The sequence below is a fragment of the Falco peregrinus genome, chromosome 1, assembly GCF_023634155.1.
Source record: "Falco peregrinus isolate bFalPer1 chromosome 1, bFalPer1.pri, whole genome shotgun sequence".
Lineage (NCBI taxonomy): Eukaryota > Metazoa > Chordata > Aves > Falconiformes > Falconidae > Falco > Falco peregrinus.
In genome coordinates this window covers 124,398,015-124,656,431 of record NC_073721.1, presented here as the reverse complement: position 1 = coordinate 124,656,431, position 258,417 = coordinate 124,398,015, and the positions used below count along the sequence as shown (strand labels likewise).

General features: G+C 47.9%; 2 protein-coding genes across 4 annotated transcripts; both read left to right on the top strand.

The window, feature by feature from the left end:
* The first annotated feature begins 24,158 nt into the window (after positions 1-24,158).
* Positions 24,159-125,616, top strand: IGDCC4 (immunoglobulin superfamily DCC subclass member 4). 3 transcript variants are annotated; one of them, XM_055819302.1, is made up of 20 exons: positions 24,161-24,427; positions 59,153-59,482; positions 69,244-69,385; positions 74,992-75,125; positions 92,464-92,598; positions 95,259-95,414; positions 95,937-96,347; positions 97,088-97,252; positions 98,384-98,521; positions 99,989-100,162; positions 100,757-100,990; positions 106,128-106,235; positions 106,996-107,179; positions 107,860-107,987; positions 108,685-108,855; positions 109,379-109,516; positions 110,004-110,109; positions 111,139-111,373; positions 118,408-118,572; positions 120,425-125,616. In XM_055819302.1, the coding sequence occupies exons 1-20, from the start codon at positions 24,322-24,324 to the stop codon at positions 120,953-120,955; spliced, it is 3,891 nt and encodes a 1,296-aa protein (XP_055675277.1). In that variant the 5' UTR covers positions 24,161-24,321; the 3' UTR covers positions 120,956-125,616. The 3 variants fall into 3 exon arrangements, with proteins under 3 accessions (XP_055675287.1, XP_055675277.1, XP_055675281.1); XM_055819306.1 differs by having other exon boundaries at positions 24,163-24,427; positions 99,992-100,162; XM_055819312.1 differs by lacking the exon at positions 106,128-106,235 and having other exon boundaries at positions 24,159-24,427.
* Positions 125,617-131,285: 5,669 nt separating this feature from the next.
* Positions 131,286-243,556, top strand: IGDCC3 (immunoglobulin superfamily DCC subclass member 3). The gene is made up of 14 exons (XM_055793760.1): positions 131,286-131,544; positions 142,447-142,752; positions 193,903-194,047; positions 196,727-196,857; positions 202,027-202,164; positions 210,205-210,363; positions 218,164-218,329; positions 229,058-229,305; positions 229,676-229,840; positions 234,824-235,012; positions 235,286-235,390; positions 236,861-236,999; positions 237,489-237,696; positions 237,806-243,556. Exons 1-14 carry the CDS (start codon positions 131,478-131,480, stop codon positions 237,968-237,970), a joined length of 2,331 nt encoding a protein of 776 aa, XP_055649735.1. The 5' UTR covers positions 131,286-131,477; the 3' UTR covers positions 237,971-243,556.
* The last annotated feature ends 14,861 nt before the right edge of the window (positions 243,557-258,417 follow it).

The window sequence follows — 258,417 nt, the reverse complement described above, 5'->3', positions numbered from 1 at the left end:
TGTAGTTCTTGCAAAAGGTGCCTGCTTGTAGGTGAAGGTGTGAGAGATGCCTTCTGTGAGGTCTGATCCAGCCCTGTGTTGTGAACAACTAAAGTCCCAGTGACAGGAAAAGAAGGGCAAAGCCTGTTGCAAGTGAGACTGCAGAGGTAGGAAAGCGTTAGTGCTGAGGAGCATTGCGTCAGTACTTTGGGGGAGTAGTAGTCCTGCACCTCGTATGGCAAAGTGTTGGACTGGCGCTGGGGTGGCATGGAGAGTGGTGGCTCTGCCCTGCTCTGTGCCGCTGGAGTTGCTTGCTGCAGGATGAGGTTGCACCTTATAGTCCAGGAGATGGTAGTGTCACTCAGGAAGAGGTTTCCAGCCTGTTTGATATTTGGGGTTATACTTTGTCACTTCCTGCATGTTCAGAAATGTCTTGGTTAATGTATTGAGGGGAACTAGTGAGATCCTGGGAGAGCACATAGGTTGTCTGTGAGGCGAAAATGTGAGGAGGAATCATCCCTGTGGCTCCCAAAACAGACATTGGTATGTCCCTTTGGAGGATCTTCTGCCTTCAGCAGCGGTGTCCTCTGTGCCCAGCAGGACATCCGCTCTGAGCGGGAGCAGGATTAAGCCTTTGTTGGGTGGTGGATATTAGTTGCAGAGGTATCTTTGAGATGAATGTATTAATTTCATGCATTTAAAAATATATATATGAAATCTGGGGATATGAGCAATGAGGTGCTGAAGTCATTGAGTGTTGATGCTGGTGGTTTCTTCTCGTTTGCAGTGGTTGGGACTGGTTGTGCTTGTTTCTAGTGGAAGCACGTTCTTTTGCCCTGTTTTAACATAGCTTCCAGTAATTCCTCTTGAGTGTGCAATGTGCAAAGCTGTTGGGTTTCACCTTCACACTGAAGTTGCACCTCCTACCCCCTCTTTGTTTTCAATTATCTCTTTTTATTCAGAACAAAGTAGAATTATTGTCTACCCAGAACTGTTTAATTTTTATAAAGTTGATGAAATAATGAGTTCAAAGCACCAAGCAGAGCTTTGAAAATCAACTAACTTCATTATATTAGAATGGAAAATGCATTCCCTGCTTATTAGTGGCATTTGAGAACAGGCTATGGAAATACTTTCTGAGCGGGGTGGTGTAGTAAGGCTTTAACCCTGGCGCGCTGTACGGCTGAGCCTGTGTGGAAAATTACAGAGACTTCGCAAACTCTGAGCCTGAGGGTCCCAGCCCTTATTCCCTACCAGAAGAAGTAGTTATGTTTCTGCTTTGTGTGTGTCCGTGTGTGTGGCAGGCTGTTTTGCTGCTGGTGTGATGCTCGACTTCTGATGAGGCAATAGTAGAGTATAAATAAATGAAATAATCAGCCAGATTAGGACACTGCCTTGAATTGCCTGTTTACTTGAGTACCAGAATCCTGTAAAGACTTTTTGTGTGCCCCTCATGGTTCTCTGGGCCACTCCTTTGGAAGGGGAAGGGAGATCTTCATGCGGTTTTTACTTGGATGTTCTGCACAGTAGTTCAGGTGTTTAATTTTAGAACATGAAGTGCCTGCTGTTTGCGTTAACAGAATTGCATGTCTCACTCCAGTGGGTTTATTGGTCTTCCTCCCCCACCTTTCTAGCTACATGGCTTTTAATCATGTAAAGTGGAGACATTAGTTTTGATGCATTTTATTACAAAACCTTTGTTGCAATAAAGATGCTGCTAAATAAATTGAATTAAATGTTCCCCCCCTCCCCCCCCCCGTTTTCAGCTGTCTCTCTTCTTGATTTAGTAGAGTTTATGTGTAATTAAATCTCTTCTTTCATTGTGCTGTGGAAAGCGGCAATGATAGAAGATGTTTGTGTGCGTTCTGTATACATGTTGGGTGTTCAGCAAAAGCACCTGTGACTTTTCGTGTCCCTTGTGGTTAGGTAGTTTGATACAAATAAGAAGATCGGGCATTAGCTTGGCGCCACTGTTTCCCCCTCCTGAATGTTTCCGTGTGAATGCTGTCAGCAGCCTTGGCAGCCACCAGCCGGAGCTGTCGCACCGAGTACAGCGCATCCTCCATGGCTGAGGTGGGCCAAGCCCACAGGGGAGGAGGTGGTCCTGGTGTCCAGGCAGAAGTACAGAGGGACCTGCGTGTAGCAGACAAGCTCTGCCAAAAGATGTATCTTCATACAGTGACCTCATGCTGGGCCTCGTGTACGTCTTTGTGAACAGTATGGGCTTTGCAGGCACCCTGATTCCGCTTAGTGCTGCCCCAAAAGGGCTGGTGGGGGACTCAGGGCAGTCAGGGTTCATGTTTTTACTCATTAATTCCTGATTTTTCACCCACAGGGAAGCACCCCCTGTTTTGGTCTCTTTCAGAACTAAGCTGGTAACTAATGGTGTGTTGATAAGTTGCATTGTGTCTCCCTCTGGGGTTTGTGAAGGCCCTACCATAATGTGCCAGAGCTTCCCCAGGAGCCTTCAGCAGCCCTTGTGCAATGCAAGCCAGGACACGAGTGTCACACCAGCAACTGGCTGTAGGCTTTTGGATTGTGGCTGGTGGTGGAACCTGCTGGTGCCTTTGAGCTAGGTGTGTAGCTGTGTCTTCATCACCGGAGAGTAGGGAGGGAGGTTTATCCACATGCTGTTCTGCCTGGAGGATTTTATTATGGCAAAGCATTTCTGTCCTCCTCCAGGTGCCCTGAGGCCTCGTGATGGCCTGCCATTTGAGGTGGGATAAGCAGGGAGAGCTACAACTGCCCTGCAGCTGCCCCTTCTGCAGTCATCAGAGACAGGGGAATCGAGGTGAGCTTTCAGCAGTATCATTTAATATAAACTCTGGCAGTTCTTTGTGCTATTTAGAAACACCGATGGGTCTTAATCCTGGAAATGTTAATATTGTAAACTCATTTTCCATCTGTGCTGTCCTGCTGGTTTATAAAATGTTCCCGCTGTGCAGGAACAGAGAGTCTGGCTCACGCTGGCACAGCCCTCTTGGGCTGGGCTGGAGAGATGGAACAAGCCTGAAGCAGCGTTTGTTTCACCCACGGGCTGTGCCAGCTGGGAGCAGCTTCAGGAGCGAGCAGCTCTCCCATGGCGAGGATGGCTCCTGCTCCTGTGCAGGCACTGCGGGCAGGGGCACGTTCCTCAGGTTGGGCTTGATAAATTAGCAGGTCGCTGCATTTCTGTGTCATGCTGACAAATGAGCGTTTTTGCTGTGCCTCTAATTCTAAATTACTTTGGAAAACGAGTTGTGGTCTTTTAAGTAACCATTTATCAACCTGTGTTCACAGAAGAGGAGGAAACCAATTCCACGAGCCGTTATGCAGTCCCACTCTTCGCCTTAGCGCAGCCACCCATTTCTTAAGCTCTGGAGATCAGTGTGAGCTTTGCATCAGGTGAAGCACCCAAAGTCCTCTGCTACGGCCGAATATCCTCACTTGGGTGGCAGTTATTTCCCAGTTATGATGCTGCCAAGTGCAGGAGGCTGAGCCCCGTGTTGGATACTCAGTTGGGCAGCACTGGATCTGCATGGAGAGGTCCAGTGGAGGAAGGAGCTGGGGCATACAGACAGGCAGGGGTGAGTGAGCTGGGGCAGGGGTGGCCCACATGGGAGGGATGAGCTGATCCTGTCTCAACACGGTTTCCCGTCCCTGCAAGCTGAAGGACAGCAATAAATCCTACTAATCCCCCCCCCCCCTAGAAACACAATTTCTTTTTTAATAGTTTCTCAACAGAATTTCCCTGCTCAACCCACCCTGAGTATTCGGGCAGAGCTGCCTGAGACCTGTGGCCACCTGTCCCAGTAGGCTCTGGGTTTGAGTGCCTTGCTGATTGGCGACAGAGGCATTTGGAGCAGCCCAGCCCTGTGCGGGGCAAAGCTGCTGCAGGGACCCAGCCCTTCCCCTTGCCCTCCTCATTCCTTCTCTCCAGGTATGCAAGGGACATGAAACAGCATTCCGGAGTCCAAAACATCCCAGTCGAGAGAAACGCAGCTGCACACCCAGCCCCCTTTGTGACACGTGGTACAGAAACACACGGTGATTGTGTTCTTCTGATGAGCTAGGAGATAGTGCTCAGCCTCCAGCTTTGTATAAAAGACTAATTTCCTGTGAGAAACCCGATGCCAGGGCCTGAGCAAGTTTAACTGCTCTCAGAGTGTTTCAGCAGGTGGGTTCAACAGCTTCTGAGCGCTGTCTCCCATCCGTAGCCACCGCTTGCACAGGAGCGAAAACCCATTAAACCCCCCACGTTTTGATTTTTAAAACACAGGACAGGTCCTGGTTAGACCAAAAAGCAGCTGTGCTCTTCAAGGAAGATGCGTGGCTTAGTGCGCTTCTAATTTTGCAGGGGAGGCATGAAAGCCACTGTCACGCCCCGTTGTGCACCAAGGGAGCCACCTGAGTGCTCTCCCCGCAGTGTTTTCAAGCCTACAGGAATACATTTGGCATCTCTGGGAGCTCTTAAAAGGAATTTAGTGGGAAAAGAGCAAAAATCCCTTTGGATGTACCAGCCCAAGAGGTTTTAAGTTAAATTCCAGACTTTTCTGGCTGTGAGCTCTGCTTCTCCTATCTTTGTTACCCTAAATACAGACATAGCTAATGTCAGTGCCCTGGTGCTTTGGTGCGAGACTTGCCGTGGGGCTGGTGTGGGGCGGCGGGACCCAGCTGGGCACGACGGGTGCATGTACCAGCTTCACCTGCCTGCAGCAGCAGTGTCACGCTGGCGTTGTCAATGGGAGGTGCCCACACACTCCAGGTAAAAAGACCTATCCTGGTTTTAATGGGCATCATTTTCAGGGTGGTTTGCTTGCCCATGGCCCCTCAAATACTGTGAAGTGTGTGTGTGCAGGGGGTGTAACAGGAAAGGGATTGTCCTGGCGTATGCTTGCACACTAGCTACAGCTGCAACAGCCCTGCTGTGAACGATGGGCTCCAGGATGCCGGCAGAGCCCTTTCCTCACTTCATTAATTTTCCTCTGAAATTCTAGGAATCTTTGAAATTTTTTTCCTATTTCTTTGGAAGAAGGGAATCTGTTTCCCGTCACCCTGGTTGGGTCAGTGCCTGGAGAGGCTGCCAGGGTGCAGGATCCTGCCTTTCCCTCTGCACCTCCGTTGACCGGCGTCAGTGGCAGCCGCAGGCCGGGGAGCGGCAGGACCCTTGCTCGGACCCAGTCCCAACCCCACCTTGGCTGCCAGGCAAGGAACTGCAGGAGCAAATGGCCACAGCATCGCAAGTCACTCTTCAGCCACAAGTGCCCTGCCAACTCATTGGGCTTTCTGGCATGGGTTTCTCCCCACTCCTGGTGAGATGTCAACAGTGGCACTTTGTGGGGCTGCTGGCTTGCCTGTTGGAGATGAACAAGCGTGCAGTTCCCATGGAGACTTGTCCTTCCCACCGCATCGGTGCAGCCGGAGCCGGAGTACTTCACAGCCTTTTCAGGCTGCAACAAAACATGTTTTCCACCATGTTTTAAAAGGGGGTTTTATTTGCAACGCAGCCAGCTAGTGGGCAGGTGTGCTTTCTGTTGCTTGCTGCTGGAAGGAGCCAGAAAATACCCTGGGTGTCAGGGAGAGTGCTCACCTCTGTGGCCTGGCACAGTGCAGAGCAGCAGGGCTTTCCCCACACTACTCGAGCTTCCCATGGCCACGGCACAGCAGCAACCCTGAAATCCCACGCCAGCAGCCACGGTTGTGTTGCTGTCGTGGCTGGTTGATGAAGCGATGCTTAAAATTTGGCCTTGATGCAAGAGGGCAGCTTAGCTTGCTCTGGCTGGTGCAAGTTGAATCCTTCTGTGTAAGACCACAAGAGTCCTCGTTTGGGGTTTGTGATGTTAAGATAATTTGCTCTGGAAAAGCTGCTTCTCGCTGGGTGACTGCTTTCGGCATCACGCCCTGCATGGTTCAGCCCGAGCCCTGTTTCCTACACGAGGTTCCAGCTGGCCGTCCTTAGTGCTTGCACCATGGGTGTTTCTGAGACCCAAGAGAAAGGAGTGAAGATTTAGCAAAGTCCTTTCAGGGCTGAAGCTGTGATTTATTTTTAATGTTGGGGGCCTAGTGCTGGCCTGGGATAGCGTAAGGAGAAAATCTTTCCTGGAAGAACTTACAGCCTAAGCAAAATAAACCCTCTCTTCACCTTATGGGGTTAATAATGAAACTGCAAGTGGTAGCTGAGATTAAAGGGTTGCTTTTTCCTTGAGTCTTTTCTCAAAATGATAGTTCTCCTGGCTGCCCCTGCCAACAGATCCATGAAGAACCAGTGCCATTTAACTGAGGCTGCCCAGGCACCATCCATCGCATGTTGGCTCCACAAGCTTTCCCTGCTTACTCCCCAGGCGGCAGCACCAGGCTGTGCATTTCCCAAGGAATTCCCAATTTCCAGATTTCCTCTCTTAAAAGCAAACAGCAAGGGACTGCTCTGGCAGGCAAAATCCTGGCAGGAGAAAACCTGAGATGTTGCACTTTGAATTAAGCCTTTTACAGTGTTGTTTGACAGTGTTTTACTTGAAAATTTAAAGCTTGTTTGAAATGGAAAGTCAAACTTGCAGGAATGGAGCAAAAACAGAGTTATTTGAGCCTCTGGAAGCTTTCTTCAGGTTGACTTCCAAGCAAAATTTTGTCTAAATAGACACATCGTACAACTTGATCCAGGTTACAGTTTCACTTGTATGCGCAGACTCAGTGTCCGGTGCTGCAGGGCAGTCAGCTCTTCCAGCAGCCACCTCCATGCAGCTCTGTCCCGGGAGGTGGCAGGCTCAGGTCCCCGCTCCCCACAGCAGTCCTGGGGCAGCCTCTGGGAAGGACAGCATGGAGCTGCCAGGTGAGCTCTGAACCACAGCCCCATCTTCCCAGGGCTTCCTCCCGGGCAATCGCTGAGTTTCTGGTATTTCCCATCTTCTCAGGGTCTCTCGTACTTGGAGGTGGCTTACTCTGAGGTTTGCATTTCTTCAAACAGCAACCCTCCGGGGACAAATCCTGCCCTGGGCAAGGTCTGTGCATTTGGGGTCTGGTAGGAGGTGGAGGGCTCCAAGCTGCCTTAACACATCCTCAGTGAGGGAAAGAGGCCCGAAAAACCCCTTGAACCAACATTTTGTGTCAGACTCTGCTCTCATCACGCTGCTCAGCAGCATCTGTGTTTTCGTCAAGGGCCATTTTACTGCTGTGTCCATGAGAAGCGCTTCCAGGAGCTGCAAGGAGCCATTTATTAACTTCAAGCAGCTTTTTGCTGGAAAACATAACTTAAAAACCAAACAAAAGGTTGCAGAAACGTGAGAGCCAGGGAAGGTGCCCAGCTGGGGCAGGATGCAGAGTGCTGGCCTGGGAGGGAGACTTCACAGAGCAAACAAAGAGCAGCTGCAGCTCGGGATTTAAGAGGCGGACTTTGCAGGGCATCGTCTTAGCCGTGCACCCCGTCTTGCTGTGGGGAGAGGATTTGGGTTGTTTTGGGGCAGTTTGGCAGTGGCAGGACATCAAGCAAGATGTCGGAGACGTCACCCTGTCACTCAACGCTGCTGGGCTGCCCGGCGGGAGCCAGGCGCCTGCAGCAGCTCTGGGTGGGTTGTCCACCCGATGGACAGGGCAGGCGTGGAGCCTGAGGAAACTTCTCCCACATTGGCAGCCAGGCTGGTACGTTGTGAAGCGGGTGGCTGGCAGCACCCGGTCTGCAGCTCGGCAAAAACCCCATTTGCCTGGCTCTGCTGTCCTCCTGGCCTTGGGCAGCCAAACCCCCTTTCTTCACACTTGCAAAACGCTTCTCAGCCTGGTTTCTTTTTTTCCCCAGCTTCTTCTCCTATCGACAAAGCTATTAGCGCCACAGAGCTCGTCTGATAAGGAAACCCGGCAGTAAGCGAATGATGACTGAAAAGCAGCGAGTTAGGAAGTCATGGTGGGAGGAAGGGGCGGTGGTGTGGGGCTGGGGGTGCAGCCCGCTCGCTTGGCACTTGGTGTGGCGCTGCTTTGCATTCTGCATTGGGTCTTCATGCCAAAAAACCACCAATTTTGCTTTTCTAATGAAGATGGTTTTGACAATTCTCTTGCGCTGTGTGTATTGTCCCCGTCCCCGCCCCTTCCTTTTCTATTCTACTTTAAATTTCCTTAGAAATATATGAGTAAATACCATGTACGTTTGTGTGGGAGCAGTGGTGCCTTGCGGTTTTATGATTTTCCCCCCAGCTGTGATTCATTGCTTTTTACATTTTTTTTAATCTATTCCCCCGCACCCCCCTCCTGCTTCTCCCTTTCTCCCGTGCAGCCCAGCAGCTGTCGTTATCAGTGAAATGACTTGACATTATTTTGCTGTACTTTGTTTCTATTCATTGATTTGTTGAATGAAAACTATTTATCCAGGACTGACATGCAAGATTGGAGCCTTTCAAGAAGAGGCAACTCTGTGGTATAACTTTGCTCCAAAACAAGCAAAGCGAGAGCTCTGCATTAAAACAGCCCAGCCAAAATCCCTGGCCCTGTGATGGTGCAGAAGCCACAGCTGCAAAACCTACAGAGGTGTTTTGTAGGAAAAGCATCTTTCCTTTCCCCGCCTGGCCTCCAGGGCAGCCCTGCTGGATTATTGCTGGAGGTAAATTTGGGTTTTTCTAGGGGTGGGGATGCCGGGAGGTGCGTGGGGAGGCAGTGCTGGGCAGCAGGTATCTGAGTGCAGGTGCGTTGTTCCCCCCTGCATGGCGAGCACAGCGGTGCTGGAGCAGCATCTGGGTGTGCTCCTTTACCTCCCGTCTTCTCCATCCCCCGTGAGCACATCCCCTCTTCAATATCAGGCATCCAGCAAAAAATTACCCTCTGGATCCCTCCTGGGACCCAATAAGCCTGGCGAGAGGGTTGCACATCTCCAAAAATAGGTGCCTGCCTCTTCCCCAGTGGAAAGTGATGGGCATCTGCAGGGTGCCTGTCTCCGCCAGTCTGGTTGCTGGGTATTGTGCAGTAATATTGAGGATAGCACCGGGCGTTGAGGTTGCAACATCCATGCAGCAGGTGTTGGGGCGTTGATGTTCATCCCTGGGAGGACTGGTGAGACACGTGGGATAAGAGGCACTTGACACACAGACAGAAGTAAGGCTGGAAAATACGTCTAGGTTTTACATTGTTCACGCTCAGGTCTCCAGGCCACTGGCCACTGTGATTTTAGTTTAAGAACAACCCAAATCTGACCGCTGTCACCTAAAATGACAGACACTGGTTCCCTGCCACTGCTGCTCAGAAAAATCCCACATCTTTCGCTCCATCAATACCATCCGTGCAGCTTGAAGGACAGGTTTTGCCTGGGGAATACACTCTTGTTTGAGGGATTCAGGATCCCTTTTTCCCACAGAGCCCTGGGTCCTTTCTTCCCAGCACAATCAGCCCTCTTGCTGCTTTTCTTGCCTTTTCTTCCACCGCTTTCCCACATTCTGTTCACACCTTCATGAATATTCAGAGGCCATTGGCCATATGAAGCTATTGAGAGCTCTTGTTAACACTCCTCCTAATGACATGCACCTTCAATAGAAAACAAAAACACAGATAAGAGCTTGTTAGTGGAGACCCTTGTTCCCCACCTAACAAGGTTTCCATTGACTTGGACACTTGTGGTGACACATTGCTTGCTCTCACTGTTGCCTCTTTTGATTTGCGACTGGCTTTTACGGAGGGTTTTTTTCTTTTTTTTTCTTCCCTTTCTTCCTTTTTTCCTTTTTTTTTTTTTTTTTTTTTTTAAATTGTGCAGTTTTAAGCTAATTAAGAAAAAGGTCAGGTCTCCTTGAACAATGAGTTATGGTGCTACAATGAGCCCAGAGAGCAGCATGCGACGCAGCCCCAAATTGGTGGGCGATGGGCTCTCCTGCCGCACGCCACAGCGCGTGGGAAAGTTGTGCCACGAGTGGCATCGCTCTGCCCGCGCCGAGCAGAAAGAGCCATAGTTGGATCTAGAGGGGATTAAAGCTCGGTGAGAGGCTCTGAAGAGGGGCTGAGACCACCCGCCGTGGTTCCCGAGGGCTCCCTGGGTCCCAGCCTGGCTGGACATCCCCAGGGGCCAAAGCACCATCCCCAAGGCCTCGCTGGGCAGTCACTCTTCCAAAACATGACCAGACTTCTGCACTCAGGTTGCCACGCTCCTGGGATGCTCCTGGTGACATTGCTCCTGATTTAAGGCCCTATAGAGAGGGCAGAGCCCCGCAGCCACTTCCCCAATGGCACCGTCTGCCGTGGGGCTTTTCCATGGGACAGAAAGCCCACCCGGCTTTGGCAGCTTTTTTTTTTTCCATCCTCTAGTTGTGCTTTGCCTTCCTCCAGCCATCACTGTTATCTGCCAGGCTTTCATTAGGCTGGGCCCACCCATTCAATACCGCGAGATGCCTCGCTTGTTGTTGGGGTTTTTTTTGGCCACACCTCATTATTTCTGCTATTATTAGGCTCTCGCAGCATTGTTTGTCATCTTGTCAAGGCCCCTGAGTTTCTATGGATACTGCTCCCTAAGTGGCCACGCTATCAATTAAGACAGCTTCGTGTCTGAACTCTTCCAGTGGACTCTGCGAAGATCCAGAGATAATTTCTCTGCAATGCTCTGTTTGTTACTGAGCTGCCTTTTCAGTAGTGACTGCTCAGTCAGAGCCCGGTGCATTCAGGTTTTCTAAGCATTACCAGTCTCAAAGGCAGGATCACCTGCCTGGCAAATAGAATTAGGTGGGTTAATAACAAACCACCAGATAATATATATATATATATATATGTATGTGGCAGGCTGTAATATATAGCAATAATGAGGTAACCATCATAGTGAGGGAAGTAAGTAAAAGGCACCAGCCAGAAAACCTGCATGGAATAAAAGGATGTTTGCTTTATAGTGCTCTTTTGGGACACTCTGGGAAGAGGAAAAGCCTCTTTTTTTTTTTTTTTCTTGATTACCAGCTTGAAGACAGACATGCGTGCAAAGCTGAAAGGATGCCGAGTGTTTCTTCTGAAAGTGGGGCTGCTTGAAAGTTTCCAAATAGAGCAATTAAAACTTGTTTTCCTTATGGAAAGCAGCACAGGCAAGCAAAATGAAAGGCGTATCATTTTTGGTGGGAAAAATGGGCAGAGGAAAATGGTGCTGGGTTTATTGGGACTTCACTGGGAACAGGCTGAGCAGAAGGAGCAGCCTCACTCATTGTGGGGCTGTTTCTCACTCTCCTTGATGTTTCTTTTAACACCCAACGTGTTTCCACCGACAAATTTGCTTCACCTGTGGAATTTCTTTTGTGGCTGGTTTGGTATCTCACAGTCCTGCGAGAGCCGGCGTTGTCTCCGTGCCCGTAGCAGCTCGGTTCTGCCCGCCCTGCACGGGTGAGCAGGATGGGGGCATGTGGCTGGAGGGGTACAAAGCGCTGCCCAGAGAGCACCCTGCCCTGCTCCCCAGCTCTCAGGCAGCCACTTAATATGCCCTTCTGCAACTGTAAAATGGAGATACTTAATGATTTCTCAGAACTATCAGGAGGCTTACAGTCTTCCAGCCACACAGAGAGCCCAGGCACTGTTTGCATTTACTCTCCGGTGAGGATTAGTATCTGGGGGCAGGACGCAGTGGAGAAAAAGGCTTTGATTTGGATTTGAGTTTTGGCTGATGATTACAATTCTTTATATGCTCTAAACCAGTTTATCTATCCCTAGGTGGATGTGTGCTGCCAGCAGTGCTATAATATCCATCGAGGGCCGCCCAGAGGTACAAGGAATAAACTCATACGTTATTAGCTAATACAGGAAAGTGATTCGATATGGGTCTCAGAAGCTGGAGTAGATAAATAGGATGATAAATGCTGGCATTAGCAGACGTGACTGACTCCTCTGTCTCTGTGATTTGGTAGTGCCCAGTAATTAAATAGTTGGAGTCTAATGTATTTTAAACTAGAGCCGCAGCCTGTAAATCACGGAGATTATGCTCTTCCCCGCTGTGCGCTCTCTGGGTCGGGAGGAATTTCCACTCCTGTGCTGCAGCTGTCCGTGGGCTCCAGCTGGGTATTGCATCAGTCGGGACTGGGAAAGGCAGCACCAGCCCTGTTGCTGGTCCTGGGCTATAAACCCATTCCTGGAGCCTTTCCTTCCCAGCAGGGCATTGTCTCCAGCCCCGGAAAGGTCCCAGCCCCACGTCCTTTCCATCTTGGGTTGTCTCATCTGTTCTGGCTGGAGCAACTTCATGCCTACATGCATGTGCAAACACACCTGGTGACTTGCAGACCCTAAAAACCAGGGTGCAAAACATGCTGGGGGACGATATGCTCCCCAAACCTGTGCTGTATCGCTGCGACAGCATCAGCCCCTTGGACTGTTTTGCTTTCAGATATGATTTTCACGATTATTGTTTTCAATTATCCCAATTTATCATTGTATTTACCCCGAGGTTTAACTTTATGTGCAGCCAGACTAAACCCTGTACTTAAATGAAAATGTTTTGGTTTGTGTTATATAGGCCGTCTAAGAAGGAAACCCAACTCTTTCCAATGCAGCTTGAAGCCGTACTGAGGTAAAAGTTACTTTTTATCTTAATACAAAAGTAGTTTTCATTTTTCATCCTTTTATTGGCCAGACCTGATTCTTCTGCTGGAGGTAGGTTGTATTACGCAGTTTCTCCATTAACATTTAGCAAAGGACAGATTTAAACATTTCCGTGCCATTCAGCCTTTTTACACCTTTTAACATAGTTCCTGGATTAGCTCAGGCTTTCATTCAAAATTTTCTCTGCGATAACTGGCCACACATTCAGCAGACATCGCTTTACAAGAGACCTGCTATAATGACCCTGCCCACATGCAGAAAGGCTGCCTGGAACCACAGCTGTAATAAAACCTGTCCCCGCTCTTCCTGGATATAATTATTTTTAATAAAATCTATTTGTACCTCAAATTCTTTCCTCTTCCAGCTCATGCATTTTTAAATAAAACAAGTAATTCTGCCATATAGTTACAAGTTACGGTCGCTGAGTTCTGCCTGCTGTTCTGCACACAGTGGCCACAAGAAACTTTCCTCTGACAAGAAGGATAAAGATGAGTTCTCCTGTTTTAGCTAAAAGAAATGTTTCTTCCACTCTTTTTATTAGTAGAAGCTGGTGACCTTCAACTCTCAGCCTGAAGCAACAACTAGTATCTATACCACTTGCAGCAAGATTAGCAGCAGGTTAATGACTGGTGAGCAGGAATTATTGGAGAGGAGTTTGTGTTTTGGAAAGTGCGAGGTATAACCCCCTCCCTGCTGGGCATTGCGGGGAGTTTGCTCATCTGTAAATCATCCTGTAGCTTGTTTTTATCATAGGCTGTTGCTGTTTTGCCTTCCAGCTTATTTTTAGCCTGCCTGTTCCAGGTACTGCTGTGATACATGACCCGTGTAAACCCAAGGGACGTCACCCTGCAAACAGTCGTGTGTCAGCTGCCCTTGGCCAGTGGGATGTCGAAGGACAGGAGGACTTTCAGACTCACCCGGCTCCATGGTGAGCTGCAGTGGAATTAAGGATCAACCCTTTTCCCCAAGTCCCACGGTAGCCCCTGCTTTCCACTCTCTTGTGCCTCTCTGCTCCATCCTTCGAATGCTTTTTTTTTTTGTTTAGCGTAAATATAAATTACTCAAATGAGAGTAGTGTGTGGAAGGCAGTAGAAACCACTTCATCCGATACTAAAGGGATCAGGATATTTTAGCCAAGTGAGCTGGTAAATGGAAAATGCAGCTGGATGTAGATGAATGCAGAATGATGACTGGGGGCAGTGCACGGAAAGAGGGTGTATAATGGTGGGGGCACACAGAAAGCGTAACAGCCAGAGGGGAGGCAGGGGTTACTGCAAAAAATCTTTGGAGCGATCCAGCTAACACGGGGTGGAATGGAATAAAGTACCCCCAGACCCTGATGTACATCAGCGAAGGTGGTGGTGGACTTTGCAGAGGTTTCCCATGTAAGCAGCCAGCCCACAGCTTTGCAGCACGAATAGTAAATGCGGACGTGTCCCATAAACTGCTCCTTACAGCACTTTTGCTGTCGCACCTCTTTTAAGATAGCAAAGATGAGTCATTTCTCCAAGCATGTTATAAACGTTGCTGAGTTAATTCATTGGCTTTTGTGTGTGTGGAGTGGTGAACAGGAAAGCAAAGGGGGTCAGGTTTGCCTGCAGCCGTCTTTTATGGTCAACTTGGCCAATTTTCTGTGTAACTATAATAAATCACAGCGACAGATGCACAGGATGGTGTTGTCTTTATGTAATTATTCCATAAATCGCCCCATTTTCTCCCCCAGAAAGCCCTCCCAGTTCCTTCCCTTTTCTTTGCTGGAGAAGGTTGTTATCCTGAACACAATAAGACAAATGTGTTTGAAGAACTTATTTTGTAAGCAAAGGGTAAAGAGATGGAGCCTGCTCCTTTTTCCCTTGCATGGCTGTTTGCTCCAAGGGGGATTGCAAAGCAAGGGAAACAATCTTACAGCTCAGGAAATCGAGCGTGAACTCCAGGACTGAAGCAAAAGCATCTTGCTGAAAAACCAGTCAACACCGAGCCAAGCTGCCAAGGGCGACGATGGGGGGAGCAGCCAGTGGGCTGGGGAGACGGGTGACGGCACGGGCGAGCGTGGCTCTCCCTCCTCCTTTAGCTCTGCGTTTCATTTCACCTGAGCTGCAGATCGGAGGTGCCTCCTGTACTCTCTGTAGTTAGTTTCACCGTGGCATTTGGCTCCTCTGCAGAAAAACACCTTTTTTTTTTTTTTTTTTATTCCCCCCCCCCCCCAGTAAATTTTGAAATCCCACACCGCTGTAACAAAGGGAAGCTTTTGCATCTTTAAGTCGTCCCTGTGCAAGTGACATTTTAGGGCACTTTGGCTTCCCAGCTGCTGCAGATGGCACCCATCACTCAGCCTGACAGAGTCACCTTGCTGAGCAGCACAGAGGCACCTTCCACGCCAGCCCAGCTCCTTCCTGCGAACGGCACGCTCTGCTGCAGGTTTGCTTCTGAGAAGCTTTTAATTCTCTTCTTACTCCTTTTCCTTTCCCATTCCCTGGCTAACTCCTCTTTCAGAGTGCTTAACAGTAAGCACACAGGCCAGGCACACAGAGAAGCCAGATAAACTATTCTCCTGTGGGCACTTGCAGTTATAAAACCCACACAATTTGTGTACAGCAAGACTTTGGGGACCTCTTGGCTTGGCTAGTATTTTGATAACCAAGCTCGTGTTTCTCCCTCCCCTTGCCCTGCAGAAGATACTTTTTAAAAATACAGCAAGTGGGAAGGAATAATAAATAAGTAAATAAATGAATAAGACCTTTTCCCAACAAGGACATAAAACTTCCGTCAAATTGGCCACGTCACTAGAGACCCAAAGCTAATAAGTCAATTTTACATCTGTATAATAAACTCATTTATTAGGTTTTTATTTTAAGAGTTGGTGGTATTAATTAGATTGATATGGCCCATAAATCACTTGATTTGGCTGAGCCCTCAGATAATTGTAATTTAAATTAATACAAGTGCAGCTTAATTAATCTGATTAAAGCCTAGGACAAGCAATGTACTGTTTGCAGCATCCAGGAGTACATCACAGGGAAAAGGAGCATTTTAAGGTAACACAGGGAGCAGGAGGGTCACAGGAGGGCCAGGCCAGCTCAGCTGGTGAATCAAGGTACAAGAGTAGAGCTGTAGAAGGTGCAACCCAAAAACCAGTGCAACATGCAAGGTGAGAAGCTCAGACCTACAAAGCCAGGCATCTCTTAAATATCACAAAGACTGGCTGCTTGCTGGGGCTCAGTGCAAAAGGCCAATGTGGTACAGCCCTGAGACCTGGCAGCCAGGCAAAGCTCATCGCAGCTTCAGGGCCAAGCGAGGAGCTGAACTTCACAAACTCACAGCAGCTGCTCTGGTTTTGGGGAGTCCAGATCTTCTTTCATCCTTTGGCACAAATGAATGAACTCCCCGGAAGGTGAGTTTAAGCCATCAGTGAGCATAAGCCACAGCCTGATCTCCTTTGCAGCCGCTATGTCTTGATTTCTTTTCTCCCTTCAGTGCTGCTGAGAGGAGATAACGTTCCTTTCCAGGAGTGAATAATCGGTTAATCAGTTCTTCCCTGCCCAAGGGACTAGACCCCTGCCAGGCAGGGGCTGCCCTGTTCCCCCGGCACTGGCAGCGAGCAGACCAGGATGAGCAAACAGAGCAGGTTCACATGGAGGTTAGTTGATGTGCCCCATCCGAGACATACCCACCCCGCAATTCCCTTCCCACCAAGAGTATTTCTTCTCTGGTGAAGTCTCTGGATGGCGGATGGTGGTAGTGGGGATTTCATCGTGGCTCACCTACGGAGAGGACTGATGCACCCTCCTGCAGGTATATCCTGCATAAACATGTACATTGTGGTGTGCTCCCACAGGGCTGCACCCATCTGCTTCCCGGTGCCGCGGGTCACTAAACCTTTGCCAGGCAGATAACACCAGACACTTGACCGGTGTTTCCATCTAGTTTTTTCCAGAAGGCTCTGGGCTGACAGCTCTCAAGATTGATGTTCACTGTCTGTACAGCCGAGACAGCTGCCGTGCAGCCTTCTCCCTGTGCTCCTGCTAATTTGCCTTAATCCTGAGTTTAAGTGAGCTCCACCATGGATAAGAGTGGAATTTGGACCCTGTGGTCCATCCTAGCCTTGGTTTGCCTGTTGCCCACAAGTGGTCCACGTGGGATGGTGGCACAAGTCTAATATTTACGCTGATTCCCCAGAAGCTGCATGAAAACCCCTTCCAAGGAGCCCACAGCCCGTTTTGCAGCAACACACTGGCCCAGGGTTTGTGCAGCCGCAGGTTGTTTCCATTAGAGTACGGATGCCATAAAATATGTTTTCTTTAAAAGCAGGAGATAATGCTATTATAGCAGTTGGATTAATCTAATATGCTCCTTCATCTTCTAAAGAGAATTGCCTAAATAGCCAGAGAGAGACACATTTTTATGAGTCCTTCTTAAGGGCTATCAATCAAACTTTCCAAGAAAGGCATTGATGCCCTTTTTGCTCACGAGAGGGAAATCAGATTCCCCATGGCTTTGCTTTCAGCCTGCTGTAGCCTTGCAGTGCAATAGCTGCATCGCAAATGATCTGGGTATCATTTTCTTCTACGGGTTCGGAGGAAAAACCCACACGGAGGAAAACTGTCAGAAAAGAGGGAAAGCAGCCCAATTAGAAGCAATGATCTCTTAGCTCCCTGCCCTCTCTCCCCGCTGGATGAAGCAGATGTAAAACAATAGCTTTATTTGTGAAAATTTTAATTGGATAGTTCAAAGGAAGCAGCGGAGGCTCTTTTGATCTCTTGGTGTGTTTGAATGCCACGTTGCAACGGTGCCTGCTGGCCACGGCAATGACCTCTTGTGTTAATTAGTGTTTATCTGAAATCGAATTAGCTCACAATTGGGAGAAAGCAGAGTGAAAATCAGGGGATAATCATAGATTTGTGTGATTCTCAATTGGAGGTAAAAGCAGCTCTTCGGCTGCTGAAGTTGACATTAAAATAACTCTGAGAACATTACATTTTTTGCTTTGTTTTTCTAATACTCTTCGTCAGATGGTACTATTTCTCTTACTAATACCCTGTGCTGCCTTCATCTTTGCTGAGTCTGCTGGTCTGCGATGCTCATTGGAACTTAAACCATAAACCAACACCGAACAATGATGCATTATTTATAGCAGACCGAATGCTGTAAGGTTGACAATAGTGCAAAGCTTCTCTTTCTTGTGGTCAGTAATCCATAAATAAATACATCATCTATTTAGGTTTGCAGAACTGTCTGATGGATGGGAATAGCCGGCATTATACAACGAGGGCACTGAGGACGCTGTGAAAGCCAGCACCCTTCTGGTGCAAACTGGCCATTTCTGAGCACCAGCATTAAAACTCTTTATGTAGACAGGGGATGTGAGAGGTGCCCAGCCACCTTTCTGGTGCCCCGTGGGGCTCTCTGGAAGGTAAAGGGCAATGGAGTTCTCGATGCAGGAATAGAAATGCATAAAAGCATCAGGTTCTCTGTATGAAATATCAATGAAGGCCAGACTTTTATAGCTAAAACTGTCTCAGGAGGCAGGTATATGGTCCCAGTTTCTGCGCAGAGAATAGCCAGAGACATGGAAGTCAAACATCTGTCCACTATGAACATCTGCAAATCTTCAGAATGTTGGACTGGAATGAAATCTTGTCCTTAGATCAGATCCAGATTCCAAAGCTGCCAAAGTGCAGAAATGGTTTTATCTCAACCTTGCTTTTTGCTCCTCAGCTAGCTTCCAGTGACACCAGGCTAAAAGGTGGACCTTGCCGCTTGCACACGAGGTGTGCCCATCAGCGTGGAGCGAGGCTCTCCGAAAATAACCCGCTGCCGTTCCCATCGCATCCTCGGGCACACAGTGCTCTATGTTCTGGGCTTAGCCACAAGAGGGTGGCATGATGATACGCACCAGGCAGCCTCCCTGCTTCGGCTGTTTCGCTTCTAGCGTGGCATTTTACAGCCAGCCCTGCAGATGTAATAAAACTTCAGAACAGATCCTTATTTTTGGCACACGAACACATTTCCCACTACAAAGGAGCCGGACGGGTGTTTCTGAAGGCAGCTCCGACTGTGCAGTATTCCTTGAAGTTACATGTGTTCTTTATGCCTAAAACCAGCCTTAGTTAGTAGGTACCATAGCAGCATATAAAATTTAGACTATTTAGGGATCAAAACTTTTATTGGTACTTGGTAACTGCTGTAGGGAGAAGTCCACAGATGTTGTTTATGAGCAAATATTATTTTTCATAGTCAGGCATGTTTACAAGACAGCGATGTTCTTTGTGACTGCTTTATGACGCATTGGGATGTTTCTAGCAGCTCTTTATTTGATTATAGCTGACAGTGAACAAGCTGGTTAACAAATATGCACCAAAAAGACTCACGTGACGGCAAGGGAGACTAAGTGAAATGAAACATATTCATTTCATCTAAAATCTACCCAGCCTGGATTGTCTCGGCATGTTTTTCTAAATCAGACTGCCAGTAACCCAACCCAAGTCACTTGTCTCGAATAATGAATCAGTCGATGTGTGTCTCTGTAAGGCAAATTAGCATTTGATTTTGCAAAGCCTCACTTGGGTGACAAGTACCAGTAAGAGCAAGGAGCAGGGCGCAGGGGACGTTCAGGGAGCAATACAAATGGAAGAGACAAAAACCCCCACCACTTCACGTTTTATCTGCAAAGCTTTATAAAGGCTGGAATGTTTTTACCTTACTTTAACATGACAGCTTTCCATGTGTAGACAGACAGATGATGTCGATACTCAGAACACACCTTAGCCTCACTGCTGTGTGAGCCTGGCTCTCATCTAAATCCAAACTCCCCCGTCCTGGGTCTGTGCAGGTTTCTGCAGGGTGCGAGAGTCTCTGCTCACTCGTGGCTTTGCCTGTAGGGCCAGGGCCCTTGGATGCAGAAATCCCTTTTGCCGTGAACATATTTTAAATACAAGCTTCCGAATCTCATTACTTGCTGTCTTTTCCTCTTCCATTCGTTTTTCTCCTAACAATGCACCTGCCGATATCTGCCCCTGAGCCCCATTTTAAGTAGCATTTTCCACAGTTAATGTCACGCTCTTGCTCCCTATCTATCTTTGGCGACTGCCAACTGCCTGCAGCAGGACCAGAGGAAGAGGGAAAGCCCTCCCTGGGTATAACAATAACACAACACCCATTCCTGGAAGAATGATGAGATAGGCTGTGTAATAAATATTTATAAGAACAAGCGTAATGAAATGAATCTGTAGTATACTGGGGCTCCCTTGGGGTTTGGTCATCACATTTTTTTTTCCTCTTTTCTTTCTTCTCTGCAATACAGAATTGTCCTGATGTCCCTGGGTTGTCGAGCAAATTGCTTATTGTGTTGCTCACTTACACAATGCATGTTATTATGTGCAACCAGCTGCTCCTGTTTGGCATTGCTTGCACATACAGAACAGGAGGCTACCGTCACTTTTCTCGTCTGGAAGTCAACGTTCCCTCTAGCGCCGAAGTTGCTGCCAGACCAGAAGAAATCTGGCAACAAAGCGAGTCCTGGTGGTAAAGGTCCTTGGGAGACAGACTCTTTTGCTGGGAAGACTGAGGTTGCAGTTTTGCAATGAGTTTGAGCCGATCCAGCTTTGTGCTGCTGTTGAAAGCTTCCTTGTGCCTCTGTATATTCCCATTGCTTTCCTTGTGCTGGCAGTAACTCTCGGGTGATTGCACAGGGAGCTGTAGCAGGGGACTGATTCTGTTGTTATTGTTGTTGCCAATTAAGTTTTCAGCACCATCCTTTCCTCTGTCCAGCTCTGGGCTCATTCAAGCACTAGTGCTGTCACAAAGGAAAGAGCAGCCAACTCCTCTGGTAATTAGAGCAACTTAAGTCCATCCTAAAATGTCAACTTCAGTGCTGTAGACCTGTCTGGAGCCAGAGGTGGTCAGAAACCAGAGCAAGGCTGTATTTCAGACTGGGAATGTTAATCCTGCTTGGGAGAGAAAGAACCTAAGCACCGTCGCAAAGGCGACTCGGGCACTGACCCCCTGCGAGATGGGGGCTGAGTAGCTGTGGGCAGCACCTCATACCCGACAAACTGGAGGGCACTAAACCCTGGGGACGCTTTCACTGAGAAGTGCTTTTGAACAACTGCATCTACAAAAGCTTCAACGTGCTCTAACTTCAGAGCTAGGAGATTTGGCAGCATGGGGATTTGTGTCCGAACTGCTGTTCCTGATCAGCGGTCTGCAGGGGTGCACGCTCAGTCTGCAAAGAAAGTGCCTATTCCAAATTTAAACAGTCCTCTTCAGCCTGAAGTGGACTATTACACTAAGAGAATATAAAGCGACCTTCATCTGGAATAAGAACACGCTCATCGTGATTTTTAAAATAGCTATCCTGCTTTACATTGCTGTCTCCCTTAACTTTAAATTAACATTTCTTTAATTTGCTTTAACTGCTCTAACTCGACCCCAGCTTCTCACTGATCCAAACTCCAGCCCACGGGAGGCATCCAGGCAGCATTTTCAGCAGTAGGATTCAGACTGAACCTAGAACTGGGACAAGACTGCGCTGCCTATTAAATAATAACGCGCAATGTGCTGTGAATCTGCTTGTTCCTCGCTGCTTTCTCTCTGAAACGGCTTTTCCCTGGTCTTTGAGTTTCTTTTATTTTAGGGGGTCTTTTTTGGGAGCAAGCATTGTTCTTTACCTGCATTTGTTTTGTATCTTGCACAACTGGATCCTGGTAGTCTGAATCCTACAGCTGCCGGCTGGGAGTGGACATGGGCTGCTTAGAGTGGGTTTGGATTCAGACCCTGGAGAAATTCTGGTTCAGCTACCTCCGTAACGTGTGCTGCTGTGCTTCAAGGCCTCTTGCATCTACCTTTCAAAAGCGTGGATCCCCCCTGGGCTGCAGCCTGGCTGCGTGGGAAAAGCTCCTGCTGAGCTAGATAAATTTACACCATTTTTTGCTGTATTTCCCTAATGAGCTTTTTTTCATTGCTGGGATCTCATACAAACCAAGAGATGTGTACGATATACTGCCCGTATACCTGACTCACCAAAAGGGTTTTTTTGGAGCACAGAAATAATGTCTCCTGAAGGGGGAACAAAAGGCTGAACTACAAACACCTGCCGCTTGCTGCTGCTACTCTTTGCCATTCACACTTTCTCAGCTCAAAGTATCAGAGGTTTGCAGCTATTGAAAGGTAGAAGAACTCCGTGCCAACAGGGACAGGAACACTGGGGAGTCTGCAGCACATAAATGGGGGCTTTTGCTTGCCATAAGTATGGGGGCAGAAATGCCATTATCTGAGGAAGGAATGTCCCTTCTGTTGGCATGACTGCTGTTGCTTTGTTCTTCACGGACTCACAGCCAGGGAGTTATGCGATCCTTCCCAAATCTAGAAAGTGTCTCTTCCTCTGTAAGTGCCACAAGTCATTTCACACAGCACAGGGCATCTCTGCAGGCGGCTGAAGCAGCTAATGCTTACCCAGGAGGTGTGACACCAGGAATGCCTCCCTGCAGCCACAGGACTCACTCCTGTGAGTGCACATGTCAGCGAAGTTGTGAAGGAGTCACCCTGCGGAAACGCTGGCTGTCGTGAGCTCAGTTTGTGTGTGCTGATGTGGCCGAGAGGGGTGGATGGTGGGGACTTGGTGTTACTCTCTCAGCATACACACATACGTGTGAAAGGAGCTGGTGCTCTGGGTCACGTTACTGGCGCTTTCGCAGTTCAGGGGCTGTTTGCTTTTTTTTTTTTTTTTTCTTTTCCCTAGGGACAGATATTCAAGGAATATATGTTGCAAGCTTGGGTTTGTCGAAATGCTGGTTTAATTTCTGTTTCAACTGACATGCAGGAAGGCAAAGAGATGCCATGGAGGAATCAAGTAACACTGTAATACCAGGCAGTAAGCAAAGATGAGAATTAGACCTGGGTCTGTTGAAGCTAGTGCTTGCTTCTAGCCCTGACCTGTTGGCAGGGAGCTGGGTCAACATCTTAACACAGGCAGGTGCTGTTAGCCAGCATGTGCAGCATTTTGCAGACCACTAGCAGTTTTCATTATTTATATAGTGCCAGACTTGCCTGACTTTTAGGCAAAGGTTTTCTTGCTTAAAGGGAGGGAAAAATGTCAGGGATTTGAGGAAAAAAAAGGGAAGGGGTGTGTCTGAAAGAAACCACTGGCAGACACAATGAGGAGACATTCCTCTGCAGCCTAGTTAAAGCAGTTTGACAGCACCTTTAAAACCACCTCACGCAGAAAGGAGCAGGTGGGAAAGGCCCAGAGAGAAAGAAGGGTTTGCAGAGGTTGTTAATTTTTAGCTCCGTGCTGGTGTAGCACAGAAGGGAGTGCGGCTATTACTATCCTCTTTTCTTTTTGCAAGGAGATAAGCATATGGATGGTGCAGGAATAGGGGAGGTGGGTTTGCTGTGGCCCTGTTACCCCCTCCTTCCCAGTGAGGTGTGCAGTGAGTGCCCACCCAGCCGGGGGGGCTCCGATGCTGGGCAAAGCCTCCCGGCATGTCTGTGCAGAGCAGGGGGCTGCTGGCTCCTGGGGCTTCTCTGCACCGATAGCACCAAGTACCAACCTACAGTCTCATCACTCATACACATGGGAAACCCGCTTCACACCATGCAGCCCCGCTGGTTTCACTTAAGGATTTACAGTTCTTTATACAAGCTAATAAATAGGAGGGTCTAGATTAAAAAGGTTTCTTTTTTCATATTCTACATAGCTGGAGCCCTCTCTGCATTCCACGTGGCTGCAATAAAACATCCCGGAGCGCCGGCCGGCCTCTTCTCCCTTCGGAGGCCGAAGCAGCCCCGCTCCCACCCGCCATGGATGTGGCTGCCCTTCTGCTGGCACCTGCCGCGGCTGCCCGAGGAGGCCTCGGTGGCACTTGCCCTCAGGACTAACCCCGCAGCTGCGGCTTTGCTCCTGGAGGTGCGGCGTGACCGTGTGCCGGGGACCCGGCCGGGCCGGGGAGGCTGCGGCCTGCGCCCCCCTCGATCCACCGCTTGGCTGGGCGGGTGGACGGGTCCGGCCGATCCCCGCAGACGGGGTGCAGAGGCAGGCTGCGCCGCCTGTTCCGTTTGCTCTAAAGGCAGCTGAGAGGCACAGGCTGGGCTTCGACGCCTGAAAAGCCCGATGAAGGGGATACAGCTGCAGGAGCTGCGCTTCCACACGGCCCCAGCGGCACCGCAAGCCGGCGGCCGCGCCCCCCTCCTCCCCTCAGCTGCCGGCGGCCACCAGCCCTCCGACGGCTGCTAGCCCGGGGCCGGCAGCGGCCCTGCGAGCTGCTGCGCGGAAAGCGGCGGGGGTCGGGGCAGCCCTGACGGGCCGGGGGGGCCGCGGAGGTCTCTGTGTGTGTGGGACACCCCCCCCCGCCGCAGCACCGCGACGGGGAAGGACACGGGTGGTGGCAGCGCGGTGTCCTCTACGCTCACCTGCGGCAAAAAAGGAGAAAAAAACCCACCAAAAACCAAGCCCCAAAACACTACAGGGAAGGGGGAAAAAATTAATGAAGAAGGACATAAAATGCTTATACCCGCCCGTCTGCCGGCCGGGGAGCTGCCGGCCCGGCGGAGCAGCCCCGCACCTGCCGCGGGCGCCCGGCCCCCCGCTCTCCCCTCAGCACACGGGCCGCCCCCCCGCCGCGGGCTGGCAGCAACCTGTTGGTCCCGCCGCTGTGGCGGAGGGCGGGAGCAGCCCCTCGGCTCGGCGGCGAGCCCGCTGACAAAGGCGGAGCAGCGGCAGGCCAGGGCCGCCCCGTCCCCCGCCCCCGGCAGCGGGGCCCGGCGCCGGCGGGCAGCGCGGGGCTGGGGCTGGGGCGCTCGCACAAGATGGCGGTGGGGCGGCGGGAGAGCGTGCTCCCCTCTTAGATGCGGCCGCGGCGGCCCCTGCTCCCGGCGCCCGGCAGGGCTTACATGGCGCTGGAGGACCTGCTTTGTCTCTGCTTCTCTGCCCTCGCCGTCCTGGCTGTGCAAGGTGGGTGAGGAGGGCGGGAGGGGGGGGGAAGGTCACTGTCCCCGAGCCCACGGGGCCCGCGGGGGCTGCGGTGCCACCTGCCTTCGCGCCGCACCCCGCTCGGCCGTGGGCAGCGGCCGGCGCCCCGCGGGATGCGCTCCCGGCCGGGACCCTCTCCCCGCCGTTTCTCCCCCCTCAGTAACAACCCGCTCCCTCAGTGGCCGTGCTCCCCTCAGTGGCCACCCCCCACCCCCTTCTCTCCTCTGGCCGCTTTTTGCTGTTCGTTCCCCTGAGCTGGGCGACCGGCCGTGCTCGTGGCCTCGACCCATATCGGGACGGTGCCACCTTGGGGGTCAGCTTTTGGGGCTGACCCAGGGCATCCCCGCAGGGAGCCCCCTCAGAGGGCCGGGCTGGGTGGGCGAGCGGGCCAGCAGCAGCCCCCCCCGGCCCCTTCCCCTGGAGTGATGGCTTCTGCGCCAGGCCAGCCTGGGGACGAAGGGACGAAGCGCTTGGCTGGCCCGGAGCAGGCCCGGGTGCCCGGCAGGGACCCCCGCCCCGCTGTCGCCAGCATGGGGTGCTGGGTGGGCAGATGTCCCGTGGGTCAAGGAAGCGACCCAGGGATCGCCATGCTCCACGTGCCCCTGCTTTGCAGCAGCTCCGCAGGCGGCTCCACGCGTGGGGGTCCACGAATGCCCACCACGCTCTGCCGACTTTCGGTGTTTGTCATCGAAGTTTGCATCTAGGGTCGCTCGAGCTGCGGGCCTCGGGGTGTGTGGTTCGTTCCCTGCGCGCACAGAGATCTTGCAAAAGCTTTTGCCCTCGTCCCCAAGAAGGGGTTGGGAAAGTGTTGGCTGGCCGAACTGCACTGAAAAATGTGTGCACCCTGGAGTTGTTCCCGTTTAAAAGCGCCTTCTTAACGGGGGGTTGCAGTGGAGGAGCCGTCCCTATGCCGTTGTACGTTTTTACTCCTTTTTATGTTGCATTCAGGTTTGGCAGAACGTAATACCAGCACGTGGATCACTGTGTTGTTGTTTTTTTTTCTTTTTGGAATGTTGTGAGCTCCTGTAAGGGGTAGGTTATCATTTGATATAGGTGCAGCATTACAGTGGCTGTGCGAAGAAATGAATAACGGTTCATGTAAATGGCCCATTGTCGTCAGTGCATGTGGGTTTTTCTAGATGGATGGCAGTCTGTGACCCCACCAGCAAGCTGAAGCGGGTGGGAGCTGCGTCTCCTGTGTATTTGAGCAAACAGCTAAGTGGATCCCGAGGTTTGTAATGGAGAACAATGATTCTAAAAAAAGAAAAAAGGGTGGTGGTGGAGTGGATGTTGTTTTTCAAACCCGCTTCAACCAGAAAACTTTAAATGCTTTGCGGGAATCTGAAGCTGTGGCTTCTCTGCTTTTTTTGCAAGCAGTTAGGCAACTAGTGAAAATTGTTCCTGTTTGTTCTCTAACACTGGGCTTTGTACTGTGTGGGGAGGTAGTGAGCCCGTGCAGTCTGAGGACGTGCCGCTTGGTACCATGCGGATGTGCTTTCCAACAGGTGGGTTTGATTCTGAAAAGAGAAACACAGACTTATTTCAATCTGAAATTAATGTGGCAGAGGGTTGAAACGGTTTTGGGAAAGCCTGCGTTTGAACCCGAAGCCCATGTGTTTTGATCCAAAGTTCAAGCTTTGCTGGGGATGAAATATCTAGGAGAGAAGCAGACTGGAAAACCTTCCCCTCTCTGTGGACTTGATGGAGGCCATGCCAGTTTACGCTAGCTGGGGATGTGATGAGGTTGTTTTGAAAGCCTTCTGCCTGTCCTACTTTGAGACTGTTTTCCTTGCAGTAGCAGGAGAGGGTTTAAGAAAACCAAGAACAAAACAACCCCTCTTCAGTTAGCTCTGGCAGGGAGGTTGTGCCGGTTGCTTTCCTTGGGGCTCTGTAGAGGGGATGCGTTGGTGGGAAGTGCGCTGAGCTTTCCGTCCGAGGGATCAGCTGAAATCCATCTGGGTTAGTGTCATTTGGATTTGCAGTTGACTCTTCTTGCCATAGAACAGATTTCCTCTTTTGACATCACCTAACTTTCGTTCTGATTTGTTTTATCCGTCTTGTCGCATTTGTCTTGGCGGCATAACCCCGCAGCTTGCTGCATGCAGTTAGTGCCTTTGCCTGGGGAAGTCGGTGTTGCCATTGTTCGGGGATCCAGTGTCTGCCGCTCCGGTCGCCTGCGCTTCGCAGGACGTCACCTGCATGCAGATCCGCTTGCCCTGTTGACTGTGGTGTTGCTGTGTTTCCTGTTGTCCGTGGGCTGGGTCGCAAGGAGGCGGATGGAGCGGTGCGAGGAAGGGTTATTTCTTACAGTCCCCAAAACCAGGGGGTACTGACAGTGCCACTCCTGCGCACAGCGTTGGCGAGGGTTTGCCTGTGTCGTGTTTCCAGGGGCAGGTTTCTCGGGCAGGAGCTTGCTGCCGTTGTGCTGTGGCTGTCGACAGCCACTCTCTGAGCCCTGATGGCAGAAGCTGCTCGGAAGTGGGGAATGTTTCTGCTGGTGGTTTTCTGTTCTGGTGCGTGAGGCTGAAGGAGAGACCACTCAGGCTTGGTTCTGGTTTTGTTTTCTCTAGTTTTTCCTTCTCTCTCTCTTTTTTTGTCCCTTTTCCTTTCACTACCTTGAAGTCCAAAGTGAAGCAGAACCTGCTCATTTTCTGATGTTCCCCAACTCCTGCAGCAGATTTTCTCCTGGCAGCTGTGGCAAGTTTGATCTGCCGCAGGGGGCCCCATGTGGGGTGGGTGTATTGCTGATGGTACGCGAGCCACTTCAGAGTGGCGCAAGTAATAATTTAAAAAGAAAATGTTTGGCAGTCTGCCTTTCCCTGGCGAAGAAGGGAGGTGATTCTCCCTGCATGCATGCTCACAGCCTGATTTGGAGCTAGAGGCAGCCTCTGTGGTACGGCACAGGTCTCTCTGCAGTGGGGGCACCAGAGCCACCTGTGTTTGGGAGCTGCTGGGCTGGGTGTTGCCGTGGCATATAGAATGTCTTGCTTGAGTGCCCGCTGTGGTCCTGGGCTGGTTGCGTTGTCTGCTCCGGGATCCTCAGGGCTCATCTTTAAACAAAAGTAGAGGTGCTGCATGCTTCTCTCTGTCGGAAGATGCTGAGAGGATAAAATCCAACAATGAGGATGAAGTCCATCAGTAAGTGTTCAGCACACATATGATCTTCATCACCATAGTGTACAATTATCCAGAGGGCAGGGTGGCTCACAAGTTTGTGACTCCTGATACCGTATTGCTTGCTGGGCAATATGAACTCTTCCTCCCTTAGAGCTGCCTTCCCAAAGGTTGATTGTTCTCCTAGGGAAAATCCAGGTACTTGTGAACCAGTTTGGGTATTTGCAGCATAAGAGATGCTGCTGGCACGATTTACATGCTCCTCTCCTGTTTAAATGGCTGCCTGGCCATTAAGCCTAGTCATGGTTATATAATTAAGATGGGAATTAATATTTAATCTGATTGTAATTTGTTTCTGGAATCCATCCCGAACCGTATCTCTGTGTGGGGTGAGTGGGTACCTGAGGGAAAACTGAGGCCACTGTTACATGTAGGAGATGTTTGGACACTGAGAATTATAGGCCTGCCTTGGTTGATGGCAGAAACTCTAAACTTTACAAACCCGGAGCGATCATAGTCATTTTGTTATCTGTAGGAAGCAAATGTTTGTTTTATAGTCAGCTGTAATACTAGAGGGGATATGGTAAATCCTTGTTATCAGTATTTGCCAAGTGCACGTTGGGCCAAAATCAACTCTGGTGCAATTCGCTTACTTTCTGGAGAAGAGCTGGATCGCTTGTCTGCAGTATTTTTAGCCTGGTTTTCTATGGAAAAGAGACTTCCGTAGTCATGCTGTCTGGTTGTCTGTCCATCTCCCTCTTCATTTCCAAGTAACTCTTGGGCCTGTTGGCCAGTCATAGCTAGTGTGGATGTGGAGAATTCAGAGTTTTTGAAAAGAAGTGGTCAAGCAGAGGAGAGAGATGCAGTTTCTGCAGGGACTGAAGGAGGGGGAGGAACCTCAAGTGCCTCAACTGCAGGAAGAGCTTTGAACAGAGCTTGCACCTTGTTCAGGTAGGACAGGGTAATCCAGTCACAAGACAGAAGGATGCAGGAAATCACAATCTTAAGTCTTTGTGTCCACTTGCTTTATTTTTTAAGTCTTTTGTGCTTTAAAACATGCTGCTGTTTTATGGTTACGCCACCATTCATGTCACAGCACATGGTAGCTGTTTTGCTTTCCTTTCCTCTTGGGAAAGCATTTTCCAAACACGGGACTCGGAGCTGCTGTGACATTGACTCTTTCTGTTGGTCACTTGCTGTCTCTGCCTCAGTTTCCCATTTGTTCCAGCTGGGCAGTAGACACTGTTTCACACTAAAAATATGAAGAACACCATCACTCTTAAGCACCCTTCTTTCTTTTTCTTAAAATCCCATGAGCAATTGACCTCCATGTGCTGCTTATGCTTTTCTGACCGAATAGCTTTTTGGTGAGAAGATCCACAGTAGTTAAAACCGAATCTGCCATCTTCATAAAAAGCAGAATTGAGCGGTGTTTCGTGAGCCCTTCTAGAGATGCTAAACCCCACACCAGGCATAGCGGGAAGGACCGAGTTGCTCCTTCTGGTTTGTCTTGACTTTCATTGGTATGCTGAAGTCATCCTTGAAACACCATTGAATTTCCTACTTTTGAGGAGAAACAGAGCCTTGTGGGGAGGGGAAGAGATGGTCAGTGTTTGCTTCCAGGAAGTTAAATACTTGCTGGAGTTCCAGCTGCTGGGAAGATAAATTCCCTGGGAGAACCCAAATGCTTGTCATCAGCCTTGTTTGAGTGTATCTAACACTTTCCTGTTTGCAGGTGTCAGGACACTTTGCTTGTCTTTTCTCCCTTGGACGTGTTTTTGTTCATGTCGCTTATGCCTTTTGGTGTCTTTGGGTCAGGTCCTCTCCTGCTCTTAATCCACTGTTCCTGCTGTTGTGATGTGGGCCTGCTTTATCTGAGAAGTCTAGCAGATGCCATGTGTTACCTCCATGGGTAATAAACAAATAAACTTGGTGGTGGTTATGGTAAGCAATTGCGGTATTTCACTGAAACTTACATATCAGACGTTCTGAAATTATTTAAAAATCTTTATCTGCATTTTAAACACAGTTGCCTATTACTGCCATATTAAATTCAGCAGAGCTATTGAATAACCTGGTTTATTCTCTGCTTTCTTGTTTTTTAATGTTTAAATTTTTTTCCAAGATCTCTTATGTGGATTTCTTGAGAAAGGACATTAATATAAAAGGTGTGTTAGTGAAATATGAGCATCTCCAGAGGTTCTTCTCAGCCCAGATTGGTGGGAGAATTAATACCTAGTGTGTGAATCTATGGCATTTCTGCTCAGTCTGCTCTGGCTCTTTCCCTTATTCTGACTGACTTCCCTACCCTCATTTCTTGTTTGGGTCTTTGAATCACATTCCCTTTGGAGTTGGGATGGCTTAGCAACTTGTTAAATGTAAGAGTTTGGGAAATTAAACAGTTAAAATGGAGCTCCTGGGAAAGGTGCTGGGATGGCAGAATTTGGAGCAGAGGTGGAGCAAACCTGGGACAAAGAAGCAATGTCAGGCTGGCAGTGGGTTGGGGTGACGTAGTAAGGTCCTGTTTTATGTTTCACTGTCTGTGCTGGTAAATGTGCATTCTTGATAGTTTCTAAATTGATTGTCGATAGATGATCAAGTTAATTGGTGTGACCAAAAAGGTCATTACTTAATGGGATGGATTTCCCACTATGTATTGTGTGAATACACTGAGGGTTTTGGCAAAACCTGGCTGTTCATGCACTCGGGACTGCGATAGATCTTTTTCAAAAGCATCAGCAGTGCTTACAGGCTCTAAAATTACATGAAGTTTTGCACATGCAAGACTGTCTTCTCTGTGTCTCTCAGCTAGCTAGTTGGATACAATTTGCAGAACAGGTGTGTGTATTTTCGAGATGAAAGTGGAATTGTGCCTGATATTAAAAGAAAACTAGTCAAGTGTTCACTGATTTATTTTTTTTTCTGTTTGTTATTGCAACTGAGAAAGTTTCTATGTTCTTTTGGAAATCCTTGTCCCTTTTTTGGTCTCTTTTCTTGGAAATGGTCTAGTGAAAAACTCCAGTGTGCTCCTTGTAGTGCTGATGTGACGTGCTCTTACCTTCCTGGCAATATCAGTGCTGTTTTAAAAGGATGATATGCATAGTCCTCTTAATCATGTTGACCCAGAGGGACGGGGCCAGTTGCAGCCCATTTCTGTGCCCTACCAGTTCCACTTTCCTGCTTGACTCCTGGCAAAGCCTTGAGAGAGCTTGTAAGAAGGAGATGTGGAGCTTTTTGTGACCAAAACCAACAACAACAACAAAAGACAGAGGGTTAGGGAGGGCAGAGAATCAGCAGATGTTCAGGCTGATGTTCAGAGGTTTAGCCTGTGGTGTTGGGATGGCACTTGTCACTGTATGGGAGATAAGGCTTGTGTAGGAGGTGTTTGGGCTCGTTTGAGGTTATCTTCAGCAGTGGGATAAGAAATGTGGCATGGGGTGGAGGATCTGGGGCTGCTGGCTTGACTCCGTTATTTCCTGCTTGATAGGTATTTTCCCCTGCTGTAGAGGCTCAGGCGGCCCTGCAGTTAGAGAATTCGGGTTGTTGTAGGAGATCGTACGCTCCACAGGTTTGTGTGTGCTTGTGAAGGCACTGTGTGTTGCATAGCAAGGCATCTTGGCAAAATACACATAGAAGATAAAAGGAGAAGAGGAAACCCAGCATCTGATCCAATACCAGCTCCTTGGCTGGGTTGGTGAAAATTGTTTAGATCCTCCTTCCAAAGAATGATTTTGTAAACATAATACTGCCTATTAGCCATGTAAATTACTGTCATTGGTGGCAATTGTTGTGATGGAAAGATAAGTGTCTTGAAACTCTGGTTTGATTTACCACTTCTGCCCCCCCAGGCTTGCTAACCCGTTGTTTATGTCAACGCTGATTGTGGCTTTTGTCAGAGAAATCAAAATATTGATCGAAATTATTCAGCTCTGTTTTTCCTAGGTCACAGTAAATGTGTCTTTTCTTTCTTTTCCTTTGTACTCCTTTCTCTGTACTGAAAACAAAGCGAACCTTACCTCAAGGAGATGAGCTGTACGTTCCCGAAGTCAAATGTCATCCACTTGAAGAGGGTCCTTAGGAACAGACTTCATACCTGGAGGCTTTCCTCAAGAGCCTGTGGGTTGAAAATCTGGCGAGCAGCATTACCACAAGTACTATTGTGGGGTTTTCTTTACGTGCAGAGTGGGGAGAGAAGGAAGTTTCTCCCAGCTGCTGGCAGAGAATAGCTGCCCGTTTACTTAATGCTTGTGGCTGCTGCCAGGGTTTTCTGTTTAGCAGCAGAGGGAGTTAAACGCGGAGTGAAAGGCTTCAGTAACACTTCAGCATCCGGGCACGAGGCTGAGCTGTCAAATAATTCTTCTTGCTCTTTGTTTTTTATAGCAGTCAAGGCACTTGGATAGTTTTGTAGGTTTAAGGCTAGCGAGGGTGTGCTGTCTTCATGTGTAGTGTGGGAAGCTGAGAATGAGGGTGTTTCTTATTTTGGGTTTAATGGTTGTGCTTGATCAAGAGCATCTCTTAATGAGCAACATCCACTTCTGACTTAAAAATGTCTTGTGGGTGCTTGTCTGTCACAACCCCCCGGTAAGCTGGTTTGATGTCCTTGCTCAGGAACATGCACCTTCATTCAGTCTGAGTTTACCTAGCTGTGGTTTATAGGTATATATGAAGACATGTATGGAAAGCCTCCTGTGAATATGTGTACACTGATCAAATTTCCTGGTAACCTGCTCTTTACGAAGCTGAATACATGCAGGTCCTTGAGTCTTTCACCTGTTTTCCATGCCTTAATCTCAGCCTTCTGTGTAGCTAATACTAGTGTAAGTAAAAGCCCAGCTTTTCTCAGCAGTTAGGTGTTTGCTCAGAAGAGGAAATTTCTTAGCTAGTTTGATTCAGAGCCTGACTTTTAGGATCTGGACCCTGTGAGTCCCTAAGGGCACCTGTTTCTCCACAGCTCAGCACAGAGCTGCTGTTCAGCTCAGACAGCCAGAGCTGGATGTGGCTTTCCAGATGTGACGGGATCAGAGCCAAGCAGAGGGAAAAGTAAAGAAACCTTCAGCTTGGAGAGTGCTTCTTTGGTGAGCAGCCGAGCTGTTGCTGAGACAGATTTTGGGTGTTGCAACAGGATGCTCATGCAGGAAACCAGAATTGGGATGGGGGCACGTATGTGCAGCTTCCATATAGCTTTTAAAGAGAAAAGCTGCCACCTAAAATGGGATCACACCGTGTTGTTACACTTGCGTAGAAAAATACTTAGTCTTACAGCAGCTTTCACCAAATAACATCTCAGCCATGTCTTCCATCAGCACTTCAAGTACAGGTGGAGTGTATGGAGGTTTGCCGTCCTCTGACTCATAAAGATGCCTCTGCCCTTTTCCGTGTCACCTGCACAGTGCAGTTTTCATATTCTTGTGTGAATGCCTCCAGCCTCTGCCCAGCTGTGTCCGTGAAGTAGCAGTGAGCCTTCAGAAGCAGCAGTAGTAGGACTTCCTGGGCTTTAGGATGGAGGTGTTTGGTTTCCTGCTGCACAACACACTTAAGAGTGGCTTCAGGCAACCCGTTGTCTGCATCATAGTTTTTAATTTGTAAAATGAGGTATTAAAATTCCTCTCGGCTGAACACGAATGCTTCCGGGGTAGAGGAGTCCAGATGCTACGGGGCAGTGTGCTGCAGGTGTGAGTTGCAGATGCAGAGGCTGGCAGAGATGGGGAATAGGTGCTGTACAAAATACATCTGTTTGTGCGGCTGTGCAGACACAGTTGTGCCTAGCTGCCTGTGCTGCACCAACACTGGATGTGTACAGGTGCAGTGTGACTGCAGAGATGGGTACGTGGTATGTGTAGGCCTGTAAACAAAAGTTCCTCGTTACTTGTTCATGTATTTTAAAGTTTGCGGGTTTAAAAAAAATGCTGACCTCATGGGGAATATTTTCTTCTCACCAGAAACTTGTTAGACTGGAAATTTCACAGTACTAATTTTTATGGCATTTCCTAAGCTGAACTAATTGGGTATTTTGGAAGGGGGAAGACAAGGGTGTGGATGTGTGTTTTTATGTAGATTTCATTAAAAATGTGACTTGGATTATCCTGCTAGCTGAGCGATGTGAAGGTCTCTGCTGGAAAATACAAGTGATTATAGGCTGGTGACTAACAAATAATCCTTGGCTAATACAGGGTGGGCTCCCTGTTAATCCCTGCTCAACAGTAGTAAAAGTTGGATAAATCAAGATTTTGCAAGGCTGTTACTGACCTGAACATAAGGAAACTGGTTCTTTGGAAGAAGTATCATTCTCACAATTTCCTTCTTACACTAGAGAAGGAGCTATTCAAAATGGCCTGAAATTGCCTGGTTATGAAGATGAACATTTCTCTCATGCTGATGTTACGTGCTGAGGCACACAGGACCTCATTAGAAGAGGAGCAGCAGTAATTAGTCTAGATGAATGGAAATAAATCTGGTTTTACTAATAAATGAGGTTGTGTTTCTTGGTCCAGAGCAGCCACCATCTATAGTGCTCATCTAGCAGTCTGATTTGCAGAGGCAGAACCTCTCCTCATCATGGAGAAAAATGGGCGATTTGGACTTCTTTGCTGAAATCTCTATAAATTCAGGTGTTGTTTTTAGATTAGTGTTGGTGAAATAAGCAGAAGCCCAGAGACAGCAGGGAGAAGCATCACATCCGAGCCTGGACCCTATTGATACAGGAGGGCCCCAGAGTGGTGTGACGGTCCCCACAGGCATCTGCTGCTCGGATACCATAGCGTTGAAAGCGTGTCCTTCACCGTTTGGAAGCAGACCCAGTTCTTTTACAGCTTTGTCCTCAAACTGTCAGGTTTCAGCTGGCTGCAGCTTTGGAAAAAGGCAAGATTAATGTGCTCTGAAGAGAAACTTGCACTTTAAGTGGGTAAATGCATTCTAGATGTTGGAAAGTTAAACAGCCAAGTAGGTGTGAGGGATTTTGGAACATAGGCTATGAAATATATTTTTCTCCTGTTGTTGTGATAGAAGCAAGTTTAAATTTGGAAATGGGATGGCAAATTCCTACCCATTCTGACCCTCAGTCCTAAGCATCTTCAAAGGGTGGTACTGCTCCTTGTTTTCCTCCACCTTCAAGTGCATCTTGATAGCCTTGGATATGGGCATTATCTTGCTATTTCTCCAAAGAGGCTCCCTGAGCTGTAAGAGCTCACTTTGTGTTTTAAATGATAACGAAGTTTCCAGATCACAGTCAGATACTGTCTTTTAAAACTGGACTAGGTGAGAAGTTATGTCAGGAGGATGCAAAGTCCTGGGATGGTCAAGTCCTTGGTGAGACCATTGCCTTATCTAGCTATGGGCAATCCTTTGACTTAACAGTTTAGTATCTGCTGTTCTCTTATTTTCAGTGTCTCCTTCTCAAGCCTGCACTCTTATCTGCTATTGTCCAAGTAAGACTGGTTGGTTAGCTGTCTTGATAACACACCTTTGTGGGTTAAGTGATAACAAAAAGGAGCACAGCGTGGCTAGATAAAGCCAGGGGTAGTCCACACCCATGGAGGGAGCTGGTGTTGGACACTGCAGCAAGTAGCCAGGCAGTGAAGCACAGATGGGTTTTGGGACTTTCCAGAGGTGGTGCGGCGGATGGTGGCAAAGCTGTACCTGGACAGAGCCTGGTGCTTCGTCTGGGCTGCCCACGCTGTCTGTTCTCTGCAAAATTAACTCCTGGCCCAAGCCCACCATAGCATTCTCTTGTGTTCCCATGCTGTGTGAGGCGGTGTGCATGCTCTGCGGTCCCTGTGTCCTCCCAGAGAAGTAAAACTTCTCTTGGGGTGACATAGGCTTGCAGTGACAGTCGTCTGCAGTGAGCTTTCCCATTAGTTTTCTTTGTTGCTGTTCTGAATTTTCTTCTCTTCCCCTGTGTGCTGGCTCATTATTTCTCATTAATTCATGGTTTGTGCAATTACTTGGGAAATGCAGGAGAGTTGGCAGGAGTTTGATGAGCCTGACTTCTCTTCTCAGGGGTAGGCGACTTTGTAACAGTACAGTGTTGGAAAGTTGGTTTTCATTTTCTTGGAGTGGCAGGCTGCACACCCAGGCCTCACTGCTGGGGCTCTGTGGGGCAGGTTGGCTGTTTTGAAGAGGGCTGGAAGGGACAAGGGGCAGAGAGACAGACGGTATGTGCAGGTATCTTGGGGACCTGGTAGGACTGAAAGCAGAGCCATTCTTGACGTTATGTATCTGCTCTGTATTACGGCTTTTTACACCCTGTCCTGAAGAGACACTCCAGGCTTGAACCACACCCTATCAAGAAAATGTGAGCAAACAGGGGAGGCTCTTTGCTTAAATTTAAAAAACATAAACGTAATAATAAATAGTTCTAGATACATGCCAGGGGATTTTGTTTGTGAAAGCTTTCAGCTCAGTCTGAGAAGTGCATGTGTCTTGGGATGTGTGTCAGAGCAGTGTCACCCCTGCAGAAGGGTTCTTTGCCCTTTTTCTTTGAAGACAGCATTTCAGGTAAGAATAGAGATGTGATCTGGTCTCTTTTTGCAGGGAGAAATCCAGCACACAGCAAGATAAAAGGGCTGTCACTGATTAAAACGTCGCAGTTTCTCTGCTTGTAGCTTGTGTTTTACTGACAAATATGTTGTGCCACTGGTTTCCCTGTATGAATGCTCCACTTTTTTAAGAATTGTATTCATACACGAGCTTCCCAGCTGCTAGGAGGGACCTATTGATGGAAGCTGGACTAAGCTGTTTGATGGGTGGTTTCACAATTAGAGTTCAGGCTGTTGGTGAAGGGGCTTTACCTGCCCTCCTCCTTCCATTTTTACTCTCAGGTGAACTGCAGAATCTCATTACCAATGACAGTGGCAAGGCTTTGAAGATTTCTGGCGTAATTATCTTATTTGCACTGAGTAGCAATGAAATCCGTGTGCTGTCAGGGAGACTTCGCTATTGTGCTGGCTGTACAAGGGTGAAAGAGAAAAGCCTCATGAAAGGGTTTGGGCAGAGTGTGCTTCTGGCAGTGCAGGCTGGCTCGGGCTGCCTGCGTATTCCCAGCTGTGCAGATGCTGTGGGATTTACTGCAAGATCTGGATGGGGTGAATGAGGTGCAAGTGAGAAGCAAATCTGTTCTTGACTCCATCTGTGGCTCTGCAGATGCCTTTGTTAGGTAATGCTCGTGAAGGTCCAGTTTGCAAAGCTGACTTCTTTCTTTGTCAGGACTGTAAAAGCAGATTAATGTTATGTAGAATCTGCCATTTGGTTAAACGTCATCTGCTGTCCCTGGGGAAGGTTTAGGCCTGTTTTCTGCGTACGTGACTTCCTAATGGCTTCCTCAGCAGGAAGTTTTAGGTACTTTCATGTAATTACCAACAGTCTTGCATATGGAGGGTTTTAGGAAACTGGGTTTTTCCAACTCTTTTCTAGCCAGCTCACTTCTAACAGGAGAGAGTTGCAGAGCAAGACTGTAACCTTGAGAAAGGCAGTAGCAGAAGGAACTATGTTGCAGTTTGTGGTCCATGGAGCACGTTGCGGGCTTGCAAACTCTCTTAGCATAGCCAGAGGCTGTCTCTGGAGCTAACAACTGGACAGGGTACAGCTGATGGGTTGTGACTGACAGGAGATTGCCAGAGACACCCAGGAAGGGAAGAGGTGGTGTTTGCTGAGGCTGCATGAAGCAGTTCCAGAAACTAACTTAAGGAGCAAAACCAAGATGGGTATCCCCAAAAGAACACAACTGTAGCCCTCTTTGGGGTGCTGAGGCAGGATCCTGGAGCCACAAAGGTTGGCAGCTCCATCCTCGCTTTGGATGTAGATGCATCTCTTCCACGTCAGGGTGCACCAAAGTGAGGTGGCAGTGGAGGCTGAGCGGTGTCTTGCCTGGGGGCTTTCCCTCTGACGTGGATAGAAAATGCTGGGTGCTTCACAGAGGTGTTCCACGAACGTGGATGCCTAGCTGCTGCTGTGGAGATGCAACCTGTTATCCCTCTTTCTACGGAGGGGCTGTTTGGTCGTTGCGTAGTTTTTTGTGCTGTGACATATAATTACAAAGGTGGTGGTCAAATGTAGCAAGGATCAGTGGGGTACGTGTATGTGAAGGCTGTGATAGGACCATGTATTTGCACATAATTTCTGAGACTCTGATAGAGACATATCTCTGTATTTGTGCTTGGATACAAAGAATCTTCTGCTATTTGAGTGAAATGGGTCAAAATATTATTAACCCTAGCTATTCTCATCCTGAGGCTTTAGCAAAGTGTTGCCACGTCTCTTGTGTAGGCAAGGAACTTCTGAGGTGGATAGGGTCTAAGTAACACTAAACTGCGTGTAGCAAGAAGGCAAGGAAAAGTAGTACACGAATATAAGATGCCTTGATCATCAGTTGGAAGGCAGAAGAGTGAGAAAGGTTTTTGATGATTAAGATCTTTGATCTTTAAGGTGATGAGAAATTCAGAAACATTAGAATGTACTTCATCCTGGCATAATTTCTTGGGTCATCTTTGGGTCAGTACCTCTGTGCTGCCCTTACCTTATGGGAGCAGGCATGACCACAGCCAAAAAGAATTGTGGGTGGTAGATCGTTTTCAGATGCTGCAGGTGTCTGGTCAGTGAGGAGTTTTCTTTGGCCTTCTATGTTAGCTGTTGTTGTATGGGTTCAGAGTCATCTTCCAAGTGTATGTGCAGTTGTGGCTGGGTGGAAGGCAATGAGTCAGGTCCTGTGGCAAGCTGACCTGTCACAGAAGCTTGGCAAAATGCTGGTTTCCCCTTGTGTGGCTTGAGGGGTCTGAGTGAACCCTCCCAGTACTGCTTTGCAGGTGAAGCCAAGCAGTCTCTACAAGGCTATTGCTTGCACCTTATAATGCTCCTTGTGGCTTGCATATCCAGAACACTGATTACTGAGTAAAACGAGTGTGCAAAGTCAAGTAATCCTTGCACATCTTGAGTATTGCTTTCCCTTTCTGTTGTTCCCGATAGCAGCTGGGAGAAAGTTGGTTTGGAAAACAAAGCTGTTAGGAACTGTTTGTTTAGACACAAGGCAAAATGAAAGTGGAAAACATAATCTGTCTGTTCCCCTCAGACTCCCACCTTCTTTTTGTTTAAAATGTCCACATGCCACTTACTTTCAATAAACAAAAGATGTTTCTTATAAGCTGGTGTTTACTAGTAGGGGAATGTGATTCATTAGAGAACAGAAATCCCTGCTCATGCCTATGTTTTCAACCTGGAGCAAGAGTTCATAATTTTATAGACCTTTCAAGAATAGATTTCCTAAAGCAAACAGTGAGGAACTGTTAAATTATAACTGTGTAAAACCACAGTGTAATAGTATGATTGCTCAGTACTAATGTCTTTATTATTCTGTAACAAATAGGAGTGGTTTGGGCTGGTGAGAGATAACATGCCTTTCATGAGATAACTTTGGAGCTGATTCAGAGGAGAAGCCAATTTCAGATTCTTCTTTTCCTCATAATAAAGGAGATAAGGACTGTATGGGTGTTCTCTTATCCAGCTTTCTTCCAGGATCATGCAGGGAGGAGCAGCTTCCAGAAAAGCAAGGTACAGTTTCCCTCTACAGTCTGAGAGCCACTGAAGCCCCAAACTGTGCCTCTGAGTTAGGTAGGGTGTCGGGTCCCCCAGCATTTGCTTGGGGTGTCTTCATGACCTGTTTGCCCTTTAGAGGGAATAGGAGAGTGATGCAGTTCCCCCCAGGAATCATCGGTGGTGAGGGCTGTGTTGGTGTCTCTCCTCAGCCCCATCTGAGCTCATAAGCCCTGCAGGACTCCCAGGCAGTTGGAGTGCAGTGTTCAAGCCAGGGCCTTTGGGGCTGAGCTGCTGTGGGGGCTGCTGAATTCTTCAAACTTCTGGGTATGAGCAGAAGGGACCTCACAGTGCCTGGCACTGACATCTCTGGATCCAGCTGAGACCCAGGTTTGTACCCCATCTGCCCTTTCTTTCCACAGCTGCTTACTTAGAGTTTAAGAAGTGAGATGCTTTGTCTTGCCTGTGTCTTCTGTGTGTCTTGTCACCTCCAGGTGTTGGTGGCTCAGTGTTGTGCTGACCTGGCTGTGAACAAAGCTCTGAAAATAGTGGCTGTTTGATTTGTTTGTCTGTGCTCCCTTGTGCAGCTCTGCCGGCTGTTATCTCCTTGGCTGTGCTGGGCAGTTTGTTGTTGCAGGTAGTGAGAGGCACAAGAGTATGGGTGGTCTCAGCTTGAGCTCCTGCTTCCTCCCGTCTTGCAGTTAGCATGTGTCTGAGGATGCCTGCCTGGAGCCTGGGTCAGATCTCTTAACAGATGCATGCACGGTGCCCTGGCCCTCCTCCAGTTCCAAGTCATTGCAGTGACCTCTGCCGAGACGAGACGTGTGTTGAAAGGCACCGATCTCTGGTGTTTCTTGGTTTCTTTCTCCTGGTTCTCGACGTTTACATGATAGATTGGGTTCATTTCTGGCTGTCCTACACATAATTTGTGCTGGAAAATCTTGTACCAGCTTAGTTGGGCTCTTGGAAGAAGTTGTCTTTGCAAAGAGAACTGTGGCTTATAGTGAAGTAGCTTTGCAGTGACATACTTTCAGTGCTGCAGTATGTGTGTGCTGGCTTTCAAGTTATTCCTGGGCTAAAAATATGGCCCTTTAAGACTTCTGAACAGGATGTAACCATATTTTAAAGATACTTTATTCCTTATGTGTTATTGCTAAGTGATTTAACTTATACTGCATTTGGACACCTACTTTGTAAGCCCACTTTTGTCTGAAGTGGAAGTTGAGAAAAGGATCAAGTGTGTGCACCTTTCTGATGGTGAGGTTGTGGTGCTGCCTCGGAGGGCTGGGAGCTGGGATGCAGGGCTGAGGAACTGCACTGGTGTCTGGTGCTGACTGACCAGGGCCACTGGACCAGCTATTTCCATTTGTGATCTTCCCTGCCCTCAGATGACAAGGGATTCAGAATTGCATGGAAAAGATTTGCATTAGGAGTTTTACCACCTACTTCATTTGAAACTGGATGCGCTTGAGATGTGTTGAACAAATGGACAGTGGCCTTTCTTCTCCCTGGGGACGGCTTGTACATGGATGGGAAGCTACAGATGGGGCCCAAGGCAGAAATGCAAATAGGCAGGGCTGTGATACGAAGCATTTGGCAGCATTGCAGGCTTAAAAGCTCCCGCCCCATGGCTGCTTGATCCTGCTTTCTTGGTTGTGCTGACACAGCTGGTTGTGGGCTGTATTGTGAGCTGTGCGAATGGAGCTTTGGCCTCAGAACTGTGGGATTAGGGTCTGGGCTGCTGGCACCGTGAAGCCGGTCAAGCCTAGTCCATCCCAGTGCTGCCTGTAAGAAGCCCTCGGAGGTGTACTTGCTTCAAAATGCTGTGATTACGGCTTTGCAGAGAAGAGCAGTGGCAAACGCTAACAGCTAATTAGTTTTTATAAACCTCTTTTGTTTGCTTTTGAAGACACGAGTCTGTCGCTTGCTTGCCTGGCTCCCATTCTCCATGTTGTGACAATGTCAGCACAAGTGTGCGAAGCTCATGTTACGCAGGGGGACTTCAGACAGGTTTGGTTTCAGCGCAGGTCTTATCCCCAAGCTGTTCCAGCACTTTCCTGACAGGAGGCAATCGGTGTCAGAACAGGTTTGGCCTCGAGACTGAACAAAACAGTTTTGAGGGGCGGACCTGCCATGGTAATGAGTTCAGTGGTAGGTTGACTTTTTTTATAGATGAAAAGGTCAGGTCTCTTGCCTGGGTTACATAGAAAGGTTTTGTTCTGGAATAGCCTGCTTCTGATCAGCTCCTGTCTCTGCTGAGCTGCCAGGCACTGGTCTAAACTGTGTTTTTCCTACATTTTCCTCATTGGTGAGTGTTGGAGAGGTCGCTTTTTCCTACATTTCCTCATCAGTGAGTGCTGGAGAGTTTATTTTTTAAGTGAGTGTGTTCATTTCAGGCTGGGAAGTTTTGAGTTCAGATCAGCAACTTGGACAAATTTAAAACACCCCTGGTTTTGAGTCTGCCCTACTTGGAGTTTGGTTTTAATCACAAGTTTTAACAAATTGAGTCTATTGAAAACATTCTCAGTGAAACACCCTCTTTTTTTTTTTTTTCTCTCAGAAGCTGTTAGCTGTCTTCAAGAAACAATATTTTAATTGAAGCCATGATAAAAGCAGACCGGCACTGGTTGTTGTAAAGCTTAATTTATTAAACAGCCTTGTTTTTAATGCAAAAAAATCTGTAAAGAAAGAAAAGCTATGCACTTTAAAACTGTCAAAATAAAACCTACAACTTTGAAGTCTTAAAATACTTTGGGAAATGCTGAATGTTTTTGACTGGTTATATGGAACAGCTGAACTGACTTAACTGGAACAAAATTAGAGGAACAAAGAGGTGTTGTTTCCAGAGTGTATTCTTTGCCCTTTGACAGCGCTATCTGGCTCACGCTCGGAGTTAGATACATGGAGCAGGTCCCCGTCAGCTTCCCTGCTTTGGTTAGACTTTCCACATAACTAACCCACTGGAGCAACACTAATATACTTTAAAAAAAGCGAAGATTACAGGAAGTTTCAGGGGCAAAAGCAGAACTTGAACCTCCTGTAACTTTTGTGTTTTTTGTGAAGGAGTCTGAGTCTCATATTGATGGTTCCTCTTTGCCAGTGCCACATGTTAGTGCTGAGTCGGAGGATGCTGCGGGCTACCAGGGCTCTTCCTGGCTGATGTTGCATCCTACGCAGCTGGTCCTTCTCAACATGGTCTCAAAGTAAGAGACATGCCTTCCATGGAAAATGCTCTGAAAGTCTCCCAGTGAACACTTCCCATGTATGCAGCAGCTTTTGTCAGCAAAATGGTGAGATGGTTTCTGTGCACGTGGGGTATCCTTAGCATGGCAGGTGGCACACTGGCTCTGGAAGGTGCTCACCTGCTCTGTTCTTCTGTAGCCCTCATTCAGGGCTATTTGCATGAAAAGAGGTTCTCTGTAAAGTCTGTCTTCTGTTGGGGAAAGATCAACAGCAAGAGGAGATGAGCAGCTGAGAAATGGAGCTCTTGTTTCCATGCAAATATCCTATAAAGAACACAAGAAAGCGAGAAGCCTGCTCAGAGATGGGGTCTGCAAGCAGAAAGGCTCCAGAGTTGTTCTCCATGAAGCAGCATCAGGTCTATGTGAATGTAATTTTTACACCATTGTACACTGTGCGTCTCATGGGTGAGCTGCAGATGCTGCTTTTATTTTGAACTTCTCTAGGGCTAAATCCTCTGCTCTGTCTGTGGGAACTTTGCTGCTGATTTCACCACACTAGAATTAGGGGTTTTAGAGTCTGCTGCTGATCCTAAACCTCAGCTTGTATAGGAGGTAGGATGCAAAGTAACATACAAGTTGCCGTTTCTGCCTCTGTGGTATTCTCAGTGTGCCTTGCTCTGAGGATCCTGGGTGGCATATTTCACTGTTTAGGACTGCCCTGTGATTTGTTTCCCAGTGCATTGGAGAGTGCTTATTTCTCTTTCCTTGGCACTTGAGGGTGATAGAAAGGTGTCAGAGGATGGGAAGCCCTGCATTTCAGCTAAGACTGCTGGTACAACAGTGTTGTGAACAGCAGCCTCATTGGAGTTGCCTTCTTGCAGCACTGCCAAGCTTCAAGATCTTTGAGAGGAGGTGGGACCGGAGATGGGGACAGCCCGGTGATGTGCTTGGATTGTTGTGGCAATGGCAAACAGCTCTTGGGGACGGATCGGCATTCACTGCAGCAGATTGCTGGGATGGTTTGAGACTTGGCTACTTAGAGCTGCTTGTCCCTGTGGTAGAGGGTACCAGGTTGATAATACAGGTAGCAGGAGCAAGTATGTGTCTCCCTCTTCCATCACTGCCCTGAGCAAGGCATAAACCTCTGTTCGTCAATGTTCACGTCCTTTTGACCTACAGGTACTGGGTTAGTTGCAAGCTAGTGCACTGCCTGAGCAGATGCACACTCAATTTAGTAGCTTGCTTAGAAATAAGTATCAGCAAAATGTCAGAGAGGTTAGGCTCATTACTAGATCTCATTAATTTTGTGGAATACCCTGTAGAGACTAGTAATATTCTTATTCTGTTGGCATATATTAACGTATATGATAGTTGTATGATTGTTATTAATAATTATGATAATAAGCTTCTTTTCATAGATAACAGTCAAAATGGATATTCAGAAGTCCCTGTAGGTACTTTTGAATCATAGTTGATGGACAAGAAGGTGCTGGTGTGTGTACAATGTGGTGAGAAGTGCCAGTTTTCTGCCTGGGAGTAGTGTGAGCCAGGAGGCTAGATTTCACAGGTACAGTTTAATGTGTTTATCTGTGCTAGCTGGTTGGTTCAGACAGTTTGGGTCAGGAAGTTCCTATGCTTTTAGCTGGAAATTACTGTTCTCTACCCTGGCATTTGCTGCCATTCAGCAGAAGCACAGTAATTTGATGTTTGCATGCTCCTATGCTATTGCAGTGGTGCCAAAGTAAAAGGACATTGCTTAAGTCACCTTCAGCCTAAAGCATCAGTTTGGAGAAGCCCATTCTGCTTTGCCTTGTAGAAAGATCTGCCAGTGGTAGTCTCACCAGGGGGGTGTCCTTTCGTAAAGCGCGCTAACTCCAGGCTTTTCAGATTACTACCCTAGATGAGATAAAGCTCTTGATTGTGCATGTTATGTTTGCCTATATAGCTGCTACCCTACTAGGCTAAATCTTGCCATTAGTTATAACAGAAAACCAGAGAGTGCTTTGATTTTTAGAACTCTAAGATACCTGGAGCTTGAGAGGTTCTGGATTAAAATGTGTTCTCCTGTTTTCTTAAATACAAAAACTGCTAACAAGCACATGGGGACACACAGTGATTACAATACAAGGTTGGCTCAAAGGGTACAGTTCTTGATTTATTTGAGAATATTACCCTGTGGCATATCTGAAAGCCAGATACAGGGTGACAAACCAGCATGATTACGATGAAGTAGTAATATTCAGGATTGTCCAAAGACAGATTGACTTTTCAAGCCAACTTTTACTGATGCAAATTGTCAACCACTGTGTTGCAATAAAGAAATAACTAAATATAAAGTGCTGACTCGTAAAAGGGAGTCATCTAAAGTGCTTTGTGTTGCAAGATTTCATGAAAATGGTTTTGAAATGTTCTGCTGCATTTACCTGACAGAGAGGCCAGTTCTGCCAGCTGGCAGGTGCTCTCAGCAGTGCATCATCCTGGAGATGTTCAGGGTGGAGTGTGTGAGCTAGAACATCCCGTCCATCTCATGGGGGTCAAAACAGGATTGTTCCCAGTAGTGCCTTTTTGAAAAAAATAAATAATTTTTAAAAGGCTTTGTCCAGTGCCAGGTATAAAAGTCTTCAGCTTGATTTTTGGTCTCTTTTTATCTGGGCAGCAGCTCTACACTACTATCATGCCTGGCAGGGTGATGGCTCCCTAAAATATATCTTAGGGTTCCTGGTCTGTATGATCAATGCAAATTTCTTTCATTAAGTTCATATTCCAAGATATAAAGAACATTTTTCTTCCTTCCTAGTGTGACCCCGTTGCTCTGAGTTGTAGTTACCGTGCATCTGGTGCCCAGTGTTACAACTCCTTTTCCCGCTATGAATTGCTCTTTATGCTGCTTCCATTGTTATCCTTACCTGGTTTGGTTTTTTGTGGGTTGTTTTTGTGGTTGGTTTTTTTTTTTTTTATAGCCTGCATTAAATTTGTGCACTTTTTACAGCAAGTATCTTGGGCTTGATTTTTATTTTGTATTTGTGAAGCATCCATTACAGCTTTTCCTTGATCTTCAAGCAAGACCATCCCAAGCAAAATAATGCAACCTGCAGTCCTTATCCTGCCAAAGCTTATGAGATTCTGATTTCCCTGATTTTTGCCAAGACCCTGCTGGGCTGGGTCAGAAAGGTGAATTCAGATGCCACCCAGCTTCTCTAGAACTTTGTTTCCAGCTTCAATCCTTGCATCCTTTCCCCTTAGTCTAATTAAAACCTGCTGTAACAAATGCTGTGAAGCCAGCTGCCATGCTTTGGCAGGTAGCAAATGCAGGGCAGTGAAACCTCCAGCTAATCCATCCATGCTATGAAGTCATAAGAATCTTGTTAATTTTTAAAAAGCCCTTGATGCCCACTAATCCAAATCAATTTTCATTTCTTTCATAAAGTCATGCTTCCATTTAGGCTTCAGCTAAGAATTACAGCTAATTTGTTCGATTTTATAACAGTATAATTGAAAAAGTGATTTTAATGTCCTGGCAACCATATTCCCTTTCTTCGGTTGTTAATGAAAGAATCCATTAAAGTTAAATGATTTGGGCACAGATTCAAGTTGAATCGCCTGAATATTCTAGGGGAGTGTTTCTGACCATCTGCTGCTCTGTCATTGGCGTTTGTGTTGTAAATGGGACTGAGAGAAGGACTTCACAGGTCTTGTTCGAACCATTAAGCATAAAATATCATTTTAATTTTCTGATCTCAGTGTAAATAGTGGAAATACTCGAGAGAGTTGGGACTGTTCTGGTCTGTGGTATCCTCTGCTCATAAATATCGCTCCTGAGCTTTTCAGGGGATCTTATGGCTATTTGTATTGATTAGAGTACATCATTCAGTGGCGTTTTGTAAGTTCCTTTTAATGACAGGCGAGGCAACTGGAAGCAGAGCCTGTGAAGGAGAAAGTGTATGTGATAGAGAAGTGTTTCTCCCGCTGCCTTGAGTCACACTCGTTGTTTCCGTCTGGTTGCAAATGGAGCAGTGCGTCCTGGCGCAGGGCTGGTGAGCGTGAACAGGGACAACTAATACATTAGAGCAGCTGTTGTCATCGCCTTCCTTCTTTGCATATTGCCGTGGTGGGTGATTTAGGGCTGCTGGGCCAAGCTGACACTTGGAAGCACAGGCCTTGTATACCCAAGCAGAGTCAAAGGGCTCACGTCCTCCTTTCCCTGTCACATGCTCTTCCTCTTTCCGTTGCTGCCGAGCCTTCTTGCTGTCCTTGGTGACACGCAACATGGCTGACGTCTGGGAAGCAAAACAGACAATGAACTGGGTCATGAAATCCACTGGCGATGGCTCTGGCTCTCGTTGGGTTTGAGCCCATGCCCTGGAGGTGGATGAGTCTTTGGGTTCTCTGTTAAAGCTGGAATTGTGTCCAACTTGTTAAGGATAGCTCAAGCAGCCATCTCTGCATTGTGACCTCAGGCTGCTTATCACAGGGCTAATAATTACCCACTTGGCCAGGGTGGCTCTCCATCCCCCTTTCAAGAGCCTTGCTTACAGTGTGAACAAAAGAAAATAAAATTACAGGTGGTGTTTTTCTTTGGAAATTACAAAGCATAACCCAGGTTTCTGGCGGCCTTTAAAATGAGGGAGGGGCAGGATATGCTCAGTCAGTTTGCTCCAGAGCTTTATGTTGCATTTTCCATATAGGAACTTGAGTTGCAAAGGCTGAAGTATCGTCTGGTAGAGAGGATGGGATTTATTTGCTTGGAAGATTGGCTGCTAGTTTGAGACCTGCCACGGAGACACTGTTTCATTCCTGTGTGCGTTTACTTTTCCCAAGGTTTGAAATTGGGTATGATGAGTTCTCCCCCCACCCCCGGGTGGTGAGAAATCCTTGCTGTTGGAGCTGAATATTTTTCAGTTTAACGTGTTTATATTTGTATCTTTGGAATATACAAACCCATTAACTGAGGGGGAAGGAGCTACAAAATATACTTAGAGTTTTAACTGTAGCCCGCAGGTGAAGGATCTTTTGTGTATTTTATTTGGTAATATTAGTTTCTGGTTAAGTGACTATTCTCAAGAGGCCCGATACTGAAACTTGTATCATATTGCATACTTTTAGCTTTCTCAGGCGTGGAGAGATGAAAGTATATCCTAAAAATATGCTAAACTTGAACTATTTAAGTGCAAAAATAGGTAACATTGTAAGAGGAGATGGTGTTTCAGATTCCCTGTGTGGTTTGCAGATCAAATATGTGTATATGATGCATGAGATAAAATCAGAAATTTCTACATCTAACAAAAGCAAAATGATTTGGTTTCCTTTCCAACATCAGTGAAAATGCAGGAAGTAGTTATGTGTTTAAATGTTGTCCATGAAATCATGCAAATCTAAGCCAGTCATTTTAGCATGATGTAGTCCTTTAAAATGGCAAATATCAGGCTTATTCAGCTCAGACCACTGCTCAGCAGCAAAATTACAGTCACTACAGCAAATGGGCCTTCTAATGTTAACACCAGCAGATAACAAAAATAGCATTTAATAACTTTCATTAGAGTTAGTGTTTCTAGGGCTTTGGGGCTTTGCTCTTTCAAATAATTTACATAATTTGCAGGTACAAGCTGCTGTGCCAGACTGTCCATCTGATTCTGTCTCTGATCAGAGCATATTAATGCACTTGTTTGATGGTCTGTTACCAATAATTACCTTGGATTGCATTAGGAGCATTTCCAACATTGCATCTGGTCTGTATTTTTCACTAAGTGTATTTCAGGGCCCAATTACAGGACTCTGATGTGTTATTGTTCCAGTGCGCTTGTTCAAGCTTGTAATTTTAATATGCTTCTACACTGTAAATTTATGAATGCAAACCCAAAGCTCTGTCCTGAGTTCCCCATGCATCCTGCGCTTGCAGCAGTTTCTGCAGAGATAGTCTCAGCTGCTTCTCATCAGCTTTTTAAGAAGGGAAGGATGACAGCTAGGAGATGGAGGCTTCCTCAGAGATGTTTACAGGGCAAAGCCTGAAGTTCAGTGTGCTTGGTGTGGAGCAGGTGGGAAAGGGACAGAAACAGCTCAGCCCTCCCTGGCTCAGGTAGTATGGGATCTTGTGAAGAGTTTTTTCAGCAATTTCAGTATTTAAGTCACTTTGACATTAAATAAGCATCCTTCAATGCAAGGGAGGCTAGTGCTGATATTGCTGTACCCAGGGGCAGTTCTCCCTGTTCCGCTCTCTGTCGTGCGAGACACCCTGGAGAGGAGACCTGAAAAAGGCTGAGTTTAACACGTCTAGATTTTGGCCTGCTCTAGACTTCATCGGCTGTTTCAGAAGCCTTTCTGGGGTCAGAGAGGAGAAAATACAAAGCCTTAACCTTTGTGAAACAGTTAAGCACTTTACCATTATGATTGTCATTGACAGTTCAACATGATGAATAAACTATTACTGCTTTTGATTTGTTTCATCTTTCTGGACCATTTGTTTGCAGGGGATACATCAGAGAAACACACATCTCGGTGAAACTGAGCTCAGTCTTGAGAACTGGTTTTGTGTTTATCCCTATCTGCTAGGCATCATCTGTAGATACAGATAAGGTGTTTGGGCAAACCTGATGCTTCTAGAGAAGCATGAGAACATGTAGTCCTTCCAGGAAACCAGCTGATAACTGGGTTGGAGTCTCCAGGCTTACGTGAACCATGGGTTGGTGGCTCTGGTGGTCTTGGGTGGCTGAAATGAGCAGCTGCAGTTCCAAGTTCAGCGTTGGGAACATCAGAAGTATCTTTATAAATACTTAGGTGGGGACCTTTTCAGCTGTTTTATTTCCTTGATGCCTGGTATTTTATATTTATACACAAAGATATTCAGGGCTTTGACAGCCTTTGCTTTTATCTAAGTGAATCTAGTCATTAACCTGTCGTTGTGGTTTAACCCCAGCTGCCAGCTAAGCACCATACAGCCGCTCGCTCGCTCACTTCCCTCACAGTGGGATGGGGGAGAGGATCAGAAGAGTAAAAGCGAGAAAACTCATGGGTTGAGATAATGACAGTTTAATAGGTAAAGCAAAAGACGCGCATGCAAGCAAAGCAGAACAAGGAATTAATTCACTACTCTCCATTGGCTCTCAGGTGTTTAGCCATCCTCAGGAAAGCAGGGCTCCGTCACACATAATGGGAAGACAAATGCCGTAACTCCAAATGTCCTCCCCTTCCTCCTCAGCTTTATATGCTGAGCATGACATGGTACCCTTTGGTCAGTCGGGGTCAGCTGTCCCGGCTGTGTCCCCTCCTAGCTTGTGCACCACCAGCCTGCTTGCTGGTGGGGTGGGGTGAGGAGCAGAAAAAGCCTTGACTTTGTGTAAGCACTGCTCAGCGGTAATGAAACCATCTCTGTATTATCAATAGCTTCTAGCACAAATCCAAAACACAGCCTCATACTAGCTACTATGAAGAAAATTAACTCTATCCCAGCCCAAACCAGCATGCCTGTTTACCTTAATTATGGCTTTAGATAGTATCGGTCTCTTCAGGTGTGACCTATAAACAGTGATGTGGCATTGCATGTGTTTTAGATTATGTTTCTTTCATGCTGCCCCTTCTGTTCTCTTGTTTTTAACTAGGGGTCTGAACAGAACAAAGGCAAGAAGCTCTTGCCCAGCACTGTTTTTCAGGGGGAGTTGCATTCAGAGCATGCTACAACTGATCAATAAATTGTGATTAATTTACCTTTTCAATGGAAGGGCTTTGTATACATGTGAAGATATAATAGTGCACCACTATGAAGTGAATGGGTTGGATCGATGTTCTGAAGCCACAAAGATGTTAGATGCAAAGCTCTATAATTAGGTGAAGTAGAGCTGTAGGAAGGGTATTTTTGTGCATGCTGCCTCCACTGATCTTGTTGCAGTAACTGAGTTCCCTTTTGACCTTTCCAGGGATGCACAGCTCACCTGCTTGAACAGATACAGTTGATAGGACTCAAATGTGTTTGCTCCCTTGTGACACTTTGCTCATGACCCTCCTAAAGCTTTAGAGCAACGCATGTCATCCTGAGAGCATATTACAAAGTACTTCTGTCTAAAGTGCAGGTCTAGAGTTGTCTGTAGCTGTTGAGGCTGGCCTAGGCTACGGGATGGCCAAGCCCATGCTCAGCAGCCAGCTCCAGGGCGTTTCCACGGGACTGTGCACGGATAGAGCTGAGCTTGGCCTGGCAGTGCTCATCCTGGGTCCTGGTGTGTACCGGGACATGAGGGGCACTACAGGGCTCCTGAGCCCGCACTGGGGAGTGACCATGACACTGCACGCTCCTTCCATGCAGTGGGTCTGTGCTGGCTGTGAGGGGATCGCTCCTGCTGTGGCCTCGTACATGGCTCCTTGACGTGGGGACAGTGTGACAGTATTTTGAGTGCAGTCTCTTGCTGCACGCAGTGCCAGCCTGGCACCCAGCTGCTCGTGAAAGGCTGGGATCTGCTTAGTGACAGGGGATGATCTGAGAGTCCCTTGCTGCCAGCTGGATAAATATTCTTGCAGCAGTGGGAGACGTTGCATTATTAAATAAACCATCTAGCTTGCTTATATGCAGAATTAGGATAAGCCCCGCTTCCTACGGGCGAGCGCTGCTCAGTGCTGAAACCACTCTGCTGTGTGTGGATATCGAGTGTTAATAAAATGGTCTTTCTGGCAGCCCTGGAGATAGTTTTAGGAGCCTTCTGTTCCAGAGAGGCTAGTGGAGACTGAAGGCGTAACTTTCTTATTCTTAGCTTGTTTGTGTTGCCAATACAAGGTGGAAAGTTCCAGTAACATCTGGTAACTGGGAAGGGAATGTAGGGATCTTGACCCCTCCATCTCACAGGCCTCATTACAGTTGAGTGGAAGAATGTTTTCTGTTTTATTGTGCTGTGGGGAGGCTGAAGACCTGATGCACAAGGGAACTGAGGTGCCCAGCTTCTCTTTAAGCCTCGTGTTCTATAGAGATCACGGGAGTGGGGTGCTCCTACCCCAGAGCTCCTGTGGTTCTGCTTTCAGTGCTGATGTTGCTGAGCACCCAGAATGCAGACTTTGTCAGAGACCTCTGTCCAGATTTCTTTCTGGGTCATCACTTGCCAAGTGCAGTTGCCCTAAAAACAGGCTGAGACCAAGCTATTGACTTTTAATTGTCAATGCATAAGTTTCCAAGAAGAAAGAGGGCTTTGTGTTGCTTTAATGGGGACACAGTGAAGTATAGTCGCTCTTTGAATTAGACAATGAGAAAGTAAAGATTTTCTGCAGCTCTAAGAGTGTCTGAAGAGCATCAGCAGAAGGTTACATTGAGCAGAACAATGGCACAGTAGTTGGCTTGCTGAGAGGTAGGAAAACCCTTTGGAAGTAATAACTCCACTTTTCTTCAGTAGTGTTCACTCCCGATTAAATGAGATTAATTGTGCTGTTGAGTTCCACAAGTTCAGCGTCCAAAATAAATACATAAATTAAGACAGGCAACAGTGCAAAGGCTCAACTGCAGTTTGAATTCCTGCCACCTCCTGTGGGATGTGGAGGGGAGAGAGGAGCCCTTTCCTCTTACTGCCTGATATCCTGCAGAACACACACAACGACTGAACGCTCTGCTCGCCTTCCCTGAGCTGCTTTCCTTGCTCCTGGGAAGGTTTTCTTTGGCTGGAGCTCTGCAAGGTGCACAAGCCAGTTCCAAAGCGCCAGATGTGTGTGGAATAGGAAACGCGCTGGCCAGGCTCCAGGCTGTGGGACCTGCAGCACAACAGCGGCTCCCCAGGAAAATCTCTGGCTGCCAAAATCTAAAGTGATGTCAGCTCTGGAAGTGTGTCAGATTAAAAACCCTTGTACTTTGCTCTCTGTGAAGTATTAATCTCCCAAGGCCTGTGCTGTAATGGGTCCTGTCTGGCTCGGCGCAACTTTATTTGTTTTGGGCTGGAAGTGTTGGAGGGTTTTCGCGTGAAGGCACTGGAAGCTGTCAGTGGTTTAGCTGCTTTGGGTTGAGTGCTGCCCTTGAGTTGATCCTGGGGCCTCCCCTGCCTTGAAGAGAAAGTTTAAGCCTTGTAATTGCCAGGTTGGATGTTTGTAGGAATGATTGTGCCTCGGGACCTTGTATGTGCCTAAATCTCTTTGACTTCCCCCAGCTGAATCTGTTGAAGAGAAGGTAGTGCATGTCCCCAAATGCTACCTTTCTGTCTGCCTTTGGGACAGCCTCTTTGGATGGTGGCATGGCTGGTGTCAAGGTTGTGGCCATGATGGAGAGCTGTTGAGACTGTCCTCACACCAGCCAGAGAAGAGCCTGAGCTGTGGTGTGTAACTAGAATGGGTTTATCTGCTGAGTTTATGGCAGCTCTGCGTTTGGATCTGGGGCATATGCTGGCTGTCTGAAGTGGCATGGCAGTGCTGTGTATCCCCATGGTGATGTGCCATTCGGGAGCTGGCAGTAAGCTTGCTCATGGAGCTTATTGAGGGATTATGGATCAGATGATTCCAGCTGTGCTAGGTGCTGTAAAAAAAAAAAAAAAAAAAAAGGCAGCATAGATACACCAGTGCTCAGAAAGTAATGACTTTTGGTTTATGCCTGTATGTTTTGCTTTTAAAGTAATTACTAAAACACACCTCATCCTCTTCCAAACAAAGCCATTTGTCTCCTGTTGAACAGTAACCTTTTATTTGCTTGTGCTGTGTAACAGAGCTCAAGGACATGTTTACTGCTGATAGCCAAAATGTCACCAGAACGAGCATCTCCCTTGTCTAGGTCTTCCCTCCTTGATTTAAGTGGTTAAATCCCAGGGAAGGGAAATAATCCTATGTACAAGGAGACAAAGGTGGTTTTGTGCTGTTATCAGCCATGTAGTATGAGCTCCCAACAGATCTATGGGCTCTGAGGGTCTTGCCTCTGACCAAGTAATTGCATTGTCAGGAATCTGTCAAACCTTACCGTATTGCTAACTCATGCTTCACCTGGTTATTTATGGTTTTGAAATTACAAAACCAAGAGAACTCATTCTTTTTTCCCTTTGCTCAGTGGTAAGTTGGGCTATTCCTGCCTCTGATGTTGGGGAGAGGAGATGATAGTAGTGGTCTTTGGCTGTACGTTGAGATGTGTGATTTGGGAAGGGAGACGTTGGCTGGTTTAACATGGATTTTCAGATGCCTGCTTTGGGGCTGGAATGCAAGCCTGCTGCTGCCAGGGGCTGTGCTCCCATTGAGGGCAGAGGACAGCTTCATGCCTTGAAGATTTTACAACCTTTGTTCATCTGAAACGCCCTGTTTTTTATGCTACTCAACAGGAGACTTTTTAATTTACTTCAGTGGGCCTGGACACTGGAGATGGCTGGCTGGCTGATGGAAGTAGGAAACAGATGGGAGAAAAAGAATAATTTTTCTCTGGGACTGTTTTTGTGCATAATGTAGCCTGGAGGTTAGCAACACAGGAGAGAGTAAAAAACCCCTGCAGAGCCTGGGTCAGGAAATATAATTTTCACGGGAACAAGATGCTTTTAACTTGCTGCATCAAAGACCATCCATTTTGGGGCACGCTCTACCTTTGAATACATCTGCATTCTCCCAGAACTCTGTGTATATGAATGCACGTGCATGTGGTAAATATCTACATGTAGGTGTGTATTTGCACATAAGTTTATAATCTCAAAGCTGCTGCTGTTCTTGGAATAGTTTGCTGGGCTTAGTGGAGTTTAGTATGAACTGTGCTGGTTACCTGGGTCTGGGATGGACACAGACTGTGCTGTTCCTCTCTCCTTGCAACTCACCACTCTGGTTTTCCCCCTTTTCCCCCAGAGAAGTGTTTTGAGATGCTCCCAGTTGTGTTGAGTTGTTTCTGGGTAGTTGGTAGACAGGTGGTTTTGTGTGCTGTGATGTAAAAGCCCGCTTTGAATGTATATGTGAAGTTGTCCATTGAAGGGCAGTGCTGTACAGGATTCCCTGGCCTCCCTTTAGAGATCCATGACCTGGACAGTTTCAGTTCTGCTGGGTGTTGATGCTTGTAACTACATCTAGGAGGAGCTGAAGGCAAAAAGCTCTCCGGCTCTAAAGCACAGGTCTGTAGCTGAAACACCTGCCTTCAACTGGTATGTGAGAAGACCTTCCAGCTTCTGACTTGGAAGCCCACCTGCATGTTATCGTTGTCTGTTGGAGTAGCTGTGTTTGCTGTATGAGGCAGGTGGCTGTTCCGGGTAGTCTTCACTCCATTCATTACGGTTTTATCTGCAGCAGGTAGGAGGGTGAAGGTGAGCAGGAGGCTGGGCGAGGATGTGGCTGTGTGTTTAAACAGGGTCTTATCCATTCCTGTCACTATATGATGAAGAATGGAGGTTGGAAATAGTCGGCAGCTTCTGTAAGCACTTAACGTTCCTGATTTCATTTGTCTTTGATCTCACTTGGACAAATTTTACTCTCTTCTGATCCTTTCCCTTGAAGGAGCTTTTATCTCATTGTCAGGCTTGCTAATTTAGTACAGTGTTTTGAACCAGACCTCCTCCTATGTTTCCAGACCCTGGAAAGTATTTTTTTCCTTAATCAAGGAGTGTTTATATGGTTCTTTGAACATCTTAGGGCAAGAGTCATAGTGGGGCTTTTTGCAATGCCAGGGCTGGGTCTTGGGCCCTGCTGCTCCAACCTCTGTACATGCAAATGGCCTGTCCCCAAAAACCTGCAGTATTTTGGGGCCAAAAGGGTGGGAAGGAGAGCTGGATGATTCAGGACAGGTCAGAGCAGCCTGATGTTGCTTGGGGACTTCATTTACCCAGCTGGAAACCTTCCTAGGCCGCATTAAGTGACAGACAGCGATGGGTTATCACGTGTGTTTGACCTGGTCATGGTCTTCTGCCAGGTGCTTGGTTTGAGCTCTGAGGGTTGTGAGTACATCTGGGTTTTTACGTGGCTTTTGGTCTAGAAACACTTTCGGTGCTCCTGAAATAAAGAGCAGTAGTTTGAGTATGGTCACAAGCTCTCACCATCACGTGGAGCCTGCATTGCTTGGTGATGCAGTAGGCACTTGCAAGTAGAAATACACTGATACCCTGGGGGCTGGTTGCTTGTCAATGGTTTCTGCTGTTACTGGATGGATTATGTGGTGGGAACAGGTTTCCAGAAAAGGAGTAACTATTGGTCTTTGAAGATGTTGTGCAATCATGTGTTCATTGGTGTGAACGTATGAGAGAATGCAACCTCCTTGGGTCAATAGCCAGGGAGATGGTATTGTCATGACCAGCTTAGCAAGCGCACCAAATCTTGATGATGGACACAGACCACTCTGGTTGCTGGTGGAGGATCCTTTGCTCCTGGTGTTGATATGTTCCTTGGTGAGTGTGCTCCTGAGCTGTGGCAGAACAGTCACCTGCGAGGTCCAGGCTTCAAATGTATTTCCCTTCAATGGTCTTTTCTCCTCTCTTGGTATAGCAGAGAGAGACCTGAACCAGGTTGTTGGGTTTGGTGTGGGTGAGCTCTGCAGTCCAGCACTGAGTTTTGTAACTGGCCCTTTTTTTCCTCTAACACACCAGCCAGAAGCTTGGATCCAGGTGGGTTTTGGCTTTGGGGAAAAGAACTGTGTGATATTTAGGGATATAGAAACATCATCACGTGTTTTTAAAAAGCAAATACTTCAGCTGTGATGCAAAGTGTGGAACTGTCGAACTGTCTGTTCTTACTCTGCTGCAAGCAGGTTGAGTTGATTTTTAAGGGATTGAAGTTTGAGAGGCTGATAATTGCTTCTTACCGACCTGGCTGGCGTGGGAAGCTGCACTGCAGATCTCTGCTCTATTCCTGGCTGCCTGAGCTTGCGAGCTGTCCCCTTGCGCTTCACCTTTTGAGGAGGAGTAGTATTTTCAGCAAAATGCCTTTTTAATTGCTGTCTGAAGAAAATCTAAAATAGGACAGATATACGGGCCATTTCCCCAAGTGATGAACAGGAGTGCCTGGCATGGCGCAGGAGCCTGTGGAGAATATAAAGACAGGAGGAGATCCCGTGTGTGTGGTGGCAGAGGGCCCATGGGATGCGCAGCGTGCAGAGCCAGCCCACATGGCCATGCCCACCCAGCCCTGCTGTGTTACGGGAGGGACGGTGTTGAAGGAGGGTAAGAGTAGCCACAGGCATCATTGGTGCCCATAATGCTGGTGCTGCACAAGAGCTGTCCAAGATGCACTGATGTGTCACTGCTGGCAGTGATGTGTAAAGAAGGGGTTGAGGGGAATGATGCAAAGAGAAAGCTGGAACCATCGGCTAAGGGGACTGGCTTGCGACTTGAGTTAGTTCCTTGTTTCCTCAGTCTCTACTTGTGTTTCTAAAGACAACAAATTTAAGGAAGGGCAAAGGTTTAAGACTTTAGCCAACAAAGTTTCAACATCTTCTGAAATAAGCTCTGCATCACATGCCTCAGCCTTTGCCTGAGCAGCCCTGCCTCCCTGGAGGTGGTGTATACACACAGGCTGACTAATCTCCGTGTGACATGCTGCCAGGAGCAGCTGCTATGGGGAGAGGTGCCTTCAGAGAAGTGTCTGGGTTGCTGCACCTCCGTGGATGGGGGTTCTCACCACAGCATTCTCACCACACCACTCATGGCTCTGAGTGTGCCTCCTCAGCTGAGTTTTTCCCAGCCTCAGACTGTTAAACCTCTCCTGTGTTTGGCCATGTCACCTTCTGCAGATATATTTGATGTTAATTTGCTTTGTGCTTAATTTCTCCCTATTTCATACATATATTTTTTTTTGTATTGGCAGTCTTGAATGGAAGGCTTCCAGAGGCAGTGTCTTCCCTGAGCATTTGGGGCAGTCTTTCAGCTTCATGTTGCTCTACTTCTAACCTCCTGTGGAACCAGCGAGTGAGTTCTGTAGCTTGTGGTGATCCTCAACGGACTCATCTTCCCAGGGAGACATGAATGGGCAGAATTGCTCTTACAGGACGGCATTTGGTAACAGTCCATGGGTAGTGGCATTTGTCAGCTTGCTCCCCGGCCTGAGGAGGCTGGGCAGCAATTAACTTGCTAGGGCTGTGCTGGCTGAAAAATCCAGAAATCACATTGAGGTGTGTGCAGGTCGGGAGCTCAGCGACATCTGTTGCTTCTTGCTGTGCCTTCTTCCTGCAGGGTGTGAGTTAGCAGCACAGTGGAAGCATCTGTGTGGGAAAGCCCTAAATCCAGGGACTGGCAGACAGCTCTGTGTTGGTGGCAGCTACCACTTTGCCATGGAGCACAGTGCCTGGCTGTTGTGCTGGCTGCGTAACGTGGTGTGAAATGGGCATCTCTGCATCCTGCGGGTGTTTGGCTTTGGGGGCTGGGGGACTGTTGCCTGCATGTCCTAGTGAAGATGGTGGTGCTTGAGGCAGGGTCTGTTCTGTCCAGTGACAATGGCGATCAACAGGCAGCAGACAGGTAGGATACTTGTGCAGCCTCCTCGTCACTGAAGGGACATAGCTGGCCAGCATCAAGTTCTGGGTGGTCATTCTGCAAACCAGCAGTGATGGCAAACCTGACAGGTTCCCATCCCTGCAGGCTTGGGTGGGCACCGGATGAGACCCATGCGTGGGCAGGGTTAGGCCCTTCCTTTCAGGGGCACCTGCAGGTTCCAGCACATGCCTTGAAATAATTCCATCTCCCTGCATGTGTAATTTTGCATGTCATTGCCCCTAATTGCGTGCTTAACACACACTCTTTTAAAATGCAGCCCTTTTATCAGCAGTAGGTAGTAGCAGGTTTAATAGGGTGTTTGAATTCCTATAAAATTAATCTGTAGCCTTCTGCGATAGGAGACGGGCAGGGAGCCATGTGGTTCATATCCAGTGTTGATAAACTTGTTATAGAGGCAGGAAACATTTCTGATTGGAGCAGTGACAAAATAATTTGGAGCGGAGCCATAAAAAGAGTGGATGGTGATGGTTTGAGCACAGCGGAGATTGAAATTGCTGGTGTGTGGAAGCAGCGCTGCCAGCTAACATTGACTTAGGGTCTCTGGAGAACTCTAATGGCAAATGCATTTTATTAATGACAATATTCTTTTAAGAAATGCTGAGCCTTGTTTCAGAGGTGGAGCTCTCCTACGAGTAACGTAGGTTTGGAAATCGGCCAGACCAAGACCTGTTCAGCTTAGCTTGCTACTGGTCACTGCTCTGGCCTCCAGCTGCAGCAGGCAGGTTGACTAAGGGCATGTTCTGGGTACTGTCCGCTTGCAGCTGGAATATCCTTTTCTAGTGCAGAAAATGTATAGCTCCATTCTCATTCTGAATTTGCCTATATGGGATAAAAATGCTCAGAGACAGCACATCACATTTTTAGCCGTTCTTTTGTTGTCTTTCCTTTGAAATTAGTTTCCCAGTACATGAACATCAGTGGGAGATCTGATCTTTCTGGAGTCCCAGCTGGGTGTGAGCTCTTACTGCCAGCTCCCCCTGAGGGGGAACTGCTCCAACCAAGTTGTGATCGTTGGCAATGGTGTACCAAGCTGGGCTTGAATACCTTTATTTGCACTTAGCTGTCTGGTGGGGGTTGATCAGCCTTGGAGGAGGCTCTGGTATGCAGGCAGGTGAAGGGGAGCCATTGCTTGTCATGGGCAGTCATGGCAGGTTGTGGCCCTTACTGCTTCTTCTGTACTTGCTCTTGCTGTTGCCATTCACTTGACCTTCTTCCAGTTTTTCTTTTCTTGAATCCAGCATGGAAAAAGCAAGTGTGAATGGAAGGAGTGGCTGCTGGGTACAGTGTGGGATGGCAGAAATGATGCACGTTGTGCAGCCCTGGGGATGTGCGATGGAGAATGCAGTGCACAAATGTCATCTGAGGTGGCTGGTCACCTAACAGGGCTGAATTTCACCTGTCATCTCTAACCATATTCATGGAGAACTGTGCATCCTTTGCTGTGTAGAACTGGGATGTGATTAACCAAGGAAAGCAACCCCCACTGCTATGCTGTCTTTTCTTTGCAGGGAGGCTGTTGGAAGGGGATTCTCTGGAGCTAAGCTGTAGTGCTGGGCCTGCAAAGGTGATACTGGAACCAAACCAAGTAGTCATTTTGGACTGTAACTTGGCCCCTGTTGAGCAGGTGATTAACATCACGTGGAAGAAGAATGGATTTCCATTAGTGGAGCAGGAACATCTCCACGTGCTTCCAAATGGATCACTCTTCATCTCATCCCAGGCTGTGGCAAAGGACAGTAAATATCCTGAGAGGGATGGTGCTGAGGGTAATTACTCCTGCGTGTCTTACAGCTCCCTAGGGGCTGTCACCAGTCAAACGGCTGCAGTCAGATTTTCAAGTAAGTGTTGGTTGGGTTTTTTTTTTAATTATTTTAAATTTTCCCCCCTCCTGGTACTCATACAGACCATCTGCCTCCCAGAGAATTAGAGATAATGTGTTTATGAAGTGAAATTCTGTTAATGATGTGTAGGTGGGATTTGGGATAGTCCACAAATAAGCAGTGGTGTCTTTCTCTTATACCACTGTTAACGTCTTGTGTAACTCTCCCAGGTAAGTGCCATCAACCATGAATTAAAAACAGGGCCCTCCTCACTCTCCAAAAGATAGTGCTTGTTTTTGCAGAGAACTCGACACTTCACAGCCCTGAGTGCAGGCACCCTCTGCCTGGGAAGGTGGCTGTAAGGGTCTGGCTAAGGCTGCGATGGGCTTGTTGCCCCAGTGATGTAGATAAGGAGCACTGCCCTAAATCTGTGAGCACTGGCTGAAGCCAAGGGTCTGAGTGATGGGGAAGTGGTTGGGAGAAGGCACCCATTGCCTTTCCTCTGCATGAGTCTGCTCTGGATGATGTGGACAGGAATGCATCTGCATTACTTATGTGGGGACAGCGGGGAGGACTGGCAGTGTTTGTGATGGGGCTGCTTGCATTGGTGTGCTTTGTGCTCCCAGCTCAGCTGTGCTGGGCTCTTTGTGCTGTCCACACCCCAGAGGTGGCAGTGGATGGGCTCCAGCTCTGTGCAGAGCTGCCCTGAGCGAAGAGTGTAGATACACCGATAAAGAGTTAGTCACCGAGAGACAGTCAGGTGGACGAGTGGTCACTTGAGGTGCAAAATGGGCTGGAAACAAGCCAGGCTGTACTCAGGTGGTCTGAGTTTCCCCTTTGTCCCTGCTCTCAGCAGCTGCCTTAGATCTTAACAGGATTCTAGGGGCACCGACTGCTTTCCCCATTTGGAACAGCTTTAGTGTATTTGCATATGGCCTTATGAAAATGGTAAAGGCTGTGAACATAGCTGGGAACTGATGTACCAAAGGAGGCCTTGGGTTCTTTCATCTTCTGCACTGGGAGGTCCTGACAGACAGGATGTTGGATGTCTCCCCTCCTGGTGGCTTTTGTTTGTGAAAGCTTAGCTCTGCCTTTAGTGCAGTAAGTAGCGGAAGAGCAGGAGCTTAATCTCTGGCAAAGCAACTTATCTGATGAGAGCCCAGGCTGGTCACCATAGTGAGCAGGAGTGTTGAGGCTTTCTGTGTGCTTGGTGGAGCTGAGGGAGGTACCAGGGTCCCAGTGGGTACAGATGGACCAAATTACAGTTCCCAAACATGCTTTCTTAAAGCACAGTGCTGCTGATTTCAGGTGTGGGAGGGAAGTAGGTAAGCCGAAACAGTTTTACAATGCTTTGGTGCTAGTGAGCATGTCCCAGCATGGAAGGATGTGTCCAGCACCCTGCTTTTCAACCGTCATGCATCAGGAGAGAGCAGTGTGCTCAGGGCATCTTTGTCCATTAGCATGGTCTGAAACGCCTATAACGAGATCCTGTCCTCCCACAGAGACCAAAGTAGACCATGGCACTGGGTTTGTGCTCCCGGTCAACCTTCTACCATTGTCTTTCTGTGTCTGACTAGCCTTGCCAGGCCCCCATGGCTATGCAGGACCCAGAGTTCCTGGCCCCACGGCTGCTTCTCCTCTGCCCTCTAATGCAAGTTACTGGGCTGCTCTTGTCCTTGACTTTCTAATGGTGCATTTGAGTGGTGTTGGCAGCACCAGAACTGCAAAAGGGGGCATTTAAACTGAAATGGGCAGGCAGGGCAGGGCAACCTTTTCTGACACCTTTTCACTAATCTGAAGGTTCCTCTTCTGCAGTCCCAGCTGTTGGTCCTGGGCCTGAAGAGCTGAGCACAATGCAAGTGAGGAGCTGCTCAAATACTTTTCAGCCTGTCCTGCTGTGACAGGGTGGTCTGGTCTTGTGAGGACTTGGCAAAGCTCTCTGTAAGGAACTGAGAGCAAGTTCAACTGGAGGGCTGAAGGGAGGACATCGTAGCCCTGAGCAGAGAGGGTAGCAGCACTGGAAATGTGCTGTGGGTCTCATGCACTGGATTTGGCCATGCACATCAGCTCAGCTGCCTCCAGGTTACCACTGCTCTCTTCTGGATTCCCTGGTGAACAGTCAGCACAGTTTGGGGAGGAGCATGGAGGGGACTTGGGGAGTTTGATGCTGAGCAAGGAACGTTGAGACCAGGGTAGAGCCAAGCAGCTGTAGCTCCCTCAGTAGCTGGTGAATGCAGTAGGTGCCATTGGGTTTGGTCAGATGTTCCCAGCAGGCAGAATTTACCTCATCTCAGCATGGTGCAAATCTCTGAACTCCAGGGGAAACTTCAGAAAATGAAGAGCAGCGTGCAGGCTAGAACAGACAGCTGTCTACATGAGTGTGTGGCTCTGCTTGGTGTCAGGACCGTCTTGTGAGGTGGATATCCCTTTATAACAGAAGAGATGAAAGAAAGGGCTCTTCAGGCTGTTTTTCATTTCGATCTTTGAGAACGACACTCCAAGATGTGACATTCCACGATCTGAACCACTGAATCTTTGCTCAGTGTTCAAGAATAAAGTTCCTTTGTATTCAGGAATGGCTCCTGAAGATATTTCAAGTGTGTGAGTGCCAATAAATGATTCCTTGACCTATCAAACAGGTGAGGTTAAAAAATAACGCAAATACAGTAACAACTTCTCTCTGGTACTGTGGCTTATGTAAATGTTGATGGGCGCAGCTGCACAGCACACTATCAGGGCTGAGGTGCTTTTGCACTTGCTCAGAGCCATGTTAGGTGAAGATGCAGAGTGGATGTCCTAACACCCACTTCACACTGTGATGTGTTCAGCCTCTGCTGCCCCAAGCAGGGTGGTTCAGCTTTGGCCAAGCACGTATTTCAGTCTGTGAGCACTGTGCTATAGAAACTAGCACTCCTGATGGCAGGTGAAGCTTTTGCCAGATCAAGGGAAAATCTTTGACCTTTGCAACGTGTCCTGCTTTTACAGTCAGAAAATGTTTAGCATGTAACACCCACGGATTGCTGGTGACCCATCCCTCCTGTTCCATCCTTTTGGTGATTTGTAGTGCCAGATAAATTAGCTGGTTCCAGCCTTTCATTAAGTGAAGGGACCCCTGAGGGCTGAGAAGATGGTCGGGGGTCCTGCATGCAGATACTGTCCGGGGAGGTGGGAGGCATGCAGTAGAAAACGTTCAGGTGGATTTATTTGGCTGTTCCTGCCCCAATCCTAGCCACCCTGAATTAGGATATATTCCCTTTTAGGGATGACTTGTGTTGAAGTTTGCACCTTGCCTTTTGCCTTTTGCAGTGGTTTGTGCCTCTTGTTACAGACCTAGGTTTATTGTTTGGTGTCTCATGTGTGAGAACAGTGGAGACCTCTCAAAACCAGGAGACTGACTTAAATTGCCCTTCACTTCCCCTGGATTTTTCCAGAGGAGCATGCATAGGTGACACATTTCTCCATCCCATTCTGGGTTTCTCCCAGAAACAGGGAATTTCAGGTGAACTCTCTCCTTGTGCGTACTTGTATGTCTTCTTTTATTACCACAATAATGGTAATAAAATTTATACTAAATAATATAAAATAATAAATAAATTTCCGTACAGGGAAAGCGCTGCTTCTGTGGCACACACATGCACCGGGCAAAGATACTCATTTCTGAATGGAGAGCAGCGAGGGAATTGATTAATGAAATGCATCTCGCTTCGATTTGTTTTGTGGGTTGGGCAGAAGCACTCACTATATTAGCATTCAGCTGGTGCAAATGAGATTGTAAAGGCCTGTTTTGTTTTGTTTTTTTCTCTCCTGCTGCTGAATACAGTAGTCTATCCAAAGCTGTTTACGTGTAAGTGCAGTTATTCTTTGTGCTGATTGCCCTGGGCACTGCTGATCAGTACAGAGCAGTAGAAGAAAACCTGTTCAGCAGGTGGGATGTGTTATCCCTGCCATCAGCTTGCGCTTCTGACCCGCAGTGCATTTCCTTCCCTGGGCTGGGGTTTCTCACCTGGGGATGTGGGACACTCTGTGCGCCATAGAGTCTTGCAATGCCAAGGAGGAATATTTGGGTATTCATAATACCAAGTAACCTCCTATGGCTTTTCATACCTCGATTCATTTATTTGTTCAGCTTGCCCTGTATGAGCACAGTACTCGGTGCCACCAGGACGCTGTGGCAGGGCAGCTAAGGGCTCAGCCCAGTGCCTTGTTGCAGTAGGTGCAAAAGCTGCTGCTGGGGGATTTGGATGAGTCCTGTGCCACTTCCCTGAAGGCAGATGCCAAATGCACCTCGTGGTGGTAGGGATACACTCCGCTTCTTGCCTCTGCCCGTGCCATGCTGAGTCCGTCAGCCTTGTTTGCCCGTGTGTGCAAGGGCTTTCATGTATTTCCTGCCTTTCTTAGCACTGCTTCTGTGCCGTTAGTGTCATCTGCCATGTTTCAGGCTTGTGGAAGTCTGCATCTCCCTGCTGACAGCCCCAAGAACAGCTCTGGCACCTCCAGCTGTAAGGGCTGCTGGCTCCCCAGTGAAGGGAGGAGATGCGCCAGGCAGCAGCAAGCCCGGAGGCTGGAAGGGGGCTGTTCAGAGCAGACAGGCAGGAGTGACAGAGGTTGAACGGTGTATGCGGGCTATGACACTGTGATGACTTCCATCCTTCCCCTTCCAGTGTGACCCAGGTGTTCAGCTTGTTCATATTTTGCTGGATAAACATGTGGCTCACTGCCCACTGTTCCCCAGCATCCTGTGTGCAACCAAGGGACACCCATGCCTCGGTCCACCATCCACACCTCGTGGCAGTGGTGGCTGTGGCAAATGAGGAGGAGCGAGCAGTCTGTGGTGGCTCTTGGTGTGAGCGTGCCTGTTAATTGAACAGCTGCTCAGGCTGATGAATTAGGTCTACGGGTTTCTTTGAGCCCTGTGTGCTCCCGTGTGGAAATACCAGGGGCATTATTGTAGTTGTGGGAGGGTGTAGCTTTCTACCTGTTAATAACTACATTTGTGAAGATTTGTTAAAGCTGTTAATTTAGCTTACACAATTTATGCGAGGGAGGTTCTAGAAAATTACAGTAATTGTGACTGTCAGATGAAGATGTTTGCTGTGCCTGGAGGGAATGGGCCTGTGTTGCGTGGCTGCTGGCAGCAAGCGCAGGAGAGGTTTGGTGTGTTACTGCACCTGGAGGGACAGGCCACAGCAGGAATCAATGCACGCGGGCTCTTGTGATCCACTCTCCACAGGGAGAGCATCTCTTCTCTGTCATGCACGGTGTGCCTGGGATTTGAGGAAAGGCAGATTGGGATTTGCTCTTATTTTAAGGATTTATTTTATGGATTTTATGCAATTTATTTTGTGGATTAGGTGTATGGGTGAGTGAAAGCCAATGGCTGTAGGCAGAGCCAGGCTGGGCAGGAAAACCTCCAGGAGATGAATGCACAGGCTTTGGACCATCTGCAGATGTAACTTTCAGATGCTGATCCAAGTAGGTGGGAAACTGGCATATGTGAACAGGCAGGAGCAAGGATTACTGATGTACGGATTAGCTGGGCAGCACAGGACCTGTGCGGCCATATGGCCCTGCAAACTGAGCGCTGTTCTGGCTCTGCCTCCGCTGTGCTTTGGCAAATTGCTCCCATGACTCTATGAGTGTTTCCCTTCTGCTCCCCTGGCCTGTTCAGAGGTGAGCTGTTCAGAGACGGATGGTTTAGGCAGTATACGTGATCTCTCGGGGGGACTGAAGTTAGATAGAATCTTAGAAATACCTACTAATAATTACAAAAGGTACAAAGAGGATGAGCACACAGAGAGTGGGGGCAAAGCACTGTGGGAGGGAGCAGCAAGCCCCTTTCAGAAGGCTGAATTCCTTGCATAGACTGCATTTTCTGCCTGGGGTGTAGTGTTGCTGGCTGGCAGTCTTTCCAAGCTCTCGGCCTCCTGTACGGATCAGTCTGCTGGGAGAGGGGGAGGGTGCTGTGTTTCACCATGCTGCAGTCGCCCCTGGGCTCGCTGCTAAAAGCCTTGGCACACACGGCTTGGCTCCAGCTGGGTTTAACTTGTCAGTGGGGAGGGAGCTGCATGCTCCATTCCTGCAAGTGCAGAGCCTGCTGCTTTGGCATGTTGCTCAGGGCAATTTGCTGTAACGCTCCTCACCTTCTCACCTGCAGTGGGTAATTTTTACTGAGTGGCCTGTTAAGGTGTTCAGGGTAATCGGTGCAACAGGGCTGAGGGGTGTTTTGGGGCTCAGGATGGCTTTGCAAGCTAAAACCTAGCTGAGGCATTGAAAATAGAGTATCTGTCTATCATCCTTGTTTCTCTTTTCCCCTCAATCATCTTCTTTCCCTGCCTCCCTATGTGAAGACCTCTTGCTTTGTAGCACCTCTGCAGTAGTCCCTTCTATCAGAACGTGTTTCTGGGAGGAGAACAGCCCCTCCTAAGTATCCCTGTGGCCCTAGGGTGAGCAGTGTGTTGGAGCCTGTCTTGCGCTGGCTGTGACCCACACGCACATCTGTGCAGTGCGCCAGAGTAGCAGGATCTGCTTTCCTGTCCTCTCCTTCCGCAGCAGGCTTGCCTTGCTCTGGCTGATTCTCTCCTTTCCTCCAAGCATCAGCTGTTTGCAGCACAGCTCTGAGCCTAGGCTGGGTCACGTTGTAGGTGCTGGACATGTTCTGCCTTGTCCATTCATCCCAAGGGGTATTGAGGTGGAGGGAGGAGGAGCACAAGGGATCACAGCGTGCTGTGGACTTGGCTCCAAGCTGATGCAGAGGATGCTTGTGGAGCAGCAACAAGCCTGGCCAGCAAGTCTGTCTCTGACTGAGCTTTGCCAATGCTGAGATCCAGGGTTCTTGTGAGTCCTACATTAAAGAAACCTATTCACCGTTCTTATCTTGCTTGCTATGCACAAGAGATCCCTGTTCATGTTCCCTGTCCTCTCCTTCACTGGAGAGGCTACACACTGCTCCTTTCAGAGCTTGCAGAGGTGATTTATTTTCAGCCTGTCCTCAGTGATCCCCACAGTCCCTGTCCTGATGCTGTAAAAAAAATACGACAGCAGTGCTCAGCCTCTGAATCCCACTGCAAGAGTTATCACGAGAAGGCATTAACAGACAAAACATGGTTTGCTCTGCGCTGCCAGGGTTGAGCCTCCCGTGCCCACTGAGCTCAGCCTTTGCCGGCAAGCTGTGCCTCTGCCTGGGAAGCCTGACTGTTTCTATGTGCTGCTCAGAGTGAGAGGGACACTGCGCTGCCTAATCGGGGTCGCTGTTTAGTCACGCTCCTCCACACCCTAATGAAAAATCTGTCATGGGTGCATTTCTTGGCTCTTTGCTTTTGAAGAGCCATTCTGGAGCCCAGCACAGCAGGCAGATGGGGCTGGATGGAGGTGAAGGACAGGATCTGGTTCTCAGCAGGGAATTTCAGGCTTGCAGGTGCAGGTCTGGCAGGTGGTAGGGAGGAATAGCTGGCAGCCCCATGCTTTGGGACAGGTTATTGTGTGGATAACTCCGGGGGGCCCAGGAGGCACAGTCACCTTTTGTACGCCTTCGCACTTCATGCCAAAATGTGCAGAGTTAAGCCTGGTTTGCTAAATGCCCTGCGTTCTTACCAAACTGTACAAAATATACATGCGTGCAGCCGTGAGGGAGAGCAGAGAGAGTGAGGAGCTTCCCCCTGGGATTTGCGGAGCCTTTTCACCACTGCTGGTGACAGGGGGTTGCTGTTCATGCACACCATGTGCTAGGTTCTCTGATCTCTGGAGACTGGTTTAAAGCTGCTGTAAACTTCAGGACCTCATTGTATCACCTTAGATGATGTCACTTAATAACGAACAGAACAGACAGGTGACCTGACATGAAGGGGAGGAAACAGAGATGCCTATAGATTTTGTCTTTTTAGAACGATTCCTGCCTCCCATCGTGACCTTTCTGGGTACATGACCCTTCAGAGCCTGCCAAAGTATTCTTGTTTACGCTTGTAGGATGAAAAGAGAGTAAGGGAAAGAGCACTAAGGATATCTGCTGCCAGGAGAAGGTTGCTTTGGTGGTGCCATCCTGAATGTGTGCTGGCATTTGATGGATTTTCTTTTGAACTCTTAGGTTCAGCAAGTTTTATTAACATGAGCTTTAAAGATCTTGTAATCTGTAGAAATTACTTTGTGTTAGTCTGCAGTAAATATTTGAAAATACTAAAGCAGGTGGCTGAATTGGGGCCTATATATTAATGTCTTTTTCAGTTTTTTCCAGGAAAACATTTTTTTATTGTTATTTGCATTGAATTGAAAAACTAGACTCGGCAGACAGCTGGTGGGAGAATTCAGTCTGTAGCTGCTGTGGAGAGCCATGAGTTCCTTTAAACATGTGATAACTATTTAAATTAAAGAAAAACACTGATGACAGCTGAGAATACGCCAAGGTTAAAATAGGTCATGTAAAAGCATTTAATTTTCAAAATTCTACATACTTTCTCAAGCTAACACTGCAATAAAGTGTTTGTGTGTGTGATGCAAAGAAAACCTGAGATTTCAAGTACTATTAAATGCAAAGCAATGATGGAAGTTCTTGGGAGGCGGTGGTGAGACAAGCACATGATTGTGTTGGAGGACCAGAAGGTCACTTGGGGTCCTTATAAGCACCACACTGTGCTTGGCCCAGTTTTCTGTTTTCTGGCTGAAATTTATGTTTATTGTGCCACAGTCAGGATTTCTGGCGCTTGTGTTATAGCGTTGCTGGATGAATTTGTACGACAGGGTAGGTTTAACAGCAAAGGCGATTTAACAGAGACTTATTGAAAGCAGAAGCCAGTTCTTCTCATGGAGAAGAATACAAGCTTTCTACCCCAGTCAAGGAGCCTGCATGCATATTCAAAACTCTACCGTGTGACTGAGATGCCTTTGGGTTATGCTATTGACAGGAGAGATGCTGACAGCCCCAGGGGGAAGATTTCTGCTCTGCTGAAGTCGGCAGGGTTTTGCTGTGTGCATGGAAAGAGAAGATGAGGCAGGTGTCTATGAAGGATGGGAAGGGTGCAGTCCAAGAGCAATCACAAATGTTAGTGCTTTGTCTCTGAAGCCAGTTCAGCCTCTCTGGTATAGAAAGAAGCATACAGACAGGGGTGAGCCTTGGAGAGTAAACAAGTGTCCTGGCATGTATGAAATCGGTCCTCCTCCTCTTAGCAAGGTGGCTGTGTCTGTATCCCCTTGACTGCGTGTCATCTGCTTGAGTAGGATGAAGTTGGTTTTCGCAGGCAAAGCTGCTCACTGCGGGGAAGGAGTATCGTAAGCCTCATGGTCTCTTTCCCTAGTCTCCAGCATTGCCAGCCTGTGGGCAGTTGTTTTGTGTAAGTAACTTGACATCTGGCTTTGTTCTTCCTCTTGCCCTGTTTTAATTTCCTGTGGCTGCAGGAATGCCACAAGGCAAGGGGAAACTCGTCTCTCAGGGCTGCGGCATTTCCCCTCTTCTTTTTCTCATTCTACGTGTCCTTCCCAAGTGGCACAAGTGAACAAACAAGGAAGCAATTTAGGAAGGTAACTGCTGAAACCAGCAAATTGCCTGTCTTTTCTGTCACACTGCCTTAAAGGAGAAAACGAGGCAAGAAGCAAATTTGCACATTGAAACCTTTCAGTTACTATTGTTAAGATTGCTGAGGGTCTGTAGGGCATGGGGAAGTGACGAATTACATTTCAGGCTATCTTTAGGAGAGAAAAGCCTTCCTCTTAACTTATACATTATAACAGGTTTGCATTTCTCAGCAGAAACACTTGAGTTAATAACTTTCCTTCCCTTCTTCTTTCCCCAGCATTATCACGCTTTTTCCAACAGCCAGAGTCGCAGACAGTGGAAGAAAATGGCATGGCCCGGTTTGAGTGTCGCATCGAAGGACTACCCTCCCCTGTCATCACGTGGGAGAAGGACCATGAAGCTGTTCCAGCAGAACCCAGGTGATTCCCTGATTGCTTTCCTGGGTCAGCTTGAAAAAAAACCAAAACAAAACCTGACCATTTAGGATGTGGAAATCCTTCATAAAAAGGTAGAATGAAGCGACCAGGTTTGGACCTGGTAATTAAGTGATGTAAGAGGAGGTGTTTAAGGGGCCCATGCAAACAGGTCTATAAAACACCTAAATAAAATTAACTTTCCCCCAAACATCCAATCCACCCAAACAACAACAACAACAAAAAAAAGGCAGGGGGAAGAGGAATAATAATAATAATAAAAAAACCAAGTCCACTTTTATTACTGATCTCTTGTTCTGGAACCTTTACCATGACGTACCAAGTGCTCACTCTATAAAAAATAGTTTCAAGGAAGTGAAATTGGCTGATAAACAAAGTAATTGAGACCGGAGCCTCAGTTTTCCAGTGGCGTGGAAGGTCTGTATGCAGAGGTGTGCAATTTCAGCACAGTGTACATCAGCCATTTACTCCCCGTGCAAAACATTGGAGGGACACCAAGAAGAGTATGCAGAAGGGCAGACAGCAGCATAAAAGTGAATGGAAAAACTTGAAATTGTGCCAGTTCTTACAGCACAGAACCTGCACCCTACTAAAGCCTGTGTTGTGCGGAACAGAGCGCAGCAGGCAGTGGCATGGACTGCCTTTGGCTTGTCCTTTCGTGTGAAGTTAAGTGAGGTAGAAGTCTTTGGGGGATTGGGGCCTGGCATGAGGAATATTTCTGCAGCCGACTGTGGGGGTGCCATGTTGGGGGTACTGGGCATACCCAACTGAACTCCATGATGTGGTTTTTCTTTCATTTTGGTTGTGGTTTTAGAGACAGTAGTTTTCTTCACTGTTTTCACATATTTATCTCAGGGTTAATGATTCTTCTAGACCACTGTGTGTGCTCAGTAATCTGGGAGGTCTTTCCATTTGTTTGATTCCCATGTTTAGAGGTCATCTAATAGAAGACCCTGAATTTTTTTTTTCTTTTCTTTTGAAAAAGGTAAGAGTCCTGCAGCATGATACCCTTTCCTTAATGAAAGTCAGTTACAGGCATGAGAGGAGGATAAACCAGTAGTTAGCTGTTAGTTGGTCTGCAGGGGATCAGTGGCTATATTGTCCTTTAGTTCTTAAAAACTCATTTTCTGTTGTGCTGAAGGAGCTGTTTCCCTCCCAGGGTAGTTAAGCCAAGAGGCAGGAGGAGAGGAAGAAAAGAGAGGTGGGGAAAGATTTAGGAATAATTCTGCAGCAGTGACTGTTTCTATAAGAATAACTGCTTATATCCTTGAGTATGAGGTGTGGCATCTAAAGGTTTATAGGAGACTGTTGCTTTGTAATGAGAAGAAAATTAATTAATAAAAAAAGAAATTAAAAAACAAAAAAGAAGGGATTGCAGGGAGAAGTGTGCCATAGATAGGGCAATGGCTTTTTAATGAGACAACTCGATGGATGTTGTGAAATTACTTGCTCAGAGATTGCTTTCAACACGGGCAGCCTGAAAATTGTTTTCCTTGTAAAAGCCAGACCATAATATCTGGCTGCAGATCTTTCTTTTTAAATCGTGTTTTAGATAATACGCTTTTCCAGAAGGATTTGCTTTTTTGTTGTTGTCTAGTTGTTGTTGTTGGATTTAATATAACCAGCTTTCGAAGGAGTTAAGTGAATTCCAGGAAATGTTGGCTGCCAACCAGAGCGTTCTGTTATCCTTACTACATCATGCCTAAGGACAGATCTCAGGCCAGCCTGATTACTGTGGACTCCCTCCTGTGCACGCTTTGATGAGCCTGTGAAAATGCAATCATTTGGATAGGTAGGCATCAGGATGATGATTTCATATTTCAGAATAGCACGGTTACGTGTATGTACAAAATCAGGCTCGGGCTGTAGATAATAGCCCTTGAGATAATACTACTACATCAATGTTTGTGATTTCTTTTAAGAGGGATAGAATAATCATGGGAAACTGACATTGTGGGGTTTTTTTCCTTTTTTCTTCTTTTTGTGTGTGTTGATCTTATCTTTGGGCACTTTCTTTGCCCTTTGCCCTTGGGTTACAGGTTCTAGCATGGTACCACCTCAAAGGTGCTGAAGGCTGAACTTAAAAAATATTTAGGCGACCTAAAGGGTATAGAAGTGCTTACTGATGTTTTTTGGAATACCTTTGCTGCCCTGCTGAAGCTCAGGATAAACTTTCATATGTGAGTAAGGCACAGAAATATTTTTAAATTATGGCTCTGAAGTACTTTTAAAAAACATGCTATTAAATCTGCAGCAGCTGCTTGAGGGGTGGCTTGCAGGATTTCTCCAGCTTGCAGTTGCTTTGGGACGTGTGCTACATCTCTTGGCATAATCTTTTCTCTGTTTTAGGTGCTGGCTGGGTTTCTCCCCAGGATTCAAATTGCTGTTTATTTTCTCTAGAGCCAAGATGAGTACTTGCTAGGAACTGGAAGTCTTTGGAGTTCTGCACATAAACACATACCCTACAGATCACATGGTCTGCAATCACAGTATCTTTTTCCACATTTTGGCTAAGTGAGGGTTTTATCTGTGTGGAGAATTTACTTCTGTCATGTTGTCAGCAGTGCCTTAATATAGCTTCACGTTCACGTACAGGACTCCTGAACTGTAAGCAAAAGGGCTTGCAAACTTTAGAGTTTGCAACACAGCTGCAGGTTCCTCACTTGTCCTGAGGACTGGTTATTAGTCAGTTTTGCGTACCTCCAAAAGGCTGCAAGGAAAGTAAGCCTCTTACTCTTTTTACTGGGGAGAAAGTGAGGAAGGGAATTGGACTGTCGATGCTGGAATATTCTCTGCTATACGCACAGTGTAACACCCCGAGCTGTAGGGTTGCAGGGTTTGGACTCAAGGCAGTGGTGCTTGATTTTAAGTTCTTGAGCACTTGAGCCTTGGTAATTGGCACTGAAGAGGTGGGCAGCCGTCAGCCTCTTGCGCGTTCCGCTCAGGGAGGAGCGGAGAGAGGAGCAGCTGCCTCTTTGTGCCTTGTTGTTCTTGCAGGTTGCTGCCGTCTGTGCTTATGGTGGTTGGGCTGTGGCCTGAGTGGCTGCCCTTTAACTGGCTAGCTGCTGCGCGTGGGGGGCTTCCCTTTCACCCCCATTCAAGGAAGTCTTCTGTGAGATCCTGGTGCAATAGCTGTCAATGGAGAAACTCCCAAATTTCTGTTTCTCTCAATGCCTTTGTCTGTTTGTCCTTTGCATTTGGTTTTCTGCGCGATCTGTAGTGAAGGTGAGCAGACAAAAAGATCTGCCCTGTGTATGGAAGAAAAGCTAGCGCCAACTGTATGCTCTGAATTATCAGGCAAACTTAGGTTCCTTGCAGAGAGCCTGGTGATGGAGCAAAATGCCGTTGCAGGCTGCCTGGAGGCTTCTAGATCAGCGCTGCCAGGAGCCTGAAGAGCTGGAGGCTTTGTGAGCAGCTGGGAGAAATTGTGGATAGAGAAATTCTGCCTTTCTGCCCTCCTTGCTTCCCTGGGAGAGCAGTGCTCCCCTGTCATGCCTTCCCGACAGGACGTGCGTTAAGTAGATCTCTCTACTGCTGGCCTTGCAGAAGGGACCATCTTGAGCTACACCCTGATTGAGTCTCCCCACTCACTCCCCCTTGCCTTTAGCTCATGCTCTCTTTAGAAACACAGCGGCTTGTTTTCTGCCCTCGGGAGAAGCTGGGTGTGTTGGAGGAGCGTGAACGTGGACACGGTCCTGAGCAGCCTGGTCTCGCTGACCCTACTCTTGAGAGGGGACGGACCATAGACAATTTTCAGAGGTCCTTCCCAGCCTCAGCGTATCTGTGATACATAACTGGAGTGTCTTTTTGTGGCTGGGAGATGCCATGCCTAGTGTTTGAAATATTTTGATATTAATTACAGACTCAAATAGCAGATGCACGACAAAAATAAATATTATCGCAGTGGGAGGCTTTCCCTCTACAGAGCTGAGAGGATGCAAATATTTGTTGTCTTTCTCCTGAGTCCTGATGAGGCATCCTGATGAGGGCTTTCTGGCTGCCACCTCCTCTGAGGTCTCTTGAGCTTGGTCCTGTGAAGAGCATCTTTGTAAGCAGTGGGAGCGTGGCTTTAGGGATGTGGGGCAGTTGCCCTTGTGTACGTGGGAAGCTTCAGCAGGTCTGCGTCCATGAATCGGGCTGCAGTATTGTGTGCCAGCAGAGACAGTATGGTCACTAGAGGAGCTCTGTTTGCTTTTCTGTTTTTTTTAACAGCTGTGAAGAGGACAAGAAGTGTTGAGCTCAGATTGCGGCAACTGAGATCCAGGATAGGTGCTAGCCTCACAGCAGGGATATTTGTCTCTGGAATAGACTGCTTAGGGCAAGGGAGATATTCCCATTACTGGAGATTTAGGGTAAAAGTTTGCAGAAGCAGGTGTGCTGTTGATGACCATGGCTTGAACACAGGCTGAGTGATCTCTTAAGGTCCTCCTGGTTCCATGACCCTCGCTCATGGTAAACCGGCTGTCTCAGCACCTGGAGAACCACAGTTTTACTTATTGGGTTTACTTACCGTGATCTTTGTGGATGGAAGGACTGGTATTCATGGTTGTAACTTGTCTTTGTGCTGTTCCTGTGGAATAACTGTTGTCCCTCCCCATAGCAATTGCCTTTGAATGTGTCCTCTTCATAATGAAGACTGATAACCCAGAACTGCCTGTCAAAGCTCGGCAGCTCTGTTTAGAGAGGCTTGCAATTAAAAATGGATCTCATATATAATTAAAAAGGATCACGTAGGCTTTGCGCCTTGCATTCAAGAATAAAGAGGCTGCCATCTAGGAATCCAGGCAGAAAATGGAGATGCTGACAGCCAGCTCCTACTTTTATGCTAATTGCTAATCATCTGCTTTGTTCAGTATAATGCAGGAAGGATTGTGTTCATGTTGTGAGCCATGTAGCCATTTCAGTCCATGGAAGTGTTGCCCAGTAGCCCCCCCATGGGCAAACGGGGGAATACTGAATTCCTGGCTGTAAGTTTGTCGGCTTGTGAAAGCCAGAAGCCCATGGAAGAACAGAAGGAATCAACACAACCCAGGAATGGTGCAGCTTCAGGTGGCTGTGTCCTGGATGCTTTGGGCCATGAAAGTGCAGCTATTTATCAGTTGCTCCCTTCACGTACTTGAAGTGCAGCAGGAAAAAGATGATGTTCAGACTTCTTTGCAATATATTTTTTTCTCCGGCTACCAAACCTTTGTGAAAAGCAAGTGGTGAAACTGGCTGTACTGTGTGCAAAGGCCCTTCTACACTTTGAGACATCTGCAAATCTGTATGTAGAAACATGCATGTGTGTGTGTATGTAGTAGTTTCATACAATACAATTGGTTTATATCAGTGAAGTCCTGTTGGCCTGGTCTCCCAAGAACAGATCCTATGTTGTGAAGTCTCCAGGGTGATGGATAGCTCTGTACCAGCTGGTTTTTAAGAACCACCAGTTGGGTTGCCTAAAGGTTTTTTGGTCCCATTCTACTGTGGTTACCAGGACCTTCACATGATACATTTGCAGGAGAAAAGAAAGGGGTAAAAGGGCTTTGAGTTGATGAATACCTCAGGTAAGGCATAGCCTGTCTCACACACTCTTCCTTTTGGTCACCCAGGTTTATAACTCTTCCAAATGGTGTCCTCCAAATCGTGGATGTGCAAGAGAGTGATGCTGGGGCTTACCACTGTGTGGCAACCAACGCTGCCCGAAAACGCTACAGCAATGACGCAGTCCTCAGTGTTCTGAAAGGTAAGATGTAGGCAGGAGTGTGTTGGGCTGGGCACATCTGCCAGACAGCCATTGCCTGTGATGGCAAGCTGAGCTGAAATATCAATGACAATTTCTCCAGCTGGTGTGGCTCTGCACATGGCAGGCCTTGGTTTAAAAAAAACTTAGAGAAGGTGTTTTATTAAAGACTTCTCTTTACTCTTATGGGGTAAGCAGGCTGAGTTGGGAGGTATTGCCACCTGGGAGTCACACTGGCCACTCTGCCCAGCCACGGGACTAGGCAGCCAACAGTAATAGTGGGGTTGTTCCTTTCTGTGCCCAGGGATTTTCTTTTGCAGGCAGATTGTAACAGCGGGTGCATTTTAACAGCCCTAGGCTCCTTTATGCTCTGGGCATGTTAGAAGGGGTCAGGCACCCTGTTTGCACCTTGGGCAGTGCAGCGTTGTTGTGATCTTATCTCCAGTGGCCTCGGATGGCAAGACAAGTGAAGGCTGGCACAGACAGAGGAAGATGCTTGCCCAAGCTAGCAAGAGAAACAGTTGGAGGCTGGAGTAGTTGACAGGGCTGTGTCTACTCCAGGTTGCCTTGCAGAGTCCAGAGGAGGTTAAGCACAGTGACATCTGAGTTGCGTTCTGTGTCCATGTTGCTGGCCCTTTGCTGAGCTGTTGGGTAGCTCCAGAGATCTTTTTGTGGTATTTGGGAACAGCCTCAGCTGGGATTTCTTCTGGAGACCAGACCACTGGAACAAGGCTTTAGGTGAGAGTTGTCCTTTGCCTCCCGATCTGGGCCTCAGTCTCTGAGTGCATTTTTCTTTGTTAACTAAGAGTGCAGCGGGCAAGTCTGGACAGGAGAACGTAGCTGAGAGCATAAGTGCAGTGGGGGTCTCCAGCCTCCAGCATCCTTCCCAGCACACCTGGCTGCCTCCCCAGTATTGTATAATCCTTGTCCTGCAGGCGGACAAACTCGCCAGAGCTGGGAGTCTGGGTGAGCTATCCTTTCTCTTGGGACAGTGACCCCCTGCCACGTCTGTCTCCTATTCGTGCTGTCCCCAGCATATTTTGTAGGCAGCTTTAACCTTGAAAGCTCTGAAATCCTTCCGAGCCCCTTTTGTCTTTGTTTAGGATTGCGTTGCTTGGCATTCTGCTACCACTGTATTTTCACAGGGGTGGCTTTGCTGTTCATCCATCAGCAGGGAGTATAATTAACTGTGGAGCCTGCGAACACACCTCTGATCAATGGATTGTGTCGTGGAGGTAATCTGTGTGGAATCTGCAGAGAATTCGTGAGCGGTTGAATGCTCTGTGTCTAATCGCCAGCCCCTGCCAGATCCTCTGTGTGCTTAATGAAGCACGGAGGCGAGGGGAATGCTTGCTATGGGCAGTTCCACACTGTAGACACAACTCCCTTGTTGGGTCTGGTTTGCTATTGATAAGTAATATTGATCAAGGCGCAAAGGTGAATATGCTGTCCTTGGCATCATAACTCGTTCTGTGTAATTGTATCTTGTAACTCTGCAGTGTTTAATCTGCTTTGCAAACGGAGGCAATGGAAGAGGTTAAATGGGAAGCGTTCCTTCTGGAGCACCAGCCGGCCTGAGCAGATTTCTGCCTGGAGTTCTCACCCAAATCTCGCTTCTGCAGCACCACACCACCCGCTGGCTGCAAAAACAAATATGCGAGGTTGAGTTTTTCACCAGATTGAGCTGATAGTGATGAAAAACATGCCTGTTAAATCTCTGGGGTTTTTTATAATTGGGGAGAAGTATCTCTGAGACAGATGGGAAACTGCAGTGACCTGTACAGACTGTGAACTCCTCCATGAGTGACTGGCATGGTATTGATCCTTTTTTGTTTCAGCACTTCACCATCAGATGCCTGGACTGGCTTGGTACGTCTTTTCCTCCCAGTTCAGAAGCAGCTGATAATAGTTGGAGTAGCAGAAATCCTTTGCTCGCTGTAAAAAATAAAACCAAACTAAATCCAAACAAACAAAAAATTCCAGGGGGAAAACCAAACCAGAACAGTAGCGTGAAAGCTATTTAGTGTTGCTTGAGTTGCTTATTGAGTAGAAATTTCGAGGACCAAACTCCTATGTGTTTGCAGGCAGGAGCAACTAAACTACTTCTTCGCTCCCTGCCAGTGGCTAGTGAGTCATTTGTGCTGAGGTAAGATGAGAGTTCAGTCTTGCAGTCCCACTGCACTGCCAAGGCCTCTGGAAAAGGTTTGTGCAGTGGGACCTAGTGTCTCCTTTCCACCTGTGCCTGCAGCTGTGGTGTCCCGCTGACAGCACTAGGCAGTGCCGTGTGGTGATCACTGAGTCTGTGCACTCATGAACAGATTTTGGGGCTGTGCTGGTTATAATGCAAACACTTCCAGTTGCACTGGGTTGCCAGCCCTCAGGCCTGGGAACATCTCATGTTCATGCCTCTGCCCCTGCCAGACAGCACTGGATTTGAACTGGCTGTGCATAGCAAAAGAATCCGTTTCCCTATAGCTTTTCTGCCCAATTGTCCTTCCCCCCCCTCCCTGTTCCTGATACGATGGCTGGGAATTGTTCCATCTCCTTTATTAAAGGCCTTTTCCCAGTAGAGGCAGCAATTAGCATGACCCCTTTCTGTCATATTTGCATGGCCTAAAAACCCCCAAAGTGTCATTCCCCTTAGCGGTGTGACTTCCCCATCATGTGGGGAAGGCTGTATTGCGTGTCGGTGGCCAAACACATGCTGGCCTTACACAGGCAGGGCAGAGAGTGGCGGTGCACAGTGGTGCTGTAAAAGCTGCAGATGTTTCGGCTGTGCAGACTTCATGGTGCAAATTTGTAGACCTTCCCTGGGGAATTGGTGTTTTGAGCTGGAAAGGAAGAGAGAAGACGGGAGAGCGGGATACAGTCACGCAGCTCTGAAACAGAGCCTGCTGTTGAAACAGGGATAACTTGGATTTTCCCCTTGGATCTCCACTGCTCCCCGGCAGACAGAGCGCCAAACACATCTGGCAGGTCCTGTCCCTTCACCCCTCACCTGGACAGATGATGAATGAACACTGTAGCCCTGCCGTGCTCTCGTGCCAAAAAGGGCATTAGGAGCTGGCTGCAAGATGGTTTTCCCAGGCGCTCCGTCTGTGCGTGCTGCCTTTGCTTGGGGTTAGTTCTCAGCGGGGCCGTGTCTTGTTTCTTGTCGCTCCTTTTTCTGGAAGCAGGCTCTGGAACCCTACTCCAAACTCATGTGTAAAGGGTTAATTTCCTGCGTGTCCCGGTCGAGTTTCCGGGTCCTTGACATACATAAGGAAGCATTGCCATGCTTCATAAAGTGGCTTTCAAAGAAAAGTAGCAGGGAGGCTTAGGGAACGTGATGTTGTGTGGTCTCAGCAGGTCACATTGCCTGTCACTTTAGTTTTCCCCTCCATGTCATGCACATGCTTGCTCTTGGTGTGTTTTCTTGAGGATGGGGACTGCCTGTGTGTTTGCCCCATGACTGGTACAATGTGGCTTGCATACCCAGCATGGCACGAGTAACCATCAGAGGCTGTGCTTCTGCTAGCACAGTACGTTTTTGCAAGGACTTCATCCATTCCTGGTTTTAAGTGACACAAAGAGGGTGGCTCCCCCTCACTCCCATTGCATCTTCTCCATTGAATGGATACTGGGATCTCTCCATAGCTAACCCAAATTTCCCTTTCCTGCAGTTATCCTATTACTTCTAGTTACACAGTGTTGGGGGTCTTAAAAAAAAATTCTCTTTCCTCCTTGGTTTTTAATCCCTTTGAGTATGTATAAGCAGTGTGGTGTCCCCTGAGTGACCTAAAGATCTTAGCAATTTTAGAGTGTAATTGAGTTTTGGCTGGGCTGGGAGAAGTACAAGAGATTAAAACAAGACCATCTGTTTTGAGATCCTGACCCCACAGCTCCTTCCTGTAGTTTCAGTGTTTGTATCTTTTCACATTTATGAGATGGTCATTGCAGAAAAGTCAACAAAGTGTGGCCCTAGGAGCCAGAACTTTTGGGTTCCTCTCTGTGGTCAGGCTTCAGAGGAGACTGAGAGAATGAATTCCTTAATGCTTAATTTCTGCCTCTATGAATAGAGATAATGTAATGGTCTTGGAGTTGCCTTCTTAGAAGTGATGGGTCAGTCTGGAGAGTGGTTATGGGCATTTGGTGCAGGGGGTCTGTCTGCTCAGGTGAGCTGGGCATCGGGGTGCACTTGCAGAGGAAGACGCAGGTATGTACCTGATCGTGGGCGTGGGGTTTTTCTTCCTTGTGTCCTCTGCACCCTATTCCTGATCTTTGTGTGCAGAGTAGCCGTGACTGCTGTGACATGTGTATGGGTAAAACCTTTGTTTCAGAGCAGGCTGCTAAGAATCAGAATGTGCAACAGCCTGCCCCCAACACTGACAAAACGTCTGTGCAGTGATGTTTGTGCGGTGGTCTCACAAGTGTGCTCCATGTGAGCCTCTGCCTGTGCTGCAGTAAATGCAGGAATGGGGAGAACAGATGAGAGCGGTGGGCGTAGGTACAGCAGAGCTGAGGTCTGGGCTGAGCATGGCACTGAAGCATCTTCCAGCAGATGAGCACGTCCCCTGTGAGTTGGGGTTTAGTACTGTGTTATTAGAGATGACACTGCAAGATTGCCGTTGGCAGAACATCATTTACGTTGACAGTTGTAGCAGCTTGCTGCAGCAGTGTCCCAGGAAATGTATTTTTCAGCCAAATATTTGTATGAAATATGATAACAGGGACAGAGCTCGGAGGCAGCTGAAACACCTTCACTTTTTTGTTCTTTCGGTGTTTGTATTGCAGTGGCTTGCAGGCAAGGGAGAGCCTGGCTCTCGGTGCCGGGACCTGGGTGATTCCTGCTCCAAAGGGCTATAGGAGAACACAGCTATTGAATGGGATGAGCTTTGGGGATGGAGGGGAAGGTGGTGATGAAGTGAGCAGCACTCACAGTTGGCCACCACCTCGCAGAAACAGACGTGCTGTTACCACAAGTGGATTTTCAGTCCATGCATGTGTGAATGACGTGCTGGATGCTGGGTTGGCGCTCAGCCTGAGCCCTGAAGACACGTGCTGTGCTCCCCTCGCAGCTTTGAACACAAGTACCGTGTGATCTAGGGACAGGGAAGTTTGGATTTGGGTCAGTGCTGCTCTGGTGTGACCTCCCAGACTGCCACCGGGCATTGATTGCGTTGTGTGTGCTGCCATTGATGGAGAAGGGCAGCGTTAACCAGAGGGGGGTGATGGTCCCACCTGGTCGAGGCGGGGGGTGTCTTCCTCCAGCAGGAACCCATGCAGCAGAGGAAGCAGGGCCCTGTGGTGTTCTGGGAGGTGAGCTGTGGGGGGAGAGCTATCCACAGCTGAGTCTGTGGGGACAGGAAACTGCTGAAGGCTGTGGTTCTGGGAGGCAAGACAAGACGGTCTTGGAAACACGTAGGGAGAGAAAACATGGGGTGGGATAAGGCAGCTGTATTTTTGCTGTGGGTTGTTGGCTTAATCAGCAAGTGTTGCCTCACCTCCGGAGAACTTTTCCCAGTTCCAGCCTGCAGTTGCTGCGTCCCTGTTCCTTGTGCCTGTTCAGCAGGGCACAAACCTCTGTCACTTTCCCCTCTCTTTTAGCATCCTGTTTTACTTTGCCCTCTGGTCTCTTGTTTACTAGCAGTTAAGCAGGGAACTGCTCTTGACTTGACATCCCAAAAGCTCAGCCATGAGGATTCTGTTTACATGTGTTTTGAGGCTCCGGTTTCCTGGGCAGCAGGTAACTGAAGCTGTTTGCATAATGCATCTCCTGGATTGTGTAAAATGCTCTTGATCCTCCTCTGTGGCAGAGGGTGCTAAGCAAGCCATGGTGAGCGTGGCAAGATCAAAGAGGAGATACACAGCATTTGTAGCTTAATAAACATATCTTTAAAGCTGGAAGTGACCTTTTGCCTAACAGGAGCTCTAAACTTTCACTCCACCTCCCTTTTACTGAGCCTTAGCAATGCTAGTGATTTCAAGCATGCATGGAACAGGATTGAGGCCACAGATTTTGGGTGAAATTTGTGAAGGGCTGGTGCAGGCATGTGTCAGGCACCCACCCAAACACACAGCTCTCTTCTTGCCTGGAGTTCGTACAGGGCCAGCATGCATGACACCACTCACATCGCCGAGGGAAAGCTTCTCGTAGCTCAAGTGTCAGCAGCCTGTTCCTGGGAGCTGGAGGGGGAATTTCGGCTCAGCTGTCTGTGAAGTTTGGTGGGGCTATGATATGCCACGCTCCTGACAGCTCTAGCAGCCTGCGGTGACAGAGGGTTTGATACAAAATTCAGAGCCCTCACCTCCCATTAAGCAGAACAGCTAAGCCCAGGGTTGGCACTGAAGTGAGTGGCAAGAGAAGTGTCAAGGATAGTAAAGCAGGACAAGGGATGTACAGCTGGGAATAGGTGAGTGTTCCCAGGTCCTGAGGGGTAGCTGGTCTCTCCCACACGCTGTGTTGGCTGTGTGTGATGTTTGGAGCTGTCAGATACAGCCAGGCTCTTGTGTTACAGGCATCTCTGACTCCTGAAGACAGAGATGGCTGGATTCAGGGATGGTTTGCGGTCCTCCAGTGTTCTCCATGTGCATCTCTTATTAATCCAGATCTGCCGTGCTTTTGAGACTTCCTGAAATAAGAGCTGGTGTTTGGTAAGGCTTGGACTGAAGCAGGGTTTATAAGCAGTAGGCTCTATTCAGCTCTCCAAGAGTCTTTTGGTGGTGGTATAACCCTGTGGTGCATCAGCACATCTGTACTACAGGGATCACACCTGGCCTCTCCCAGAGGATATTGAACAGACCGTGCTTGCATGGTGAAGCTGGAAGGGAGCTAAGAATAGAGATCATAATTAGGTCAGCAGCTTGCAATGGGCTGTGGGACAGAAAGGTTGATGTGGTTGGTTCCTGATAGCACTTGTTAATTATTAATCATCTGTGTTACAGCAGTGCCTCAGTAGCTCTCTGAGGTCAAGGGCTAGCAGTGCCCTGCGGCACTTGAAGCATCCTAACAGCTGGAGTAAAGATGTTGCAAGTGTCCAGAGGCATAGCAAAGCTCCTGGTCCTGTTGCTTTAGACATGGGACAGACACATTGTGGAGGCTTGTCCCTGTCTCAAAGACCCACCAGTATCTGCAGGCCCAGGGGTGCTAAGGGGCAAGAATGGGACGAGTCGGCCCAGATCCAGGGTAGGGGAAATCAGGAACTGAGCCGTGCTGCTCTGAGCTCTTGTTGGGATATCTGGGATGCCAGGGATCTCTCCAGACACAGCTGGGAGTTTGCCTTCAGTAACTGAGAGGTGTTCTTGCCCAGCTCTGTTTCCAGTGCAGCTGAAGGGCAATGCCACATGGATTGTGGATGAGAGTGAGAAGCAGGAAAAAAGAAGGATGGGATAAGGAGGGGCAGGTGGTGTTGCCAAACACTGTGTCTTCAGGCACAGCCTTAGACAGATCGGGGCTCCCTGCAGCACTCAGCAAGTGTCCAGCCCAAGGGCTTTGAGAGAATCTGTAGATATCACTAATGATCTTTCCCCATGGAAAGCCAGCTTTCCTTCCAGACTTTTCCTAGAAAAACAGATTTGCATTGTCCCGAGTTAATGCAGATGCATCCATCTGCTTTTGGTTCTTCCTTCCAAGTTGGCAATCTCCATTTGCCGCCAGACTGTGTTACTGTAGGCTCCCAGCATGTTGTGTGTTCGAAGCACGGCTTGTAGGAAGCATTTTGCGTACCTGGCATCAGGGAGACCATACTACAAGGTGGCTTCCCGTAATGTTTCTCTTTAAAGCTGTGTGTGACAGTAACGTGAACAGCCGCCTCAGGCAGATGGAATGGGGCAGAGCACAAACCCTTGGTTGCAAAGAAAGCAGGTTATGTCCTTCTGCACAGTCCAGGGCCTCCAGCCTATTGCTGCTCTGCTGTCACTAGATGAACGTGAATCGCAAACAGATCTGATGTTGCAAACAAATCTGAATTGCAAATAGGTCTGATGGATTAGGTGTTAGCCCCTTGGAAACATCAGCCTCTGAGCACAAGGAGGAAGTTACTGGAGTGAAATGGCTCCAGTCACTGAGACAGTGAGGTGGCTGAGTAAGGAGGAGTTTCAGGGCTTGTGACCTGTGAGCCAGCAGGGTCTTCTATTGACCATGTCTCTGTCTCATTTCTGTGCAAGAGGTAACAGAGTATCTTTACCTTTTTCTCTTGGACAATCTCCTGCATCACCTTACGAGGTGATGTGCTAGCCTAGGAAAGTGGCGGAGCGAGCTGGTGTAATGATGGTTAAAGTGTGGGAATGTTCCCACTGAATCCCAGCAGCTGGCAAGCTTAGGTCCCCAGGGCAGTTTGGTGTTTACTGATTGCGGGGGCGGGGACGGGGGACAGGCATCTATATTTAAATCTCTCATGCTGTGCCTTTTGCTAAGTGTCTTCAGGTGCTTTCTGGCTATTACTTTTGCACCTTCACTTCTGTGAATTGGCTGTGTTACAAACTGTGAGCAGATGGAGTCACAGAGGTGCTGAGAGATGTGCCCCCAGCAGCACAGTGAGTTAGTGGCAGAGACCAGGGGTTAGTGGCACCCTGGTCTTTCTTGCTTGTGTTTCTGGCAGCTGCTGGGGTATTGCCGGGGCTTGCAGTGCTTTAAGGGCTCAGCTTGAGTAGCATAAGCGGTCTGGGTCTTAGGGTTAGGGCAGGGAGACTGCTCTGCCATTCTCCAAATCGCTTCAGAGATACTGAAGTACCTCTGCTCCTTTCTTCACTTTTTGTTGGCCTGTTCTCTGATCTAGAGGCTTAACTCCTACTGTACGGAGTGACTTTCTTTTAAGGAGTTTGTTTGCACTAAGGTCTGTAAAACTGGGCCAAGAGTGGTTGAAGTCTTATTAATTGATAATTATTATCTAAAATGGTGACATTATCGATCATGGTCCTTCTAGTAGATCTCAGTGTCCCCTGTGCTCTAAGCTTGGGTTTCCTATTGCCTCTGCCTCATTCCAGCTCCTGGTCTGCTGCTTCTGCTTCCCAGAAACTCTATGACATATCTTCAGGCTTCTGAGGATTCAGATGTCTGGCCTGAGGTCTCCAACCCTTTGGCTAACTTGGGCTTGTGACAGAAAACCAGAAGAGCCCCAATTCTCGTAAGAAGCAGAAGCTTTCTTCGTGCAGTGGGGCTACAGGGCTGCATGACCGTGGCTGTCAACGTGGCACCTCCTGTTTATTTTGCCTGGCTCCTGCTCGGAGCACTGCAAATGCAGGCACTTCCAAGCGCTCGCTGGGGAAGCGAGCAGGGATTCGTCGCGCAGTCTGGCTGGCTCCCATCCCTTTTGGCGTGATGAAGAGCAGTTGCAAACGCATGTACGCAAACAGAGAGCCAATGTTGACAGCTTTACAGGAGGTGGAGTGGTGGGCAAACCACACTCCCGACTGCTTTGCAGCAGAGCTAAACGTACCTTGGTCATCTAAATCTCCATACCCTGAAGGATCAAGGGTTTGGGGGTGGCAGAAGAGCCCCCTAAAAATCCCAGACAATTCCTGGAAACGTGCCACTGCTCAGCTTTTTTCTGGGCTTCTGGTTACATATAGTTCAGGGTGTCAGCTTGTGGCTGAGCTAGTACATTAAAGTATTTAATTTCTGAGCTGATATCTGTCAGCTGTATAAAGAAGTTGAGGGGAATGAAAGAGGACTGCCTGATGGCCCCTCTGTCTGTCTGGACCGGGATCTTTGTGCTCCCCAGGCTTTCAGACACAGGACACAGGGCTGGGGAAAATGTTTAAAAAGCTGTTTCTCAAGCCCATTATGAAGCAGTTCCGAGAGCAGCTCCTCCTGTCACACTCGGTGTGTACTATGGTCCGTGGGGAGACCCCAGAAGCTGTGGCAGGTGCCAGTCTAGGGAGTGCATCTAGATAGTAAATGGATATTCTTCACCCAAACTCATTTCTCCCTCTCTCTCTCTCTGCCTACCTCCCCCAGCCCCCCACCCCCCAGTTCTTCATTTTGCATGTATATATATGCAGACATTAAAGGAGCAAGTTCTGTGCCTGCTACGAGAAGTGTAGATTGCATCATGTATTTTGGGATCTGTTTGCTTACATCTTTGTAGGGGATTTTGTGATAGCAATTTGAGATTCAAGTGCTCTATGTGGAGGTTTCTTAATAGCACTAAGAAAGTGTTTGAACTTCTGTTTTAATCATTTATGCATGTTTCTCTGTATGCTGCTTTAAAGATGACAAATGATGTGTAGCTTCTCTGCTGCAGCACTTAGTAAGTAGGAAGAGAGGCTCTGTCCCCATTCCAAAATGTGGAGGTAAATTCTCTCCTGTTCAGCTTTTCAATTAAATGTTTGCATTGACAAATGCATAACTGCTTACAAAATATTTTGAGGATGTGAGGTAAAAAGACAATACAAAACTGATTTACTGAGCTCATTTATATTACTGGGCACAAAAAAACCATGATGCCAATACAGTGTCACGTACGCAGTAAAAGCCAAGTTCCTTTTCAGCCTCCCTTCCTCGTATGCTGATGCAGGAACGCTGCAGCTGCCTGTAAAGGGAGGGGAAGGAGCATTTCTAATGGCAGAGGATATGGACCCTGGTACTGCCAGATTGTACCAGGAAAACTTTCGCAGTCCCAGTAACCAAGCATTGTCAGTGCTGGAGTTTCTGCTGAAGGCACGCATCTGAAAGTTTCTGTAAGGCTTGTGAACCAAAGCCTGACCCTCTGCAGAAGAAGAGTTTTCAAGGCTGAGAACCATCAGAGCAGTACCAAATGTTTGATGAATTGAGTCCGTAATCTTGTAACCAAAAGTCATCCCTCCTCAACTTCAGTGATGGAGGAAAACAGAACTTGGATCCAAACTGCCACAGGGACTGGTATAGCAAAAGTGGAAGAAAAACCTAAAAAAAGCAGGTAGTAATTTTTGGAAAGGTTGTGTGGTTGTGAGAGCTGTGTTTGGGGAGAAGGGGAAGCAGTGTTTGACTTGTGATGCTTTGGGGAGGCCTGAATTGTAGGATGTTGGAAGAGCAACACTCAGCATCTCTTGCCACTTCTGAAAAATTTCTGGTGCTGGTCCTCCTTGGCTGGTTTGCTTACCTGTTTTTAAAGCTATGCAGTGCTGTGTTCAGATGAGAACAGTTGCAGAAGAAGAAATGCTTGTTGCTAAGCATGCTCAGATTTGATATCTAACATTGTTTATATTGCCCCCAAAGCAGACATGCCGTAGTGTTAGGATTCAGTTAGTGTCCTGCCTAGAGATTTTACATGCCAGTTATCTCCTGTCCTGAATCTAGCCCAGAAGTAGAAATAAATTGTAGATACATTTCCAGGAAAGTGTAAAGGGAGGAAGAAGGCAGGTGTGGAGGATATTTTCTCTTGTCCATGGTTGCTGTCAGCTTTCTCGCCGAACAGTCCAGGAGCTTTGTGAGTTGTCTTGAGAAAAGGGAGCGCTAGGGAGTGGGAGTAGGGCATGCTCTGCAAACACAGCGCCTGCATTTTTGAAGGTGTGTGCTTTGCGATGGGTAATTTGCTCCTTTATTGTCTGCAGAATAACAGCAGTGACAGCATTGACTTTCTCTAATGAACAGCTGCTCAGTGCTAGAATCTATTCCCGGAGGAGGCTCACAGGGATGAATAAGGTTTCATGCTCCTCCTCCGGAGAGGGTGAGAAAGTTCGCAGAACAGAAGATTGTTGCTTGATTGTTGGATATCTCCAAATCTTGAACTGCTGACAGCTGAGAGCTGAAAGTGTCACCATGCAAGTCATGTTTAACCTTCCAGCATTTTTGCCGAGGCAGGGTGTTTATGGAGTTGGGAGAGAGGTGTTAGTTCCCATCCAGGAAGTCATCCTCTTGTCACTGCAAGCAACCGTCACAAATTGGCTGAACAAAACCCATTTTCCTCCTGTTGCACTGCCTGAATTCTTCACTGGTGCTCTGCACTAACAAGAGCAGGGAGGTGGGAGAGGATAGCTGATGAATTACGGATGCTTTAGAGGCAGACCCAAGCTGTAAACTCTTGGAGTTTGAAATCACTCATGTATGTTATATCTCAGGCTATAACTTCAAATAAACATTTTGAGCTTTGTCCCAAGCAGCTCCCTATGATGCCTCCCTTTATATCCCTGTTCACAGTTTCTCTTTGCTTTGAAACGATACAGATGGGATTTTTAGAGGTCAGGCAGCCAGTGTGCTGAGATCTGGCTGGCATGCTCACTTGCTGTCTCGATGTTCCCTGTGCTCCTCTCCCCACTTCCCTTTGGTTTCATGCTACATTTGATTGTAAGTGATTTGCTGTATTTTTTCTGTGCCTGCCCACCAGCTGGCCTTGGAGCCCAGTTCCAGACACTGAGAGAATGACTGTGAGAGCAATGGTACAGAGAAGTGGAGCACCTGAATTTGGTCTGACTTTTCTGTCTTATGACAGGGAAGTGGAAAAATGCATAAACTGAGAAGTCTGCTATAGTGAGTCATTCATAAACAGTAAAACCTGGGGTAATATTTTCATGTCAAGGCCAGGTTGGATATGGCTTTGAGCAACCTGGGCTAGTGGGAAGGTGTCCCTGCCTGTGGCAAGGGGGTTGGAACGAGGTGGTCTTTAAGGTCCCTTCTAACCCAAAGGATTCTATGATTTTGAAATATTTCTGCAGGTTATCAGTAAATCTTGTCTCTTGGTGTGTGATAGCACCCTTGCCATCTCCCTGTGCAAACACAAGCATGTGCATGGGTTGAACTGTGCAGGAAAAGAGCTGCCTTCTCTAACTCTCTCAGTGCCCAGACGATTTCTCTCAGTCCTAGTGCACTACTCCAGCTCATTCCAGAGCTGCATTTGGCACCCCGCAGTGGTGGGGTTTTTTCAGTAAAAGAGGGTAACATTGATCTGTCTGATTCAGAAGGGCAAAAAGTCCACAAAGGCCATTCGCTGACAGCGAGTTTTGATATGAATCCATGTGTTGTACCTTGGGCTGTACAAAGCTTTTGCCTAGAGCAGCTTTGCTACTTGGAGAGACAAAACAAAGTTAGGGGGGAAGAAATCTCAAAGCCCAAGTTTTAAATAGCAGCACTGTGAAAGCTTTTAATACCACAGAAAGGACAGGATGGCACAGGTGCTTTCAGTGACCTGTTTTGTTCAGGCAGTGAAAGATGTCTTGGAAACTGCAGCTCTTTTTTCCTTTGGTTCTAACAATATTCCCTCTTTACCTGAAATTGTCTTAATGGCAGTGGAGACAAAAAACTAACATTGGTTTTACTTTTTGATATTTGTTGGACACCTCTGTGTGGAGGTTTTCCTTGTTAGCTTAGTACTGTTCTTGGGAACTCTTCAAACCAAACGAAACCCAGTTTGTAGCCGGTAACCTGTGATCCATCCTGTCCAACCAGCCTATTGAGATAGCAAGTGAAAAATGTACTCTAAAGGTGGCTCAGTTCAAAGAAGAGCTTGGCTGGTGGACTTGCTCTGAGAGACCCACAGTGAAATACAAAGCTGGAGAGAAAGGCATTTGTGTGTGCAAGCAGTGGATGGGGCATTCATCCATGCACACACCCAGGAATGTACTGGGAAAGCAAGCAGAACTGTTTGTTTTTGTCATATAATTTCAATAATAATCAGCAACAAACAGATGTGGGGTCTGGGCTAATATCTTTTCCCGGTAGTTTTTCAAGACTGAAACCAGAGTTTTGGCCGAGGGGGAAGGAAGCAGAAATGGATGCTTGAGGTACGGATCCCTGAGGCTGTTACTGCTCTTGGTTGTTAGAGAGACCTTGAGTTTGACTGTCAGGAAGCCCTGATATCAGCTGTCTTGCTGCCTTCCGCACAGTAAGCATGGAGCTGATTAGTAGCTAGTCGTCAGCCTTTTGGGTCGCCAGGCCTGGCTTCTGCTGGCTGGTTGCCTGGCCATCAGTGAGCTCTTTGCTCTTTCCCCTCCAGACCATCCAGGGTGCAGGACCAGCCATGCCAGAGGGAAAGGCAGCACGTGGTGCTGCTGTGGGACTGTTCAGGGTGATGGGGGTGAAGCATTTCGTTGGTCCTTCCCCAGCCAGGAAAAGTGTAAGGCCCCAAGGAAAGGTGAAGCTGTAGGCTGCGCCTTTGCAGCAGTGCTTCACCGTGGCTCTGCTAAACCAGGAGGTTGCAGATCTGGGCTGATGGCTCCTGGGGCTGCTTCAGAGCGAGGGTTTGTGCAGCTTGTAAAATCCCTCTCCTAGTGACTGACAGCACTACAAGGCAGCTGTCAAGGGATAGAGTGATATGGGACAAGTGCCTTCACATGAAGCTTCTATAACCTGTCAGGTGCCTTTGCCAGCTAGCACCTGGGGCCATGCACCTGAACGCAGCAGATGAGTGTTTAAGTCAGGCTTGAGGAGCTTTTTCTCTTCCTCTGCCCTAAGCTTGGTAGAGAAAGCTGCTTGGAAATCTGGCAGGGAATATATTGCCATCTGGCTGGTGTTATTTTTTTACTCTAGATTTATTTTTTTCCCCCAGCACTGCAGAGAAGGACAGCTTTATGCACACAGACATGTTTCAGCTGTGTGCTGCCCAGCAGGTATGCCAATGTCAGGTAAAGAAGCTCACTCTCGAGTTGGCTGGCAGTCTGTCCTTGTATACTCTTGCTCCCGGAACCCGGGGTGTAGGCTGCTGCCCTGTTCGTTTTGCTGCCGTGGCCTCGCAATGGGTCACAGGTCCCCAGGGTATGTGGATGAGGCTCCTGCGCAGGGTGAGCCGGGCCTGAGCCTGTGGTCTGTGGAGATGTGTGACCATGTCCAGCCGTGCTGCCAGCCCCCCAGCAGAGAGCCACTCCTCACCTGGCTCCTTTGCACCTCTTTCCCCAGGTCACTCTTTAAACCAACCTCATCACAACTTGTTGAGTTCTCCACTGTCTTCCCAGCACTGTGGCCTCCCCTGTAATGGCTGCTATAAAAGCCTTTCCCTTTGCTTCTGGTGTTTTCTTACGTGTTTCATTCCAAATCCTGGCTGGAAAGCTCCTTCTCCTTGTTCTTTCTCTGATGTTGCCTTATCCCTCTCTACGGTATGGGGTAGAGAAAGGATAGAGGCCTGGCATTAGCAATGTGCTGAGCAGCCTCGCTCATCCAGCCAGGTCTCGATGGAGTCCCGGCAGTCAGTTGTTTTGCAGGACTAATGATTACTTGTGGGTTTTAGTGCTTTGTTGAACTGGAGCTGGAGTTAAAAGAAGGCTGCCGTTCCAAAGAGCCTTGCGTTTTCGCTGATCCTTCAGCTTACATGCCTGTTGTGGAAGCTCTCATGGCAGTTTTTGCATTAAGCCCATTTTCTATCTCAGTAGTTCTCAAGCCCAGCCTTGGCACCACGGTCAAGAGTGGCCAGGGCTTTGATCTGCTTGTCAATAAGGCCTCTGAATCTGTAGTCTGATGTAGTTTCTTCTTGTCCCTGTTCTGTCCCCCGAGTTGTCCTGCTGTGGCTGGCCGTGATGGCTGCGAGGCTGAAAACATCTGTGGGCATGAATGATATGAACAGCTACTGCACGTGAGTGTAGCAAAGCCCTGGCCAGCCCACACCGTGCTGTAGGCACAAAAGGGGATTGTATGTGCCTGTACACACCAGGCCCTCGGTGTAGTGTGCTTGTCCCACTGGAAGGAGGATAACTGGCTTGGCTTTTCCTTCATCCCCCATGGCAACTCTTACTGCTGGTGGTTGCCCAGGGCTGGGGTCGCTGTTCAGCGTGGTCCAGCCTCTGCCCCAGGTAGGGGACGGCGGGTGCTCCTTGGTCTCTGCTTCCATCTGCTGGACAAGCTCTGGCTCCTGCTCTCTCCCATTTCCCTCGGTGCCTCAGGGGTTTTGCTGGCTCCTTTTAAATGTGCTCACATAATACTACAGATAGAAATCCCTTTCAAGCGTGTATGGACGGCAAGAAAAATTTAGTGTTGAACCAACTCTCTTTGACAAGGCTACTGTGCTAGAGTAAAAGGCAACGAGCCTGGAGATGGGCTGAGCGCAGGACGTTGTAGCTCTCCTGCCACGCAGGCCCGCTTGTATGCTGAGGCCAAAGCTTCTCTGGTTTATATATGGAAGAAAGTCAAGTGTGAATGGGTGTTGTTTGGATGCCACATGAACACAGCCAGTGTCGGTTAGGCAGGAGGTCCAGCCATTGCAGTGCCATCTCCAAAACTGACCACAGCAGATGCTGGAGGGAAGCACGTCAAAAAACTGGGTAGGGAAGACATGGTCCTTTCCTTGCACATCTCCCTGAGCATCTGACAGTCAGGGATGTGGGAACATCTCGAGCTGGGGGGCTGCAGTGAGACCTTTGTATTTAATAGTCCCAGTAAAAGTGTCCTTCATAAGCTTGTCTGAACCGCTTGGTTTCTGAACTCTGCAGCATCTTGAGACAGGGAGTTTGTACTTTGTGCAAAAAGGTCCTGCTTTTATTTGTTTGAGACCTGCTGACAACAACTTTCTCTGCTAGATCATGGGAGCACCTGCAGCAGGCCTAAGAATTACTTGTACTACGTGACTCCTCTGCAGTTATTTCTCCCTTCATGAGGACAACAGCAGAAGTGTCCCTCAAAGTCGGACATATTTGAGAGAGCTGGACGAACAGTGTTGCTACTGTTGAGGGTCATGAACAGTCTGGTCTGCTCAAGAGCGCTCCAGTTGTTTTCATCTGACAACAGAGATTTGGCTGCTGCAAAGGCATTTCCTTAACCTTTCCTTAACCTCTGCTCAGCAGTGGGCAGACATAGGCAGAAGGTTCATTTCAAGCAAAAAATCCCCATCCCGTTCTCAAGATGTGCAAAGCAGCCTATAGATCTTCCTGTAAACGTTGTTTGATTTACATGTTGACTGATCACCCGTGCACATACAAGCTAAAGAGTGTTCTCTACTCTAAATTTTAATGACTAATTTAGTCTTTGTGCCTAGATGCAGAGGTTTGACTTCTCTTTGTTGCAGTTTACAGTACGGTGTCTGGATGTTACAGTTTCTTTAACCAAGTTACTAGATTCCTTCTGAGCTGTTACAGTGCCTTGGTAAAGGGTATGTTGTATTGCTGTTGCTTTGTTTGAGGATAGCAGTGCCTTGTTTCAACTAATTAATAAAAATCCATTTAGCCACAGTCAATGAAGATGCTGGGCTGAAAATATTTATTTTCCATGCTGATACTAATTTTTACTAGGGCCAGGATGATTAATATGAAGGGCACCCCTTGGTTCATTTCTTTAGCAAAATTACTGGTGTCATGTAAAAGCAAGACCTGCTCTTCTCCTCCAGCTGGGCACAAGCCATTCATTACCACATGTGAGACTTACCTGGGGAAGCACAGCCGGGGTGTCTGGGCACTATGTTCTGTGTTTTTCCTAGGGAATTTGCAACTTAGAAGGACAGACTTCTCTTTTTATGTTTGACGTTAGGTTCCCAGTCAGCAGGAGGAGATGTCACCATCGTTGCTGCTCCGGAGAACACCACAGTGGTGGCTGGGGAGAGTGTGGTGATGGAGTGCATGGCGGCTGCTGATCCCACGCCTTTTGTCTCCTGGATACGACAGGGTGAGCATAAGGAACAGAATTAAGTTTTTGTTGTGAAGAGGAACCTGTGGATACTTTAAAAATCTTTCAAAAAGTGGACAAATGTGTGGGACAGGAAGGGTCCTTGTTACATTGGTACCTAATGACACAAGTGGTGTTACAGTGTAGTGTGTCCTTGCTAAACTGGAATTACTAATTAAATTTAGAAAGGTACAAAGCACACAGTTCACTTTATAGTTGTTTGACCTGTGAAATATATGAAAATCTAGTGCCTGGATGCCTTTTGGTTTAAATTAATCATACTCATTATATGAGCTTGAGCGCAGTGAAGGTCGTGAGATGGGATCAGGTCTGTGCCACTCCTCCAGGGACTCAGAGGTTAGTGGGGATTCTGTAAGATCTGCCATTGCATTGCAGATCTAACTTTTATTATCTTGCAGGATTATAAAACATTTTAAGATCTGTTAATCCTTGGAGTGGCTGGACGTGTTGCTGGGAGGTTTTTATTCAAAAATGTTACTGTGGTCAGGATGGTAATGGAAGGATTGAGAAAATGCTTAGGTCTTGTCAGAGGTGTACAAATGAGCCAGACTGGCATACATTACCCATGGCTGGTAGCCTAAGTCACGCACAGGACGCTAGTGTCATTTCACTGAGTGTCACATCCATCAGATGTGTATCAGAGGCTCTGACTGAAGACGTTCTCAGCTCAGGAATCTTGTTTTCTCACAGAAAAGGCTCTTAGTAATTTTCATAAATCCAGGTCATGATTTAAGACTCCTCTCCTAGTAACCATTTATTGTGGTTGGTCTTCAGCCCAGACTTGTCCACAGGCAGTGATTTTAGTGTATATAAAATATTTCCTCTTCTCCACAAAAAAGGAGCAAAAAAATCTCAGAGGATACAACTTTGCAAATTCAATCAACAAGGATTAAATGTTCTGGCAGAGATGTTTCTTGTTTATCCTGTGCATTTGAAAATTAGAAATACTTAGCTTTCCTATGCTATATCACTTATTCATTGCTTTACTGAGAGCTACTGATGCTCATAGTAGAGTAGATATTATTCATTATCACTATGAAAATTTTGTGAAGGGGGGAAAGGTGGGTGAAACTGTTCCTTGCATGCTTTATTTTAAAACGTTTGCTTGCTCCCTTTCCGCCTCCCAGTGTGGACTCTTCAATTAGAAAAGATGGATTAACAGTGCTAGCAACTCTGTGTTATACAAGCATGTTTCTTTCCAGGACTTCGTTAAGGGGTTACTGGATGATTAGTCATGTAGGTAACACTGAAGATTGTACCTCTAGGTTGCCAGTTTGGCTTTTGCCAGCCTTCGTGGTGTCAGCTAATTGCTACCATCTGGAGTCAGATTTTCAAAGTGCTCCAGTGCAAATGGGTTGCACAGATCTCCTCCTTCTCTGAGTGTGCAGCCACTGAACTGTGAGACCATCTGAAGACCCCCCAAAATGGGGGGGCAGAGGATCGGATCTCGGTGCATTCCCTGCTGATGGTGCTAAGTAGGTGCAGCTGCTCACAGTGGAGGTGGAGAGTTTGCTTCTGTCTCAGAATACAGGCTCAGCTGAATCTGCGAGAGGTAAGGGCCAGGCCAGTGCTGAGTTTTTGCTGTCTGAAAGATGTCTGTGCTTCTGCAGGTGGGGAGGCACAAAGGCGGGTGTTGCACAGGTACTGCACAAATTGGCTGGCTCTCCCAATCTGCTAACTTGTGCCAGAGCTGGCCATGGGTTCCTGACCTCCCATCCAAGCCTTTCCTTGGCCAGACTGTGCTTGCCCATACTCTGTCCCCAGGTCTTGGCTTTGCTCCCCCATAGTCATTCAGACGTACCAACGCTGGGATCCCCATATTTCTCACATCAGAGCAGTGCTGAGAATAAGCAGTGCCCAGCACCACCCTGCCTTGTCTGTGACATGCTGGGGAGCCTAGAGCTATTTGAAGTTGTTAGAAGGATGGCTCAGCTTCTGGCCAGGGAGCTGGAGCCACCATTTTCTCCTTCCCTACTCAGCAGTGTGCTGAGCATCTAGCGAGGAGAATGGGGAGAGGGCAGCTCACAGCCTGTGTCTCTGACCCGAGCACCAGAGCCCCAGGGAGAACCAGGTGTCTTCCTGACAACTTACAGATCTGGAGCCAAGCTGGGGGCAAGCGATGAATCAGGAAGTGCAGGAAATTTGGGTTCAGGTTCAGGACCCAGAGGAGGGAAGAACCAGAACCCCGGAGCTGTTAGTGATTCAGCGCTCTTGCTGACATTTGCATTAAGAAGTGAGGGGAGGAGGCATGTGTGTTCATGCGTGAGGGTCAGCAGGCAGATCCAACATCTTTTCCAAAGTGTGTGTTAGCATAGCTTTCCCTTGAATGTGTTATTCCTAGGGGGTCTCACTGCAGGCACACCCTAGGCATCAGAGACTCATTTTGATCCAAACCAGAATTTTTTCAGTTATTACGGGCTAAACTAAATCTTGGACCAATTTTGGCTTGGGCTGGCTGATGCTCGGTCAAGCACTGAGGAGTTTCCCAGCAGGAATCCTCCTCTGGGCTGGAGTTTGGGATTTGGGGGTCTCTCCACTCCCCAGCTGTGATCCTGGCGCTAGTAGACACGTTCTTTACAAGCCCTCGTAAAGGGCAGCCTGGGGCTCCTTCCAACATTTGTGCACATTTCTTCCTGCAGATGGAAAGCCCGTTTCCACAGATGTGATTGTGCTGGGCCGGACAAATCTCCTCATTCCTTCCAGCCAGCCCCATCACTCAGGGGTGTACGTCTGCCGCGCCAACAAACCCCAAACCAGGCAGTTCGTTACAGCCGCAGCTGAGCTCCGGGTCCTTGGTGAGTAGAGAGCAGGGTAAATGCTCCAGGTAGAAATGCTGACCGAGTAGCTGGCATTACGTGGACCAGCACCCAGGAGATCCCCATGCAGTTGTGTTTGTAGCCCGTGCTGGATAAGATGGGAACCAGGTTAGAGCCAGGAGGGTGGGGACAGCTCTCAGTGGGAGTGTCACCTCTTTAATTTGGGTTTTACTTCCTTGTATTTACTGAACTGTTTTATGCCTTATTCTTGTTCTCCAGGGTTCCCCCATGGATATCTGTATCAGCAATTAAATTTCAGTATCATTGAAGCCAGCAGGGAGAACAGCCTAGGATCAGGGAACACAGCACATGATTGATACAGAATTTATTTTTGCTTTTGGACAGAGTCTAAATTAAGCCTCTAGAGTCTGCCTGGCAAATCCTATCTTGAAGGCAAAGCTGCTACTGAATAAAACATAGCACCGAGTGGGGAGGAGAAGGGATTTGCTTTGCTATCTTTTTCTCCTCCTTCCTGCATTAATTTGTCCTCTCTCCTCACAGCTACACCCAGCATCTCCCAGGCTCCTGAAACCATCTCACGCACTCGAGCCAGCACAGCCCGTTTTGTCTGCAAGGCAGAGGGCGAGCCAGCTCCAACCATTCACTGGCTGAAGAACGGCAAGGCCATCCTTTCCAACGGGCGGGTGAAAGTGCAGAGCAGCGGGAGCCTCGTGGTCAATCAGATCGGGTTGGAGGATGCTGGCTACTATCAGTGCGTGGCTGAGAACAGCTTGGGCATGGCTTGTGCCACTGCCAAGCTCTCTGTGATCGTGCGGGAGGGTTTGCCCAGCGCTCCCAAGAAAGTGTCAGCTGTGTCCCTCTCCAGCACCACAGTCCTTGTGTCCTGGGAGCGGCCAGAATACAACAGCGAGCAGATCATTGGCTTCTCGTTACATTACCAGCGGGCTGTGGGTAGGTGTTACCTGCCTGTGTTGCAGGCGCAAGACACAAGGCACAAGTTGACTTTCTTTCCCAGCGAGTGAGAAGTGTGAGGCAATCCCAATTAGTTTAGCCATTTTCATTGCAGGTAAAAGAATTTTCTCTCAGGACTCAGCATGAGGCTGTGACAGTGCCTGCGGATTAGCTGACATATACTGACTTCTTGACCAGCAGTAGAGAGTCCATGAAGCTGAGTTGTCTGGATTCTAGTGGGACCAGGCACTTCTGGAAATTTATTTCTGTTCTTTACTTTTTCCTCCAACACACTGATTCTATATGCAAAGGGTGTGATTATTAGTGGAGATATTAAACAGCTACATTGTGTGCAGGGGTGATCACTAAATTATTCACAGCCAGAATCTGAAGCGAGTCACTTTGCTCTCTTGGGGTCTCTCTTCCCAAACAGCCAGCAAGCCAGTACTCTTGCTAAATTGTTTCAGCTCCTCTGAAAATTAAGCTGGTAACTTCAGCTGCCTTAGCATCGATTAAGGAGCTTGAGTCGAAATAGATAGGCTAGCAGTAAGGCATGGAATGTTTCTGCCCAAAGAATTCACATAAGAGATGGGTTTTGTTCAGGTGCTGGGGGAACTGGAGAAGACATGGTGATTTTTAAGATGGATTTACATCGTGAACCTTGGGAGTTAACTGTTGGTTTTTTTGAAGAGTGTCTTGGCAGTTCACTGACCAGCTGATCAGTGTTCCCTTGGCTCTAGGAACAGATAACGTGGAATACCAGTTTGCTGTCAATAATGATACCACTGAGCTGCAAGTGAAGGACCTAGAACCCAATACCAACTACGTCTTCTATGTAGTCGCATATTCTCAGCTCGGAGCCAGCCGGACATCCTCTTCCATCATTGTTCAGACCCTGGAGGACGGTGCGTTGAATTAGATGGGTGCTGGTGCCTAAAATATATTGTTGGTCTGTTTCTTAGTAAGCATTGAATGTGCTATGGAGAGTAGTATCATCTCCTAGAAACCTAAACCTGCTTGCTGCTTCTACGGCAAAGAGCTTTCTACAGAAGCTCTTTTACAAAAAAATACAAACAGCAAACCAACCAAAACCAAAGCACCCTGGTCCGATCATCAGCTTGGGTGATGAAGAGCATGAAAATAACCTAGCTGACACTGGGGCTCATGAGAATCCTGTGAGAACTGCAGTCAGGTCTTCTGGACTTTCACCTAGCTAATGTGATATTGCTCCAAACTTGACCCTGGGCCAGACTTGATTTCAACTCAGAAGACAGACATCTATTACAATTTGTAGGGGTGGGAGCCACCATGAGGTTGGATCCTTTGAGAGGCAGTAGTTTGTGTTGATTTTACCATTTATCACATAGCATTTTGCAAGCGGTAAAGGCAGAGTGCCAGAAGGACAGCTGCCCAACAGGGGAGGACATGTACAGCTTTCAACAGACTGCAGGACAGAGGCAAGAAGCAATGGTTTTGGCAGGCTTCATGCAAGCCCCTGCTATGCTGCGGGGTGCCTTATGTGCTTTTAATACTCCTGACAGTGAACTGTGTGGTCCCACATGTATGTGTCTGAAGCCTGAAAAGCAGAGTTGAAAGCCTGAATGCTGCCTGCAGTACAGAGCTGTGATTCTCGAGGGAGTGGGGATTCCCAGACTGAAGTCTGGATCTGCGAACCATTTCCTTTAGTGTCTCCTTCGTGCTCCACAGTACAGCATAGGCTGATTTGCTGGTCCGTGCTAACCTGCCCAGTTTGCAGCGGGCACAGGGTCCCTAGGGAGCCGGGGGGGGGGGCCAGCAGGCTCTGACCAGCTTACTGAAGGTCAGCGGCCCTCCATCTCCCCTCCCCAGACACTCCGTCAATGCTCTGAGCTGCTGGAGAGCTGTGGGGTATTAGTTTCCCCTGGGACAGACAGCCCGTCACCGGTGGCAGTGGCAGGTCCAAACCAGGTAGTGGCCTCCAGCCAACTGAGGGAGCTTACAGGGATATGCCGATGTCTTTCCCCAGTCTTTGCTGACTTCTTGTTTCTTCTACCCAGTCCCTAGTGCTGCCCCTCAGCTGTCCCTGTCGAGCATGACTCCTGGTGACATCCGTGTGACGTGGCTGCCTCTTCCTCCAGAGCTGAGTAACGGCAAGATTACAAAATACAAGATCGACTACTGCACCCTCAAGGAAGGTGAGGGAAGCACCACTGCGGGGGCGTAGGGTGGTGTCTTCTGCTCCACCAGTGTTAACAGCGTGTCATGTTGAGGGGAGGAGGTGCAAGACTGAAAACAGAGGGACAGCTTTTCATCCAAGAGAGAACAGCCCTCTCTTAGCCTGTCTCTGCTGGTGGCAGTCACAGCAGTGCTGGTGCTGTGCTACTTCACACTACTTCGAGGTGCCTTTTTCTGTGATTGTGGAGGAGCCTGTGTCCCCAGGGGAATGACCTGATGCTTGCATTTACATGCTGCCCCGTGAACGTCTGTATGAGCAAGCCTGTAGTGCCATCTGCACTGTGTGTTTTGAGGGAAGAGCTTTTTGTGGGCTGGGGAAGAAGGGCAAATGCATTTTGTTCCTTTAAAATGGAATCTAACCAAAGTGATCCTTGTGGGGAAAAAAACAAGTATCCTGACCAGGCTGTGTTGCTCTGTTGCTGAGTTTTGTCCAGTTTTATTTATATATAAATAAATATTATTTATTATTATCAATACACTCTAAGAAGCCTTCAGCAGGGATGGTAACGTTTACCTATGCTGAATGTGGCTGTTCCAATTCCACGTGTGCTTGCTTTGCAAATCCTTCTGGGTATTTGCTCTTAAAACTGTCAAAGCTCTGTGGCTTCTCACTTTCCAGGGTCATGATTCTTACTAAGAGAAGGATGGGGGGTGTGATGAAGTGCTGGACATGTTCACATGTGTTTGATCTGGATTAGTAGTCTACACCGTGACTCCTGGCTCTTGTTCTTCTGCCCTGAGCCTGCATGTGTCTCTGTGGCAGTGTAAAACCTTGGAAATGTTTGCAGTCCAGGGGTCACACTTGGTAATACACTGTTACGTAGCAGGGACAGCACTCCCGGCTGGGTTTACACCTGATGAAGCTGAAAAGCAAGGTCTCTGCATTCACCAAACAGGCAATATGAATCTTCAGCAAGACCAGTTAGTTGTTACAGTGAAAATCCCAGGCCATTCTCAGTTTAAATTTCTTGGTATCTCCCTTATGAACTTGGGTGGGCTGAAGAGGGGGCGATAAAATCTCAATCTGCTGTGGACGAAGGTGTGAATTTTGCAGAAAGCAGGGCTGCTGGGCAGTTCTGGTTCAAGCCAAGGTAAGGATTTAAATACAGCCGTGAGAAGCACTGAAACGTACCATCAGCTGCCATCGTCTATGCTCATGTTCTGCTATCACGTCAGCAGCAGCAAGGTGACAACTACTCTCCAGGCAGACTCAGTGGGGCTGAAGGCAACCTGCAGTTTGAATGTGATGTCAATCAGGATATCAGCTTTGCCCAGTCTTTAGTTATAAATTTTCCTGGTGGCAAAGCCAAGCCAGCCGAGGGTGTGCAGACCACGTGGGGGTATCTGGGCTTTGTGGCTTGTGGCTGCTCAGCTGTGTTTCCTTTGGACTGGGAAAACCATGTTCTCAGTGGTGTCACCTTTTTCAGCAGATCAGGTTACCTCCATTGAAGTGGGTGGAAATGAGACACAAATCACTCTCTACTCGCTCCATCCCAACAAAGTATACAAAGTCCGCATCGCAGCCAGCACCAGTGTGGGCTATGGGGCTCCTTCTGAGTGGACCCAGCATCGGACTCCTGACAGAGACAACCAGACGCATGGTAGGAAGCTGGGTAATGCCTGGGATTTGGGGCAGGGTTTGCAGGACATTGGGGAAGTTGAGGCATGATTGGAGATACTTGCTTTCTTTAGGAAATTATAACCATTAGTTTTGGTTAAGCCAAAGTACCCACCTTTATCTTCCTGTTCAGCAGCCCCTTTACGCCTTGCCGCTTGCTTGGGTAGTGGGTCTTTCCTCCCTCCACATGCAGCTGTGAAAATTCTTAAAGAAAGAAAGAAAGAAACAAAAATCCCAAACCTCGAGTTACAATATTTAGGAGCAGATAGGCAATTCTGCCAAACAAAGCTGAGCCCAGGGCTCTAGCAGTGGTTAAAGACAGTGGTATCTCAGAATACATTGAAAAACTTCCATAGTGGCTTTGTGACATTCTTTTCTTCCTGTATCACCCACCTGGTAAAGTCAACAGTAGAGCATAATGTACCACTCTCCACTGTTAAGACTGTGGAGACATCCCACTCGCAGGACAGCGTTCCCTCACACCCCTCCCTCACTACCAAGGACAGGGTGGATTCAGTAGAGCAGGGAAGTGGAGACAAGTGGCTGAAATTTTTCTCTTGTCTTCTTCTTCTTCTAGTTCCATTTGCCCCGACAGAATTAAAAGTCCGAGCGAAGATGGAGTCTCTCCTAATAACGTGGCAGCCCCCAGCCAACCATGCCCAGATATCAGGCTACAAGCTTTACTACCGAGAAGTGGGCCCAGAGGAGTCCAGCGATGAAAGCCCTTTGGATGGTGCGGAAGATGAGAGCTGGGACGTAGGACCCATAAAACTAAAGAAGAAAGTGAAGCAGTACGAGCTGACTCGACTAGGTTAGCTGGTTACAACTTTTTAGCAGTTGGTGTAGAAACCCAGGGTCTATCTCTCGTTTTTTGTAGCAGTCCTGGGATGCTTCCAAGAGGCTCAGTTATCTGCTTGGCTGCAGATACATAGGACCAGGACCACGTGAGCTTTTTCAAGAGTACCCAGAATCATTTCTGGAGTAGAGCTCTTGGGGCTTGTTCTAAGCAGAGTTTAAAACAGAAATTTCTGATGCCAGTGTAACAGGGATTGCATGTTTAGCCAGGGGCTACTAATATACTTAGTGTACGCTAATAAGTGGTTCTGAATTGGTTAGTGGTTTTTATTGTGTCAGTATAAAGAGTGCCTAGATTAAGGTCTCCAGTCAGGACAATGATCTCTTCTTCCCTGTGTATTTCTAAGCAGCTCCATAATTGCATGCTATTTGAAATCTCTCTGTATTAGAATGCAGACATGGGTTAATTCACAGCATGCTGATTTCGGGTCAGTGTACTCCTCCGCCTCCCCCTAAGGGGAAAGGGATAGAAGAGTGAGTGTCCACGGCTGGAGAACAGCTCAGCATCACAGTCAGATCTGCCTGCCTGGCTAACTGTGCTTAGTGTTTCCCATAAGGAGTTCTGTTTCTAACATCTGATCACACTCATTAGTTGATTTGCCTGTTGATGCAGGATGGAGAGAGAAAAGAGAGTCATGGCAGATGCATCCTTGAAACAGGATTCTGCTTCTTAGAGCTGTTCCATCGCCCACTTCATGCTTCATCCCTGTTACTGCCCAGTGAGCTGAGACTGCAGGGAGAGTGTTTCTCGTGCTGGTTCATCTTACACGTCTAGCATATATATTATGCATGGTATAAAGGTCAGGCTGCAGCACCTGGAAAGACAGTTTATGTCATCACTGAGTAGGTTTCCAGCTATGCTGCAGCCATCCTGCCACTGAGAGGGTGTTAACAGTTATGAGTTTCTCTGAAGAATTTAGGTCTGTAATTATTGCACTGAGGAAACCACATGTGAACATCATCATGCGCTGCTCTAACCACTGGCAAGTCAGTTAGCAGAGGGGCTCAGGAGTGGGCTGAATTGGTTCCAAATGCTCTGGCACGATGATGCTGAGAAGGCTGCTTGTTCTTCTGTAATTGCTTCCTTAAATTTGGGCAATCATCAAGCCCTAATGGTTTCCTTATGATTTGGTGGTTGTGTATCGCCCATCATCGTGTCAGGAAGAGAGTCTCGGGTTTCTTCCAGCCGTGGATGTTCTCTTTTCTCCCCCTTGTGCTGTTGAATGTTGTGCTCTTGCACGCGTACAGTAAAGGAAGGGGTCAGGAATCCAGCTGTGCTGAGAAAGGCAGGGGGGTCTGGACATGAAACAAGGAGGAGGAGTGGCTGGTGTTTAGAAGGGTTTACTTTTATGGCAGGGAGCTGCCCTGCACCAGTGCTTACATCTGCATGAGGGGTCTTGCAGGCGGAGTGGGTAGCAGTCTCAGAAAAGGTTGGCGGCCCTGATGTGATCTATGCTGCTGCACGCTGGCTGATGGGGAATCAGCTGGGGGGATTTCCCAGCTCATGGATGTCTGCCTGGGAAGCACAGCAGTAGAAACCTCTCCTAAGATCCCTCTGTAAAACCAACCAACCAAAATACCCAACACTACCTCTTGGGAGTATCTCTTGATGTCAGGGTAAGGTGGCTGCATGTGGTAAACGGTGCTGTCTGGTGGGAGAGTGAGGTCTGCCCGGGGGGTTCCGTGTGAGGTGGGCTGCTGAAGAGGTGTCATAGCTGAAACTACAGGTTGGGTCAAGAGCTTGGAGAGATAAGTATAGAATGTTCTTTGTTCCATAAAACAGAGTATCTCAGTTGGAAGGGACCTGCAGTGATCATCTAGTTTATCTGCTGCTTAAGGGCTGACCAAAGGTTAAAGCAAATTATTAAGGCATTGTCCAAATGCCTCTTAAACGCTGACAGGCATGGAGCATCGAGCACCCCTCTAGGAAGCCTGTTGAAGTGTTGGAAACGGTGTCAGGAGATCCCAGGGTTAGGCACCAGGAGTACAGGGCTGTAGCTCAGACATGGTTGCATACAATATCAGTGCAAACAAGGTCCAGCTTCCCCGCTGGAGGCTACTGATGGCTGCAACATGGTCACTAAAGGCCCCTTGGCTCCACACCTCCACAGTGTCACTGAAGCCAACGCTCTGCCTCTTGTCTTGTCTTGGTTTGGGGTGTGGCCTGAGAGACAAAACTCCTGTCGCACTGGCTGTTCCTGCATAGTTCAGTTTTTATTTCCTGGTTTTCCTTGTTGTTTGGTTTTTCCAGGAGCACAGCAGGGCAAGAGGGGAAGTGCTTTCTGGGGAGACTGCTCTTTTGAGGCATGTCTCAGACAGAGGTGGATGGGTGTGCAGAAAGCAGATTTGGAGAGAGCTTCTTGAGCACAGTTGCTCTTTATTCACAGTGATAGTAAGTTTATTACACCAGCAAAGACCCTTGCCAACGTTTCCCTCCCCTAGTTTTCTGTAACGCTAGGCTGTGTTTTAGGCTGCAGTAAGGTTCCTTGTGCTAGTTCAACGCAAGATTCTTGTTTTGTTTTCTCTTGCACTCGCTGGTCCTGCTACTGAAATGGTGCCAGCTTTGTCTACCACCTCTTCCCTAGCCTGCAGACTTCCTCATCTTTTGCCTTACCCTGAACATCTGGGTTCTTGATTTTTGCCTTTGATAATGTCTCAGCTCTCTCCATTTGAGCTATCTGAAATAAGAGAATACTTTTCTTCCGTGCTCGTGCTAACCTCTGGAGCAAACCGTGTCTCCTTAGAATGATACTTCTAATGACATGCCTTGTATCTTGTCCAAGAGGTATGTGCTGAAATCCTGTGAGAGAGATGGGCAGCTGTTCAAAGGCACGTAAGAAATTCAGCAATTTCATGAGCCTGCCAAATCAAAAGGAAGCTGTCCTGAATCACCAGGAGGGCTTTTCCCTGAGAAATTTGCATTGATTTCCACGTATGTTCTAGCAGTTAGTCTCTGTAATGGTATGCAACTACCATTAGGGCCATAACTTACATGAAAAATAAATGATAAGGATCTGATCCTGTCTTCCATGTTCCCATAAAGGAAGATTACATTCCTCTGGGAGTGACTCCCTGGAGATCAGGGTATTTTTCCACTTACAGGAAAATATAGCGTATGGCACCTGGCCAGTATGAACACCTTGAAAAACTGAATGAAACAACATATTTAGCATATTGGATGTATTATGCAGTCATCCAGATTAGTGATTTGAAATGATCTGGACTAGATTATTCTGCTTATATTTAATGTATGATGGAATGCAGTGAAATACATCTGTTTTCATGCTGCTTACTAGCTTCTTGACAGCTTGAGAGCTTTATATCTGCATGTTCTAAGAGCTTGAACATCTGGGCCAGTGTATAAAAATGGAAGCCAAGCCTCTGACTGAGAAATCCAAAATACCCCTATTTTCAGAATGTGAATTGCTTGATCTTATAGTGGAGCTCCCCTAGTTTCACGTGGAAGTGGCTGCTGTATTGATCCTACCCAGGGATGGAGATGGAGGACTTGTCCTTTCCTTCGTTGTCCAACAGGAGCTGCCCACAGCTGCATCACGTCTGTGAGCTCTTCCTCCTCGTTTTGGATCGTATCATCCACTATGAGCTCGTGTCCCAGTGAAGCTCAGCCAAACGCTCAGGCAGGAGGCAGAGTGTGTGTGTGCTGGTGAGACTAGACTGTGGGGTTCTTTGTTCCACCGAGCCTGTGGTCCCAGCCATTTGGAAATGGAGTGCCCTTTGGTCTCATCCCCCTTGTGTAGGTTTCAAACATTTTCCTGTGGCTGGAGAGCGTGGAAATGCAGATCAGGCTGTCTTGGAGGCAGACAAAACTCTGTTTGCTTTTGGGATTCTTTTTTTGGGAACAATGTGGCTGAACTTTTTTTATATTCTGAGTGTGAACATGTGTTGTGGAGCAGAGAAAGCCTTTGGTAATTGGTACCATTAGCCTCTGGGACCGTAATCAATGCAGTAATAATAAAATTGGCATCAATAAGAAAGGTTTTATTCTGCTTACGTTGTCTGGCAAAAAGAGAGCAGTGATCTGTCAGAGCAGGGAATGAATGGGCACATCCCAAATTAACAAACTTCATCAATGCGCTGCAGCCAAGGCATCTAAAGACATTCTGGACTGCTCTCATCAAGCTTCTGGCTGGGCTGGCTGCTGAAGGGAGAAGCTGGCCAGTGTCTTATTTGAGAACTTTGTATCTCCCCAGTTGTTTCTTCCATTAAACCTTTCCGTTAAAAAACCCCTCAGATGTTAGTTAATACAGCAGAGGAGTATTTCAGCTGATGAAAGGCCACAGGAAAGAGGGAAGTGAATTTTGAACCAGGGCAGCACTACCTGGAGACAAAGCACCCTGTCCCACAGCTCAGTTTGGATTCAAGTGTGAGGTTCCCTGTAGAGTGCATGGTTGTCTGATGGGAAGAATGTGTAATGAGGGCCCTCAGGTTTCCGGTGTGGGTTTTGTGTGCTCTGTTGCTTTTCTAATTGCAAATCAGGAAACTCTGCTGTGGAAGCAAGATAGTCACCATACAACAAAAACTGCCAGTGACTTAACAGGGCATGTGAGGACTTGCTGGAAGGAAGATCCTCGCAGCAGTGAGGACTTTAGAACGGACTTTAGAAACAGAACGGACTTTAGAAATGGGAGGTGCATTTTGGAGAGGAGAGGATGCCCTCCTTAAGAATAAACAATGCAGTACATCCACTTCCGTGGTGGGGAGTGAGGAGTTACCATGCATAGGTTTCTTTAGTAGTTTGCAAGGGAGAAAGATCAGGAGATTCTGAGATGATGTGCTACAGGCCATGGTGCTGTTAACCCTTGGTGGCTGGGGCAAGTCCATTTGCTGCTGATGCTTTCTGTAAAAAGTGAGGGGAGCAGCTGTGATGATACACACACCAGTTGTGAGGCAGTATGTGAATGTGGAAAGCCTGTAAGTGGAAGGGGGACTCCCTGCTGTATTGGCAAATGCAACTCTGTTCAAGCTGCTTTCTTGGATGGTGAGAAAAGCTGGTCAGATCAAAGAAAACACGTCTAACCGGGGAGGGTTGGTAACAAAAATAACCCCAGACAAACCCTGATTGATTTTTCCAGCTCCTGGGAAACTCTATGAGGTGAAGCTGGTGGCATTCAATAAGCACGAAGATGGTTATGCAGCGGTTTGGAAGGGCAAAACAGAAAAGGCACCTGCAACAGCAGTAGGTGAGGAATGCCCTTCATTTGTTGTCTGTCTCTTCTGCTTGGCATGTGGCTTCAAAGGGAGAGTAGAGGTAAAGTTACAGAAGATGAACTTCAAGGACAATACCAAAACAGGAAAGTCCCAATATAAGGGAACTTCCTTTGACAGTCATTGCAAATTGCATTGGAGGAATTATAGTGGGAAGGAGAGAAAGGAGCAAAATAACTCCCTTCTCATTAGGGTTGTTCTTACACTGGCTGTGGATGGCCTTCACTGTGTTCTCTCTGGCCCTGTTAGTGGCTCAGGAAATGTCAAATCACCTGGGTTTCGTCTCTTACGTTAGGAAGATTTGAGAATGTGAGTTAGCAGCATGCCAGGCTTTTTGCAGTGTTACAAAGAAAGTAAAAGCTTTGAAGATTTAGGCTCCATTCTCAGCTCTGCCAGTCTGTTGTGGGACGGTGAACGTTCTGGGCTCCTCCTTACCCTGGTGCAGGCCTGTCAGGTGGGTAGCTTTGAAGCTGGCCTCCTGTGCTCCACAGCAGTACATGGCCACCTTGGTGCATGGGTCCTCGTTGTGACCTTTCCCGCAGGTGAGGGAAAGCGTGGACTGCACAGGAGGGCTAAGCTGGACATCTGGGCTTACACTGGAGGCCAGCCTATCGGTGCAGGCTTCACAGCCTAGGCCTGTTTCATTCCATGTTTTCTGTTTTCATGATGGCTGTCCCTTGCCTTACTGACATGTATGTCTCCACATGTCTTTTCTCTTTTTGTCTCTCATCATAGATCCTCCTGTGCAGAAGGGTCCTCCGCTGCCTCCAGTCCAAGTCTATGCAGAGTCCAACAGCTCAACTTCCATATGGCTCAGGTGGAAGAAACCTGACTTCACAACAGTCAAAATTGTCAACTACACTGTGCGCTTCAGCCCCTGGGGCCTGAAAAATGCCTCTCTGGTTACATACTACACAAGGTAAAGAGAGATACTGAGCGTTCGCTCGCCATATATCGCTCATGTCAGAAATAAAGACAGGGCAGGAGGAACCTGCATTGAAGTTCCAGCACCGAGCAAAATCCTGGGTGTTTCACATACTGGAAATGTCTGACTTGGTCACAGATACTTTCATAACTGCTCAAGTGTGAAATGTGGCACTGGGAGTTGTCTATGACTTTAATACCAAGACATCATTTACTGGCTGGTCTCTGCATCTTTTCTGCTTTGGTTGCATCTTATATGCTTGTTTTCCTATTAATAACATGGCCAGTCTCAAAACATTCAAGATTTGCCAGATGGTCCTCAAAAGTTTGGTTTAAAAATTGCTAGAGTTTAGGCAGTTACAGTAATTTGGGGATGTATTTAGAATATGGATTCCTATGCAGGTTTTCAGCCTATAGCCAGGCTGCATTTTCAAGCTTTTCTCTGCAAGTACATTAGAAATGGTCCTGGAGGCTAGGAACCTACTTTACTCTGTATCTGGGAGTTGAGGGCTCTTGCATTCACATGACTGCAGGAGATGAAGCTTTTGGTGAAAAGTAAGTACTGTAAGAGTTAGGATAACCTCTTAAAGTGTTCCTGGTAAGGTTATCAAGGTGATAGTGAGTGGGAGAACCATCTAGTGTTCATGGCCTTGTGAATGTGTCCTCTTTTGGCAGCTCGGATGAAGACATTCTCATTAGTGGGTTGAAGCCCTACACCAGGTATGAGTTTGCTGTGCAGTCCAATGGTGTTGGCATTGACGGGCCCTTCGGCAGCGTGGTGGAGCGGTTCACGCTTCCTGACCGTGAGTATTTATGGGAATTGATCCTGATTTCTCCTGGCTTTCTCTGAATCTCTGTCAAATCCCACCTAATGTGCCCCTGGGAGATGTGATCTTAGATCACCTCTAAGCCATGATGCCCCTGTGTACATGCTGAGAGCCTCTAAGCATCCTGGTGGCTTTCCCCAAGTCCATTAAAAAAGTGCTGCTTTGTAAACAGATAGGAGTATGTAAAGAGAGTTAAGGCAACAATTGTTGTTACTACTGTGGGGTTGGCTCTGGGTTCAGAGAAATCCTGCTCGTTAGAGAGAGCTGATAATGCATCACTTAAATGCTAGGTCCTCCATGGTGCTGAATGTCACTGTCAGAACAAGAGCGCCTTGCCCAGCCTGGTTTTCCAGTAAGATCTTTGCTTTGTAGCTTCAGATCTGGTGAAGGCTGGGGGGCAGAGATGATAGTGGGAGCGTTTCCCTGGACTGGTTGGCCATGGTGCACAAGTCCTGCCTTGTACTGGGCTCAGCAGCCTCCTTTCTGCGCTCTCTGCAGCTTGGTTGGATGAGGTGTCTGGCCACCCAGGCTGCCCATCGTTTCATGCTTGCAAACATGCGGCACCACTGAGAAGGATCCAGAGAAGGCACAGGGCAGTTGTCATGCCCTGCAAGTTGAACGCTTTCCTCCTCTCTCCCGCTGTTCATGCCAGGTCTTTACTTGTCTCTGCCAGGTCCCTCGACTCCTCCCTCTGACCTGCGGCTGCACCCGCTGAACCCCTACGCTGTCCAGGTGCACTGGTGCCCCCCTGTTGAGCCCAACGGCATCATTGTGGAGTACCTCATCCTGTATAATGCCAACAACACGCAGCCAGATGACATGTGGACCTTGCTGACGCGAGAAGGTGAGTCTCTTTGAGATACTGTAATACCCCATCAGGTCCTACTCCTCCTCCTGCCTTCTTCCTTGTCTGTGAAACCCTGCTTGATCAGTTCTGCTGCCTGGATTTTTGCCTCATTTGAGCACATACAAATAAACATTCAAGACCCCATGCTGCCAGCTTTCTTGGAGCATATGCTGGGCCTTGCTCCTGGTCAGAGGAGAGTCCAGGGACATGACTGCTGAGAGACATGAAGTCATGCATGTCTAGGGCTTCAGCCATTATCATCCAGAAAATGCAGATACAGGCTGGCAGCCAGTAATTCCTGTGAGAACGTATGCCAGCAACACCACGTGCAGTCTGTATCATTAGCTCTTTAGGCCGCAAGTTCATTAATGCCAGAGGTGCATGAATTGCCTCCTAGAGCTCATGACACAAAATCCCTCACTTTTGAGGGTCCAACAGAATTCCACTGCTTCTTTGCTCCAGCCCCTGAACACTCCTGAAACTGCACATTTTAAACCTCTTTTGACTTGCTTTTGATCAGGAAATATCTTCAGCACTGAAGTGCATGGCCTGGAAAGTGATACCAGATACTTCTTCAAGATGGGAGCAAAGACAGTCGTGGGATCTGGTCCCTATTCAAACGTTAAGGATGTGCACACCCTCCGGGAGAAGCTGTCTGGTAGGAATTTCCCCTTTGTCACAGTACTGGAAGTGAGTTGCATTGCTGAAGACCGTGGTTTTGTCAGCAGTGGCATTTCTGTTTGCCAAGCTATTACCTGCTGTCACTGCACAGGATGTGAGAGATGACTGTGCGTAGGCCAGTGCAGAGGATCACGGCAGAGTCCTCAGATGTGCAGCTCCAGAACCCATCCCACAGCTAAACTTCTGTCTCCCTTCCCCATCCCAGCTGCTGTGGAAGGGCACATGCAATATGCATCTTGCTGCCTTTCTGTTAGGCCTGCCTAGCGTGAAATTAATGAATGTGCATAGATACCAATTTGCTTTAAGCTGCTCTAAATTGTCACTGCTGGGTAATCTCCCTCCCTTACGTGTATAGAGGCATCACCTGTCGGTTTTAGTGAAGCCAGTGCTCTTCTGAACATAAGATGCTTAGTGCGTTCTTCCTGCTAGCAGCTGAAATGATGTATTTGTCCTTCCCCTGCTAGATGTTCTGGATATCCACTCTGTCACAGGAATCATTGTGGGAGTCTGCCTGGGGCTGCTCTGCATACTCTTCTGCATGTGTGCCAGCTTCCGCAACAGCAAGCAGAGGTACGTGTCACCTCACCTTTGCAGGAGGTGAAGGAGGCTGATGTGGAAGGAGACAAAATACGTTGTAAGCTTCTTCCCTTTGTTCAGCTGGGCTACTCGGGATGCCATGTATGACATCAGTAAATACAAAGATTGAGTCTTGGGAGTGCTAGATGGCTAAAGAACATAATTAGTATAGGCTTTTCACTGGTTTTGTCAGTAGTTTCTCTTTAATTTGCATTGTTAGACTAATAGGGTGGGGGTTTTTGAGAAAGAAAAAAAAAGAAGAGAGAAAAACCCACTATTTGCTGGATTATTACCTTTTGTCTTTTAGTGTGGGCAGTGTTTTGCTTCTGAGGTTGGACAGCTCTAAGGATATTTGGAAAGGATTCGTTAACTTCCAGTTGGGAAAATGATGAAAGACTTCCTGGTGCCTGACAGGCTGGTTTAAGGAGGGTTGGACTCAGCCCAAAGTCCCCTGCTATCCCCAGGGTCTGAATCCAGCCACAAACATTTGGAAAGACCACGATCAGAAACCAGCTTAGTTGTTGAGAAGAGCTTTGAGCTGGCAGCAGATCTCAGGTTTAGGAACAAGCAGCTTCTGAAGTCTTGTCCTAACTTGGCCACCAAACTTTTCTGTCCCATTGCATCCCTTACCTGTAAAGCAGAGATGACGGGAGGGACACAACTCTCCACAGGCAGGGGTTAGAGAGTACTTGCTCTAGCGCTAGGGCTCGTGTTGTCTGCTGCCCTTGCGAGGCACTGGCAAGGGCTTTCCATCCAGCACCAGGGTTTGTGTGAGCTTTAGGATTAGTGACGGTAATGAAGAGATGCAGCTGGGGAGAGGTTACTGCAGCAAAAGCTGTTACAGTAGGATGTGGGTAGATGATCCCCTTCCTCAGGAGTGTCAGGGCAGGGGCTTGGGCCTGGTCGCTTCCACGAGGGCAGGCTGAGTAGCCTGGAGGGGATCACTTTGGCGGTCCATGGCTGTTCGGGACGGAGGAAAGTGAGGCTCATGAGAGATGTCAACTCTTGCTTGTTTTCCCTCAGGGAGGCCCTGCCAGGCCTGGATTCCCAGGCAGCTGGCAACCACACTTACTACCACCGGAGCAGGCAAGGAGTGGCAGCTCCCAGTGCCACCTTGGACTCACATGAGCTGGAGTCCCTCATGTCCCCGGTCCCGGAGGATGCACCCATGCCCCTCGGGGACATCACAGAACTGACGGAAGTTCACAGCCTCATCCACACGAGCCTCCCTGAGGACATCATTCATGGGAAGAGGAAGGTAAGGACCTATGCACGTGGTGACTGGACTCCCCCGCTAGGCAAGAGCCTTTGTTTGGTGTGTGTGAAGCCAGGGTCTGATCCTGTCCTGGCTCTGCAAAGTAGTGGTGGTCTTGGCTGCAGTCTGGTGCTGGGCAACCATGAATTTCCCCCTCTGTAAAACTGACTGGGTCAGTCTTGGCTGTCAAATCTTAAGTTTGGGATCCCCACACCATCTACCACCCCTTTTTATCTCTTGAGACAGTGACCCCTCATCCCCAGGTGACTGGGGATCTCTGCAGCCACCGAACTGACTGCTGCAGAAAGCTGCGCTACTCCTGTTGGCGTGGCACATAGATGCTGTGAGAAGGTGTGATGTCTAGAGTACATGCTTTGCCTCTGGGGGTATTCTTTTGCTTAGAGTAAAAGGAGCTTTGTTGATACATAGTGTGTTACTGGAATACCTGAAGATATACAAGAGGTGAAATTGCGTTTTATTTGTGAACCTTAGTTTTTGAAGTAGTCTTTTCCTGCCCTGCTTGGTTTGCCTGACATTGCATTGTCTTTCATTCCTCTCTGCCCATTTCCTCTCTCAAGCTTGCCTGAAACATTTCATTCCATTAGGGAACCTTTAATTGGCCTAATTTAGTTAATCTGTTTATGTCTCTCTTTGTAGCCCAGGGAGAGCATGTAAAGTAATTAGGAGGTTCAGTAAAACAAATGCATTGTGAGCGCATGGGATTTCACATTCGCATCCACAGACTCGCTCGTGTGTCACTGGAGGGAAGGTGAGTTCAGGATACCTGGCTGGCTGCAAGACCTGTCCTTGCTGCTGGTGGCGGTGCAGGTATAGTCCTTTGGAAACACAACTCTTTGCTGGCTTTAGTAGTCCTGTGATTTGGATCCGTGCTCTTGGTCGTCCCGATGTGCTGTGGCAGTTCCATACTTTGCTGAAGGAGAGGCAGTTTGCAGCCAAGATGCATCTGTGGGTTTTGGTGGAACGTAGCTGCCCGTCTGGATCTAAGCCGAAGAGCGTGAGGAATTTCCTACAAGTCTTCCTGTTAAATAAGGAACAAACGTTTTCAGTGATGGTGACTCTACCCTGAGAACAGGTCGGGGTCGGGGGAAGTCTCGTCCCTTGGGAGACCTTTCTGGGAGCAGCATATCCAGATCTCTCTTCCAAAGCAGCAAAGGTTTACACAGAAATTTTAGTGTGTGCAGAGCAGGGCCTGGAGGTGCCAAGGTCTGGCCACTCGGGGCTTAGCCTGAGAGCTTGGGGCCCCCAGTGTCTGTTGCAGAGGCTGGCAACATCCCACAGCAGAGTTATGTTCAGAGATCAGAGCTTTGGGGAGGGGGATGATTCTGGCTGTGGAGTCTCTGCCTCTGTTAATTGGATGGGGAAAGTCCACCAAGAGTTAATTTCACCGAGGGTTTTTGCCAGCGGAATGAAGAGCTTGGTTTTCTGATGGATGTGGATAGGGAAGCAAGAACCACTGAGGGGCAGCCGCACGAAGCCACCCAGAGAGCAGCGTTGTCACCCGAGCCCAGCGGTGAGGGTGACCTGGCCGGTGACGCCCGGAGCAACGGGCTGTTGTTGCTGGGAGCGGGCGCTGGAGGGAGATGTGATCCCGCGCGGGAGCCCCAGCCGGCCCGAGTGCCGCCCTGTGCTCTGGCACGTACAATCACAGGTGAAAAGACTCAGGCCAAAACCATCTTCATGTTGCAGTTGCTAAGAAGCCACGTGTCCAGATGGTGATGTGATTTCACCTGGCTGGATTTGGTTGAGGAGCTGGGCAGGGTCTCGTGAGCGCGGCTGGACTGCTGCACGCATGCTTTGTCCCCAACACGGATGTAAGTGTCAGGTGCAGTTGTGAGCGTGTGCATCTCTTTGCTTGTAGACAAAATGTTACTAGCCAAGGTCTGGGAGTGGGTTGTTGGTTTCTTGGGTTCTCTCGTGTGCTGCAAATAGCTTCTTCCAGCACCCATTTAAGCTAACCTGCCAAAACCCACCCCGGGACCCTGCCTGGAACTGGGTGTTGCTGGGAGGTTTGTACCCTACAGTGACCAGCTGCCTTTGTCGCCTTCTCTTTTCTTCTCTCGTGCTGTGTGTGGTTGGGGGTGTGAAAACCCACAGCAAGGAATGTGGTAGACCTACAGGAAAGAGAAAATTCTTGTGAAAGGAGATTCCTGGTCCAGCCTGGCAAGAGGAAGCTCCACAGGGTGCTCTAGATCAGGTACTATCACTTGCAGTCCTAGTCAGTAAAGAAGAGGAGCGAGAAATCTCTCAAGGATCCCTTTTATTTAACAGCGTGTCACGTCACCACGTTGCTGAGGATGTTGGCTGGGACAGACTCTTAGTCCCATGGTGCTGCCGCTGTTGGACAAGTCTGTAGCTGTGATGCCAAGGAACTGGCAGCTCCAGGCCCGTGTGACTTCCAGTTGCCTGCTTGCCTCTCTGTCCTCAGGTTACACTCTTGAAACCTGTTCTGTGTCAGTTGGGTGGTACTTGCCATTAGCAGTGGCAGTGATAGGTGCTCCCGTGCTTGCAGGCTCGTCACATGCTGGCTTGTTATGTGGCATTTCATGGATTATTCTCAATTGGTTTTATTCCTGTGGCAGTCCAAGGCTCCAGGGGAGACTGGAGGCTCTCTGTTAGGAGATGAGCAAACGCAAAGAAGGGACTGTCCCCGTGCCATAAGCAGTCAGAAGCGAGTCAGTGTCACTTTGCGGAGGTGGGAACTGGAGAACAGTGAGACCGAGGGCAGGAAGTCTCTAATGCAGAGGTTTGAGCTGACTCCTGCAAAGAGTCACAGGCAAGGGTCTTGAGAAGTCCTCTTGGTCATTTTCAAGTCAAGATCTCCAGTTCCTTCGAACGTAGGGCCGTGATTCCTCTTGAGCTGTTACAGATAATACTGGGATGCAGGATGGTGCAGGTGGAAGGTGGGACAGTCTTTGTGCTGCTGGAGAGCCCACAGGAGCCAGCTGGCCACCCTGGGCCTGCTTGCCGGACAGCAAGGTGCAACTGCAGCCGAGCTGTTGGCGTGGGGAGCTCCGTTAGGCAAGAGTACGCTCAGCCATTTAGCAGGCCCTTTCCCTTCCTTTCTGTGTGTTTCCCAGTGGTCACACACAAGGATTTGTAAATACGCTGATAAATGATTTTCCTCTCTGACTCTCTTCCCCTCTCAAGTGACCCCCAGACTGGTGCCCTCGGTAGCCTGCGTTATAAATGACACAGTAATGCACAGACTGTGGTGATGTAGCTCTGTTTCCCCTGACAGATGGACTGAAGATGATAAAATGGCTCTGCTCCAGACATCTCTGTCACTGCTGCTTTTGGGCCAAGCAATTTAGGGAGTGGGGGAGAATGTTAAAAAGCATCTGCTTTCCATGGAAGATTTCAGCTTTTCATTGAATGAAGCCAAACTCAAGCATTTTGTCTTGGAAATGTTTTCCGTTGTGCTTCTTGCAAGCTGGAACCTTCCTTGCCTGCTGCCCTGCTCCTTCCCTGTGGGTCTTCTCCCCACAGGCGCTGTGTTTCCCATGAAGCATCCCTGACTCGGAGAGCAAAAGCTGTAATGCATCAGGGAGCTTGGATCTACCTGGGTTGTTATTTTCGTGTTGAAATTTTTCTGTGTGCAAAAAAAAGTCCCAATGTTTTCTCAAAACTCTTAGCTGAGAGCTGTGCTCCCATTGACAGCTAGCAGAGATTCTCCTCTATCTGGTGGGGGAGAGGTCTGTGTTATGCTGCATCTTGTTTAGAGGCACAGCTGAGGGCAGGGATGCCTGTACATTTGCATGACATGGAGCTTTCCCACTCCCACCGGCTGCTGTGGTGCTGTTCAGCAATGAATCCTTTCTCTCCGCTATGACACCCTTAAAAGCTGCATGCATCTGAAATGTCCCCAGCCTTGTTTTGCACAGGATTTCAAGCTAGTTTGAATAACCATCTTCATAAGACACAACGTTTTAAGATCAACGTTTCCTGTGTGTCCATTCTCAACTTGAATATTTGCATGAAATCATTACTTGTCACTGAAAAGGTAACATGACCTAGGCACGTTTTTATCAGTCAAAGTTTCTATAAAAAGGCTAAAATGAAAAGGCTTGTTTGCTTTGATAAGGATTTAGCTGTAATGGAAACACCTTTTATTGGAAGATGTTTTTATTAGTTTTCATTCTTGTGTTTGCAGTGAACTGACAAAGGGATTTTTCCCTCTTTAAATTAGTGTTAGACTGACACTCCTGCCTTCGTTATTCTGTTGTAAAACCCAGGAGAATGTTTCCTTCTTTCAGCCATTCACTAGGAGCGCTTGAGTAGAAAGAAATCTTATCGTTTATAACACCAAAAGATACTGGTTAAAAAAGCAGAGAAGCTTTCAAGCACACAAGACCTTCAGGTCTGTGATGAAAACAGACCTAGAGTTAATTGCTGCTGCCTAACCTTAGAGACTAAGCCCCAGGAGGGATATTTTTTTTGCTTTCAAACATAATGTGCTTGAACAACATGTGGGATATAGGCCATGTTGTGTGGCTGATGGTTTTTTTCTGTTTGTTGAAAGTTGCAAACTGGTACAAAACAAGTTTGTTCTTCGTTGCAGCCAATTTCAGCCAGAGCTGAACAGGCTGTTCCCAGAGTCATCAAAACCTATGTAAACATGGCAGATTGACATTTCCGCTAACAGATGGCCCATTGGGGATTGCAGTAGAGCTGCCTGTTTCTTTCCACATTTTTTGGTATTCACAAGATGCCTGCAAGAAGGTTTTCAAGTTTGCTCTGTGTGTGTGTCTGCGTATGATGCTCAGATCTTTGTGATGGCAAATATGCATGTAAGCATCTATAATAGGACACACATTTGTGTGCATGTGTGCATATTTGTGTAGGTTCAACGCTGAAATTTCCAGGCAGTATTTGCTCAGTAACGTATGTTCCTTGGAAAAGGCACAGAAGCCATCAGTCAGCGATGTAGCTGCAGAAAGCCTTTCAGATGGCAGCAGAAGCAAATTGAACACGTTCCTTGAGTACTCACACGTAGCGATATTCCTTATTGTGAGCTGTGTGTGATCGCTTGGTTGATTTCTTGCTATTAAAGTGTAGTTTAATGATTGTCCACTTAGAAAGGGAGCAATTAGGGAGTGTTCCTGGCTCAGAATATATTGCTGATGATTGCAGAGAGAGGAATGGCGAAGGTGCTGCCTCCAGCATTCACTTCGAAATTAGCAAGTGCTTGATATCCACAGCTCTGGGCTTGGACATCACTGTCCTGCACAGTGTCGTCATATAAATGAGACCCTTTACGATCTGTTTTCTTAAGGTTTGATCCAAAGCTCCTATGTCTTGGGGTTGGTGCTGGGGTGTAATGCTGGTCTGCCTCTCGCAAGGTGCTGAGCCCCTTTGGTGCTTGAGTCGGGGTGGACAAGGTGCTTGGGAAAGGCCCAGGCAGCCCTTCAGCGCATGCATGAGCACTTGAATGCGCCTTCTGCCAGCACTGACAGCATGAGGTAGCATTTGCTTCTTGCTAAATAGCTGACTTAGGAATGCCTGGCTCACATACAACATCTGGTCATGTATTTCTACCTAATTTCCAGCCAGATGGACCGAGGCACAAAGAGGTCAAATGACTCACACAAGGTCAGGCTGATGTCAGAAATCTCCTTGCCATCTCGGCTGGACTCATGCTACGCTGACTGTTGTTGGAATAGATCTGGCCTAAGTAGCCGCCACATATGCAGAGCAGAACCCGGGGTTTCTCCTGCCTGACAGTGAGCAGTAGGTGGTTAGAGGGTTTGAACAGATGTGCTGTGTATTCTCACCCTACACGGCCATCATGCTCACACCACCAGGATTCTGCATGCACGTGCACACTCGCAGTTGTGTCAGGTCAGGATTTTCTCTTCACGTCAGCCTTGCTTTGGCCTTTCACTTCTATCCAGGCAACATGTAACATCTGTGGAACAAGCCCAGAGATAACTGGCTCACATGGTCCTTCAACCTGAGCGCACGTGCCTGTGTATTTATGTATATGTATGCGAGTCAGTAGCAGGGCTGAGCTCAGGTATACACAGGACAGCCCAATAAAATCAAAACCTGGAAAGAAAATACTTTTCTGCCTGTGAACTAATAGTCTGAGCTGTTAAATAACTTCAGCTCTTAAAGGCACACATTTCCCATACACAGAGGTGTGCATTCAACAGTTTATTGCAAGGGGAAGCTGAGAGAACCCAGAACAAATTGCATTCAGCCCATATAATTTAATTAGATCTACAAACAAGGTAACACTGGTTGCCCAGGGGATTTAAAGCTGAGCTAAGAATTGCTTGGTGGTCTGTTGAAAAAAAAAAAAAAAAAAAATTATTTAAAAGTAAGCCCTCCAATGTTGTGCCTCTATGTTCATGGGGAATGGCAAAGTTTACCCAACTCCCAGCTTAGAGCAGGAAATCTATCTGCACCGCAGAGCAAGCACTTTAGCATTGTCTTCAGCTCTTACTAGAGTATGTGTGATAGTGCGCACAGGTGAGGGTCTTTCTCCATGCTGCTAAGAGCATTGCTTGTGCCAAAGCAAATATTATAATCATTCAGTGTTTCTCTCCAGATTTCCACCATCTCTGTTCCTTGCCAGCTTTGCAGTATTTTTCAGTAGGCTCATACTGCTCTGGGTTGTTTGCAGCTTTGCAGGGAGGTGATTTCAGTGGGCCTTTAAATGATGTCTTGTGCCATGATATGCCTGTTGGCCTCAAAATTTGAGAATCAGTGGAAAGCTCCGTATGCGACCAGTCGTGAACCATCTGGCAACTTTCATCCACTTGCTCTGCATCAGACCATGTAACAGAGTAATAAAGCCTGTTCCAGTGCGGTGACTGTGTGAGTCCACTGCAGCAAACATTTTTATTTGGATGCCATCAGAAGTGTTCTCTGCATTTAACTTGTCTCTTCTAAACCATGGTATTTTCCCAGCTTGCGCTTTCCTTGTTCAAGCTGTTTCTCTTTTCAGGTTTATGAGGACAAGAATCTCTATCTGTGATAACTGGATATTTTCTCCTCCCAATTTTTTTCTGTAGTCTTCGTGGAATAAGTCAGCCGGCCAGCCCTGGACAAACAGCATAGCCAGATACGAGGACACTATCACAAAAGAGCCTCTCTCTGCTGTGAATGGATCGGTGAAGCTCCCTTCCAGTGCGGGACAGAAGCTTTTGCTACAAGCTCTGGTTTATGATGCTGTGATGGTGGGTGTCTTCAGTGGTTTATTGACTTACATATTCTGATGTGGTTTTTTCCATTTCTGTTCCCCACCTCCCTTTCTCCTTTTTGCAGTACAGGAGAAAATGTTTTCTTCTCTAAGCTGGCCTTAGTTGGCTGATCATGGGCTCTATTTTTTTTGTCCGGGGTATAGGAGTGTATGCCAGTGAGACTGATGGGGTTTGAGGAAGGGTTGTTTGTTTTTTCCAAGCTTCGTTCAAACTCTCCCCTAATCTTCTGTCCTGACTCCAGCCAGCCCTTGAGGGCCTGTGCTGTGGACTTGGTTTTTTGTGGTGGTCAAGTGGGATCAGACAGCTCAGTTGTCAGCAGGGTCGTGGCAGTCCCGGTTCCTGAGGACCCAGAGCCAGGCACCAGCAGTCTGCTTGGAGTCTTTGCTGCGGCCATGCAGCAAGCAGCCTGCCAAATGAGTTAGGAGCTGCAATGCTCAGCACAGTCGTTAAGATCTACAGTGTGCTCGCCTGAAGGAGGGATTGCATTTTTGCCTGTAAAAGGAGTCAAAGATCAAGGGTTGATTTAACTCCTTCTCCAGATCGGGTAGAGCAATTTCCACTGCACTTGTCTCTTTATGTGGGTGCATAGATTTGGAGGAAATCCTATTTCTGATACTGCTTCATTGCAATAAATATATACTCCTGTGTTTGGGAGAGTTTGTACAAGGATGCTGATGTCTGTACCACAGTGTCAGCAAAGCAAACTGACGCCTGCTCAGATTGACTGTGTACCAGAAGGTTTCTTTTGGTTATTGTTTTGAAAAGTTCACCCCTCCACCCTCAGCAAATACTTTTAAGTAACCTACCTGTGTTTCCTTCCTAGATAGTGGTGTGAAAATCAATTATACACAGGATGTAATTAACATTGTGGATAGAGTTAAGGCAATGTTTTACAACCCAATTACAGGGCACCGTTTACAGCATAGCTTACCCATCAGAGTTTGTCAACAAAAGGAGAAAAGTGTTAAAATATGTAAATGATGCACAAAGTTGGCTTCAACAGAAAGCGCAAATTACATGCGAGATATCACTTCAGTACTTTGAATTGTATTCTTGCTACTAAATCACGCTCAGCACAGAACCTGAGCGCTGATTGCCTAGAGAGCTCTTTGTGAGCTTCCAAAATAATTTGTCTCTTAAATTACTGAATGATCATCTAGCAAAATGACCTGCTTGTTAGCTAGATTTGTGGAGACCTGTAGCCTGAACTCCGCTTAAAACACTGCAGAGGAGGACTGATTATTTTCTTTCTGAATTAAAGTGCTTGAATTTACAGACTTTTGTAAGCTGTGACCAGGGCTCTAACAAACAAACTTTTTTTGATATGTAGCCAAAATTAAACCAGGGTGAAGGGGAACCCTAGTATCTAGTTGTGGGTCTGTATCACAAGCTGTCTCAGAAGCCAGTTCCCTAGACCACTGCCCACTCACCCTGCAGAAACCTGGCCTTTAATATGGAAACAGACTAGTGAGTTTTGAAAACTGTGGTCTTTGACAGAGGCTTGGAGGAGTGGTTGGCCCAGCCTGCCAAGAAACTATGGGCAAATCACTTTACTCCCTTGGGAATTGCTTTTCCAAATATAAAATGGGAATAATGATCCTGAGGTGATTTGAGGTGCTTCTTAAGACTTCAGGTCTGAGAAACATATCAAGATAATGCTTAACAGAGACATGTGTACATCCCATTGCACTCTGTGGGATTAAAAAGAAATATATTTCAGTGCTTGGTTGGGTCACAGCCTCAATTATCTGAATTTCATTTACTTTACCTTCTCTCTCTCTCTCTCTCTGTCTTTTTTTTTTTTAATTTTTCCCCTGTTTGATAACAGAATGAAGCAAAGAAAAGCCACCTGCCAGCCAACCTTCACCAAGTGGAGGCAGAGGTCATTGTCCATTCTGATTTTTCAGCCTCTGACAGAGACTATGACTCCCAGCTGCACACCCTGGAGAGTGAAGAGACAGAAACCGAGGACCAGGAGCCTGCAGAGCTCCCATCTGGAGAGCTGGCTCTTCTGGGCTCTCCCAGCACCCAGCCGGATGCCAGCCAAGTGTTGGTGGACTGCATGGACAGTTGTGAGGTTCAGGCCCGGGACGAGCTGTTACATACCGACAGAAAGACTAACAGAACAGAGGCCATTTGCATCCATGGGCTCACCAATGGCTTCCACAGGCACGGGGAAAGTCTGGATTCAGTGGAGAGTGGAGATTCGGACTCCATCCAGGAAGGCGGGGGGGATGTGCGGCCAGTCAAGTGCCAATCGATTTCCACAGCCCAGGAGGAGGCCCCCCTCCGTAGTAACTCTGGTTTAACCAGTTCATCCTCAGCATCTGAGAACATGGCATATGTCCACAATCATTAAAGAGTGAACTAATCTGATTTTGATCATGGGAGAGCTGGAAGCACCAGTAAGGGCCTGTCCCTGTGAGGTACTGCATGCCCTCGACTCACTGAGCCCAGCAGGAGCTAAGAAGGTGCAGCATCTCACCAGAACAGGATTCGCGCCTGTCAGCTGTACATATTGCCTTCAAAAAATCAGTCAGTAGATTCGTAAGGGCCCATCTTCTTCCCACTGCAGCTGATGAGTGAAGTAACTTGGTGTTTGTGGGAGCAGGATTGAGCCATCTGCCAAAGTCTGACATGAAACCACGGCTAGAACAGAGCCTTCTGCATTAGACTGGGGTTGTCACTTTGCTGTAGTCCTCGAGGCAACTAGCAAGCCACCTTTTGATGCTGGGAAGAGGCAGGCTACACCGAGTGATTCTTCTCAACTGTCTCTTCACCAGGGAGCGCCTTGGCTCTACCTACTGCCTTGCAGCATTGGGATGAATTTTGTCAGAGGAGTCCCACGAGGGGGTGGAAGCCAACAGAAACAAATTCAGTGAGCTGTAACCACCAGCCTTTTCTGCCCTCCCGTGGTTAAAAGGATTATAAGGCTCTCTTTGTACGCTACCGCAGTAACTATTACTAGCAGGCTGATGTAGTAGCCTTTTATTACACACTCTACGAGTGCCTCTAACAACTTGTACTATACAGAACCTTCTTCAGTGTCTGGGTCATTTCACCAACCTGGACTTCGTTTTATGTAGGTTCTTGTACCTAATATTTTAGGTACACATCTGTCCTTTTAATGTACAACATGTATTTTTATTTCTTTGGAACATCTTTATATTATTTAATTTTATAAAGTGGAATAGTGTGTGGTATAGAGTAGCATTTTTACTACTTCTCTCTTTCTTTGTTTTTTTCCTCCCTAACAACACAACTACCTCATGTCTGTTGGAGAAAAAAAAAAGCAGTAGATCTACTCTTCTGTTATAGTCCATTATAAGTTTTAACTTATTCTTATACTGCCTTTTTCTAAAGAATATGTTTGCACTGGTTGTTGAGACCTTTTTTAATGCATAGCGCTGCAGATCTGATGTCTGTCTTGCTTTGTTTCTAAGTATTGCTATAGGACACCTTCCCTACAGCTGGACGGTTGGGTTGTGTTTCTCTGTAGGACTGTGTTTTGCAGGAGCTGGCCAAAGGAGACCGCTTCAGCTGGTGGGACGTTGATCCATCTTTCCTTAACAAGCTTATACTAGCGAAGAGGAAAAAGAACCAACAATTGCAGAAGTAACTTGTGATCCTGGGGACAAAAGAACCAACAATTGCAAAACTTGTAACTTATGATCTTGAGGACATCTGTGGCTTCTTTTTTTTTGTGCCCAAGTGGAGACGTCTCAGGTGATTTTTATTTCCGGAGAGCAGCTCTCAGCCTTTGGTAAGCACTGGACTTGCTGAAGCTTCTGGATGAACAAGTGAAATTTTTCAGTCACTTCTGAGAGTCGTGTCCAAAGTGCTTTTGGGTTTTGGTTTGGTTTTTTTGGCTTTTTTTATAAGAGCAGAGCACCACCAGAGCTTAAAAATTAAAATCAAATCTTTGGTCTCATACCAGTCAGTCTGGTTTGAAAATCATCTGGTGACTCTTCTTTGCTAACACTGTTTGCTCACTGCGGATATGTCTCATCCTGGCCTTCCGGTGTGGGGTGGACTTTTCTCCACCTTTTGTTTAGCCTGTCTCTGCCCTGTTCCAGGCTTGCAGAGTTTGACTGTGAACACTACGGATTGGACCAGCTCCTTGGGGGAAACAGTGATTGGTAATTCTGTCCATTGGGTGTTTGGTAAATGTTCTGCCTTCCTTGAGGGATTCAGATATCTGGCCATTTGTTTATTCAAAAAATGAAGGAAAAGATGCCCATCTCCCTCTTCTCATGCTGCAATTCCCCCAAAGCTGTGTGTGGGAGCTATGTGCTGACCTGAGATTCTGTAAAAGACTTCAGACTTTGGGTTTTTTTGTGGTGAAATCTGCACTGAGGTACCACTGCTTGCAGCAAGGAGAACCTTGCTCCACCAGCACTCTATCCCTGCTTCAGTTGTGAGTCGTGTCCCAGTGTGCATGTGTCTGGAGCTGAGCTGGACCGGCCCGTGTCCTTGCAATTCTCCATCAAATCTCCAACGCTGTCAGCTCCAGCTCTTCAGTAGAGGAGTATGTCCAAGCCTCCATGTACCATGTTGGGAAGGATATCGGAGCTCCCACCTTTCCCCATCCAACAACGTCTCTTCCCAGCATGACTCACTGTGCTGGTAAATGGCTGTATTGTCAGTTGTTGCACTTGTTCTGTCATCCAGCTGCTGCTTGGTATCTTGAGGAGTCTCAGAAATGCCGTTGCATGCTCTGAAGCACCTTGACTCTGAAAGGCTGTGGCACAGAGACTGGAAATCAGTGCCAGTGAGCAGGCTAGGCAGGAGTTGGTGGGTGTGTGCTACCAGAGCAAGAAACTAGAAAGGCAAGGAAGCGTAACTGGGCAGAGGAAGTGTGTGAATAATCTCCAGAACTCACTGCCGTAAGACTTTGAAACTAATGACTTAGAAGGGTTAGAGATAAGACACTGAAGTGTTATTGCAGGCAATAAGGGCAATTCACAGTTCTACGGGAGCGGATGCAATTGCAGAGGTATAAACCCTCTGGCTGGGGAGTATTGGGCACTGGCTGTGGAGGGTGTGGGGAGATTTCTGCACCTGGACCACAGTCTGCAGTTACTTTCATGGAAGAGTCCTTGCTCTTCCCCAGTGCCAGAACAGACCCTGTACAAGCCACGTTGCCACTGCTGATGTGCGGAAAGGGAGAAGGACCCTTCTCCAAAAAGCTCATTCCAGAGGAACCCCATGGTGGCTTTCTTTCACCTCCAAACCCAAGTAATCCACCTGCAAGCATGACGGTATGCTGAAGGACTGCTGCTGCTGAGCATCTCAGCTGCTGGAGGGCAACACTGGGCGTTTGGCCAGCAGCGGGTATGGCCAGAGCACGGGAGTTCTCCCAGCTCCCTGTCATGATGCTGTACTTGGGCCAGGTCACGTACCAGGCCTGAGTTTTATATCCAGGGGCCTCTGGGGATGGAGGCTTAGTCCAGTGGCAGATATAGGAGTGTGCCACAGCTTCTGGGGCACTCCTTTGTACATGCACCCTCTGCTATGTCTGTAGCGACTTTAGCAATCATATGGCCTTGGGGTGAGTGTTGCTGATCTCCCTAAAAGCTATCCCTGCCTGTCACTGAAGCCAGCACAAGCAGGCACAGTGTGGCACCTTTCCCCTGGATCACCTTGGGCCGGTAACAAACCCAACAAATTACTTACATGCTCCAAGAGCTTTGGGTGAGATGCAGCAGACTGCAAACAATTCTGCTTATGCATCACAAAAATACTTTGTTTCCTCACACTGAGGCTTATTCCGATGTTGTTACACGCCGCTGAATTTTACCAGAGTGTCAAAATGGCAGCGTTCAGATGTCCAGGTACTGTGGTGGCCCTGGACTGCTGTGCCAGACCTCAGCTACAGAAATCAAGGCAGTTCCCTCGGGGCCAAGAGGTCACCACTGATCAGCAGCCGCAAAGCTGTGCTCTGTACAAGCACGTGTCCACGCAGGGTGCTGCGTGTCCTCGGCTAACTCGGCTGGACCCCAGGTCCCTCCTGTCCTGCACACGCCAGGGACCTTTCTAGTCTCAGCTAGAAATGAATGGAAGAAGACAGATAATACGCATGTTATGTGTAAAGCTGAAACAACCAGTGCATATATTTTTTTATCATGAAATAAGTAGCTTTCTTGCAGACTTCTCACAGACACACAAACTGTTGATACCTTTAATTACCTGTCATACTTAATATATGTTCCTACACATCAGGCTCCTTTCTCCCTTTTCTTCCTTTCAGTAACACTAAAGATTATTGCTGTTCAACTTTCAGCTGGTGTATATTGTTTTACATTGTTAAAATGTCAGGTTTGTCTCACTGGCATAATTTTGTAGTATTAATGTTACTGTTTGGCTACACAACTGTATATTCCCCGTGCTGCTGTGAGAGTCACAATTCTCAGCCTTTTTATTTCTTTTAATTCCTTGTTACATGAAACACATGACTTGGATAAAAATCTCGTTCAACTTTTTGGTGATTTGATTTCGTACTTAACAGACAGAAAAGTTCTGGTTTAAGTAGTTCAAATGAGATCATTTGTAATCTAGGTTTTGAGAATTTTTTACGTTACTAGCAATCCTGAGATCAGCCCATGAAAAACGCTGTGTAAGAAACCAACCATTTTAATAGAGCACTATATATGTTTTTGATCTCATTAGAAATAGATGTTTTGAAGGGATCATCATGTCTTTTCTAATCAATACTTTTGTTAGAAAAGAGGTGTTTAGTCCAGCAGAAATCTGCCATCTAGTTCTGTTATTGTATTCCCTTGCTTGTATTTTAAAATCAAATTTCATTTAATTTTCTACACAGTGCATAAGGATGTGTAACCAGAACTTAATCTCATTTGAAGATTGTGTCTGTGTTTGGTTCTATGCTGTACTTAATTATAACTTACTTTCTTCAGAGACTGTTCTTACTCCACAAATACTCTTTAGTGTTAAATTGTAAGAAGACATTGTCCTTATATTCCTTAATTAATGGGTTATTAATAAAATACTTTAAAAAAAGAGCGGAATTTGTCTCATGCATCAGTGTGTTACAGCTTTTACTCCGAAAGAAAGTTGTCACAGAAGGCTGATCCTGCAGCGGTGCTTGGAGTGGATGGACCCTGGGAAATTTGCTCTTCGGTGCTGGGCTGTACCCTGCCCCTCAAAACATGGAGAGGATGGCTGAAGAGCTCTCTGCCAGGTGAGTTTGCTGGAGCCGAACCTGCAAAGTGTCCCTGCAGGCAGTGTCAGCCTGGCTAGAGCCCTGCCTCACGGTGCAGGGTGGGCCTGCATGTGCATTTCCTAACAGCTCAAATCCAGCCTGGTGCTCATCTGAGTAACTCACTCCTGGACAGATCTGACCCGGCCCCGCGGCTGACGGCCCAGGGCAGCGCGGCGGAGCACCTTGCACCGCAAGGTTGTACCTCACTGGTGGGAAGCAGTGGCAGGAGCAGGACACAGGGTTCATGCTTGTGCCAGTTCAGTGCCTGAGCTCATAACCATGGAGGCTGGGAATGTGGGATGGTGGTGGGTACCTGGTTCCTTAGGGATTCTTCTGGGATTTTAGATGTGGGCAGAGTTTTGGGTTCATGAGGCGTTTCTCAATGCTTGCTTGTTTCTCAGTTTTGAACAGATTCCTGTAAGAAAATCATTATTTCCTGTAAGAAAAAGGAAAAATGTCCAGTTTTGTTGCTTCATCTTGCTGGGGAATTTTTTAATGTGAAAAATAAGCGCAGAAGCATCTAGTAAATGAATGGTGAGACTTCTTTTGGATGGTGCTGGGCTGAACACAGTGGCTTACATCCAGCAAGATTGGCAAGAGGATATCTGGCAGTGCCCAAGGACACACTATTAACCTCCCGTACATCTCCCTTTCTTCCTAGGATGCATTCCCTACTTCAGTAGATAGTTTCCATTATTACTTTATGCTGCTAGGACTATAGAGCCATAAAATCTCATTTTATGTGCATTACAGAGGTAATAAATCTGCACTTGGCATGGTGTTCTCTGATAATGGTTAAAGGGAACTTTGTCAGACTGCCTAACTCTGGTGAGTCTTTCCCCTCATGACAGATAACCCCACAAATGAGGAAGGAAAAAGCATGGCGGGGTGACTGCAAATCCCACTTGCAGCTCTTCGTTTGCAGCATGGGACGCTGGTGGGAGGCTGCCGAGAGGGGACACAGTGGGGTGGCATGGGTGAACAGAGAGACAGATGGACACAGCAGTTAGAGGGAAGCCAGCACCATGGAGAAGTGAAGGTAAGAGTGAGGCGTTTGTGTTTCTTTCTCTTCCCATCCTTTGTTGCCCCAGTACGCTACGCTATGATGCAGCTGACAATATTACTACAGCGGGCTTGGGTCTCGTGTGGTCTCTGGTAATTCCGTAAGTTACCAATGCCTGGTGCAGTGTGGTGCACAGCTCAATCCTCTGGAAAACAGCACAGCATGAAGTGATGGACTGCGTGATGAAGCAAGGCAGCCAGGGATGCTCCATAGATGCTCAGCAGACACCAGTGGTGGAAACTGCATCTCATAGGACTCCAGCCTCCTCCCCTCCAGCAAAGCACGGGAGCAGCGGTTACACCAGCACCGTCAGACCTCCAGGTACAGTCGTGTGAGTTTCATCATTCATGCTGGCTCACCACACTCTTTTCCACTGATGGCAAAATTGCTGGATCAGTGGCACAATTGTTTTGAATTAATGGAGAACACACGGCTTCTCTTCAGCCAGGCAGCTAAGTGCCTGGAGGCATCCCCTCAGTGTGGTGGCCCCTGCCACCACAACACCTCTGTCCTTACACAGCCAAAAGTGGATGGAAAAGGGTTTCTGCTGGGGAAAGCAGCTTCCAGGAGCACATCCCGGGGCTGTCCCACCACTGCTGGGATGGCTGTCGGCTCAGTGCCTTCACGTGGGTGCCACGATTTTGGCTCCCCCTCCTTATTGCTCACTGATCATGAAACAGATGCTAAACCCCTGTGTGTATGTACGTAAGTGAAAAGCTCCCAGGCTGTTAGCAGACAGGGAAACCACAATTACACACAGAATAATAAATGGAGTGAATTCAGACAAGTTAATCTCCCACTTCATCCACTGAAACTACTAACGGTGTCTTGGGGACCTCAGTTCACAGTTAATCGGTATAAATCAGAAGCCCTATTGGAGCTGATGGAAATTCACTGAGCAAGGAGTGAGGTGTGAGTGACACCCTCTGAGGCCAGCCCTCGAGGACAATAACCTTGTGGAGAGGGAGGGCAGATGGACAGACAGACCCTGTCCCCCTCTGCAGGAGGGAGGACGGACGGATGGCAGGGAAAGCGTTTGGAGCCTTGGATCAGGCTGGGTACTGTCCCTCCTGTAACCCCGCTGCTTTTCAAAAGTCTCCAATTTCTGCTCACAGTGTGATAAGCAGATTCCTGCCTCCAGTACAAAGCAACTTTTTTAAGCCCTCATGGTTACAGAGGAGCACATAAAAACATGAGTGCTCTGGATTCCTGTTCTCAGGTGGCCTTAATGCCCCAAACCTGCCTTTTTCTTTAAAAATCTCATGGCTTTTCATATGAGTCCTGTTTTTTGGCAGGACTGCCCACACTTGCAACTTTTGAATGTGACACCAGCTATGTCACCAGTGTAATTTGCAAGTAGCAGGGCTGAACTTAGTGATGCCCTAAACATGGAAGTACCTCCCTTAGCTCCTGAGTCCTGCCACTGCACACGGGAGCAAAAGCACCCAAAATCTGTGTTTTCTGAGGGAAACAAACCCTGTAAAACACATGGCACTTCATTCCCCCCCTTTCCCACAAGCCATCCTTGGTGCTGGCAGCACCCCAGGAGCTGCCACAAGCCCATGATGACTGCGAGTGTTACAGAAGTGCCGGTGGGGCCCCATGGTAGGAGCCAGGGAGACGGCTGGGGAACAGGAGCAGGGTTGGTGCCAGAAGGTCAGGGACAGCACAAAAATTCAGATGTTACCAAAAGGCTGATGGAGCCAGAGCAAATTCTTCCCCAGCTGAAAGCAACCTCATGCAGCTCAGCCCTCCGCTAAATGGGGGAAGCTTTAATGTGGAGCAGATGTAGTGACGTCTTCTTTACTCGTTGGCTAACTAGCATGCTCAGGGTGCACCATCCAGGGGAGCCATGCACTGCTCATCTTTACAAAAGGTTTTTCACCGTATTTGTGGGCACAGTTACAGTGTTTAGTAACCCGGTTCATCAAGCTCTGTTTTTATTCTGAAAAAAGAAATCAGTTAAAATCCATTTCCATTTCTTTTTAGTTGGTTTTTTTTTTGGCCAAGCAAACGCCACAAAAGATACTGAGCTGTCCCTGCAGAGATGACTTTTGCTGCTGGTGCTGATAATAGGGGTGGTGTTTGCAGAGAACATGGGCCAAGGGACCGGGCAGGATCAGTTGGAAGGCAGCAAAATAACATGTAGGCAATAGGGCTGAGAGCCGTGTAGGGACACATTATCCTCATTTCATGCTAGGAGGGCGGACAAATTAACTTGAGGGCTGTGGCAGGATTTAGGAGCAGACTCGCCTTTTACTGGGTCCTTCCTCACTGGGGCCTTTCCAGGGGTGAGCTGGTTGATCCAACATTTGTGTGACTGACCCAGGTAAGTCACCTTATGATAGCATTTAAAATTAGGAGCGCTGAGGTGGAACAAGCCAACCTCTTCCTCGTTCCTGTCCCCAGGATGCCTCGTGGCCCCGGCTCTGCGATCCTGCCGCCCTGCTTCCTGGGGACGCTGCTCAGCTCCAGGCACTGCCCGCTGCGGTGGGTGGGCTTGTTCCTCAAAACAGAGCTCAAAAGTGAAACGCTTGGTGGAACCAGTTGGAAGTCGTGCTGTCTCATCAGTGTTTTCCCTTGTTTTAATGCCAGATTTTTGGGTCCCATCCCTAAGGGCAGATAAGAGGCAACTCCCTGGCTTGGGGATGGGACCCCACCTTTGCCCACTGCAGCAGAACCAGATGCCACTGCTGAGACCGGGTTGCTTTGAGCAGTGGCAGATGGGACAGAAATTCTTGGGTAAAGAGCAAGGAAACTGCTTCCCGTGCTCGGGAAGGAAGCGTTGGTGCTGGCTACCATCCCCTGGGCATGGCGGGGCCGGCCAGGACCGGGCATGGAGGGCTGTCCTGCTCTGGGGCCAACAGCGCTGGGTCTGAGGGAGGCCGTGGCTGGGCCCCAGTGAGGGGAGAGCTGTGAGGGGGCTGCGGGGAGGGGAGACCCGTGAGGCTGCCGAGCAGGCGATGGTGAGGGGAAGCCCCGTGAGGAGGCCATGGTGAGGGGAAGCCCCGTGGGGAGGCGAAGGTGAGCCCTGTGAGGTAGCCCCAGTGAGAGGAGGCCTGTGAAGGCGGCTTGGTGAGTGGAGACCTGTGAGGGGGCTCTGGTGAGAGGCCTCCACTGAGGGGAGACCCAGGAGGCTGCCTTGATGAGGGGAGGCTGGTGAGAGGAGTCCCATGAAGGGGGCCTTTGGAGAGAACCTGGTGAGAGGGCTCCCCTGAGGGGAGACCCAAGGGGCTGCCCCCGTGAGCGCAGACCCGTGAGGGGGCTCCCGTGAGGGGGCGCTGCTGAGCCGGCACTGGTGAGGGGACTCGCCGCGAGGCAGCCCGGGTAAGACGAGCCCCGCGATGGGAGCCCTGCGATGGCAGCCCCGCGAAGCGGCCCCGACGAGGGGAAGCCACAGCGAGATGCGCCCCATGAAGGGAGCCTCGTGAAGGGAGAACCATGAGGGGTCTCTGGTGAGAGGGCTCTGCTGAGGGGAGACCCATGAGGCTGCCCCAGGGAGGGGAAGCCCCTTGAAGTAGCCCTGGTGAGAAGAGCCCCATGAAGGGAGCGTACTGAGGGGAGACCTGTGATGGGAGCTTGGTGAGGAGACATCTGTGAGGGGAGACTGGTGAGCAGGTACTGGTGAGGGGAAACCCCATGAGGTAGCCCCAGGGAGAGGAGCCCTGTGAAGGGCCTTTGGTGAGAGGGCCCCACTGAGGGGAGACCTGTGAGGTTGCCCCAGCAAGGGGAGATTGGTGAGGTAGCTCCCGTGAGGGGAGCCCTATGAGGGGACTCTGGTGAGAGGGCTCCGCTGAAGGGAGACCTATGAGGCTGCCCCAGTGAGGGGAGACTGGCAAGCAGGCGCTGGTGAGGGGACGCCCCATGAGGTAGCCCCAGTGAGAGGAGCCCTGTGAAGGGAGCTTGGTGAGGGGGGAGACCAGCGTGAGGGCTCTGCTGAGGGGAGACCCATGAGGCTGCCCCAGGGAGGGGAGACCTGCGAGGGGGTTCTGCTGAGGGGACCCCTGTGATGGGCTCTGGTGAGAGGGCTCTTCTGAGGGGAGACCCATGAGGCTGCCCCAGGGAGGGGAGACTGCTGAGGGGAAGCCCCGTGGTGGAGCCCACCGAGGGGACACCCGTGAGGGGGCTCTGGTGACAGGGCTCCGCTGAGGGGAGACCCGGCAAGGACGGGCGCACCGTCCCCGCGGGTCCGGGCGCGGCGGGCGCTGAGCGGCCCCGCACAGGGACCGCCTCCCTCTCGCTGCCCCCCCTGCCCCGCAGCCCGGCCGGACCCGGCGCGGCGCTGCCGGCGCCCTGGCGGATGCGCAAGATGGCGCAAGGCGCTGCCCGCCCGCCCCCGCCCGCCAGCGGCCCCGCTCCCTCAGCGCCGCCCCCCCGCCCGCCCGGCGCGGCGGCGTGCTCGCGCGGAGGGGAGCAGCGCTGAAATCCGCTTTTTGCCTTCCCCCCCCTCCTTGCCTTTTTTTCCTTTCTCCCCCCCACTCTCGCTCCTCGCTACTGGGGGTGGTTCTCGCTTCGCCTCCCTCCTTCCCTCCCTCCTGCGCGGGCTGCTCCCTCCCCGTGGGGCGCAGGGAGGCGAGCCCGCCCGCCCGGGATGCTATGGCTCCGCCGGGCTCCGCGCTGCCCGCCTGCCTGCTGGGGCTGCTGCTGCTCGGCTGCCGCGGAGGTAAGAGCCGGGCTGGGCTCGGGGAGCGGGCAGGGGGAAGGACCTGCCGTCGCCGCGCCCGGCACCGGCGCTGCTCCCGCCGCCCGCGGTCTGTCGGTCCCGTCCGCGGTCCTTCCCGCACTTCGCGTCCCCTCGGCACCCGGTCCCCCGCGTCCCTCCCCAGCCCCGCGGCGGGTCCCCGTCCCCCTTGCTTGTCCGCAGTCGGTCCCAACCCCGTATGACTCCCCGGTCCCTCCCAGCCTCCCGTTCAGCCCGTCCCCGTAGCATCGGGACGCCGTGGAGGCTGAACGGGGCCGAGCAGCTCCGGGGAGGCGGGGGGGGGGGGGGGGGGGGGGGGGAGGGTGGAGGGACCGAGCGCGGGTCCGCCACGCGTGTGTCCGCCAGGGCAGCGGAGGTGTGCGCGGCCGCGGCCGTTCGTGTCGCCCGCCGCGTTAGCATCGCTCTGCGGGAGCGGGGGCTCGTCCCGTCGGGAAGGTGCGCTGCGGTCATGGCTTTTGGCTGCAGGCTTCTGTCTACATCAGCCCCTCTTGACACCTTAATCAGCAGATAGCCCGAAGTGTCCCCCCCAAAGCTGTGTTTTCAGTTGGAAACCCCACTTGCGTGGGGGAGTTGGTGTTTGTGGGGCCTTGGCTCCCACAGCTGGCACTGGGGAGGGACAGGGTGGCTGCTGTGGCAGCGGCGTGGTTGGGTGTCCGTGTCCAGAGAGCAGACCCAAAGTCATCACCCCCGATGTGAGCGGGAGACGGCGGCCGGGCGGACGCGCCGTGGTGTCAGCGAAGGCGCTAGCTACAGAAAAGAGATGTTGGGCTGCAAGTTGCAGGGATGACAGCGAGCTACTTGAAACCTGCAAGTATTGTGCTCTCCTGTAATGCCTGGCTCGGTTCGCACAGCCACAACCGGTAACACCACCCACCGGACCAGGGCCGAACTACAAAAACATCAAAGGGATTTTTCCTCGGACCTACTGTGCACATGCCCTGCTGATAAATTGCAGCGTTTTCCTTCTACTGGTGGTGCTGCTTAAGCTTGAATCTAATCTGAGAAAGATGCTGTTCTGCAGTGAAATACCCATGTGCATCCTGCCCTCACTTCACTCAGCAGCCTTAAAGATAATGAAAAGTAGGAATTGTTTAACAAATGTGCAAGCAACCCAGCATGGTCTGAGGGAAAAAAAGCATGTGTAAGATTAATCAGAGATTAGCTGTCGGGGTGTTTAGGAAACCAGACTGTGGGCTATTCCCATAATAAATCTCGCCACGTGGTTCGTAGCAGCCGCGGTGGAGAGGAGAAGCCAGTGTAACTTGCAGAAAATACAAATTGTCTGCAAAGTGGATCTAATGAAGCAGGTCTCATTAATCTGTTGGGATTCCTGTGTGCAGTGCCATGAGGATGGTTGAAAATACTTATTTTTGAGGAGAGGAAAAGAAAAGAAGTGAATTTTTGAAATCAAAACTTGAGTAAGTTGAATTTGTGTCTAGTTTATTGCCTGCTGCTGTCCAAATTGCCCTGTGTGTTTGTGTATGCTGCGACTTGGCAGGTCAGTGGCTCCTGACTTTGGGGTGTGTTTTGCTGGCCCCACTAAAGAGTGCTTGGTAGCACTTTAAAAGTTTTCCTGTTCTGAGAGTTACTTGCCCCCACCCCCACCCCCCCCACCCCCACCCCCCGTGTTTCTACACTCTAGATATGGTTAACAGTGAGGTAACATGGTTCTGTGCTCTACTGAATTTAATGAACTTTCCTGTGTTGGCGTCAATCAGTGCTGGAGCAGAAAGCCTCGCTGTGGGGATGGATGCTGTGTTGGGAGTGGTGCTGCGCTGTGCGGGACGGGATGCTCTGCTCCCACCTCTGTGATTTTCAAACTTCCCAAAATGCTGGCCTGGTGACGGGGAACCATGCGTTGGGAGCCGCTGGTCAGTGGGCTGGAGTGGCTCAGTAGTGAGACAGTATTTTCTTTCTTTTTTTTTCTTTTTTTTTTTTTTTTTTTTTAATTTCCTGGAGCTCTTTGTTCTGGGTGGTGGACAGCTTTTGTCTGTTATTGCTGAGCCCGGCATTCAAAGGCAGGCATAGGATAGGAGAGGCTCCCTGGCTCTGCTCAGTAACAGCCTTGGAATTAAACATCGTCATTTATATTTAAGTAGGCTTAACTTCTAAATTATTGAAGCTATAAGCTTTCACTAATTCCTACTCAGTGTGGCTTTGTTGTTTTTTATAGACAAAAAAAAAAAAGAGATCACTTTCTCCTAAATTGGTGTAATACCCTGTCTTTTTTCTTAATATACATAGAGAGTATCAGGTATCATTTCCCCAGTAACGCTCAGAGATGCTATATGAAATTCAAGCCCATGTTTGGGCTTCGTCTCTCCCAGGAGGTTCAACAGGAGAATCCTGGGACGTGGTTTTCCCATGTGGTGGACATAGCAGGCAGCCCATGAAGCGGGACAGTAGTCTCACAACCATATACTTGTGCATTGTGTTTGGGACCCATTCTGGGTGCGAAGTTCACGCAGGGGTGTGAGCGTGTACCACCCATGCCCTTGGCCCTCAAACATCTGCTGGGGCCATCATGGTGCCAAAACTAAACTTCTCATTGGAAGTATATAAAAGCTAGCCAAGAGAGCGGCAAATAGGGCTGGTTCCCCACTCCTTTCCTTCCTGCTCAGTCTCAATTTTGACCCATGTACCCTGGTGCTATCAGCCTGGCATGGGCCGGTGTGGAGAGGCTCAGGAGCAGTACTGCCGGCAGAGCACTGCGAAACTGCTCTCATTTTATATGTGCAATGGAGAAAGCCTCTCTCCCTCTTTTCTGTCTGCCTGAACTTTTCCTTCTCTGATTTCCGTGTTTCTGCACACTCCCGTGTCACAGCGTGTGAAGTGCCAAGCAGCAACCTTATGCAGTACCAGCCCCTTGCTTCACAAACTCCTGGGATGCTGCTCCCCCCACACCTTCCCATCCCACTGCCTTGAAATATCTTTCTCCACCACGCTGGGGTGGCTGGAGCTGGCTTGCTCGTCTCGCCGCAGCATTAGGATCCAGTGCTGGCTCCGTCAGGAGCAGGATGGGACCCTGGCATGGGGCTGCAGCATGGGGTGCAGAGTGCAGTGGAGCTCATGCAAAGCTGCTGCCAGCGCCCAGCTTTCCCCCCTGGCAAGCAGTGAGCATTTGAGCAGACCATGTGCTTTGTTTGGTAGCTTGCAATAGATCTGGGACAGAAGATGCTTTTTTTCTGTGCTCCCTCCCCACCCCCCCACCTTGGTATTTCATGCTTTGTGCTCCTGGGCTTCTGACCCTGGATATTGTCCTTTTATTTGATCTAAGAAAACAATGCAGGAGCCCCCCCTCTGCAGATTAAGAATTCCCATTTAAATCAACCAAATATCATTGGGCAGGAACAGGAATAGTCCATTCAAAATTACTTTGAAATCACAACTTATTTAAACTTTACTGGAGCTTTTAGTTTTACAGAGTTTAGAAACTAATAAATTATGTAGCAGGGCTCATGAAAATCTACCCAAGTCCGTTTATCCAAAAGAATATCTAACATTTTGGTTTTGCAAGAAAATAAAAATAATTGTTTACACATGTTCAGGAGTCATTGGCAAGCATATAAAACTGATGGTTAAGGAGGCAAACATGTCAATAATTGCACTTTAAGAGAAGAGAGAGGCAAATAGGGGAGCGTACTGAGAAAAGCACACAGCATAGTGATCTGGCCTTGCTATTATATCAAATGTCACTGTTGTATCGCACCCTCCACTCAAGAGGAGCCCAGTCACTTAACAACCCAGCCCCACTCCTGCGTTGGTAATTTAAAACCAGAGTTTCAGAGCAGAGTCAAGGATTTGCTGCCTTTTTTTTTGGGGGGGGGGGTGGGGGGTGTTGGTTTTCTTGTGTGATTGTGTTGATGAAGCTAATGGCAAGTCAGGAGAATTCGGGTTGTGGTGGGTGATTCTGCTGACTTGTAAAGATGCTTTTGCAAAAGGATCTTTGCTGCTGAAACCTGAGAGTATGTGAAAAGGGAGAGAAGAGCTAGTGTTTCGTTAAAATGGCTCTGGTTTTGGAGCGAGCAGGATCGGTGCGGTGCTCAGCTCCTTGAGAGGAGCAAGGCGATGCTTTCCTCCATCCTGAATTTCAGGGTGGGAGGTGATAAGGCAGAGGGGATGGCAGGGTGGAGAGAGTGCTGTGTTTCCTTTGAATCCCCTGGATGCGGTTAAGAATTTCAACGGGTTTAGTGTGCACAGAAACTTCTCTTCCTCCAGAAGGACCTTGTCTTGCCTTTCCTTGCTTGCCATCCAGTTGTGCCTGCCGATACTCAAGCTGAATTTCAAGGTTCTGAGTGACGGGGCTGTGCTGGCTGGTGGTTTTTGGCACTGTGATGCCAGGATGCCCATGGCTCTCTTGGCAGCTTCGTACTATCACGCTCCTCCCAGCTGCTCTATCTAGTATCCACAGGCACCATCATCTACTGCGTGGCCAGTCTGTTCCCTGCCAGGTCTGTGCAAAGGACTGGCCATGGGGACAGCCACCTCCCTGATGCTTTCTTGCAGGGTTGGGGGCTGAAACTGGCTACTCCCCTGTTCTGCATTACAGTAGCCTTGGGGCCTGAAGCCTGGAGGGACCCCAGCTCTGGGCATAGCATTTCCCATCTTGGTTGCTGCCTTTGCTGTCCTCTCATGCGTGGTTGTTTCCTGCTCCATATTTGTATTGCTGATGCCCTCTGCGGTGAGACTGTGATCTGGTCAGGACCACGAAACACGTGGGGAATGCAAATAACAACACATCCTACGCTCAGCTTGCTGCCATGTTCTCAGTATGCCTAGTTGTGGACGGAGCTACTGTGGGCAGTTAACTTAGAAAAGGTCTCTGCCCTTTCTAGCTATACCAACAGGTTTTAGCCTGCCTTCTTTAGAGATGGGGGAGCCTATGAGGACTCAGAGCTTGTCCTGGGAAGGGTCTTTGTGCTGTGAACACTTCCAGCTTCCACGCTGTGTTCAGCAAGTGAGCTCCTGGGATTTGCCCAGTCTAGTCTCAAACGTCTGAAAATTATTTTGGGCAACTTTTCTGGCTTTTTGGGCTGTGTTTGCCTTCCTTGGCTAAAATCTATGTTCCCACTGAGGCAGCAATGCTGGGTATTTCTGGGCTTTGCATCAGGTGGCTGAGAGGTTGTGTTATCCTCAACAGAGACCTCCTGCAATTGCTTAACGAGTGGATGTCGTTTATACACCCTGATGGAAAAATCACTTTATATAGCCTCTTGTCTGAAAGGAAAGGGAATAAAAATTCTGAGCTAGTAAACTTTACTGTTAGCAAGATGTGGGGCCTGTTACAGCCTATTTGCCTCTTCTTTAAATGTAAATTTTTCTGGATGCCCTGAAGAGCCAATTTGCACATTACTGTAGTGTAATGCTTTTCTCCTTAGGGTCTGGGTCAGCCTCAAGGAGATTTAAGGGGGCACCAGCTGGATTTTTAGGCTACCAATTTCATTAGCCTGAAACCTGTTATGATCTGCTGCAGAACATTGTTCAGGTCCAGATTTCTCTTCCTTCCATATCCTCTCATTTGCAGAAGGATTTACAAAAATAAAACTAAAAAAACCTGAAAAAAAAAAAGAGCCATTTTTTGTAGGGCTGTCCCAAACTGCACCCAGGTTTCTGGTCCTAATACTCATCTGCATCCCACTATAGAAACCTTTGGTCCAGGAGTTGTGGGACTCCAGGGGCATCTTCTTTAGGCGTTATTGAAGCAGGCCAGAGGGGCTATCCTTGCTGGTGGTAAGGCTTACTGGTGGGTCGGTGCTGTGTTGTGCTGGGAACAAACACAGTATATCAGGAGAGGGCAAATTTCTGTTCATGAAAGGCTGTGTGCAGGTGTGTGTCATGCTGTTGGTGTGACAAGAGAGAGGGGAGATGGGGCTGCCTTGATCTCCCTGTCAGTGCTCCTGATGATACTGCACCAGAAATATCAGGGTGGACCTGGCTGCTCCTGCAGTATCTCGCCTTGCCACGAGCTCAGACCAGGCCCTTGGCAGGTCATTTCATCTCTCTGATTAATGTTCCCTGTCTAGAATGGGAGTAATAATACAGGCTTCATCTGTCGGGACTGTGTGCTCCCGGGGCAGGGATGGCCCTGCTGGCTGTGGGTCCAGGAGGATGAGCCGTGATGTGGTTGAGGTCCTTTGCGATGGATGTCACTGCTAATTAAAGTGGTGAGATTAGCTGCTGTATTTTTCAGAAGTACAGACAGGAGGGAAAGCCAAAATCGTGTTTCCCAATTGGAAAAGGACAATGCTAGGGTATGAGCAAGTTCTTTTGAAGCTTTGAACATGAATCACAGTGTCAAGTAAAAAATAATTAAACTTATTTTTTTTAAATGTACTTCAAAGTGTCTTTTAAGCTTCCCATTAATTCAAAGTTCTTTCTCTCAGTGCTAAATAAATCTCTTGGTTCAAAAGCACAAGTGCTAATTGGTTTCTTTGAGTATGCCTGTCTGATTGATCAATAGGGGAAGTAGTTTTTGTTAAATATTTGCACATATAGTCACATATTGTATTGCTTAGGGAGATGGTAAATGTTTCTCAAAAGGAGACTTGTAGAATGAGGACTCCAATTCTTGTGGCCTTTATGTCAGAGCTAATAACACTTCCTCCCTCCATCCTTTTGCAGAAAGCAAAGCAATTTTCCCTCACGTGGTCCCCGGTGCAGCCTGCTGGTGTTGAGGCAAGCGGGCTGTTCAGCTGCCTGTGTAACACCCCAGCCTCTAACTACAAATTCAAGCTGCTCTGAGCAGAGTTTTACAGTTTCTGCCTCGAGCAGAGGGCGAGCCATGCTGCCTCGCAGTCTGTTTCAGGAGGTACCCAGGACGTTGTGTGGGACAAGCTGGGTTTGGATTTGCAGCCAGCCATTGGAGAGGGCAGGTCTTTCAGACTCCCCGGGTGAACGTGCACAGCCTCAGCAATTTCCTCTGTCTCTCTCAATTAATTACACTTTTACTGTTTCCATGTGTCTTCAGAGTGTCGTTTACTTCCAACTTTGCAGCATCGTTTCTGTGCTAACTCACTGCTGACTACGAGCAGTTATTTATAACGGTGGAGCTGGGTCCTTCTTTTCCACCATTATCTCCTTGCTTTGTGTGTGCTCTCCCTCTGGCCCATCTGAGCTAACCTGTAGAACAAACACCAGGAGCCTTACCCTGCTGTGGAGATTGCTCCGTGAGTGTCCCTGTCACTTTGTCGCTCATTCTGAGCATCCTGGGGAGGCAGGGCTCTGTGTTCAATGTTTGCCTTTGAGACTTGGAGCCCCACAGTTCCAATCTTGGAAAGCCAAATCCCAATGTCCCTGTTTGAAGCCTGATCCTTGAAAACCACTTTTAATGCAAATAATCCCATGGTTACAGCCAAATGGGTAAGGGGGGTTCTTTAGAAGGGGACAGAGAAAGTATAAAGCACCTGGTTTCTACCATGCCTTGCACAGTTCTCAGTGGAGCGGCTGTGCTTTGGCCATGTGGATCTTAGGTCGGGCTGTTTGTGGACTTGTTTCTCATACCTGTTCCTGATGGTTTGCAACACTGGGCAGTGCGGCATCCCGGGGCCCATTCTTTTTTGAGAAAACCCCAAGGAACATGATGTCTTGTAGAAATACAGTATTGAGAGAGGTGTCCTTCTTGCCAAGCCCGCTCTGTGCCCACAGATTAGGCCACGAGGCTGAGGGCTGTAGGGAACAGAGCAGGCTTCAAGGTGACCTTTGGCTGCAGGAATGCCCATGGCCACTTGCTTGGTGCTTTCTGCACGCTGACATGCTGGGCTCAGCTTTCCCTGTACCACCAGTGAGTGCTGCAGTAGTGCGGACACATACAGGTCAGCTTGCCAGCATGGTGTTTGCCAACTGTGCCACCAATGTTTTACCTATTTGTGAGACTCAGACATTTATCCCTGGAAAGACAGAGCCATTGTTTTTTGCAAAGTGGGATACTGAGGCTCTTAGGACCAAAGCTCACTTTTTAAAGGCAATTTAGGATCTGTCTACTTAACAATGGAGACAGGCAATTTTTTTGTGTCTAATGTACCCATGGTGTCAGGGGGAGGTGTAGGGACTTCGGAAAAGCAGCAGAGGGTGTGTCTTTCAGCATCTAAATATCTTGGGAGAAGAGAGGCTTTTGGCTGAGTTTGCATGGAAAGCCCATGTCTGGGTGAAAGAGCTTGCCTTCTCCCAGCTCCCCAGATGGAGTGGGTCTGCTTCTCCATGTGTGTTAGTGGGTCACCTGGCCCTGAAGTCCCAGGAAAGAGTCAGTGGGCTTTCTTCAATGTCATAAAAGCATCCTATGAGAAAAGCGTCTGTTGAGGAGGAATTTGGATGCTTCTGGATGCTGTGCAGGTTACAGACCAGTTGCATGCTGTCCATTGCACAGTGCCACACCTTGAGGCATAGTCCTGATCTCTCCTACAGCCTGAGGAGACCCCAGGACCAGTCAGTGTCTGTCCCCACCCCAGCATGTGTCTGAGGGCACCAGTCCTAATTATGAGTGTCATCACTTCTGCTGCTTGAGCAGCCTGGAGTTCAGATGCAGACCGAATGTTTGTGGAGGTAAACATGATTATCTCCAATCACAGGCCTTAATGATGGTTATTATAATGACAGCTATTGTGGGAAGGGCATGTAATTATGTTGATTCTTCCTTTTATGGTACATATAATAATAAGCTGTTTTATCTAAGAGTAAAGGGAAGCTGGGGGAAGATGGGGCATTTATTTCATTAGGGATTTTTTCTGATTGCCTGTTAGGCTAAATCCTGAAATCTTGTTCAATCTTTCAGGAGGCAGAAGTCCCCCTTGGTTCAGTGTCAGCATGCAAAGGTCCTTATCCTACCTAACTCCCAGGAGCGCCCATGCAGGGAATGAGGCCCCAGCATGGTAGGTGCTGTTGGGACTCTGGCCACTTTGCAGAAAAATGCAGAGCATTCATCTAATTCCTTAATTTTCACAAAAAAAAAAAAATGTAATTGATGGGTTTGTGCTGGCTGTAGTCTAACTTGCTGAGAGGACCCCAGGGCTATCTCATAAAAAAGAAGTCACAGTGAGCAATAGATCACCGAGATGGCTGGAGCTAGCCTGACATTTTAAGACGTAATGGGTTAATAAAGTGTGTGGTTTAGGTGTTTATCATTAAGTAGAGTTTGTCCATTCCTTGCACACACTCATACCTTGACGGTAGTACCTTTGACCTGCCATGCACTACCCCTGCCTTCTTTGTCTGCTCTGTCCATCTGCCTCGGCTCAGGTTGCACTCAATGTTTATCCCCCATAATCCAATTTAAGTTGCCATAGAAAGCAATGGGGATTTACAGAAAGAAAGAAAAAAATCTCACTGGGTTTGCAGAGCAGACTAGACAGACTTTTTTCCCTTCTTTTGCTTTAGGATAACTGCTTCTTCTCATCTCTTTTATTTTTATCGTGCATTAATGATCTACCCTGCGCTCTGTTTTTGAGCCTAGTGTGGTGGGATCCTGTCCTTGATGGGAACTGTATTAGGAACAAGCATTACAAAGCCTGTGCTGTGGCTGGTGTTTGCCAAGAGAAATTGCCCATGTGTGTCCCAATTCTGTGAGCAGCTGTGGCATTGGTCCCCCTGAGTCCATGAAAAAAGGGGAGAAGCTGTATTGCAGGTTTGAGCAGCTGGAACCTCCACCCATTGAGGGCTGTTGCCCAAGAGAACTGCTAGAAAGGTTCACTATGTTTGGATAAAATTGTAGTTTTCCTACTTGGTTGGAATTTCTTCTCCATTGCTGTTCTTTAAATATATATATATATTTGCTTCCATTCCTGCATTTACACCCTTCAGATATTTATATGACTCCTGTTTCTTGGTTGCTTTTTGTATTAGCATGTATTGTGGGCCAATCTTTAAACAATAGCTCTATTTCTGTCATCTTCTGTAGCATCTAATCATGACTGTATGGCATATTATACCTAAAAAGGTGTGCTAGACCAGGTGAAGAATAACATGCCAAAGACACAGTGTTTAAGCATTCTGTTGGCAAAAGTAATAAATTAGGATGTATCTGTGTGATGGAAAGCAAGGGTTTGCCTATTGGTGGTACAAATTCTGCAATAACTTATCTCTTGTGGACATTATTTAGCATAATTGCTTTGCAAGAAACCTTTGGTATTGCTGAGCCAGAACATGGTGCATTTGTGTTTTGGTCCTTAAGTTGCTTTTCATTAAGGACTGAGTAGCACCAGCCTTTGCCTGTTACAGTGTGAGAGAGACCAAAGTGATGGAAGGGCATGGTGTTACGTGTGAGAGGCAAACAGCCTCCTGCTCTGCCAAGTGGGAGAGGTGTTGTGAAGATGCTGGTGGCAATATGGTCTGAATCAGGAGCTGCCAATGCCCCTGTTCACCCCCTCCGGCTGTGCTGCAAATGGGTCTAGGGCATGGCTCAGCCCTCTCTCTGCCTAGCTATGTGGGGGAGAGGAGTGCATTTCTTGAACTGATGTAAACTTCTGCTCCTGGAGTGGGAATGGCTGGTGCTCCGTGCTTGTGCAAGTTTGTGTTGCCTATTGCTGCAGCCCTGTGATGGGAGATGAAGAAGGCTGTGTGAAGTGGAGCTGGGGTTTGACAAGCTGTGTGCTTGCCTATCCCCTTCACTGGAGTCTCCAAAGGCAGCCTTGAAGGTCTGTGCCTATGGTTGCGCTTTTGGAAATTGTGCCCCAAGATTTTGAGAGCAAAGCCCCAGGAGGCAAAGCATGCCAAAGGGTTTCATGTTTCTCCAAAACACTTGCAACCTGTAGCCCTATTGCAGCCCACTCTGTCCAGAATGTTGTCATCAACCCTTGTTTGCTTCTGTAGCAGTTGGCTCTTGCTGCTTCTTGTAGACTCACTGCTGACTCTGTCCTTCTCTCTTCATTTCAGATTTTGGCCATTCCTCTGAGTTGGCATTCGTTGTGGAGCCTAGCGATGACATTGCTGTGCAGGAGCAACCCTTGATCCTCTACTGCCAGGTTGAGGGCATCCAGCCCATAACCATCACGTGGCGGAAGAATGGCGTCATGATCGTGGACAGCGAGAATGCCTTTATGTTGGCCAATGGGTCGCTTTATGTCTCCCACTTCCAGAGGGTCCGAGGAGATGGGTCCTCGGATGAAGGTGAATACGATTGCATGGCGCAAAACCACTATGGGCTGGTGGTGAGCCGGAAGGCGAAGATTCAGGCAGCGAGTAAGTATGGGCATCATCCCACCTGCATCTCGTGGGGCAATCCTGCAAGGGGCATTGGCTTTGCTGGAAAGGAGGAGGACAGTGTGGTGGGATGCTGGGTGTTCAGAGAGGGGGGATTAAAGAGAGGGAAGAGGAAAAAGAACTTGGAGCTGGTGTGAGGATCAGTCTGGCATCTAATCTGTGTAGCTGTCCAGGTGTGAAAAACCAGCTAATCAGCCTTCTCACGGAGAAAACTAAAACCCACCTTCTAGCCGTGAATCCCCTGTCTTGGAGGGGTAAGTTACATTAAAGTCGTGAGGTGAAAGTAGTCTGCAGTTCGTGTATCTCCTATGGTGTGTTTGGAAGTCCCATTGCTGTGCAGCATGGCTGGGCTCTGTTTGGCAGGTAGCGCTTTCCAAACCATAGGCAAAGACTTTCTGAAGGTCGTGGTTTCTTTCATTTTGTTATTTAAGGCGGGTAGTGTGGAGGCAGCAAGGTCTTATTTACTACCCCACATGGCAGTGCCTTTGGGGGCAAGGCTAACACCACCAGACAGATTGTCTGATGGGGGAGCCTGGAGAAGGAGGGAGATGAAAATGTCAGTGAGGGAATGAAATTTAAAGGTGCAGGAGGAAGAATTACAGGGCAGGCTGTGACTCCAGCCCTGCACAGTACCTGGCTTAGCCCATTATATTGCTGTGGCCAGAGCAGTTGGTCCTGTTGGGTCTCCTGCCATGCAGGCTGCTGGGCTCCCCCTTGCCGGCTCTGGTTGCTGGTTTGTGTTTGTCCCAGGACTGATGGCAGAGCTCAGGTGTCGTGGCATGGTGTTTCTGTCCCTGTTGTGTTGGTGGCCAGCTTTGCCCACATTTACCCACAGACTGTCTGTGGGCTTTGGGACTGCAGCTGCTAATCATTTTTGCATTCAACCAGAAGTCACTGCTAGGTGTAATTTATATATGAGTGTGAGGAAAGGTGTCTGGTATGGTCCTGAGACTTGGCTGAATGCTGTTTTCTTAAGTAGGTTCTACTGAAGGATTCTCCAACTTGTTTGGGAGATGGCTACCACTCTTCTTTCTGTGCAAGCCACTTATTACTGCTTCGTGTGTGTTTGCAAATTGCACTGTGATTTTTTGGTGCAAAGCAGGAAAAGTCTACAGCAAGGTCTGGGGCCAAGGTCCCCTGGCTGTACTCCCCAAACTGGGGGGGCCTTTTAAAGAGCTGCTGCCCATTCCCCGCAGTGCCAGGGCCAGCTGGTAGCCCACCAAGGGAACACTCCAGCCCTTGTGTATAACAATTCCCGAGTGCATGAAGTGGCCATCTGCAAACCTAGCTTTTCAGTAGTGTAAGAAGTGACATTGTCAAGGAGCCAAGGGCTTTGGGTCTGTGCCAGATTAGCAGCTGGATCTCAAACTTGTCAGTCTTGTGGTGCTAAACCTTGGAGCACTTTTGGTGAACAACTCTGGCATTTATGAGCTGGGAGCTGGCTGATGCACAAGCACAATGTCAGACTTCTCAGACCTGTAAACAGGAGACCTAAGAGCCAGAGGAATTACTTTTGGGATAGTGGATTGTCAATAAACACTGTTATCTTGCTCCTGCATCAATATGTATGTGATGTGCTCTGTGTCCCTGAATAGCATTTCCTTTTGTAGCCATAGTTTCGCCTGAACCAAAATGAAAAAGGGATTGTGTTCAAAATGCTCTGGACTCTATTCTGGCTTCAGGCTTGGTTTCTTGCCAGCCCTGAGAAGAGGTCTGGGTGAGGCCAGCACAAAACAGGGGGCACCTGGCCTCAATGTCACAGGTGCTTGTGGATAATGGGAATAAAACAGGATGTTGTGGGCAAATGTAACCTGCTGCTCAGGGTGAGCTCCCCCACTGTGCCTGAACTGCAGGAGCATGCACTTGCACTTCAGACTTGGCTTAAACCTAGATGAAATCTCCTAAGAATGAACCACAGTTGTACCTTCAAGCCCGCACGTCTCAGGGGTGGTTACACACAAGTAACAGTGATTTTCCTTGCCCAAGTCCCAGTAAGCAAGTCAAACAACGGAGGAGGGTAATTACCCCCATTTTAGAAATGACAGGACCGTTGCATCAAAGAAGTGGGTGCTGGCTGCCTGGAAGGAAAAAAAAAAAAAACAACCAAAAACAAACCACTGAGCGCTAAACAGTCCTTTGCGGAGCAGAATAAACACTGCCGGTGGGTAAAACCTCATCCCAATGCTGATCTCTTCTTCCCTCAGAGCCTGACATCGGAACACAAAAGCAAAGGAGAAATAAGAACCTCTCACAAACAAAAATCTTGAAAGTTGATCAAGGCCATGCTACTGAGGAATAAAAGGGATCTGACAGACTGGAGCCCCTCGAGAGCTCTGCTGCACTTTTCGCTGTCTTCAAAGGCAGGCTGTTAGTCTCATATCACTGTTACAGACCCTGGCTTTGTATTATTGCTTGGAATATAATCTTCTTGGCTTGGAGGAATGTACATATTTGCATTCAGGAAATGTGGGCTGGATATCATATTTTTATGTTTCAAATTTACTTCAACACTTGGCATTGAGTAAAATTTAACTGGAAGAATATGCTGCTTTCTGCTGCTGCGCATGCAGCCCCAATGAGCTCAAGGTGCATGCAGTTTCCCCATGGAGCAGGCACTTAAAACCTTCCTCCTAAAAACTGACTTGTTAAAATTTAAAATTTAGGGGAATTTCTGTATGTCATCATTATTAACCAAAGATACTCAGCAGAGGGAATTGGACCTTGGCTGGTTTGTGGATTGGCGGGTCAGGTGCTAAACACATTTAATAATATTTTTGTAGTGTAATCTTCTTTTGACAAGTACAAGTGTGCAAGGAGCCTATGCGTGACTGAGTTGAGTGAAGGCCTTCGGCATTTCCACCCGCTGCCTAACATGCTGGTTGGAATTTTTTCAGTTGCTGTTTCTGCATCTGTTCAAACCCTGGCGTGTTAGTTTAAAAGGTTGTGGAATGCAACATGTTTTTATAACGTGATCAGGTTATTGAATACAGATCTTTTCTTTCTCCTAATGACAGTTTCATAATTTTGCATGACTCTGAGGTGTCTTAATTAAAATCAGTTTTGTAGGCAGAGTGTTCTCTGGAGGCACTGCTTGGCTGAGTCTTCGTGTGTCTCTTTGAGGAGCTGTATTTCCCTCGTGTTTGCCAGAAGCTGATGCGCACCTTGGCAGTCTGTGGATGAAGATACCCTCTGCGCAATAGTAATGGCTAGCGTCCATTCCTTTGGAAGGCAAGCTACCCAAAACACAGCTGCCTTTATTCTCACCTCCACCCTTTGCTTGACTTGGCCTTACTTGACTCTGATTGTGTTGTCTCATGGCATTTCTAGCCCTTTTTGCCGATGCTGTAATTTGATGGAGCGGGGTCTACATCATCATAAATCACAGCCCAGCCGGTGGAGTAAGACCCATTGATTATATCACTCAATAACAAGCAGTTACCACTAATTGGAAATCACCATCAAACTGGGTATCGGATCAGGCTCTGCACGCATCCAGCCTGAGAGTAGCAATTTTCCCTGTTTGATCTATTGCTATAAAAAAAATAAAAGGAAAGAGGGAAAGTAAGTCAATTGTGCAACTTAAAGCCAAAGAGGTTTCTTGAAGTTTGGTGAAATGGACCTGCCCAGTATTTAAAGTACTGTGCGACCTGAGAATAGCTCTGGAGAGATCTGAGCTTGTAAAGACACTTTCCTCATCGTGTCTTGTTGCAGAGGGACTGTTGTAGCCAAGCATGGCAGCACACATCCCTGTACTCCTGTACTCTTCTCTTCTCCCTTACCCCCCCCCCCCCTTCCACATCCTGTCCCAAATTCCACTCCTCCATCCCATTGTGCCTGGCTGTCCACGGCACTTACGCTGCTGGCAGGAGGGCAGGATTGATAGCCTGGGCAAGGCATATATTATGTCTCTTCTCTGCATTGATCACTGCAGACAGCAGCAGCAGCTCCTCTCACCCAGCCTGGGGCCAAGCATGCTCTCCCCACGAACATGCTGCTGCAGCCTCCAGGCCAAGGGTCTTAAGGTCATCTGCAAAATATAAAAAGGGGGGAGGTCTGGTGCATATGCATGCTTGCAAGTTGGTTTCCCTGCCAAGTGCTGTGGCTAGGAGGGGAGGTTGGGAATTGTGGGTTTTTTAAAGCAGCAAAGATCTTCCCATCATTTCAGCCCCTCTGCACAGAATATATTCAGGGTTTAACCTGGAGCCCCCTTTCCAGGCTCTGGGGTGGTGGGAAGAGCTGCTGAGCCCAAATAATGGCAGCATTTATAAGAGTGTAGAGACAAGAAGGAAGTCTAAAAGGATTAGGGAGAGACAAAGGGGGCTGATTATTTTATGGGTCACAATACAAGGCATTAGAGTGAGATCACAAAGGGATGTAATTACAAAAGAAGGCCATACTGGGGGGATCAAACCAGGATTAGAGTGGGAAATGTTTTTACACAGTTTTGTTCCACTCATTATGAAGTTAGCATTTTAAATTAAGGTTTAAATAAGGTGGCACCAAAGTTGTCACCAAGATATTTCCTGGGCAATGCCACTGTTTGGATGCAGATTGTGAGTCTTGGCTCAAAACATCAAGGAGACCTTTAACACATGGGTTTGTTGTTGGCTTTTCTTGTGTGCGTACAGTATCCATATTGTCAGCAGAGCCCTACCTATACAGCTTGTGCTGAGACCAAGTGAAGCTGTTTCTGCAGTTGGGAGTGGGATACTTGTGTGATGACATGTTTTAGTGGTGTGAAGCATGAGGTATATGTATGCTTCTAAAGCAAGTGCCCTGGTGTCAGTTTGCAGCTCTGGAGACATGGTCCTGTTATTCCCAGGAACTTTTGGCTAATGGTTGCTTGTGTTTTATTGCAGTTTAACCCCTGGTGTTGCACACCAAGTTTCCTCCTTCGACAAACAAGATTTTTTTCTTTTTTAATTTCAGCTGTGGCTCAGCTTGCATGTAATGCCCTTCCTTCTCAAATGCTGAGCAGAAGGGCTCAGTCTTGTTGCCAGTCACGTTTCTTTGTTGTCTGTGCTGTGAATGCTTACGGTCTTGGTAAGCCCAGAGCAAGTTCTCGGCTTGTAGCAGCGGGTCTCAGAGGGAGAAGGTATCTATGAGGAATTACTACAAAAAAAGGAAAAGAAAAAGAAATTATGTAGAGCGAAAAGACTGTGAGAGGTTTCCAGGGGATGGGTATGATGGGTGAATGGGTTATTTCCCTCCATCAGCTCTTTTGGCTGCCTCTAAGACATGTTGGCTCACATGATGCTGCCTCTCACATCTGTACAGTTGCAGTATTTGGCCCTGTGTGTGCTGCAAAACAAATGTGCAAATATAGGAGTCATCAGGGGGAGATTGGAGAGATTTGACTAGAAATTTTAGTAGATTTGCGGGATTAAAAGAGTATGTCACTTACCACCCACTGCATTTCAGTGTCTGCACATAACAGCCCAGGATTCATCCTGAGACTTGAGCACATTATAAGACCATATTTCTTTTGGCTGCTCATTTCTTAGCAGTGTGATAGTTATTTAAATACCATCTTGCACTTCTTCGCGAGGATTCTAATGTGGATGCACCAACCTTAGCTCTGGCAACGTTATCTCTCATATAGGGGGTTTGCACTGCAGGCAGTAATGTCACTTAGTCATTTCTATAAAGCTCAGGGGAAATATATCAGAAGAATTTCATTAATGGTAGCACTGTTGAGTTATTTGTCTCAATTAACTCTTGGAGCACAGCTGAGGAAGTTCTGACATTTCTGCAGCCCATAAGTGCAGCATGAGGCTACTCCTGAGTTCACTGCCTGCTTTTTTAACACAGGGTGATGCTCTGCCGGTACCAGTGCAGGCAGCTCTGTGGAGACAGCACCATGCCCAGCCTCGTGTGCTTTTATGCTGCTTGTCCTTCTGCCTGCTGCTTTGCTCCAGCCTTTCCTTGAAATGTGGGGCCACCCTACTCTGTTATTTTATTCAGGAGGCCGGGTCTCTGCTACCTGAGTCTTCTGCTTGCAGTCATAATCCCAGGATATCTTTGGTGCTGTCACCTAGAGCAGCTCTTTATCCACTTACACTTGTCTCAGCTTGAGGATTTGTAATGCCACTAGTTATTGAGTTGTTTGGTTTTTTCCAGTGGGCTGGTGATGGCGTGATGGTTATATATGGCTTTCACTCTCATTCTGCCCCACAAGGGTCCCAGCTGGCCATGGTGTGACCAGTAAAATCCCTGTACTAGCTGTGCCTCAGTTTCCCTTCTCTGAACCTGGGGTGGGTTTACTGTCAGTGCCATTGTTTGCACACCCCTGTGAGCACCTTGGTGGGGGCAAGTTGCTGTTTTGTGTTTACTGGGCACTCACATTAGCTGAATATTGTGTTTCATCCGTGCCATCACTTCCCTGCAAGCCTGCCAAGAGGCGAAGGGTGCACGGTGGTGGGGAAAGGCTAGTGCCCAGGTGAGAGAGGGGCTGCTTTTGTACCACTGTTAATTGGCAAGGCTGTGAGTGGGAATTGATTTTCAGGGGCATTTGACCAGAGCAATCAATGCTCTTGATCTAGTGGGTAACCAGTGAGTTAAAGGAAAGCATCACAGCATTTGCCTCGAAGCATTGGTCATAGCCATAACTCACAGTTACTGAAAACAGCAAAATATGTAAATAAATAAGAGGGCACAGAAGCTGTAGAGAAATATTCCCAATTTTGTCAGGGACATGTCTTTTGTGCTGACCCCTGCTTACATTAGCCTGCCCGCTATGAGCCTGGGAATTTGGGACCCTACTTCGAATGTTCAGGGCCTTTGGATGCAGTAGTGATATGAGTGAGGGCAGACCTCACAAATCCCTTCTTATGTGTGAGTCCCACATGGGGGCCAAGGCTGCTTTCCCAGGGCTAGCAGGGTGAGACCTGGGAGAGCTGTCAGCTGGAGCCCCCTGACACCAAGGGATGCTGGATCCCAGCTCCATGCACCGCCTCTTCCGCTCTGGTTTTGGCTCTCCCGCTGTCACAGCCCTGTTGCTGGGAAGGGAGTCTGCTCCCACTCCTCCTAGGCACAGCATATGGTTTTCAGAGAGGTTCTTGCTTTAAACCCAATTTTACAGTTGGGTTGACTGAGGCAAAAGGAGGTCAAACGATTCGCCTGAGGTCACTCAATAAGTGGCTCAGATTAAATCTCAACCCACGATGCTGCCCGTTCCCAGCGCTGGCTGTGCTGGCCGGACCAGATGGCCTTCTGAATGCAGCATCAAGATCCTCAGCTTTTTCTCTACCTCATTGTTCTCCATTGTGGGCTTCTGAATGCAGGACCTTGAAAGTGAGAGTCATCTGGATTTGCTGAGTCCAAGTTATTCTGTTTAATGATATGGATTCGCAGGAGAGGGTTTAAACACACTGCTTTGCTACGAAGGTTTGAATTTTGCAAGATTTACCTCTTTGCTTTGGTTTTCTGGTGTTAAAACTCTCTCTGCCTTGACCAGCTACAATTGGTCCCTTAGAGTTTTGGCTGCCCCACTGCTGCCTCACCGGCTGCGGGGCTGCCCTGGCTTTGTATCTGCACAGGTTTGTCCATAGAACTGTCAGGCCCCACTCCCTGCGATAATTCCCTGGGTGATTTTGCTGCAGCTTCTGCACCACTGTGGTCTGTCTGTGCAGTTCGTATCTTCCCCCTTAGCTTGGTCCTGGGATCACACAAGGGGTCAGTGCAGGGTGCTGCTGGACAGACAGTGGCTTGTGTTTGGCGCTGGGAACCTGTAGGCTCTGTGTTAGCTCTGGAAACAGATCGAGATGCTGACATCTCCCTCCTGATCTGGTGTGGTGCCCCATACATTACTCCTGACAGTAGCAGGGACTACAGACACAGTTAAAGAAGTGCATTGGGTATTGTAAGATGACCTGTCTCCCTACTGTCTAACCTAAGGAGCTGCCTGGAAAAGTGCAGCTCCATAACCTCTTTTGGAAAGCAGGTGGGCAAAGCCTCAAGACTTCCAGAGCAGAGACCATCTGCCTGGGGCAGGCTGTGGTCCTTGGGGCGGTGGGGAGTTCTGTGCCTGCACATCCCTCTGTGTCCAGCCTCCTGCGGGAGGGCCCACACTCAGGACTGACGCCACTCATGTGCCTCAGTAAGTTGGCACCTCTTGAGCATGTCTTGATTAATGGTGGGTTTTTTGTCAGTCCTAAGAGGCCCCCATTATGTTCCTTTGATGCTGCATTTTGCACTTACCACTGTCGCTGAGCTCAATGACTAATTTTCACAGGTCATAGGAGAGGGACAATGGATCAGGCCACATTTGGAAGAAACAAATGAAATTTTGCTGCAACTGAGAGCACTAATTAAGAGTGAGGATCAGTTTGGGTGTACAAAAGAGATAGTTTTAAGCTGCTGGAGTGTAAATGAGTGGTGGTGTTGCAGTAGCAGAAAAGACTCTGTGTGCGTATACTTCAGCTGCAGCATTGTACTCCACTGCATTTGATCGATCCTCCTGTGCTTATTCATAGAGGAAAAAACAAGTGTTTTCAAACCAAGTGTTTTCTTGCCTGCTGTGCCCAAGAAGGGCAGGGACAGCCAGCCTGCCAGATCAAGTCATGGTTGATCCCCGTGCAATGTTTTTGGTCAGGAGCAGGAGCTTGTGTTTCTTCAGTCACATTGCTTATCTTAGAGCATGGCACAGTGAATTGGCTGGTGGCTTTTGAGCACAGTGCATTGTGTTCCCTGCCCATCTCTACGAGCAGGATGAGGCCCATCCTCATCTCAGGCCACAGTTCACCCTACCAGGGATTATGCTGCTTTGCTGAGACTGCAGAGGAATGCTGTTTTGGAGGAGATGTGAAAGAGGGGATGGGGCAGTGAACTTTCATCAAGGAGGATGTCATGGATGCAGCAGGAGGGACAAGGAAAAGCCAGCAGTGCACAAGCTGGGTTCATGACTTCACTGAGCATTGAAGAAACATGATTCATGTTTGCCCAAGTCCTCACATACAACAAAAAGTCAGAGCTAATGTGTACTTGGGATGAGCTGGTTGCAAATGTCCGAGTCCCTAGGCTGTGTCAGTTAAAATCAGTTTGCAGATTTTTGAGGGTAAAATAACGTCTATTTTTTTGCTTGGATTTTCCTTGGGCAGAAAGGTAGGAGCATCAACTGGAGCATCCTTTTGCCAAGAGGGTTCTCTAGGACCTGTGGGGTTCCCATGAAGCAAAGGCTAAATGGATTTGAATCCAAATAGATTTACGGTCCTGAGCAAACCTCCAAAATGATCAGGTGGAAGTGGCAGTCACCCGTTTTCCCTTGTTCCTTGGTGTGGTTTGCCTATTACCATTTTTTTAATCTGCACCTCAGCATCTTCCCCAGAGGGCAGAGAGGTGTTCAGCCTCAGTCCAGGGGTTTGCTTTCGTCCTGAGCATTATGTGGTGGCATTGCCCTGAATGGCCAAGCAGTGCAGTTGCATCCCTTGGGTCCCTAGCGTGTCGGCTCTGTCTAAGGTGAAGGTGCTTGCCAAGGCACTTTGTTTGCTCAGAGCAGTATCCATGTGCAGCTCACCATGGTTTCCCACGGCAATGTGGAAAGGGGTGGGAGGAAAAGTCCTGACTGCATCTTTCATTAGTGATCCTAATGCCTGGTGGGAGAGGAGAGGCAGGCCCCCAAGAGGGTCAGCTCAAACTGTCTCTCAAAAAAAAAGGAGAGGAGGGAGGAGAAAAAGTCTTTGCATGCTGGACTGGCCATTTGAATGACGGCAACAAAATTAATTTATTTTTTTTTTAATGGTGGCCAAAGAGAAGAAAGCTTTCTTGTCCCCTGGGATACCCACGAGTGTTCTAGATCTTCTCAAAGGCTCAGGTTCTGCAGGCACCCAGCAGCTCTAGGTGACAGAGACTGGTCAACATCCTAAATACAGAGCCTGGGTACTAGTCTTAAGGATCCAAACTTGACTGTTTTGGCTGAAGCAGCATGGTGGTTGATGCCTTGGGAGGCCTGGCTCCTCTACTGCTGTCGTGTGTGACCCTGGGCAACTCTCCCAATGCCCTTGTATCTCCAGGAATCGGAGATGGAGGCATTGGTGCTCTCCAGCTCCTCTCAGCCCCTTTAGGTTTGGAAGCCTATCACCCACAGACTGCACTGAGCTGGACCAGGGGACACTGACCCCGCTTGAAGCTGTCAGAGCTCATTATCAACACCAGCAGCTTGTTCTCACCACGGTGGTTCTGGGGAGGCCAGTTCCCTTCAGGCGTGCTGCTTGGCACCACTTGCTCTGTGGCTAATAGAGGTTGAGGAGTTGGGGCTTTGCATGGACCTCGTGTCACTGCCAGGTGTTGATTTTCATGAGGCTTGTGGGTCTGGCTTTTCTGAGACCTTTGAGCTTGTACTCAACAATCCGGAAACCAGCCAGAGGGTTCCAGAAGTTCTAGGGGAAGACAGAGGTCCCTACATCAAATATTCATATGCAAAAGTCTCTTAGACAATGAATTTTAAAAGCCAGCGTGGGTATAGGTAGACAGGAGCTGTTTGTGTTTCTGTGCTGGGGAACACGTACAAGCCTTTCTGTTTTAAAGAGTAGTTTGCATACTTTTGAAGCACCTCTGTGATTCATGCTGCTGCATCCCGCCAGGGAAATGGGATTTGTTCTTGTACAGCTCCCTGCCCAAGGGGACCTTGCTTAATTTTTCTTTTGCTAACTAGGTTCCCCCAAGAATGAGAGATTACCTGATCTTCCAAAAGCGTTTCCAGTGTGTGGAGAAGTCTGGATGACTCACAACTTTTAATTAGCTCTCCTGACCGAGGCAAAGATCCCTCCCTTCCTCCCTCCCTCCCTTACAGAGAGGTGGTGATTAGAATTACAATGAAGATAATCCAGACTGTGTGTGTAGGGTTTTCTGTAAGCAGAGAACAAAGCAGGACATCCATCTGGTGAGTGTGAGCCCATAATACCTTTCTGCTCATTTCTCCAGTGCAACAGGAGCTGCTTGGGACGGAAGCAGGCTCATTATTTTGGAAAGGCTTGCTGACACGCAGAGCAGGGCTGGTTTGTAATCTCCAAGGCACTGAAACCACTGCTCAGGAAGGAGCATTGCTTTTATTTTTAAGTCCACCTTTGTGTTTCTCCTTGTTAAAATCTGCAGCGATGAGGGATACCAACCTCTTCTGAGGCTGCCATTAATTAGTGTATGAATGAGTGATGCCCTTAGTTTTAGCAAGGCTAATCAAAGCTGTAAGGGAGTTTTAAAAGGCACTACCCAGCAGCTGAGCTAATCCTGTCCTGTGACAAATAACCCAGCAGCCACGAGGAAATGTATTAGCTGGAGACAACTTCCTTTTCAAGTGATGCTATTTCCCCTCACTTAGAATCTCCGTCTCTGTACTGGACAGAGCTCCTGCCTCAAAACTTTGCCATCACCTTATGTCCTTTCTTTGCAGTGGGAGGCTTGCCTTGTGCTGCGGGGTCTGCTTTCCTATATTGTGCACTGCAGCGGGCAGGAAGAGGCAAAATTTGCAGCAGAGAAATGCGATGTTGGGCCCTGAGGCACGGTGCTACTGCGCATTATGGTCAGCTGGATTTTGCCAGGCTGCTCCAGCACTGCGAGAGGATGGGTGCATTGTAGTGAGGCCACCTCAGTAAGAAAGAAACAACAAAAAGCCGTTGTGGAGGAGCAGCCGGTGCTCCATGCTGCCACTTGCTGCCATGCCAGCAGCGCAGTGCATGCTTCGACTCCTGCCATAGCAACAAGTTCATCCTTAGGCCAGTACAACGGTTGGCTGCAATGTGGCAAGGCAGCCAGGAGCTGGTCCAGCCTCCAGCATCCCCAGAATGACCCAGGGAAGCAGGAGGGATGGGATTAGGTTTCATGCCTGCAAGATGCTATGCCTGCTGCAAAACTCAGACTGTTGGTTTCCTACCCCAAAAGGACAGACCGGCTGCTGGGTGATCCTTCTGGGGTCATGGGCTGGGCAGCATCGGTGTGCAGAGTCATGGCACCTCTTGCCCTCCAACACAAAAAGCTCAGGGAGGAAGGTGGAGAGCCCAGATCCAAGGAAATGTTGCTCAAACACAAGAAATCCATTTCTCTTATTAGTGCTTCAAGCACTAAAAAAATCCCCCCTGCGTATCAGAGCTAGGTGCAGCCTTTGCTTTGAATGAAATGTCTTTTCAAGCCGGGATCCCGGGTATCGAACTTGCTGCTGGCACCTCCTGGCAGCCCTGTGCAAGCCAGGCATGCCAGTGGGATGCAGCTGGTGCAGCTCAAAGGGAAAATATAATCAGCTGTTGAATGGCAGAGATTTGAGACATCAGGCCAAGGCTTCGTATTTTGATTTTGCGGTGCATGCTGTGAAATTTATAGGTGGAATATTTCTAGGGAGCTGCTTTGCTTCCTGTAGGAAAATGGGGGAAAAGTGGAAAATAAATACTGTGTTATATTGACAGCTTCCAACATTAAAAACCTGATTTGACCTGTCTTTCCTCTTCCAAAATTATAACACTTGTTCTGAATTCTTGATATTAAATAATAAGAAATTATTAGTTCCTTTAGGTCGTCTATTGACGTTTAGCTGTTAAGATAGACTTAAGTCATGTTTCTAGCATTTGTGATTAGTGAAGAAAAAAAAAAAGCTTGAAAATATCTCACTTGATGTAATGAGAGCTAAGGTTGAGAGAACTGCGAAACGCTGAAAGTTGAGGCTTCACGATATTGCCAGACATTGCAAGGTCCTTGATGACATGATGAGAACTGGGAAAGCTGAATAAACTGATGAGCTTCTTCCATTCTGGTCCCTTGTCATGTAAATAGGCTCCAATCTGCATGTCAGATCCCTTGGGTAAGGGAGTGTAATAACATTAAAAGATAAGACAGCAAAAACCCCAAGGAGTGTGTTAGCAATCTTTAAACAGGCAAAAAATATGCTTGGAGGAGTTTGGATCGGGTGAGAGTGCTCCTCGTTACTGCTCTGCTTCTAATGTAAAAAGGTAACTGCCGTGGCTTTAAAGAAAGTACTTTAATGCTACATAAATATAATTGCTTCGATGAAATGTCTTTAGCCTCCTGAGGGAAGTTGTAGTCTGGTAAGCCTTTAGATATGAATGGACGACTCTGTAATTGCTATTGTTTCTGAGACACATTAGGAAGGCCTAATGCTGATCACTTCTGGCATGTTATGGAAGCAGCGTAATGGCAGTCCCACGCAGCGTGCAAGGGAAGAGGGTATTAGTATGCATTTTGCAGGATGAAAAACTGACAAATGCTTCAGGACTGGAAGTTTTTTTTCCTAATTAGATTGTGGGCTTGTAAATTTATTTGATTTTTTTTTTCCTTTTCCTGCTGGTATGCAGAGTGAAGGTATCTAATTCTTTGCAATTTAGGCTTTGGGTAATGAGCTTGAAGGCAACATCTCAGAGGAGTGCAGAATTGATGGGTTAGTACATCAGCTCTGGTTAATGCAGTCTCCTGACTCTGACAGGGTCCAAACCAGCTGGTTCAGAGAAAAAAGCAAGACATGGGTACTGAGAACAAGTATTTTTAAATGTTTTTAATACTGATTAGTAAAACATGGGATATTCTGGTACATGGGTTGTGCTTCCACCTCTGGATTGGGAGCAGCTATGCTTAAAAATCAGAATCCGGTCTCAGAGATCATTCCTAAGAGATATCTTGGGTTGTCTCGTGGTTTTGGAGACTGTAATCATCCCATTTTCCAGCTTTTCTTCACGGCACAGGGCCCAGAAAGGCTAGCAGACTGCTCTGGCACAGTAAGCAACTAGGCAAGATTGGAAGACCTTACCCCATCCTATCAATTCTGGCTTTGGTGGCATTTTTCCTGAGAACAAGTGAACCCAGGGTCCTGAGATGCGGCAATGTAGCCGGGAGGACTGGCACATCCTTTGGGATATCAATATAATACTTATGCTATCAGCTGGACCCAAACTTACTCCTCATTTTCTACTGGACAGTGTTTTTAAGTGTTGCTCAGTGTTGTTTGACTGCAGTCACGCTCCCTGCCAGAGATTGAGGTGTGTTTGCAAAACCAGGGAGGTTTCCAGACCTGGCTGGAAGAATTAAGGCCAGCACTAGAGCTGTGTATGGCAGGCAGCTGAGATCTCCCATCGCACCGATATTCACTCATTACAAGTTAAACTCTGCATGTGGCTGGATGGTCTGTAGGGGTTAGTCCATCTTCTCTTATTGAAAGTGGCATTACTTCCCAGCTTTGCCATCATTTTCTTTGCTTTTCTATTATCATGCCTTATTTCCATGGCTCCCCTCCCAGAGGTAAACATTACTTAGTCTAAGGGAGACGTATTCCCCATTTGCAGAAACTGGCCTGCTGATCCCTGGGGTGGGAGCCTGGCCAAGCAAAAGCCATGGGATTGCCCATTTTAGCTCTTGCCTTTGTGTGCTGACCTGGACTTTGTCCATGCTGTCAGGTGCATGCACAGCCCGGCTGCTGGGTGTTTCCTCCTTTCCTCAGCAGCTTGTATACTTTGTCATTGGTGCTCAGAGCTGCAGATCTGTTTTATGGCTTTGTTAGCACTGACTTCTGTTTAGGAGTGGTATCAGTTTATGGTTATTTTGTTGCTGGATGCTGCAGGATTATCTGTCACCTAGCAGACAAAAAGGAGATTAATTTCTGCCCTTGGGTTGCATGGGTGTGTCCTCTAAAATGCTGCTCTCCTCCCACCATCCTGTGTGCTTGTTTTCTGATGTTGGTCCCAAAATGTTTGGGAGCTGTTACCCAAAAGGCTGGGAGAGAGGGTCTGGAAAGAGCTCTCCTTCTGGGGACAAAACAGAAGAGATGGGGTTAGGTTCTTTATCATTGTCCCGTCCTTGCATAGCGACCGATGCAAATGTAGTCCTCATCTCTGCTGCACCATTTAGCATCCTATTACAAAACAAAAAGTAATAATTTACTGATGCTTTCCCTTGAATGTTTAGCCTCAAGTGGAAAATCTTGGTCTTACTTGGAATTTATTTTCATTCTGGAGATTTTTACTGCCTTCAAAAACTTCACTTATAAGAGTGGGATTTTATGGCTCTAAACTGTTTGGTTTTAAAGACTGGTTTTTTTCCCTGTGGGCTTTCTTTTAAGGAAAATGAGAGGAGTCATACATATACATTGACATACAATAGATTGTCCCAAATTAATAACACACTGTTTTTCACGGTGAACACAGTCCTGGCTGCTGTAATTGACTCTCCATCCTGGCATGCTGTTAATTAGGATGAACGCTTATGTGAAAACTCCACGTATGGCCGGTGCCAGCTTTCATAATAAGTTGCCCCAAAAACGTGAGGAATGAGGGGTAGTGAGTCAATGAAAATCCCGACATAAATTGACTTTTTGTGTCCTGGCAGTGCTTGGCTGAAAGCCAATGACAATAAGAGCCCAGCGTGCCAGAATTCACAGGCAAATAACACTTTTCCACTACAGCATCCTTAAGAGACACCCTCCCAGCAGCTGTCCTTCCTTCCTGCCACTCATTCCCTTGTGTCCAAGGAGGCTGTCAAGGCGGTGGGGGAAACGTCTCAGTGTTGTGACGGGGTGCAATGAAAACATGAGTGACAGAGTGACATTTTGACAGCTTGACTTCAGGTTCCTACTGCAAATGTAAATACATTCATTTGAATCCAATTTGCACAACCAGGAGTTTTCAATGGAAAATAAATGGAGGATTGCTTAAAGGTGACTTTTGGGGATTTTATTTTTTATTCTGGGATATTTGTGGACTTCTTTATGGGTTCCCCTGCAAATTTCCATGGTATCGTGGAGGTCAAAGTGATCTCAGTCCCACTTTGCTCCAGTCGTGTGTTTTTCCATCAGATTGCTTTGTTTTCTCCCAGTTTAATGCTAATCCCTGTCTGACTTGAGAGACCGCCAGCAATGTAGTTCATTAAATGTACCTATTGAGCAGCTGATAAAATTGAACTGCAATCCCATCCTCCTCAAATCAAGGACTCTTAAACAGCCAATAGTCCATTTTATCTTTTTCCTAAGGGGTCTAATCTGTTGCTTTTTCTCACTTGGAGACTTGCTGTATTTTCACTGGAGAAAAGTCAGAATGTCTTGTCAGGTGGGAACAAGAACGTCTGAATCGTGCTTCGAAGCGTGATTTATTTAGACAATCTTGTCACCTTAGGGATTTCTTGTTCCTTGTTAGTGCTCCCTGTAGTAATTCCTCCCTGAGATTTGGGTGAGTAGTGCTGGAAGATGCGAGCTCTGGTTTGCGTTCCTGTCACAGGAGCAATACAGCTGTGTCTCAGTGGAAGGTGGCATGAAGTGAATCTCTGCACAACAGCATGGGGACCCACCTTGGACGCATACCTCTTGTCCTTCTGGAGTCTGATTGCAGTGCTGCTCTGGCACCTTCCTTCCAGGGTCCCTTTCCTCCTGTTTTTTTCAAAGAGCTGCTTTTGTCTCTTCCTATCTTCCTTGGAGAAGCTGGGTAGCTCTTGATGGCTGCTGTATTTGGGTGAAGCAACTTGAACAAAGAGACTATGGGATGAGGTGGACTGTGGCCAGATACAACAAAAGCACAAGAAACTGAAGCTCATCTGAGGCCAGACCCTTATCCCAGTGTCTGGCACACCAAAGCAGCATGTGATGCCTGCTGACCTGCACAAATGTGGGTCCGCGTGGGCAAACAGACTGGGCTTGGCACCAGTTCTCAAAGGGACTGTTTACTAAGGAGGATTTGAACAACATTAGGAAAAAGGTCTTCATTGAAAGGGTTATAAAGTGTTGGAACAGGCTGGCCAGGGAAGTAAGTGGTGGAGTCACCATCTCTGGAGGTATTTAAAGCACAGGTAGATGTGGCACTTAGGGACATAGTTTAGTGGTGGATTTGGCAGTGCTGGGTTAATGGTTGGACTCGATGATCTTAAAGGTTTTTCCCAACCTAAATGATTCTTTGTTCTCCCTGGGTGCTGCAGAATTAGGAAGGCACAAGGGGTGTGAACAGAGCTTATAGGAGACCGGCTTTTCATATAGTTGTGTCCTTGGACCAAGCTAGCATAAGTGCAAACTTCTTCCCTCTGGCTGCCTCCTAACTGAGAATCTGTGTTTCTCCCACAGGGAGAAGGACCAGGGGAGCTCATGGCTGTGTTAAATCCAACTTGTCCTTGTGGGGTTGAAAAGAGACTGGAGCTTTCCAATAGTTGTATATACATCATTTATTGTTTGAGTCCTATAGGTTATGTCATAGTCACCTTGTAGCTGATGGTCCTCAAATGACTAGCTGAACCCCCGGGTATTTAAAAAATTTTGAAAACAGATCTGGGTTTTGGAAGGTTTTTTGTTTTTTTCTTTTTTTCTTCCTGAAACCTTTCAGTGCTCCTTGATTCGGAAGTGTTGCAGTCCATGGCAGGAAAGTCTCAAGCAATAAGAAAGAAAGCGCTCCTGTAACGCAGCCAATTTAGCTCATTCACCACCCAGCCTGTCCCCAGCTAATTGGAGTTTATGCACGTCTGTTAGTGTATGGGGGTTTTGACTGTACCATACTTTGTTCCTGGGTCTGTAAACTGGAGTGGATGTTTTCTTGGCTAAGAGGTAGAAATTCTTTAAGCTTAGCTACACATACAGAGATCACACAGACCTTGTAGCTGTAGGTGTTTTGACTTGGACATCTGGCTGCCTTGAGACATGGAGCTGAGAGATGGGCTTCTAGCAAAGGTTTCACATCTGGAGTTTTGTCCCTCTGTTCCTCCAGGTACTTCAGCAGTGTGCGTCACTGTGGGTAGATGGAAGACATCACATAGGATTTCTAAGAAGTGGCAGATTGCTTACTTCTTACACTGAGACCTGTGAACACCCATGATGGATGCTAATTAAGCATCTGCTTCCTTCTCAGTTTTAAGTGAAAGAGTGGTAAGGTAAAGTGACAGTCAGACCTCGTTTATCTTAATGAGAGGGGTCAGGAGTTTAATGGAGTTTTGCTTAGTGAGGGTGTTTCAGCCTACCTTGCATTTGTTTGGAAGGCGTCTCTATGTTTTGAGTTCACAGGGCTTTTTAGGTTGGGTGGTGTGGTTACCTGGGACTTGATGCTGATGTCCTCTGAAGTCTTTCCTAGGGAGAGAGGTTTTAGAAGAAATCCAGGAGACTTTCTAGTATGTCTGCTGTGATTTGGTAAATGATTTGGATAATGGTATAGTGAATTTTGCAGCCAAATTTTCCCTGACTAGTGTGGTACATGGAGCTGTGTTACATACATCTCTGAGATGTGTGCTGTGCTAAGCGACGCTTGCTTCGAAGCTATAGCTTCCTATAGCAATTTAGACATTTAGCCAACATACTTTGCAGATACCAGCAAAAAAATGGGATTGTTTTTACATTCCAGACTCTCACCTTGTACTTACCACTTCTGAGGTTTGTTTGACATAATGCTGACATATTTACAGTGTAGCCTTACTGTATATAGATGGAGTAATCAGCCAGTCACTCAGGGCTACATCAACTAGGCAGAAGTAAAGCTCATTTTACTAGTTCACGTGCAGCACCATGCTGTGTGCATAACCTCATTTCTCAAGCCTGTTTCCTAGGTATTGAACATACGCCCGAGCAACACCTACCCCTTAATGGGACAGACCTCCAGCTGGTCTATATCAGCACAGCTCCAGCAGAGAACAGCCTTCTATCTACAAAGGACTATGCTAAGATTAGCGAGGGAATTCTTGCAGGGCCAGGAAGCAGGTGAATGCTATCACTGTCATTTTTCAGAGGGGCGCAAAGGAATAGGTAGGATGATGCTGAGACAGTCCAGAGCTCTGTTGCAGAGCTGATGTGGAGCGTGAAAGCCTTCAGACTCTTGTTGGGGCTGCACGCCCTGCCCAGAGAGGAATTCAGACCTGCTCTGCTGGAGTCATTCGTGCTCATTCAAAGCCAACATCAAAAGGCTCCATTCTAATTCGATGCTTTTTAACACACAAATGGCAGTAAGGTCATTAATTATTGCACTTAACTAACTTCAGTGATTAAACGCTCTGTGTTTGTGAGTGTCAAGAGCTGGTGAAATCTTTCTAGTGCTGTAAGTGAAGAGCAGGGATTTTGACTGCTGTTGAGTTTGGATGGTGCTGCAAACAGGCAAGAGCTACCTGATCTCCAAAGAGGCACATTTGTGCCAGGGTATAAACTCTGTTTGGCCCAGAATATTTTCATGTCATGATTGATGGCTTGCAAGTGCTCTCTGCTCCTGCTTTGCTGCCCAGGTAGATAGGCAAGATCATGCCTTTTGGAAGAGAGAAGCAGTGGTGTGAGTATTTTGTGCTGTGGGAGCGTGGAACACTTTGTCTCATTTACACAGATGTCTCAGGTCTCCTGCAGATAAACCTCTGTTGGCTTCTTGATTTCTGAGGTGTTCAGTAGCTCTAATGGTGTTACTTTTTCTCCACCAGGTGCAATGCCTTGGGCCTGGAGTAAGGACCGTTCCCTGGGAACGTCCCCCTCCATCCTGGGAGATGTTGGCTTGAGGCAGAGATGCCTTGGCCTGAGCTCTTCCCAAGCTGAGGATTTCTGCAGGCAGTTTATAGCTATTTTTGCAGAACATGGCTGGTGGGCAGCTAGAGAGCCAGGCGGTTATTTTCCAGCCAGCCAGGTTTTGTCACCTACCCACTACCCATGGGGAGAGAATTTTTCCCCTTCCTCCAGAGTTCAAGACCTCATTGTTCCCAGCACCTGAGGCATGCAAAATCCTCCTTGCGTCCTGAAGGAAGGGTCCAAGGGTAACCACGGCTGATTAGTGAGCCCTGAGCAAAATATGGGGCCAAAAAGCTCATGCACATTACCGTTCAAGGCGAGAAAGTGGACCCTCTGAAGAGGGTACAGCTCTCGGCCTGGACCTCAGTGGCTGCAACAACCTTGCTCCCGTGGGCTGCAGCCACCCCATGGGGCTGCAGTGTTTGCCCCCAGACAGAGCTCATGTTCAGTAGGGCTCTGCAAGAGATGGCATTGGGAGGCTTGAATTGGACCTGGGATAATCACACTCTCCGGTTTGGTTTGTGTTTGGCACGGCAGGGGGGACACGTCCCTTGCTGGACTAATGAGACTCAGCATATGTGACATTTTTATGACTCCTTCCCAAGCTATTTCCTCTAAGTTTTTAGTGTTAAATTGGATTCCTTCCCCCAACCCCCCGGTGTTGTTGGGAAGGCCATCTGCAGACAGAAGAGTGATGCAGAGATAACCCTCCTCCGGGTGGGTCTGTTTTGACTTTATGGCTCTTACATCTTTCCTTTAGGATTTCTCTGACTTTTTGCCAGGCACAGATGCATCTCTTTGGGCATTTCCCATGGTTCTGCATTAAGATCTGCCCAGCCCGGCATGTTGTGGACCCTGCTTGCCCCACAGCCCTCCCAAGGCTTTGTTGCAAGAGGTGTTTTGGAGCAGATGTCCCAGATGAGCATTTCCCAAGTTCTCACCCCACTAGAGATATTCTCAAGAGAAACATGCTTCAGTTTTATAATGTAGATGAGCCTCTCTTTTTCTACCCCCTCCCTAGTTTCCAGCCCCAAAAGTAGGCGGTGAATTCTAAGGCTCGAGGGAAGCAACTGCACAAAAGCCTATTACAATCCAGTCACATTGTGCAAGGTGGGGATTTGCAATTTTAAGCAGAGGGAGAGGGAATCGCCATGATAATTACATATAATACCGAAAGCACCTATAAATACATATGTATATTTATATAAAACCTCTCCCAGCACACACAAGTTCCCTGTCTGGCCAGGGTTGCCAGACCACCCTGTCCTGCACAAACAAATGAGTAAGAAAGTCCGAAATTCCATCCTTGCCTTTCGGGGCTTGTCTGGGGAATTCCTGAGTAATGGAGGTTGAATTGGGTCACAAGGGCAGCGGGGAATAAATCTTCAAAGGTTAGCTCTGGCATGAAGTCTCCTTTTTTAGGCATGTCAGGGATTCTTTTGTTTTGCTTTGTTTTCCAAAGCCCCCCCTGGCCGGGGAACAATACCTCGCTGGGGCCAAGCCTGGCCAGGCACAGCCCCACAGCATTGTCCGGGGGCCGGGGAGGGGGCTTCGGGGAGAAATGACATCTTGAAGAATGGTGCTTCTTCTTATGGACACTTAGTAGATCAGTGTGCATTCAATAAACCATGCAAGGTCCAGGGAAAGAGCCTTTCAGGCATTATGGATTGAAAGTATTAAGGGAGGTGGGGGAAGAGCTGTTGGTGAGTCCTGTTTAAATAAAGCCTGTTAGGCAGGAGCAGTGTGGTGGGAGTGGAAAAAGGGGATGTTTTTTTTTTCTGAAAATTGAATTCAAATGCAGTCTCATGTACTGTTCTGGGTTTTCTCTAAATGAAGTTAGGAAATCATTGCACAGTTTGGTCTGAGTATCTTGGTTAGATGTTCAGTCCAACTGTCTTTGGGTTTGCTGCCTTGGAAGCAAAGGGATCCTGTAGACTGGCTTGGTGGAAAAAACATTTTACATGAGTATTTTCTTTCTTCTCAGTTTTCTGCTCAACCTTGAATTGTGTCCTAAGGCCTCAGCTGTAATAGCCCGTGGGACATCCCTGACCTTCCTGAGTGCATGTTTGATGGTCCCCCGAGCATGAAGACATCTAACTGCTTCTGTGAATGACCAAAACACCTTGATTTTTCCAGTTGTGTGTCTGACATCTTGCAGAGATACTACAAGACACTGCCATGTTTTGAAAATACAATATTTATTCCTATTAATATTTGGAGTACAGTCAAATCTTGAAATTTGTTTGTGCTGGCAACTTCACCCCTACCATTCATCCCAAACCCACAGTGCCAGCTGGGGCTAAGTAGCCCCTCCAGGATAACAGCAATATTGTGAGCAGAGAGATGGAAACAACCAAATTTCGTTCACTGCATATGGCTAATATTCACCTGGAGAAATCCAACCCATTTGTAGATATTAGACACAGTAATATGTTCAGTATGTATTTCAATTTACTTGGCTACAAATAGATTTAATTTACCAACTGCAGAGTTTTAGATGGAACTGCCTGTGTTCCTGCCATCTTGTGCTACGTTCTGAATATATTATACGTAAAGTTGTAAATTAATAGGCCTGTTTCTGATTTGTTGCACATATGACATGGACGTGCAACTAAATTAATAGTGAAGTCTTAGTGTTGCAGAGTTTAATTGTATTTGCAGATGAATTAGCATTTAATTCCTCTATCCCTTCTATATTGTGAAGTGCACTGGAAATGTTTTTTTTCCCTAAAGACATAGATATTTTGTATTGTTTTGAGGGAAGATCCGTGAGACCTGCTGCATTTCCAGCTTATCTTGGAGCTGCTGTTTGATTTCACAGTGCAACCACTCTACATACAGGTTTGTCTATCAGTTATTGAGTTATAAGTAGCATTTCTGGTCAAGCTATTGCTTTCTGGACATGGTATCACCAGCAGTCCCATAGTGCTAGAAAAGCAACGTGTGTCCCTGGGACATTGCATCCCAGACTGGTTCCTGGCAGACTGCTGCCGTCATGGAGAGCTGGTGAACTTCACATGGGCTGCAAGTGCAGGCTCACAACAATCTGTTGGAAGTGGCTATAGCAGAGAAAAGGCCTCAGCCTTGGGGAAGAAGGAAATGAAGTAGCTGGGAGTTGTGCGAGTGGTTTGAGCTCAGTCCTTCAGTTAGGAGAGACCCAAGTAAAATGTTGCTGATATTTTTTCCTGTGATGGTTGTTCTTGGAAATCATCCCTAATCAGGACCACACATAGCTGTGGGCTAAATATCCTTTAAAACCAGGCTAAGACTGTTACTTGGGTGTTCTTAGGCAGAATGCTTCCTTCCTGAGTTGGGCATGGATCAGGCAGTGCCAGCTGTGTTAATTCACTCTTGTGAGCTAACTCCTAATTGCTGGAGGTGCCATCACATTAGCAAGGCAGGAACATAGACTACTGGAGCCACTCGGCTGATAGATGGTAAAGTAAAATGCAGTCTGATTTTGAACAAAACACACTAAAACAACAGTGAAATGAAAGCAGCTGTGGTTTTGCCTGCTAGTGAAGTTTGGTGGTGCCTAGCTAAATTAGGAGGGCATTTTCCCTTTCTCTCTCTGCTCTGTATTGGTTTTCTAAGGAAACCACACCTTTGTAGCTACTTATCTTGGGAAGTGTTCCAGAGCTCTGTGGTAACAGCTTTGTGCCCTATCCTCTTGAAGATCTGCAAAACTGTTGGGCTTCCTGGAGGAAAATGATACTGGGGCTCAAAGTCCTGCCCCAAATTCTTCTCTAAAGTGTCTTGAACAGGTACAGATGGAGCTGGAAACTCATTGAGAAGATGTGACTGCAGAAGGTGGCATCTACATGCATTCTTGCTAGCACCCTGGTGCTATGGTGTGCCGGGGTCTCCCTTCGTGGCACCACTCCTCCGTGTTTGCAGTGGACCTTTGTAGTGTCAAGACTTAATTAACTTGATCTGCTACTGAAAAAATAAAACCAGCAGCTCCCTTCTCTGCTATCCTTCATAGGCCCCAATCAGACTTCCTTGGACGAACGTGCACAGCTTGTCTTTCCAGAGGGCTGTAGTACCTGGCTCCTTGAGGTCTCCAGAAGCGTTAACTTTTCTAGTATCTGGTCCACAAAGTCAACACATGGTGGCATCACTCTCAGCTGTAAATTGTGTAGGTGCTTTACTGCTCTGCTGGATTGAGGGCTCTCCACAATACCTTTGAAAGTTGCCTCCATCCTGGGTGTGTTAGTAGCTTTTTTGAGCAGCAGGGATGCGATAATGGTGTCTTGCTTTATTAGCTCTTCTAAAAATTATTCTGACAAAACTAATGGTTTGCTTTCTCCCTGTATTGTGCTGATTAGCTTTTTACATAGCACTGCACCCTTCCTTTAATATAGAAATAGTTTCCAAGACCATTGCAGTGCAGATCACGTCCTGGGAATAAATACTACTTTTTTCCTGAGCAAATACAAGAAGACTTAGCAAATATGAAGCATCTTTTTTTCCTATTGTCACAAAACTGTGGCATTCCCAAGATTGATTTGTGCTTGCTCAAGGGTGTGCTTTAACAGGAGCACATTTGTGATATAAAATGGGAAACGTTCTCAACAACTTTTAATTGGAGTTGTTGCTTTTGTTGGGGCTGCACTAATTTCCAGTGGCTTCAAAGATGGCAGGGAGTGAGGAAGGCTGGTGAAATGCTGGCTCCATCCACAGGCAGTGGCACGTTTGCTGTTGCCTCAAAGGGACATGGTGTGATGCCACTGCACCTGGGAAAAACAACACCGATCTGTGCACGGGGGCTGTATGTATAAACTGGAATTTAAATTTGTGTCTGTCACTGCCTAAAAAAGAAATCTGGGCAATGACGAGAGTTTGTAAGGGGAAACCGAGCTATTCCCTCCAGAGCCGCTTTCCTAAGCCATGCCTGGTTGCCAGTAGCTTCCTGTCTGTTGTTAGTTTTTCTTTTCAAATACAATTTAGTTTCTGCAGGCCAGTGGCTTTTAATGATTTCCTTTGAGTCCATGCATCCTCTGGAGCAGCCCTCTTCTCCCTTGACATTTGATGTGGGAATGTGTACATCAGTATTGTTACTTAAACAATACCCTTCAGGCACCAATGCTGGACTCTCAGATAAATCACAGATTAAAATGAAGCAGAATTGCTTGATAAAAAGTCTACAGTGTTCTGGCATGCAGGGAACAAAATGCAGAGACTCCAGGTAATGGGAAATTGTGTGTGTTATCTGAAGACCCATGTAATTAATGAACAAGAAACCTGTTTACTCTGAAAATAAATGGCAGAGTTACTATAATGCTTTTCTGCTTTGAATGCTGAATGAGTATCTCCAGAGGAATAAAAGCCCTACCACTCAAAGTCACATCTCAACCAGAAAGGCAGTTTGGAGACGATGCTGAGAATCAGAACTGTTCTGCTTTTATGAAGAATATGAAACCAGCCTTCCTTCTAATAAACACCTCATTTATTTTCTCTTGGCTCCTAAGCGATCTAGTTTGCAAATCATGGTGTGGATGGAACAATTAGCGGATTTGATTCAGTGCACATGCCATTGCCAAGCAGGAAACAAGCACACTGGGCATGAATAGCATCAATCTTATTTTCAGGCATGTGCAAGTATCTGGCACTTCAGAGAGCTTTGCAAACAGGCTGTACTTCTGTTTTCCCCCTCACTTTCCATCCTGATCAGGCTGCTGCTGCTATATTCATGTATATTACACGGAGCTCCCGGTTTCCCTGTTAAAGCTACTGGAGTGCTGATGGCTTGGTAGGCTTTTACTGTGCTTGGTATTTCACTCTAGCTATTTTCCACACGTGGAAAAATTTGCCCGTGCAGGAGTCAGCATTGCAGCAGGCGCTGGGAAGGGGAGAGCTGTCCCTTTAACCGTGCAGAGCATGTGGCTGTTTTTAGTTAGAGCTCTTTTAGCAAGTTGTCTCAGCGCATCAGGGCCCCACTTTCATCATGCCTGGCTTCTTTTTTTTTTTCCTCTTTGAGTCCTAAAAGTCAAAGGCCACGGGGCGGGGGGGGTGGGGTGGGGTGGGGGTGGCAGAAAGCAGTGACCTCTGCATAAGCAGGGGGGACACCAGATGGCCACTCCTCTTCCTCTGAGCCTTTCTCCCCTGGCCCCAGGGCACAGATCTGTGACCTTCGCTTTAACTGAATGCCCAGACTGTGTGACTGGGGCTTTGACATGCTCTTTAATAGGCATACATTATCCCTCCGTTGCTAAAAGCCCAGAAAACTGGGTTCATTTAGATGGAATTTAAGTAAAACTGTTTGGATTGGTCTTGCTGTCCCCTAGCTGCCTCCTGCTAAATTGTTGATCTTAGTGCTAATGAAGTGAAATGCACTCACAGACGGGCTGGGAAGCATTTTATTTTCAAAGCTTTGCAAAACCCAGTGTTTTCTGATGGATGAGGTATGCACTCACGGTGGGAGCCCGCTTATGTGCCCACCCACAGCACAAGCGATGCTCTGGTACTCAGACCACAAAAAGAAAGGCCTTGCCCTTTGCTGCAGGACTGGGCTCAGTTTTGCTCTAAGGTTTGTCTCTTCCAGTTAAAGAAAACTTCTGATGTTAAACAGTGGCAGAACTTGAGCTTGTAGCCTCTCGCAGCGTTTGCAGGCACAAGGGGGAGATGTAATCACTAATACTTCAATAATTCTCAGTTCCAGCCATAGGCATTGGTCTGATTTCCAAGTGTGAGCCAAGCTAGTGCATTGCAATGCGATAGCACCCCATGTACTGAGCACAGTATCGGTGAGAATGGGCAAAAATACTCCTGAGGAGAAGTGCTAGCACTAGACCAACTGAAAATGGAGAAAATACTTTATTCTCTGTGAATTAGAAGTCATCGTGTTTTTCTCCAGTACCCCAGTAACTGAGAAGTTCATCTTGATATTTCTGTCTGGTCCCGTAGGAGGCCAAGCTTTTGTTAAAGCAATTTGCATAACGGTAGCAGTGCTCTTCAGGAATGTCCTCGGGAGAGTCTGGAAATATACGCTTTTCCAGCAGAATGGGAATGCAGAGGTGTGTTTTTCTGCTAATGACTGGCAAACATCTCTGCCGATCAGATGTGGATGGCCTCCAACCTTTGCCATGGCCTCCAACCTCTGCCAGGCAAGCGGATGCTGAGGAGGGGCTTTATTAATGCCTACCATTTCCGAAGGGTTAAGCACACGAAAGTTATTCCAGGAATTTCCTTTCCAGGGCAGACCTAGGGAGGTAGGTATAAGCAAAGGCCAATTCAGCCCTGCTGAAAGCGGTGGATGCAATTCTCTTTGAAGTTCCTGGGAGCTGCACTTCCTCACTGTGTGGCTGAATTGAATCCAGAGATCTTCAACTGTGAATCTGTAGCCACAAAACACCATTCTGTGATATCTGCTGTGGATCACCAGTGGGAAGGGGAGAGCAAAACGACTGCTAGGAATGCTGGTGTGGATGGTACTGGAGGTTTTGGCTGCTTGCAGCTCATGTTCCTGTTTTCAATTAAATTAGAAAGTATTTGTGGGTGAAGTGACCCATTAGTTGGGTAATAACGCTACCTTATCACGCCTGCTTATCAGTATTAGTTATGCACTATAAAACCCATACCAAAGCCCTTGGGGGAATCAATTAAATTGAAGCGGGCAGCTTTGTGTGTGTGTGTGATGGAGCTGTTGTGAGACGTGTGACACATTTGTACACCAAACTGTTGCACGTTTGGGGCAGATGGTATTTCTAAGCTTGCACACCAGCCCTGCCTGTAAGCTGTCAGCATCACACATCTTTGTTGCCTCTACCAATTCCTCACTGAACAGAAGAAACAGGCCATAAATTTGCTGATTATGTGCATTTAGGCAGACTAGCTCCCTTAATGGCCTTTACGATGGCTGCAGCTGCCAGTGATGGAGTTTTTGCATCCCTAGCTTCTAATAGTAGACAGTTGCTTGTTCATGCTGTACATTTCGTTAAATAAATCTGAGCCAGTGGTAACTGATTGCCAATATTAAACTGCAGAGGGAGAGACTAAAAATATTTTCCCTGTCTGCTTGGAAAGCTTGGGAGGGCTTTGTTCAAGTATTGTGGTTTTCGGTTTTTTTAAAGAGGAGGTAGGAAACACTTTAAGAAATAGTCTCGTCTGTCTTTGCTGGTGTCTGAGCTGAGAGGCAGGTAAGGGGAACCTGAATTAATGACATACCAAATAGAGAGCTAGCTCTCATCTGATCCCTCTTTGAAACACTTGCTGATGGGAGCCATCAGTGCCCCATCTGCATCAATAATTAGACCTTATAAAGTATTTAGATGCTGGTGGCACAGGGAGCTGTGGTGGCCGATCGCCTGGAAGGGGCTTGATTTCCAGGTAAAAACTCCCAATGTAGTGATTGAATCTGCTAACATTTCAGCTGGCAAAAAGGAGCCTGTCTTTCAGGGCTGCAGTGCAAGGAAAAACGTGGTGGTTTGCAACATCCATTAGAGCTATCACCCCTGGGGCTGCAAAATGGCCGTTTTCCTCTCATCCAGACAGCGAGGAGCTGTCAGAGGGGACAGTCGAAGCGCAGGGCAATGTGGGGCTCCTCACCAAGGCCCCTTTGACCCCTCTGCCAGCCCCACCACTGAAGGCAACTCCGTCGCAGCCAGCTGGGACTCTGCTCCGAGCATCCTCTTTCTGCTTTGAACCTGAGGAGCCGTCACACCTTAAGGTCAGGCGAGGGGCCTCCCGTTAGTGGGCAGGGGGAGGTGGAGGGAGCAGGATGTCATTTTGTCGTTAGCTGGGCTTCAAAGGCAGGCAGGCATTGGGGAGGGGGGAGAGGAGCTGCGGGGTCACAGGGGGCTGTGAGCCCCTTGCCCAGCCTCCCTGTGGGCTGGCTCACCTGGTGCACAGCTGCGCAGGGAGGAAGGAGCCCAGGGGAAGTAGAGGGATGGAGGAGGCAGTGTCAGGAAAGCCACATTGTTGATGCCTTTTACTCTGTAGCTTGCCAAATTTGGTGTGCAGGTTGTGGGCTGACAGCATTATCTTTAGTGATGCCGAGATGATGGTATGAAGCACTGCCTGTGCATTAGAGCAGCTGTTAGAAGTGTAGCCCTCTCGGAGCAGTGCTGCCTAAAATGATTTAATGGTGTCCTGCACATTTCTTAGAGACTCTGCAGCATGATTTTGATGTGCTGGGGGTGCTCATGTTAGAAGCTGGTCAGAATGCTCTGTGCCCTTCTCTTCATATATCCTGTTTTTAATAGCCTTAAGCTTTCCTGAATGAGATGAAACCTCAAAAAAATCAGGAGAATGGGTTAAAAATGACAAGGTTGCCAAAGGAGAAGAAAATCTCCTGCATTTTGGGCTTCTGTGAATTTGACATTTGACAATTTTCACATTCTGTGAATGTGATCCTCCAGATCTTGAGGATACTTTGGGGTACCCTGTCAAGGCTTTTCTCTATAGCCACTGCAGGTGGGTTTATTTATTCCAATCCAAGCTGAGATCCCTGAAAGTGGTGTTGGGGAAAAGTGCCAGCCACTGCAAGGCTGGAGATCAAAACGCATGTGTTGGCAATACTGGGAGGCTTCTGGGATCAGATGCTCTTTGACCTGCCCCTATGAAAGCTGAGGGCCCCAATGCATGTTGGGAGGTGATGGAGGAGCTGGATGATGAGGGGCAGCAGCTCTGGGAGCAGCTGGGCAGCGTGTGGAGCAGCATTCAGTGTAACCCATCCAGAGCCAGCAGAAGCATGGCACAGCTCTGCTTCACAAGCTCCTTCCATCCTGCAGCCTGATCAGGCTTGTGTGCTGGTAATTAGGATGTTTGCTGTCACTTCTATGGGTGCGACAATGCATATTCATCAAATATGTAAATTAACATATTAAGCTATTTGCATAAATGTTCTCAATCCAAGAGGATGATGGAGATGAATTGCAGCGAGAACAGCTCTGTAAATGATTCCCTGATCTAGGGTCCTGCATGCTTTCTGTGGGTGCTCCGGTGATGCAGAGCAGGAACTCGTTTGGGTTAATTAGTGCAAGAAGTCCAGGCATCATTACCTCCGGAGCAGAATTACAGCTGCATTTGCACAGACAGCTCTCAGGTGGCCTTTCCTCCTGGGGGTGGATGGGTTGGAAGGGTGGGCAGGCAGGTGAAGAGTTATCCATGGAAAAAGTAAAGCTTCCTGTGCGCTAAATGTGCCTGAAGTCTCTGGTGAACAGTAATGTGCAAAAGTTTGCTCCGGCTTACTCTGAGCAGTGAGCTTCCCAACAAGCCCCTGGCACAGCCGCCATCTCCAACACATCTGGTACTACCAAAAGGAAAATACATAAGACCTGTAACCCTTGCCTGCAGTAGCTTAACAATACCTCTGAGTATTGCTTCAAATACATATAATAAGTCTGAACTAATAAAGTAACGAGTTTATGAGCTTTTTAAAGATTTTACTAGATAAATGGAGGGCCTAATAACATGATTCGATTTCTTAATATAAACAACGTATTTGCAGGGGCCTCTTAAAATATTCCCAACTTTAACTGCAGAAAATCCAGCGTATGATTTATATTTCTGGCTGCTGGAAGCTCTGGCTTTCATTATCTGTATACTCTGCAAATCCAATTATGTAATATCATTGAGATAAGGCATGTAATGTTTCACATCTAATTGTTTTAACATGCAAATTTTTTTCGAAGCCAGCATACTTTAGGGTAAAAGGAAAGCAGGAGCTGTGTTTCACAGGTATAGGTTATGCGGGTGAAATCGGGCACTCTGCAGGCAGTTGGGTGTGTTGTGCTGCAAGGTCTCTGAGAAGCTCTCCAGGAATCACAGAGTGATGCTACGCGGGATGCTGGGGTTTGGGTGAATAAGGTGTCAATTAAATGCAACCAAACAACAGCCCTTGCCTGGATGGGAGAGACCTATGTATGGCAGCAGAATATGCCACTGATCACAGTGACTCATTTTTTTCCCTGTGAGTCCCTTACGATGGGGCTTGATAATCCCTGTGCTTCAGTGTGAATTGGACAGCTTGAGTCTACAGCCTCCTTCACCTCCCCAGCAAACGGCTGTGAAACCAATGTGTGTGCTGAATGTATCCCTGGCAGATAGACTTTGCCTTGCATGGCTGACAGTCCGGAGCACCTGCTGATGCACTGTATTGGATCCAAATTTCACACTCATTCTCTAGTTGGTTTTCACCTATAGATAGGAAAGGGACTGCAGACCTAAGGAAGATCTGGTACATCTTGCTTATGCGCTTTGCCCCTTCTTTCTGGCCTTGGGTATTATCATCAGTCTCTGAACATCTTTGGATATGTGTGTGCTCATCCAAGACTGTGTAGACTTACCTTTTGAGCTGGCTGTGTCCTTGTCCTTTCCATGATGGGGTCCCATCTGGCCTGCACACTGAGGTTTCACAGCCAGGGCAGGTGAGAAGGCAGGCAGGGCTAGAAGATACTCAGATCTCCCCTGTTGCATCTCCAGAATGCAACCAAGGAGCACACCCTGACATGGGAAGAGAATCTGGAAAATGGATGTCAACTGGGAGACCCCAGTCTTTGTCTTTGGGAGCAGCACTGACACATTAACACTTGCCCACATTAAGTGGAAGGGCTGGTAGCAGCATGTTGTAAATTAGGGGTCTTCAGTGCAGTCTGCTGATCTTTGGCTTGTGCTTGAGGTGTGCTTGGTTTCTCTGGAAGGGAGTGGAGAGGGGGTGCATCTGGGTTGCTGGCTTTTGATGGCCTTGCTTGTTGACCACAACACAAGAGCACATGAAGATATGGCAAAAACCTAACTTTTTGGGTAAGATTTCTATTGCCCCTGGAGCTGGCTGGGGGAATGTAAAAGAATCCATTTAAGCAAAATGTTGGGGTTTTTTGGCCCAATCCACTTACGTGCATGAACTTGTCCTACATGTTGGATGGGAAGTGCAGGCAGAGCTTGCTTCCTCCCTATCAGCTTCTCAGCCTTTGCTTTTCCTTTTGGCCATGCACAATGTCCCTGCTGGGTTTCGGTGCTGTTGTGGTGTCGGTGACACTGTCCAACCAGTGATTTTGGTCCCACTACGTGGCTCCTTTGAGGAAGTTTCCCACTAGCTATCTTACAGCTACTGGGCATTGTGCTCTGGACATGAATAGGTCCCATTCAACCTTGTTTTATTCATCATCAGCAAAGCATGAAATTACAGTGGAAGTGCTAATAGATTTCCTAACAACTTAGTATCTACTTGAGTGAAACAGTTATTTGTTGACTAATTAGTAAGTTAATTGTTTTATACTTTATTGAGGTCAGGTTGCTATTTTAACGTAGAGGGAGGTGATGTGTGCTCTTCTAAACAAGACTGCTTTAATGAGCGGTTATCATCAGCTGGGCTCAAGAAGTATAGGGAAAGGGTAATGGTATCTCCAAAAGGAGCTTTTCCCCAGATGTTTGCCATGTGCCAAGCCAGGATCTGAGGAAACTTGTGGTCCAAGCCAAGTGCAAAATGCACCAGTGTATACATGCATACCCTGCAAATGGCTTGGACCTTTCGGCAGGTGAAGCGTGCCCAGTTGGACCTGCAGGTGGGTATTTGCTTTTGGAGCTCTTAGCAATGTTCAGGCACGAGTGGAAAGTTCTAGCTTGAAGCAGCACTGGGTGAAACGCCTGTTAGGTGTCTTTGTGCTGATCTCTGCAAACCTTTCGGAAGCAGGGAGGAAAGGACTGGCGTTGCTCAGAGCCTTACTTGGAGTTTGCTGCGGAGCATGGGTCTGCCAAGAAATGCTGAGGGCCTTTTGAAACCTGACCATCTCTCATGACATGGACACCTACCCTGTGCTCTGTTTTCCTGCCCACTCTCAGATTTGGAGCCAGAAGGATGAGCTGTCCCTGAGAGCCAGGACAGATCCTGCTGGGGTGCTCAGCTTTCTCTGAAACCATTAAGAGAGCAGGCTTCTCAGCTCCCAGAGATGCTCACAAGCTTCAGGCATGCTAATTAAAACCATTCCTGACATAAAAAAAGCATTTTGCAGAAAGAAAGGAAAGACCTGCCCTTCCTGGAGTTTATAATTGAATGTATGAGTAACCTGGCCTCGGGTTTCTGGGGCATGAAGTCTGTTCCCTGGCTTTATTATGTGATTTAAAAAATAATAATAAAATTTCCTGCTTTCCTCCTCAGTAGCTTTCTTCCCCCTTTCTTCCCCCTCCTGACCCTGTGCTTGTGTCCAGGAGAGGTTTTCTGGATTTAGAAACAGTCTTAAAAGATATCCATGTGTGGATGGAGGCAGTAGTGGACTGTCAGGGAAGGCTCCTCCAAGGTGGTTAAGCCGTAGCTTTGGATATTTTTTTTCCTCTTCCATGTTCTTCTGTCTGTCCTAATTAGGCCCCTGTGGTTAATTTTTCTGCCTTGGCCAACCCTGTCCATTCTCAGTTAGTGCAGCCCCAGAGCTGTGATGTGAGTTGGTGGGTTTGTGCTTCTTCTCTCTTGTCCTGCTGGGCTTGTGTCCTACATGGGAGCAGGGATCATAGAATCATAGAATGGTTTGGGTTGGAAGGGACCTTAAAGCCCATCCAGTTCCACCCCTCCCACCATGGGCAGCGACACCTTCCACCAGACCAGGTTGCTCCCAGCCTCGTCCAGCCTGGCCTTGGGCACTGCCAGGGATGGGGCAGCCACAGCTGCTCTGGGCAGCCTGTGTCAGTGCCTCGCTGCCCTTACAGTTAAGAATTTCTTCCTAATATCTACCCTAAATCTACCCTCTTCCAGTTTAAAACCATCCCCCCTTGTCCAATCACTACATGCCCTTGTAAAAAGCCCCTCTCCAACTTTCCTGTCGGCCCCGTTAGGTACTGGAAGGTGCTGTAAGGTCTCCCTGGAGCCTTCTCTTCTCCAGGCTGGACACTCCCACCTCTCTCAGCCTGCCTGCATAGGAGAGGGCTCCAGCCCTCTGATCATCTCCGTGGCCTCCTCTGGACTTGCTCCAATAGGACCTTGACCTTGTGCTGGGGACCCCAGAGCTGAACATAGTGCTGCAGGTGGGGTCTCACGTTTATAAAATATTACTCTGTTGGGCAGCATCACCGGGAAGACCATGAGAAAGATTATTGCTTGCAGACAGCCTGTTCTGTGATGAATCTTCCTCCTTGCAGCTGGAAATACAGCGTGGAAATACTGGTATCTGTTGGGGTTATTTGTTGTGTTGATGACCCTATGCTTTTTAGAAAAATTTCTGGTACTTTCTTCTTCAAGGTATCTACAGCCTGCTCTGTGGTCTCAACAGTTTTGCCCATACACTCATACCAGTTTGGCAGTCCTGGAAATGCAGAGCTATGGGGCAAAAGAGCTCTGTTCCTGCTGTCATGCAGTCTGTCCAGTAAGCAGTTTGTCCTGGCAGCACTGCCAGCATGGTGCTGCAGGCTGCACTGAGACCTGTGGTAGTATAGAGGGATGTGCAGGTAGACCTGTCCATCCCATGCCAGATTTGCCTGCTTTTTGACTCTTCCCCTAATGTAAAGTCAAACTGAAAATGGCAGAATGGCTGTGGGGAAATACAAGCTGTTACCAGACCATTGGAAAAAGAAAAATAAAAAAAACATCAAACAAAACAGGACTCAAACCAGCTGACAAAACCCATCTTAGTTGCCTTTATTTTTTTTAGTTGCCTTTATTTTTTTTTCCTGGACTGACCAGGTAGTTTTTAAATCTTAGCTGTGGGACTTTTGCTGTGCCGTCCAATAAAACCTTCTGTGTGCATTGACTGGTAAGCACAATCCCTGCAGCCAGCGAGGGGGGGTATTTTTGCAGCCTGCATCCAAGTGTGACTCCGACATTTCACACTGCCATCTGAGCTAGGATGGGCCATGAACAGAGATTGCACCACTCCTTTCCCTGCTTATCCCAGGCTTCTCATTGGGAAAAGGGCCCTTGCTCAGGGGCTGTCAGGGATGTGAATTATAAAAGTTTTATTAGTGAAGTGGAAAGATGTTTCAAGCATTATTGTTCCTTGGGAAATAGGAGAAGGAAAGACAGATAATGTTTTGCTTCTTTATTAGGTTGGAAATCATCTATAAAGCAGAAGTGTATTTGAAACCAAGCCCCCGTGTTTCTCATTAATGCCGATCATCCAGCCAGATGGATGGAGAGTTTATATGATGAGGGGCTTTGAAGGGGTCCTGTTGTAGTGGGATGGGTGCTGGAGAGCCCCAGAGGAGCCAGCTGTGAGGCAAGATGACCAGAGCCACCAGCCAGGGCAGTCCTGCACTCAGCCCCTTGCAGTTCCTTGCAGCAATGCAGCCAAGCGCTGATATTCAACTGTGACAATCTGCAGGCTGGAAAAAACTGAGCCTTGGGGGAAACTACCTGCCTGGTGGCTAGATGATAGCTTGTGTGTGCACAAGGGTTGTTGGTCAGACACTGAAGGATAGCAGTGAACCATAAAATGTCCTTTAAATTAGCAAGTACAAGTAAACTATGTGGCTTAAAATACTCTATCATGTTGTACGCCAGGGCTATTAGTCCCCTTCTGTGCTTCTGTCAGGTAGCATGGCAACCAGCAGTGAAGTTTATCGGATATTAAAACCTGCTTTTGAAATTTCTCCTAAAGCAGAATACTAAATCAGCCTCTTCATGGTGGTGTTTTTCCTTTTTTTTCATCTTGTGCTGTTTCCTGCCTGGCAACTTTACCTTTACTTCCATTTCTCTCTCTCATTTTCCATCAGCTCTATCTGTAACCATTTTGTGTTTTATTGAGCATGAATGAATGGTGATGCTTTTTAGATGAGTGATATTTTCATCTGAAGATGCTTGTTTAATATAAGCCTTTGCTCAGCTGTTATCCCAATGGTGCTTTGTGTTTACCAACAGATTATTTCAACTAGCTTGAATTTGGAGGCAAATTAATTGCACGGAGAGGTTTTCTGCTGTTCCCCTACCCCAGCAAAAATTCTGCTTCTCTTCTGATGGGACATTATGGACATGAAAAGTGATTTGAAGGTGAGGTGGTGTGTGCTGCGTAAGAGCTACAGCATTGCTCATGGGGCTGAGTGTAACCTACGCTTACCATATGCTACCACCCTCCCTTTTAGGTAAAACGGGGGTGTTTCTGCCTCCCTGCAAATGATAGCAGCTCTGCAGAGCAGAGACTATAATCACTCAAGCTGCTGCCGTGTGGGTTTCCGTGCATTTGGGAATAAAATTTTCCATCTGTGGGAATAGGTTATGAATCCAAAGTCATTAGAAAGTGTCTGGGTTTAGCCTTTGTGCCGTAAGCAGGAGCTCAGCTGTCAGCAACAGTGATGGATCCCCAAATACCCGCTTGTTGCAAGGCGTTGCTGCCACCCCGAGAGGTTCCATGGCTGTGCAACAGCAACTGTACCTAGGGATACAGAAATGTGCCTCAGTTGTTAAAAATCTGGTTTTTGTTTGGCCCGAGCTTTGTTGCAGCAATTCCCTGGAGGTCTCGGCTGGCTGACTTCACCCTGGGAAGGTATATGGCTATTTTTTGGCACTGGCAATAAGCAGGCTGCTGCTTACAGCTGTGGCAAAGGCATGCAAAGAGTCAGAGAGGGCATCGTTTTCCTCTGTCATGCTGGGGTGCAAGGCAGTGTGTGTGAGACTGGCTGCAGGCAGGCAGCGTTGCTTGCTGCATGGCACATGCCATAGCAAAACCACAGAGGTGAGAGCACTCTGGTGTGCTAAGCTTGTTCTGTGCTTCTTTGATCCTCCCAGGCTCTTCTTGTCTGCATCTGAATGAACCCTGCTGCCTCTGATCCCTGTCTCAGGCCACTGCAGAGCTGGTTTCCCATTAGTTCTCTGAAGCAGGTGATGGAGCAGACAAGCAAAATCCCTTCCTGAAGGCTGACTTTTCTGCTTGTGCCAGGATGGCTGGGACAGATCTTTTTGCATGCTCCAGCCAGAGCCGAGGCCCTTCAGAGAGCTCTGACCTGCATCTTACACAACAGAAATGGCATTGGATACCAATCAGCATAACCAGACATCCCCAGGGTGGCACCTCAGGAGCTTTTGGAGGCACAGGTCTCTGCACTGGCCCCAAAGCCCACTGCTGTATTAGGAGCAGGGGAGGAGGTGGAGTTGCTTGTCCCCTGTGGGCTGGAAATGGGCTCTCTAATACTCATTTCCATGCCTTGGGAGTGTTGTACATCCTTAATCCCCTATGGCTTCTTCTCTTCTCACTCCTCATGAAACAGCTGGCAAGGGAAGGGGCTGGAGTTAGACCTCATGACCTTGACAACATAGTCAGCCAACTCTTTGCTACACCAGGACAGCACTGGCACCAGTGCCAGGCTCTGGCACCCTTATTCAGTACCATAGTGCTTAGGGAAATCAGATATTCATGGCAGTAAATGTTCCTTTGGGGCAGTGGGTCCTCTGGGGTCCACCCTACCAAAATCAGCAGTTGCTCCTGGGGAGAGGTACTGCTGTCAAACCTGGCCCTGAGTGCTTATATCAACATCTTCACCCCCTTCTATGTGGATACCCCAGGCACGGTATTTTCCTAGCCAATCTGCTCCATTAAGGCATTATAGGAACATCAGTTAAAGAGGCTGGTTTTGAGAGCAACATATTGGGCAGGTAGCATTAATCTGGGCTGTCCCTACTGCTGCAGAATTTGCATCTGCCACCGTTGTGCATCTCGCAGTCAAGCTGCAAGCACTTGGTGAAAAGGGCTGCACTTCCAGATCCCCTCGCCAACAATTTGTCTTGCAAATGAGTAAGGGTGGCTCATGCCACCCCAGCCCCGCTTAATCTGATGGCTGGGCTGTAACTCTGGGCTAGCACAGGGTTTGTGGCATGGTGCAGCCAGCTCACACCACTCTCCTTGCTGCCATTCACCAGCCAAATTTCTTGCAAGTGGGCCACGCATCTGCATTAATTTAGACAGCTTAATGTGGGGAGCTCGCCAGCTTGATTTCCCCTGTGGTTGTGGGAGTCAGCTGGGGTGCCGGGGCCTCCCATTAGTGATCCAGCCCAGTGCCAGATGGCGGGTGATGGCTTGCGGAGGCTCTGGAGCTGACGTGCCTCATTGTGCGAGAACACAAAAGCAAGCTGGGATGGATTTTTTTTCCTTCCCCCAACTTCTGCTTTCATTTTCCTTCGGCACTGTCACCCTCACAGTTAATTCCTGGAGTTCTATTTATTTATTTCATTTCATGGTGGGGAGGGCTGTGAAGTTGCTGGTGATGTTTTCCATGTGGATGCTCTTGCCTTGTCCCACACGAGTGTCTTATGGACTTTGCTATTTCCTGTCTTTCATTCCTCACCTGAATGTGCACATGGGGCGTGCAGTCCTGTGTGCATGCACACCCACATGAAATCTCTTCTTGGACAATTTGGTCGCATAAACAAATTATTAGGGTATCATAGTGGGTCTCCTGGGGGCCATTATGTGCCACAAGGTTTTGTTAAGATAGATTTAGTTTCCGTTCTGGGTATTTTTGGGACTCCCAGCAGTTTTTCAGGTCTGTTAAGAGTCTGTGCTACAATTACCTGTTGGTTACTGAGTTTTCATCTCTTTTGTTAGTACCGTAGAGATGCCTGCTTTGAGGTACAGTTGTTTTTTCTGATGAAGATGCACATTTCAAGAGAGATAGGACTGATTCCCTAGGCTGGGGGACAGGAGGGGCTGAACATCCATGCAGAGACCCCCTGAAGATCAGGCTTATGGGGCTTTGGCTCTGATTTCCCTTGTGCTGCAAACACTGGGGCAAAGCTCAGGTTCAGGGCTCAAAGTCAGTAAAAATGCCTCCCCTGCAACCCCACCTTTTAGGCACTGTGTTTGACCTCTGCCTGCTCTCTAAAACCCACATTGCTTTTGCAATGCTGCCATTCCTTGAGAGTTAGCATCGCAAGCAGGCTTCCACACTTGCATGCACATCCCAAACCCATAGCAAACTTTAAAATGAAATTTCATGGTGGTGGGGAGCTTAGGTGGCTAAATGTTGTTAGCCTGAGCATGTAGATGGGGAATGCATCTGGGAAGCGAATAGGGACGGCAGGTGCCATGGGCAGGGATAGGGATGGAGGAGTCCCAGGTGCATGGGGTGAGATTTCCCTCTCGCATGGGTGCACCCAGCCAGCAAAGCCAGGGAGCAGAAGGGATGTGGTCACATCCATCCTCTGCATTGTAGCTGGGCAGGTGCAGGTTTGTATGGCTTTCCTATCACTGAGAGCCTTTGAAGGCAAATATTGGTATTTAAATTTGGATTGTAAGACTGCTTGAGTGTCCAGCCTTTCTTTTATCTCTTCTTTCTTTGACAGGATCTGTGGTGCTGAGCCCTTCTCCAGGCTGGGCATCGGGTGCAGGGTTTCTTTTCAGGATCTCCTCTTGTCTTCTGTCTATGACACTGAATTTTGCTGCCAGGGTTTGTTTGGAAGCATAGGTGGGGAGCAATGGAGGGCATAGGGCCCTCCATTGGCACATTTGCAGAGGGCTTAGCTGATGGTAGCCACAAGCCTGCAGGAGAATCTGTGTCTCCTAGTCAGGGCACCACTGCTCAGGGAGTCTGGCAGCCTGCCCAGCCCAGCCTGCCCAAATGAGTTTCAGGATGCTCAAACACACCACTAAGCACAAACATTTGGGTAAAATATTTGCACATTCCACAGTAGGAATTAACACAGGCTCTTCCCATCTCTTATCCTCCCAAGAAGTAGATAGAGCCCCTCCTTGCAGCCCTGTGAGCTAAGAGCTACCCTGTCCAGGAGCACCCCTCAGGAATTATGCTCTTCAAAGGCTTCCTGAGCCTCCCCACCCTTGCCTCATGTTTCCCAGCACTTCTCATCGTATCCTGTTCCCTTAAACAGTACCGAGGTCTTTGAGACAAGAGGAGGTTACCAATGTTTGTCTAATCTGTGAAAAAAAAAAAGCAAAAAATATAAATATCTGAAGTATATATCTGAATACCTTAGTAAAGTGTTCAAAGCTGAAATGTTGCTTTGCTTGACTGCTCGTTTTAAAAATTCTCCATAGAAAAGATGTGGTTATTTCTCCTTGCCAGTCATAGAACATATCCAAAATACTGTATTTGTACACAGTATGGGGACTGGATGATGGCAGATCAGCAGTAGATCGCCCTCCTGTAGGCATGTTATCTTTCTACTATATAGAAACCTACTGTTGTAAACCATCTTCTATGCAGAAAACACCCAGTGAGTGCAGCCCTGCATGAGGTGGGTGTATGTACAATAAACGGCAGAGCCATCTTGACGGCCTCACAGTAAATCGGTGCATCTCTTTCTGTCAGATTTCTTCCTTGACATGATACTCTGAGATGCTTTGGTGCGGTGGTGATTTCACAAGCAGTGCTGTCCCACTGGCCACTGCTGCTCAGCACGTGCCAGTAAGGATGCACTGAGCCAGGAGTGGCACAGCGGGGCGTAGAAGTGTTGTCTCCTTGACCCACCACTCTTCTCCTGCAGCCTCTTTTCAATGAGTCCTCAAAGGTAACGAGTTTAATTTGATAAACTGGGCCCGGGGTGAGGTGTCGCTGTGAGTTTGGGAGATAAGCTTCACTGCTTCTTATCAACAAGAAGCCAGTCCTCCCTGGAGAGCTGTGTTTTCTGGAATGCATCTATGCTCCTCGGGTTTGGTAATGGTCTGGTGATAGGAAGGAAAACAAAGACAGTGAGATTTGTGGTTTGTAACTTTGCCATCACTTCCTTCCTCTGTGTGACCATCCTCTACATCCTTATCTTTAACCGTACTCCTGTATCCTCACTTGCATTTGTCTGTCTGCATGCTTTGGGGTAGCGATGTCTCCCAGTCTTATTTAGGGCACTGTGGGGTAGGCAGGGAGGAGAGAGGAGTCGCTGCACGTGCTGAGGTGCTTTCGGGTGGAGTGGCAGCTTCATGTGGACCTAGCGTGAAATGTGAGCTCTCATTTTGTCATGGGAACGGGTGTCTGGAGGCACCCCAGCTCATGGAGTCCAGCCCATGTTACCACCCGTACTGTGTCATACATGCACATACATGCACATGTATGCACGCTACTGTGTATACGCTAACAAGCGATGCTGGGATACAACCCCAAGTACAACCATCTGAGCAGAGGCGCAGGAAGGGAGTTAACACTCCTGGCTCATGCACAGAAATACAATCCCCATCTCCTCTGAGCTCCCAGAGAGGAATCAGTGAAAACATCAAACCACACGTCCTGTACAGTGGGGCTGATACGCTGGAGCTATGAACTTTCTCTTTGAGGTGGTAATAGTTTGGCTAGCAGCCAGGAGCGGCAGCCGCGAACGGAAAGGGGGACTTCCAGAGATAAGCTATTTTCAGCCAACTGGGCTTCTTGCTGCGAAATAAATAGAAAAAGGACGAGCTCTGCGTCTGCGGTCATGTGTCCTGCTTTCGTGGATTTGGCCTATTTTCTGAAGAATGGCTGTAATTCAGCTTGAATTTCCCCTGGATTGCTGCCAGCAAAATAGGAAGCTGTTGCTATTGCCAAGGAGCGAACAGGAATTTATATATGTAGCTCAGCCACAGGGATGAGATGACAGCTAACGGCTTAGCCGCTGCTTGGAGGAAAAGCAGACCTTGGAGGAAGCTGGATTTTCTCAGCATCACAGCAGTTCAGTCCTTTCTACATCTTTGATATTATCACTTTCAGTCTGGATCAGGCAACATTGTGACACAGTATCTGTGCTCACTACCAAGGGATGGAAGCAGAGGAGCGCTCAGCGTTTTGGAAAATCGCCTTCATTTGAGTGAAATTCAGAGTTAAAATGAACAGAAAGGAGCTTTAGAGCAGTCCTTTGTAATGCTAACTCCATGCCTGACTTGCTCTGCATCTCTGCTTGGGTTCTTTGGCCTCTCCTCTCCTCCCCATGTGCACAGACGATGCTGAGTATTTCCCTTGCAATGATGTGAGGCAGCTTCTCTGCGTCAAGCGATGGAAATCCATCCTTTCGCGATTGTTTTTCTATTTGAATAACTCCTTTAGTCAACATGTGCACCATTTCCACTTCTGTTTCATTTCTTTATAATGAAGGGGGCAGTTTATCATGTCAACACAGAGTATGGATGTGGTGAAAGACACACTGTTCTGAAGGATTTAAAGTTAATTTCCTTCAGACAGAGAGACTGTTGTTCAGGTTACTCTCTCTCAAAGGCAGGGCAGCCACCTTTCTCCCGTGTTCTGGCTGCCTTCTGGGGCTACAGGGAGCCTTTACCTTGTGTCTTTACACAGCTCTTCCCCCTGGCTGGACCCTGTGCTTCTGGGAGGTTTGCAAGTCTGTAATGTTTTAGAGTCTGAGGGTACAGCTGGGACTCAAAGCTGCCATCCAGCCTGTGCTGTGTAATGGGACAGGGCAGAGAGGTGCACCTAGGTACTTGGTCATGTCTGACTGCCTGCTCCTTAACGAAAGCCCGAGTCTTTCTCCGTGCTGTGCTTGGGTTTTTGCCAAGTGCTAAAGATTCTTCATTGTATGCACTGGAACACCTTGGGCCACCAGATATGATAAAGATGCAGGGCATCATCTTGGAGGCAGTCCCACCTCCTCCAGGCAGTCATCCAGCTGCTGCCCAAGGGAATAGCACAGTCGGTACAGTGGGCACCATGGCACACAGGCAGAATGGGCTGTAGCTCAGTTTTCTACAAACTTGGTCATTCCAGCCATGCAGGAGCAGCATGAAGGGCACGGCTCAGCAGCACCGAGCACTTGCTGAGCTCCCTTGCCCAGGCAAAACTCCCACTGCGGCAGGGTTGACTCTGCTGCAGCTGAAGGGAGAATGAAGAGTGAATTACCAGCACTGGTGCTGTTTGCTGTCGGCCTGATAAAAATGGCACTTTGCCCAAGTCTTCTATAAATCACAGGTTCCATTCGGAAAGGAGTTTTCTGTGGTAATTAATGAGCCAGTATAAAGACATTAAACGGAGAATGTGTAGTGATAGAAAGGCTTGTCATTCACTGAGCCATCTTCCCCCATGTGAATAACCACGAGGGAACAAAGGCCAAACTCCTTATAGACTGAAGTGCACTATCTCTGATAGCTGGGAATGAAGTAATTCTCTGAAAATAACAAAGGCGCAGTGAAATACATTAGTAAACTAATTACAAGAGAGCTGGTAAAAACAGATGCTGAAAATTTAAAGCTATTATTGGAATGATTGCTAGCAGAAAAATGGGGGCTGACAACAAAAAATTAAAAAATGCGTCTCATTTAAAATTCATTAGCCTCTAAATCAGGACAGCTCCCTGTCTGAAAGCGGGGCTGATGGCATTTCTGTGGGCAGTCATGATGAAAAGCTTCCTTTCCTTCACCTTTCTGGACTCCACCATTGCCTCCAGTAGATGCTGAAACGAACCATGTGCTTGTTGGCAAGCACAGAAAAACAAGGATGGGTGCTGGCTTTGCAGACCAGGAGGTCCGAGCAGGGATGTTTCTACCTAGAGGTGTTGCAAGGGCTGTGGTGGGGCAGGATAACACCTTGTGCTCGGATGGCTCGCTGCTCCAAGCTGGTAAAAAGCAGGATTGCTCATCTGCTCTCACTATCGGAAGGAGTTGGCTGCAAACAAAGTGCTCCAGGGCCAAAGCGGCTGTTTGTGAGGTTCCTCTTGTACCATCTCCATCAATATTTGGGAGAGGGATGGAAAACATCGTTATTATACAACAAATCAAAATGGTAACTATGTAATTTGTCTTAATTGTGTATGTCAGACTAGGAAAAACACGAGGAGCTCCGGATGGGAATCTGGCAGGAAAGACCTGCCTGCTGGCAGCATGCTGCGTGCTTTGCTTTGCCCTCGCCAAGCCAACCTCTCCCAGAGGCTTGTGGGACAGCTTGCCCTTCATTTTCTCATTCTTTCAGGGGTCTGCAGGGGCATTTGAGTGGGATAAATCACAGCTATATTGCAAAGAGCAAACATGTGCTTCAGAGGAAAGCCTGGGAGGCGGTGGGGTCTTGAAGAAGTGATTGCCCAAAGTGGAGTGAGCTGTGTTTGCAACAGGAGGGAGCATCTTCTTGCGATGCTGGAGGGGAATCATGCTTTGGGGCATGGGAGCCTCACGTGATGCTAGGGTTTTGTGAGAAGTCACCCCACAGAAACACAGGAGCTCTTCATGGTGACTTTTACCACTGGGCAGGTGTCACAGTGGCCAGCATTGCCCAGGCAGCATCACCCTTAGTGCCGGAGCACTGTAATGATGACGAATAACCTCCTCTTGCACTGCAGAATTGCTAGCCCCATATGCAGTCCGCCCAAGCAAATTAAGAGTTGTTTATGACATTTAATACTCCTCCTTCCCTCCAGCAGCAGGGTGGCAGGTCCACAGGTTTGGCTTCACAAATGGTCGCCTCAGGATACACTAAATGCTGTCATGAGCCAGAGAGCAATTTCGTCTTGAAAAATTACTGCAATAGCATTCCCTGATAAAGGTCTCTCCCAGCAATGCCTCCCTCTTCACCAGAAACTTCTTCTCTCCCTGAAACCAATTTGAGAGTGCTAAAGGGGCTGTTTATTAGTCAATTCTCCTGCAAAACAAGAGGGTACTGGAAGACAAATAACCACCTTGGGCTGTCTGCTGTGCTGTTCAGTGTAGCAGGTAACACAACGGGATGCTGCTGTGTGCTCTGAACATGGAGGGAAGTGAGAAATTTGGTCCGTGGGATTGCCAAGATGTATCTTTGTAAGTGATTTATAAGGAGCAGCATGGCCTCATGGGTAGAGCATGTCATTGGTACTCAAGGGATGTTGTTGGGTTGTGACCGTGGGTGTCACTTTGTGTCCTCTATGCCTGTCTTTGTAAAATGACTGATATGTTATAGGAAAGGTTTGAGAATACTCAGTCCTAGTTGCTCACTGGGCTTCAGGGAGGGCATTTGTGCTGGTGCACTGGGACTTGCTGTTCCTTATTTCCAGGCTGGGATGATTTCTGACTGCAGCCACATTGCAGGATGCCATGGGTCTGAACAGGGAGCATTTGGGCAGTGCGACTGCCCAAGGGAGAGCATGGCTTTCAGGGGTTTCCTCTGGCATAGACAGCTCCCCTGATGCTCTCTGTCCTCCCAAGTCAAGATAACAAGGGACGGGGCGTTGGGTGTTAGGGATGCTTCCTGACATGCTGTACTGGAACAGTGTGGTTGCACTCTCTCTCTAGAGGGATAGCACTTTGTGAGCTTTATAGAAATGGCAAGATACTTAAGTGTAAAACAGCCCTTAGGGTATATGGCCCTTGTTTATCTTCATCCATGGTGCAGAGACTGCATCTATTCAGACAAAAATCTTTCCCACTCATGGGAGAGTACCCCTGCATCAAAAACTGATGGTGTTGTAGCTATTTTTCCAGTCAGCAAGCTATAATCAACACTATAAATACACTAAATGTTCTTTAGTACAGGGAGACAGGCTTGGAGGCACTCGTGATTGTGCAGGAGGGGCTGGGTGTGCTGGTGACGGGGAGTACATTCAAAGAAGGCTCAGGAAGAGGAGTGGAGCTGCAGCAAAGGCATTCGAAGGTTTTCCAGGTGCCACGATAAAGTGCCTGCAGGGACAACCCATCCTCCTCCTCCCAGCCCTGTCCTTTGCTCATGCAGGATGAGTAGAGCAACCAGGGACCCATGAGCACGTTCCCTCTGACTCCTGGTCTGCATACAGTGTAGATGTGTTCATTACTTTCACAGGATATTTATCATCCCTACACAGAAGCAGCCCCCGCAGGCATCTGTGCTTTTTTCCACTTGCTTCTCAAAGCACCAAAACAAACAGTAAATCACGGGTCGGTAGAGGCCATTGGTGCTGCTTGTTGTGCTGCAGTGGTGGGGGCGACCTGAGCTGGACTTGGCTCACAGTCATTTCGCAGGTTATGCAAAAAAATGAGAAGCCATATTCTCAGATCAGGCAGCAATTTGCCTCTTGGTGGACTTGAGTCATGAAGCGGTATATTTTTTTCCCCTCCTCTTGTAAAATATCTGTTGCATGTTCCCTCCCGTGGGCAGCTGCTATATCCCACTGCGAGGCATTAGCTCAGTTATCTCCCTTTCATCCCTGTCCCAGGAGCTTAGGGTGGGTGGGGGGAGGAAAAACAGGCCAGGTGGAGACTTTGTTCCTCAACCAGAGAAATCTGTCTGATCGGGCATTTTCTCAGCCTTGTTTAAATTATTTCACTCAGCTTTGATTGTGTCAACAATGGATGGAGGCATAAGGATGCAAAATGCAGAGAGGGCAGAAAGCCTGGACCATCCTTCATCCCTGCTCTGAACAGTTGTACCTGCTCCACGGGGAGAAGCAGCAAAAGAGGAATAAGCATTTGTTTGAAAATATTGCAAGCAAGAAGTGTGCAGGACTGACCCTCTCCCTCTGCACCTGCCCAGCACAGAGCAAGATGGGGCTTCCTCCCTGTCTCATCTCACCATGTATTTTGGTTCCTCTTAAATGAGCTACATTCCTCCAAAGTGCCTTCCTTGCTTCAAACTCTCCCGAGTCTTGTAGCCCATTTTCTTTTGAGATCTGAGGCCCAGCATGGACAATAGAGATTTGGGATTTTCACCCCTATGCAGGGGCAGAGGGGATTTTCCTCTGTTCTGGGAGAGGCATGGCTGGTCTTTAATATTTTCCTCCCTTTCCAAAGCCAAGAGAAAGGCGATTTTTCTTCCCTTTAGATGTGAGCGAAGGCCCCCGCTCCTGCTACTCCTGGAGAATTAAATAGATAAATGGGCGGCGCTGTTGTTCACGCTTCACTATGCACAAAGCAACTTGCATTCAAAATTGGGCTCATGGCAGTTCAGCAACAACCTCGCACAATAGCATCATTAGACACGCAGGGCCAGCTCGCAGGCGCAGAGGCTGCTCTGCAGCTGGAGTAGCCACCAGGCTGTTGTGACATGGGCTTTTTTTAATCTTTAAAAAAACGCATCTTTAAAAAAAACTTAGAGAAAGAAGATACAGTGTCTTTTTCTTAAAGACTTGGTAAAGCGCCCCTGTTTGAAAGCAGGGGGAAGAGAGGAGAGGATGGGATTTGTGGTGTCCATACACCCCCCATCTTTTGTGCCAGCTCTTTCTTGTAGGCGAATCCTCCATTTCCAGAGTGTGGAGGGGAGTAAAAAGGGACCTGTGTTTGTGAAGCCTTCACTTTCTGACTTCTTTGAAAATACCCCAGGTTGCTTTCATAATGGTGAGGGTTTCCTAGACCAGGAGGGAGTGGAACAAGATTGAATCCCTCTGCTTGCTTTGGGGATGGTGGCTTGCAGGGGAGCTTTTGGGAAGTTGCGGTGCCAAGGGGTGTGGGTGCTTAGTAAATCTTCACAGATACCAAAAGCTGGTTCTGCTGGAGCTGTCAGCCTGATTTGAGAGTGGTTTGGGACTGGGTTTAATTGGCATGGTGGTCGTTTTAAAAATGACCCTGACTTCTGCTGACTAGAGGGGAAATTCAATTTTTTTAGTAAGTTGGGAAATTTAGTATGAAAATCAGCAGCTGTCACCATCATCAGGATGGAGCCGGTCCTGGAAAGGGTCAGCTCTGCTCATGGCTTGTTCTGTCACGCTGGGCAAACCATTTGCCTCACAGACTTCACCTTCATCCATTGCAATGGAACTAATGAATCCTGCCTTCCTTGGCAGGGGCATCTGGGAGCCCAGGTACTGGCGGCACATCCCTGTTAAACTCTTGCTCCTTGTACTGTGTTAACTTTGAGGCGTATTCACCATGTGTGTCCATTTGAAGTGGTCTGAATTTAACAGGCTGGTGGCAGAAATGTGTAGAAAGGGTCTTTGCTTGTGGGCTGCTGTTTGTACACTGCCTGGCATCAGTGGCAGTGAGGATGTTCAGCTCTTCCTGAGCATGCTCTAGTGTCAGAGCCAGCCTGGGTATCTTTCCCCTAAAGGAATTTAAAAACAAAAAGCAATGTGATCGCAAACTAGCTGGGCTTCCCAAATACTCTCCTAACACCATGCTTGGCACTGAACTTTTCAAGTCTTCTTCCTCTTCTTGTGCCTGCAGTTGGTAATAGTGTTTGGGTTTTAATGATTCTAACAGGCCTGGGATTTGCTCTGACATACCAAGTTAATTTTTTCTTTTTCTATATGAAATCTAGGTCAATCTCCAGCTTAGAACTAATGCTGTACTGAACAAAAAGGATTGGCCACTAATAGTTTCAATTTAGTTTTTCATAGAGTAAAGAAAATTTCACTCATTACCTATTTTCATTTTTATTCCATTGGCCTTTCCACAGAGCCTGTTAGGATGGAGACAGTGCTTGTGCTTTGATTAGGAGAGACCCAGCAAATTCATTTGCCAGAATGAATCCTCTGTGAATATGGATGAAAATAAGAGTTGCTGTTCACCTGCGCTGTGTCTGTAGGACATGCCTTTGGGGACTGCATCCCAGTGAGGGTTAGGTGGTGGGAGATCCCAAGCATGGGATTCTTTTTAGGGAGGACCCTCACCCGTGATCCAGCCTCATCCTAGTTGAGGTTGTCCGTGAGTACAACATGGGTGAAGGAGAGATGAAGGTTAACTCCTCTGCCTCATGTTTCAGTGTGGCTGTAGACAACTCAGTCTGAATCTAGCCCTGGCCAAAGGGGAGGAGGTTCACTCATGCCTGCAGTGTGTGAGGGCTGCTAGGACCGTTCCCCATATGCTCTGAGCCCATTTTGTTTTGTCTTTCCCTGCCCTGTGCCGGTCTGTGTGTACCATGGCCAGAATCCAGGTATGATGATAGCAGAAGCACTGAGACACCATGGCTTTGGAGCATCAATATGGAGTAGTGAATGTGTGTGTGATTTAGGTTGATTTTATGGCTGTGCTCACTCTGAGTGTGGATGATACTGTGATACACACAGAGATGGCAGAGGGAAGTTAATGGGAACAGGGTGGCACTCACCCCATCTGATGACAGCAAAAAAGGCTTGGGGAAGCTCCAGTTCCTCCATTGGCACATGGATGCTGCGTTGCTGGATGATGGAGGCAGCGGGCAGATGGATTAGAGGGTGCCTCCCCTCTTAGAAGCTCACAGGTGAATACTGTGATTGCATGTATTTATTTTTTAAATTATTATGGCCATTAGCATAGAAATGAGATGCAGCTTCCTGGCTGCTGGCCAACCCCACCCGGGCTGGTGTGCAGCTCTTCTCTGTAGCAGCTGAAACAATAGTGCCCGGCTGATAACAGGGGTCCTGGCATTTGCTGCTGAAAGGCAAGTGACAAATAGGAGCAAGCATTCTGCTCTATGAGTTTGTTACGGTCATTTGGGATGTATATAAAAATCTCATGTGGGTCAGCAGAGATCTAGCCCCTCCAAGCAATGCCCTGTAAAGCAGTTGTGCTCCGATGCCTCTCCTTACACCCAGTGATTTATTTCCAGACTGAAAACAGTATCCCAGGTAGTCACTTGCATTCAAGTTTTGTTGCTGTTTTACAGGAGATGCTACAAAAGCTTTTGTCTCTGTAACTGTAAATAAACTTGTAAACCTGTTTTAAAAATAGCATTTTGTAGCTGGTGCATGAATTTTTAATGCATCTTCTGCAAACCAGCTGGTCTTGGCAAGGGTCACAGTGTTTCCTAGGCATTTAACATAAAACTGTGCTTCAAAGCCACATTATAGGGTCGTTGAAGAGTAATATTTTACTTAACAGCCTCATAACTGAATTATTTATAACTTCCCATGTTTTATTCATGATAAATATTAATACTAGTGTCTTTAAGAGTAGAGGTTATTGCTGCAGTTTTACCTATAAGAGGTGATATTATTGAAATAAAGGAATGGCAATGAATTCTGTAGCCAGCAGAGCTAAGTTTGTGCCAGGGCTGTTCTCATTCACACCTCCCTCTTCTTATCAGCCCTGTCAGCCACCGAAAAACCTTAGTGCTGAGCATCTGTACATTTGAAAGGAATTTTCCTCCAGGCATCTGAATCTATGCCTTTTTTTCTTTCTTTCTTTCTTTGCTGTCCCCCCCGTCATCGTATGTCGTCCATCGTTTTCGTCATCTCCCCCACCGCACTTTATTAAGGAGCTTTGTGTCTTTCTCATTAATTCTTGGATTCGTTTCTTGCTGAGAGTTTGTAAGCTGTGGTTGCAAGATGCTCACCCTAGCCTGGATCTCCAAATGGCAGCCTTGAAATATTATGCAGGCTCCTCGAGCTCTCCTGCCACGGGCAACCCTGGACCCTCCCATTTTTTGAAGCATCCCTTGCCACCTTGGAAGGGGAATCACCTGGTGTGGGAGAACCTCTGGCAGCCTTTGGGCTCCTTCCCACATGGCTGAGTACTCTGGGGCACAGGCAGTCTTGTTTCAAGGCCAATCCTAAATGAATTTGGTAAATTGCCATTCCATCATCGGGCTCCATCCCTTACCAGAGAAGATATTTGCATTAGCTTTCATTTTGGGAAAGGAAAATAGAATTTTGCATGATCTTTTGCCTTGTCTTGGTGCATTCTCATCTGGCTGGAGCATTGCACAGCCACCTCCTGGTCCTGCTCCCATCAGTGCATCCCAGTGTGGGGCTGGCTGCCCATCCCACCCTCACAGCTGCAAAACCTTCCCAGCTTTACAGCCGCACGGGGCTAGGGCTTTGCTCCATGTTACTCGATCAGCTTAACAAATCTGCAGTCAGCGGGTTGAGAGCAGTGGTTGTGGGAGCAGTGTGGGTTAACGCAACACATATTTAATGTATGATTGCTAATGGCCATCTCCCATCTGCCTGAGCCCAACTGGAGTTTGCAGATGAATGATTAAGCTGCCCTGACACATACGCAGCTTGTTCCTTAGCAGAGGTACATTATTACACTTGATGCATGTAGGAGGGGACGAGGCTGTCTTGCTGGGGAGACGGGTATTATCGGGCTGGGGTGGCAGAGCAGGGGGCTCTCTTGGAGTTTATTTTGTATGATAATATGAGTGATCTTCCCACAGATGCGGCACTATAAATGAATCATGAGCTGAATAACCACTGGGATGTTTATTAGCTTCGAATATGTTTATTGCAGAGTCAACAGGCAGCACCTTCCAATTAATTAATAGTAATAATTACTGTATTATTTATGTAGCTTTAACAGCATGCCAGAGTTTCCACACAATGGTTACAGCTGTGGCTATGCTGAAACAGGCTGATCTGTATTTATCCTTTGTGGGCACGCTGAGGTTTGTCATTTGCTGTCGGGTGGTCCCATCCCCAAAAGCTTCTGTTTGCTGAGCTGCTGAGCTCTTGGCAGCTACTCTTTCCACCAGCTGAAGCCTGTTGCTCCACAGTGTGGGGATGTGACCATTCCTTCTGCAGTGCCAGAAGGCAGAGTATGCAATGAGCTGGAGTACCTGCCAAACAGTGATGGAAGTCAAGGGCTGTAAGTTTTACTAGGATATCTGGGAACTCTTTTGGTCAAGATATTTAATGAAAATGAGTTTAGGAGTCAAGCTATGCACATCAAAAGGATATTTACAGCAGATAAGACATTGGCAGCAATAGAAAGGATAGGTATCTCTTTTCTGATGTGAGCTTGGATCCAAAGCCTGCTGAAACTGTTGAGAATGACCTCCCATAGGTGCCAGTGCAGTGCCTGTGTATCTCGCTGCCCCCATAGACCTTGCTGTGGAGCTTGCTAAGTCGATCAGTTCAATGCACAGAAGCAGACATATAGCAAGAATTTGCCACTAGTCCTGTTTCTCCACACCGGAGGTTGGTTAGGCTGCAAACCAGCCTTCTGGTTTTGCATTACAATCCCATTTGCTAACTCTGGGGAATAAGGGTGTTTCTAGGTCATGTGAACTTGTTGGCAGTGGATCTCTCCTTACACGTGTATATTTTTGTCTCTCTTTTTGTCTTCCAGCAATGTCTGACTTCCATATCCACCCTCAGAATGCAGTGGTGGAAGAAGGTGGTGTAGCAAGATTCCAGTGCCAGATCCACGGTTTGCCTGAGCCAGTGATCCTCTGGCAAAAGAACCGCATGCCGGTCAACACAGACAATGAAAGGTAGGACATGTTCAAGCCATGTACTGCTGATCTTCCTTTCTCCAGGTGGAAAAAATTGGCCAGGCTTGCTATTGCCCTCACAGTTATGCTAGGACACAACTAACCTGAGCTGAGGGTCTTGGCCAGCATTTCTGCCATGGAAGACTCGGGCAGTTAATGTTGTCTGGGTTGTCTGGGCTCCTTCTGGCCAAACACTGTGTAGAAATACTGCATCTCCCAGGAAAGGTAGATAAAGCCCATTAGCTGATTTTGGAGGAAGCAAGGGCTTGCACTGACCTTCTCTAATCAGCCCTGCTCCAGGTTTACTTTCAAGTGTGGAAGAGCCCACCTGGCAATCCTAGCAGAGCCAGGTAGCTTTGGCATCCATCATCCCTCTGTGGCTCCTTTTTGTGCAACTCTTTCTGAGCCAAATCCATGAACTCCTGCAAGTGCTGAATTACACTGTGGCTGCTGGATTTTCCTTTCCAGGTGGACTCCCTTGTGTATGGTGGCAGGGAAGCTCTGCAGAGAGCATCCTGCAGCGCCCTGCGCTGCCATTTCCCATGCAATCCTCCTAAAGAGAAAGCCCAGCTGCCCCCCTGCCTCAGCCTAGACCTGGGACGGCACGTCCTCGCTTCCTGTGTTTGACAGGCTGCTCCGGAAACTTTCCTCATCACGGTTTGATCCTCTGAGCAGCAGTGGGGCCTGGCGGAGGACAGGTGGCAGGAAATGCATGCTTCGTGCCGGCAGCCTCTGGTGGTCTCAGCTGTGGCTCAGGAGCTGCACAACTGATGGTGGGAGACAATAGGTCGCAGCACACCTCGATCACAAATTGATGTCCGTGCATTGGGAATAGGCAAAACCAGGAAGCTGTAAATATTTCCCTGAAAGCCCCTATTCTTAAAAATGTCAGTTCTGCAGCAGAACATGGTTGACTTCTTTGGAGGCAGGAGAAAACATGAGGGCTGGAACAATGCCTGACCTTTTCAGCATTGTGGCGAACTTACAGTAGAAGGACCCAAGAGGCCCAACTCTGCCATGGAAAACTGCAACTGTCAGGTTTTGTTTTTCCTTGTGTTTTTCATCTGAGCTTTTTTTAGCCCAGCACAAGGTTAATTCATTAAACTTGATCTCCTCTGAAGGCTTCTTACTCGTACAAGTGCTGAACTGGGGATGTGGTGGAGCAGGGCAACTGGTCCAAGGTGGTGTCAGCAGAGATAAGGGGTGCAGAACTGGACCTGATGCCTTGTGTACATCCTGCTGAGATGTTGCAGGACAGGTGAAGTTCCCTTGAAGTCCTTCATGTGTTATTGCTCCTTTCCACTTGAGCCCAGGGTCACAGGTATGGAGATGGTCAGAGATGTGGCAGCGTGACCAGAACTTCTTTTCTTCAAGGCTGAGGAGCCAAGACTTCTGTCCAACTCACACAGACCCAAGCTGCGCTATCCCCACTGCTTCTTTTCTGGGGCACGGAGCTTGCCCAGGCCCTGGAGGATGTGGGCTAGGAGCAGTTTCCCTACATTCAGTGTCCTAAGTTTTTAACAGATTTGGCTTTTTGTGGGAGTAAAGTTACCGGGGAACGTTTTTATTGTCAGCTCATTAGATTGATCTCTGACACCAATGGGCTTGGGTGATGAGGGTTGCTTCTCTAACTGAATTGGATTGCTGCATTAATCATGCTTGGTGCATTTCTGCGTATAAAGTGTATATAAATTTGTATGCTGAGTCTTGCACTTGGAGGCTTTGAAGGCAGAATAATAGCTTTGGAATTGAATCTTCTAATGCTGTGGGCAGATTGTTAACAAAAATGAAGGCTTCTTGTGGTATAATTCATCCAAAACAATGGGCATTTTAAAGTCCCAGGGAGATTGCAATCAACTTCGGGACGTGTAAAACTGATTGCTGTCACGCTGCCTCCGACACAGAGCTGCACGTTTGGAGCCCAGCACAGGGAGCAGGTTATAGGCACTTAACCATATGCTGATATGGAAAAAGATATTCTTCATCTTCCAGACGGAAATGGATTATTAACTCATCACAGTGTAATGACTTAGTACCAGTCAATTCAAACACATGGTTGCCAAGCAACCTGTAATGTATGTATACACATGTGTGTATGCATGCATGATTTAAATGTACCTATGTTTTAAATATATAAAATATTTATTGATTTATGTGTGCTCACTCAATATCTATTTTAAACATGCATTTCCATACATTTGAGGTTTTAAGGTCATGTGGATTTGAGTTCTGGACCTGGAGTTAGGAGTGTGGAGCACACACTTTGCCTGACACTTGTCCATGGTCACTGTGCTTCAGCTGATGAGTGATAACTCCCACATCAGCTGTGTTCACATGCAAATGCACTACCAAAGCTTTTCCACAGGTTGAATAGGAAGCATCTACTTTGTAGCCTTCCAGCAAAAGTCATCCTTTCTCAAGGATGCATCAGAAGATAAAGAAAGGGAACGTACCCTCCTATAAAAGAAGACCAGAGGCTCAAGTATCCAAAGAAATAAAGGACTGATGCAGTGATAAGCAGGGGCTCAACCTGCTGGGGGCTGCATCACTGAGGTGGTATTGGCACCTCTGTGCTGGGATGCGGGGAGCCAGCCTGCCTCACCCAGATGGCTGTGCAGCCTGCTTTCAAGTCATGTCCTGCCTTTGTAAGTTTTTGTTTCTGCTTTTCTTTTCCCACAGATACACGCTGCTTCCCAAGGGGGTCCTCCAGATTACGGGACTGAGGGCAGAAGACAGTGGGATTTTTCACTGTGTTGCTACCAATATTGCTAATGTGAAGTTCAGCCGGGAGGCCAGACTCACCGTGTCAGGTTCGTACCAGTAAATGCTGTTGTGACTTGTCTTTCTGTCATCTTCTTCACACTGCTGTTCTGGACCAGGACAGTTTAAGAAAGCTTCAAGCTAAGAGCACCGAGAAGCATTCCTCTGTCCAGCCATAACACTTTTCCTGTTCTGAATTGTTATTAGTTCCTGCCAGATCAGTCTATTTGACAGCAGATGAATCTGTCTGTTTGCCTGTAAATTAGCACCAGCTTCTGGGTAGAGGGAGAATGGTGAGAAAATGAGTTACAGCAGCTTTACATTAAATGAATTATTTTGGAAATGTGAAAGATTCATCATTTCCTTATGAGACCTGCCCACTCTGGAAGTAATTGCAGCACACAGGGTGATCAATTATTTATCTAATGGGGGAATTATTTTCTGTAGGCTGTTAGCATTGCATTGCGACCAAAGTGAGCTAACCTTTCTTTGGAAGATGAGAAGGAGGAGTCCTGAGCACCCCAGGCTGAGTTTTGACTTGGTTCTCCATCCACATTTGAAGACAGTGGCTGAAACAGGTTTTCATCTCTGAAAGCTCCAGCTGAAGAAATGATGGTGCCTTATGGTCTCTTCTCCAAAAAAAGGGGCCAAAGTCATGTATTTGCTGTTTGGTTTCATGCTGCCAGAGGTAGGATGTGATGAAGCTGTAAGGGCAAACTACAGGAACCCACATCCACGCTTTGCATGTGCACAAGTTTGGCCTGTTTGTGAAAGCACACAAAATGGCATGTGGAAGTGATGACATTGGGCACAGTGAAGGAAGGATTAGGGTGCAAATGCACCCACGTTGCCGTAGCTGTGCTGCTCTCCACTGACGTGCCCATTGACCATCCTCTGTTAGTTGTCTGTGTGGGACTCAAGCTGATCTCTTGGAGCCCTTTCGAGCAATAACTCATTAGCCAGTTTCCAAACCTGATGTTAGGTTGTCAACTTCTAGTTAGGCTTTCTTCATTTGTCAGTCTTTTTAATTTAAAATACTTTTGGCTTCAGCAGTCTCTCTTGATGTTTCAGTAGCTGCTCCTAGTATGAAGGAAGTGGGAAGTATTAAGTCAAATCATACAACCCAGCCTGATCAAGCAGCTAGGAGTGAATGACACCTTTGTGCCCTCTTCTTGGAAATGCCTTTTGATATGCTCAATCTCCTTGTATGAAAACAGGACAACTTGCTTCTCCTGGACTTCAGAGCATCTGTGGGTGACCTTCAGAGAAGATAAGAGTGCCAAAGAAGTAGTTGCCTGCAAATTGTGGCTACATCGTGCTGGTAGGGTGGGCTCTGAGATACAGGGCTCGGTGCAGGTCAGAACCCCCCTGAGATGCTGGATACCCACGGTTGTCCTCTGTGACAACAATGGTGATGCATCTGTGGCTTTCTGGTGGGGGACCATCCCAGATTCCATGTGGAAATGGAGGTTAGAGCTCTAGAGGGAAGAGGCATGGGAAGTCTGCACAGGGCTGGTTAGATGTGTGTTTCTCTGAGCATTTTTTATATGCAGTAAAGGGTCTTTCCCCTGAGCTGTGGTCCTCCCGTCCATCAGATACACATAACTGCTGGTACCCAGTGGCTAGACGCTTGCCAGTGTACACTCATACCTCACAGCCTGCCTTCACCCTCCAAAAGGGCTGCCTGGCCAGTGGTCCTAGGGTAGGAGACTTAACACTTGTACCGAGTGTCATATTAGCCTCTGCTGACTGTAAAAAAGTAGCACGTGTGAAATGGGGTAAAGCTGGGGAAAGAGGGTTGCTGTGTATATTGGCTTTGATGGGGAAAGAAAGCAGGCTAACTGGTTCTGAAAGACCTGGGAGCTTTTGATGCCTGTTACTTATCTGTTTTCTTGATCTATGTGAACAGTAGCCGCATGGAGGGAAAAAAAAGAACAGTAAATTATCAACATGGTGAAGTTCTTTGTTTCAATTTACCCGTCTGAGTTATTATTTCTCACAGGGCAGAAAGTGCTAGTTGTTCTCATCTGACCATCCCTTATTTCAGATGGATATTTTCCAGGTTTCCTGTCTGTGAAATATTTGTGGCTTTCTTTTCCTTAAAGCAGTTGGATGATGAATACAGACATCATCCTGTTGATGTGCCTGTTGAAGGGCTTGGACCGTGCTTCAGTGACTGCATGTCAGCAGGGCTGACACAGGACATTTGCATGCTCTCAGCTCATGGAAAACCTATTGCACTGGGTTAAACCCCGGTGAAAAACGTTTATGGTCTGAGGTGTTAGCTAAAAGAACCCAAGTATCTGTTAGACCAGGACGGCAGGTATGTGCTAGCGTGTTAACTCTAGGCTGTGGTGTAGCAGCAGAAGTTATGGTGTGCTGTGGGAGCCTGTGCCACTGCCGCAGGTGGGCAGGAGAGGGAGAGGAGGGTGGCTGCCTGTGGGGGACAAAGGACCCTGCTCGCAGCACTTTCCTTCCTCTCCCTGGCAATGGTGGTGGGGCTGTTGGCAGCGAGCAGCACGGATATGTCTTCCAGTCCTACTGATTGATTATTTTCAAGTGCCTGCTTAGCAGAGATGCTCCCGAGGGGCTGCCTGCCTCTCTGCACTGACACCTTTTCAGTGCAAGCTGTGGCTTTCTCTGCTGCTGTCCTTTTGATCAAGATCTAACTGCCTTTGCCAGCGATGCTCCCGTCACTGCAAGAGTGCCTGTCACGCCTGGCAGTGCCGGGGACCTCCCCATCCTTACTGCGATTGCTGCTGGCAGAGTCCCTGGGGTCCACATGAATCATTAGAGCCTTTTTCCCTTTCAAAATAAATCCCCAACACATTGCCCTGAACCCTGTTGTGCTCCAGCAGCACTCGCCTGCCACGAGCCCCTCATTTTCTCACTTCTTCCTTCCTTCCTGACCCTGAATCAAAGGGATTTTCTGGTTGGAGAAGGAAACCTCTTCCTCGACAGTTGGGCACAATCAGCCCTTTTGCATGGTGCTGGCATCTGACAGCCATATCCCTGCCGTTTCACTGTCCCTTCTGACCCTGGAGCTGGCACTGCCGTGGGTGTTGGGTTCGCAGCAAAGCTGTGGGACCATTACATGGCCTTTGCAAGAGAAGGTGAGCAGTGGTGGAAATACCTCTTCCAGAGCTGGGCAGGATTTGGCCCACGTCAGAGAGCTGAGCCCACAACTGAAAACCCGAATGCCTATTAGTACTCAGAGTATAAATCAATGAGTATGGGGTTTTAAATATTTTATTGTTAAAATAGAGTGTTTTATAAATTCTGCTTTGGTCTCAGCTCCCATTCACTGATATTCTTGGATGACCTTGGACAATTCATTTCATTTCTCTGCGTTTTGAAATACTGAAATCACTATATAATACAATGATAATATCATATTATTCTAAGCGTGAACATTTAGTATTGTGATTTAGAACAATAAATCTACATGGATTTTAAAGGCACTCTGAAGTACTGAGGGGGAAGGTATTGTTTTTCAGATCTCTTGGGGTTAACCAGCCGGTCATATGAATTTATTGTGCATTCTGGTTCTCATCAAAAAATCTGCATTTTATGGCTTGCAGTGAAATGCATTTAGTGAGAAAGTCAGCTCTTAAGTCACACTGACACGGTGATTTTTCTTGGATTTTGCCCATTTAGACACAACCTCAGAGTTGCTTTATCCCTCCCCATTTAGCCCCTGTAGGAACAATGAACAAACGAGCCGCTCTGATCTGTGCTTGCCTTTGGACCACTGCAAAATCCCCCTGCTAACACCCTGACTTCAGCCCCTGAGCTGCTGTGAAAGGGTAAGGCTAAAAAGTGCAGGAAGAAAAGATTTTTTTTCTTGGAGAAAAGCCCTTGCAGATAGTTTCCGGTGGATGACTTCTTTTTAACAAGCTTTTTGGATATCAGAAAGTCCATGTACAGGAGTCAGTGTGGGTTGGTCCCTACAACAAAGCCTGGCCCATGGCGAAGCACAGCTCTCCAGTCCTCCCTGTGCCACTCTCCTGCTTGGAGGCAAGCGACCAGTCCAGGTATTTCTCTCTACAGGTGTACAGAGCATTTTTGCCAGCAGCAGCTGTCAGATTGTTGAAATTCCTTAAACACTGCTTTACCTCAGCATTTCTGGAGTATAAACCAGCTCTTGCAAGAAATGGGGAGAAGACTAATGCAGAGGTTGTCAGTGTTCCTGTTTACTGATGGAGAACTGAGAATATCTCCTCTTTTTCCTCCTCTTCTGCTCCCAGCAAATGGGACTGAAGGCTGAAAGGACCTTTGGCATGGGGATAAGGCACTTTTTAGGGACTCAGGAGATGCAGGTTTAGCTGTGATATACCTGACACAGGATGATGTTTTTCTCCTGTAGTCTCCTCCTGTCTGGTGAAATGTGGTTTCTTTTGCTTGTCTTGTGCCTGTCTGGTTTGCAGAGTTCTTGTGCCAGGGCTTTATTGTATTATGAGTCTGTGCATCACCTTGTACGATGGGTTTCATTCTTGGTTGCTGCCACTTGGTGCTACTGTAGTGCAAATAAATTATTAGTGATTTCATCGTGAGCAATAATGGTATCACAACACCAGAGTGGACCAGGACGGGAGTGCTGTAAAAGACAGGGAAATGACCACCCTGTAGGTTTTAGTCATCAGAGGAGTTTTCTTGAGTTTCCTTTCAAAAAGATCCTCAGCAGGAGTCAGGGACTGGCACCTCCATCACTCTCTGTGTCCCAGGACAGGGCTTTTGAAGCAAATGACATGAGCAGCAAGAGAGGATGCTTGCAGAGAGGCAGATTCAGGCATTATGGACTGCATGGATTACTTTATGGCTTGAGATGCTGAAAGATAAAGCAACTCCTTCATTTATTTGCATTCCTGTCTACACGAGCTGTTCTACAGCTTGTGTCCTCCCTGTATACCATGTTTTTCCTGCACATCTACTCTCTGCAGTTCACAGTGAGTTCCTTCTTTATCCTGCCTTATCTGGGTGTTAACAGGGCTGCTTGTGACTGGGTTGGTTGGCTGAGGGATTTTCCCCAGCAATATCATCACACACTTAAAACACGTCAGACAGTGTGATTGTCACACAGACATTGTGCTCCTTTTGTTTCATGTACATCTCAAATTTACTGAGGCTTACACTAGCCACATCATATGCATGAAACTCTCAGTGTTTCCATTAAACAAGAGAGGATCAGGTGCATTTTAATGATGCTGCTGTCCTTGCAGGCTCACACTCCGCTGTTTACAAGGACCCCATGATTCTTGTCGGTCCAGAGAACCTCACACTGACAGTGCACCAGACTGCTGTGCTGGAGTGCATCGCAACGGGCAATCCCCGGCCCATCGTCTCCTGGAGCCGCCTAGGTAAGCCCCGGGGTGACCGGTATTTCCTCCTCCATTGCTGTTCTGTGGGAAATAGGTAGGTGCTACTGACTATTTTATGCAACAAGTGATTCACCCTTTCCCTTCCCACTGAAGTTAATTGTAGGCTTGAAGTGCTTTTTATTCTTATGTCTACCCTTTGTTTTTTCTCTCTGCCAAGATCCTGTTTTCACCTGTTAGAGAAGTGGGTTGGTTAAACCTGTAGATGTTTCATGAAAGGTAATAATTTAATCTTTTCTCAAGTGACAGCATCTCCTTCTGCTGCATCAAAACCATCACCACTGTTGGCCTAGAGAAGCAAAATCATGCACAAACACATCTTTCACGTAAAACAGACTTGAAAGAAACTTGCTGCCTGTTCAGGGGGTTTTAAACAAATGTTGAGGGAAAAAGAGTGTTTTAAGTAGTGTGTCTGAAGCTCTGAAAAAACAAATGCTTGCTGCTGGAGTCCTTGATACTTATTTAATCAGCATGAAAACCAGAGGCACTGTCCGATGGCATCATACAAGTGAGGAAGAGAAAAGTGCCATGTTTCTCTCCGTCTAAAAGCAAGGGTTATTTTAGGTTCTAACTTTGTGATAGCAGCTCAGAAACTGTTTTGCTCAGAACAACACTTGCATTGCCCTACAGAAATCTATGCTAAGCAAAGAGCTGATGTATTTTGTTTTATCTTCTGGAGCTTATAACTCTGCCTGTGTGCACTGTAAGGCTGGGTTCAGTTAGTATTGCCCAAGCCTTTGTGGTCTGTGAAGTCATGTCATTTTTGGGATGCTAATCTTCCCGAGTGCCCCAAGGTGGCTGTGAAGCACAAACAGGGGTAATCCTGTCTCGTGCTGCTGTGCTGGATGTGGCACTTCACCCCCGTGGCTCTCCAAGAGTCCGGGTCCAGCTCATGGGAAGGGTGACTTCCTGCTCCAGAGATTTCTGCCAGGGGATGAGGACATGTATCCAGTATCAATCACAAAATTTTTCCGTGTTCGCCCTCCTGCTTGCATTCTCTGGTGGCTTTTAAAATCAGCCTGTGTCTGCCACTGACTGGTTTTTTTTTTCCTGCGGAGCCATAACCATCAGATTGATGCTGTTTTAAAAATTCCCCAGATACGCTGTATCACTGTTTTGGTTCTCTTGGACACAAGGCGGCTCTATGTTAGCGCTCAACTATAATAAACTACTTTATAATTGCCTTAATTATAAGTGCTTATTACCTTCTTCAAAACGCTTGTCTCTATAGAGCAGTGCAATAATGAAGATGTAATAGCTTTGTGCAATGTTTGTCTGGATGGTCTGAGCTCAGCATTGCCTTCCACCAAAAATAAATACCCTCTCCATGCTGCTTTGCAGCACAGCAGCAGAATTAGAGCTACTGAATGGGAAAGAGATCCTGTTATTTTCCCTCCCCTCCAGCAGGAATGTTTCCTGTCCAAGGCATCACAAGATCTTGTTTAATATTACACTGATCTTGACAGCGATGTGGCACGCAGGCTCTCTGATGAGGTGGTGGATTTGTCATCTCTTTGTAGCCATTTGGAAGCACTTTCATGTCTTGTGTCTATGTGATCAGGAGGAAGGAGAGGGGTTTGTGCTGGACAGGGATGTCCTCCAAGCATCTATTGTCTGTACATGTGGCTTCGTCCCATGTGAAAGTCTTCTTCCTGAAGTTACTCCTACAGAGATGGTTTAGCTTGAATAGCCAGGTTATTTACTCAGCTTAGAAAAACACCACTTCTAATCCACTGCCAGAAATAAAATCCTTGGCCACGAAGTCTTAGAGACATGCAGCTGATTTAGCAATAGGCCTGAATTAAACAAAAAAAAGTCAATTATGTGTGAACATCTTTCTTGCCTGGTCAAAATAAAGAAGAGTGGTGACATGGACATTGTGCCGGGTCTTCGCACAGAGCATGCTGCTGTTTCGAAGTGTCTCTCTAAACCCCTTTGCTCACAGTTTTGATGTTGTGGCATTTCTTCTATCAGAAAGAAGCAAAAGAACAATTTTGCTTTCACAGCTTTCTGGTGCAGGGGAAAGCAAGCCATAAACAACATTTGCACTTCTTGCTTTGGCTTTGCTAAAACCTGGTTGGTTTTCAGTGGGAAAGGCAGCTATATTTTGCTTGAAGGAAATAATTCAAATTCTGGGCCAGTTTTTGAGTGTCACACAATCAATTTTGAATTTAATTTCCTTGGGAATATGTTGTAGCCCCTGACCAGAAACAGAATTCCTGTGTCTTACCGTGCATGAAATGTCAACATTCATTAGAGAGCAGGCTCTGAGAGAAATGTAAAATCATTAAGGGTTTGTTCAGGGAAGATAGGGCTTTTCCTTTCAGAGCTACACACTTCAGGCTTGGACCTGTATGTGTGCACAAATGAATATCCTGGGCACTTACTGCAAAGCCTTTTGAATGAATGACGATTTTAATGTATCCTTACCGTTTAACTGACAGGCCACTGAGCTGGCCTCCATAAAAGGTACCACAGCAGAATAATAAACTATTTAGAGAGATACAGAAAAGTGAGGCGAGAAAGAAAAGACAGCGATTATCTGATAGCGTTATACAGAAGTTGTCAGAAAGGGTCACACAATGGGAAGGAAATTACTAAAGAGGGAGCCATTCAAGAAGTAAACTATACAACAATTGTAGGAGCCAATTAATTGGTAACTTATTGGACACAGAAGCTTGCAATAGATGGCTGGCTGGTTGACAGGAGCACCGGTCCCGTAAGTGTTTAGAAATAATAGAGTAAATTTCACCACTTCACATACTGAATAGTCAACTGTTGCAATGTACTCTAAATATGCTAATCCACAGTGCCCAGTGTCCGCCAGAGCAGGAGACCCATGTGTCTAAAAAGTGGAAGGCTACTATGGCACAATACAAAGAATTCACAAAAGACCTAAATGATCAACATTAGAAAGTTGTTACTTTCTTTCTACTTGCTACTTATAAAAGAAAGACGTTCATGTTGTTGCATATTCATATCGCCTGGCATGTTTTAACGGGTCTCCATAATTGGCGCTGATGTGCCAATCACTCGGTTAGCAGGCGGAGAATGGACTCCAGAAAGCATCACATACACCTTGGAAAAATAAATAATGCAGCTCCCAAACTGTAGGCATCTTTCATCCAGACCTCACCCCAGTGGGCAACCTGGAAGCCTCTACTTCCAAAAGCTGGAGCATTTTTTGGGAGCATCTCCCATTTGGAGAATAGTGTCTTCTATTAATCAGTTGTCCATCTGATCTTCACAACCAGCTGAACCTTCCACTTCTGCCCTCATCAGCTGAGGATTGACAGAGAGAATCTGTCAGACATTTCTACCCAGACTGGCTTGCTTTTAGTCCTCAGATTTTCTGCTTTTGACTTTATTAAAAGAAGTAGAAGGTCATGTTAAATGAGCAGCAGTTTCAAGCCTGTGGGAACAGTGTTGGCTTTTGCAGTCTTTCAGATCTTCTCCATGGAGAGATGACTTAGTGATGGCAAGTGATGCTAGGAAGGTGGGTTTTCAGGGTTTGGATGCCTTGATCCAAGCCACTTTTCAGGTCTCCATGTAAGGGTTAAAATAGATAGCAACCTTTGCAAAGCAGGTGTGAGACATCAGTCCCTCTGCACAGCAGTTCTGCAAAGTGCTGAGCTTTCAGGATGCAAGAAATTTCTTGTGTAAATACCCTGTATTATTTATATGTGTTGTCAGTGTCACTAAGTTGGACTTGATATTAGCTGAAGACCATCTAACTGATCATAGGACGACTCACAGTAGAGTAAAAAGGATGGAGCAGGCCAGGAAAGCAGAGATACTTTTCTAGAAGTTGTTTTCAGCACTCTTTGGAAAGGAGGAGTTGAGTAAGAGGCATATGGAATGATCTGGCACGGTGATCTTTATGGGCTGTTAGAGGTGACCATATTCTCCAAATCAAATGACGGATCCCCCAGGGTTTCTGAGCTTGGAGAGCTTTGCTCTTGAGGGAAATGAAGGATGCTTGGTTGACCCGAGACATTTCTTCAGACTGCCACACCTCTAATAAATAGTTGGAGCTAGAGAGATAACTGAAGACATATTGATGCTGGTATTTGGACTGTGTGGAGTACCTGCTGCAAGCTGGGTCTCTGCACACTTAAATTATGTAGCATGTTATAAATAATACAGTAAAACTACTGACATTCGAGTCACATTTCTGTGGTATTTCTTAAGGCAATGATGTGAGGAAGCATCCAGGTATGGCTGCTTTGCATCTTTCACTGGTCCTGTCCCTCCCTTGAGAGAGAGATTTAATTTTTACACCTATTGTAAATATGGACTTCCAAAAGATCTAATTTAAAAGATGAAATCAAATTCAATTTGAATTTAATTCAGACCCCTACACTTCAGTTCAAATGATGTTTGAAAGGAATGGTTCCTTGTTATTGCTCATTAAATGTGGGACAGGTCATGTTTTACTGTCCTTTTTATGACTGAGCCATTTACTGCTGCAGTGGTTTGGCCAGCTATGTGATCATTTAATCATTTAATGACGTTGTTTTTCTCTCTCCAAAAGACCCAAGCATTTTTCTTTGCAATGCAAATAGTGAAGTGGTCTGGCATTGCCTGCTAATGAAGCAAGGAAACCTTTAAGTTTAAAAAAATACCTGAAAAGTAATACATAAAGAGCATGGCAGGGGATTTGTTTGTGGAGTGCTTTGTAGCTTTCGGTCCATGTTTTGCTGATGTTTCCTAGCAGGATGCTGCCATTAATCTGAAATGGGATCCCTCACTTTTGTGGTTGTCTTGGGTTTGCGTGGCAAGGTTGGGTTTTTTTTTTTTTTGGGGGGGGGGGGGGGGGGGGAGGCTGCAGGGGTGGCTTCTGTGAGAAGCCGCTAGAAGCTTTCCCTGTGTCTGATGGAGCCAATGCCAGCTGGCTCCAAGATGGACCTGGCACTGGCCAAGGCTGAGCCCATCAGTGATGGTAGCAGCACCTCTGGGATAACATATTTAAGAAGGGGAGAAAAAACGCCTGCACAACGGCATTTGTAGCCAGGAGAGAGGAGTGAGAATAGGAGAGCAACAACTGCAGAACCAGGGTCAGTGCAGATCGAAGGGCAGGAGGTGCTCCAGGCACCAGAGCAGAGATTCCCTGGCAGCCTATGGTGAGGACCATGGTGAGCCAGGCTGTCCCCTTCAGCCTGTAGAGGTAAACGGTGGAGCAGACATCCACTGCAGCCTGTAAGGGACCCCACACCGGAACAGGGGGATGCCTGAAGGAGTCTGTGACCCTGTGGGAAGCTCACACTGGAGCAGGCTCCTGCCGGGACCTGTGGCCCCACGGAGAGAGGAGCCCAGGCTGGAGCAGATTTACTGGTAGGACTCATGGCCCCATGGGGGACCCATGCTGGAGCAGTCCGTTCCTGAAAGACTGTGCCCCATGGGAGGGACCCATGGTGCAACAGTTCATGAAGAACTACAGCCCATGGGAAGGACTCACATTGGAGCAGTTAGTTGGAGGACTGTCTCCCATGGGAGGGACCCCATGCTGGAGCAGGTGAAGAGTGTGAGGAGCCCTCCCGCTGAGGAGGAAGGAGTGGCAGAGACAATGTGTGATGAGCTGAACCCCCATTCCCTGTCCTCCTGAGCTGCTGCGGTGGAGGCAGACAATTTGGGAGTGAAGTTAAGCCCAGGAAGAAGGGAGGCATGGGGGGAAGGTGTTTTCACGTTTGGTTTTATTTCTTATTATCCTACTCTGATTTGATTGGTAATAAATTAATTTCTTCCCCCCCCCCCCACCTCCCCCAAGTCAAGTCTGTTTTGCCTATGACAGTAACTGCTGAGTAATCCTCCTGTGCTTATCTCAACCCTTGAGCCATTCTCTCCCCGGTCCAGCTGAGGAGGGGAGTGGTAGAGCAGCTTTGGTGGGCACCTGGCATCCAGCCTGGGTAACCCACCACAACGGTCCAGGCTTGCAAGCTGATGAATGTGTGCTGCTTTCAGTAGTGCTGCCAGAGACCCTTGCTCTCCATCCCATCACGTGCCTTTCCATGGGGACTCAGGCACTTGCTGGGCAGCAGGTTGCAAAGTAGCATATCTGGGTTGATGGCTAAGTTGTCCCTCTCCTTGAGTTCGGCTTTGCCTTCATGTTTTCCCAATCTATTCCAGAACCTGTTGGTTATGAATGACCCAAATCCTCATAATGTCTTTACTACGCAAAACATGGTATTACATCTAAAGCATAAAGTTGCAAGATAACTTTTAACCAGCCCTGCCTGCCTGTCTGTGTTGAAGCATGACGCCTGCCTGAGGTCAGGCATGAGCCAGGTCTCAGTCAGGGGCCACACTGTTGCCAGCAGAGGCTATGAAGGAAATCCTTGGGGATAACGAGGTGTCTTGGGGTGACTGCAGCAGCTCTGTAGCAACTTGTGTTTCCCTATGTGCTTTCCATGAAGGTTTCCCATTGCTGAATTACACCAGATGCAGCCACTGAAGTCTCCAGCCTGAGTCTCAGGTCCTTCAGTGCTAAACGCCCCTGGAAACTGGTCTGCCCACTGGATGGTGATAAGTCTTCAACTGGGTTGAAGAGCCATGACGTAGCATTTCTCAGGAGGTGGCCCACAAGAGTAGAAACTAGCTAGAGCATCCTGGATCTTTCCTCATGACCCATTGCTTCCTACAGAGCAGTTATGGGGGTTTTTGGCTTCTTCCACTTCCTTAGCAAGATTACTTCCACTTCCTTAGCACAGGCCAATAGAGCTCCCAGGAGAATTTTTTCACCCTAATTTTTCCTTTTACTAGCCACAACTTTGAAGCACAAGACAGAGGCTTTTTTGCTGTTGCAAAGCAGACATGTATGGAGGGTCAGGTGGGGAGATCACCAAGGCTGGGTTTTGGTTCTCTCGTTTCTGTAGGTTCCTTAAACTCCTCTGTGAGCAAAGGTGAGAGAGGAACTGAATTCCTTTTTCCCATCTGATGAAAGTGTGCTCCCTTTAACTGCTCTTCCAGTAAAACTACTCCCCTGCTTCGCCCCTCTGCTCAGACACCCTGACACATGCTAAGACTGATTTAGAGCTGCCTTTGTCAGACAGTGTCTTAAAACACAAACCAATGAAACAATAAAAAGCAATAGCCTGATACTAATGAAACACATTGTAATTAGAGCTGGCTGGGAATTTTCCAATGAAAACAGGCTTTGTTGCAAAAAGGTGAATTCCCTTATACAGAACTATTTCATGTTAAGCACTTCAACTTTGAGGACCATGCGCTGGAGCCTAGGCATGTTTTTTTGGAAACACTGCTGCCCTCCTACCAGCCTGCCTCAGACCCAGCACTCAGGATGGAGGCAGCCCTTTCCAGGTGCCCTTCCAAGCCAGAGCAGCTGAGCAGATCTAACCACCCCACCACCTCAGAGTTTGGCTCCTTGGCCCTGAACTATTGTGTGTTCAAGAGCTAAGGAATTGAAAATCCAGTGTTCACGTAGTTTCTGAAGCCACAAAAATCCATCAAGGTTTGGCAGGCAAAAAAGCATAACTTCTGGCTCAGGAAATCCCCAAGTCGTAAATTGCTGGTGGCTGGGAGAGTACATCAGGGAAGCACTGTTGTAGGTTGGCTGGTCTTCTTCTTCCCAGAGCCCCTCTGCTGGAAACAGGCTGTTGAGCTGGTTGGATCCCTGGTCAGTCTAATGTAAGAACCCAGGCAATGAATCACAGATGCTGATATGATTTAACTTGATTTAACTATTGTGTTGAACAGTGTTCTGGGGTGCTTCATCTTAATCTGAACACGTGGTTGAACGCTTTCACATTTCCTGTGATAGTACCTTGGTTTTTCAAGCAGCACAAAGTGTGGTTTGGGGCAGACATGTAAGTGAGGATCCTGGTTTTCTCCAGAAGGCAGTTCTGCTAAAAGCGTCAGCTAAAAACCATTGACTTGGCAAATTCCAGTAACAGGGCATGGCACCACTCCATAAGTATTTAAATTGGACCTCACCAAAGGCTGTGGCCTGAAGAACCTCACACAAAGGTCTAACATGTGACTCAAATCCTTTTCCCTTTCTTTCAGACGGCCGCCCCATTGGCGTGGAGGGGATCCAGGTGCTGGGGACCGGAAATCTCATGATCTCGGACCTCACCGTGCAGCATTCTGGCATCTATGTGTGTGCTGCGAACAAACCTGGCACTCGGGTGCGAAGGACTGCACAGGGAAGGCTCGTTGTACAAGGTGAGCAAAGCCGGGGCTTGCAGAGCAGTGATGCTCTCTGCTCAGTCTCTACACATCCCCTGGGCATTGTGATGGGTTGTGGTGGACAAATGCTGACTTTGCTACTCTGGCAGTATCAGACAGAGCACTTCTTTTCTAGGCATGTGGTTTCCCGTGTGGGTGCATGTCTTCTGTGTCCCACGCAGGTGAATAGCAACCAGATATCATTCAACTGAGGCTGTAGCTGCATGGTTTGCAATGGTTTCCCACCCCATCACAGGCATTTATTTGGCTTAACAGATGCCAGTTGTTACTTGTTATCATACTTGTACATCTCAGCAGAAAGCCTGGGCTGAATTAATTAGCCAAATTTGTCTCTCACACCTGCATGGTCATTAGTGATATGGGGATATGGGCACTGTTCTCATATTGGATGCCTCTGAATGACAGATATCACCCCTGCAGTGATATCCAGGGGTAGGTACCACTCACAGAGTATTGGTCTCCAACTGAAATAGCACCAGAAAGTCTAAAACCATTTCCAGAAAGTCAGTGAGACTGTTTTCTATAGCAGTTGACACTTTATCTGAGCCCCTTACCATGACGTGGGTAAACCACCCTTTGAGGGCCATGCCCAAGAGATGCGGGTCGCTCCCCTTCCCCGCAGCAGCTGTCCTGAAATACCACTTGTAAAGGGTGATTTAGCCCAGAGTAGAGATCAGCACTCAACCAAACAAATCCCCTCCACATGCTCCTGTGACCAGTCTCCATGGTGAGGGGAGCCAGGGAAGTATTTCAGAAGGCAAACCCAGCTGGCAGCGTGCTCTGAATGGCAGTAATCTGCCCCTGATTACAAGCACTCACCTCCTCTTCAAACTAGTCCACTTAAAGCATCTCACACTCTCATCAGTTCATTCATTAACTATTGACTGATGATATCCTGAATCTAAAATTATACACCTCCTGCCAGAGTGAGCTAATTGAACCTTTCATGCTGGTGATGGGGAAAGTGCCCTGCTCTAGCCCTGAGGCTCACCTGACAGGTCCTGGGAATCGCTGGTGGTGATCTGGCGTGGCACTGCTTGTGCAGCAGCCGTTGGTCCCTGGGTGCTGGCATCCTTTTTCCCCTTTGCCTTGGGAGCAGCAAGGAGCAATATAGAAAGGGTGCTTATACAGGGCTGCTCATGCCTCCTGAGTCCCAGGGGCTGATCAGATACGAGAGGAGGTGAAAACTCACTGTTTCTTTTGCTGTTGGATTTCTGGGTGAGCAATGCAACAAGGGGGCTTTGCCAGCTGGCTGGGGCTGGGCATACCTATGAGTCTCCTTATTAAGAAACACCAGCCCAGGCATTAAGAACAACTTCACTGTTCTGATACAAACCTTTTAGAGCTGCTGCAGGACAGCTCTGCACATGGTACATGTCGCAGAAGTCTACTAAACCCAAATGCCAAGCTGAGTCCAGAAGGCAGGCAGGCAGAGCCAAAAGAAGTGACTTGGAAAACCTATGAGGTTGTAAAAACACAGCTACTGAATAGTGTTGACTGCTCCTGTTAGCAACTGGACGAGAGGGGGGAAAGTAGCACAACTTGTCATTGCTACAGATCGGCGGGTTTTAGTCTCTTTGGAGATTTGAACATCAGCTCCTGAGCAGCTGGTCTAGTGCTGAAGTTCATCTGGGGTAGAATTACTGTGGATTTTCACTCAGGGAACCAAGATGAGGATTTATCCCTAAAATGTAATCACAGGGCCATTGGAGTCCAGCCTTGCTGTGGAAGAGGCATGCTCCTATGTTCAGCATTAACAGAGAAACTGGCAGTGGTTTGGAGAAGTGTGGCCAGTGCGTCCTTGGTATAGCCCTTAGACATGAGCTGTAGTGTCCAGGCCCCCAGCCTGTGTTGCCCATCCATAAAATGCTTCATGTTTTTCAGGGGGCTGTCATTCCCCAGGAAAGCTAATGGCAGACCATGGCCAGGCAGCTGGGCTGATCCCAGGTTTGCTCACCCTCCCTCTGGAAGCAGCTTTTCCTTCCTCTGAATCTCATTTTGCCTGAATTTTCCAGCTGAGAGGTACAAATGATTGCTGTTCAGGTTTGTCTGGGAAGAAAACAGCAATAATGACTGACATGGGAGACTGTGGGTTTTATCTTTGTCAGGATGTCAGCGATGCAAATTACATCCGTAAAGAGAATAAAAGCAAAGAGCGGGCTATCAAAAGCCTGGTTGGAGAGGAAGTTAGCACAGGGTTAGGACAATACAGCATCCTCAAAGCACGCAGGGCCAGGTACTTGCTGCCTTTATGCAGGGACCCTTGAAGTGCCTGGAGGCACAAATTAACTTGCCCCATGTCTTTTGAAGGAGGCATGTTTTATAGGTGGGAAACTGGGGGAGAAAGGGTGGTGTTTCCTGTTTTAAGGCAGGGACTTAGCAAGAGGCTGGGGCTGAGACCACATCCTTCCTCCGGCTGCCAGCAGTGGTCCTCACCCCCACCGCAGCAGCTGCGTGGGCAGAGGTGTCCTGGCACAGGGCTCTGCTCCTGCTCTGGCAGTAATGTCCTTTCCTATTGTAGGCTCTCCTTCAGATCATCTAATGCCATCTTATTATCTTCCTGGGAATTCCTCCTCCCTTCAGAGGAGAAGGCGTCGATCCCCCGCTCCCTCCCTCCCTGCCCTCCCCTGGCCATTTAGGCTCCTTTGATCTCTTTTGTAAGGTTCTCACACAAGAAAGTTTCCATTTTCTCTTCAGATCCCAGCACAGCTATTTGAATATTGCTTTGTGCTGGGCTGCAAATGAAAGTCTCACGGGGCGACTTGTCGAAGGGCCGAATGCATCGCTGGCTGAAACAGAGAGTGTGTGTGCGTGTGGTGCAAAGGAAGAGCAGGCTTCAGTGGCAAGGAAAAAAAATATATCAAAGCGCTTTCTCTCTACCTCCTGTGCAATCTTTTGTGCGTTATTATGTGTTTGGTGTCATAACAAACTGATGGGCTGTGAATGGCCAGATGGTCACTAGTGTTCTCCACTCCACGCTTCATTTCCTCCTGAAAGCTATGCAGAAAAATGAGATCCCATCTCATAAATGAGTGCCCATCTTAAGGACATGTTTTTGAAGGCTCTGCTGACAATGAATGCCTTGTTCGCCTTGCTTTTTGCTGGCAGAACCAGGCAGTGCTCCTCGGTCCACCAGATCCGGCCACCACTGTGCTTCCTGATGTGTCTTCCATCGTTCTTGCTTGCTGGCATTGCAGGCCTTGGCTGTGGGGTTGAATTCAGCAGCAGATGTATTGCAGCTGCTGTGTTTTAGGCTCAGCTCTGTGGTACTTGGTTTGTCCTTGAATTTAGCCCTAAATTCATGCTGCAAAACTAGCTTCAGTATGTACTGCATGGGTCAGTGTGCCCCTCCAGAGCATCCTCGCAGGAGCACACCAGTAGGTGATGTGGGAACATGTCCCACTGCTGCGGAGCTCCAGCCTGCATCTCACCAGGACAAGAAGTTCGTGATACCCACTGAGGGCTGATGAACAGCCTCCATGACAGCCTCTGGGGCGGTCTCTGCCTGTTTCCCAGGGGACGAAGTCATGGGTTCCATCTTTAGCCCTAGCGATCGATCCCACCGGCTCTACAACTTAACTATTTCAGTTACTTACATAAGCATCTGGGCATCCTCTGTAGTCAGTAGAGAGAAGCCAAGTTGGCAGCAATTCTTCATCTTAAATCTCTTGTCATCTGATGCTGTGCTTAACTGACTTCCCCATTGACCTGTCTTCTCCTTTATAACCTTATTGTATGTTCCAGTAGCCTAATTTATGAGTTTTTCTTGTTCCCATGTTATTCTTCCTTCTCTTCACCCCAGCCTCCCTCCCTCATCCTGCCACTCTGGCTACTTGAGAATTAATGATGGCTTCATACTGAGGGGCAAGGAGCAAGGATTCATCTGGCACCGGTGCATCGACTCTCGGTGCTCCCCGCTCCCTAGGACAGCCTTCCTCAGTGAGCTCAGGTGATGCAGTAGGCACCATGCTGCAAACGCATGGCAAGGGCATCAAAGCTCCCTGTCATCTTGGGGAACACACTGGTGGTTGGCCACTGCTGAGATGAGATGTCCCTAAAAGGATGAAGCCCTTCCAGGTCTGCCGTTACAACCTGCTGTACAGTGCATCTTCATGCTATCGCAGTTTGTTGAGCACAGTAAAAGCTATTGAAGCACTTCATTAAAGATGCTGGGGGTGGTATTAAGCATTACTGCTTTTTGATACCAATGTCACGCCTTTAAATATTCATTAAAACTGCATGATCCCCTCCCTCCCATTAAGTCCTGAATAATCAATGCTCTGGTTTCTTCATACTCCACAAGCCAGAGATGGATCCTCCCCGCTCCTCCTTGCCAGGTTTGAATCCTCTGCTCTTAACAGTGATCTTCATTAATATCTTTGTTAAGATCTTCATGGAGGGCTGAAAAGTGCTTCCTCTTGCCACCTGGGATGGCCTTTTGGCATGTAGTACGGAAGGGGAGAGGTGTTCAGGCCACCGTGCTTCTGTGCAGGGTGAGATGAGCACTGACAAGATGCTCTATTAATTATGAGCGATGAGGCGGGTGGAGGGCTGGCAGCAGGCAGGTCTTGGCTGAAGGCAAGGTTTGACTGAAGGCAGGACTTTGCTTCTGTTCCTTTCCCACTAACCCAAGGCCAGAGGTAGCAAACTCTCAGTTCTGTCAAAATCAATTTGAAAGGGCAGGGAGAGGACCTGGGAGGAGGAGAGCAGGCATTCTTCTGTCCAGGAAAGGAGGCATTCGCCCCGAGACCACGCACCAGCAGCTGGCTCAGGACACCCTGCCTGGAGACACTGGTACAAACACTGGGATGGTCCAGGGTAGCAGAGGGGCATCTCCTTGCGGCAGTGTCCATCCCTGTGTTAAGATCCTGGTGGCACCCAGACCATGGTTTTTTTTCTGATGCTGTCAGAAACTGGTGGTGGGGTCAAGGAACCTTTTAATTTGATGGGTTACCACTGCAGCCTGGGCCCCTTTGACACTACAGCTCCATACTGCTGCTCTTTCTGCACCAAAAGGAGTAGGGTGAGACCTGAACGGGACAGAGCAATGCCCAGAGAAAGCCAGGAGGAACAGGACTGGCAGAGGAGCATCCCATGCCTTGCAGCAAGGGATGCCACGAAGCAGGGACATCTCAGCACAGTGGAGGTGGGAGCCGTTTGACAGAGTAGCTGCCTGCTCCCTAGAGAGTTTAAGCAAGTTAAACAGGTGCTGGGGTTTTGGTCTGGTTGTTTAGTGAGACAGCAAAGAGGAGGGACAGCAGAGGGGAGCAGGAACCCGAGGGGCTGTGGTCCTAAATAGCATCACTGGCGCTAAGCCAGCAGCCGCAGCTGCATGTTCGTTACCCCCGAGTCACACGCGACACCGCTCCAATTACTCCCTCTTGACACGGGCTAATAAGGGAGGATAAGGAGAGCCAGCGATTCCAGAAGGGTTACGCCGGATGCTTCATTCCATATTTAAACTTTCTTTCTGCTGGAACAAACAGCGGGCTTGAAATTTCGTGAGGCAGGGGGGGAGCCAGAGGCAAAGAGCCAAGAAGCAGGGTCTTTAATGAAGCTGCAGCGAGGCGCTGGAAGATGGCTGTGCCCTCCCCTGGCATCGTGGGTTTGCACCTGCGAGTATTGCGGGTGCAACTTGTGAGCCCAGATGAAAGCAGGGAGGTGCACAGCCACTTGCAAAATAATTGCTCCTGCAAAACTGCGCCAGCACAAAGCAGGGGGCGGGAGGTTAAGGAAGTCTTGAAAATCAAGTCTCTAATGCTCTCACTGTATGCCACAAAGGACCATTCAGTGCAGGGAAGAGGGGTTTTCCCCCTGTTTATCCATGCTTCCAACTTTTATTGAACCCATCCTGAATTTTGTTTTAATTTCTAAGTCTAGAGCGGGGACAATGTAGGAGGGAAATAACAGGACAAGGGATCGATTGGCACGTGGGGAAGTTTAGCAGGAGGTTCTGGAAATATGTACCCATTAGGTTGCTAAGATCAGGTTCATTAGTAGACCTCAGTGCTGACAGAAGTGGCCTGACAATAAACTCTGCCAGCGGACACCCCCCACTGCTAACATAAGACAGACCTGCCATGCTCCGCTTCCCTTTGATTATTAAAAATGAAAGAGGGGGCTTCTTTGAGGTAGATGGGCTCTTCCATGAATTTCTGTGTATTTCTGCTTGTAGGACCTACAACATGCCTGCCTTTGCTCTTACACACAGGCACCTTTTGCTGCAGTTTGTCCTTGTTGCAGCAGTAGCAATACTCTTCCCTTGTGTGCACGCAGCTGGGGAAGAGCTTTATGGTGATAAAGATGCAGCAAACCACAAGGGTTTTTTTGGCCATGAACCACAGGGCTTGGCTCTTGCATAGCTGCTCCAGCCTGCAGCCTGGCCACCCTTCAACACATTTTGCTGGACCAGTTTGCTCCCTTCTCCCATCCCTGCACCTCTGCTGGTGGCAGAGCCCACCAACTTCATGCTTGGAAAATGCCAGCAAGTGGCACTGAGTGTGTCTCCCTGGATAATCTTGCTTTTGTTGGAAAAATTAAACACTAGCCATCCATTATGTGATGCTAGTCACTAAATTCATTACCCCATGCCTCTTATCTATTTGTCTTCATTGTGGCTGCTGCCAGTTCCACCTGATTTTTGGTTTCAACAGCAATGTGGAATATATTTATCACTTTGTCTTTTGAAGCATAACTGCTTGAATAAACTCACCTACTTGGCAGTGTCTTTCAAGCCCTGCTTTCTGTAGGCTGATAGACTGGTTTATTCTGATAAAAGATTTTAAATCTATTCTGAGATGCTGGAAAGGGGGAAATCACTTTCCATTTTAAAATGTTAAAGGTGAAAACACTTGGTTACAAGGTGAGGAGCAGTTACAGACATGGTGGAGTCCTCTGCCAAGCTTGGCAGGATCCCAAGGGTCCCAGGCTGCAGATCTGGGGTAAAAAAAGGCTCCCCAGTCTATTGCTACCGGGAGAGTCTGCAGCAAATCTGATACTTACTGGGGAAAGAACTGCCAGATTGCTCTGTGCACATCCATGCATTTCTTTCCATTTGCAAGCAGTTTGCTAATGCTGTACGGGCCCTCTGGGCAAAGACAGGGCATTGCTGTCATTCTGCCATTGATGAAACAGCAGATCTCCCCAACCACAAATACTATAATTGCCACATGTAGTGGCAGCCTTCCTTCCTCCCCGCTCTTCATACTGTCAATATGTGCTGGTTTTTGCAAGCCTCCATAGCAGAGGGCTTGTTTCTGCTGAAGTAATGGCCCTGCGTGGTGCCACGCACTAAGAAGGGTTACGCACGCTTTCCATTTTAGGTGTGTGCAAATGGCCCGTGACTGCCAACCTTCCAGCCTGTTCCCCTAACAGGCAGAATGCATTTTTAAATAACCTTTGTCAGATATGGATTATTTTGCAGCATTGGGGCTGCTTTCAGTGGGAGAACGGGGAGAGGTAAGGGGGCTTAGACCTTGATGCTCTTTGCCTGAACCCTGCAGGACTCTCCTCAGCTCTCCAGACTGAGCTGACCTTCAGGTGCCATCTATGAAGCCATGACTGCCAGGATGGGCAACTAAATTGCAACATTGCGTTGATTAGACACACCACCCAGACCATAGTTACCTGCAGCCTGTGCTGTGGGTTGGCTAAGTATCCCATATTCCCAGACAGACGAGGCTTATTGAAGCCCAAGCTACAGGGCTGCTCTTTGTACCAGGATAAAGTGGGGATCATCATGACTTTTCTTACACTCCTTCTTCTTCCTCCTTGCAGCCCCCGCAGAGTTTGTGCAGCATCCCCAGTCCATTTCCAGGCCCGTGGGGACTACTGCCATCTTCACGTGTGTGGCCCAAGGGGAACCCCCACCACAGATCACTTGGCTGAGGAATGGGCAGATCCTGGAGACCAGCGACCACATTAAACTGAAGAATAACAACAGGTAAGTCCTCGTGGGCTGGCCACTGGCGCTGCAGTGCGGGGTGGAGGGTACTGTGGGTCACACGGCTGGGTTGTGCCAGTCCCCAGCATCAGTCTGGAGTTACCACACATGGAGGACTGACATTGCCTGCCTGATGGTCCAGGGATAGCTGTCCCCGCAGGTGTAATTCTTGGGCAAAGAGCAAGTTAGCTCACGCAGGCTTCAGCTTTTGTTGGACAGTGTATTTGAGGCAGGTGTGTGCATGGTAGTTAATTTTGGACCAGTCGGTGAAGGCTGGCAGAGAGCAGTGGGGTGTGCAGCACGTCCTGGTGAGTTGTGCAAGCCCTGCTTTTGCCATAGCCCTGTTGTACTGGGCAATGGCTGACATGCTCAGAGCCAAGATGGGTATGAGTGATCCAGAGAGACTGCATGCTGCCTGAACGCCTTGAAAAGGAGTGCTTTAGAGCCAGCTTGGCTTCAGCAGCTGAGGTGGGTTGCTGTCACACATCCCTCGCAGCGATTAAGTGCTCCCTGACCCTGCTTTTGAGAGAGGCTGAATTAAAGGCCACTGTTTTGAACTATCTGGACTCCAGTGGGAAGGAGGGGTGGGAGAGATGTTGGCTTTCTTTCTGCATTAGCAAAGAGCTAATGTGAAGGTAGTGATGTTCAGAAGCAGATCTGTGGATTCAACTTGGGCTTTGATATACTAAAACACTGCTCTGGTCCTACTAGCTGCACTTTGTAGGCTTACATTTTAGCACTTACTGCTTTATTGTACCAGGACATCACCATTAGACTTTGACTGATGATGCAGGAACCCAGCAAAGGTTTCTTTTTTGTCCTGATCATCATCTGGGTGTTTCTGGAAGGACCAAATTTTGTCATTTGGCTGGCAGGGGCCACACTCACTCCGCAGTGGAGGAGTCATGCTTTCACCCCTGAACATTGACCTGCCTGGGTGTGCAAATGCAAATACATTTGAAATAGTATTTGCGTGGAAGCTGACTTCTACTAAACTTCAGCCTTTTATCTCACCAGGGAAGAGTGTTTTCTCTGAGTACTAAATGACTGCATTTTCATGTGGATAGGAATGTTTGCACTGAGGAAATGATATGGTGGGATGCACTTAGTGTGAAAATTACAAGTTGATGACATAGTTTCTATGGAAATAGCATGGAACAATATACTGAAAAATAATAGTGCCTGTGTTGTAAACCTCAGTTATTGGTAGAGATTTGTGCTCTATGATGTCATACAGCTGCTGTCTGTATTAACAAATGTGTCTCATGAATGCAACTACCCAGCCTTGCTGGAGGGTCCAGACCATCCGTTTAGACTGTTGGGAAGTGCTGTGCAGGCACCATGGCTTGTTCCTCAGGGGAGAAGAGTGGGTTTATTTTTCTAAGTTTCTGTAATAATATGTCTTTTTGTTTTCATGTTTGAGGCTTTTTTAAAGCTTTTCAATATGGAGGATGGAAGGATGTGTGTTGCAAGAAGGATAAGATGTGAATTGTAAAAAAATCGTGGAGTCAGTGGAAGTTTTCTTTGAGCTGGAAGTTATTAGAGCTTCAGGGAACGTTGTGTGTGCTCATACAGATGCCACTCAGTCCAGGCTCCTGGTCTTCTAGTTCATTGCATGGGTTTCTGAGGAATGTCTGCCCTTACAGTATGAACAGAGCAGAAATGGGAGAAGGGAAATTAGTGCATCCCCTTTTATTGACCACGAAGTGGAGTCAGAAGTGACCGAAGACTTTACAAGCAGTCATTAAATCCATGATAAACCTCATACTGCATCCAGCTCTGCCTCTTGCCCAAATGTCTTGCCTGTGAAATCATTCCTTGTCACTGTTTGAGGAAAGTCTTTGGTTATGGTCACGTCTCCTTGCCAGGTCCCTGTGCCTTGAGGTGTGCTACACGTGCATGTGAACCGCAACTTGGTGAACATCGCTGTAGTCGTTTTCTTATGGGAATCATTTAATGCAATTTAGCGTCAGTCTTTTTCCACCGTGAGCTAAATGATCAGATTACATTGCATCTGGCACTGGCTGAGGGAGCTCAGCCAGTTATGGGGGCTCAGCTGACACGTGGCATCTTCTCAAGCTATAGTAACACGATTGTAAAGCTGAGCCCTAAGGCCATCATAGTCAACAATGTTGAACTTTTGGCTTCTTTTCGCAGTAGTCTTGGTCTACTCTGACCCCCAACTTCAAGCAAGTGGCCATGCCTTGTGGTTTCCAAAGCTGTCAGTCTGAAAAATGCCCTCGCTGGCAGAGCAGGGCTGGGTGCTCCACGAATTGGAAGAAACAGATCAACGGGTGGGGGTTTTTCTGAGCTTTTTCAAGTTGTCCTTTGTTTCATTCTCATGGGCATGACTAAGTGCTGTAACCCACTTAGTTCCAGGCAGAATCAGTTTGCGATTATGCCCTGGATTTATCAGTCTATTGCACTTGGAAAATATTTGTCCGTGTAAAGATGGATCTTGAATCTACTAGTAATGAAGCTACTAAACTGCACTATGAGCTTTTTAATTAGATTACATGGTTTCCTAGAAAATTCATTTGGATTAAAACTCTGCTTAATATGGCAATAAAGGTCTGAATGCCCCCAAAGGGATTTTTAGAAAAAAAGAGTGAATCATCCCAAATCATATCATGTGCTAATTGATTGCAAAATGCATCATTATGAGCAACTTCATTCTGGTAAACAAACACAGCTAGAAGTGAGGTCCAGACCTGCAGAACATGGTGTGTTTGAGGTGCGGCTCTGCTCCTGCAAGCTTGAGGCACCACTCCGGTGGGCAGTAGTGTGTCTGCACAAACCCACAGGTGATGGGAAGTTCTGTCCATCAAACTATTGCTTCTCAAAGTTGTCAAGGGCCCTTTGGCATCTATGTCACCCCACGCTGTCTCTCGTATGCAGTATCTGCCAAGCCAAGGAGAGCAAACCCTCCAGATCAGGGGACTTCAGAGTCCATCATCGTAGAGATGGGACAGCAGCTTCAGGACTGGATTCACTGCAGATTGGATATGGCTGCTGGTATGACATCAGTCACTTGCTAAGCAACTTCCAGCCTTTCAGCACAGTAAAATAAGCCTCACAGGCTGTGACCGATAAACGTCTCTTCCCTTGTGGTCCCTCAGATGTGAATTCTCATCACCTGATGTGTTGACGGTTTCTGGGCACATTAGCAATTAAAGATCAGCCTTCTGCTGTGCCCTCTCCAGAGGTGGTTGTTATGTTTTGAAAATGCCAGCTGTGTGGGAACAAAATATCCAATCGATGATTAGCAAAAATCAAAAGCAGTTCTGGGATAGCGGATAATTGTTAATGAAAAATGCATGAAGGCTCAGGCGTAGGGAATTGTGGGGTTTTCCATTAAAAGCTGTGAATAAAAATCACTGAAGGAGCTGACGATGGGGCTGCCTTGCCATGGGTTGGGGATGGAGCTGATAGCTGTCAGGGTGATGCTGTACTGAACCGTGCTGTCAGATGGAGAGGCTGATGGAGCCTTTTTGACTTTGGTGAACCTGTTCCAGTGTCCAGCAGCCACAGGGTCTGTCCCTCTCTTGTTGATCAGAGATGCCATTTTGCCCATATTGTTCCTGGTATGATATGGATTGAGCATGAGAGGTGTAATGGGCATTTCCAGCAAAATTCCCACTCAGCATCACCAGCCCAGCCCGAAAATGAGTGTATCGCTGCAGGAGGAAGGGGCGGTTACTGAGGTAATCCTGGGCTTGTGTAAAATCTTGCTTTCTAGGGTACTGCTTCAAAATTTACAAGGAAGCATGAAATAGTACCCAAATTACTGCTCTGAAAGGTTTATTGCTTTTCTTCCTTTGACCCAATCAGGTTCAGGGGGGTAATTTTCAGCCTAGAAGTATATCACACTGTGGGGTTTATATTGCTGTAATAGCGAGGAACAAAGGCCAATATCTTCAGAGAAGGCAGGCTCTAAATATTGATTTTCCAAGAAGATTTTATTTAGAAAATGGTAATTAAGGGACTTTGTTTTTTCCATGGGAAAAAGTCTTCGTTAGAACCTGGCCTCAGGTGGCATTTGCTCTCCTCAGTGACCTTTGCTTATGAACTATCTCCTTTTAAAATTCTTCCTCACTAGTTTGCACTTGTTTTAGTGCTCTGGGAATGACTCACTTCAAGGGCTGTGAATGTTCGAGGTTTGTCAGGAAGAATATTCCTCCATAAATAAACAAACTTCAAGACAACTTTGTTTTTCTTGCACTTTTCATGCTGCTTAATCCTAGTGCAGATACAGAGAGAGATATTCAAGCACAAACATCCAAGCACTTGGGACTAAACAGCCCTTTTGGTACCAAACCCAGGGAAACTAGAGCCTGTCATTCCCAAGGTGGTTTTTTTCTATAAAACCCACGTTAGCTCAGTGCAAAGAGAAGCAGATGGGTTTGTACCTCCCTTCATGGTGCACACACCCAAAATTTTGAATTCGTAGGGATTTGGACACCTTAAGGGAGAACAGACAAGCCTGCCGATAATTTATGCAGTAAGTTTGAAGACTGTTGGTGATTATGGGAAGGGTACCATAGAGCAAATCATATTTCGGTTCCCAGAAGCATGACAAATAAGTACATGGAGGACTGGGATGTGAACCAGCTGCTCCTGATTTAAGAATAATTTATGGGTTTGACTTTGTTTGGAAGACACGTGGAAATGGCCTTTGCAAGGAGAGTCTCTGCATGAGCACCAAAAACCTCACTAAGAAGTGGAGCATCAGCGTGATCCCGCCTTCCCTGCACCAAGCAGGGATCCTGTACTGGGATCACACAGACATATCCCATGAAAGAGATCTACAGCAGCCCAAGAGCAGCTGATGGAAACAGGCATCAGTCTCTCCTTCTCACGTGGCTGCAATTATTATGCTACCAAGTTGCCTGTGTAGTTTTTCTCTCTGTTGCTCCACTGAGCTGCTCTTGAAGTGCATCACCGGTTTGGGGTTTGAAGTGTTTTCTCAGGCTGTTACATACAGCAAAATACATCTGCAGAGAATGGTCCTTACACAGGAGCCTTCAAGGCAGGACTAAGCCCATTGTGGGGCAGCCTAAAATCAGCCTCCCATGGATTAGGCTGGGTCTTTTTCCTCTCCAACACCCATGCCGCTTGTTGGGAAGAAGGTTTGGGGGACTTTCCATTGATCAGCACATAGCTCTCCCAGCTATCTGCATTAGCAGACCTACCAACATACGTAGGACTATCTATTTCATCTGCCTTCCCTTCCAGCAGCTTTTCCTGAGATGTTTTGTGCTTCTCTGTGGTCCTGCAGATGTAAAGACTTTTCTTCTCGTCCCTGGGACAGGATTCAGTTAAGTCTGCGATTGCACTTTCTGGCTCGTGCAAACAGATTGAGTGGCAGCCGAAGTGTTCACCAGATCATATAATAAGGAGCAGCCAGCTCTGGCTGTCGTCTCCTGCCTGTGCCAGGGTGCGCTTCCCAGCTCTGCAGGGATGGGAGGACACAGCTCCACCTTCCTCACCTGGGAAGACTCAGACCACCTCTGATGTGGACCAGAGCTGAACCAAGGGACCCAGCTACAGACTTCGGTGTTCGGTTGGATTGTGGAGCTGAGCCAACCACCGTTTGTCCCCAGTGTGGTGCCTGAGCAGTGGCCAGTTCCCAGAGGAGCTCAGTACATGTCATGTCAAGACAGTGCAAACCCAGGTGTCATGAAGCCAGCAAAGAAGGATCAGCATTTCAGGATGAAACGGTGCCACTGCTGTGCCTCCTGTAGCAAATGTGATGCTGTTTACATCATCCCATTTGCAGAAAACACACCGTACAGCCAAATCCCTGTCCTGCCGGACTCTGTCCTCTCCCAGGGATATGAGAAGGAGCAACATCTCTAAACAGCTTTGCAGGCTGAGAGTCTGCCAGCCCTTTCATCTGGCACCAGCAGGGAGGATGAGCTGGTTCCCTACTGCATGGTGCACCCTGCTGGGACCAGCAGCATCCCTCCAGAAACCGCTCCTGGGTCTGTAAGCACAGAATCAAGGTGGGATCCTGGACAGTGGGCTTCAGTACCTGTTAAATATAAACCGGTTTGTATGGAAAGGGTTCCTTCTCCTGCATAGCACGACGCAATGTCACCTAGGAAGCCCTGCGTGATATTTAATTTTTGGAGGTGTAAGAACACACTTATAGAGGGCTGGGGATGATACGCACTGTCGCTCTGGGCTGGTGAGTATCACTCTTCAAGCTTTGCACCTTATTCTCAGCCTGCATGAGCCAACCTCCTGCAAAATACAGGGCATTTCTGTAAAGCCGCCAACAACCAGCACTGGAGGGAAAAATGCTCCTTTCCAGCACAGCACCTGCCAGCAGCCCAGGAGCGGTTCATTTGACACAGCGTGGCACAAGACGACCCATAACAAATGGAGGCAGAGCAGGGCATGGGGACGGGGCATCTGAATGCAGTGCTGGTGGCTTTCTGTAGCTGCCAGCACTTAAAATGCTCTCCCCGCTAGCCACAGCCTGCTCTCTGCATTAATTTCATCACACTCCCTCTTTTGTGCGCCTGTGTGCGCGCGCATGCTGATATCCTTCCAGATGGGCCCCTCTTCTTTGTGCTGTTGAATCGATGAAGAGGCTTCCTTCAGTTCTCAGACTTTTTCAGAGGAGCCTTTGGAAAGCCGATCTCCGGTCACTGGCCCAGACCCTTGACCCGAGCCTGATCAGTCATCCTGATTGCCTATGAACTGGGAAGACAGCTTGGGAATACCATGGCTTTCGAGCAGCGGAGGCTTCTTGCTTCAGCTCAGCCGGGTGTGAATCTGCAGTGGCTCCTCTCCCCACTTCCATCAATGCCTGTCAGGGCATTGTGCAGAGATGTGATGGAGCCCTCGGCTCGCTGAGCGGCTTTGGTGACCAGCAGAAAGCCTTCTGGCATCTCGCCTTGTCTGACGTGCTCACGGCGCTGCCAGTCTGGCACTCGCGGGAAAGTTTTCCAACAGCAGATGTCCCAAAGTGACAGATTTTTTTCCTGTTGACGGGAAGAAATAAAAGGACACTGCATATTTCAGATGGTTGATGCACAGAGACGCTCTGTGCCTCTTCACAGGGCAACTACATATTTTCCTTTTGTTTGAGCTTCCTTAAAAAAAAAGAAAAAGGCAAAAAGCAGCAAAACCTGGGAAAGCTGCACTGCCCCTGCCATGCTGCATCCTCCGCATCCCAGGGTGTGATGTGGTGGGTGAAAGCAGAAAGAATTTGTCAGTAGTTAAGCCAAAAGTGGATGCACAGCAGAGGTATCCACTGGGATGATGCTGCAGTTCATGTTACTCACTGCCAGCTCCTGCCCTCCTGTCACAGCTACCAGTGTGCTTCAGTGCTCACGCCGGGGCTTGCAGGGAGCTCAGCAGCCTCCTCTAGAGCTGTGCCTGTGGGTGTTAGAGGGACTGACGGAGACAGAGAAAACTCTTATTCTCAGGAAGCTGGTGTTTAGATGCCAGGCATTCTGCTGTCAACTTCTCCACACTTGGTTTCTGCTCCTTTAGCAGGTTTATAGGCACAACCAAAAAGCCAGTTGTGTTATTGACCCTGTTGCCTGCGCATCATTCCAGGTAATGCGGTCCCTGGGAAATGGATGGCCAAGGCTCTTATTGCACGGTACATCAAAACACAGCCTTGTAAATCTCAATGAAAATGAACTTTTCAAAACCTGAAGCAAGTTTCCAGCTACCTGCCATGTTCGTTCTGAGGAAATTGATTTTATTTATTTCTTCTGACTTAACTGTGCATGACAGTGTTACCAGCTACCCTGGGGCCTCTGCAGAGAGGCAGCTGGGAAGGCTGAGACACTGCCCAGCTCCAGGTCCCAGCAGCCAAGTTCTGTCCTGCTCCAGGACCACTGGCATCCAGCATGTCATCTGTGTCGCACAAGAGGAGCTTTGCTCACCTCCCAGTCCTCCCAGGAGAAAGATGTTTCTCTCCATGTAAAACAAGTAAATACACTTGGAGGCAGTGGAGCCTAAATACTCCTCATTGTTGCTGGGCTGCTTTGTGCTTGGGAAGCTTAACGCCACTCTCGACTTGTGTGCCAGCCCGGCCTGGCTGCTCCTGGGTGCCCAGATGCACAGTGGCCACATGGAAATAATCCCTGCATTGATGGGGCAGAAGGAAGCACTGCTGCTCCTTCCACACATCTGCTTTGTGCAGAGCTGCAAGTACAGCTTTCAGATGGCGTAATCCTGCCTTCTGCCATCTGTCCTCACAGGAATCAGCCCTTGTTGACACAGTTGAGCCACACATCGGGTCCTTCCTCCTTGTGCCCCCCTCCCTGCTCTGCCTTTCACCTTCCATTTAATCAGATACATTGAGCCCGTGGCTATGAGAGGAGCTTAGGGCTGATTCTCTAAAATCACCATATCAGCTGAAACCATCACATTTGATATTCCATTTACAATGTTTCCAAGGAAACAAAGGCACAGGACATAAATAGATGACTGTTAAACATTTGCTCACTCACCATGGCCCTGATAATTTGCAAGGCAGAAATATGAATGTTAAATCAACAGCAATAATAAATTTTAATATAGGAAGACCAATATTTTGCTGCAATTAGAGGAAGCATTCGTTCTGACATACAGGCAGGTGATGGCAAGTTATTTATCATTTCTACTTTCCATGTACAATTTTTCATTTGCATAAAAGGCAGCTTTGATTATGGCTCCCCAAAAGCCGTGAAATGCCCCTCACATCAGCAGGGGTGCTTGGGATTTACTCATGTGCAGTCAAGTCCCATGTCCACCTGGAATTCACCACAGGAGAAGAAAATAATTTATTTCTCCCTAGAAGTAAGCAGTGGATGTGGATTTGGTTAGGTTCAGGTAATTTCATACAGAAAAACAGCAACCAAAAAGCTTGCGTGAACTTTGGTGTAAGCCAACAAGATGATGCTGAAGCTTGAAGGCATCATGATCTCCCAAACGTTCACGCCAAGCCAGAAGCAAAACACAGTTCAAATGAACTGGGAAGAACTGGAGATACAGATGCACAAATAGGGGTTAATCAAGAGTGGGGCATATATAGGTGATGCTGTAAAATGGAAGCGGAGGCAGTGATGAGTTGTGTTTTATCCAGTGCTGGGGGGGTATATCCTGTAGCCTATCTATAGGACTAGTCAATCCCCACAATTTGCAGTAACAAATACAATTACGCTGCTATTTACAGTGGTGTCAAAGCTGTCACCAGGTTTAGGTGGTCCAGTCTGGGCCCCTACTGGACTTTCATTTCTGAAATTTTCCTGAAGGTGCCCTGTTTGTGAGAACAGCCTACGAGCACTAAGGGCGTTGTGAGCATATTTTATCATATCCTGAGCTGCTGCCTGAGGGCTGGTAAAAACATCTCTAATGTCAAAGGCTGCCTTTCCATTTCCAACTTGGAGCTGGGCACAGTGTAGTAAGACTCCCCACCCCATGTCTTGGAAGGGAGACACATTGGTTATTTATTTATGTGGCCTTGTGTCTGCTGGATAGTCACAAATTGAATCGTGTTGTTCCTGGCTTGGTTCTGAGGGAGGGCGCAAGCCCTGGAGAGAGCAGAGCTTTCATGGATGGGTCTCTGTCTGTGAACAAATGTTATAAGGAAAAGCTGTTTTGCATGCTGAATGGCAAGACAGAGCTAAGGTGTTACACAGTTATTTCTGAGTCAATATTTGCTGGTGTTTGAAAGACACTGGGCATTGTAACCCTTAGACTGGCCCTAAACTTGCTCTGGTTGTACATAACCGTTGCTGGAGGGTCATGCAGTGCACAAAGGGCCTTCAGTTCATGTGGCCACATGTACAAGGAGTCTGGTTGTCCCTGTGCCCATCAAGCCACTACACACCCCTCCCGGAGGTCGTGTGGAGATGGGCACTGTGCTCAAGAATGCAGCCGTTTGGGAAGCTGGTACATGGCTGGCTTTCCCCCCTCCTTTGGGAATGTTTTCCACCAGGGTAGCCAGTGCCTGTCTTTAACTTGGAGGCTGAAAATAGCATCTAAGCCTGATGTGGAGGCCCCCAAGAGCAGGTTGGAAGAACCATTCTGGTTGCTGCCCTGGCTGAGCAAGCCTTGATGTGCCAGCATCAAAAATGCGCTCAGAGGTTTTGCAGACAAAACCTGCATCTTGCTTGTAAGCTTTGGCTTTTGGCTCATGGTGATCATGTTTCTGAAAATGCAGAAGCAAGAGCTGAGGCTGTAACCCTGCTGGATAAGTCGGCTAATCCCAGTGTTACCCTAAGACTGCTCTAATGTGCTATAATGCAATTAGAGCATCACCAGAGGGCTTTCTGGCTGTGCTTGATTAGACATGGCTTAGCAACTGTGTGCAGTGCCTTGATGGGTCTCACTGGCATGTACTGGAACTAAGCCAGTTAAAGCTGGTTTGGGTGTATGGATGGACTTGCCACAGAGCTATCTCTGTTGTGTGACTGGGATCTTCCTGAATTCAGGGCTTCAGATCCTGTCATTACCCGTCCCACCCTGTGTCCCCAGTTGCCTGTACTTGAACCACAGTCTCTGCAAGCTGAGACAGAGATACTCTGCCCAGTCATGGGATCTGGGGAATGACGCATCCACCTCCTGGGCTTTTCCTTCTCCAAAAGGACCAGCCCACAGCTTCCTGGAAACTTTCTGTGGAAACAGAGACATGTGGGGGGGCATGGCATGGCTGGAAGGGAGGGATGCCCACCACAGAGCACTTGGTGAGATGCTTGTCCCTCTCGTGTCCCCATGCAGCACTCTCTCCATCTATGGGATCAACCAGGCAGATGAAGCCATCTACCAGTGCATCGCTGAGAACAGCGCCGGCTCCACGCAAGCCAGCGCTCGCCTGACAGTCCTGTGGGCAGATGGGCTGCCCGGTCCTCCACAGAGCGTGAAGGCTGAGACAGTCTCTGCAACCACCATCCAGGTGTCTTGGAAAAAGCCTCTGCAGAACACCAAGGAGATCATCGGCTACGTGCTGCACATTCGGAAAGCTGCAGGTACAGTGCTCTACCCACTGCCCAGAGCATCCTCAGCCTTCCCATATTTTAGCAACATGGCCCACTAGGTAAACCAGGTCTGCACTGCAGTAGACAGTGCTTTCACCCGCGTTCTCCATCACCTCCCTGTTTCTGAAAGACAGACATGAGGCAGTAATGCTGCTGTAAATACCAAAAGGGTGGGGAGGGTTAAGCTGCATAGTCAAATCTTGCTGCTCACTTAGGTGCACACAGAAATGTAAGCAGAAAAGGATGTGGGTAGATACTCATCCTCCTTAGTGACCAAAGTTACTACTTGCAACATCTGTTTAGTCTCTTTGGTCTCTGCAAAGCCTAACGTCGCTCTGTTCTCTCTTTCTTTGCACTTCAGATCCTGTAGAGATGGAGTATCAGGAGACTGTTAGCAAGAGCACCTTCCAGCAGCTAGTGACTGATTTAGAGCCCTCGACCAGCTACAGCTTTTATATAAAGGCTTACACCTCCCGGGGTGCCAGCAAAGCCTCAGAAGTCACAGTGGTGAGCACGCTGGGAGAAGGTAAGGAACACTTTGCACTTGGACCGTCAGATGCTGAAACCCACTGTGTGTAGCAGCAGCACGAGTCACCCCAATACCCACTCCAGAGCGCTTTGGCACACAGCTTGTGGTGTTGATGCTCCTTGTTCCTGCTCTTGCTCATGCTCTGGGATATTGTGTAAAACTCACTTGTATCATTACATGGGGGTCGACTGATTGACTTAAATGCGGCATTGCCTCTCACAGCTGATGTTGTAGCAGGGGGTGAGTGGAAGTCTGCCTGGTCTCATGCGTTGCAGCTGCTCTGGGCTTTTCCTAAATTGCTTGCTAAATGCAGATTTCCTGCTCAAGCAGCATCTCAGCATCCTCCAGCAGCCCTGGTACTCACAGCTCTTACTTGATACGTGCCACACTTTTTTAAATTTGTTTTTTTTCTGCTCTACCCTGGAAAATCACACTGAGCTGTCCTGACCTACAAATCCCTGCCTTGGAGCAGCCTTCCGTTTCAGTTAGAGCAATCTCCAAGGCTTTTCCTCTGACTTGGCCTCCCAGATGTGGCCACCAGTTAGCTTCCCCAGTAAGAAAGTGGGTGCTGTAATGCAGGACCCTTACAGAGACACCAGACAGAAACTAGAGCCCCAGTGTGATCTCTCAGCCAGCATTTTAGGAATGTTTTCCTAGAGGCTCACGTACCTCTCCAGCACCTCTGAATCTTGGCTCATCTCATATATGGAGACAAATTTCTTAGGAGCGTTGCATCAATCTCACGAGCACTCAATAATTACGAATTTGCAGCAGAGAGGACCTTGGGTGTGAGGATGTTATTTAGAATCAAATGGAAGAGTGTGTTGACTTCCAGTTGGGGGATCCAGTTTGCATTCTGTTTTCAGCCCTTGCAGATGTTTACTACAGCATTTAAACAACAACGCCAATAAATCCTCACCCTGCTGGGTTGTTACCCTGCAAATTTATTTTCCTTGGTACTCCACAGGGAATCAGTCATCCCTGGAGTTTGTTTTTCCTTCCAGTTTAGAGACAGAAGGATGGACTAAGGCAAAACTTGAAATGCTTTGACCCAATGCTCTGAGTTCAGCTACTGGAGCTATAAGCCAGCCATGCTTCATGGAGCTGGGTGTTTCTGCAGAAGTCCGGGTCAAGCGAGAGAGGAGTTTTTGTCATTATTGCCTTCAATCACGACAGGAATAGTTAGGTATCTGGTAATGGGATCATAAATTTCCTGGCTGTCTGAAGTTTCAAGGCATCGCTGTCCTGCTCTGCTATCCTTTAAAAAAGGCTTGTCCTGTGTAACAAAGCTTCAGCAGTTAGCTCCGTGTTCAGGATGGAGCTTGTCCATGTTCAGGACAAGCTGGCTTGGTTAAGATCACCCAACCCCAGCTTGTGTTTGCCCTGTAGGAAGATAAGAAGAGATTGAAAACCCCCAGTTCTAGCTTTGCTTCACTTGGTTGCCTGTTGCCTTCTGCTCACAGAGGAGAGAGGGGGTCAGAGAGCCAGGATCCAGTGGCTTTTGTCACCAAATTAAGGTTTCATTGCAGATCTGACTCTTCTCACAGCCAAGCCATTTCACCCTGTGCCTTCCCAAGGTGACTTCCCTGGCCTCGGGGAGCCCCTGGATCTGTGCTAACAGCCTCCAAAAGGGATGGGATTTCCACGACATGCTGTGTCTCGGCGTTTTCATCCTGTCTCAGCGCAACACACGTGAGATGTGCAGAGATGTGTGTGAAGCCCCATGGTGGCAGGACCCCACGTCACCGCACTGACATGTCTAGCCTGGCATGGAAAGGGCACAGGGGGTGAATCTGGCAGTCAGGGACAGCTTGGCGGAGCCAGGGCAGTGCTTGTCAGAGTGGTCAGCAGATATGCTGCCAGCTGGAGAGTGGTCTGAGTGACCATGTTATACTGGTATTGTCTGGAGCAGGAATATGGTGAAGGTGCTGAGGAGCAGGGCAGCTTTTGGCTCAGGGAGGTCAGCTTTTCAGGGCTAGGAATATGCTGAGAATGCGCTTGGCTGAAACCTCCAATGCTTTCTAGAAGCACCATGCTCCTTCCTTTGTGCCGGTAATAATTTTGGATGGAAAGTAGAAGGGAAGAGTGTAGAGAAACTACCCAAGTGAACCTTGTCCTCCATAAACCTTTCTCATTAGGAAGGTCCTCCCATCTCCCCCCGTCATTCTCCCTCACGCCATTTCACAAATGCTGTGGTATTTTAAATCTCAAACTCTCTCTGCTTCATTAAGCAGCACACACTCCTTGTTCTTGTCTTTTAATGCTTTTTAGGGTTTTCTCCAGGACTTTTTGACATTTCTCTAGGATGAAGACTGTTCCTTTAGTCATCTTCGGCTAAAGACGCCTTCAAGAAGAAAGTTGAAATGACCTGGGGAAAATTCCAAACAGCACGGAAGAGGAAAACAAGTATCCCAGCCCTTAGCATGAGGGAGATGCCTCACTTATAGTAGATCCATATTATGTCTTATATATACTTCTGTGAAGCACCTATACACTGGTGTGTGTACATATATTTATACACACACAGAGATATACTCCATCTGTATACACTTATTTGTGTAATAACATTATAAACAGCACATGCATTCTGCGAGTGCATACATATAATCAATATTATACATATATATACTCAAAATTTGAATAAATACTATATATTCCATACTTTGAAGGAGAGATATTCTTGTGATTTTTATTAAATGTAAGGCTCTGCAACCATAAAATAAAGCCAACTCTTCACAAATCAGGATGGCCCACATCAGTGTTTATTTGTCCATGGGATAATGCGATTTCCCTTTCTGTGGCGTTTTCACCGATTTGGAAAATGATGCTTTAAGCAAGGGTCCAACTTCTCAGAGGGGGGATCCAGACAATTCCTAATTTTGCCCTAGAGGGAACTGGAAGAATTAGAAAGAGTGTTTAATTGGAGTGCAAAAACGTGCAGCCTTTGGAAGAACGGTACATTCTGGTATAAATAGAATTTACTGTGTTTTACACCCAGAAGTTGCTATGTACAGCCTTCCCATCAATGACATGCACATCAGAATAAATCCTAGCAAGAAGAAGTACTTCCAGCCATTTTTTTCCCATTGGCAGCACTCAGGCAAGATGGGATCTCATTAACCTGACCCAAGACACCTGGCTCTCAGAGTCTTTCCTTCTGAATCTGTGCCAAGATGCTCACCAGTCAGCAGGGACTTGTTCCTCTCCCCATGCTTATTCGGAGGGTATCGGGCAAAGCCTCTGCAACCTGAAGGAGGGCATCACTTTGGGAAGAGACAGGACTGCCCAGACCCTCGTGCTCACCAGGAGACATGTCTTTCCTTCCCCTTAATCTCACGGAAAAGCTCAAGCTCTCAGTGCCTGGAAAAGGGCAAACCATTGTGCTGTGTGATTTTGCTTTTACTATTAAATTGAGGAAATGCCCTTTTTAGCTCTCGCCAGTCATAGACTGACACGGCCACATTTCATCCGCTTTTCACCATTGCTCACTCAATGGCTGTGCTGAACTCTGCCAAAGGCCAGGTTTGCACTGCTCATCCTTTAGAGACCTGTTGGGGAAAAACAAAGACAAGAAGCAGCATCAGTCTAATGCAAGCCCAGCAATCCTTATATTTGGGAACTTTTCAGCTTGTAGTCATGTGGGCTTGGAAAAACAGCGCTATCTCAAAGTCCAGAGGCTGCTGGAGAAGCGGGGCTGTTCTGCTGGATAATTTTGCTGCAGGGTGTCGCTGAGCTGAGCTGGCTGCCTGGTACAGCAGTGCCCAGAAGCCCTTCTCCCTCCCAGTGCTGGAGCAGAGCCCTGGGCAGGGCAGACCCTGCAGCGCCTGGTGCTTTGCACCTTTTGAATGGTGCCAAAGGCTGTGGAACTGATGGGAGCATTTGGCCTGGGGGTGTTTTGTGGAAATGAGCTGGAAAAAAGTCATCAGTGAAATGTCCTGCCGAGACACATCTCTGCCTTGGTGTGCTCAGTGTATGAGAAAGGGAGGGAGAGGGGGAGGAAGAGGCTTGGGGTTAGCATGGTCCTGTGTGCCCCAGCACTGCACAGGGCGCCGGGGCAGGGTTTGGTGCAGAACCACCTTTGGAGAACCCAGGTATCTGCAGCACGAAATTGGCTTTGGTTTGCAAATATTTTTGTCTTTCAGCCTGGGCTGATGGGGCAGGATGGGACCAGGCAGCTTTTTGGGGACCAGGGGAGGGAATGGCTGGTGACACCCTCCACGCTGCAGCACACCCCGAGAATGAGGGCAGGGGTTTGGGGCATTGACTGGAGCAAAAGGCATCCTGGTGGACTTTGAATCAGGCCTTGGTGACACCGGGCAGGAGCAGGGACATCTTCCCAGCTAAACCCCCATGCGCCCCTAAGGCCAGGTAAGTGCCTGCCTACCAAAACAAGCCAGCCACAGCTGTGCAGAGATCTCAGCTATTTAGGGCTGTTAACGAAGATGCCCTGCTTCTCTCCTCAGCCCCCAGCACAGAATCACAAACCTCCCTCCTTAAAGCCAATGGGGAGAGCAAGCTGCCACGCACCCTGCAAGTCAGTGCAGGTACCTAGCATGTTTTTAAGATGGATGTCTCCACCTCCATCCCTTCTGGTTCCTTCCTCCCTGGGGGATTAATCACTCTGAAAGGTCCTCACTACCCTCAGGGCGAGGGCAACAAAGTGGAGTTTGGGAATGCATTGCCAAAGTCACTGCATTCCTGCCCTGACCCGACAGAGCTGAGCATCAGATTGCAACAACGGAGTGTAAAAGTAGCCTCTTTGCTTGCTGAACTGAGCAGAGAAAACCCTTGGACACTCCTACAGCTCCCTGAAGAAGTTCAAAGCTGTTAAACCAGGATCTGGGCTGATCTGATTTTTCTCAGTATCTCATCTAGCACGTTCTTTGGCACAGCGACCACAGGGAAAGGCTGCTGGGGAATTTCTCATCATGCAAACTAGAAAAGCACATGCAACCCACTGTCTTTCTCTCTCTGTTTCAGTCCCAGCCATGCCATCCCTCTTTATTAAAGTCATTAACAGCACCGCCGTGCAGGCTACATGGGAGCCCTCCATCAAACTGGGCCAGAATGAAGGCTTCAAGCTTTATTACCGCAAGGTCCACCTCTCCCAGTACACAGGTCCAGTGCTACTGCCCAGCAATGTAACAGCGTACAACATTACCCACCTGGGTGAGTATGGTGGCAGCTTGATCCATGTCCCTTCTCGACCCTGCGAAGGTCTGTTGCGATTAGCATGAGAGAGCTTGGATGTGTTGCACAGCCACTAAATGAGAGGTGCTGCAGCTCTCCCCAGGGTTTTGGGGTGCTTTCCCAGTAACAGGTCTTGCTTGCAGCATCTTGTGTGTATTTGGCAAGATGTGCATTTCCTAAATAGGCATCACTCCGGGAGGTAACGCTAATGATTAACCCTGAAATGCTCTTCTTGTGTCTCCCTCAAAACAGATGCATCAGTGGTGTATGAAGTCAAGCTCCTTGCCTATAACCAGCATGGGGATGGAAATTCAACTGTCCGCTTTGTGTCCTTGAGGGAAACTGTGGAGAGGACAGGTGAGACGGGATGTCAGTCTTGGTGGTGGTTTGTGAAAACCGGTTTGCAGGAAGGTGGCGAGGCTAGACACATCCCCAGACACACACAGCTCTACGCCCCATCTCCCCTTCAGCTACTCATTTAGTTTCAGCAGCACAAATAATGATGAAGCAAACCTCTGCGGGGCTGGGACCTCCTGGTACTGGTAGAGGTGGTTTCTCTGCCACATGGCACCAGCCCTGTTGGCCAGTCCAACCTGATGACTTTTCACTAAGGGTCAAAAGAAAATGTTCCTATAATTGCCAGTTTTGTCCCCTAATCTTGAGCCAGAGGTGAGGCCATGAACATGAACAAACCTGAACAGCTCTGTGCATAGGCTGAGAGCTGCCATCCTTGGGTGAGACTTGATGCACTGAGCATCTCCGCTCTCCTGGATATTTTGACTCTCACTGGCACCAGGAAGGGAGGACACGTGGCTTTGGAAAGGAGAAGGGCTGCAGAGCATGAGCACTGCATTATGTGGCAGAAAAGGAGAAACCTCTAGAGGAAATCTTTAAGTGATCACACCTTTCATATTCATCTATGTGCAAAAAACATTCTGCTGCTCTTGGATGCCTTTTAAGCCTTCCAGTGGGAATATCTTCAAGAGATAGTTATTACTTCTCAGTCTGTACTGGAGTAACTACTAATCTTGTTGGTATCTGCGTACATGGTGCTTACCATCAGGTATCAGCCTGCTCAGGCATGGTGGCCACCTCTCACCTCCCACCTCATTAATTGCAAAAATTAACATCAGAGTCTTTTTTGTTCATTAGTTGTGTCTAATAACAGCAGCCTGGGTAACAGGGCTGGCTCTCTACAGACCTTCCAGCCCTACGCTTGCTGGGACTGCCTTCCTGGGGTTCCAGGAGCAGGGGAGCTGCTTTGGCAGGCAGTGACTCTCCTGGCCCCCCACCCTGCTCTCCTCTTCCCCACACACAGCTCCCAGCACTACCCAGATTCCAACTTTAGCTCTGGACTTCCCAAAAGCTAGAGGAGTGTAGAGAAATGAAGGCAGGTTAATTAACATTGATAACATACAGCTGTGGGATGGCTTCAGGGGCGGCAGGTTGGCTGACATAGATAGTGTGCAGCTGTGGCTGGTTCCTGCTAAGTAGTTAAATAGCTCTAAGGGGTGTGGAAGAGGCACACTGGTTGAAGAGAGACCCAGAAAAAGCAGAGGGAGAGCACCCCACATGTAGGAGAGGCAAGAAGTAGGGTGGGCTGGCCTGAAGGGGATGAAGAAACAGCACAGAGAGTAGATGAACTGTTGAAACCTTGTAGGGGATTGGTGGCTGTGCTGGGGCATGGCGCAGGAGCTACTTATTGAAGGTAACCTGGTATGGGATGGTAAAAGCCTTGTTACAGCCGGCTAGTTTGGATAGTGCTGTGACAGAGGAGCAATAGGAAAGTGGCACCACTGACTCCCCTCTCCCCTTTTCTTCTGGCAGTGCTGAATTCCCCGTGTGACTGCGTGAAGGACAAGCAGAACAATAAAACCTCCACCACTGGCATCATCGTTGGGATCCACATTGGCGTCACGTGCATAATCTTCTGCATCCTCTTCCTCATGTTTGGGTACAGAGGAAGGTGAGGGTTGCTCGTGCCGCTACTCACGTGGGACAGCGGTCCCTAATGCTTTGTGGGTGTCCCTGCAGGGTTCTGACACATCACACAGTGATGACGGACTGTTCCCCATGCACATCTCGGGACACGCATCCCGCAGCATGAGCTTGTGCAGCCTGGCTCCTGTGAACACTGGGCGCTGTTTGTGGCACAGCTCCTGCCTCCCTCCCAGACATGTGGACCCAACGGGCTTCTCCAAATACTCCAGATCGGCTCCAGTCCCCATCGAGAGACCTGGTAGTTCCCAGGAGCGCCACTCTTGCTGCCCTGGCAAGCCTTGACCCTCCCTGTAAAGCAAAAGCCCTTTCATGAGGAGGGGAAGAGACGTGACTTTATAGGAGGGATTTAAGGAGTGAAAGAACATAGCACAGGGATAAGGCAGGCTTGGGGGAAGGAAGCAGGGGGAGGCACCAGCTTTGCTCACCCTCAGGCTCCATCTCTTTTATTTTTCAGGCTGCTGATGTGCAAAAATGTGCAGGAGCAGCTGTCAACCCCGCAGATCCCCAGGAGCCAGCGGGGTGCCACAGGCCTTGTCCTGAACGGCGTGACTCGCAGGGACAGGGATGACCGGGACTTGAATGGAAAGCAGCTGGATATGAACGAGCTGGAGAGATTATTCCCAGCATCCCCATCCCAGGAGCAGCAGGATAAGGGTGTAACGGTAAGTCAAGCGGGATGGGAGCATCCGTGGGAAATGCAGATGTGGCTACATGTCTAAGAGCATCGGTGACCTGCCACTGTCACTGCACTGTCGCCTTCTCTCTCTCCAGTCAGCTCACAGCTCGCCGGCCCCCCAGGATGACACCCAGATATCCACGCTCCCTCTGGATGAGTTCAGCATCATCGAGGAGCAGCCAGAGCCCCTCCCGAAAAGCCCCCGCAATGGCAGCCCTGCTGCTCTGGCTCCCGACCACGGTTCTGCCAATGAAGGATAAAACTGCCAAGACTTGAACCCTCTTGTAGGAGTTACCAGAAACCAAACCCACGGCTGGTGGTGTCTTTACGAGTTGTCAATCTCAGGTCAATTGAAGATTTCTACAGTCTGATTGTTATTTTTTTGTTTTGCTTTATTTTTTTATATATATATATATATAAATATATATGTATACAGCCTTTTGGAAACTCTGAAGTTTATTGTTCTGACCTCTCTTGGGCCTCTTGGTGTGTTTCTTCTGACAATGGCTTTATCGAGACTGGTCGTGATGGATTTCCCCTGCAGCTGCTAAGTAAAAGACTCCTTGGCAGAGTTTGGCAAACTCTCCTGTCTCTGACAGACTGGGGATACGGTGGAGCGTCCTTCTCTTGGCATCCCAGACTTTTTCCTGATCAGCAGCTTTAGGACTACTTTTTGGATCTATTTTTTATTTCCAGAAGACTGGATTTGGAGAAATCCTAACTTGACTCCAAAAATCGAGGCCCAGGAAGGCTGTCTCTCCGTGGATTTGATGGTTTTGTACACTTTCACTATTTCTCAGGATACTTTTTTGCTGATTGACTCTAAATAATATGAAAAAATGTTAAAAAAAAAAAAAAGTGTGTGTGTCAAAGGATGCCTGCCTGAGGGCTACTGAAAGACTTGGACAGACAAGCCGAGTGAACTCAGAACCTACCTCAACCGGAATGAATGTCTTCTGGGAAGCAGAAATACCTGCGTCTTCCTTCGTGTTCAAAAAAAACAAGTAACGTAGCACTTGGTCAGTACAAGCTTGGTCCTACCTCAGCAGTCACGCTCTGTACCTGCCACCTTGGTGGTTTTGTTGTCGTCGTTCCCATCTAAAGCACTTCCAAACCTTTGAAAGCAATGTTCTACCTCAAGCATGATAGGAACTGGTGTGAGTGTGTGTGTGTGTGTGTGTGTCCTCTCCTCTCTCCCAATTCCTGCCTCTCCCACCCAGCCCCGCGCGAAGCAAGATGCTTCACTAGTGTTATGAGCTTTACTTTTAGACACGTCACGGGGTTTCAGTGTGATTTTGCGTGGCAGAGATTTGTATCAAGGTTTTTTACTTTAAAGTTTGTTGGGGCCATCACAGACATGGCTGGATGCCCCGTGGCTCGCCGGCACCATTGCTCTTTGGGCACTGTGGTGGCTGCCTTGGTTCATCCAGGGTGTGCTTGGGATGGAGCGGGGTGTGTGGGGTGCTCAGATGCCTGTCAGCATGCCGCTCCCTAGGCCAGGGTGATTGATGGCACATGCCAGCACAGGCAGCTTAACACACCCCTGGGAGGTGAGGACCTGGATGTCACCATCTTGTCCCTTCAAAGCCCATCCTGCCATCAGGAGCACCTACAAGGAAACTGATACAGCACTTCCAAAACCCCTTGAGATGCCACTGAGCTGCTCCCAGCTCCTCCAGCGTATTTCCAGCTAGCAGGAGATCATCCAAAGGATGAGCTGAGCTGAAAAGGGGCTCTCTTCCCTGGGAGAGATGAGCAGAGGAGGGCTCCTGGGTGGTGACACAGAGCAGGCCCCCCACGCCGCAGGACGCTGGGGACTGCTGGCAGCCACCCCTTCCCCACGCCCAGGGTGTGCGAGGAGCTCCTGACACCAAAGAGAGGGTTTGTGCACGCTCCCTGCTCCTCCAGGGGCCAGCTGCCAACCTGCCACCGTGGGGTTCGGGTTGTCCTGGCGTGGTGCAGCCTTGTGAGTTGGTGTGTGACCAGCGTTGTCCATGGGGTGAGCTGGGGCACGCACAGGGGACAGGGATGTCGGCCAGCCAGTGGCAGAGGGCAGCCCTTTCCCTACCACGTGGGTTGGTTGAAACCAGGTGAACGTGGCGGTTTGAACTCTTTGTATAGGTGGTGGTAACTCAAATGTCACCATATTTGCAAGGACAAGTGAAAGGAATTAGGAAAGAAATGAGTTTGAGTTTAAAGAGAGTAATAATTGTGTTTTTTTAAATGGTACCAGTGGGAGAGTTCCTTGTGTCAGAAACATCCCCCATCACCTTCCCAAGTGGGATTGGGATGCTACCAATAATTGTGTAAATAATACGATATACAGGACAATATGGCAAATGTCTCTTCCCCTGTGCTGTGCCCTGGGGCTGGGCTGGGTTCGCTGTGAGCAGGACTCTGTCCTTTGAGACCAAATCATCCAGCTTGGCCCAAGCAGATGCAATGGCTCGGTGTTTGTAGCCCTCTGCCATTAAAATTCCTCCTCCTGTAGACATCATGCAGGACAGAAAAAATCTGAAGGGTTAAACTTGCACGTTAAACCCCCAAATAGCCTTTCTCCACCCACCGAAGAGGCTAAATGGGCCGTCAGACCGATTCCTGCTCACATTTACTGTGGGGAGATGCTCCCTCCCGCATGATGGTGGACCTGGAGACAGCTTGGGAAGGGACCATGCTCATGGACAGTGCTGGTGGCACCATGCAAGACCAGTAGCACAGCCCGTCCCATCGTGGGAGCCTGAGGATGCCGGGGCTTGCAGAGGGCAGGAGGGAGAAGGAGATGCCGAACGGCTCAAGTTACAACCTCGTATCACAGAAAACCCAATCTCCTCCTGCCAGCCCACTCCCACTCAGCTTTTTTTAAATTTTCTTTTTGTGTGTGTGTGTGTGTAATGCCGACGTTCACATTGAATAAGTACTGTTGCCAAAGTGAACACAGAATTTAGACTAGCTTTCAGCTCAGACTTCCTGGAGCTGTGAACATGCTATTAATTTAATATCATATTATTGTGATATTGTAATAGTAACAAGTATTTGTCACTACTTCCTTTTATTAAAGGGAAATGCTGTGCCATTTGACTAGTTGAAATACGATAGTATGTCAAGAATAGAGCTTTTTCTTTTTTTTTTTTTTCATTATGCAGAAATGTGATGGCTTAAACCAATGCAATTTATGTGTTGGTTTGAGACAGCTGAAGATGGATGTAAATCTTTAAAGAATATTTTTTAGATGTTTAGCTTTTCCTCTTTTTTAGGGTTTCTTTTCCGCTCTTGTCAATCTGTACCACTGGGACCTAATGTAGATGGTTGCAGCAGGTCAGCCCCCAAAGGGATGAGGCTGAAGTCTGGAGATCCAGCAGGAGGACGTTGTCTTCCCTGAATTATCCAAGCCTCCCAAGTCCACAAAACTGGGCAAAAAAACCCTCACAACGGCACACTCTGGCTTTGTGCTGTGGAGTGCCTCTAGCTGTCACTTAGCTGGAGAAGTGACATGTAACAGGCCATCTTGCTGTTCATCAGTGCCTGCGCCGGGCTGGAGGCAAAGCCATGCCGACTGAAAACTTGGGAAAACATCACCCGGAGTATGTCTGGCCATTAATCTGTAAAACAAGAAGGAAAAAAGAACCAAAAAAAGGAGCTTGTGCTTGGTTTCAGCGTGGGGCACAACTTCAAGTCTGTGCTTGGTTCATCCACACTCCTGCTCTGTGCTTGAGGGAAAGCGCTGGAGTTCTGTTCTGTGCTGGGGGCACGGTTGGGCTTGGGTAGACATGTTGGGCTTGGGTAGACATGTTGGGCTTGGGTAGACATGTTGGGCTTGGGTAGACAGGCCTGCAGGAGCCCATGTGCTGCTGGTGGTTTGGATGCTGTTTTGCAGGTGTCAGAAATGCTCCTCCCAGGTCTCCCACGAGCACGTAACCATTCTCATGGCATCAGAGGCTTCTTCAAAGGCTTCGGCCTTTGAAATGAAAATTCAAGCTTCAGCCAGGCTGTTGGGTGAACAGGAGCATTGCTGCGCTGGGAGGGTGTCCCCATGCCGTGGGCAGCATCCCAGGAGGGACACAAACCCTGCTGAGCCTTGAGGCAAAGCTCTGCTGCCATGGTGCAAACCCAGCAGCCACCAACCCCACCGGCCAGGGCCGGGCCGTGCAGGCGTGGGGCTATGCCGTAGCAACGGGGTCCAGGCATCGTTTTATGTACCCAGACCAGATGGCACCAGCCAGACCAGCCCAGGCGGCGTCACTGGTGCCTTGCACCCGTCCTCACCCGCCTGCCAGAGATCAGCTAATGGCACGTGCTCCCTTCACCCTGATAATTCATACACCTCAAACACTGCAGCAACAGCTTGCCAGATTCCCCCCCCCCCCTTTTCTTGATGGGAGGAGTCAGAGAGTTTTATCTGGAGATAAAACGGCTGTGTTGGACCTAGTGCAAGCCGTTGGCAACCGCCCCTGTTTGGGGTAGGAATCTCGCCCTCTAGTATTTTTCCAAGCAAATAATTCTAATTCAACTCACTGCCTTTTCTAGGCAGATCCAAAAAAACCCTCTTGCTTTTCTGGCTGTGGTGAGATGAAATTACAGCAAGGAGTAAAGTATCCAAAAGCTGATTTTTACTGTTTTTTTGTTTTGTTTGTAACCCATAATGGGCACAACCTATTCTTGGAGCTCTCAAGTTTACCAGAGATGGCTGCTACCTCAGGGATAGTATCCACATTGTCTTTAGTTGAACAGGGAATAGTTTTATGCTGTGACAGGGTATTTTCACGCTGTTGGATTCAGGTATTTATTTGTCTACCGTATCTTTCTTCTTCCTTGTTTTGTAAAGATGCTGATACATTTAAGTGCTGGACCAGTTTGGGAATTTTAAAACTTCCACCCAAAATTATACCAAGGGACTGTACGTTTTAAGTTGGCAATAAAAAAGAAGAGAAGCTATGACATGTTGTTGCTTCTGGATGGTGAAGGGAAGATTTTTGCTGCCTGTGGGGTTGTTCCTCCAGGATAACCATCCCACAGCATTTCGGGGGTGGGAGGGGGATCGGCACAGTGTCTGAGCCCTCTCTGAGCTGACGGACAGCACTTAAGTCTGGGAAGATCGGTTAAAAAAAAAAAGGAAATTAAAAGCTTATGAAAACAAACGGCAGCAACGCAGGAGGAGCTACTTAGTTACTTCATCTGTGCAAACAGCATTTGGAAATCTATCCCTCCCCATGCTGCGCCAGTGAGGGCAGATTAAAGATCCTATCTAGCAACTTGATGCCTGCTCATTTATTTCCCTCATCTGCCAAATTAAAAAAAAGGAAAGGAAAGGGAAGGTGCTTGGGCTGGAGCTGTGGGCAGGGAGACAGTTACGCCCCCAGCCGCAAGTGCTGCTGGTGTGGGGCCACGGCACCAAAACCCACCATAAAACACTGGAAATCAGTGAAACGGCTCCAGGTTTCCTCCGAGAGCACAGCCTGAGCCTCAGCATCGTGTAACAAGAAGGGACGGGGCCGGTGCAAAGCCCAGCACGTCAGGGAAAAGCCTGATTTCACAGGGCTTTGGAGCAGGGTCTTACAAAGGAAAGAGGGATTTTTACTTTGATCGTATTTCCATCATTTAAACTTGCAGTATCTTTACATTTGTAATAAAGTAATAACAAAGACGATGCTAAACCTTTGTCCCAGTCCTCTTTGGGAATCAACCATTAAGAGTAATATTAAAAACCCAAATTGCAAAGCACTTTTCTACTGTTTATTTTCTACCTTTCTTACTTTGAACTGTCTTGATATTTGAAATCCACTGATCCTACGATTGTTAGCTCTGTATAAAAAAAAAAGAAAATAAAACCCAGTTTTTTTGTAGTTTGCTCTGTTTAGATTTTAGCCTGTGGCTACTTGTACAAGAAAAATAAAGCTAGAATAAATGAGCGCAAGCGGTTCAGCCTGAGTGGTGCTTTCTTTGTGCCACAGCACGGGCACAGCTGCAGTGTGGGGATTGTGGAGGGTGGCTCAGGGCATCGCCGCTTCACGCGGGGGGCTGATGAATTTGGCCCCTCTCAAAGAGCAGCTTCCAAAATGCAGTTTTTAAGGGCTGAGGGTGCTGATCCACTCGTAAAGCTCGGGCTAAGCCATCAGCAGAGGTGTGCTTGGTGTTGGGGGCTGCTGGTGGCTCTTTGGCAGCTGTGTAGGAGGCTGAGATGAAGACCTCCAGGGTGAGGGTACGACACCTTGTGCTTGGAGGTGCAAATTAATTTCCAATCAATCTTGGCTCTTTCTCAGCTATTGCTTTTCCCGTTGCCTCAGGCGCTAACAAGCATCACTCTACCTGGTGGCTTTTTGCAGAAACCCCGCATTAAAGCCACGCTCCAGCCTTTTCCAGTTGCAAACTGGTCTGCAATGGCTGAGGCAGGATGGGCATTCCCGGGAGCAGGCAGCGCCGAGCCACAGGAGCATCCACCAACCAGGATGGCACAGGCCTCAGAGTCTCAGGCAGAGAGGTTAAACCCAACGTTCCCACCTCCGTGAGGTGCTGGAAGCTGATGCAGTTGATGCTTTGAGCATCTTAACAGTAACAGAAATGGTTTCAGTGCCCCTAAAAGCTCACCTAAGCGTGCAGAGGGGTTTGATGCCAGGTGGGAGATGCAGAGGCAATTAGCTGCTGCTGAAAGTAATTACCTGCCTTGCAAGCGAGGATCAGTGCATGGGACTCCTCTGGAGGAGCTGGCATGTCCCTGGCGTTACCAGCAAAGCCAGGCCCATCCCCAGCAGCCCCAGGACAGGTTGCTTTGGGAAAAAGACCATTTCTCGAGGGGCTGGCCGGAGGAACAGCCCCGTCCTCCCCTCCTGCTGCTGCTCTCGATGCCAGAGGACAGTCAAAGCAAAGGGCTGCGGGGAATAAATGAGTGAGCCTGAGCCCAGCAGCACTTTCTGAAGAGGATTTCAATAAGCAGGTGAGTGAAGAGTCACTTCAAACAACTCCCCGAAGCTCTCAAAACTGCTAAAGTGCAGCACGGATTGTCTAAATATATACTTCATAATAAATACAAGCATAAAAACTAATTTTATTTCCCAGTGGCAACACGAGGTGAAAAGAAGCTCAGAGCTAGGTCACTTGGGGGATTTGCGTGTAAATTCAGTGGAATATGGTGCTTCAGACAGCAGCTGTGGAGTCAAGGTAGTGTATAAAGCTAGTGGCTTTCATTAAAAAGGACTTTCCCTGCCTTCATGGCAATAAAAAAAAAAAAAAAAAGGCTTGACAATATTAATCTAAAGTCTTAGAAACTAAGGAAATAAAAAACCCAAAGCAATACACTTAAATCGCTTTGATTTTTGGCTATTGGAAATAGTAGTCGTCCTGAATAACCCCTACCTGAGCATTCAAACCTCATTTTTAATAAAAGAAATCTCCCTTTGACCACATACATTCAGGTTTCTGCTGGAAACATCTCGTACCAACTCTTCAGCTCCAGAAATGCTAAAAAAAATTGAGTATTTTCGGCTCCGAATGTCAGGTTCCTACCTTGGGTATTGCTGGAGAAGATGTTACCGCTAATGTCCTAGTTATAACCCTGCCAACACAGGGAGAATTTATAATATCCTATAAAGCCCTAACTACCTGAAAGGTCATTTTAGTGCTAATACAGCTCGGGCATCTCCGTTTCATTTGCTGACACTTTTACGAAGCCACACATAATTCCAGCATGGCTGCTGTAAAACCTTTATAGCGATGGTCTCTGCCTCAAAAAATATTCTTTAAAAATCAAGAGCTGGAACATCAGCAGCAGGTGCAGGCGGCCCCGAAAGGCTGTGCTCGCTCTCGGTGTGGGTCCCCCAAAACCCAGGCCTCGGCACCCTGACCCACTGCAGCCCTGTTCCGGGGGGGATTTAATCCCCAAACCTGGGTCTCTGGCTCTGTTATTCACGGCACCACCAGAGCCCACCAACGCTTGCTGCTTTAGCTAAATTAAAAGTCTCCTAATTTCATACAAAACTATCAAAGCCTCGTCTTGCCCAGAAAGCCATTTCCTTAGCACTAAAATAGCTAAATTAGTCCTGCTCGGCATCGTAAAGGAGCTTGTCTTGTTTATTGAGCGATAAATATAAAGGTACAGTAACTAAATTCATCAGTCCCTAAACACAGCCGCTGGGAACGGCCATTTCCACCATCCAATCTACAACTGCATGAATATTTCAGAGTCCTCTTTCCCTTGGGTGCTCGCCTTATCTCTGGAGCCTGGATATTATTTTCTGCTTTTCAGCTTTTTGGATGTATTGGAGGAAATGTCATTATTTGGACCTGGGTGGATTACAGTTGACTTTCCTAAGCCAATTTATATTGGCAAGCTGCTGTTTTTAAAAACCCCTATAAATCACTCCTATGAATTTTAATAATATAATGTGGTTTCAAACATGCTCCCTTAATACGTGACACGCTATTACAGCCGGCAATAGCTCCTCGGGTCGCGAACTCCGTTTTACCATCACCTTTGGCGAGCACCGCTGGGAGATGAGCGATGCCTCGGCCCGAATCATGGAAATACCCACTCCTGCCCCAAATAGCTCATTGCAGGGGTTGCGATCTAACGGCGCACAGAAAGCTCACCCTCGCTCATGCTGTTCTGCTGCATTTGATGTTATCTGCCTACCCAAAGCATAAAAGACAGAATTAAGTCTTAATTGCATGAAACCCTCATCTAGGGGCTTACCTGGGGCATTTGAAGCACCGGGGGAAAGGAACGAGGGTGCTGGGATTTGGCCCTGGTCCCCTTGCCTGTGCTGAGCACTTGCAAACTCATCACAGCTGCTCACCCGTCACAGAGGGGTGTCCCTCTGAAGATGGGTCTGAAAGCACCACGCTTCTGGGGACATGCCGGCATGGCTCCCCCCCACAGGCCACCCCAGCCCACCTCCGCCTGCCTGACCCCATCCTCCCACAGGGACCCCGGGCCCCACACCACCCCGTGAGCCCCAAACACTCCTCAAAACAGACCCCGAGACAGCCCCCCTCCCTCTGCAGGGTGTCGGGTACCGGTCATGGCACGGTCACCGCTGACAATAATACGTTTGAGGCCGTTTAATTAATTTCTTTATCTGAAACTGTGTTTGGAAGATCAGGAATTTCCTCCCTCCCTGCCAAGACCCTGTTCCCAAGGCAAAGGTGGGATCCAGCACTTGGGGTGAGACCTTATAAGATGCTGCTGCAGAAATCACTGGGATTAGGACTATTTTCTGATATTTTCCTTAATAAAGACATAAGACACGTGTCCAGAGTGCAACCCCAAGCCAGGATTCATGACTCTTAAGTGGTCCAGAAACTCCCTCGTGTCAGGAGACGAGGCCAGACCTCCTAATTACCTATTGACTTATTTTGATGAGCTCTATCCTCGTCTTGTGCAGATTATATGAATTTTCTTTCCATCCCCATTGCAACGACTCCACAGCATCTGTAGACCATCAAGGGGTGCCTACATGATGGAGAGTTGTCTCCTGGTCGGAAGAAAAAGGGCTGAGAGGGATGGGGAGTAAAAGCCAGGGCAGATAGGAGACCTTGGGAGACCCTCTTCAAGGAACCAGGTCACGGAGCATCTCCTGCAGTTCCTCGGGAGAAGCCAGTGATGGGGTTCGATGCCTAATGGTGGCACTGGTGATGTTCCCACTGGAGGGGTAACTTTGCTTGTCCACATTGCCCGGTTTTAATAGCACAGGACCAAAATATAATATGCCCATCCACAAAAAAAGAGGATCATTAAGGGATGGACTAATTGCAGGCAGGGGAGAAAAATAAGGAGCCTGACTTTGCCTTTAGGCTTCTAAAGGCAGCAAGGGCTTCCCAGCACGGATGCAGCCGGATGGGGACAAAGGGGAGCAGGGATCTCCCCGAACCTTGCTGCCGCTTGCTTGGCTGCAGCCAGCATCACTGAGCCCTGAAGCAATTGCTGGTTTAATGTTCTCAGGAGAAGAAAGAAAAAAAATATATCCAGTTTGCGCAGGGAGCGTACAAGCTTTTCAAAGGCTTTCACTGTGATGATTTACCCTGAAATGTTGTCACGTTCATCATTAATCTATTTTTTCCCCTTTTCTGTAACTTAACCTGCGACAAGCAGACATTGTAAGTGCTTGATTTTCCAAGAATAAATTACAGTTTCATAAACGGTATTTTGCTTCGCTGCTCAATTTGCAAGTGAAATGATGCCAATTGCTTTGTTCACAGGATTTTATCCAGCACGAACAATACCATCCTTGACATTTTTTTTTTTTTAACCCTCAAGTTATTTTTGTATCCTATATAACAGGAATACATGGAAAAGTACACGACAGCCCATATGTTTTTGCATTATTGACTAACCACAAGCAGCTACAAGGGCACATGTGCCTATAAAACCCCACGTACATCGATCTAGAAATGAGACGTCATGCACAGAGCGATCCACTTCTCAAAGAAAAAATAAACCTTTAGCTTAGAAATATTTACACTTGCCGCATGCTGGTTTTGAGAATGCCCCGAGTAACTTTTTACATGCGTGGTTTATGATCTGGGTTTGGGAAACCAGCCCCCTCCAGCTGCTTGCAGGGACCCCCAAGTTGCCCCATGCACCCCCCGACTGCCCCATGCACAGCACAGCCCCGACGGAGTCTCCAGCCCACGTCTCCAGCCCCATGGGGTTTTTTGATTGAAAATATTGCGGTTCTCACAGCAGCTTCATTTGGTTGGTTGGGGTTTTTTTCTGCTATCATTATAAAATTATGAGAAAAAGAAAAAAGGCATCTTCCAAGTTATTTACATTTTTCAAATGCAGAGGGATCCTTCCTGTTGGAGATACCAGGCTCTGCCCGGGGACAGCTAGGACACTCCAGACGTGGGACCACACAGGTCAGGACGTGCCACCATTAAACCTGGTAAATCCTTTCATCAAAGGAAGGAAAAGAGAAAAAAAGTACCTGCATGTGACATGTTGAATATGACAAGATTTGGTTAACAGCCTCCATCTTCTCCCTGGACTTTTTTAACCTGCACTTTTTGGGGAGACCTTGAAAGAAATTACCTCTTTGGGGAATATTTTGGATGTTATTTGCTGTTCTCTTTTGGTATAAGACAAAAAGTGAATGGAAATGCTTAATTTTTGGAATGGAAACTTTGTATTTGAGGTGCTTGTGCTCACCAGTACGCCAGGATGACTTTATGAAGAGCCTGGATCTTCACCTCCATCCTTTAACCTGAGCCACCTCACCAGAGCTGGCTGGCTCCCAGTTGTCCTGCCGTCAATAAACCATTTAACCTAAAGCACTGAGCTCTGAATCTGCATCACTCGGAGCACTGCGGGTTACAGGGGCAGGGAGAGGCAACACTTAACATTTCCAACAGAGAAACTGAAGCACGTAGACAATATTTATCTTCCCTTGCAGATATGAAAATGTGTTTGTCCACATACCTCCTCCACCCCTCACCCTAGCTCCCTCATCCCCCTGAATGAGACCCAAGGAAAGGTTTTTGCATTTCCCTCTGAAAACGGATGTTTGAAGACAGTCTCAGACCCTTGGGGACTTTGGATTTTGTCCAGCACTGAACAACGACAATTTTCTGACCATAAATGCCATCACAAAACAGAATTGTCACCTTCTGGCCAACCCCAAGAGGCAACACCAAAATCCCAGAGAAATGAAACATTCGCAGGCAGACAACGTGCAAATTGAAAGAAAAGAAAAGCAAGTTTGTGCAATCCTGGCACAACTCCATCCTGCCCAGCTTCGCACACCTGAGTGTGCAGAGACTGATATTATCAGACATCAGAGCATCCACAGCGAAGCCTTTGACCCCAGACCTGCGCAGCGTCCCTGCTTAAGGACATCACCAGATTTTTACTGATGTGCAATGACGAAAACAAGATCAAAATTTAAATTTACAGTTAGTGACGGGGCTACCCACTGCAAGCACCAGGAGGACAGGTCCCTCCTGATGCTGCTTCGCCACGCACAGGGCTGCCGGCCGTGGGCTATGGGCTGCTAAGGGCTACACGGGCCCGGGCTGCTCACGGCTTTAAGCAGCTGCTAATTGATCCGTCCAGTCACTGTAATTTCGGAGCCGGATATGGTGGTAAAGCAGTGGCAGAGCATTAGCTGCTTCAGGAGGAGAAAGCCAAATCATGGGTTAATTAATCTTTGGGCAGCCAGCACTGAAAGCCCCACATGACCCCATGCCCACTGCTGAGAATTTTCCATCCTGCCCGGAAAAAACCCCGAGGTTTTCTGTGGAAACATGCTGATTTCAGGAACACTTGATGGGAGGGAGGGTGGCTGTTTTGCTCTTTTTATTTATTTCTTTGCATTTTGCCTTCAAACCTAGGCTGAGCCATTGCATGGCTCCCTGACCTTGCCCACGCTGCACTGGACTGTCATGGCAGCCCCTAATAAAAAGGTGCCCAATGCAAAGTGCTGGGTATCTTTGCAATTAATTAGACTTAATGACAACCTCCAGCAGCATCAGTGCCTGCAGCCAAGTGTTGCAGGGTGTTGTATGAGCTACCACGAAGAGTTGCATCATGTGTGCAACAGGGACCCACTCCGGTCCTTCTTTCTAGTACAACTCATTTAATTATTCTAATTAAAACATGCGTTGGTAGGTGTATCTCATGGTGAGGGACTGTGTGGGGCTGAGGGGGAGCGGGCTCAGCCCCCAGCTCCTGCCCAGGGCCATGGGCTCCCAGTGTGAGCCCGAGGAGGAAGAGGAGAATGAGCAATGGAACAAGAGGACCAAAGTCCAGGGACAGTGCTGGGAAGTGACAAGCTGTAGGAAGATGACACTATTTTGTAACAACCTCCTAACCTTCGTTAATACTGCTGTCACAGCACGGATGTACTGCGTTAATTAAAATGAACGGTACATGATGGAGTGCGGAAGAGAGGTGCAATAATTCCATTATTTCTCCATCCTTGCACATCCCTGGGCTTCATCCTTGAGGAACGGGGCAAGGGATGCAGGAGATCAGGGCACCGGCACCCATCCTGCCAGGACCGGGGGTCTCCGAGCAGCCACAGGCCCACCAACCCGCTGCCTCCTGTGCCGAAAGCAAGAAGGATACTCGGGGCTCCACAGCTGCTGATCCCCTCTGGACCCGCACTGCTGCTACAGCAAATCCCACGCGGGTCCATGGGCCACATCCACACAGGACACACCAAGGGCAAGGAGGCCCCTGGGGCCAGGAAAAGCACCCAGCGAAGAGACTGACCCTCCTCTCCCACAATTAGCAGCCACAAGCAACAGACAGGTACCAACCGATGGCAAATTAAGGGTTTTGCTCAAATGCCTCATCTGCAGAGGCTGTTCCTCCCCCCTCCCACACCTTTCCCTGCCTCCGTCCAACAGCATTCCCAAAAGACTAAACACCTTTGGTTTCCATGGTAGCCTGATTTTCAATGAGCATCCTTCAAGTCCTAACCAGAAAGAAAGTGTTTCATTAATGCATACAGGACACACTGGCATCTCCCCGGGGCGACAGTATCCTTCCCCCCAAAACTAGCACCTTCTGCCCGTGTTTTTGTTATTTCAGCAGGCTGACGGGAGCCAGCAGCCCTCACTCCCACTGGAGCTGTGGGAAGGAGCTGGCCAGGCGCTGCCACTCACCGCTGAGGATGGAGTTTGCTTGTGGCCAGGAGAGGGAATTGGGCTGCTTTTTCTTGGAGATTAAATAAATAAAGTGCTGTTGAGCGCCAGGAGGAGGCACATGGAGGCTTCCCTCCAGAGCGGCTGCCTCTCCTCCAGCCCATTGGGCAGGGGACAGTGAGACCTCCCCAGCTGTGTCCTCCCAAGCTGTCCCGGATACAAATCAGATACAAATCACCTCGTTTTAATTTGCCTGTTACCATCCGGGCTCTGCTTTCTAACACATTCAATGCATTGACATGGCTCTCCCATTTAACACAAGCCCAGCAGTTCGCACACTCGTGGTTTGCCATTTCTTTTGAGTGTAACCCCATTCAGTGGCTTTGCTGGGCAGAGGGTGTCTGGAGCTGGGAAAAAGGGAATAAATGATCCCACAGATTTGAAGCACAGCACTTCAGTCCTGCAGGATTTCATCAGAAAGTGTCCATCAAAGAGTCAAAGCACGCTCCCTACCAGCCCAGGGGTGTCTGGGGCAGGGCAAAGCTATGTGTGTTTGCTATGTGATCTCCAAATAAAGTAACTATTAAGCAGAAGAATGGATATTTTTTTGCAGGGGATGCCTGGGGGAGGATGCAGAGGACACCCCAATATTTTGGTAGCCTGAGACCCTTCAAAGATTTTTTAAAAGACTCCAGGTCACGGCGCAGCCTTGGCCCCAGCCTCTCCCAGGCCGGGGGATAATTGCCGTCCAGCCGTGACGTACCCTTTCACTGACCCCGCTGAGGTCCCAGCCACCCTCCAGGATTTGGCAAGGACAGATATATGGCTGGAACTCAGGGGGCTCCTAAAAGCAGGTCACACCAAAACAATAAAGCTTTGTTGGAGGCAAAGAGGGAATGAAGCCGCAGTCAGCCCCAAACACCGCCGCGGGATTTACTGCCTGCAGATGGGCTGGCGGTTGCAGATGATGCACCGAGCATCACCCCGGGGCAGCCCAGGGAATGGGGAGGCCACGAAAGTCTCCCCACAGCCAGGAAAACACGGTTTGGTTTTCTGCTTGCATGTGCAGCAACATCTTTAGCTGCAGCAGAGGCTCCTCTCCAGAGACCAGGATTTGGGAGGTCTCAGGTGGGGAAGGAATGGGTCCAACACTCGGCTGAGGTTCCCTGCCTGGACTCATTCTCCATCCTGCTGAGATGCCTAAATCTGGAGCTACCAGAGCTGAGCTGAGCCCCAGAGCAGGGTCTGGGCCCCCGTGGAGGTTTGCTCTCCCTCGCCACGTCACCCAACCATGAGGTGAGTCTGGCCGCGTGGATCCAAGTGTCTCAAGGGGACCTGGACCTCAGTCCACCACTGAAAGAAAACAGGGATGCTGCCATGCCAGAAGCACGTGTTTATCAGACATATTTATCCCAGAGATTAAGAAGGAGCCACAGGGACAGGATAAAGAGCTTGTCCATGCGCCAAGGGATAGGTCAAAGAGCATCAAAGGTAAACGCAGATAAAGCTGCTGCATAGGATACGGTTGAGATGAAAGGTATTATTTTTTACAAGATCACCTAATGCAAGTTAATTTTAGCATACAATGACTGCCCACTTTAGCGGCTCCTTCTCCACTTTCCTGCTGTTGAGAGGACACACAGTTCTTCACTAAGTCTCAAAAGCTTCAAACACGAAAAAAATAGCCCAAATACATTTTCACTTGCCCAGTGCCAATAATGCCATCTGCACTGCATGTGGCTTTTTAATAAAGAAAAGCATATTTTCCTAATCCTTCTGCAAAAACAGTGCGGTTTTCACAGCCAAATTTCAGACCAGCCTTGCTCCACCAGCCCAGATACAGCACAGGGTAGCCCACAAGCGCTTGCAGCAAAACCTCTGGCTCTTGCACAAGGCAGCTCTCTCTGAGGACAGAAAAACCATTAGAGCTCCCAAGAACACACTGGAAGCCAGTAACATCATTAAATGAATATTCATAAATTATTTTTTTGCTACATAAACAATATTAATATTACACCTTCCACCTTCAAAAGCCCATCGCAGGCATGGATTCATTAAGACCCCAGACTTCCAGAAAAGATCGCTTGCAGACTTTCAGTTACATTTAAACTCGGTGACTTTATTAAACACTAGCAATATATTTATTTTAATAGAGTACAAAGCCTGGATTTGGCCACCCTAAAACACCACTCGGAGCGCCAAATCTCTGAATAACCCGATCAAACAAAGCTAATGTGTGCAATATATCTTGGGTGAGTAATATACAGCCACATTTCCTGCTCCATTTACCCAGTTTTAACTACACCTGACCTACTCTTATCCTAATAGAAAACGGCTGCTCTTCTCATTGCCCCGTCCTCCACACATGTTTTTCTGATAATGGCCAAACCTAAATCACTTCCCTTTTTCCTAAGTGCTGGGCACCAGCTGTCTTGTGACATTTAACTACAACAAGTCCTTTTGCAGGACCTCCAGGTTAGTTCCTGGGGCTCTGGACCTCTGTCCCTGTGTCCTGTCTCCATCCTGCATCTGGGCATGAGGATCTAAGGCATTAGGCTCAGTGCTGGGTCCTGCACTTGGGTCACACCAACCCCACGCAGCGCCACAGGCGTGGGGAAGAGCGGCTGGAAAGCTGCCTGGTGGAAAAGGACCTGGGGGTGCTGGTCGATAGCCGGCTGAACACGAGCCAGCAGGGTGCCCAGGTGGCCAAGACGGCCAAGGGCATCCTGGCTTGTATCCAAAGCAGTGTGGCCAGCAGGAGCAGGGCAGTGACCGTCCCCCTGTACTCGGCACTGGTGAGGCTGCACCTCAAATCCTGTGTTCAGTTTTGGGTCCCTCACTGCAAGAGGGACATTGAAATGCTGAGGCGTGCCCAGAGAAGGGCAATGAGGCCGGTGAAGGGTCTGGAAGCAGCTGAGGGAACTGGGGGTGTTTAGTCTGGAGAGGAGGAGACTCAGGGGAGACCTTATCGCTCCCTACAACTACCTGACAGGGGCTGTAGGCAGGGGGGGGTCAGTCTCTTCTCCCAGGTAACAAGTGACAGAACAAGAAGAAATGGCCTCAGGTTGCACCAGGAGACGTTTAGATTGGATGTTAGGAAAAAATTATTCACTGGAACAGGCTGCCCAGGGAGGTGGTGGAGTCACCATCTCTGGAGGTATTTAAAAAGACACATAGATGTGGCACTTGGGGACATGGTTTAGTGGTAAGCTTGGCAGTGCTGGGTTAATGGTTGCACTCGATGATCTTAAAGGTCTTTTCCAACCGAAAAGCTTCTATGATCCCAGCCCCACAGGATTTCCTCGCTCAGCCTCACCCAGGAGGTATGTGGAGGAAAACCTGGGAAATGCCTGCCGCTGGCTTTGCAAGCCAACATCTCGCTGTATCAGTGAGGACGATGCGAACACACACGATGCATCAGTTTGCACTGGGGTGAAATGTTCCCCCACACCTGTATCACCTTGCAGAGCAGGTTCAGTTTTGGTAGGGAAAAAATCTGCTTCCAACAGTGTTTTCGCATCCATGGAGCTTATTTCATAGAGATCCATCAAGGTGGATTAAAGCTTCCTGAGGAGCATGTTTAAATGGCCAATTTGACCAGAAAATGTGCTCGATTCAGAAGCACTAGCTGCATTTCTCCAGTGCTGAGAAATCACAGCTATATTTCATTATTGTTACTAATTGCTATAAGGTATTATGGGGAGGCGATGGCACAGGCGGAAAGAAATATATACCATTTACAGTATATTGACCCTGGAGAAAATTTTCCAAGCTTGCTTAGGGGTGCAGAAATCGGTGCTTGGTGCAAATAAATGAGCAAAAGCATTTTCTGAAAGAATTAACGCATGGCACAAGCAAATTGCAGCAATTGTCTCTCTCCTTTCTAAGTGCTGAATTGCCTCTATAATTCCCCATCATTTAGCTGCATAAATCTTGCACAAATAAACCAGCAATTTGCATATGCACAGAAAAGAAATTATAGAAACACAAGGAAAGAAGTTATATTTTTCCTTCTCAAGCTGGAAATAAATATGCATTGCTTACTGCCTAAGCTGTGTTTGGCCCAGCTTGGAAATAAAAATTTAGAAAACCCTTTAATTTTCAATAATAAATACATATCAGAGGATGAAAAAAATAATTTGTAGCATATGGAAGCTCATAGTTTCTGGGTTGTTGCATCATGAAATGTGATGGCTGCGGCGGCAGTTGTGCGTGCAGGCAGAGGATGCAGCGTTACGGGTGGTGCCGATGCCCTTCGTGACCGTGGCCAAGGCAGGCAGCTCGCCAGTGGGGTAGCACAGCCCCACGGCTGATGGGAAGAGCAATGCTGTGGGCGTGAGCACAGACACCTCCAGTGTGGTTTGATCCAGCCCTTACTGAAATAAATGGAGAGGCTGTTGGGGAAACCAACGTCTCTTGAAGGCAACAGCCCTTTACAATTCACCTCGATTTTCAGTCCATGAAATACCTATTCGCCACAATTTCTATAGAGGTCTTCACTACTACAGAAAGCCCAGAGTCAGGCTCAGAAGTAATTAAATTATATCTCTAAATTACTAAGCCATAACGCACTGGCTGACCTTAGACCCCACGGGTGGATAGAAGGCAGCAGTGGGCAGCAGGTGGTAGGAGTGACTCTGGCAGTCTGACTGTTCGTCGCGGTGGAGGAGCTTCCCAGAGGAGCAAAATAGCTGTTTCCGATTAACTTCCCGTGTGACTGATCTCATTCTGGAATAAGGGGGTGTTATTCCAAAACACCATAATCCTCTTCCAAATGACTTAATCGCATTTGGAATAATGTGCTTTTCTTCCAAAACATTCATATAGGGAAAAAATTGGGGGTGAAAAAAATCAATCAGAAACAGCCCTTTGGAGTAACATTTCATGCAGAAGAGCTCTCAGTGGGGACATGCAATACTGTGCTGGTTTACAAAGATTGAATCAATTACTATTTGCAGTAATTCCTGCAGGCTCGGACAGCAGTGCGACCCAGAAGCACGTGGCATCTCCTCCTTCCTTGCTTTGTCTGCAAAGCTATGGAGCTCCAAAGCAATCCTGCTACGGATATTTTTTAGCACTTGTGCTTCAAGCACCCAGCCATGTTCCTTGTGGTCCCTACGGACCATATAATGTGGCACGTCTCCACGCCCCGTGGCTGGAGTGTTGCTGCAAATCTGTTGCTCAGGGCTGTGTCAGTCAGGCCAATTCGAAAGCTAAAGGAAGGTGACGTTTTAGCCTTAGAGGTGAAATTAATTATGCTTCTATAAAGTAAAAAAATCTTTGGAAGTGGAGAGAAAGGAAAAATTAAATTTAAACCAGTAGATCTTTACCAAAGCTGCTCGTTAGCAGTTTCAGTTGGTATAACACCACTGATGTTGCTTGCAGAATAAATGCCCCTGGTTTGGAAATCTATTTGATTTGGAAGGGCCTTGCTGGAGCGACATTCACTGCCCTGCTCAGACTGTGGTGGTAACAGGTTTGGCCGGAGCTGCAGGAGCTGCGCTGCAGACAAAAGGGCCATCTAAGCTCCATGGCACTGGTGGAAAATTGGAGGAAGACTTTATTTCATCAAGGGGTCCTCCTGTGTCATCTGCTGCACCAGGTCCCCTTGATGTCACCACCACGGACCAAAGAGGTGTTTCATTTAACCCTCTCCCCAAAATCCAATTGCCAGCTGTGGCGGTGCCACCCAAGAAGACCCAGACTGTGTCCCCAGGAGAAGGTGCCCTCAACACCCGCTGGCTCCCCCCCCGCAGCCCATCCCTGGCTTGCCTTTGCATTTCCCATGCTGCCAGGGCAGGAAGAGCCTCGCGTCAGGGAGGAACAAACAGCGACCTGGGATGAAAGCACAAGCTCTCACATCTTTCATCCATTAACTAATCATTCCTCCTGCACGACACACGCGCCAATTCGTCATACATGATCAATACTTTCCTTGAGGCCCCAGGATGATGAACATCTCTGCTGGTAGTCAAAGGACCTTGAGAGAACAGGGGCAGCTCCCCCAGGCACAGGTCAAAGAGCCGAGACTGAAGCACTGTGTAAGATGATCTGTGGTCCCAAGATTTCTCCACAAGGCACAGAGAAATACTTTTGGCTAGAAAGCTTCTCCAGCAACATGAGGGAAGATTTGAGATCATCCAGAGGCTGGAAGCTGATGCTGGATCAAGAGGACCTGGATTTTGTGTGCCAGGCTGGAGCAAAAGGCTGTGACAGCCGCCTGCAAAAGGGCAACGTGGTTTCCCACCCCATGCTCTTGCTCTGGGCTTAGGGTCATCTCACGGCATCGCTTTGGGTGCAGAGATGGAGTAAGAGACTGTGATGTCCACCCTCGTGTGCTCATAAAGACCATGAGCCCCACAGGCTCCTGCACGGGTGCAGTCCCATGCCCAGCCTAAGGTCATAAAATGAGTCTGTGGCAGGGTAAGGACCAGCTTTCAGCCTCTCCAAATCACTATGTTTGTGTTCATTTCAGCAACCCAGCAGGACCCAGGGGCTGCCCTCCTCCTGCATAAGGAATTTCTGTCTTCAGCCACAGCTCTCTCCCTTGCCCATTTCCAGCAATGTCAGCAGGAAAATAAAACCCGGTCCCCCTTCATATGCAATGCAATGCAAACAAGGCTCAGCACTGCGGGCTGCACGTGGACTAGGATGCACAGGGTTTACTTTTCTCAGAAGCGGGGAAAAAGAAAGATAGCTAAAGCAGCATCTCCACCTTCAGACTGAAACCCAACCCTTTAGGACAGATGTTTGTCCTGCAGAGCTCCAAGTTTTGCCCCAAAAATGATAATTAAAAGAAATGTTGAGAACCAGGAAAGCTCCTACAGTAGTTGCTTGTGTGATTTAGGTTAAAAATAATTGCTGTCAAGACTTATCTGCCTGACATAAGTAATTAGATAACAGAGTACTTATAAGCTGTCATTTCCTATAAGCATATTTTAACATGGCCTTTATAATTTGACCTTTATATCTGCAGCGACTTCATCCACTCCCTGCTCCTGTGATGGATTTATTTTTGAAGATTGGACGCTTGCTTGCCAGTCCTCAGGCAAAGATGCTGCACAGGAGACATATTACAGACCCAGCAGTTTCTGCAGCAAGGAGAGATCCTTCTCCCAGCTGCTCGTGGCTC

What these genes read in the sequence shown, in the direction of transcription:
- IGDCC4 (XM_055819302.1), top strand. Translation starts at nt 24,322, where the DNA reads ATGCGGCCGCGGCGGCCCCTGCTCCCGGCGCCCGGCAGGGCTTACATG. An exon ending in CAGAGACAACCAGACGCATG is followed by an intron (nt 100,163 to 100,756) that starts GTAGGAAGCTGG and finishes TTCTTCTTCTAG; the next exon opens with TTCCATTTGCCCCGACAGAA. An exon ending in CTGGTTACATACTACACAAG is followed by an intron (nt 107,180 to 107,859) that starts GTAAAGAGAGAT and finishes CTCTTTTGGCAG; the next exon opens with CTCGGATGAAGACATTCTCA.
- IGDCC3 (XM_055793760.1), top strand. Translation starts at nt 131,478, where the DNA reads ATGGCTCCGCCGGGCTCCGCGCTGCCCGCCTGCCTGCTGGGGCTGCTG. An exon ending in ATGTTTGGGTACAGAGGAAG is followed by an intron (nt 237,000 to 237,488) that starts GTGAGGGTTGCT and finishes TTTATTTTTCAG; the next exon opens with GCTGCTGATGTGCAAAAATG. An exon ending in AGCAGGATAAGGGTGTAACG is followed by an intron (nt 237,697 to 237,805) that starts GTAAGTCAAGCG and finishes CTCTCTCTCCAG; the next exon opens with TCAGCTCACAGCTCGCCGGC.